This window comes from Hippopotamus amphibius, chromosome 4, assembly GCF_030028045.1.
Source record: "Hippopotamus amphibius kiboko isolate mHipAmp2 chromosome 4, mHipAmp2.hap2, whole genome shotgun sequence".
Taxonomy (NCBI): Eukaryota; Metazoa; Chordata; class Mammalia; order Artiodactyla; family Hippopotamidae; genus Hippopotamus; species Hippopotamus amphibius.
In genome coordinates this window covers 73,337,998-73,626,355 of record NC_080189.1, presented here as the reverse complement: position 1 = coordinate 73,626,355, position 288,358 = coordinate 73,337,998, and the positions used below count along the sequence as shown (strand labels likewise).

Below are 288,358 nucleotides of genomic sequence, written 5' to 3'. Positions count from 1 at the left end.
TGCCTAAGGAGGCAAAGACCTGTATACAGAAAAGTCTAAGACACTGATGAAAGAAATCAAAGATGATACAAACAGATGGAGAGACATAACATGTTCTTGTATTGGAATAATCAACATTGTATAAATGACTATAGTACACAAAACAATGTACAGATTCAACACAATCCCTATCAAATTACCAATGGCATTTTTCACATAACTAGAACAAGAAATCTTACGATTTGTATGGAAACACAAAAGACCCCGAATAGCCAAAGCAAGCTTGAGAAGGAAAGACGGAGTTGGTGGTATCAAGCTCCCTGACTTCAAACTATAGTACAAGGCCACAGTGATCCAGACAGTATGGTATTGGCACAAAAACAGAAAGGAAGATCAGTGGAACAGAATAGAGAACCCAGAGGTAAACCCAAGCACATATGGACACCTTATCTTTGACAGAGGCAAGAATATACAATGGAAGAAAGACAGCCTCTTAAATAGGTGGCACTGGGAAAATTGGACAGCAACATGTAAAAGAATGAAGTTAGAACACTTCCTAACACCATATACAAAAATAAACTGAAAATGGATTAAAGACCTAATTGTAACCCAGACACTATAAAACTCCTAGAGGAAAACATAGGCAGAGCACTCTATGATGTACATCAAAGCAAGATCCTTTTTGACCCACCTCCTAGAATAATGGAAATAAAGTCAAGAATAAACCAATGGGACCTAATGGAACTTAAAAGCTTTTGTACAGCAAAAGAAACCATAAACAAGATAAGAAGAAAACTCTCAGAATGGGAGAAAATACTCACCAACAAAGCAATGGACAAAGGATTAATCTCCAAAATATATAAGCAGCTTATGCAGCTTAATACCAAAAAAGCAAATAACCCAATCTGCAAATGGGCAGAAGACCTAAATAGACATTTCTCTAAAGAAGACATGCAGATGGTCAACAAACACATGAAAAGATGTTCAACATCACTAATCATCAGAGAAGTGCAAGTCAAAGCCACAATGAAGTATCATCTCACACTGGTAGAATGGCCATCATCAAAAAATCTAGAAACAATAAATGCTGGAGAGGGTGTGGAGAAAAGGGAACTCTCCTGCACTGTTAGTGGGAATGTAAGTTGGTACATCCACTATGGAAAACAGTTTGGAGGTTCCTTAAAAACCTAAAAATAGAACTACCATATGATCCAGTACTCCCACTCCTGGGCATATACCCAGAGAAGACCATAATCAAGAAAGACAGATGTACCGTAATGTTCATTGCAGCACTATTTACAATAGCCAGGACATGGAAGCAACCTAAATGCCCATCAACAGAGGAATGGATAAAGAAGATGTGGCACGTATATACAATGGAAATTACTCAGCCATAAAAAGGAATGAAATGGAGCTATTTGTAATGAAGTGGATAGACCTAGAATCTGTCATATAGAGCTAAGTAAGCCAGAAAGAGAAAAACAAATACCGTATGCTAACTCATATATATGGAATCTAAAAAAAAAAAATGATACTGGTGAACCCAGGACAAGAATAATCCTGCAGATACAGAGAATGGACTGGAGGACACGAGGTTGGGGGGGTGGGAGGCGAAGGGGAAGCTGGGATGAAGCATAGACATATATACACTACCAACTGTAAAATAGATAGCTAGTGGGAAGTTGCTGTATAACAAATGGAGATCAACTCGATGATGGGTGATGACTTAGAGGGCCAGGACAGGGAGGATGGGAGGGAATCACAGGACGGAGGGGCTATAGGGATATATGTATAAATACAGTTGATTCACTTTTGGTGTTCCTCAAAAGCTGGTACAAGAATGTAAAGCAATTATATTCCAATAAAGAGCTTAAAAAAAATTCAGTTGTTGGAAACATCAAATCTATATAAACAAAGATATTCCTATTGGTATGGTGAACTTGTCTCTCAAATTATATTTACGTTTGAACAATCTCATTTTGTCATCCATTTAGAAGTTGTTCTAAATTATCCTATATTTTTCTATTTTATAGATTGAAAAATGTGTTAGTTCTCATATTACCAAAAAGGTAATATATTTAGTACATAGCTTTTCATAAAGTATACAAAACTGAATTGGGTTGTTTTCCTCAATTCTGTGAATTTCCATTAAGAGAAACTGAACCAACAAATAAATACATATGTTAATATGCACTTAAACATACCACTTAGGCTCTTAAATTAAAAATAGCTCCTTAGCTGTATTTTGTCAAGAATATATGTCTATGTATTTAGTTAATGCAACTTACCCAGCTGGTCTTTATAAACATTTATTAATTGCAGTGACAACTGAGAAAATTAGTCAGTGTTTGCCAGAATATAATTTTCTGAAGTATTTAAATAGGTGAAAATTCAGAAGAGAAAATAAATGTCTGTTGAGTGTATTACAGAAATGACTATAAAGTGAACCTGGAAAAGGGAAAGCATCTGGTTTCCAAGGGTCAAAATTAAATCACGTTTTCATTTAGAATATTAAGAAAATCTTTTGAAACATTTCTATATTTCTTTTTAATTTTACTGAAAAATCCTTAGGGACTTCCCAGTCCAGAGTTAAGTGTGGAGGCCAGAATATTAAAACCTTTTGAGGAAAAATTTTGCTTTCACACTTCCCCAAGGATGTTGTGAAATCTCTTGGGAACAATCTTGCAGAATTATAGAGATGTTCTTCCAAACTTTCATTTGGCCCTTACAGGCTGCTTTTTGATATTTTTTTTTTGTTACTGAATAAAATGTATGATAGCTAACCAATCAACCAAGCAACCAGCCAAACAAAAAAAGCTGCATCTGTAGAAATGTATAGTTTGTGAAATTACCTATAGTGAATGCCTCAAAAATAGGTTTGAAGCATAAGTGGCTGGTGATGCTAAGAAAATAAAAGAATTACATTCTCTTATTTTCCCAGGTTGACAGCATATGACCTGAACTATTTGTCCATAGCTCTTCTGTTTTTCTTTAGCAAAAACCACATGTACAATTAACTAGGAGATTAAACCATGCGATTGTTATGGACTGAATTGTGTTCCTCTTAAATTCATTTGTTGAAGTCCTAACCCCCATTATGTCAGAATAGTACTGTGTTTGGAGATAGGGTCTTTAAAGATGTCATTATGATTAAGTGAGGCTATTATGGTGACCCCTAATCCAATCTGACTGGTGTCCTTATAAGAAGAGATAAGGACATACAGAGAGCAACATCAGGGATGCATGTGCACCGAGAAAAGGCCTTCTGCAGGCCAAGGAAAGAGACCTTGGAGAAACCAAACCTGTTGATATCTTGATCTTGGGCTTTCAGCTCCAGAATTGTGAGAAAAAACACCAGAATGTGGTATTTTATTATGGCAATCCTAACAAACTAATACAGTGATGATAATGAAGTAAGTACTAAATCTTTGAAGAAAAAGCAGTGAGCCATTTAAATACCTTATAAAGGTACATATCCTGATATTTGAACTACAGGCTTCTGTATGTATTGGTACTTATGTAACAATTCTGGTTTCCTATCATGTTATTCTTATTTAATACATTTAATTATCAATACTTGTTTATCTGACCACTTCCTTTGTTCCACCTGGACTGCTTACTGTTTGTTCCTTTCATCTGCCTCCCAGTGCATGTTGCAGGAAAATGTCTGTGAATAAAACTGGATATGAGCTCTTTTTCCACTTTTTAGAAAATTGTTGTAAAAAACACATGACATAAAATTCATCATCTTTACCATTTTAAGTGTATAGTTCAGTAGTGTCAAGTATATTCACATTGTTGTGCAGTGGATCTACAGAAATTTTCATATATGGCCTTTATTATGTTGATATTATTTCCTTCTATTTCTAATTTGTTGAGTTTTTTTAAAAATTATGAATAGGTATTGAATTTTCTCAAATGCTTTTTCTGCATTGAGATCATTTTTTTGTCCTTCATTTTGTTGATGTGTTGATTACATTTGATTAATTTTTGTATATTGAACCATCTTTTCATTGCAAGAATAAATTTCTCTTGGTGGTGATGATGTATAACCTTTTTAATGCACTGTTGAATTTGGCTTGCTAGTATTTTTTTGAGGATTTTTGCATCATATTTGTCAGAGTTAATGGTTTTTAGTTTTCTGTTTTTGTATTGTGTTTTCTGGCTTTGTTATCAGGGTAATGCTGACATCATAAAATGAGTTTAGAAGTGTTCTCTCTTCAGAGTTTTTGGAAGAGTTCAAGAAGGATTGGTATTAATTCTTTAAATGTTTGTTAGAATTCACCAGTGAAGCCATCTGGTCCTGGGTTTTCCCTTGTTGGGAGGTTTTTGTTTGTTTGTTTTTTGTTTTTTTTTAAGAGCTTTTATTGAGATACAGTTAACAGATAATAAACAGCATATATTTAGAGTGTACAATTTGGTATCCCAATCTCCCAATTCATCCCCCCCCCAACCCTCCCCGCTTTCCCCACTTGGGGTCCATGTGTTTGTTCTCTACATCTGTGTCTCCGTTTCTGCCTTGCATTTCCTCTTTCATAGTTGTTAGCATTTGCCTTGTGTATTGAGGTGCTCCTATATTGGGTGCATATATATTTGTAATTGTTATCTCCTCTTCTTGGATGAATCCCTCGATCTTTATGTAATGTCCTTTCTTGTCTCTTGTAACATTTTTTATTTTGAAGTCTGTTTTATCTGATGTGACTATTGCTACTCCAGCTTTCTTTTGATTTTCATTTGCATGGAATATCTTTTTCCATCCCCTCACTTTCCGTCTGTATGTGTCCCTAGGTCTGAAGTGGGTCTCTTGTAGACAGCATATATATGGGTCTTGTTTTTGTGTCCATTCAGCCAGTCTGTGTCTTTTGGTTGGTGCACTTAGTCCATTTACATTCAAGGTAATTATTGATATGTTTGTTCCTATTACCATTTTCTTAATTGTTTTGTTTTTGTTTTTGTAGGTCCTTTTCTTATGTTTCCCTCTTAGAGAAGTTCCTTTAGCATTTGTTGTAGGGCTGGTTTGGTGGTGCTGAATTCTCTTAGCTGTTGCTTGTCTGTAAAGCTTTTGATTTCTCCCTGGAATCTGAATGAGATCCTTGCTGGGTAGAGTATTCTTGGTTGTAGGTTCTTCCCTTTCATCACTTGAAATATATCATGCCACTCCCTTCTGGCTTGCAGAGTTTCTGCTGAGAAATCAGCTGTTACCCTTATGGGAGTTCCTTTGTATGTTATTTGTCATGTTTCCCTTGTTGCTTTTAATAACATTTCTCTGTCTTTAATTTTTGTCAACTTGACTACTATATGTCTTGGCGTGTTTCTCCTTGGGTTTATCCTGCCTGGGACTCTCTGCACTTCCTGCACTTGGGTAGCTATTTCCTTTCCCATGTTAGGGAAGTTTTCAACTATAATCTCTTCCAGTATTTTCTTGGGTCCTTTCTCTCTCTCTCCTTCTGGGACCCCCATAATGTGCATGTTGGTGCGTTTAACATTGTCCCAGAGGTCTCTTAGGCTGTCTTCAGTTCTTTTCATTCTTTTTTCCTTATTCTTTTCTGTATCAGTGATTATCACCATTCTGTCTTCCAGGTCACTTATTTGCCCTTCTGCCTCAGTTAATCTGCTATTGTTTCCTTCTAGTGTATTTTTCATTTCAGTTATTGTGTTGCATATCTCTGTTTGTTTGTTCTTTAATTCTTCTAGGTCTTTGGTAAACTTTTTGATCTTTGCCTCCAGTCTTTTTTCAAAGTCCTGGATCATCCTCACCATCATTATTGTGAATTCGTTTTCTGTAAGGGTGCCTATCTCCTCTTCATTTAGTTGTTTTTCTGGGGTTTTATCCTGTCCCTTCATCTGGTACAAAGTTCTCTGCTTTTTCATTTTCTCTATCTTTCTGTGGCTGTGGTTTTCAGTTCCACAAGATGAAATACTGCTGATACTGCTTAATACTGCTGTCTACCCTCTTGTGTCTTTTGGGAGGTTTTTGATTACTGATGCATCTTCCTTAGTAGTTGTAGGTCTGTTCATATTTTCTACTTCATAATTCAGTCTTGGTTCCTTGTATGTTTCCAGAAATTATCCATTTCTTCTAGATTGTCCAGTTTGTTGGTATAATTGTTCATAATAGTCCCTTGTGATCTTTTTATTTCTGTGGTATTAGTTATAATAATGTCTTCTCTTTTGTTTCTGATTTTCATTGTCTTCTGTCTTTTTTTTAGTTAATCTGAAGTGTTTATCACTTTAATTTACATTTAAACAAATCCAATTATTAATAGTTGTGAGAACATGTTACTTAAACTGTGAAAGTTTTCATCTGTTCACCTGTAAAATGCGCATATCGTTACTGTGCCAGGTTGCTGTCTGCTACTTACATTCAACTCTGCTGTCACATTCTTGGTGCTTAATAAATAGTAGTTAGTATTATTTTAAATTACTTAAGAGAGAAATTCCTTTCTGCCTGTAGATCACAAATCCCTTTCTCACTCTTTTTTTTATTGCAGCCATCTTTTTGTTTCTACTTTTCTTAAGAACTTTTATTGAGCTATAATTCACATACAATAAACTGCTTATATTTAAAGTATACAATTTGATTTTTTTTCTTATTAGTAATGTATATATGGCAATCCAAATCTCCCAATACATCCCACCCCAAGCCTCCCCTTCTTTCCCCCCTCAACCCTCCCCCTCTTTCCCACCTCAAGCCTCCCCGTCTTTACCCCCTTGGTGTCCATGTGTTTGTTCTCTACATATGTGTCTCTATTTCTGCCTTGTAGACCGGTTAATCCATACTATTTTTCTAGATTCCGCATATATGCGTTAATGTACGATATTTGTTTTTCTTTTTCTGACTGATTTCACTCTGCATGACAGACACTAGGTCCATCCATGTCTCTAAAAATGTCCCAATTTTGTTCCTTTTTATGCCTGAGTAATATTGCATTGTATATATGTACCACATCTGCTTTATCCATTTATCTGTTGGTGGACATTTAGGTTGCTTCCATGATCTGGCTATTGTAAATAGTACTGCAGTGATCATTGGGGTGCATGTGTCTTTTTGAATTATGGTTTACTCTGGGTATATGCCCACGAGTGGGATTGTTGGGTTATATGGTAATTCCATTTTTAATTTTTTAAGGAACGTCCATAATGTTCTCCATAGTGGCTGTATCAATTTACATTCCCACCAACAGTGCAAGAGGATTCCCTTTTCTCCACACCCTCTCCAGCATTTATTGTTTGTAGATTTTCTGATGATGCCCATTCTAACTGGTGTGAGGTGATACCTCATTGTAGTTTTGATTTGCATTTATCTAAGAATTAGTGATGTTGAGCAGCTTTTCATGTGCCTTTCTCATTCTTTTTTAAAAGAATTATGAACTCTAAATTCACACGTATTATTAGTATTCACTGTTTGGGAATTTGAAATCTTGCTGCTGTTTTGTCTCTTATTCTTATGTAATTCTCCTTTTAATTGTATGGCCCTTCTGTGCACATGTTATCTCCGTAAGGATAGATTACTTCCAGAGCCTTTCATTTTTTGTTTTCTTATACATGACCATAGGTTGATATACCTTACTAGTAGAATTTTTTCTCTGAGTTAAGTGTTTTTCCAGCTGTATTTTCTATTAAGTAGAGTAATTCTGTGGTCATTCCATATACTTTGGGACATTGTTTTCATATATAACTCTCCTGTAAATTTAAAGAGTTGAGTAGAGTGAAAGCTTACTCATTCCCTGTGTAGCTGTTTTTTAGTTGATATGGTTTCAACTTTTAGAATGAAAGTGAATATAAGCTTTTTTAAAAAAATTCTTTGATTGCTTTTCATGTGTGTTGGTTGGGAAGGCTCTTGTTTGATTTACAGCTTGATTAAACATAGCTGAGTTTTAATTTTGATGTAATTAAGGTATCTGAAAACAATTATAGGCATAGATAGTGCATATTAGAATTTTTCTTATTAAATCCCAACCCAAAGGCAGTATTGAGCTTTATGAACAAAGGGAAAATCATTTGATTCCCATGATTGAAAGCCATATACAGTGAGTTTTATTGGCATTATTGTTAACCATTGATTATCCTATAAATCATGGTGGGTAAAGCATTTACCTTTGAAGGGTGAAGAATGGGATTTGGGTATAGATTGTGGAAATATAGCATTATTACACTTTCTTAAAGTTATGCAAATATGTTGCAAAACTATTAGTGAATTTAACAATTCCTACCTTAAACTTTATTTTCTAGTCGAAAACTCTTCAAGGGTTATATTGCCGGCATGTGATTTAGAGTCAGATCAACTTAGATTTGATTTACAGTTTCAGCTTTTGCTGTGTCAACAAATAATTCCCAAATTTCAGAAGCTTACAATAATAAACATTAATTTCTTATTCATGTTGCATGAGGGCTGTGAGTTGGCTGTTGCTTTGTTGATATCAGTTGGGCTTCATGTCTCTTCTAATTTCTGGGGTATTCTTTTCTCATGGTGAAGAGAGGTCAAGGGAGTGGATCATACAAGTAGGTTGGACCCTCACATCACATTGACCAAAGCAGGTAATGTGATCTAGCCCCAAATCAGTGGGGCAGAGAAGTGAACTTGGCCTCCAGGAAAGCACAGCAAGGGTGGAGAGGGAATGACATGAATAATAATTCGATCTACCACAAGAACCCATCTTGGAAATACTGTGGACCCTTTCTGGGCAATCCCATAATAAGTGTAACTTGTCAATCAGACCAGAAATAAATTATTTCTAAATCAGAGAATTTTATAAACAAAAGAATTTTTTAAGTAATGGATTCTTTTATTCAAAGTGGTATTGTACTTTGAGGCCCAAAAGTAAAAAGATTGAAATAGGGGTGGAGGACCCAATGTCTTACTTGCTTACTGCTTCCTCTTCACCTCCTGGCTTCCCCTCACTGGTTCCTGGCAAACCCTGAAAGGATTCTGCAGAACTTTGTTTGAAAATCACCCATGCAGCATTTCTCAAGGCAGGCTTCACAGATGTTTAGAGATGTTAGGTTGTAAAAAATGTAAAATATTCTGTATAGGTTGAACAAAATTAAACAGAACTGCAGGAATTCTCAGAACCCTTACTGTGTTAATGTTCCTTGTGAATTTCCAAGAGGGCTGTGTGGGTGTCAGTATTGCCCCAACTTTTTGTGAAGCAGCTTAGTGCTTTGGAATACATCTTATGAACTGCTGCGCTAGACAACTGCTGTTTTATTTAAAAAAATCATATCTGAGGCAGAGACTTGAGATGTAACAAATTAACTGAGTTTTTCTCATCTAGTCAGTAGCAGAAATCAGATTAAAATTCAGGTCTCCCCACTCCCTTCCCTGGAGTCATGTTGCGGAATTTGTTGCTATGATCAGGACATACTTTCAAAGTGATGTAGTGGTTCATGGGGTATTTTAACCTTTGAGAACAATAGGCCTGGTGAATGCCTCTGTTAGGGTCCAATAAGAAAGAAATTGAAATTGAGTGACCATGAGTAACTGGTTTCAAGAAGTGAATGAAGGATTGTATGATCTGATGTGAAGCAACTATTAGGATAAACCGCAACATTAGCAAATGTTCAGGGATTTTTTTTTTTCCCTCCAATGAATTTAAGGCTCCATTCATTAAGAAAATCATGGGTATTGAAAACTGTAATTTTCCACTGTATGGAAACTCTGCTCTTTTCTTTCCCTTTATCTTTTGTTCACAAGTAAATGACTATTGTGAATCTGTATAACTTATTGTTATAGGTTATTGTTTGAAAAGTTCTCTAAGAGTAAGGATATACTACCTAGGGGAAGAATTTGACCCCAGTTCTTTTCAAGAGCTTCATTGCTATTATACATTTAGAGGGAGTAATCATCATCAATAGTGTGTATCTAAGAAAAATCCATGCAGATAGAATGAAGAGAACTTTATCTGTATATAATTACCTGTGATTTAGAAATCCAAAATTTCAAGTGGATTAAGGTATAAAAAATATATTAGTAAATGGGAAATACCCAAAAGAATTAGGGTGAACATTTGGAAGAAGTTGTTTCATGTCTCAAATATCTGCAAAATACAAAAAGTAGACAAAAGAACAGCAAAATGAGTATCAAGAAAGAGAAATACTTTTTAATTTAACCTAGATTGTTTCATAACTATTAAGTACAACTTCAGATTTTCCCCCATTGTTCTTATAGAGTAAACATCCTGTTCTTTTATTTTTTACTTGATAGATGAAGGAATGCAAGTGTAGTGTTTATAGTTTTATGAGCACTTGCCTTAGGCATCAATGATTAAAATTGCAAAAGAGCAAATATAAAACTTTCCAGGCATATGTAAATGAAGACCATATGTGAAGATAAAGCTATGATTAGAATACAGATTAAAGAATGACATTGATTTATTTTATTTTATTTTATTTTATTTTATTTTATTTTATTATTTTTAAGCTCTTTATTAGAATGACATTGATTTTTAAAATCTGCAGTTAAGGTGAAATTTTATTTTAGGTAAATACAGTGACCTCTGATTTCATTAGCTTTTGTGTACCTCTTGAATGTTCTCTCATTATTTAAAGTAAGTAACATGCTTGGAGATGGTTTACTAACTGATTCTCAATTTTGTAAGAGCTGCTGTAAATTTTCCTTTTAAGATTTTTTTCTAGTATGTCTATATTTTCTTGGACTTAATTTTTTTCCCTCTCAAACTAAAAAACCGCAAACAAACCACTTTTAGTTGACATTGACATATTATATACAAACAGAAAAGTTTGTACAAATCATAAGCGTATATTTGAAGAAATTTTCACACATTTAACACACCATATAATCTGCACCCCAGGAGGACCCCTTCCTATTTCCTTCTATATGCTCACAAACTTTTGTATATAAAAGCAAAATGTATAGGCCCATTAATCTCCAATTGGGTCACTCAGAGTTTAGAATTCTTACCCTCCTTTGGGAATTGATAACATTGTGAGTTTGATTGTACATTATACTCCAATAAATTTGTCTGTGTATTCTATAAATACTACTTGAAATTACTCTGATATTTTTCCCAGAGCTAGGTGCATCCACTAGTGCTCAGAATTCTTCTATTAACTCGGACGCCTCTAATCTTGAACATGGGTGCCTATTTGAGTTTGCCCATTTGCCCAGATTTCAGCTGTTATATTCAGATTGCATAAATAGTAACAAAGATTAAATACTGCTGTTTTAGAAGTAGACACATCTATATGTAAATTGTATATGGGATTTTCTCTTCCCTCTTTATCTTCTGGGTCTTTCATGAAAGGTTAACGGCCCTCTTACATGAGAGGAAAGGTCATTAAGAATCCAGCAATAGTGTGTTATACTTCATAGTAAAACCAGTTTTTTGAAAGTTGATTTTAGTTGTTTGCCATTAGTTATTGGACAATAATCCCTCTATAGTAACATATCTGTATATGTTATTATACATTACTATTGATTATATATATATATCTCACATGTATAATATAACATTAAAGTTTAAATTTATTTAAAATATTAAAAAAGAATTTATTACATTTTTCTGTTGCATGTTCTTGGAATATATCTTCCTTAGAAAGATCACTTTTTGGTCTCTTAACCCAAAGTAGTTGGCCACCTGGCTCTATTGTTCTTTATTAGAATAAACCTTCGGTTTTTTTCCTGTATAGTGCTTGCTGCAATATGTAAGAAAAGATTTGAATTTGTTATTTAATGTCAGTAATAGTTTAAAGAACAGACCATGTCTGTTTTGTTCATGGTGTAACTGTAGTGCTGAACACTATGCTTGTCATATACAGATTCAGTAAATACTTGTTTCATGAGTGAATGCTTGAACAATATGAGTATGTCCTTTAAATAAAGGACACTATAGGTATTAGGCCTTCTCCTTACATGACAGGAACGATCTGCCTTCTATACAGAGCTCAGCCACATCCATAGGTCCCTTCCTAACCTGAGTTTGAGCTTCAAGTTCCTCTTACTTTCTTCTCTCTGGCTCTGCCCTTGGGTGCCATTCAGAGAACCAGTCTTTGATCTCTACTCTCTTTTGGATCTTCCCATCTGGTATGTGGAGATGGAGGATTACAGAAGTGATTAGTGCCTAGAGCCAATTCTGTGAGCAGCTGCGTCCATTTTCTTTGTAAACCAAGAAGCAAAAAGGTTGAAATGCACTGTCCTAAGTCTGTTTCCTGTTCAAAACTCCAATAACTCTAGGGCTGAGCATTTGTGCTACTTTTCATAGCCATGGACTCAGAGACTGGTATCTACCCTTGAGCCCTGGCTAGGTGGCTCTCTGCTGATGGACTTGTCTGGTTTTAGCTGTCAGCCTCCCTGCGTGAAGCTTGATCACTGCCATCACTGGATTTCCCGTGACTGCTCGCCTTGTCTTATGGATGATCAATGAATTGAGGTCAGATTCCCAGATGTGAACTGCTTACAAACTGTGGTGCCATACTCCCTTGGATGCCATGCCTTGGCTAACATTATCATTCTGTTTGTTTTCACAGCTTTGTCTTTCCCTCCTCTAAGTGATTCCAGATTCAACCTCTGTCTTCTCCGTCTACCTATTGGGCAGCAGGGCTGTGCTAGGTGATGTTCAGAGACATGATATTCATGTCATTCATGTGTTGTATTCTTCACCCCTGTACGCTATTCATGATCTATCATAATAGGGAAGCACTTCAGATTCATTTACACTAAAGTGGAGTTGATTAATATCAGTAAAAAAATTACCATTTCCAGTAGTACGTGTTTATTGCCATGGTTCAGTTTTATACTGTTAAGATGGAACTCTAATACTGGAAATATAAGTCTTTGCTTATAAATGAGCACTTGTTTTTCTGGGCAGGTGGCTTTCTTGTTATTTCTGAAATGCACTCTGAGGTAACTGCCTTCATGGCCCAGGCTAAGGTGCTTTGTGGTTATGGCATTTGAATTATATTTTAATTTGAGACACAAAAAAGGGCTTGTGTTTCCAGATCCCAGTTCTAGAGGAACTGTATTGGCCCAGTATTACCTGTTTGCAAATAAAAGCAAACACTCCAGAAGATGGCAATAAAGATTAAATATGTGTGAGCTAGCAGAAGCAATGTGCAAGGTATAGAGTCAGGTTTTACAGTCTCAGGCAGGATATCTTACCTCACTCAACTGATTACAGAGTAGTTATTTAAAGGAAACACTGTAATTGAATTGCTCCATTTGATAATTAAGTTATTAAAATAGAATTTTAAGCAATTGCTTAAATAATTGGATATGTTTAATTTTTTTTCTTCCTTAGGGTGATCCTGGGACATGTCCCCTCTGTTGTTCTGATGACTGTGCCAGGTTTTATAGAAGGCAAATTAATCAGCTTTTGTGAAAAAACACATGCTATCACATGCTGTTGAGATCAGAGTGAGGGAGGCTTATGGGAGTTGATATAGTAAGCAACCTCAGGACAAAAATAACTGTACACTATGTAGGGTAAAAACAAAATATTTTGTTTTAGAGGTATTTATTAACATTACTAATATACTTTTTACAACTCTTCAAAGGAAATAATATGGTAGGTACTGTTAATTATTTTTTTCTAACACCCATTTCTACCCCCTCTCCCTTGGGCACTTCTTTTGAAGTTAGCATGTGATCTATTGAGCTGCATGAGCTGCTTGTGTATTTTGGAGTTTAATCCCTTGTCGGTTGCTTCATTTGCAAATATTTTCTCCCATTCTGGGTGTTGTCTTTTTGTTTTGTTTATGGTTTCCTTTGCTGTGCAAAAGCTTTGAGTTTAATTAGGTGCCATTTGTTTATTTATTTATTTTTTTCATTACTCTAGGAGGTGGATCCAAAAAGATCTTGCTGTGATTTATGTCAAAGATTGTTATGCCTTTGTTCTCCTCTAAGAGTTTTATAGTGTCTGGCCTTACATTTAGGTATTTAATCCATTTTGAGGGTTTTTTTGTGTGTGTATGTGGTGTTAGGGAGTGTTCTAATTTCATTTTTTTATATGTAGCTGTTCAGTTTTCCTGGCACCACTTATTGAAGAGACTGTCTTTTCTCCATTGTATATTCCTGTCTCTTTTTTCATAGATTAGGTGACCATAGGTGTGTGGGTTTATCTCTGGGCTTTCTATTCTGTTTCCTTGATGTATATTTCTGTTTTTGTGCCAGTACCATACTGTTTTGATTAATGTAGCTTTGTAGTATAGTCTAAAGTCAGGGAGCCTGATTCCTTCAGCTCCGTTTTTCTTTCTCAAGATTGCTTTGGCTATTCGGGGTCTTTCGTGTTTCCATACAAATTGTAAATTTTTTTGTTCTAATTCTGTGGAAAACATCATTGGTAATTTGATAGGGATTGCATATTTCCTGTTAAAGAAACCTGGGCATGGGGCTGGCTAGAGAACATTAATGTGATGATCAGAACTAAGGAAGCCATCTTGTAACCATGAGTTTACAAACATAAGAACAAGGCTATGATTCTAATAGAATTGTGACCTCATAGTGTTGAGTCGTTGAGCCCATGCGTGCAACTGCCCACCTTCAGCAACTTGATGTATAAGTTCAAGATGCTGTTACTCAGGAATTCTGGTACTTGCCGCCAAAGCATGGTTGAATACTATTATATGGTATGAAAGTTATATACATTATATTAAATTTCACCCTTACCATATGAAGAGCTAAGTATTATGTATGAGGTAAAGAAGTATATGAGTGAGGTAAAGAGGTAAAGAGATTTGCTCTTCTGGGATCTTTCCTGCATTAGAGTTGGAATTCAAAATCAAGTTGGAGGTAAAGAGGTAGGGAGATTTGCTCTTCTGGGATCTTTCCTGTATTAGAGTTGGAATTCAAAATCAAGTTGTCAGATTCTAGCACATAATGCTGATAAATACTCTAATGGAATTCATACAAACTGTATCAGTTTTGGAGTCCAGATGCAGTATAACTTCTATCATTGGATTTTCCCTCCCTAAATGGTTCCATGACAAAGTTACCCACATTTATGAAATTTATACCTTTGAAAACAGATTATAAAGATTCTCATCTTCAGAAAAAAGCACATCAGAGGGAATGATGATCTAGATTAGGAATTTGACTTATTTTGCAAGTCACAAAGCACACAAAAATAGTTGGTTTGAGTTTACTTAAAACTGCAGGTATATTTTGGAGAAAAGAATTGGTCAGAGCAGATTAAGAAGCTTGGTAAGCAGAGAACTCATCTTGTTTTATTTAGGTTGTTTGCTCATGAGCCCCACCAGTTTGTAGTGAAGTCAGCTCCTACCCTACTTGCTTCTTACTGACACAGGTTTGAAAAGCAGAAGGAAGAAGGGGGAGTTTGAAATCCAAGGAGATGAATCAGAGAGAATGTGGCACTTTTAGTTTATTCAGCTTGTTAGGTGCCCTCAGTTTTTGCTCCAAGTAAATGGCCACCAAATAAATATTAAAGGTAGCTGCTCCTTTCCTTGGAGATGTAGTAAAGCTTTTAAAAACAGCACAGAAAGTCAAGGCTGTCTCTGACTTTTATTGGAGTGTTTAATGATATTCTACTCTGGATAAAAAACAAAAAACCCTTCATCTGTGCCTAGCAGCTGTTACCATGTTTTCACATTCTCTATTCCAAGGAGCTTTGAGTTCTTTTTTCCTAGTTGGCCATTCTTTTTAAAATTTGGGGATTAAATATTACAATTTAAAGATGTGAATTAGTTGGATGATTTAGGCACGGAGGGTGTAGGATGGGCTGTCGGGAGGCGGGATTGGGTTCAGGAATATTTTAGTCCAGAGTTGTTGTAATAGCATCAGCAGAAAAAACATTTTAAAAGAAGAATTTTTCAAATTAAAACCTAATTATCCTTAAAAATGAAGCTAAGAATGAAGTAAGCATTAAAATTTATGTACAGTGTTTAAATTTCTTCTTCCACATTATTCATGTGAACTTGATGCACGAATGAGGTATTGCATTTGATTTGGTTTGGACATTTTTTTTTCTGTCTTGCTTTATTTAAAATTCCTTTTCCATAAGATGAACATTATAATTATTTGCCAAGCCCCTTTAAGTTTTTATCTTTATGTGTAATTTAGCTAAATGTACTTTTGTTAAAAACAAAATATTTTCAGTAAAATATTTTTTTCTTGGAAATATTTGAGAGCTCATTGTGTATAGAGCATATTAAGCTATACAACATACATATTGTACAATACAGTTGTGATGCAGTCAGTAGATATAGAATCAGTTGTTTTTCTTTATTAACATTTGAGAGAGTCCATTGCAGATATGGAGAAATTTGGTATTGTGATGGCTGAAACTCTGAAAGTTTAAATAGAAATGAAAGATATTATTCAGGTAAAGAAGTAAGAGAACTGAGATGTCCACTCATATTTGCCCCTTACAGGCCTATGCCCCCTCTCAGTACTGTTATACATTAGGTTAAACTTCATTCTAGTATTCTTTTTGTTTGACTAGAATGCTCCTAACTTTAATGAGTGTTTATGAAATGTGGTGTTTATGCATTTACAAAGTCAAATATTGACTGATTTTTACTGAAAGCTGCTGGAATTTCCTGTTTCACCAGTCTTTGTTCAGAGAAGTGGCCATGATGTCTGCATCTTGTGTAGTTGTCCTGGAATCAGCCTTAACATTAGTACTTTTATCTTTTGGAACATCTCCCAAGATTTCCTGAGCAATCTGTATAGCCCTGCAAAGAATATTGTGGTTTTTAAAAATAGATTGCTTGTAGCAGTCCCTTTATTGATTGAATTGTTAATTTCTCCCATATTGGTGACTTCATTGTAAACTGTCATGGTATGAAGGCTAGGTTTTACATTAAGCCCTAAGAATGCTTCAGCAGAAGGGAGTCTTCTTTTCCCACAAGTACTCAAACTTTGATAAAACACTTGTCCTTTAGCCTTTGCTATGCTACTGGAAGATCTTCATACTGTTAAACTTTGAAAAATGGCAGTAGGTGAATTAACTTTATGAATCTGTGAGATCAGAATTCTACAGACTGTAAATGTGTTTGAATTCATTCATTGAGACTCCAAGAGAAAAACAAGGACCGTTCTACTTTTCTTCCATGATTATCATATAATAAAAGAGTTCATTAAATATTAATTGTTATTTGTATATTCTCCTAGTTACCCATTTCTAGTAGGTAGCTAGGCTGTGTTACCATAGTTCAAGAATTTTTTTTTTCTGTGTAGACGGCAGAAGACATTCTGTTATGTTTGTTCATAGTTATAAAGCTATGTTTGTACTTCGTGCCTGCTGGGAAATAAAATGGCTCTTTATAATTTCTAGTTGCCCATTGTATTTTAAAGAAGATAGAATGTCCAATTTATTTGTAAAGACTGCTTATTGAGTTGTTGTGGCTAAATAATTGGTGAAATTTGAATATGGACTGTGGATTAGATAACGGCATCAATGTTAATTTCCTAAAATTGCTCATTGTACTGGAGCTTTGTAAGAGAATGTCCTTTTCTCAAGAGATACACACTGAAGTACAGTGTCTAAGATGTTCTCTCAATTGGTTCTGGGAAATTTTTTATGTGTACATGTACATACATATAAATAGAGATATTGAGAGAGAGAGAGAGGATTGCAGATGTGTTCAAAAGTTAACAATTGATGAATCTGAGTGAAGGATGCAAGAGTCCTTTGTTTAATTCTTGCAAAATTTCTGTAAGTTTGAAATCATTTCAGGACAAAAGAGAAAATGTGCCTTCAAATTAAGACTTAAGCAAAAACAAATATGTATTTCTGGCCACCATACTCCCTTCTCTTTAATCCATGTGTTTTATTTTTGTATTTTTAAAATAATGAGAAAGCATACCTATGATTTTTTTAGGACATCTGAAAGCAAGGAAGGGCAAGAGATTTCCATTATGGCTGTGGAGAATGATAATAGTAGCTACAGGAAATGGATTCTCTGAGTGCTTCCTTCCTGTGAGACTGAAAACAAGTACCTCTGGAGAGCTGCCTCTTCAACTCTGCGCTGGGGGGAAGGTAGGGCTTTTATTTATTTCTAGTTTCTTCCTTCTAGTAAGAAATCAGTTATGTGAATATGCTAATCAAATTCATAAACAATTATAATTTTAAGGAATAAATAAGTGGAACACCTTAAATATTTTATACTCTTCTGAGTACTTAAAAATCTTGATATTTTTCTATCAAAATATAAAAGTATTGCATTAAGTTAGGATTTTGCACATAATGCTATCAAACACTTTTAGTTGGTTATGCATCAGTTATTTGACTTCAAAGATAAGATTACTGTGGTTAACTATCTCAGTTTTTCCTAGCCTTTATTTCTTGTATTTTTATGCTTTTCAATAAAAATAATTTCTTACATGCTTTGTTAAATATATTTAATGGTTATGCCTTTGCAAGACTTTCAGAAATTAGCAAAGAAAATCCCCATCAGACTGTAGGTCAGAGAATAGGACTGTTGTGTTGCTAGCTTGTATGAATTAAGCCAGGTAAAGTGAGGGTTAGTAATCAGCATTAGACAGATTGGTTAAAATGACGTGCAGAGGACTAAAATAACTTCTACAAAGTAAACTAATCTCTGCTTGAGTTTACCCTGTAATCTGTGGCTTCAAGCAGTAGAATTCTTTATAAGGCTTACAAGGTCTCTTAATTATAGTGAGTTTATAATTAGACGTTATATAGTCATCCGTGGTCATTCCCTACATTTGTTTATTCTAAACTGGAATTATAAAGGACCCAATATTTTTTTCCAGTTAAGGTCTCTAGAATCCAAGCTGCTTTCTAATTGCCAATGACAATATTTTGAGCTTTAATAATACTGTGACCTTACACAATTTAAATAATATAATTTAATGTGATATATTGGTTGTTATGATATCTTATAGGTTTCCCATTTAGAATGCTTTAAAAAATATCACTTGAATATTGATTCATTCCTAAAATCAAAGTATGATATATACCTATTACTAGTACTCTCAACTCGTATTGCAAGAAACCTTGAAAGTCCTATTTTGTGTGCTAAGAAAAGAGTTGATTCCTCATCTCTCTCTGGATGGAGGTCTTCAGGGTTCAATCTTGCCAATATCTCTGTGATTATTTCCTTATCCTTGGCCACCCCAAACCTTCTGAATGTTAAAACCTAAAGTTCCTATTCTGTGCCCTCCTGTGTCCTCTGAGTAACCATTGTATGTAACCCTGTTTCTCCTCACTCTCCTTATTTCATCCTTCTTTTTAAATGGGGTTTTCATCTTTACCTCCATAAGCGAAGCCACAGCCCACTCTGGATATATTTTCTATTATTTCTCCATAATGGCAGGCCTTGCAGAATTAGGAATTTCATAAACAGATTATATAAGGAAAAAGAATAATAAAGAAAAGTTTCCATGGTGCCTTAGACCAATATCAGTGAAGCCATGAATATTTTTTTCTTTTATCTGCCTCTTAAGCCTCTTCCTGGCTAATAATCTTCATAGTATTACCATATTTATTTAATATTTTGAACAGTGCTATATTCAGAATCAATGCCAAACTGGGACCTTACACAGTGAGCATTTAACCTCTTAATGTCAGCTTTTTAAAAAAAATTTTTAAAAAAGGCACATTTTTATTTAAATAATTATTAAACACAAGCAGTGTTAGCTGAGCCAGGTAGCTGTTGCTATTTGTGGTGGGCTTTTGTATTAATATCTTGTATAAAATTCAAATTTGTGTGTGTGGGTGGTTTTACAGTTTAATACATATGTATTGTGTAACCTAAATACCATATATTCTTCTAATTAAGTACTCTTTCATTTCTTACTGAAATGTTTAAAGAGTCTTGGGCATTGATCATCTTCACTTCCTTGTAAACACCTCTGCCACCTAGTGGACTGTATGAAATTAGTCAGGTTTGCTCATTAAGTGTGTGGTTAATCACAAATGCTCAAATGTCACACTGAGTGTGAACCTAGAGTATAACTGAAGATGACTGTACATCCTGGATTTATATGTTAACCTATACTAAGATAAATTGAGTAGCCAGCCTGTACTAGGTGAAATACATTGTTACCCTGAGATCTCCACACAGAGAGAAAAGTGGCTTCTGCACTTTCAGTAGTTGAAAAACGAAAAGATAGATCAAGGAAACAGGATAGAAAGTCTAGAGATAAACCCATGCACCTATGGTCACCTAATCTATGACAAAGAGGCAAGAATATACAATGGAGAAAAGACAGTCTCTTCAATAAGTGGTGCTGGGAAAACTGGACAGCTATATGTAATAGAATGAAATTACAGCACTCCCTAACACCGTATACAAAGAGAAACTCAAAATGGATTAAAGTTCAAAATGTAAGGCCGGATACTATAAAACTCTTAGAGGAAAGCATAGGCAGAACACTATCTGACATAAATCACAGCAAGATAAATCTCCAAAATATACAAGCAGCTCCTGCAGCTCAATACCAAAAAACAAACAACCCAATCAGAAAATGTACGGAAGATGTAAATAAGACATTTCTCCAAAGAAGACATATAGGTGGCCAAGAGGCACATGAAAAGATGCTCAGCATCACTAATTATTAGAGAAATGCAAATCAAAACTACAATAAGGTATGACCTCACACCAGTCAGAATGGCCATCATCAAAAAATCTACAAACAGTAAATGCTGGAGAGGGTGTGGAGAAAAGGGAACCCTCCTACACTATTGGTGGGGATGTAAATTGGTACAGCCACTATGGAGAATACTATGGCGATTCCTTAAAAAGCTAAGAATAGCGGTACCATGGGATCCTGCAATCCCACTCCTAGGCATATATTTGGAGAACTCCATAATTCATGTATTTATTTTAAAGTTGCCTTTGCTAATATAATTTCAGGAAAATTAGGAACTCTGTTAAAATCCGAGGGAGAGAGAAACCCTTTAATGTGGAAGATGGAACTGGGCAGGAAACAATTGCCTTCTACCTCTTGGGTTTCAGCTTTTGGCCCTTTGATCACTGAGATGACCTGTGTAGCATTCTCAGGTTCCCTGGATTCCAGCCTTTCCCTGGTTCTCTCCTTCTTAATTTGCTTTTGGCCTTTGTTCCGGTTTCCTCCTTGATTCGTAACTTGGCTCTTCTGGTGATTTGTCCCAGTTAGACACACATGAACATTCTGACATGAGTTTGGAAGCAGAAATGTCAATAGAAAAGTAGTCTACTTATTTGTAAAAAAAATAGTTGCCACTATTTATATAGGTTTTATTTTTAATTATTATATACTTTCTTATATGGATAATATATACACTTCTAGAAATTTTAGAAAATACATTTAATTTCAACACAAATAAGCTACTGTAAGTTTATATCACATTGAGAAAAACACTGGTGAATAGAACTAAAAACAATTTTTTCTGGTGCATAAGCACAATTTTTTAAACAAAAATAAGATCACCTTATTTTCTTCTTTTCACTTAAGATCAATTGCCAGTTTCCCCACGTCATTATATTTTCCTACAACATAATTTTTCAGTGGCTGCAGAATAATGTACTGTGAATGTATGTTATTCATCAGTTCCTTACTTTGGATAAATATAGATTTTAAATATTTTTTTTCTATTTTAATAATATTGAATGAACATCTTTGTATTTGGTAGACTCATGATATTTACATAAGATATATTCCTAAAATTTAGTATTTTTAAGATATGCATTCAGAGGTGAATACTTAGCATTAATAATATTTCCAAATTACAGCTATTTTCATATTTAAAGAATAAACTTGGGGATTTTGACGTTTTTGTGAGAAAGATCACTCTGTTTTGACAAACTTTGCTTATAATCAGAATGAGCAGAAAACATATGATTTCTTTTTCCAATTTACATGCAAGTCATGGTTCTGATTTTTACTGTTTTATGCCTTCTTCTTTGGTTTGGTCTTTGTTTACTTTTGTATTTTCATTTGCGGTCCAAACAATAAAAATTCTTGAGGCAGGATCTTTTCCTTTGCCAAAAATCTGGTGCAAAATTGATGATATATGAAACAATAGAGCATGTGAAATATCATGTCATTCTTATATGGAGAATGTTCCTAGTTTGTTTCATTTGATCATTTTCCTGTAAAAAGTTTACTAAAACCTTCTCAAGCATATCTGGAATTGAAATAAAAACAGAAACCTCAGCATGTAGAGTAAATGTATAGACTTGTTCAACTCTCCCATAAAGATATCAGATAAAAATCCAGCCTGTAGAACAAGTTAACAGTTAAAATTATTCCATAGCAAATGTATTGTGCCAGCTTTTGATGCTAACTCATAAATATTTCCATCCACATACACTTTCCAAAGCATAGTTTTCCAGTTGCAATGAAACTTCAAGCTGTTGCATATTTTGGAGCTTTGTTAATTTTGCCTATACACAATTAAAATTTTGAAAATTGTATCATTAATTTATTATAGTGATAATAAATTCTTCTTATAGAAATGTGCTTTCAGATCCTAGGTATCACTGTACAGTAGGCTATATTCCGTATCTGAAGACCTCCATGTTAATGAAGTGGTAGGTATGCGTCTATAGATAAACCCATAAGGGAGAGTTTCAGAATCAGTGGTTATAATAACAAACACTAATAAATTAAATTAAAACCAAAGATTAATGTGATGACCTCAACCTTAAAACAGCAAAAGCTCAAACTTTTTTTTTTTTAAATTTTATTTATTTATTTATTATTTTTTGGGGGGTACACCAAGTTCAATCCTCTGTTTTTATATACGTATCCCCGTATTCCCTCCCTCCCTTGACTCCCCCCACCTCGAGTCCCCCCACCCTCCCCGTCCCAGTCCTCTAAGGCATCTTCCATCCTCCAGTTGAACTCCCTTTGTTATACAACAACTTCCCACTTGATTGTAAAGAAATGTATACATTTTGACTTCCTAAGTTTCCTGTGGCAACTAAGTTTTTATGATTCTAGTCCTCAAACAACTAGACATTCTTTGAAAATGCTCTGCCTGTCTTCTTTTGTAGTTGTAATTGGTATTCATTGGTATTTACTTTATTTTTAAATATCCATAGTATGTTAAAAATTCTTATTTTTTGAGTGCCCACTATGTTCCAGCATTGGTCATAGATGCTTACTTAATTTAACCCTCACAGTAACTTTATGAGCGAATTAATGTTATTTCTGTAATACAGATAAGAAAATGGAGGGTCAGAGAATCTGAGTAGCATTGTCAGTGGCACTCAGCTTAGAAGCAACAGAACCAGGGTTCAGACTAAGTTCTGGATGAAATAAGTATTCAGAAGAATTAGATTCCTGAGAGTATGTTATTTTCTGAAGGAAATAAGCTACAAAATAAAGTACTAGTAAATACAATTTTATCTAATTTTTGTTTCCAAATATTTATTTTTTTTCTATAAGTGAAAGATGGTGAAACAAATCCTAAATATGTCCCAAAGCAACACTGAGGCTACTGTTCTTATATTTTCTGTTAGTGGTGGCGAAATCTAAATTTGGAAACAAGAATCAGAGCTATAAAGCTAACTGAAAGGTTAACAATCCTTTCTGGCCATGCCAGTAGTCATTTCAAATAAGTATTTCATATTCCTTCAATAATGTTTTAATGACTATACCATTCCATTCTTTCTTAAAGTTTACTACCATTTGCTTTCCATTAGAAAATCATTTTAAATTAAGAGCCTCTTTAAGATGAAAAGTCCATACACTGTGAGAAGTTAATAAATGAGAGAATATTCTTTTGTATTTCACCAACCTGAACCTATATCAAGGATCTATCTACATGAAGATTAAAGTATAAATTACCCAACTTTTTACATTTCTTTGCTGTCCTCTTCCATAAGCACAGCTATTAAGCAGTGTAGACAATGTACTCTTTTAGCCTCTTCCAAGGCACTTAGGTCTCCTGAAGTGTGTCCAGTAATAGAAGATAATTTATGTCTATTTGAAGCCAGAGTAAAAGCTGTTTGGGCCATGATGACTGAAGCTATCTGCCAGTCATATTCACAAGGAACCAGAGAAGCAATAAGTTTCTGTGACAAAGCTCAAGTGAATTCCCACTGCCTGAAACATAGTACCTTACAAATTTTTTTTTTAAGTTTCAAATTTCTATCATCATTTTACTTTTTCCAAATAAATGGCATTATTGCCCAAAGAAGACTTGAAATGTCAGAACGAACTGGTGCCAGTGGAAAATTCAACTAGTGATGAGTAGAGGATTAATCATCGAGGAAATGAGTAGTAGACTTGGTTTAATGCATAAGAGTTTAAGAAGACAGGCAGCATTTTTGAGGTGTAGCATTTCTAGCAGGCAGTATTTTGCTCTTTTTCTTAGTCATATTGCGGAGGAGAAAGAAGACAAGATTTGGAGTATGAAGATCTGAGCTTTAAAAGGGGAGAATGAATGACAGGGTTGCAAATGGTTTTTGAAGGCTTTGGTGAGCAGTAGGCACTGGGTTAAGGGCTTTTACATTTTATCTTATTAAATCCTCACAACACTGGAGCTCAGTGAGTTTAAGAGATTTGTTGTAGGTCAGAGCTAGTAAGCTGCTGAAGTAGAACATAACCATATGTTAATCCAAACCTGGAGCTCATCTTGCCACTCTTATTATTTAAATATGATTATAATCATATTCAGGTTTAACATGGAGAAGGATAAAATCCAATCCTTTTTCTCAAACTGTCATCTGAACATCATCTGCATCAGAATCATTTGGGAAAAAAAGAATTATTTGGAAATCCCCAGTCCCGCTCCAGACCTATAGAGCCAGAATCTTGGAGAAGGGATATGGCAATTACAATAAGTCCCATGGCACACTTTATTATACACATTAAAATTTGAGAGCTGCTGCTTTAGAAGAGGGTATTGAAGACTGGAAAAACATAAATTGAAAATGATACTCGAATCATTTCACCTTCATCACTTTAAAGTTTTTCAAAACCGAGTGTAACACACAAGTTCCTAAGAAGGGAAGCTCTCTGAAAGTAAATCAACAGCCCCAACTCCATAAAGGAAGCCTTAGGGAATACATGGATGTTCACTGGTAGGTACAGCAAGCTGAAAGCAGGACAAGGAATCTCTAGCCCAAGATCAACAGAATTCTTGTGTTTTATTCTGGAGTCTAAAAGACTGTCAAGTGTATATTATATTTTTCACACTGTGGGGTTTAGACATACTTATTTGGATTTGGTTTTATAACTGACTGATTAACAAGGAAATGTAAATGAAATCATGGAATGGGAAAAAGATTCTGGACTCTCAAGAACTACAAATTAGGGAATGAGTGTTTACTGGGTATATGGCCTAATTAAACTTTTGTAGTCTCAGATTTGATTTCTTTAAAATGCAATAACAACAGCTAATACCTTGTTATGTTGCCATGAGGATTAGGAATAAAACATGTAAAGTACATGACACAGAGCCTGATACAAAGAAAATAGTTAATGGTAGCGTATGTCATCATCATTATTAGTGACATTCATTAAATAGAGAGTAAATAGAAGTAAAATGTGCTCATAACATGCATGATATTTAAGAGAATCAGCTCTAAGGTATGTGATGGTAAAACACTGAATAGAGAGATATACCTGACTTTGAGAATTGTCCAGAGGAAACCAATACATTCTATAAATAATTCTATGTCTTGAAACATTACTGAGAATTTCAATATAGTAACTTAATATTATTGAAACTTTTCTTAGATTTTTTCCATATAATACTTCGTATTTCTGATACATGTATAGAACAAAAATCTTACCATGTTACATGGCTACAGTTTTAGCATCTAGTTTTTTAAGTGTTGTTCTAAATGTCAAAAGACAATTTAGACTCCAGAAATGTCAGTTTGGTAGCTAAAGTTGTATCTATCAGATACATGATTGACATATTTTAGCCAGTTACTCTTATTCTATAAATAACCTGGAAGTTGTATCTATATAACTTAGAAAAATAGAATATTTTAACTTGGTGATATTCCTAACTATCTGTACTTAAGTATTAGTTCTGTACAACTTTTTTTGTATGTAACATACCGTTTTTACCAGGGAAAATACATTTTTAAGTTGGTCAAAAAATGTCTATAGCATTTATGCAATTATTGCATCAACCAATGCCCCATGAAATAAAAAAAATATGGTTTTGTTTTTGCTTGTTGAAGTTCTGATGTTTTTTCTAGGAGGCCTGTTAAAATAGGTGTACTTAAACATTGACTGATTTAGGTGGGGAAAGGAAAATCTCAGGAAAGAATTTTATTTATAAAGCCTTGTTTATTCAGGCTTTTCATATCTGAATATCTCTTTGATTGGAATAATTGTTGGGAGAGTGATCTCAAAAAATCAGGTACTCTCTGATAGTTCTCCCATGGAAATAGATATGGAGAATTATGTATTTATAAGAATAGCTAAAAAAAGTTTGGCTTTGTTAGCTTTTTACCCGTGGAACTATTCATAGAGGAGTCTTTCAGCAGTATCCAAATATTTATATATATCTGAGTAATCTTTCCTATCAGCTAGAAATTTATTCTTACTTGTGTTTTGGTACTGATATTTATTGAGAAACTGCAAGCTGTAATATACTTATTTGTGTTATAGGTAGTGTTTATAGCTTTACCGTATTTCAGATTTCTTAAAAATGGGTAAAAATATGTGGAAACATTTTTAAAATTTCTGATTTCTCCTTTGATCAAGGAGTTAGTTTCTAAATATATGGCCTTAAACTTTTTGTTGTTAATTCCTAAATTCTATTCTAGTCGCAGAATGGGTTTTTGTGTGATACATTTTTTTCAACTTTGGGTAGTTGTTTTATGGCATTATACATCACTGATTTTGTGAATGTTCCATGTGTGCTTGAGAAAAATGTATATTCTAATACTTGTGTCCATTCATTCAATATTATTTAGTTATGTTGCTATAGTAAGCTTATTCTTTATCTGCTTGATTTATCAATAGTTGGAAGAGATATGTTCAAATCTCTCATTATGCTGGTAAAATGGTCTGATTCTTCCATTAGTACATTTTTCTGTTGTCAATTTTTATTAATTTGCCATATTATTAACTGTTTTTTGCTCTATTATCAATTTTTTTTTTATTTTTTGGGGGGTACACCAGGTTCAATCATCTGTTTTTATACACATATCCCCGTATTCCCTCCCTTCCTTGACTCCCCCCCCCCAAGTCCCTCCCACCCTCCCCACCCCAGTCCTCTAAGGGATCTTCCATCCTCGAGTTGGACTCCCTTTGTTATACAACTTCCCACTGACTATTTTACAGTTGGTAGTATATATATGTCTGTGCTACTCTCTCGCTTCGTCTCAGTTTCCCCTTCACCCCCCGCCCCCTCCCATACCTCGAGTTCTCCAGTCCATTCTCTGTATCTGCATCCTTGTTCTTGTCACTGAGTTCATCAGTACCATTTTTAGATTCCGTATATGTGAGTTAGCATACAATATTTGTCCTTCTCTTTCTGACTTACTTCACTCTGTATGACAGATTGTAGTTCTATCCACCTCATTGCATATAGCTCCATCTCATCCCTTTTTATAGCTGAGTAATATTCCATTGTATATATATGCCACATCTTCTTTATCCATTCATTTGTTGATGGGCATTTAGGTTGCTTCCATGTCCTGGCTATTGTAAATAGTGCTGCAATAAACATTATGGTACATGTTTCTTTGGGATTATGGTTTTCTTTGGGTATATGCCCAGGAGTGGGATGACTGGATCATATGGTAGTTCTATTTGTAGTTTTTAAAGGAACCTCCAAATTGTTTTCCATAGTGGCTCTATTATCTATTTTAAGAATAGCTTTCTAGAAATACAATTCATGTATCATACAGTTCACCCACTTAAAGTGTAAAATTCAGTGGTTTTTAGTATATTCATAGATATATTGTGACCATTATCACTGTCTGGAAAAGACACCCCCGTACCCTTTAGCTATCACCTGCCTATTCCTCATATCCTTCCTGTCCTGAGAACTACTAATTTACTTTCTGTTTCTATGGGATTCCCTATTCTGAACTTTCATATGAATGAAATCATATAATATGTGGACTTTTATGACTGGCTTCTTTCACTTAGCATAATGTTTTCAAGGTTTATCCGTGTACTAGTATTCATTCCTTTTTATGGACGAATAATATTCCATTGACTGAATTTACCATATTTTATTTATCCATTTGTTCACTGATGAACATTGGATTGTTCCTAACCTTTTAGCTATTATGGATAATGCTGCTATAAACACTTATGTACAATTTTGTGTGTGCATATATGTTTGTATTTCTTGAGTATATACCTGGGAGTAGAACGGCTTGGTCATATGATGTCTCTGTGTTTAATTGTTGGAGGAAATACCGACTGTTTTCCAAAATAATTGCATCATTTTACATTCCCAGTATTAGTGTATGAGGATTCCAATTTCTTTCACTTGCTATTATCTGACGTTTTGACATTAGCCATTCTAGTGGGTATGAAGTGGTATCTCATTGTGGTTTTGATTTGCATTTTTCTGATGAATGTTGAGCATCTTTGATGTGCCTGTTCCTTGCAGAAATATCTATTTGGATCCTTTGTCCGTTGCTTAAATTAGGTTGTTTTTATTGAGTTGTAAGAGTTTTTAAAATATATTCTAGATATGAGTCCTTTGTCAGATATCTGATTTGCATATACACGTGTGTGTACATATGTGTATATATATTTATTTATTTGTAATTCTGTGGGTTTTTTATTTTTTGTGTTCTTTAAAGCACAAAAGTTTTTACTTTTGATCAACTCCAGTTTATCTGTTTTTAAGCTCTTGTTTTTGATGTCAAAGCTAAGAATCCATCGCCAAATCCAACGTCATGAAGACTTATCCCATGCTTTCTTCTGAAAGTTTTATAGTATTAGCTCTTATATTTATGTGTTTGATCCATCTTGAGTTAAGTTTTGTGAATGTGTGAGGTAAGGGTCCAGCTTCATTCTTTTACAGGTAGCTATTCAGTTGTCCCAGCCCCACTTGATGAAAACACTATTCTTTCCCCATTGAGTGGTCTTGGCACCCTTGTCAAAAGTCAGTTGACTATAGATAACAATGTTTTTATTTCAATACCCTCAATTATATTCCATTGATTTATATGTCTATCCTTGTGCCAGTTCCACATTGTCTTGATTACTGTTGCTTTGTAGTTAAATGTTGAAACCAGGAAGTATGAGTTTTTCTACTTTGTTGTTCTCTTTCAGAGAATTATTTTGATCATCTTAACATCTTTCAACAGTATTTTTCACAGTTCAGAGTATTCTTTTTGAGTCAGTTTTGTTAGTTTGTGTCTTTCAGGATTTCTCCACTTCCTCTTAGTTATCTAATGTGTTGGCATTTAATGATTTATAGTATTCTTTTTCAATTCTTTTTATTTCTATAATGACAGCAGTAATGTCCGTTCTTTCACTACTGATTCTATTAATTTGAATATTCTATTTTTTTTTTCTAGGTCTATATAGGTAAACGTTTTCCAACTTTGTTGATCTTTTCAAAGAACTAGCTTTTACTTTCATTGATATTCTCTATTGTTTTTCTGTTCTCTGTTTTGTTTGTGCTCTAATATTTATTATTTCCTTCCTTCTGCTTGCTTTAGTTTTAGTTCTTCTTTTTCAGTGTTTTAAGGAGGAAGACTAGGTTATTAATTTATAATCTTTATTATTTCTTAATATAGGCATTTATAATTATAAATTTCCAAGTTTTGTTATGCTGTTTTTATTTTGTTTTCTTCTCAGTATATTTTATTTTTTTCCCTTTTGATTTCTTCTTTGACCCATTTGTTATTTAGGAGTGAATTGTTTAATTTCCATATATTTATGATGTTACCAAATATTTTTTCTGCTATTGAGTTCTAATTTCATTCCATTGTGGTCATAGAACATACTCTGTATTGTTTTAATCTTTACAAATTACAGAGGTTTGCTTTATGGCCTAGCAGATGGTATGTCCTGGAGAATGTTCCATGTGTACTTGAGAAAAATGTATATTCTTTTGTTGTTATATTGAATATTTCATGGATGTCTGTCTAGTTGGTTTAGAGTTTTATTCAAATCTCCCATTTCCTTGTTGATCTTACGTCTAGCTGTTCTGTCCATTATTGATAGTGGGTTATTGAAATGTCTGACTCCTATTATTGAATTGTCATTTTTGCGTTTCATTGCTATCAGTTTTGCTTCATGCATTTTGGTGTTCTATTACTAGGTGCATATATAGACTAATGACTTTGTGTCATTAACCAACACATAACATTAATCCAATGCTGTTCAAAAGATTTCTAAAGAGAAAAAAATATTAATGGAACTCTATTTTACTTTAAGATGTCATCAGTTATAAAATTTACTGGTGAAAAAGAACATATTTAATGTTCATGTTGATTTTATAACTGGTACAATTTCTTAAAAAGAGTCAATAATAATAATAATGTTGTAATTAGCAATTAGAATTAATTGGACTTTTAAGTGGAATGCTCATTTCTCAACAATGATAGATATTGGAGAAATTCCTTTGATTGGGTTGTATTTGGTTGGGTGGGATTGGGACATGTTTATCAAGAAATAGGCCACACTCAGTTTGTCTCTGCATTGTCTTAAAACCTCATGTAATCAGGGGTGGCAACTGGCTCATTTGCTTGTGAATCTTTGGAGTTAATTGAGGTAATGAAGCAATTTGGTCTCTGCTAAGTCAGAAAATGTTAGCACTCACCTATTCCATTGTGATGAGTCACCCTGAGTGTATTTTCTAGCTTTGACAATACCTGGTTTTTTTCAGACAAATGTGAATAAATCTCCAAAGGCCAGCTTCTTTTAAAAAATGCAGGCTCAATATTTTAAAATTAAACAAAATCAATCTAAAATTAATTTCACACTTCAAACATATCTTGCTCTGCTACCCTTTACAGTCAAGGCTGGTAGGAAAGTATTCCATATAAAACTGTAAAACTATCAATTTGTGTGAAAAGGTTAACACCTCACTTCATTTCATACCATTTTGGATAAGTTTTTTTTTTCTGTCTGAAATGTGTACAGTTTGTGCTGTTTTTGGCATAATCACAAAGCTAAAATGGTTGCCAAGGGGTAAGGGCCAAATCTCTCTGAGCCAGTCATATTTTTGACAGATATTTATAGAACTACTTAACTTACTCAGAAGTAATTGGAGTCAAATCATGCTTACAGAAGGTTCCTTCTTTGTTCTTCATGCTGCCTCTTAACCCACTTCAGAGGAGCTATTAACTCCACTACAAATAAATGCCAAACATTCTTTGGAAATAAAAAATAGGCTGAATTGTAAGTTCATGTATGTGCTTTAGCATCTAGCATAGTGTATGCTGTTAAAGAAATATATAATCAAATAAGCATTTTAAGAAGTGAGAGGTTATGACGGAAATAGTGGTATATTGCTTTGCTCAAAACAACTAAATATTATTAAGGGAAGGGAATTTCAATTCCTTTGACAGTCTAACTCTAGTATATGTATATTCATCTGGTTCATCACTTTATAACAGGGTTTCTTCAAACTTAGTTCCAAAATGTTATCACAGGGTGCTTGCTAATAATTCTAATAAAGTTTTTATGGTTAGATAGGTTTGAGAAATTCTGGGTTTGACTGACTTGAATGGTCATTTTTTATTTTTTTTACCTGCAGGATTTCTGAGGGCCTTATATATATATTTCTGTAAATTGTGAGTCCCTAAGTGTGTGATAGGGAGTGCAGTATTTTCAAAATACATTTGATCATGAAACCTTTCTAATATGGAGCATCTACTGAATCTAGAATTCTAAGAGGATCACTCTGGAAAACACTGCTGTGGTCTACAAGAACACATTAAAAAGGTTCCCATTCAGGACTTACTCCTTTCTGCTTTTTGAATAGCAGTAAGACAAATTACGCCTTCTTAAGGGACACAGATTGAAGTTCTCCCAGCCACCTGTTCCTCCTTTTTCTCTGTTCATAGTGAACAGTATTCATAATGACATTCTTGGTGAACAGTGTGGTTTACCAAATTGTGCTTTGGTGCATTTTGTCCAAAAGATAAGATCTCCTTGAGAAGTAGCCTCTAAATTTAAAATTGCAAATTGTTGGGGTCCCTAACATAAGACTGTTGAGACCCAAATATTCCTCCGAAATCAAGTCCCTTAAATGCGTCCTTCTCAAGAGAAGAGGCTACTGGTAGAAAGGCTTTCTAAGTGGGAATTTTGTCTTATATTTTAGAGCCTGCCTTAGAGGACTGATTCTGCATTGACGCCTGGAAGAGTGTCATCTTAGTTGGGAAACTATGGGCCCCACCATAGATCATTTATAATTTTAAGTGACCTTTCAGCCATAAAAAAGTCCCTCGGATGGATGGCTATCTTCATTCACAATAAAGTTCTTTAATCCACTCTAGAGAAAATGAAAGTTGTCCCAGAAGTTGGGAGAGCATGTGTTTGAAAACACTGAGGTGTAGGATTTTAAGGTAAATATGGGTGTGTTGGCTTGCTAGGGCTGCTGTAATGAAGTAGCACAAACTGGGTGGATTAAGCAACAGAGATTTATTTTCTATGAGTTCTGAAGGCTAAAAGTCTGAGAGCAGTGTATTGGTAGCATTGATGTCTTCTGAGTTTCCTCTTCTTAGCTTGTAGATGGTTGTCTTGTTTCTATATCTTCATGCTCTTTCCTCTGTGCATGTCTGTGTCCTGATCTGTTCTTCTTATTAGGACACCAGTCATATGACATTAGGGGCCACTTAATGATCTCATTTAGCTCTAATTAATTAATTCTGTAAAGACCCTGTCTCTAAATATAGTCACATTCTGTGAGATACTGGGAGGTTAGGACTTCAACATGTGAATTTTAGGGAGATGTCATTCAGCCCATAACAATGAATAGTCTTTTCATTAACTCAAACATATTAGGAACATTTCACAGACAAGCAAAATTTCATAACAAAATATTGTAAAATGTCATGGCCCATGGATAAAAAAGCAAAGCCTCACTTTGCTTTTTTATGAATTTCTCTAGATTTTTGCAAATTTGATGATCTATAAAAGAAATTGTCATTTGTGCTGTAAGAAACTTAAAAAAATCAGGTCTGAGTATTGTTTGTATACTTATCTCAGTAATTCTCACTTTTTCAAGCTCAGAGCATGTGTAGGAAATGGTAATATTGGTCTTCACACTGGGATCAATGTAACCAGTGCCTGTGTCTGCTGAAGCCTGAGGGATTCATCTCAACGTACCCAAAATTTTTCCTCAGCAAAACCATGCGTCATACACATTGACTTAACTGTAAATGATTACTGGAAACTGAGGAACTTGAGGGAAATCAGACTCATGTCATAGAGTAATAGAATTTTAACTTGGAAGGTATCTTAGGTATCACATTTAGTCATTCACAAACCTATTACCACATCAGTGAAATTTCATAGTAGTACTGTTAATTATCTAATGGCTGTCTTTATATTGTCTTACTTTATTAAAAAAACCTCTAGATTTTGTGACATCATAATAAAAAATATGCTTTGAATTAGAATTCAGTGTATGTTGGAAACATCTCTTGACTCCTAAATATATATGTATATATGCATGTGTGTTACATATATACATATATGTAACATTTATATTATTTCACACTTGCTCTCGTCCAGTATTTAGCAGTGGGAGGCAGTGGATTAAATGAATAACTTGAGGAACTTTGAGGCCCTAGGAAATGGTGGAGTCACTAACCTGGGTCTCTGAATGACTGCAAGAGAATATGACATGAGCAAGAAATAAATATTGTGTTAAATTTCAGTGATGTTGGTATTGTTTGTTATAGAAGTTAGCCTACCCTGACTAATGTGGTCAGTTCTATAAAACTTTAGATATTTCAGCCTCCAATGATCTTTTCTTGCATTTAAATTGTAGAAACTTCTTTTCATTATTGGTCCCTAAATAGTTTTTCCTTAGGTTAGTGCATTTTATAAAGCCATTAAAATTGTATTTTCAGTTGTGAACCTACTTTGAAGATACTGTTGATGTAAGTGTATTGCTGAATCTCATCATTCCTTTTGCATAGTATAGTAAATATTCCAGTTAAACATTTGATTTATTTTTTTCAGAAATTTGAAATTCAGTTGTGAAAAAGGCAAGTGTAGTTATATGGAGGGTGTAAGCTGCAATTGCCCTTGTCCATGCTCTGGTTAAAAATCCTAGAATCCTGTTTTAAGGATGAATTCTTACCACCTCTAAGCACTTAGAGTTAATCCTTAGCACATGAAACTTGAGAATAGGTAAGAATTGTTCATAACCAACAGTTTCGGCCAGTTTGAAATCACTATCATGAGCAAAAAGTAAAATTTAATTATATACCTACCTATCTGTGTAATACAGAGGATTAACTTGAAAAACAAAGTCCCTTTTATTTTCCTTCAGCAGTATTTTTACATGATTTTTTTAAGCTCTTTATTGGAATATAATTGCTTTACACTCTTCTGCCAGCTTATGAGGTACACCAAAGTGAATCAGCTGTATTAATACATATATCCCCATATCCCCTCCCTCCCGCGACTCCCCCTGACCCCTCCCCATCCTGGCCCTCTAAGGCATCACCCATCATCAAGTTGATCTGCCTTTGTTATATAGCAACTTCCCACTAGCTATCTATTTTACAGTTGGTAGTATACATATGTCTATGCTACTCTCTCACTTCGTCCCAGCTTCCCCTTTGCCCCCCGCCCCCCCCAACCCCATGTCCTCCAGTCCATTGTCTGGATCTGCATCCTTGTTCTTGTCCTGGGTTCATCAGTACCATCTTTTTTTTTTTTTTTTTTTTTTTTTTTTTAGATACTGTATATGTGAGTTAGCATACAGTATTTGTTTTTCTCTTTCTGGCTTACTTCACTCTGTATGACAGACCCTGGGTCTATCCACCTCATTACATATATCTCCATTTCATTCCTTTTTATGGCTGAGTAATATTCCATTGTATATATATGCCACATCTTTGTACATTCATTTGTTGATGGGCATTTAGGTTGCTCCCATGTCCTGGCTATTGTAAACAGTGCTGCAGTGAACATTATGGTACATGTTTCTTTTTGGATTATGGTTTTTGCTGGGTATATGCCCAGGAGTGGGATTATTGGATCATATGGTAGTTCTATTTTTAGGTTTTTAAGGAATCTCCAAACTGTTTTCCATAGTGGCTGTACCAACTTACATCCCATCAACAGTGCAGGAGAGTTCCCTTTTCTACACACCCTCTCCAACATTTGTTGTTTCTAGATCTCTTGATGACGGCCATTCTGACCGGTGTGAGATGATACCTCATGTGGCTTTGACTTGCATTTCTCTAATGATTAGTGATGTTGAGCATCTCTTCATGTGTTTGTTGGCCATCTGTATGTCTTCTTTAGAGAAGTGTCTATTTAGGTCTTCTGCCCATTTGTGGATTGGGTTATTTGCTTTTTTGGTATTAAGCTGCATGAGCTGCTTATATATTTTGGAGATTAATCCTTTGTCTGTTGCTTTGTTGGCAAGTATTTTCTTCCATTCTGAGGGTTGTCTTCTTGTCTTGTTTATGCTTTCTTTCACTGTGCAAAAGCTTTTAAGTTTCATGAGGTCCCATTTGTTTCTTCTTGATTTTATTTCCATGATTCTAGGAGGTGGGTCAAAAAGGATCTTGCTTTGATGGATGTCATAGAGTGTTCTGCCTGTGTTTTCCTCTAGGAGTTTTATAGTGTCTGGCCTTACATTTAGATCTTTAATCCATTTGGAGTTTATTTTTGTGTATGGTGTTAGGAAGTGTTCTAATTTCATTCTTTTATGTGTAGCTGTCCAATTTTCCCAGAACCACTTATTGAAGAGGCTGTCTTTTTTTGTATTGTATATTCTTGCCTCCTTTGTCAAAGATATGGTGCCCATATGTGCTTGGGTTTACCTCTGAGTTCTCTATTCTATTCCATTGATCTACCTTTCTGGTTTTGTGCCAGTACCACACTATCTTGATCACTGTGGCCTTGTAGTATAGTTTGAAGTCAGGAAGCCTAATTCCACCAACTCCATCTTTCCTTCTCAAGATTGCTTTGGCTATTTGGGGTCTTTTGTGTTTCCATACAAATCATAAGATTTCTTGTTGTAGTTCTGTGAAAAATGCTGTTGGTAATTTGATTTGAGGGATTGTGTTGAATCTGTAAATTGCTTTGGGTAGTACAATCATTTTCACAAAGTTGATTCTTCCAATCCAAGAACATGGTATGTCTCTCTGTTTGTATCGTCTTTAATTTCTTTCATCAGTGTCTTATAGTTTTCTACAAACAGGTCTTTTGCCTCCTTAGGCAGGTTTATTCCTAGGTATTTTATTCTTTTTATTGCAGTGGTAAATGGGAGAGTCTCCTTAATTTCTCTTTCTGCTCTTTCATTGTTAGTGTATAGGAATGCAAGAGATTTCTGTGCATTAATTTTGTATCCTGCTACTTTACTAAATTCATCGATTAGTGCTAGCAGTTTTCTGGTAGAGTCTTTAGGGTTTTCTATGTATAATATCATGTCTTCTGCAAAGAGTGGCAATTTTACTTCTTCTTTTCCAATTTGGATTTCTTTCATTTCATTTTCTTCTCTGATTGCTGTGGCTAAAACTTCCAAATGTCTGTTGAATAATAGTGGTGAGAGTGGGCACCAGTGTCTTGTTCCTGTTCTTAGAGGAAATGCTTTCAGTTTTTCACCATTTAGAACGATGTTGGCTTTTGGTTTGTCATATATGGCTTTTATTCTGTTGAGGTAATTTCCTTCTATGCCCATTTTCTGGATAGCTTTTATCATAAATGGGTGTTGAATTTTGTCAAAAGCTTTTTCTGCATTTATTGAGATGATCATATGGTTTTTATCCTTCAATTTGTTGATATGATGTCATTGATATGTCACATTGATTGATTTGCGTATATTGAAGAATCCTTGCATCCCAAGGATAATCCCCACTTGATCATGGTGTATGATTTTTTTAATGTGCTGTTGGTTTCTGTTAGCTAGTATTTAGTTGAGGATTTTTGCATCTATATTCATTGATGGTATTGGCATATAATTTTCTTTTGTTGTGCCATCTTTGCCTGGTTTTGGTATCAGGGTGATGTTGGCCTCATAGAATGAGTTTGGGAGTGTTTCTGCTTCTACTATATTTTGGAGGAGTTTGAGAAGGATAGGTGTTAGCTCTTCTCTAAATGTTTGATAGAATTTGCCTGTGAAGCCATCTGGCCCTGGACTTTTATTTGTTGGGAGATTTTTAATCACAGTCTCAATTTCAGTGCTTGTCATTGGTCTGTTTATATTTTCTATTTCTTCCTGGTTCAGTCTTGGAAGATTGTATTTTTCTAAGAATGTATCCATTTCTTCCAGGTTATCCAATTTATTGCCATATAGTTGCTTATAATAGTCTCTCATGATCTTTTCTATTTCTGTGGTGTCCGTTATTACTTCTCCTTTTCCATTTCTAATTCTGTTGATTTGCATCTTCTCCCTTTTTTTCCTGATATGTCTGGCTAATGGTTTATCAATTTTGGTTATCTTCTCAAAGAAGCAGCTGTTAGTCTCATTGATCTTTGCTATTGTTTCCTTCCTTTCTTTTTCATTTATTTCTGATCTCATCTTTATGATTTCTTTCCTTCTGCTCACTTTGGGGTTTCTTTTTGTCCTCTTTCTCTAATTGTTTTAGATATAAGGTTAGGTTGTTTATTCAATATTTTTCTTGTTTCTTGAGGTAGGCCTGTATTGTTATAAACATCCCTCTTAGAACTGCTTTTGCTGCATCCCACAGGTTTTGGGTTGTTGTGCTTTCATTGTCATTTGTTTCTTGATATTTTTTGATTTCCTCTTTGCTTTCTGTAGTGATTTCTTGGTTGTTTAATAGCGTATTGTTTAGCCTCCATGTGTTTGTATTTTTTGCAGTTTTTTTCCTGTGATTGATATCTATCTCATGGCGTTGTGGTCATAGAAGATGCTTGATATGAATTCAGTTTTCTTGAATTTACCGAGGCTTGATTTGTGACCCAAGATGTGATCTACCTGGAGAATGTTCCATGTGCACTTGAGAAGAAAGTGTATTCTGTCGTTTTTGGATGGAATTTCTTATAAATATCAATTAAGTTGAGATGGTCTAATGTGTCATTTAAAGCTTGTGTGTCCTTATTTATTTTCTGTTTGGATGGTCTGTCCATTGATGTAAGTGGGGTGTTCCCAAGTCTCTACTATTATTGTGTTACTGTCGATGTCCCCTTTTATGGCTGTTCACATTTGCCTTATATATTGAGGTGCTCCTGTGTTGAGTACATAGATATTTATGATTGTTCTATGTTCTTCTTGAATGATTCCCTTGAACATTATGTAGTGTCCTTCCTTGTCTCTTGTAATAGTCTTTACTTTCAAGTCTAATTTGTCTGATATGAGTGTTGCTACTCCAGCTTTCTTTTGACTTCCATTTGCATGGAATATCTTTTCCATCCCTTTACTTTCACTCTATATGTATCCCTTAGTCTGAAGTGGATTTCTTGTAGACAGCATATAGAAGCGTCTTGTTTTTGTATTCATTTAGCCAGTCTGTGTCTTTTGGTTGTAGCATTTAATCCATTTACATTTAAGGTGATTATTGACATGTGTGTTCTGATTACCATTTTCTTAATTGTTTTGGGTTGGTTTTTGTAGGTCTTTTCCTTCTCTTGTGTCTCTTGCCTCGAGAAGTTCCTTTAGCAATTGTTGTAAGGCTGGTTTGGTGGTGCTGAATTCTCTTAACTTTTGCTTGTCTGGAAAGCTTTTGATTTCTCTGTGGAATCTGAATGAGATTCTTGCTGGGTAGAGTATTCTTGGCTCTAGGTTTTTCTCTTTCAAGACTTTCAGTATATCCTGCCATTTCCTTTTGGCCTGCAGAGTTTTTGCAGAAAGATCAGCTGTTATCCTTATGAGTTTCCCCTTATAGATTATTTGTTGCATTTCTCTTGCTGCTTTTAATATCTTTTCTTTGTGTTTAATTTTTGTTAGTTTGATTAATATATGCCTTGGTGTATTTCTCCTTGGGTTTATTCTGTATGGGACTCTCTGCACTTATTAGACTTGATTAATTATTTCCTTTTCCATGTTGGGGAAGTTTTCCACTATAACCTCTTCAAATATTTTCTCAGGCCCTTTCTTTTTTTCTTCTTCTTCTGGGATGCCTATGATTCGAATGTTGGTGTGCCTAATTTAACACCAAGGTCTCTGAGACTATCTTCCATTATTTTTATTCTTTTTTCTCTTTCCTGCTCTGTGGCCGTTATTTCCCCCATTCTATCTTCCAACTCACTTATTCGTTCTTCTGCCTCAGTTTTTCTGCTGTTTATACCATTTAGAGTATTTTTCATTTCGGTTATTTTGTTGTCCATTACTGTTTGTTTTGTCTTTAGTTCTTTTGTTTCCTTATTAACTATTTCTTGTATTTTCTGTATTTTGTTATCGAGATTTTGCATCATCTTTACTATCATTACTCTGAATTCTTTTTCAGGCAATTTTCCTCTTTCCTCTTCATTTATTTGGTCTTGTGGGTTTTTTTCCTGCTCCTTTGCCTGCGTTGTGTTTCTTTGTTTTTTTCATAGTAGTCCAAACTTCAGAGGTTGCTTGTCCCAGCAATAAAGGGGTTTAAAGAAGACTGTCCAAGCCCGAGACTAATGACAGAGTGTTGAATCAAACAAATTCTAAGTCAAGGAAACACATACATGTATAAAACACACAGATACTTAATCCAGTAGAGCATAAGGCACTAGAAAGACCTGAGAGAGGAACCTCAGTATGCTATCAGAGAAAACCAACAGAAATTCAAAAACAAAACAACAAAACAAAAACAAAAGCAAAGAAACAAACAAAAAATGGAAAACACCACACACACACACAAACACAAATCCAGGGAGGTTTTGAAAGCTCGGATCAAATATAATAAAGAGCAAGAGTACCACCAGACAGACTGAAGATTCTCAGAATGAAATCATACATTTATACTTAGAAGTAAGATAAAGACAAAACCTAATAATAAATACCAAAGCAGTATGTCATCTGGAGAATAAAGCAACTAAACAGAGCAGACCAATAATATTATTTATAAGTATATTAAGATAAAATAAAGTAAAAAAGGATAGAAGACAGGGTAACAGAAGAGCGTAATGTGACTGGAAATGTGAAAAGAAAATGAAAGAAATAGAAATGTATAAAAGATAGAGATGAAATGAAGGTAGGAGAGATATAGTCAGCACTACAAAAAACTTAGCTAGAAATAGAAATATATAAAAAGGCTAAAAATAAAAATAGAATAAAAAATATGTTATAAAATGTGTAGATCCCTTAGGACTAAGGTTGTAATTAATAAAACAAACAAAAAAACAAAACAACAAACAGAAAAAAATGAGAACTGACCCCAGAATGGATCAGATGAATAGAATTAATACTAATATTTCTGTTTCCTTGGGGTCTCAGCTGTAAGTGTGCTTCTACCTGCCTTGGGCTTTTTGTATTATTCTGTGATCAGCAGAGCTTCCTTTATTGTTTGTCTGTAAGCGCTGGTGTGTAGGGAGAGAGAGGGTGCGATAGTGGCTCCTTCCCCTGGGAGAGAGTGAGCAGTGGCGCTCTACCTGGATCACAGCGGCTTGGGCGGCTCAGGCCGAGCGAGCGACTCCAACCGCGGCTCCTCCCCCCTCCTTTGACTCTTCTGGGGCACACTGCCTTGGTTATGGCGGCTCATTTGGCCGTGGTGGCACTTGTTGCAGAGGGACACCTGCGACTCAGGTGTAAACAGAATGTCTCCAGAGCTGGGCCACTCTATAGGCTTTTGGTTCTTGGCTGCAGGCACTGTAAGCCAGCCCCGCCCTGGGGCCTTTGTTTTCCTGAATGCATTAGCCAGGCCCACAGGGGTCCTTTCCTTGTCTGTCGCAGGTGCTGAGAGAGAGGTTACACCCGCAGCTCCTCTCCCCTGCTTGTGAGTAAGCAGTATCCAACCACCACTATGGCTACACAGCTTTCCATGGTAGGCCCTCTCCACTGTAGATTTCTTCCCTCCTGTCCTCTCAGTCCGTCTCCGCACTGCCAACAATGTTTCTCACCCTGAACCCAGTTCTCCAGTTCCCACGTTCCAGCTCCCAGACCCCCTGTTCAGCTGTGAATCGACTTCTCAGTCCGGACATGCTGACCGTGTTGCGGACCCTCTGTGTGTTTCTCCCTCTTTCCCATGTGCCACAGCTCAGCTGCTTCCCCCTCTTTGAACAGTCCTAAATGCCTCCCTTCTGACCCAGAGAAATTCCCCATTGGAGAAGGCGTTTCCCTCTTAGATAAGGGATGTTTCCCCGAATTCGGCAATTTCCCCTCTGTTTCAGATCCCCCCACCCCAGGGTGTGGGACCCATCCCTTTCCTTTCTTCTCCTCCTCTTTCTCCCTTTTTTTCTTTTTCCCTCTGTCCTACCCAGTTATGTCGGGATCTCTGCAGTCCTTTCTGGTGTCTGAGGTCATTTGCTCACGTTCAGCTGGTTCTCTGTGGGAATTATTGTGTCTTTTGGTGTATTCCTGATGCACCTGTGGAGAGGGATGCATTCCACGTCCTTCTACTTCACTGTTATCTTTCTTCCCCCTACATGATTGTTTATTTGCTTTATTGAGCTTGGAGTTTGACAGGGCTATTTTGGATATGTGTCTGTGTGTGATGGGGTGGTTGTATTTGTTTCCAGGTGCTACTTGCAGATTAATGCCAAATATAGCTGCCCTGAGGATGGGGATGCAATAATAAATATGAATCAATGTAAACAATCTAGAGTTTAAAGCAAATACAATGACTGAATGTTAAAGATGAAGTGGAATCAATTTGTTCAACAATATTATATACAATCCTACCTCAAGAAACAAGAAAAATCCCTAATGAACAACCTAACCTTACACCTAAAGAAACTAGAGAAAGAAGAACAAACAAAATCCAAAGTTAGTAGAAGGAAAGAAATCATAAAGATCAGAGCAGAAATAAATGAAACAGAAACAAAGAAAACAATAGCAAAGACCAATAAAGCTAAAAGCTGGTTCTTTGAGAAGATAAACAAAGTTGATACACCTTTAACAAGACTCATCAAGAAAAAGAGGGAGAGGACTCAAATCAGTAAATTAGAAATGAAAGAAGAGAAGTTACGATGGACCCTGCAGAAATAAAAAAGCATCATAAGAGACTACTACAAGCAACTATATGGCAATAAACTGGACAACCTGGAAGAAGTGGACGAATTCTTAGAAAAGTATAACATTCCAAGACTCAGGAAGAAGTAGAAAATATGAACAGACCAATCACAAGTAATGAAGTTGAAACTGTGATTAAAAATCTTATAGCAAACAAAAGTCCAAGACCCGATGGCTTCACAGGTGAATTCTATCAAACATTTAGAGAAGACCTAACACTCATCCTTCTCAAACTCTTCCAAAAAATTTCAGAGGAAGGAATACTCCCAAACTCATTCTACGAGGCCACCATCTCCCTGATACCAAAACCAGACAAAGATACTACAAAAAAAGAAAGTTACAGACCAATATCACTGATGAATTTAGATGCAGATATCCTCAGCAAAATACTAGCAAACAGAATCCAACAATGCATTCAAAGGATTGTACACTGTGACCAAGTGGGATTTATCCCAGGGATGCAAGGATTCTTCAATATATGCAAATCAGTCAATGTGATACACCATATTAACAAATTGAAGAATAAAAACCACATGATGATCTCAACAGATGCAGAAAAGCTTTTGACAAAATTCAACACCCATTTATGATCAAAACTCTCCAGAAAGTGGGCATAGAGGGACCCTACCTCAACTTAGTAAAGGCCATATATGGCAAACCCACAGCCAACATCATTCTCAATGGTGAAAAAGTGAGGGCATTTCCTCTAAGATCAGGAACAAGACAAGGATGTCCACTCTCACCACTACTATTGCCAATAGGGTAGTGGCCCCATCACTAAGTTATAATGTGAATGAAGAGTATGGTCCAAAGGGGCTTCCTAGGTGGCGCAGTGGTTAAGAATTTGCCTGCCCATGCAGGGGACACGGGTTCCATCCCTGCTCCAGGAAGGTCCCACATGCTGTGGAGCAACTAAGCCCGTGCACCACAGCTATTGAGCCTGCACTTTAGAGCCTGTGAGCCACAACTATTGAGCCCATGTGCTGCAACTACTGAAGCCCACGCACCTAGAGCCTGTGCTCTGCAGCAAGAGAAGCCACGGCAATGAGGAGCCTGCGTACCACAATGAAGAGTAGCCCCCACTCACCGCAACTAAAATAAAGCCCGTGCACAGCAAAAAAGACCCAACACAGCCAATAAGATAAATAAATAAATAAATAAATAAGTAAATAAATAAATAAATTTAAAAAAATGGAGAAACCATGTTAAAAAAAAAAAGAGAAAAAAAAGAGTATGGTCCAAAAAGTACCACAGCCTCTCCTTTCATGTGGCTCAATAACTATGTATTGAAGTATAAATAACACAGTGTCAGTGGGCAACTTAATCAACATTTGCTTGTGTCAGAATTGCTCCCATATATTATAGACTAGCATGTTTCTTCAGCGTAGCATTGAAGCATGCCCTTAAGACTGAGGGAGAAATTTCTCTACATCTAGTATCCCTGTTTTTCCTTTTCCCTTACCACTTCAAGATGTCCTTACCCTGGGGACTTGCTCCTGTTCCCAGAGCTATATTTCACTCCTTTATGGGCTGCAGGATCCTAATGTCTTACTTAGGAGTTGAAAATCATTTTTACCACCCTAATTATCATGATTGTTCATCCTGATAAGTACTAGATTTGCATTACATAAATCACATGTCAGTTTTATATACAAAACCTTTAAAAATGCCACTTGGCAGAGGAATCTATGATATCTTCTAAAGTTGTAAAATTTAAGTGAAATCAAATAATAAAAATCATGCTTTTTTATACAAAGGAAAATTCAACCTTAAAATATTACTAAAATACCCTCATAAAAATTCACAAGATAATGACAAAAAGTCCAAACTAGGGAATGAGGAAGTTATAGAGGTAGAGATTAAGATTGCAATAAGGAGTTAGTTATATACATTCAATTAATTGCTCGATAATAAGTAAGAAAACCCTGGGAGGGGAATCTTAAATCTAGCAAGAATTTCCATTAGATATAATCATTGGAATATAAGCCACTTTAGTTTTGAAATCTTATAGGAATTTAACCTCATAACTCTCTATTTAATACTATTAGAAGATTGTTGACTTGGCCTCAATACTTTATGCTATAATTACTGTTTCATTGTTTATTATTTTCAATTTCAGTGGAAATAATTACTAATCATATTCTAAAGTATTCTTCCTAGATTTCCCTGAAAAAGAATGTAATTGTAATATCATCAGTCTATTACAAATGTAACTTAAGAAATGAAAAAGCATAGAATAAACTAGTATTCATCATTATATATCTGTGTATCTACAGAAATTTTTAACAAGTATATATTGATATAAATCAATTTTGGTCCTGAAATGGATCAAATAATTTTCTTTCTAGTGCCATTCACTTTTATATATGCATTATTCTGCTTCTTTAAGCAATGTGAACAAATCTCAGAGTCGAAAAGGAATAGAGCTTGGTTGCTATTTGAAGAGTAAAAAGTAAACATTCCTATTGGAGATATCATACCTTGACTCTTTCTTCAGAGTTGGCTTTTACCAGCTGATAAAAAGTATTGCACTTGTATCAAATATTTAGTATTATTCAATACAATACATGAAATGCAAAACAAAATTAGTCACTTGCTTTCTCTGCTAACTCATTATACCTTGTGTAATTTAAAATTTTATTTTCTTTCTTTTTAATTACTGATCAATATGTTCAGAGCTTCTAAATGTGATATATAAACCTTAAGAATCAATAGTGTTATCATTCATATAAGGGAGAAGAAGTTGAATTTATGGCTACATTGATACTTAGATTGCATAGTTTCACTTCCTTTATTTTTGTTTCCTAATTTTCTTTACTAGAGGTTACATGCTTATTAAACAGAACACAGAAAATATAAACAACAATAACAAATTAAAAATTATCCACAGCCTCATCACCATCCAAAGCCAGCCATTGTTAAGGCTCTGACATATTCCTTTCTGTGTTTTTTTTTTTTTTTCATGAATTTGTAATTGTGTGTGTGTGCTTCCAATTTAGGATTCTGATGTTTAACTTTGTTTTGATATCATTTTCCCAAATATTATATCTTTAATGGGTATGTACCATCTACTCTTGGCTCTTTCCCTTTCTTTCCTTCTTCCCTCCCTCCCTTCCTCTCTCACACCTTCCTTCCCTCCTTCTTTCCTTTCTTCCATCCTTTCTCCCTTCCTCTTTCTTTCTTCCTTTCTTTTCCTTCCTTCCTTCCTCCTTTTCCTTTCCTTTTTCCTTTTCCTTTTCCTCTTTTCTCTCTTTCTCTTTCTTTCTTTCTTTCTTTTTCTTTTTTCTTTCTCTCTCTCTTTCTTTCTTTCTTTCTTTCTTTCTTTCTTTCTTTCTTTCTTTCTTTCTTTCTTTCTTTCTTTCTCCTTTCTTTCTTTCCCTCCTCTCCTCCCTCCCTCCTTCTCTCTTTCTTTCTTTCTGTCATCTTTCTTTCTATTAAAGTAGTTCTGCAACAATCATCTTTATGTACAAACATTCTAATTTTCATATCTCAGTTGAATTCAAGATCAAAGTATTTGAATATTTTCAAGCTCTTGGTAAATATTGTCAATTTTATTTTACAAGAGGATTAGACCAAATTAAATTCCAAAAATATACACGAGAACAACTGTTTCCTCAGGTTATCACTAGTATTGGAAATTACCTGATTTTTTTGTTGTTGCTGTTGCTGTTGAGAGGTTAAAAATAGCTCACTTCAGTCTGCATTTTTCTGATAATTGGTAATATTATCTTTAAATGGTTTTAAAAACATTTAGGATAGGCTGATCCAGATAATGTATTTTTATTGCTAAAGTGTAATGAATTCTAAATCTTTCCTTATTTTTCCCCTCAAAGTCTAATCTGTGTTGCACTCACAGGCTTTCTCTTATCAGAAGGATGAACATAGTTACAAAATTTGGGAATGGCTCAGTTTGGAAACAAAAGGTACATGTTAAATTCATGGCACAAAAGGATATACCAGTGGTCCCCAACTTTTTTGGCACCAGGGACTGGTTTCTTGGAAGACAGTTTTTCCATAGACGGGATGGGGGGGAATAGTTCAGGCGATAATGTGAGCAATAGGGAGCAATGGGAAGCGGTGGGGAGTGGCAGATGAAGCTTTGCTCCCTCGCCCGCTGCTCACCTCCTGCTGCTTGAGAGTTGGGGATCCCTGGGTACACAGTTCCTTTGTAGAAGAGAAGATAATAAAGAAGAAAATTATTCTCCCATAGCGCTTTGTATTTCCATTCCACTAATTATTTTTAATAGCTTCTGTCCTCATTCATTTTATTAACACTATTGTCAGAAGCTGCACATAGTATATATTATTTGGAATTTTTGACTAATCATAATCCCAAAACACAGCAAAGTAAAATATGCTTCTTCCTGGAATAAATGTTTAATTTGCCTTCTTGATAAATGATGTTTTCTGGCAGTGATTAACTGTCAGAAAATATACTTTATTTATGCAAAGCCTTTTGGCCATTAGAAAGATGGACTTTTCTTTTGAAAATTTAAAGTCAGATTTCTCTTAAAGTTAGAAGCAACTATGGCCTAAAAAGAGTCCATTTGTAATTTCAGTTGAGTATAGGATAGTATTAATCAGGATGTGGCACAGTTCGGTGAGCTGTTTTATAAGAACGAAAGCCTTAAAACTTTACTTGAGGGCTTCCCTGGTGGTGCAGTGGTTAAGAATCTGCCTGCCAATGCAGGGGACGTGGGTTCGAGCCCTGCTCTGGGAAGATCCCACATGCCGCGGAGCAACGAAGCCTGTGTGCCACAACTACTGAGCCTGTACTTTAGAGCCCGCGAGCCACAGCTACTGAGCCCACGTGTCACAACTACTGAAGCCCGGGCACCTAGAGCCTGTGCTCCGCAACAAGAAAAGCCACCGCACTGGGAAGCCCATGCACCACAAGGAACAGTAGCGCCCGCTCGTCACAACTAGAGAAAGCCCTCTCAGAGCAACGAAGAGCCAACTCAGTGAATAAATAAAAAATTAAAGAAATAAATAAATCTTAAAAAAAAAGCTTACTTGATATTCAACTTGAACAGTTAGATGTGTAGTGTAATTTCCAGAATTAAAATGCTTTATCTATAATGTACTTTTCTTTAATTCATCTCTTTTGAGACAGTTATAGCTTACAATAGAAAATCTCCTATAAACTGATGTCTGTTCATTCAGACATTCCCTGAAGCATATTTGGGGTTTTTATCAATCAGGTAAGGTTAAGTCAGCCTATGACGTTGTGATTAGTTGTTCATTCACATTAGTCAACGCTGATCAGAGGTCTAAGGAGGATTAAAGAGGCCAATCAGCCAAAATGCCACTCCCCTCAACCAGTCTTCAGATCTTTTCTTACTTGGCCAGATTTTCTCCATTAGTCTCTTCTTTGGGTAGAACACAATGCAGAGATGATCTGTATCCAACATCCTCGTAGAATAAATTCATTGGTTATTTGGGAAAGGAGGAGCTTACAGAGAAATCTTCTGCCCTCTTCCTCCTATCATTGCCTAGATTGTCAAATCATCTCTTGGAAGGACTCTTTTTTAAAATTATAGAGTGTCTAAGGTAATAGATAAAGCATTTCCCATTATATTATGTGATTTCAAGGAAAAATTAAAATATTTTTGTAGATTTTTTGTGTGCTGTGGGAGAGGGGCTTGAGATTACTTTTTATTTAGCATTGGTTTAGTATTAGCATAAATGACATAGAGCAGGGACTTTGGATATCTATTTTTGCCATTTACTAATTGTTCTATCCTTGGACAAAACACTCTCTTAGAGCTTTTATGGTCTCCTTTGTAAAATAAAAAAAGTAGCACTTCACCTATTTGACAAGATTTTTGCAGTCAGATAAGATGCTGTGAATAAAAGTGCTCCTTATTTTCTAAGGGCAAGTCTGTTGTATTTATATTGAAATAATTTTGTTACCGTTCAGATTAGAAAAATACTATTTCTTCAACATTTTTGTTCTGTTTTATCACTGATATTTTAAAGCTTGCATTTTTGAAAGGGGTTGCAAATAGCTGTTTTCCACTTTGTAGATTACTCTTTTTTTTTTTTTTAATATTTATTTATTTGGCTGCCCTGGGTCTTAGTTGCAGCATGCAGGATCTTTGTTGCCTATGCAGACATTTGTTGCAGCATATGGCACCTAGTTCTCTGACCAGGGATGGAACCTGCATTGGGAGTGTGGAGTTTTAACCACTGAGCCACCAGAGAAGTCCCATGTAGATTAATCTTTATAAAAGAAATATTTGTTCATTGCGGAAAACAGAGATAAGCAAAACTTTTATTAAAAATCACTTATAGCCCCACTATTCAGAAATGACAATAACCCAAGATTACACATAAGGTTACGGTATCTGGGGTTGTGTTGTATGAAACTGACATTTTCCATGGTGCTGACATGTAAACATGGTGGAAGGTTTTTTGAATTTTTTAATGTGACTTTTCAGATTTCTATTTTTTTATTTTTTATTTTTTTGGGGGTACACCAAGTTCAATCATCTGTTTGGTTTTTTTTTTTTTTATTTTATTATTTTTTTTGGGGGGTACACCAGGTTCAATCAACTGCTTTTATACACATATCCCCATATTCCCTCCCTTCCTTGACGCCCCCCCCTCGAGTCCCCCCCACCCTGCCCACCCCAGTCCTCTAAGGCATCTTCCATCCTCGAGTTGGACTCCCTTTGTCATACAACAACTTCCCACTGACTATCTATTTTACAGTTGGTAGTATATATATATCTGTGCCACTCTCTTGCTTTGTCTCAGTTTCCCCTTCACCCCCTGCCCCCCCCAAACTTCGAGTTCTCCAGTCCATTCTCTGTATCTGCATCCTTGTTCTTGTCACTGAATTCATCAATACCATTTTTAGATTCCGTACATGTGAGTTAGCATACAATATTTGTCCTTCTCTTTCTGGCTTACTTCACTCTGTATGACAGATTGTAGTTCTATCCACCTCATTACATATAGCTCCATCTCATCCCTTTTTATAGCTGAGTAATATTCCATTGTGTATATATGCCACATCTTCTTTATCCATTCATTTGTTGATGGGCATTTAGGTTGCTTCCATGTCCTGGCTATTGTAAATAGTGCTGCAATAAACATTATGGTACACGTTTCTTTTGGGATTATGGTTTTCTTTGGGTATATGCCCAGGAGTGGGATGACTGGATCATATGGTAGTTCTATTTGTAGTTTTTGAAGGAACCTCCAAATTGTTTTCCATAGTGGCTGTACCAACTTACATTCCCACCAACAGTGCAGGAGAGTTCCCTTTTCTCCACACCCTCTCCAACATTTGTTGTTTCCAGATTTTGTGATGATAGCCATTCTGATCGGTGTGAGGTGATACCTCATTGTGGCTTTGACTTGCATTTCTCTGATGATTAGTGATATTGAGCATCTTTTCATGTGTTTATTGGCCATCTGTATGTCTTCTTTGGAGAAATGTCTATTTAGGTCTTCTGCCCATTTGTGGATTGGGTTATTTGCTTTTTTGGTATTAAGCTTCATGAGCTGCTTGTATATTTTGGAGGTTAATCCTTTGTCCATTGTTTCATAGGCAATTATTTTTTCCCATTCTGAGGGTTGCCTTTTAGTCTTGTTTATGGTTTCTTTCGCTGTGCAAAAGCTTTTAAGTTTCATGAGGTCCGATGTGTTTATTCTCGATTTTATTTCCATGATTCTAGGAGGTGGGTCAAAAAGGATGTTGCTTTGATGGATGTCATAGAGTGTTCTGCCTGTGTTTTCCTCTAGGAGTTTGATAGTGTCCGGCCTTACATGTAGGTCTTTAATCCATTTGGAGTTTATTTTTGTGTATGGTGTTAGGAAGTGTTCTAATTTCATTCTTTTACATGTTGCTGTCCAATTGTCCCAGCACCACTTATTGAAGAGGCTGTCTTTTTTCCATTGTATACTCGTGCCTCCTTTGTCAAAGATAAGGTGCCCATATGTGTTTGGGCTTACTTCTGAGTTCTCTATTCTATTCCATTGATCTTCCTTTCTATTTTTGTGCCAGTACCATACTGTCTTGATCACTATGGCCTTGTAGTGTAGTTTGAAGTCAGGAAGCCTGATTCCACCAACTCCATTTTTCCTTCTCAAAATTGCTTTGGCTATTCGGGGTCTTTTGCGTTTCCATACAAATCGTAAGATTTCTTGCTCTAGTTCTGTGAAAAATGCCATTGGTAATTTGATATGGATTGCATTGAATCTGTAAATTGCTTTGGGTAGGATAGTCATTTTCACTATGTTGATTCTTCCAATCCAGGAACATGGTATGTCCCTCCATCTGTTTGTGTCGTCTTTGATTTCTTTCATCAATGTCTTAAAGTTTTCTGCATACAGGTCTTTTGCCTCCTTAGGCGGGTTTATTCCTAGGTATTTTATTCTTTTGGTTGCAATGGTGAATGGGAGAGTTTCCTTAATTTCTCTTTCTGCTCTTCCGTTGTTAGTGTATAGGAATGCAAGAGATTTCTGTGCATTAATTTTGTATCCTGCTACTTTACTAAACTCATCAATTAGTGCTAGCAGTTTTCTGGTAGAGTCTTTAGGGTTTTCTATTTATAATATCATGTCATCTGCAAAGAGTGACAATTTGACTTCTTCTTTTCCAATTTGGATTCCTTTTATTTCATTTTCTTCTCTGATTGCTGTGGGTAAAACTTCTAAAACTATGTTGAATAATAGTGGTGAGAGTGGACACCCTGTCTTGTTCCTGTTCTTAGAGGGAATTCCAGATTTCTATTTTTGAAGACAGTAGAAAATGTTGGCAAAATTTTAATTTAGACATTTCCAGTCCTATGTTTTTGTTCTTTGTATTCAGTATGATTAGTATGTCCTTGTGGAAATGAGCCATAGCTGCCCATGTTTTATAAAGGAAAAATTTAATTTATCACTGTAACTACATCCAGCTCTGCAGCTGGCCCATTGCCAACTCTTTACCACTTAACCGAGGTTGAATTAGGCTAATAGTTTTGTGCACTGAACAGTGAGACTTTCAGCTCCTTATAATGATTCATGTGTTACAGCTGCAGTCCGTGCTTGTTAATAACATCTGACTTTTCATTGAACCACAGAACTTCCTGTTGTCTCAGCTAATCTTTTGATAAAATGTCAACTTTTCAGTTTTCTAGGTGTCTGAAAGTTAACAAAATTCGTAGATCTGAGGAAATCTTTATTCAAAATAGATTAGATTGTGAGAAAATTAACCATTTTTAATGTTTACTAAGACTCACATTTAGGAATATTATATACTTTCCCTAGGAAAATACTTTTTTATGTTTTCAGAGAAATAATTCATGTTTAAAATGACTTTTTATGCAGAATAAAAACTTCTCCGCTATGTTCTATTCCAGAATTTTTGCCCTAAATAAGCCAAAGTTGAGTTTTATGATTTTAGGGGTATTTATGGGTATAATTTCATCTTGCATTTACCCAATTTGCTCTATGTTATGTGAGCACATTATGAGAGAAAATGGTTCAAACCAAGAAGTAAGGAACCTAAAATATATATTCTTATTAATCTCTCTGAAATATTTTATTTTAAAATATTAAAAATTAAAAATAATAAGCATATATTACCAAAACATTATATATTAATTAGAATTATGGACAGCAAAGTAACAGCAGCAAACAATTTAAATATTTCTCTGGCAAACATATCAGAATAAACTCAAATTTTATAATATAAAGAAATTTGGTTGAATATAAATAAGGAAATGACTGAAGCATTTTATCAGCTTTAAAGAAATATAACATGTGTTTGTGTAAATGTTTTCAAGGATCACATTCATAATTTTTAACAAATGATTTTGACTTAAAAGCATATTTCCTTTGGTTCTAGTGGTTTTGGATATGGTTCCTACATGTGATCTTCTTTAACACAATAGATAAATCAGTCTTTCTCAACATTCATGGTTGAGTGGGAAGAGTATAACTTCTTCAGTCTGTACTTTGACTTCTTTATTCACCTGGTAAAATCATAGTAAGCCTTTGTGATGGATCCTGTGGATTGTTTTTTTAAACGTGGATTCTACCTTCTTACTCCTGTGACTTCCAGTACTGCAGTGTCTGGAGGTTAAAAAAATAAAACAAAACAAAACATTTCCCATTATGTCCTTATTGATAAGGTTCCAGGTGTCATTTGGGTTCTTCCAACCTGGTACACTCATGAGAGACTTGAATTTGGGACTAATTGGGATAAAGACCACAATTCTGCTATTCAGATGATGTTAGAGGCAAGCATGGGTTTAAGTAACCAGTTTCTTGATCAACAGCTTTTTCTAGTGGCACATGCAACATCCCTAAACACAGCAGAAGTGGAATGATTCTTGGGGCTGGGAACTTTCTTAAGCATTATACCTGGGGCTTCTTCTGATTCTTCAGATCACCCAACAATTTTTAAGCCATAGGAACATATAATATGTTCCTTTCTGTGTAACACGTTTCTGTGGTCTGTATTGGAGCCTGAAACAATTAAGAACCTTCCTAGATTTTAAACTATTCAAGGGAATTTTGATTATCCATTTCTGATGATGGAATGAATAGATGTTCCATGATAATTTCATTTGTCATTTGACCCATTATATAAGTGAACATTACTAGCACATAAGGCTCTGCTTTCTGAACTGGAGACAGAAATATTGAGGATATGAGGGAGAATGTGTGTTCTTTTCTTCTAATGTTCTTTTTATAGAAAATAACTTTATTCAGTGATGCAATCAAGGTAAATATATACATAGACATATTCTATAGTCACACATTTTCTATAATATTAGGGGGAGTTACTGTCACAAAAATCCCAAAGTAATAAATATGAATAAGATGAAATAGTAAGGTTATATCACTTCATCATTGCCTTTATTGATCTGTCTAGTATATAATTTATGATGATGTTCAGGTTCCAATTCCTTTGTAAAGCCTTTTCTATTCCCATGCTTGCCTCTCTAACCACTACACACACACACACACACACACACACACACACACACACACACACGTACACCATTCCTGTTTGCCAATTTTGTATGTAATTTATTAGTACTTCAATAAAATATGTAACAATTATTTGTTTAGCCAGTCTTTCATTCTTGATCATGTGGTTATTGAGGTTAAGATTTGTGTTTTTATTGTTACCTTTTAATCCATAGTACCTAGAATATTGTAGATGTTTTTAAAAAGTGTTGGTTGAACTGAACAGATGAAGAACTAAGGGGAAGCAGAATGTGAAGAGTACAGCACAGGGAACTACACAGACTAATGGGTGCGGAGTCTGGAGACCCATTGTTGGAGTTATCTATTGCTGCAAAACAAACCATCTCACAGCTCAGTGACTTAAAACAACAATTATTTCTTATAATTGTGGATTGATAGGCAATTCTTTTGTTTCATTATTGTTGAGTAGGTCTCTAGAATAACTGGAAACTCCAAAATAACTTCATATGGTTAGCAGTTGCTGCTGATTTTCCACTCAGCAAGAGATAATGGTAGACATTGACGATCTCTTAAGTCGCTGTCTTGGAAGTTACACAGCCTCACTTCCATTGCACTTTGGTGGTCAAAACAAGCCTCATCATCTTCCCAGATTCAAGGGAAAAGTAAATGGATGTCAGCTCTTAAAGTAATAAAGTCACATTGCAAAAGAAGGATAGGAAATAAATACATTTGTGGTCATCTTTGAAAATACTCTCTACTACATCTTTATTTTTTTCTCCTTAGATGTGAAACATTTTCCTGGGTCTCAGTTTTCTCGTCTTTTTAATGATAGTACTAGGCTTGATAATCAATAAATTCCCTTCTCGCTGTAAGATTATATGATACAATAATTCTTTTGTTGAAAAGGTTCATATTGACAATGAAACCAGATTTTATCGTGTCATATTTCAACTGGAATCTTATGAGACTTTTCTTCCCAAGTCTCCTGTGGTCTTCAAGTTACTCTGTAGACCAGTGATACTCAAAGTGTGGTCTTTCGACCACCACCATCGATATATTCTGGGATCTTTCTTTAGAAACAAATATTAATATACTTCACCTGTGAATACTGAATAAGAATCTGTGGAGTTGGCACCCAGGAATCTGGGTTTTAACAAGCCCTCCAGGAAATTTTGATACATGCTGAAGGTTGATACACACTGGCATAGAATATATCAGAAGAAGTAAAAATGTAAGCAGCAATGTAAAGCAAAGCAGTGCTGCCTACTGGTTACACATTTAGTCGAAACTAGTGGGTAAGATGATTAAATACCCAGATTTCTCATTTCAGCCAGTTTCACTGGAATTTTCCCATTACACATTCATTCTTTGTGTTCAAATCTAGAGTCGAGTCTTAAAGGATAACCCCTCTAAAGAGAAGAAAAACATAAGCAGCCATTAAAACTATAGCAGAGATAAGTTTACATCATAGTCTGAGAACTACATAGCAAAACCTGAAGAAATCTAACAGCAGAAAAAATCTTGTCTTGAAAAAAATGTTTTGAAGAAAAGATTGATCCATAAGATTTCAGTCTCCCTGATAAAGAAGAAAGATCTATAATGGGGATGCCTGGGAAAGGAAAAGGTACGGGCTGATCTTGATAGCCTGAGAGAGGAGGCAGGTGATAATACGTACAATGGATAGAGATGAACAAAGCAGAAATGGAAAGACACCAAAGATGAGAGCTGTCTCCTTCCCATTTGACTCAGGGCCAGCCTTAATGCCTGTTACAATGGAGATGGATTATAAAGTTGCTCATGAACAATAAAAAAGATAAAGAGAGGAAGAGATGAGAGAGGAAAAGGAAGGGAGTGTAGGAGATAGAATATGAAGCTCTATGGAGCTGTTTACACCAGCTAATAGCTAAGAATACAGAAGCAAATTGTCCTTCAAAAAATAGGACCTTCTACCTCTAACATTCTCTGTCAATGGCCTAAAAATGATTTGGAGGCAGGAAAATGAAAGATTCAAAACAAAAGAATTTTCACATTCTTTTCTAACAGAACTCAGTTACTCATCCCATCACCCATAGCAGCAGGGGAGACTGGGAAATGTACCTTGGGAGCTATGTGTCCACAAGGAAAAAGAAAGGTGATTTAGTTAATACACAGCTATCTCTACAACACAGGATGCAAATAACATGGTTAAAAAAAATGATTTATCCCAAGTCTACCCGCTGAGAGCAAAGATGAACAATTTTAATAAAATTAAAACAGTTAAAACTGAAATTTATAAAAGATTATGAATCTATCTGTGGTCACTTTGATATAAAATAAATGCATTGTTTTTCCTAGAAGCTTACTTAATTTCAGCTTTAGTTGCATTTACTTTTCCAAGTGTAATATTATGTGTTGTTGACATAGCAAATAATTTAGGCCCATGGCTTGTAATATGTTATTTTCCTTAGCTGTTTTAGATTAAGTATTCAAATATCATAGTCATCTAGGTAATCTCAAAAACTAATGTTGATAGAAGAAAAATAATTTAACAAAATATAATTTGATTTAAATTTGGATGTAATTAAAGTTTCAAAACACGATACTAGCAAATTGGGGAAAGATATTCAGCATTTTACGGAATGTTCAAGGGAATGGTAGGATATTTAATTAAAATGCTACTTCAGACACTTTCCAATTGCTTAACCTTGAGTAAGTTACTTAGTATTCTGAGACTCAGTTTCTATATCTTTGAAGTACGGAGGGAGTTGAGAATTTGGATTAATTAATTCCTAGTGCCCTTCCTGACTAAAAGGTTTAAAAGATATTGATATTTTAGAATAAAGGAAGGCTTTAAGTGTCTTGTGTGCAGAAGAGTGTAGCAGAAACCTCTCTTTCATTAGGTAGGACTAAGCCAAAAACATTTCAGGTACATTTGTATCTGCAGAATTTCCATTCTGGGAAAGGAAATAGAGTTACTGGAAGCATAGTGAGGTAATTAATATTCTATATCTGTAAAGCACTTAGTAGCATAGTGCCAGCTACAAAAAGAGAGCTCAATAAGTTAATTAACTTTAGCTATTAGAAAATCATTTCAGAACACTTCACAGGCCTCAAATTCAAAGTTGTTTCTTTTTATCATATCACCTGAAAAAAGCCCTCTAGGTCACTTACCATTTGGACTACAAGTTTACATATAAAATATATCTCAAGGAGTTAGGTTGCTAGGAAAGGAAGAGGAAAATTTTATATTTAACTACTTCTCCCTCTCTCTCCCTATTTTTTACTCTTTTTTCCTTTCTTTCTTTCCCTCCTTCTGTCCTGTAAATCCATGGTTGTGAATTAAATCTAGGTAGTCTGCTTTTCAGAGCTCAGGTTCCTACTCTTCTGTGCTCTTTCGAGAACCTTCTACAGTGCCTTGTACATAGACACTCTGTAAATGTTAGTTGGTGCTAAAGTACAATTTTTGGCTTTTCTCTTTTGCCTGTTTTAAAAAAATTTTGTAGAATTCAAAAATTTCCAGTTATCCTTAATAATGTTATAAGCACTTTTATTGCATGTGTGCTTGCTAACGCAGCATTTGTTTACTTATTCAACCAACACTTTGTTTCTTTTGATTACTCAGAAGAGTTATCAGTGAACCCTACCTTTTTCTTGCCCACAAATCCCATCAATGACCAAATTTTGCTTTTTCTTTTCCCAGCAGCTCTCAGCTCTGTGCTCTCTCTCCATCTCCATTACCAGTACCCTAGTTAAAGCTGCCAGTATCATGTCCTCAGACCTCTACAGTCGTCTCCAAATGGATCTCCTCACATCACTCTTGACCATCCAAATACAATCCATTTTTCTTGAAGCAAAATGATCAATTGAAAAATGCAAGTGGATTTTGGCTGTTCTGTTGAGTATCAGTCACGATTCAGGCAGGAAACAGACATCAGTTCAACTGGTGCCAAGTGTAGAGATTATAATAAAAGATCCACTTTGCACAATGGTCACAGTTAGGTGGACTGATAGGAGATACTAAGGAACATAAAGATAGACATAATTAGAAGTTGTTTACTATCCCTCAGATTGAAGGATCAAGGGAAAGGAGATATATTACCAAAGCTCACTGAGAACTAGCCTAAGGAGGAGGCTCCACACAGCAAGAACTATAATTGTGGAGAGACAGGATACCACCAGTGATACTGTGGTGAAACAGGGAGGAAGTACCTTGATTTTCATTTCTTTTCCAGTCTCAAGTCTCCTGTCATTTTCTCCAAAGGGCCATATCTAAGTGGAAACTGGAGGGTAAGGAACCCGAGTAATTTAGTCTGCATGAGTCAGCCTGAAGGAGAACAGAACTGGGCAGATAATGTGAAGACTAACTAGTGCATCACAAGACCAAATCCTTGGGACTTCCCTCAGTGGCGCAGTGGTTAAGAATCCACCTGCAAATGCAGGGAACACGGGTTTGAGCCCTGGTCCAGGAAGATCCCACATGCTGTGGAGTGCCTAAGCCCGTGTGCCACAACTACTGAGCCTGTGGTCTTGAGCCTGCAAGCCACAACTATTGAGCCCGTGTGCCACAACTGCTGAAGCCTTCAAGCCTAGATCCAATGCTCTGCAACAAGAGAAGCCACCAAAATGAGAAGCCCGCACACCACAATGAAGAGTAGCCCCCGCTCTCCCCAACTAGAGAAAGCCCATGCACAGCAATGAAGACCCAACACAGCCAAATCCTTGATCTGACATACAGAATTCTGCAAGATCTGATCCTGCCTCATCAGGCTCATCCTTGGCCATTTTCCTCGTGTTTCACTGAGCTTCAGCCATATTTGGATCTTTCATTTTCTTGAATGTACTGAGCTCAGCTCAAAAGACACATCCTAAAGGAAGTCTTATTTGATTCTCCATCTAGGTGAAATCTCTATGAAATATGTCTAATTGCATCCTGCTCTTCTTCTTTGTAGTGCCTGTCATTCTAATTAGATACCTACTTATTTATTAATTAACAGAATGTTTGTAGTCCTAGATAGCAACATAGAGGAACACAGAGATTTTTGTTTTACTTGTTCGCCATTGATTTTCAAATGCCACCCTCAGCTTTCTACACATAGTAGGGCCCAATAAACAGGATTGATTGAATGAATGAACAAATGGATTTTTCATGGTTTATCCAAAAATGCAAAAATTTTATGTATGCCTGTTTAACTTAATATCAAAACCACAAATGAAATATTGGGGAAGAATAATCTTGAACTGGTTTTCTTCTGTTGTATTTATTACTATACTGTTCTGTTTGTTTAGGAGACTGAAAAAAAAACAGGTTTCTAATATTTAATATCTTTTTTCTTTCCTGCCTGTTAAGATAGACTGAATGACTTTTTGTAAAGCCACAGTGTACCAGAGTGCTTGGAAGGTTACTGTTTACAAAGGCAGGGTTATGATAGAATGTACTCTAGATTTTATTACTCTACCTTTCCCAGTTCCTCATTTTTAGGAGTAAAAAGCCATTTTCATTCATCCCTTACCTCCAAATATCCCTGTCACTCACCTGCTCCAGATTATTTGTACCTATAAAATAGATGAAGAAAGGGAGGGTTTCCTGGGATGAAGGTACTTGGAAAACATGTTGTTTTTCAACTAATGCTTCATGCAAGAATTTTAATATCTCATGTGGTGTGCAAATATTAAACAGGGCTATTATTTGTTCTTCTGCTAAATCTATTGTAGATAGTAATTTTCTTTATTTGATAGCTATTTAAGGCCATTTAAAATAATTCTCTCAGTGTCACCACAAAGTGAATGCATTAATATCTCTACATTACACACAAAATAGCCAAAGAATGAACTGGATATCTGTCCTATCTCTTGAATATTGGGGCTCCTCAGATTTATTTTCTTGGACCTTTTTCTTTATCTACTCCCATGATACGTACACATACACATGTGACTCCTAAGTCTTTATTCTAGCCCGAAATGTTCTCCTCTTTGGCTCCAGATTCACATTTCTAAGTGCCTTTTCCCCTTTCTCCCAATACCACATTTCTAAAACTCTTGTATTTTTCCATCTCAGTAGTGGATCACAACATACATAGTTTCCAAAACTTTGTTTCTTGGACTCATCCTTAAATTCTGTCTCTGCATATCTAACCAGCCATTAGGTCTTTTCAATTCTAACTGTAAAGTGTTCCATTAACTTAGCTTCATCATTTTCTCCTCATTGCTATTTCATTGGGTCAGTTTCTCAATATCCTAATAAAATAAGTTTCTGTGGTCTTGTTCCTTTTACCTTCCTCATCATGGTCTGTCTTCTGGCAGAGATAGCCACTTACAAAATAAGATTTATATCACTTTATTGCCCAAAACATATTTATTGCACCTTAAGCTTCTCTTTGCTTACTCCTTAATAAGCTTGACTTAAAAAATTCTTTGAAGTATGAACCATGTGACTCCTGTCTACCATTCTATCTGTCCTAACTTGTTGTCTGCCATCTCCTATCTTACCCAAGGGTTGTATAGTGTGACATATTATTGACGTTGGTTACCATGTGCTTTCTGTCACCTTGTTTAGTGATGGAAGAACTCAGAAGTCCTTTGAAAACTTGCATTTATATGCGTATCTGCAAGGCAGCTTAATGGCTGATTCTTGGCATGTTCCAGATTCCATCTTATCACATCCACCATTTGGTTTTTTAAGAATTGATGTTAATGCAAATTATGCTGAAAATGCTTATACTTGATTTCCTTCATTTATGAGGCAATTTGATCATTTATTCAATTATTCAGTAAACCATTACTAAATACGTACTATGGGCCAAACACTGAACATAGAGATAAAGACCTTTCTATCAAGAAATATGGTCTAGTAAAAGAGATGAATATATGAATATTTCTGGGCGTTGATGGTAACCTACCTTGAGTCTCAGATATAAACATGTTTGTAAATGTCTGGCAAATGAGTAGAGCTGGCTTCTCATAAGGAAAACAGATATGTAAATTTCTGTGAATATTTTTTGCCTTTTAAAAATTATTTAAAGACTTTTTCAGGAGTTTCTTTTTCAGTTCAAGCTCTTACATTTTCAAAATAAATTTAAGTTTCAAATATTTTGTTCATAAATAGTCCTAGAAGTTCTCAAAACAATTCAGAAATCAAGTGAGATGTAATGAATGTGAGTTTTATAGCTTCTCCTGAGTGTTCCCTGACATAGGTGCTACTGAATAATTAAAATGCAAGCTAAAATGATAAGAAACAACAAATTCTTTCACTGAGCCACAAATTGAAGAATTTGTCCTTTAGTACTAAGATAGACTTATAAGTAGTGTAATATAATTAACTGTTCTGCACATTCAGGTGTGTATGCACAAGAGGTCCTAGTATGTTTATAGAAATAATGAGTTATGTTGTTGAAGAACTTAATAATTTCTCTTGGAGATTGTGTCTAAAAATACTGACAAATTCTGTCTGCAACCACTTGCTTTTCACATCACAAACTAATTTTTACACCATGGTTACAACTTATACAGGCAGCTTGGGGCTAAATGTGTCCCTACATATTTTTTCCTACTAATCTTTTTACACCTTTTTTTTTCTTAAGAACTTTTATTGAGATATAATTGACATGCAATAAGCTGTATATATTTAAAGTGTACAATTTGATTTTTTTTTTCTTATTAGTCATGTTATCTCAATTTGGGTTTCTCCAAAAGCAGGGTTGAAATGAGAATTTGAATGAATGCATATAGCAAGGATGAGGAAGCAAGATTAATCTAGGTATCTGAATTAGGCATAGGAGTGCGTGCTGGAGAAGAATGGAGAATACCTTAGTTACACATGATTTTTTTGAGATACTTTCATTAACCAGAGCCATGATTTCAATAAAACCCAATAAAAATGTAAATGTGCCGCCAGGTTCAAAGTTGCTGTTGTTTTTCAATGTTTAGTTTGTGGTTTCAAATTTACTCTCTAAGGATAAGTTACAAATCAGAGAGCCTGAAGGGACTTTATGGGGTCATTTGCTTCCTTAGACACACAGAAGCCAAATTTATCTAAATTGACACTTTCATTTGAATCTCTCCTGAGGACAGAGTGGCCACAGCCTTACCTGGGTGAAGTACTTAGTCACTCTTACAGTGGAAAGGATGTTCTTTCTTAAGAGTGTGAACACTACTTGGCCCCTTTGTTGATAATTAAACCCAATTCCTTTTCAGTTTTGGGCAGGTGCTTACCGGTCACTATCCTTCATCAACTTGAAAGCATTTATATAACCCTTTGGTCTACTCTTTGCAAGATTAAGAAAAAGAGGAAAAAAACAAAACCAAAGACTTATTTACACTTTTCTTATAGAACCTGTTTTGCTGTTTCTTTTCTTCAGTCTCTCTTATTAGTTTCTCCATAATTTCAGTTGCTGAAAGAAAATCTGAAGGTGTTTCTCTTAAACAAAGTCAAGAAGAGCAGACTTCTTCCTTCCAGTTCATTTGACAGAAGTCCATCAAGTATGCATTTCCTTCTGAGTCAGCATTCTACATGCTAAAAGAGCAATGCTGAACAAGGGAGAGCTTCTGACCTCTAGGAGCAGACTGTCCTCTCAGGGCAACAAAGGAAGCTGGCAATATAGAGGGTCAGGAATGCTAAGTGGATTAGTGGGAGTGTGCAGAAAGGGGTAGCCAGCGATGGCCTTAGGCTACTAAAGCAGTGAAGCTCATATGATTACTTGATGCCCTATTTAATAATTTTGCACATTTTTCATGTAGTTTAGAAATGGCTCAAAACAGGTGAGAACTGCAACTTTAGTTCTGTGTGCACTCAAAACAGAGAAACAAAGCAAAACCTTGGTTTGCACTATGGCATTCTCTATAAATAACCTTTTGATTTAGAGAAATATTTTTCAGTTTTCTGATCTCTCGCCCAACTCCTCATAAACCTTTGGGAGATAGGAAAAATACATCGTCTTATTCCAATACAAATGAGAATATACTCTAGGATGAAGACAGTGGGAAGTGTAAACGACGTAGCCCTGGATGCCTTAGATTTGGACTGGATGAAACGGGAGATCCTCGAGTGGGTGCTCCGAGAGCTTCACAAAGTGAAGGAGAAGATCATCGATGCCTCAGGCAGGAGCTGAGTGGGATCAGCAATGCGTAGGTCGCTTGGCCCCCGACACCGCCGGAGACCCGGTCCACCTAACGGTGGGGACAGCAAGGATCCCAGCGTCCTAGGTCTCCAGCACACACGAGCACACGCTGAAGCTGGGAAGTGCCTCATTTAAAGTCTTAACGTGTGATAAAATATTAAAATGAGGAAAAAATTCAATTCCTGGATTTTTTTAGATTCAACCTGACACAGAACACCAGGCCTATCGGCTTTTTTTGTATTTTGTATTTGTCTATTTAAGTATACATTTCGTTCAGTTTATAGAGAAGACACCCTGAGTCATGCACCTCATTAGATGGTTTCAAGTTTTCTCCTAGGTGCCGCCAGCATCAGCAGCCACTTCCACGAGGCCCGTTCTCAGCTTCACGGTGGTGAGGGTCCGTACACACACCAAGCCGTCTCTTTCCATGTGGTAATAAATGCTTACTGTCCGCCAAAAGAAAAAGAAAAAAGGAAAAGAAAATATAATCCCTAAAATAAACAATTTTACGAAAGAAAGGATAATCATAAATTTCAAAACATAATATATTTTTCCAATATTTACTCTTGACAAAAGAAGATGAATGTGTTTGGTTTTCTTTTCCCCCATGACTCCTCTACCTGTAGATGATTATATACATGTGTACATACCTATTTACATACTTATTTTGTTGATGGTATCGACTGCCAGATAGTCACTGTATGTTCAACCTTTCACTTTGTAGATTACAATCTTTAAATTTATTCAGTTATTTTACTGAACAGAAAACCAAATTTTTAGCCCTTACTTAAGTGATAAATGGTTATTATGGAAATATATGTAAGTGTGATCATAGGTTCTAATTTTCGCAATATGGATCTGATTTTCACTTGTGTTTCTAGCATAATTAAATAGCTCCTCTTTTCATGCTCAAAAATATCCTAGATTGAATGATAAATTACATGGTTGACTTCCATATGGTGAACTTGAGGCCAACTGAACTTATGAGAGGATAGGGAAGTTAGCATAAACTTATGAAATATGAAAGCATTTAAAGCTACCTTTTGAAATTAGTAAAAATTGCACATCACTTCCTTTTTCCTGAATAGTATGATTTTTTTTCTTGACTTGGGACTTATTCCTGATTGTAATTAAGTGATGTGGGGGAGGTGAGGGTGGTATTGAGGGTCTGGGTTCCTGTAAGTAATCCATATAAAAGATAATCTATAGACATATTATATAAATCCAGCTCCATTTGAACACAGTAATTTAGAATGACAACATCCAACCAATTGTTTATGAAAATTTATTTTTCATGCTAATTATTTATTTGTATTTTTATAACAAGGCCTAAAATTACTTTTGTTTTAGTTATACATGAAGTTTTGATATATGTGTATGCATCATATATGGGCTTATTTTAGTGGCAGAAATTAGAAAGTTCAACTGGAGATGAATTATGATGGTAAAGTTGCTTGAGTTGGGAAGAAGAAGGGATTATATAGGCAAAGTCAATGGTACCACGTGTTTTTATCTTCTTGGAGGAGTAGAATGATTGCACGGCTACCTGTGAAAACTCCGTGCATTTGTTTGCTAAGGCTACCCTAACAAAATACCATGGGTTAGGTGACTTAAACAACAGAAACTTATTTTTTCACAGTTCTGGAGGCTAAAAATCCAAGATCAAGGTGTCAGTTCATGTTTTTTTCTTCTGAGTCCTCTCTCTTTGGCTTGTAGGTGGCCATCTTCCTGTTGCGTCTTCATGTGGTCTTTCCTGTGTGCTGTGCACCTCTGGTGTTACTTTTTGTATCCAAATTTCCTCTTTTTATAAGGACACCAGTCAGATTAGGTTAGGGCTCATGCTAATGGTCCCATCTAACTTGATTACCTCTTAAAAGACTCTGTCTCCAAATACAGTCATATTCTAAGGTAATGGGGGTTAGGGCTTCAAAATAATGACTTTGAGGAAACACATTTCAGCCTGTAACACCCTGGAAGGAGGAATTACATTTGCCAGAATGAGTGAAGCCAAATTCTTTGCCTTTGAAGGCAAAGATGTGACAAGGTCTGAGCTACTCCAGGATAATTCTGGGAAATTTTTTTATAGTTTAGATGATATATATTATTGGAACAAAAATTTCTTTCATTGCTTATGTTTTAAGAAGATCTAGTGCCCATGAAGCATTATTTTACCTGAATACAGAAATAGCTCATGCTTCAGTAGTTTCTATTTGGCATGTTTTATACCTTTCCAAGATACCTTGTTTACTTAATAAAATAGAGATGCTAAGACTCAAAATTAACCTATTGAAATCCCTATAAACAACTAAGTACTTCTGTGGTCCTAAGGAAATTGAACTTACATGTTAAAATGTTAATTTATTCATATAAGCTTTTTTGCTTCCAAGTCTTATTATGGGAGGAACAACATACCTTATTCATTGAAGTCTTTATTTATTTATTATTAATTAATTAATTAATTTATTTATATTGGCTGTGTTGGGTCTTCATTGCTGTGTGCGAGCTTTCTCTAGTTGTGGCGTGTAGGCTTCTCATTGTGGTGGCTTCTCGTTGCAGAGCTTGGGCTCTAGGCACGTGGGCTTCAGTAGTTGTGGCACACAGGCTCAGTAGTTGTGGCTCTCAGACTCTAGAGCACAGGCTCAGTAGTTGTGGTGCACAGGCTTAGTTGCTTCGTGGCATCTGGGATCTTCCTGGACCAGGGAAGATCGAACCTGTGTCCCCTGCATTGGCAGGCAGATTCTTAACCACTGCACCACCAGGGAAGTCCCTCATTTAAGTCTTTATTTATTTAAGTGCAACATGTTTTGATAGAGGTGAAAGAGTACAAAGATTAAATGAATAAACTCTAGAGCCAATATCTTAGGTTCAAAACCCAGCTCTGCCACTTACCAGCTGTGGCCTTGAGCTGATTTATTTCTCTCTGTGCCTCAGTTACCTCTAGTGTAAATTGGGGAATATACAAGTACTCACTTCAAAGTCTTACTGTGAAGATTAAGTAACTTAATTTGTGAAACACTTGGAATAGTGTTTTGAAGATATGTTTCTGAAGATATGTTCCTTCTCCCATACCCTATCCCACAACTCCAATAGGAGAGGATTAATCAGATGTAAAGGATGATTGGATCACTTACAGAAATGTTGTTGAGAGATATCTTGAAATTCATAGATTAGAGCAGGAGTTAATATTGCATATCATCTCTTTCAATTTCTTTGATTTTCCATGTGAAGAATGTGAAGTCCATGAAAGCATAACTTATAAACAATTTAAGCTCTGGAGTCAGACCAATCTGGGTTTAAATCAGCCTTGGCCACTTTCTAAAAATGTGACTTGGGGTAAATTACTTAACCTCTCTAAAATTCAGCTACTTTAATTACAAAATGAAGAGCATAACAGTATCTCCTTCATAGACTTGCTGTGTGTTTCAAATGGAATAATAATGGTAAAGCATTTAGCACAGTATCTGGCCCTTGTTAAGTGTTCAAGAAATGTTAGTTATAATGATAACTTAGTACACTATTGCACAGGATCATGGAAATGGTATTATTTGAAACCCTGAGATTTCTCAGTTTTAAAGGTATGTTTCAAATTTAGCAAGATAATCATTTCCATTTTTAAAACTGTATAAATACTGTTCTAACTATGCCTTCCTTTGACGGCTTCCACCAACCACTAAATGCAGTCTTTCTTTAGAGCAGTAAAAAATGAGACCTTTGTTTGTCAAGTGAGGGCATTGGTTATAAAAGGGTGAGAAAACCTGGTTAGAGTAAGGGTGATGATGATAAGTTAGTAAAGTATAATGATAAATGTAGTAAAGTGAAAAAGGCTTTGTTGTCAGACAAGCATGAAATCAGATTCTGTCTGTACAGTTACTTTGTGACCTTAAGAAAGGTAATTGTCAATGAGTTTTCTCAGTGATAAGATGGGCAAAGTATCAGTTGTCCTTAGAGTTGCTATAAGAATTAAGGGCCTAGCACATAGTTGGTATTCTCTAAATAACAACTATTATAAATAGCATATTAATTCTTCTTGTATTCTATGGCTGCTGTCTCAGTCAGTTTAGGTTGCTATAACAAAATACTATAGACTGGGTGGCTTAAACGAGAAGCATTTGTTTCTCAGAATTCTGGAGGCTGGGAAGTTCGAGATAAAGGTGTCACCATATTCCTTGTCTGGTGAAAGCTCTCTTCCTGGTTTAAGATGACCACCTTCTTGCTGTATCATTACATGGCAGAGAGCAGGAGCAAGCTCTCATTTCTCTTCTTATAAAGGCACTAATCCCATTCATGGGGGTTCTACCCTCACAATATGACTATTTCCCAAATGCCCTGAATTCTTATACCATCACATTGGGAGTTAGGGATTCAACATATGAAACTGGGGCATGGGGACACAAACATTTAGCCCACAACAGTCACAAATTCTTCATTATTCTCTATAATATTAGGCATCTTAGCTAATGCTATGATGTAATCATTTTTATGGCACTATAATTTGCTTTGGTGAAGAATCTAAAAAAGTAAATTTATAAAGAGATAATATGAAATTTCTTTTAAAAAGAATATTTTTCCTTATACAGGAGTGAAATTCCTGTGGGGCATAATAGTTAGGCATGATTGTATTAAAGTGGGAAATGTCAACAAAAACATAAAAAGTCATAAAACAAGAAAAATGTCAGAAGTTTGCACAAATGAAAAATTGTATTTTTAATTATACATCCGTTTTCCTTTAAATTTTGTTTTAAATTAAACACATTTTATAATAGTATGTAGATTTTGTGAAATCTCTAGAAATCTGTAAAATAAATTAGCCTCTGCTTGTGATGGCTTCAGTTAATTCAGAAAGAAATAAGAAAATTGCAGCTACTAGGCTAATTTTCATTAGAGACAAAACTATGTTTGAATTGGTGCATTTTAAGTCTTTTTACTTATTAATTCGTATTGGATTTTACATTAAATAGTTTATAATGATATTAAAATAATTAACATTCACATGAAAATGTATTCTCTAGTTTAAAGATTCCTGTCTACACTGATATGTTTGGTGGTACATAAAATCAGATTATGCATATTGTCCTGGCATACTTTTTAAAAGTACCCCCTTCTACCTGTTCAGAGCTGTTCTGATTTAAATAATAAATTATAGGTTACTTTAATGATGTGACTAAAAAATCTTAAAATATTTCCTAAAATATTTACAGTGGAGGCTCATTCATTCATTCAACAAAAGTTTATTGAGAGCCTGTGTGGATCATGTGCTAGTGCTCATGAGAAAATAAAATGAAATAAATTAATTAAAGAGAGAGAGAGAAATGGTCCTTATTCTCACAGAATTTATAGTACATAGAAAAAAGTATATAATTGAAGTGTGATAAATGTTAAGAAGGGGAGGTTCATGGTGTTATGAGAGAGTATAGCAGGAAGAATTGTCTTAGAGATCTAAATTTAGAGAAGGCCTTTGTAAGAAAGTTATGATTGTAATAAAACATTAAGGTAACTGATGTTTTAAACAAGTAAGATTCATGAAGTGTAATCATTAAGCCTCCTCATTGGGCAGTTCACAACATGGAGGATGGCTTCTCTTGGAGCAAAGAAGGGAGAAACCCTCAAAATGTCGCAAGCCGGAAGCCACAGTTTTAAATTTTGAAATCTACTATCAGGAATTACGTCACTTTTACCATTTTATTTTGTTAAAAGGAGGCCATTAAGATGAGCCCACACCCAAGGGGAAGGTATTACATAAAGCATGACTACCAAGAGGGAGGAATTGCTTGGAGCCGTCCTCAAGGATGCCTACCAAGTTACCAGTTTTTCTCACATTTATCAAAAGGTCATGTTTTTTCTCTTTTAATCTCTTCAGGTAAAAGGGCTAAATCCAACTTGAACGTAACATATTAAGTTTTCCTACACGCTGCTAGATGTGACTTGTAGATAATTTGTTTAGAATATTTACATCTACTGTTATGTTTGAAATTGACCTAAAAATTTCCTTCCTTGTACTTATTGTACTTATTTGGTTTTATGATGAAGGTTGTGTTAGCTTTGTAAAATAATCTGAGGAGTGGGTTTTACTCTTGAATTGTGTAAGACTGAAATTACAGCAAAATTCTGTGAAACTATGTCAGTGAGAACTTCAATTTGCAGTTTGTGATTGGCCTCCCTCTTCTGCCCAACTCATTCTCAAATAGGCTAATGTTTTTTATCTTTTGCAGATGAGTAGGAGGGGAAGCTGTTCTAGGGAGAAGCACATTCACTGTTTCATTAAGTATAGTGTTAGCTCTAGCTTTTTGGTAGATGTTCCATGCCAAGTTGAGGAACTTCCCTTCTGTTCCTAGCTTCTTGAGAGTTTTTATCATGAATAGGTGTTAAATTTGGTCACTTTTTCTGCATGAACTTATATGATTATATGATTTTTCTTCTTTAGCCTGTTAACATGGTAGATTACATTGATTGATATTTGAATATTGAACCAGTCTTACCTCCCTAGAATAAATCTCACTTGTTTATGGTTTATAATTATTTTTATATATTGGTGAATTTTATTTGCTATTATTTTGCTAAGAATTTTTACATTTATATTCATGAAGGACATTGATTCATAATTTTCTTTTTTTCTTTTTTTTTGTACTGCTTTGTCTGGTTTTGTTATCAAGGTAATACTAGCTTCATAGAATGGGTTGTAAGTGTTTACTCATTTCATTTTCTGGAAAATATTGTGTTGAATTTGTGTTAATTCTTTTTAAACATTTAGTAGATTATCCAATGAAATTACCAGAGATTTCTTCTTTAGGGGATTTAAAATTAAAAATTCAATTTCCTTAATAGTTGTGGGTCTGTTAAAATTATCTATATTTATATTGGGTAAGTTATGGCACTTTGTACTTTTCAAGGAATTGATCTGTTTCATATAAGTTATCAAAATCATGTGTGTTAAGTTGTTTTTCCTTATTCCCTTATTATGCTTTTGATGTCCGCAGGGTCTGTAGTGATGTCCTCTGTTTCATTCCTGATATTAGTAATTTGTATGTTCTCTCTTTTTTTTAACCAGTCTTGACAAGTTTTGTCAATTTTATTACTCTTCTCAAGAACCACATTTTTGTTTCATTGCTTTTCCCTATTGTTCTGCTATTTTCAGTTTCATTGATTTCTGTTCTTAAGTTTTAAATTCATTCTATTTATTTTGGTTTCATTTTACTCTAATTCTTTTAGAGTCTTGAAGTGGGAGCTCAGATTATTAAATGAGACTTCTCATTCTAATGTGGCATTTAATTTTATAAATTTCCCTCTCAGCCCTGTGTTAGCTGTGTCCTTTAAATTTTGATGTGTTGTATTTTCATTTAGTTCAATGACACCATGGTGGGAAGGATGAACATCCTGGCTCCCACTTGGTCTTCTCTGACACCAGCCCAGTCCAGGATGGGTGGAGGAGAGAGTTTAGAGTGCTTTGTTATGGCCTGGCAAGAATCTAGGCTCTCCCCTAGAGACTGAGTGGGTGTGAGGGGAGTGGAGTCACAGCTATTAATATGCTATTGGATATTTGACTAGAATACAGAAGTTATTGTCTTAAAAGTTTTCCACGTCACTAGATGTCTAGATGTGTGTTGTTTCTTTCCTGGTGCTTTAGCTTGAGGGAGAAGGCTTGTCAGACCTTTTGTTTTCTTCTGTACCCAGTGGCATTTCCTATTTGCCAGTTACACAGTACCCTGTCTGGGATATATGTGGCAAAAAGAAAATCCAGAGAACTCACAATATTGTTTCTGGCATCCTGAGGCCCCTAGCCAGACTACATTTAGAGGCTTATGTTTGTTTATTTCATATATAGTGTCCTGGAGTTTTAATTGTGCTAATTGGGAGGATTAGGGAAAAGTACATCTATTCCATCTTCCCAGAAGCAGAAATCTTTCACATCTCTTACTTTTAGATAGGTAGTATTTTGAATATTGTTTAGTGCTAAGTATTTTGTAATGTTCATTATTCCTTCTTTGATCAATAAGTCATCTGGAAGTGCATTTTAAAATATCACAACGTGTAGTGTTTTTCATTTTGCAGTTGATTTCCGCTTTATTTTGCTAGAGAATATGATTTGTATGATGTCAATCTTTAAAATTTTTAGGAAGCTTCAGAAGTATTTTGTGTAAATTCAGAGTGTTTGAAGAAGATATGTCTTCTCCACTTTTGGGGTGAAACATTCAATATGATCTATTAGATCAATTTTGTTAACTTTGTTTTCAAGTCTGTATATCTTCTAATTTTTTTGTCTGCTTAATCGACTGTTTATTGAGAGAGAAATATAAAAATATCACAAAGTAACAGATAACTTTTCAGTTTCTTCTCATATTTCTGTTATTTTTAAAATTTATTTTAAAGTTATGTCAGTAAATGCATATAAGTTAAGAATTGTTATACTTTATTTTCAAATTCAATGTTCAATTTTATTGTGACCATATTTATTTTATCTTTAATAATATTTTTGCCTTTGAATTTATTTTACCTGGTTTTAATACAGTTCCTCCAGCTTTCTTTTGCTTTTAGTATTTGCCTGTTATATCTTTTCCATTCTTTTAGCTCTCAATATTTTGTTTCTTTATGATATATGGGTCCTATAACAAAATTTAACAGGACCTTAAAAATTTTTTAATTTATTGTGATGAATTTTGTTTTTAATGAAGAATTACTTTATGTTTATAATGATCACTGATATCTTTTGATTGGTTGTGTCATTTTATTATGGGCTGTCTATTTGCCTCAGCTTTTCTGTTTCTAAGGCCCTTCTTGCTTCTTTATTGTTATTTTTTTACTTTGCTTATTTTTTTGCCCATACACAAGTTTTTAAGTTTTATTGGTTGAATTTAACAATTTTTGGAATTGCACCTGGGTTTTGAGTTCATAGTTGCTGTTTCTCATTCTCATGATTAGAGTGTTTCAACATTTCTGGAAAATTCATAGCCTTTATTTCTTTTAGTATTGTCTCATCCCAGTTTCTTCTGTTATTTCCTTTGGAGCCCTTAGACATGTACCATCTTAACCTCTCATTTTATTTATGATACTTTTCTTTCTCTACATTTTGGATAATTTCTTTGAATTCTTCCTTCAGTTTACCAGTTCTCTCCTTAGATTTTCACTTGCTTCTTTCAAACACCTTTGCATTTAATTAAATTATTTAAGTTTTATTCTCCACCTAAGATTTTTCAGACAACAGAGGCATAAATTCAACTGTAGATCCATAAAGGTTACTTTATGGTTATGAATTTTCAGGAGAGATCCTTCCTGCACCTTCTACCTCATCATCCTCATCTATGTCCTGGCTTAAGACAGGTGAACCTCTTTGCTACCTCCTTATGGGTAGCAGGTTTTATTTCTTCTTCACCTTTATACTACTGAAAGGAAACCTTATTCGATTTCCTACTTTGAGCAATTCCTAAGCATTGTCACCTGCCCCCTGCCTGCTGTTCAGTCTTTAGAGAAAACTCAAGTGCCCAGGATTGGGCAGAAACTCTTGGAGAGAAAAGCTATCTGGCTTGTCTCCCAAGTTTCCTGTGCAGCTGTGTGGGGTCTCCACAGATCTCTTTTTTCCTTTCTTAGTTTTTAACTCACCTATACATTTAAAATTAAAATTATGTATATATGTATTTGTCATTTTAATTGATCTTTTTCTAGAGGGTAGTTTAGGGTATCTGATGCTGGTAGAAATGAAATTTTAGACCTAGCCTCTTATATCTGTAGTTTCATTTCCTTTGCAAAATTATCATTCCTTGCTAATTTCTGTGTTAGTGGGTGGCTCTGTTATAAACTGACATCGCCACATCCTTCTGTAGTGAGTCAGCTAGTTGGGGGTTAAAGGGAGTGTTACAATTCCATCTGCTTATCACATAGGTTTTAAAGTAGACAGTTTCATCTCCCGATTTGAAAAAAAAAATCTGTTTCTATATTTTACAAGCAGAGTATTAGCTGTGGTAGCATTCTATTTCTGTCTTTTTTTCTTACATTTTAAAAGCATTGTCTGTATTTTGGGAAGGGAGATGATCAGATCTCCCTTAATATCAGATCTGGCTTGTGGTTTCCTATTGTTGTTCTAACTTGTCATTGTTTGAGTATCAGGAATTTACTTTGGGGCACAAAGCAGACACGACACAAAAATTTAGCAAATATATGGTGACACCCTATAATGTTTCACCAAGTTCTGGGTTTTGCCTCCAACAGAAAATTGTCTGTTCCTTATTTAGGTTAATACCACCCTCCTTGCTGGTGCTGAATATTGTCAATTTGGGATTTATCAGCTCCTTTGAGGCAAAAATTAGCAACCCAGTTTTCTGGGAGGTGTTGGTCACATGTAAGAAAGTTAAAATTGGACAGTGACCAAAATGAAGTCACTTCCTGTCAGGCTTTCCAAGACCTCACATGGAGGACAAGAGGAGAACACTTGATATTCTCCAGTTACATGACTCTAGCCCTAGGCCCAAGCATGCACGTTCCCTGAAACCCTGTACATTGTGTAGGGGTGGTGAGAGAGGACCCTCTGCTGACACCACCAATCTTGTGGTGGCCTGTGGGGCTGAGGGCAGTAGGATGGGGCTTTAGTACCTGCTTTTTCCTGCAAATATCACTTTTGCATCAGTTTATTTGTCTAATTATGTTATGATTTGCGTCTTGATATCCTGACTATTGAAGGATTTCTTCCAAATTTGGGAGACTGATTCAGGGGAGATGAGAGGGTATTATATCTAGCCACTGTGTACAAGAGAGTCATTAGAAAAAAAAATTCCCATCCATATAGAGTCACAGATCAGATTCCTTTGGATCAATAAGCGATTCTTCTGCTCTCTAGTTTCAGCTTTTACTTGTGCATCTGTGTTCTGGCCTCAAGTACTTTTCTAATTAAAAATGGAGGGTAGAAAGGAAGGGGAGAGGAAAAGAAGGAAAGAAAATGTTTTACTACATTTTTTTGGTTGTTTTTGTTTAATCACCAAATATGTATTGGTTATTTAAAAAGGAGTCACATCAAGGCTTCTGTAGAAATCAATTATTCTTAGCTTGAAATATTTTCCCATTTGCACCTACTCTACACACCTACACAAATAAAACAGCCATCCTAGTTATCATTCATGAATAGATGCTGAAATCATGGAGGAAAAGAAAATCATGCTTTTCTTTTTTCTTTCTCCTCCTCTCCTCCCCCTCCCCTCGCTTCCCCCTCGTTCCCCTCTCCTTTTTCTTTTTTCTACTCGTCTCTTCTTTTCTTATCTTAATGATGAAGGACTTAGCAATTAGAAAGTCTTCAGTTTAATTTGGATTCAAGTCCCAGCTCCAGTGCTTCCTCCTCTGTTTATACTGTCTGTGGGATAATTCATGCTAAATATTGTACTATACAGTAAGTACAAGTTATCTATAGTCAACACCTTAGGGAGAGTTAATTAGTAGATGAGTTCCTTATTCTAAATAAATGCCTTAGCATTAGTTAATTAGTAAAATGTTCTTGGTAAAATTGAAATGAATGATATTTAGGTTATGGGGTTGGTTGGAATGGTGATACAGGACCCACTACCTTGGCCTGAACAAATATATAAGAGAAGACACCCACTGGCTCAGAAATTGTGTGTCAATGGAGCAGAACTCCAGGTTTTTGCTCTGGTGGAGCTGCAGACCTCTTTGCCCTAGCAGATGGGGATCAGACTACAAGATCTGACTTTGAGTCCCCTTTTCAGTGGGCATTCCATTCAAGGGGCTGCTGGCTATTTTTTAGGTCAGAGAGAAGAACTCTGCGGCTTCAGAGTGGTCACAACTGCTTGCTAATGAATGCCATTGCTTTTGGCAGAAGGTGGTCTGAGATTTCTTTTATTGAAAAAGCCCCTTTGGAAGTGACGGATGGGGTGGAGACTATTGCTTCCCCTTCCACCTCTAAATATGAGTGGTTTCCAATATCTACCAAAAAAAAACTTGACATTTGTTAAAGAGCTTGGCTGACTGGTTTCCAGCACTTTAGTTTTACAGTTATGTGCATTCCTGTCTGCTTCCCTAGGTATCAGAAACTCTGAGAGCCAGACTCCAGAGTATACTGTGAGCAGCTAGGACATTAGGATCCTGCTTTGACACAGCACATGGTAAGCCTTCAAAAAATCCAGTAGAGTGTTTTGAATTCTTAAGTGATGGCAATAACTTCTCTCATAAGAAAGAATTGAAAAAAAAAACAAAAAACAAAAGAAAAGAAGCAGAGTCTATTACTCTTCCTCCTTTTCAAGGTCACATCCCTTTTGGGTGTATCCTATGTCTTCAGCCCTTTCTCTTGACCTAGCAGCACTGTCCTCAGACTAAGGAATAATTATTACATGTACATATTCACATGCTATATAGCAACACATTTGTTTGGTGTTTATGAAACAAAAAGCCCAGTATTCGCAAATCACATGTGAGTCATTATTCCTTGGAAATTAGCTAGAAATTCATTGTAGTATAACCAATGCAGCCATTGTATATGTGTGTTTCATCCATAAATTGCCATATTATTAATTTTTCTGGGCAGTCATTCTCTTCAGCTGTCATGTATTCTATCCCTGTTATCTTGCTGTGCTTTGTAGCAAATATGTAAAAAAGCCTTTGTTCTGAGAAAAGCCACCCATTGAGTAGGAGTGTGAATTCAGATGTTAAGGTCACCATAGATCCCATAGTTATTCAGCTCAGTAAGATCTGTGTGACATCACACTTTTGTTAAACATCTTAGGAGAAAAAAAGAGAGGGAGAGAGAGAGGCCAACACTTGCTGCTTTCAGTGCTGAATGAACCATTGTTTCCTTTGTCTAAATTCTCTCTCTCCCCACCTCTGACCAAAGCAAAGAAGCATTTCCCAACATGTTAAACTTATGTTATATAAAAATAGGACTGATTAATCCATACCTGGAGTATAAACCACTGACCATTTCACCGTGGAGTGGTCTCTTTTATAGAGATTTTCCTTTTTCAGTGTACTTTTCCTGCAACAGTATTGAGGTAGATGTTAACTTTATGCTTAAAAAGGATCTTGTGGATTTCTTGTATTTATTATTATAGTAAAAAAAGGTTAACATAACACCATCGTAACCATTTCTAAGTATACAGCTCAATAATAAGTATATTCATATTGTTAGGCAGTTACTCTGTAGAATTTCTTCATCTTGCACATTCAAAACTGTATACCCACTAAATAACAACTTTCCACTGCCCCCACCACAGGCTGGTGGTAACCACCATTCTACTTTTTTTTTTTTAATTGGTATATAGTTGCTTTATACTGCTGTGACAGTTTCTGCTGGACAGCAAAGTGAATCAGCCATATGTATACACATATCCTCTCTTTTTTAGATTTCCTTCCTATTTAGGTCACCACAGTGCACTGAGTAGAGATCCCTGTGCTATACAGTAGGTTCTCATTAGTTACCTGTTTTATACATAGTAGTGTATATATGTCAATCTCAATCTCCCCAATTCTACTTTCTATCTCTGAATTTTTTCTCTAGATATCTCATTTAAATGGAATCATATGGTATTTATCTTTTGTGACTGGCTTATTTCACTAAGCATATAGTCCTCAAGGTTCATCCATATTGTAATATGTCAGAATTTCCTGTGTTAAGGCTGAATAGTACTCCATTGCATACATATACCACATTTTATTTATCCATTCATCTGTCCATGGACACTTGGGTTGTTTCACCTCTTAGCTACTATGAATAGTGGTTCTGTGATCATGGATGTACAAATATCTTTTTGAGATTCTGCTTTCAGTTCTTTTAGATATATACCCAGAACTGGAATGGCTCAATCATATGCTAATTCTGTTTTTAACTTTTGAGGAACTGACATACTGTTTTCCATAGCACCTGTATCATTTTACATTCCCACCAGCAGGCCATAAGGGTTTTAATTTCTGCACAGCCTTGCCAATACTTGTTACTTTCTGGTTTTGTTTTGTTTTGTTTTTTCTTTAACAATATCCATCCTAATAATGGGTGTGAAGTGATTTTGCACTTCGATTTTGATTTGCATTTCTGTTAATGATCAGTGATGTTAAGCATACTTCCATAAATTTCTTGGCCATCTGTATATAAACTTCAGAAAAATGTCTAAGTCCTTTGTGCATTTTTAATCAAGTTAGTTTGTTGCTGTTAAGTTGTAGGATTTCTTTTTATGTTCTGGATATTAACCCATTATCAGATATATGATTTCCAAATATAATGAGTTCCAAATATCTTCTCTCATTTTGTAGGCTGCCTTTTAGTCTATTTCAATGAACAGAAGTTTTTAAGTTTGATACAGTACAATGTATTTTATTTCTACTTTTGCTGCCTGTGCTTTTGGTGTCATATTCAAGATATCTTTGACAAATTCAATGTCATGAAGCTTTTCCCTTGTATATTCTTGTAAAAGTTTTATGGTTGTAGGTTTTATGTTTAGGTCTTTGATCCATTTTGCATTTATTTCTATACATAGTGTAATTTAAAGGTCCAACTTCTTTTGCATGTGGATATCCAGTTTTCCCAGCACCATTTGTTAAAGAGACTGTCCTTTAGTTTTGGCACCTATGTTAATCTATTAGGGCTGCCATAACAAAATACCATAGACTGAGTGGCTTAAACAACATAAATTAATGTTCTGGTAGTTCTGGAGACTGGAAGTGTGGGTACTCTATATTATTTGTCTATATGTCTACTTTCTTGTATTTTTGTTTTACTATTATAACTGTAAATATTAATACCTCTGTTTTTTTTTTTCAAGCTCTTTATTGGAAAATAATTGCTTTACATTCTTGTACCAGCTTTTGAGGTACACCAAAGTGAATCAGCTGTATTTATATATATATCCCCATATCCCCTCCCTCTTGCGACTCCCTCCCTCCCTCCATGTCCTGGCCCTCTAAGGCATCACCCATCATCGAGTTGATCTGCCTTTGTTATACAGCAACTTTCCCCTAGCTATCTATTTTACAGTTGGTAGTGTATATATGTCTATGCTACTCTCTCACTTCGTCCCAGCTTCCCCTTCGCCCCGGCCCCCAACCCCATGTCCTCCAGTCCATTCTCTGGATCTGCATCCTTATTCTTGCCCTGTCACTGGGTTCATCAGTACCTTTTTTTTTTTTCTTAGATTCCTTATATATGAGTTAGCATATGGTATTTGATTTTCTCTTTCTGGCTTACTTCACTCTGTATGACAGACTCTAGGTCTATCCACCTCATTACATATAGCTCCATTTCATTCCTTTTTATGGCTGAGTAATATTCCATTGTATATATATGCCACATCTTCTTTATTCATTCCTCTGTTGATGGGCATTTAAGTTGCTCCCATGTCCTGGCTATTGTAAATAGTGCTGCAGTGAACATTATGGTACATGTTTCTTTTTGGATTATGGTTTTCTCTGGGTATATGTCCAGGAGTGGGATTACTGGATCATATGGTAGTTCTATTTTTAGGTTTTTAAGGAACTTCCAAACTATTTTCCATAGTGGCTGTACCAACTTACATCCCACCAACAGTGCAGGAGAGTTCCCTTTTCTCCACACCCTCTCCAACATTTATTGTTTCTAGATGTTTTGATGATGGCCATTCTGACTGATGTGAGGGTGATAACCCATTGTGGCTTTGACTTGCATTTCTCTGATGATTAGTGATGTTGAGCATCTTTTCATGTTTTTGTTGGCCGTCTGTATGTCTTCTTTAGAAAAATGTCTATTTAGGTCTTCTGCCCATTTGTGGATTGGGTTATTTGCTTTTTTGGTATTAAGCTGCATGAGCTGCTTGTATATTCTGGAGATTAATCCTTTGTCTGTTGCTTTGTTGGCAAGTATTTTCTTCCATTCTGAGGGTTGTCTTCTTGTCCTGTTTATGGTTTCTTTTGCTATGCAAAAGCTTTTAAGTTTCATGAGGTCCCATTTGTTTCTTCTTGATTTTATTTCCATGATTCTAGGAGGTGGGTCAAAAAGGATCTTGCTTTGATGGATGTCATAAATTGTTCTGCCTATGTTTTCCTCTAGGTGTTTTAAAGTGCCTGGCCTTACATTTAGGTTTTTAATCCATTTGGAGTTTATTTTTGTGTATGGTGTTAGGAAATGTTCTAATTTCCTTCCTTTACATGTTGCTGTCCAATTTTCCCAGCAGCACTTATTGAAGAGGCTGTCTTTTTTGTATTGTATATTCTTGCCTCCTTTGTCAAAGATAAGATACCCATGTGTGCTTGGGTTTACCTCTGGGTTCTCTATTCTGTTCCTTTGATCTTCCTTTCTGTTTTTGTGCCAGTATGATACTATCTTGATCACTGTGGCCTTGTAGTATAGCTTGAAATCAGGGAGCTTGATTCCACTGACTCCCTCTTTCCTTCTCAAGCTTGCTTTGGCTATTCAGGGTCTTTTGCATTTCCATACAAATTGTAAGATTTCTTGTTCTAGTTATGTGAAAAATGCCATTGGTAATTTGATAGAGATTATGTTGAATCTGTAAATTGTTTTGTGTAGTATAGTCATTTTCACTATGTTGATTCTTCCAATCCAAGAACGTGGTATGTCCCTCCATCTGTTTGTATCGTCTGTGATTTCTTTCAACAGTGTCTTATAGTTTTCTGCATACAAGTCTTTTGCCTCCTTACACAGGTTAATTCCTAGATATTTTATTCTTTTTGTTGCAGTGGTAAATGGGAGAGTCTCCTTAATTTCTCTTTCTAATTTTTCGTTGTTAGTGTATAGGAATGCATGTGATTTCGGTGCATTAATTTTGTATCCTGCTACTTTACTAAATTCATTGATTAGTGCTAGCAGTTTTCTGGTAGAATCTTCAGGGTTTTCTATGTATCATATCATGTCATCTGCAAAGAGTGACAATTTTACTTCTTCTTTTCCAACTTGGGTTCCTTTTATTTCATTTTCCTCTCTGATTACTGTGGCTAAAACTTCCAAAACTATGTTGAATAATAATGGTGAGAGTGGGCACCCGTGTCTTGTTCCTGATCTACGAGGGAATGCTTTCAGTTTTTCACCATTTAAAACGATGTTGGCTTTTGGTTTCTCATATATGACTTTTATTCTGTTGAGGTAATTTCCTTCTATGCCCATTTTCTGGAGAGCTTTTATCATAAATGGATGTTGAATTTTGTCAGAAGCTTTTTCTGCATCTACTGAGATGATCATATGGTTTTTATCCTTCAATTTGTTGATATGATGTATCGCATTGATTGATTTGCGTATACTGAAGAATCCTTGCATTCCAAGGGATAAACCCCACTTGATCATGGTGGATGATCTTTTTAATGTGCTGTTGGATTCTGTTAGCTAGTATTTTGTTGAGAATTTTTGCATCTACATTCATCACTGATATTGGCCTGTAATGTTTTTTTTTGTGCCATCTTTGCCTGGTTTTGGTATCAGTATGATGGTGGCCTCGTAGAATGAGTTTAGGAGTATTCCTCCTGCTGCTATATTTTGGAAGAGTTTGAGAAGGATGGGAGTTAGCTCTTCTCTAAATGTTTGACAGAATTTGCCTGTGAAGCCATCTGCCCCTGGGCTTTTGTTTGTTGGGAGATTTTTAATCACAGTCTCAATTCCCGTAATTGTGATTGGTCTGTTCATATTTTCTATTTCGTCCTGGTTCAGTCTTGGAAGATCATACTTTTCTAAGAATTTATCCATTTCTTCCAGGTTATCCAATTTATTGCCATATAGTTGCTTGTAGTAGTCTCTCATGATCTTTTCTATTTCTGTGGTGTCCGTTGTTACTTCTTTTCCATTTCTAATTCTGTTGATTTGCATCTTCTCCCTTTTCTTCCTGATGAGTCTGGCTAATGGTTTATCAATATTTTTATCTTCTCAAAGAACGAGCTTTTAGTTTTATTGATCTTTGCTATTGTTTCCTTCCTTTCTTTTTCATTTATTTCTGATCTGATCTTTATGATTTCTTTCCTTCTGCTCACTTTGGGGTTTCTTTGTTCTTCTTTCTCTTGTTGTTTTAGGTGTAAGGTTAGGTTGTTTAGTCGATATTTTTCTTGTTTCTTGAGGTAGGCCTGTATTGTTATAAACATCCCTCTTAGAACTGCTTTTGCTGCATCCCACAGGTTTTGGGTTGTTGTGTTTTCATTGCATTTGTTTCTAGATATTTTTTGATTCCCTCTTTTTTGTTCAGTGATTTCTTGGTTGTTTAATAGCGTATTGTTTAGCCTCCATGTGTTTGTATTTTTTACAGTTTTTTTCCTGTAATTAATATCTAGTCTCATGGCATTGTGGTCAGAGAAGATGCTTGACATGATTTAAATTTTCTTGAATTTACCAAGGCTTGACCCATCTTTGTGACCCAAGATGTGATCTATCCTGGCAGATGTTCCATGTGTACTTGAGAAGAAAGTGTATTCTGTAGTTTTTGGATGGAATGTCTTATAAATATCAATTAAGTCGAGATGGTCTAATGTGTCATTTAAAGCTTGTGTGTCCTTATTTATTTTCTGTTTGGTTGATCTGTCCATTGATGTAAGTGGGATGTTCAATCTCCTACTATTACTGTGTTACTGTCAATTTCCCCTTTTATGGCTGTTTGCATTTCCCTTATGTGTTGAGGAGGTCCTATGTTGGGTGCATAGATATTTACAATTGTTATATGTTCTTCCCGGATTGATCCCTTGATCATTATGTAGTGTCCTTCCTTGTCTCTTGTAATGGTGTTTACTTTAAAGTCTAATTTGTTTGATATGAGTATTGCTACTCCAGCTTTCTTTTGACTTCCATTTGCATGGAATATCTAATTCTATCCCTTTACTTTCAATCTATATGTGTCCCTTGGTCTGAGGTGGATTTCTTGTCAGCAGCATATGGAAGGATCTTGTTTTTGTATCCATTCAGCCAGTCTTTGTCTTTTGGTTGGAGCATTTAATCCATTTACATTTAAGGTGATTATTGACGTGTGTGTTCTGATTACCATTTTCTTAATTGTATTGGGTTTGTTTTTGTAGGTCTTTTCCTTCTCTTCTGTTTCCTACTTAGAATTAATACTTCTTTATATCTGAAAAAGGAATGAAATTTACATGGTAATTAAAAAATTAGGTAAATACATATTCTGACCATTTCCTGTAGACTGTCATAGTTTCAAAGTGGGTTTTCTGGTAAGATTGTAGTATCTTTTTTGGACTTCTCTGGAGTATCTATTAGTAGGTAATAAATTCTAGTGTACTTTATCAAAATACATTTTTAGATTAATTTAATCAAACTTCATAACTTTTCTAGCATGCAATTCCCACTTTTACATAGTCATGTTTATGTTAGTCTTGTTTCTAAATATTATAGGAAACATTTAACAGATTTTAAAAAGTAAATCTAGCTAAATTTTTTTTTTAAAGAACATTTATTGAGATACAGTTAACAGACAATAAACAGCATATATTTAGAGTGTACAATTTGGTATCCCAATCTCCCAATTCATTCCCCCCCAACCCTCCCAGCTTTCCCCACTTGGTGTCCATATGTTTGTTCTCTACATCTGTGTCTCTATTTCTGCCTTGCATTTCCTCTTTCATAGTTGTTAGCATTTGTGTTATGTATCGAGGTGCTCCTATATTGGGTGCATATATATTTATAATTATCTCCTCTTCTTGGATGAATCCCTTGATCTTTATGTAGTGTCCTTTCTTGTCTCTTGTAACATTTTTTATTTTAAAGTCTATTTTATCTGATATGAGTATTGCTACTCCAGCTTCCTTTTGGTTTTCATTTGCATGGAATATCTTTTTCCATCCCCTCACTTTCTGTCTATATGTGTCCCTAGATCTGAAGTGGGTCTCTTGTAGACAGCATATATATGGGTCTTGTTTTTGTATCCATTCAGCCAGTCTGTGTCTTCTGGTTGGTGCATTTAGTCCATTTACATTCAAGGCAATTATCAAGATGTATGTTCCTAAGACCATTTTCTCAATTGTTTTGTTTTTGTTTTTGTAGGTCCTTTTCTTCTCTTATGTTTCCCGCTTAGAGAAATTCCTTTAGCATTTGTTGTAAGGCTGATTTGGTGGTGCTGAATTCTCTTAGCTGTTGCTTGTCTGTAAAGCTTTTGATTTCTCCATCGAATCTGAATGAGATCCTTGCTGGGTAGAGTATTCTTGGTTGTAGGTTCTTCCCTTTCATCACTTGAAATATATCATGCCACTCCCTTCTGGCTTGCAGAGTTTCTGCTGAGAAATCAGCTGTTACCCTTATGGGAGTTCCCTTGTATGTTATTTGTCATTTTTCGCTTGTTGCTTTTAATAATATTTCTCTGTCTTTAATTTTTGTCAACTTGACTACTATATGTCTTGGCGTGTTTCTCCTTGGGTTTATCCTGCCTGGGACTCTCTGCACTTCCTGCACTTGGGTAGCTATTTCCTTTCCCATGTTAGGGAAGTTTTCAACTATAATCTCTTCCAATATTTTCTCAGGTCCTTTCTCTCTCTCTTCTCCTTCTGGGACCCCCATAATGTGCATGTTGGTGCGTTTAACATTGTCCCAGAGGTCTCTTAGACTCTCTTCAGTTCTTTTCATTCTTTTTTCCTTATTCTTTTCTGCATCAGTGATTATCACCATTCTGTCTTCCAGGTCACTTATTTGCCCTTCTGCCTCAGTTAATCTGCTATTGGTTCCTTCTAGTGTATTTTTCATTTCAGTTATTGTGTTGCATATCTCTGTTTGTTTGTTCTTTAATTCTTCTAGGTCTTTGGTAAACTTTTTGATCTTTGCATCCAGTCTTTTTTCAAAGTCCTGGATCATCTTCACTATCATTATTCTGAATTGTTTTTCTGTAAGGGTGCCTATCTCCTCTTCATTTAGTTGTTTTTCTGGGGCTTTATCCTGTCCCTTCATCTGGTACAAAGTCCTCCACTTTTTCATTTTCTCTATCTTTCTGTGGCTGTGGTTTTCAGTTCCACAAGACGAAATACTGCTGATACTGCTTGATCCTGCTGTCTGCCCTCTAGTGGAGGAAGCTATCTAGAAGCCTCCTGTGTGCTTCCTGATGGGAGGGACTGATGGTGGGTAGGGTTGGGTGGGCGGAGCTCAGTAAAGCTTTAATCCAATTTGGTGTGCGGGAGCTCAGTAAAACTTTAATCTGCTTGTCTGCTAATGGGTGGGGCTGTGTTCACACCTTTTTGGCTGTTTGGGCTGAGGCCACCTAATGCTGGAGCCCACAGCCTCTTTGGTGGGGCTAATGGTGGACTCTGGGAGGGCTCACACCAATAAGCAGTTCCCAAAGCACCTGCTGCCAGTGCCCCTGCCTCATCGGTGAGCCACAGCTGCCCCCACCATCTCTGCAGGCAACCCTCCAACACCAGCAGGTAGGTCTGGTTCAGTCTCCTATGAGGTCACTGCTCCTTCCCCCTGGGTCCTGGTGAGCACATTTTTTTGTGTGCCCTCCAAGAGTGGAGTCTCTGTTTTCCCCAGTCCTGTGGAGGTCCTGCAATCAAATCCCGCTGGCTTTCAGAGTCTGATTCTCTGAGGATTCCTCCTCCCGTTGCTGGACTCCCAGGTTGGGAAGCCTGACGTGGGGCTCAGGACCCTCACTTTAGTGGGTGGACTTCTGCAGTATAACTGTTCTCCAGTTTGTGAGTCACCCACCCAGCATTTATGGGATTTGATTTTAACGTGATTGCGTCCCCTCCTACCATCTCATTGTGGCTTCCCCTTTGTCTGTGGATGTGGGGTGTCTTTTTTGGTGAGTTCCAGTGTCTTTCTGTTGATGATTTTTCAGCAGTTAGTTGTAATTCCGGTGCTCTTGCAAGAGGGAGTGAGTGCACGTACTCCTACTCTGCCATCTTAATCCTATCTCTAGATAAAATTTTAAGAATTTCTTTAGATAGTACTTTCATTTTTTTCCAATATTTAAATTCTAGTTTATCTATGGCTTACAAACAATCATTGTTTTCCTCCAACTGTGTAGAAAAGAACTGTATGTACTCAAAATAGATAGAAACCATGTTATATAGTAACTGGGTATGAATAGACTTTAGGCCCTTCTTTTAGCCACCTGATATTTAATAATGCATAATCACAGAAATATCAAAATAGAAAAGGTTCAGTAAATATGGGATGAAGTAAAGAAGACAAAAGAGACTGCTCAGAAAGAAACTTTTGATTCTGACTAAGAAATAATATGTACATTTTTGGAATACATATCCATATTTTCTGCACAGTTTCTTTTTTTTTGTATAAATTTATTTATTTATTTATTGGCTGCGTTGAGTCTTTGTTGCTGTGCATGGGCTTTCTCTAGCTGCGGTTAGCTGAGGCTACTCTTTGTTGTGGTGCTCAGGCTTCTCATTGTGGTGGCTTCTCTTGCTGCAGAGCACGAGCCTTAAGTGCGAGGGCTTCGGTAGTTGTGACAAATGGGCTCAGTAGCTGTGGCACACAGGCTTTGTTGCTCCACAGCATGTGGGATCTTCCTGGACCAGGGATCGAACCTCTGCCCCCTGCATTGGCAGGCAGATTGTTAACCACTGCGCCACCAGGGAAGCCCCACAGTTTGGGGCTTTGTTATAAAGAGAAAATATTTCCGTGTCATAAGCTGGTATTAGTAAAATAGAAAGAAATAGAATATTGAATGGAACCAGTGAAGTGCTGGTTTCATTATGAAAACAAAATATCTTTAAAAAATTGTGTCTTGTAATTATAGCTGTATTTAATGTTATCAAATGTATGCACAACTAAGCCTATATGGTAAAGCAGACCGCAATCATAACATTGATTTTGCAGACTTCTGTGTCTTTATTCAAGTTCTCTCTTCAAAAATTTGAGGGTGATAGTAACATTGTAAGCTGAACATAGCAGAAACTCTGCATCATGGTCCAAATCATTGGAGATTTATAAGTGTTGAATATCAGACTCATAAAAATATAAAATAATATTGTCCAATAAAGCTGTAGCTTGCACAAATTTTCTTCAGTTATTTTCTGGTAATGGCAAAATCAAGTTAGGAAGATTTCATTAGGGCTTGTTTTACAAGCAGTAGTTATTTTGATTTCATGTGGCTTCATAAAAAAGTGTATGCAGACAGAAGAGATGAATTCAGATACTCACTGTATTTTCGATGGAAAGGAAGAGAATCATTTCTTTTTAATTTTCTTTTCTTTATCATCTAAATTCCCATTTAAGTGTCAAGGATTCCAAATTATAGTAATTTGAGACTCTTGAAGGTAGGCTATTGAATACACATAAGTCTATCATCTATATTTATTATAGAGTAAATCATTTTCAAAATGGAGCTGGATTCTTGACACTTTTATTGCTAAAGTATGTGTATCCATATCTGAAAATAAAATGGAGCCTTCCTGCCCCTTACAGTCCTCTCAAGGCAAGTTGTTTCAATGTCTTTTAAGGAAATTATAAGAAGAATAAGGAGTAAAGTGTTTAGCCATTATATGTTTCTATAGATGTCAATAATTTCATTTTTTTTCTAGCTTAAGTGCTTTAAAAGGGGAAAATTGAAGTAAAATCTCATTTTCTCCTTATTGTTCCTTTGAGGTCAATTGTCATTTCTTAAGCATTTTTTCATCTCACTCTAAAAAAAAATCTGATAAGAAATCATTTATTCATTTAGCGGAAGGGCATGTACTCTGGGTTGTTTTTCTGGTCATGCCAATAGATTTCTGCTGATCCATGCACACCCTCTTGCCCTGTTCCCATTGTAAAACAATGGCTTTTGTTTGTTATGTGACTAACCAGGCTTGGGGTACATTCTGCAACCACCGAACAAAATGAAGCCATTGGCCTAAATAGGGACTGAACCTTTGACATTGACCCTATTAGTATTTTAACTAATGTGGAAACTACCAGAAGCTTGAACTTAGAATTCTCCTGAACCACATGATGTGGCAGAAAGCACTATTTAAATGTCATTATGATTAAAAAGCCCCATTTGTGAAAAAAAAAGAAAGAAAAAAAAAACAGTTTACTGTTACTTCATTATTGGTGCCTTACTGCCTTTTGAGATTTATACATTATTTAATAATAATGATGATGATAATGATAATAATAATAATAGTAGCAGCAGCAACAACGGTAACTAACGTTTATTGAGTGTTTCTCGTAGGCCAGTTTTATGGATTGAATTTTGTCTCCCGCCGTCATCCACGAGTCATATGTTGAAGTCCTAACCCCTAGTTGCTCAGCATGTCACTATATTTGAGATAGTCTTTAAAGAGGAAATTAAATTAAGTCTTTGATGTGAGTCCTAATCCAATATGACTGGTGTCCTTGTAAGAAGAGAAAATTAGGACACAGACCCAGAGGGAAGACCAGGTGAAGACACAGGAAGAAGATAGCTGTCTACAAGCCAAGGAGAGAGGCCTCAGAAAGAACCAACCCTGCCATAACCTTTATTTTGGACTTCTATCCTTTAGAACTGTGAGAAAATATCAATTTGTGTTGTTTAAGCCACTCAGTTTGTGGAATTTTATTGTGACAGCCTTAGCAAACTAATACAGACAGGCATTGTGCTAAGTGTTTTACATTCATTTCCTTTGTTACTTTTCATAATAACTTATGGAATACACCTATTATTATTCCTACTTTACAAACAAAGGGTCTTTGGATATGATCATTTTTCAAGGGTAAGTGAGTGGGAAAACCAGGTTAAGAAACATAGCAATTGAATTCTAGCATCCACAGACTTGTCCATACAGACATATTGCCCCCAACTTACCATATCTCAGGTAATAGAGACAATAAAACTACCAACTTCAGGGATGTACTGTTACTGTTCTAATTTGGTTGTTCTCATTTTATAGATAAAGTATTTGAGACTCAGGAGTGTATTGTCTAAAACTACTCTGCCACCACGTGCCTGAGTCAGAACTCCATGTCAGATGTGTCTAACCCCACTGTTGTAAATCATAACCGTCACACTATCCTGACTTTATTTCCTTTTGTCTGGAGGAAGGGAATCATCTCTTAATTTACTTTTGGATATTTAGAACCTGGCATAGTGCTTGAATAAAATTGAAATTGATGAAAATGAGCTACTTTGTTCTGCTTACTTTAATGCAGCATTTGAAATTTTAATAATTATTCATTATTAATTATATGTATAGCTGAAAAAAAGTTAATAACAAAAAAAAGAACTAAGTGGAAGAAAAAGATCCAAAGGGAAATCACAAGCAGCATAGTCACTTCCTTCTGTTAAAAGCAATAGTTTATGATACTTATATTTTAGTAATATTCTAAAAAGGATCCACAAAAAGGCAGTAATATTTTATTTTAGCTTAATCAGTAGAAGTTTTATGAAAATTACTGAATAAAATAAGAGTAAGAAAGCAGTTGGAAAAAATTTTAGTTTAACTGAAGAAACATGTAATGGAAAAATTAAAATAAAAGTAATTCTTTTAGATCATTAAGTGACATTTAAATTCAGCACACTTACACAGCATATATGTAAAAGTATCATCTTTTAAAATCATTCTGTTATATTTTAAGCCTGTTATCATAAACAACAATAGCAAACATTCATGAAAATTCCTGGCAGAAGGAGAGAAATATAAATGTGGATGAAAACATTTCAGTTATCTGAAATTTGCTTCTCTGGTAAATTTCACTGTTACAACCTGTCTGAAAACCAGGAAGTTTGCAAATATAGGCCTTATGCTTCAAAAAGAGACTTCACAGAGTCCATGTGTTAAAATTCCTATGCTGATAGAATGAGTACGCCAGGTCCTTGAAGAAAGCATATTTCCTCCTAACACATCTAACAGAATTATTTGCTCTCTTTAGTTCACTGTTTGTTAGAAGCAGCAAATTAGAAGCAGCAAATTAAAAAGGAAGGCTTGGGATATTACTAAATGCAAATACATTGTTAGCAACAAACAAGATTTCAACATAGGAAGATACTTAAAAAAGTGAATTTAAAAACATTTAATGTCAGACATCAGGGAGATAGAAGTATAGAGAGAGTGTCTTTTTTTTGAGAAGGAGTCCTGCATGCAAAATCTCCACCTACCACCTATTGATTAGCTGTATAACGCTAGGCAGGCTATTTAAAATCTCTGTGTCTGTATTATGCGTAAGGTGAAAATAGTATAACTTGTGGAGTGGTTGTAGGGATTAAGTGAAATGACTTGTGCAAAGTATCTGGTGGCTTTTTGTTTCACTCTCAGACCCAAACGCATGTATTTGTGTACACTTCAATAGCTTTCACAGCTCAATGGATCTTACAGTAGTTCATGCTCATAATAGTGACTGATGCTGGATTGTTATAAAAATGTTAAGCTATGTACAATATATTGTACTTAAGAATGTATGCCAATATGTAATTCATGTTAGAAAAACACATTAAAATGATTTTTGTTTAAGTCATTGCTGGGATGAGCTACCTGTTCCATTTTTCTTTGGCACCTGACACCAGCCTCTGGGAACTTGTATCCACACTGTCCTATGATGAATTCAAGAGGAGGACATGACTGTACATGAGCCTCATATCTGCTGTATCAGGGCTAAAGCAGTAATGAGGACAGATTACCAGTGTGGCCAAATCACATCTGCAGATAATGGTGGTATTGTTAGTCACCAAAATTGTCAGCCCAGGAGGAAGAGAAATAGTGTAATTTTAGAGCAGAAAGGACCTTACTGGCATCACTCAGTATTATTCTGAACATTTTTATATTCATAACTGTGATCAGTAAATGCAAAAAGACATGCTGATTAAGTACATTTTCTTTAGAAAAACAAAAAATATTTAACTTACCATGTTTAGTCATATGCTTGTTGAAGAAATATAGAAAGAATGTTCCTTCTTATATAACTCTGGAGATGAAATTAGAGCCAAAAAGGAACTCAGTACTTACAAGGTCAGTACTAGTTGATATGTTTCCAAAAAAGTTCTTAACATCAGTGTACCAGAAAAAAGTTTCAATATTTCATTGAACAAAAATACACAAACTGCTCTCTTGGGAGCTGATCATCCTTACTGAAAAAAATTCAAGGATGGAATGATCTGTACTCAGCTTTCCTGCTAACACAAGGCCTTGAGATATGGGATATGACAGAAATTATCACCAGTAGGAGTGCCTTTCTTGAGGCCCACCAGCTGGTGTACCTTACATAGGGCAGGCTTCTGCCTCTTGCTGGAAATGTCACAAAGTAGGTATTCAGGATATTTGACTCACTCTGCTAAAAATGTCGTGATGGGGTTATAAGAAAAGTTATTGTGTGGTGAGAACTAAACAATGTCAATGCTAGTTTTTACATTTCTAAAAATATTCTCAATATCAGTGCAGAAGAAGAAAGCTTCAGTATTTCATTGAGCAAAAATATGTATACTGCATATTCAGAGATTTGATCATCCTTGACTAGAGGAAAAATTTCTGGGGAAAAATTATTTATTTACTCTAGGAGTCTTTTGTTTCCAACAGTTGGGGAGACAATGTGAGGCTGAGCAGTTATAGGATCAATTAATCATTGGCCACAGTTCCCACCTTCAGGTATTTCAAGTTCATTACCCTGCCATGTCCTATGAAGTAAGTAGGAATACCAGCCTCTCTGATTTCCCTGCAATTACCTATCCATATGGGTTTATAACAAATCACATTCTTTGTAGTTAGCATTTGTGAATTAGACTTCTGATGGTTGTCAGAAGAGAAGAAGCCTAAAGTTTTAAACCAAATAACAAAAGCCTCAGGATATGTTATCTCTCCATCTCTCTTTGTTCATAGTGCCCAAGTCCAGTGTGATTTTGAGACTGGAATTATCCTGGGTGTAGTGAGCTTCACTGAGTCATTAATCCTGATCTGAAGCTGATAGCTCCCAAATCTATCTTTGGGAGTATTCATCTAACCAGTATTTATTTAATACATACTTTGTGGGCTTCCTAGGTGGCGCAGTGGTAAAGAATCCGCCTGCCAATGCAGGGCACATGGGTTCGAGCCCTGCCCTGGGAAGATTCCACATGCCATGGAGCAACTAAGCCCGTGTGCCACAACTATTGAGCCTGTGCTCTAGAGCCTGTGAGCCACAACTACTGAGCCCATGTGCTGCAACTATTGAAGCTCACATGCCTAGGGCCCGTGCTCCACAACAAGAGAAGCCACTACAATGAGGAGCCTGCGCACCACAATGAAGAGTGGCCCCCGCTCACAGCAACTGGAGAAAGCCTGTGTGCAGCAACAAAGACCCAATGCAGCCAATAAAAAAAAAACAAAAAACATACTTTGTGCCAAGCCCTAATTTGCATGTAGTATAGAAATTTTAAAAAAGAAAAGACACCAAGAGATACTGGTTTGTTGAAGGGGAGGGACAGACTTATAAGGAAACAATTATAATAAAACAATTATTTACCTAGGTTCAGAATTCTAAGGAAACCCAGAGTAAATGGGATGTTGGGCAAGTTTCCACCGGAGGGGTAATGAAATTGCTGGATCTTGAAGATGAGAAGGAATTTGTCAGCCAGAAAAGGTGAGGTGCAAAGTATGTTAAAGAGCTTGAAGCACTCAGTGAAGAGGAAACAGGAGAGAGGTCAGTGCACATAGTAAGCAAGATCTGTGGTTTGGTAGTATGAGGGTAGCTGATGAGAAACAGAGGCAAGAAAGGGAGATTTCAGATCATGTCATGAAGGCTCTGAATTCCATGGAGGATTTGGGACTTTATTGTACTGGCAGTGAGGAAGCCACTGAAGTTCTGAAGCAGAGAAATGCTGTGATCAAAACTCTTCTTCAGAAACAACCCTCAGGTTTATAGGGTAGGCTGGAAGTGGGGAGGAGCCTGAACAAGGAACTTGGGTTAGGAGGCTATCACAGTATCCCTGTGGGAGTTGATGGAAATCTGGTAATTGGCTGCTTAGAATACTGAATTGGCAGGATCTGGTGACTAAGGAAGAAGAAGATATATTCTTACATTCATTCAGTAATTATTCGTAGAACTCCTGTTCTGTGCCAGACACTGTTGTAGATGCTGGAGAAACTGAAGTATGTAAAAAGACAAAGTCTCGGCTCTCAAAAATTTCCCTTCTATAGAGAGAGACAAAAATAAGTCCTCTAATGTACATCATCACATCATATCATGTGATGTTAAGTACCATGAAGGAAAATAAAGCTTGTGGTAGAAATTATATTATGCGACTTCTGAGTTTGAAGCTTCTGCTTTTGGCCTATGGAATGCTTCCAGAGATGGCCACGTAAGGAAGCCAGTCTGGCAAATGTGAGGATCGGAGGAGGAGGAGATCCTGGGCACTCCATCCAATAGGCAGCATTATCTGCCAGAGTGAGGAACATTGTAACTGAACTTTCTGCTGAAAGCAGCTTCATGAGTGAGTTCAGAAGAAATCAGCAGAGGAACTGCACAGCCAACCCACAGAATCATGAGAAATCATAGATTGCTGCTTTCAGCCACTAAGTTTTGGAGAGTTTTATTACTCGATAATAGATAACAGAAAAAATGAAGAAGAAGAGAGAGCTACTATTCAAGAATGATTTCTGGATTGCTGACAGAGTGATAGGCTGGCCAACTAGTGCAGTCAGCTAAGAGAGGCCTAACTTGAAGAAAAGGAAATTTAGAATTGCCCCAGGATGGAAAGTCTTTGGCCATTTCGGATGGGGCAAAGTTTAATTAATATTCTTTGGTATGGAAATGACAGGTTTAAGGAGAACATAATTTTTCCTTTAACAACTTGAAAAAGTAAAGTCCTCAATGAGGTAGCTCATTGGTTTGAATGCATTTTTAATTAAAGAGTAATCACTAATCAGTCATTAAAGAGTAATCACTAATCAATATATAGCTATATTGTTCATCAGAACTTTTCATATTTTGTTTTGTGTTTTGTTTATTTAGGTAGGAGAGGGACAGGGAAAGTGAGGAGAACAACAGGGCTTCAGAAATGGGTGGAAATGAATAAGGAGACTAATACCAAGAGGAGAAAGGATGGAAACATTGGGACCTGGGGAAAAGACAAACTTTGCCTTTATTAACTTTTATGCACTTGTATAAAACTGCAGAACAATGTTTTGTCATTGCATCTGCTTTGGCATGATTGATGAAGAATTTTTAAAAATAGATTGAATTTTCATAAAGTAGCTGTCATTCTTCGAGCTATATTAATTCTAGAGTTACTATCATGCATTTTGTAAAGTGAAAAGAACCTGTGTGTGTTTCTGGGTTACAATATACCATGGGTCATAGATGAATGAAAAAAAGTCTTTGCCAAATTCTTAATATTTTTTTCAGAAATTTAATCTAGTACATTAATATTAGTTGTAACACAGTTGTAGTCATTCATTTTAGATACCAATTTTAGATACCAATAAGGATATTTCACTCATTAGCAACAAAAGGCACAGAAATGGCTTGTTATGCATGTTTCCTCAATGCATATTACTAAATGCAGATTTAGTAAAGAGAGGATCATTTTATGGATATTACACTTCTGTTATGGAGAGAACATTTAAACTTCAAGGAGAGAAAAAGTAGTCTTGGCCAATCCATCTACGATCATTTTTATACACCTGACATTATCTAGTACAGAGCCACATACATAGAATGAGATCAGTGAATCAGCTTAAGTCACACATTTTGTTGGTTCATAGCACTTGTAACAGTTGTAATTGTCATATTAAATGTGAGGATTGCTGTTTAGTGTCTAAGCCCCCAGTGGACTGAGAGCTTCATTAGGGTACAAATGGTGTTTGTCTAGTTCAATAATTTTTTCCCAGGATGAGCACAGTGCTGGGATAAGGTTGCTGCTTAGTAATCGAATGCATGCAGGAATAAAGGAACACAGCTTCGGTGTATCATCCATTTCAGAGAAGGAAGGGCCCAACAGGTGCCTCTCTCTTCACAGATAGAGAACTTTATCCTACAACCTTTCCTTCACAGTGATAGTGTTGGCTACTACATCTTTCTGTTACTTGATAGCTGAGTTCTGGAAAAGTTTGAGGATTCTACTGTTCCTAGGCCTTTCAAAGGTATAAAATAGGGTTGCCTGATAAAATACAGGATACCCAGTGAAATTTGAATTTCAGAAAAACAATGAATAAGTATACTATAAAATATAACTGTTCTATTTTAATTTTTTTAAAATGGTGTTTATCTGAAATTCTGTTTCACTGGGTATCCTGTATTTTCATTTGCTAAAGCCGGCAACCCTAGTGTAAAGCTCTGTTGTGTAGGACTAGAAAGGCTCTGTCTGTTCTGGAAGGTTATCTCTTAGTTCAGGGCTTTGTTCCTGATTAGGAGTTTTGGTCCCTCCACACAGAGTTATGTGCAACGCAACATCATAGAGCAGGAGAATTTGACCCTCACAGCCTCCAGTTACCTTCCTACATAAGTCCTTTTCTTGGAGGAGCCAGGAAGAGACCTTACTTGCATGTTATTTCCTTCTTGAACGTATTTGGTCTCATAAAATATTACCTCAGAAAGTCATTCCTACAGAAATGTAAGCAACTGATAAGGTTAATGTATTATTTCTGTCAGGGCATTTATACTGTAAATAAGTACCATCAAAATAATTAATAAAATTAATTTTGAATTGAGGAATTTTAGAATTTCTTTGTTATAGGATGTGGTTTTAGAGATAAAAAATGTTTTGTTCTCTTGAAATTAAGCATTTGGTGTTTGATGACTATAGCCTCTTAGGCACATACATGTAAATATGGGTCTCGGGCTCCAGAATCCTGGGGGATTGTTAGGGGAAAGGATTTAACTCTAAATTATTCAAAGCTTTTCATCCCATGACCACAGAGGAAAAACAGACTAACTTAAAAATAAACAGTTTTATGGAGTGCCTTCTTTTTGTTAGTGTTCCTTCTGCTAAGTGTTCTCACATGTCATTCTTGGAAAAAGTCCTGTGAAGTGGATCATATTACGTTCAGGTTTTAGATGAAGCAACCAAAGTTCAGAGAGGTTAAGTGACTTGCCCCAAGCCAGAGAGATGGTAAATGGCAGAGCTGTGATTCAAACTCAGGGTTTTTTTACTTTGAGGCTAGTGATCTATCTGTCACACCATGGTGATCACCCATTCCCACAGCCCCTTTTGGGGAAGCTCCAGAATCCCTCTGAAGCTGTTTAGAGTGTGGGCCTGGGACATGGTTGTTGGGTACTAAATGACCTGAGGTTAAATGACTTTTGATTGCAAAGTTTTGGGAAAAATTAATAATGCCAGATTACTTGTGTCAGAGATGGGAAAATGATTCAGACTCATATGCTGTTGGGCAACTAAATTTGGTTGCAAGATTTTCTTTTCAAGAAGTTGGAATGCTCTTTCTCTATGAGTAAAGCCACGGTGGAGGGTAAAGGGATCTTGACACCACCACTGAGATCCATTTCTAAGGCTATTGGGCAGTTAAAGGGGAAGTGAAGCAAAATTGTGATGTAAGGGAACTTCGTCTTTGGTGTCCTTTCACTGACCCTTTAAAGCAACTTCTTTCTTCTTCTTTAGCTGTGTATTGCTTGGCTAACAGTTTAGAAAGAATCTGAAAGATTGCTCTACTGTTGTGTTAGCTCAGTATAGAACCTCTCCTCCGGATATGAGAACTTTTAGTGAGGGTAAATGAAAAAAGAGTGAAGATTAAATTTCTAAATGTTAGCATCCTAGTAGGTCAATCAGGAGGTTCTTTTGGGATGAGAATCTACTGGAAACATGTTTTGCAGGCAGTACCAGAAAAGAGTGACATAAATTAGAATTAGATACTTAAATATTGTGTTGGTTGGAGTATTATTCAATTAGAAAGTTAAAGGACTTAAAGGCCATGACTTAAAGATTTTAGAAATATGATGAAAATCAACAGCAAATTTAAAAATATGAATTTAAATGCTATGAACCGTTGATAAATATTGGCATCCGTATTTGGTCTTCAGGAAAGAAAAACAAGATGTAGTTTCCCACATAAAGTAGGAATTTGGAGATTCGGCTTGATCTCCTTTATCTTTATGAAAAGAATAACTAAGGAAAGACAAAATGAATAAGATTTTGTGCAGAAAGATTTAATGGGGCATTTTAATGTTGAATTTCTTGATAGAAAAATTTCTGGAGATACTGGAATTTATTATTTGTTATTTAGTCATCACTTATGCTAGAAAGTGGTGTGATACAGTAGAAACGGCCTCATTGTGCAATCAGACAGACCTGGCTCTCGTTCTGACTTTATGTCAATTATTTAATCTTTTTGAACCTGAATTTCCTCCTATATACAGTGAGAACAGTAATATATAACTGAGTTATTCTAAGAATATTCTAAGAACTAAATGAGATACTATTTATAAAATACCTAGTAAATGTATATTTAGGACTTCAGTGATATTCTTATACTTCACTTTCACTTTATTTTAATAAATAATTTGTAAATAATTTTGCCTATACTTCCTAGATCAAAGCCATGCCTTCTAGCAGTAAAAAACCAGTAAAAAGCCTTGGAAATTAAGAACAGTATGCACATAGAGTTAAAAAGACAGAACTATGCTTCCAGTAGAAGAAGACTTTTTACCTTAATTTGGTCACACTGTGCTTTCACATTGAATTAGGAAATAAGCATATCAATAGGCATATCCTTTTGTATTTAGGAGGAATAAATTACATGGATTTTAAGTCAATAACCAATAGACCAAGCTGTTTATAATCCCAAATTTGAATGCCCCCTGTAAGTTTTAATTCCTCAAGGTCAGCAAATATATATAATTATATATATTTTATACTGTTTTATATATATACTAATATACAAAAGTATGTCTATCGAGCAAATATATAATTATCTATCAACAAATATATAATTATATATTATTCTGTTGTATATATATATATACATACTAAAATATAAAAGTATGTCTGTCTAGATAGATAGCTGATATATAAAGTAAATACACCTCATTAAGCATGCTTTTATTGGCAGCAGGGATCCATGAAGTATGATTTTTTTAAGAACTTTTATTGAGATACAGTTAACATACGATAAACTGCATGTATTTAGAGTGTACTATTTGGTATCCCAATCTCCCAGTCTCCCAATTCATTCCCCGCCAGCCCTCCCCGCATTCCCCACTTGGTGTCCATATGTTTGTTCTCTACATCTGTGTCTCTATTTCTGCCTTGCAAACCGGTTGATTTGTACCATTTTTCTATATTCCGCATATATGTGTTAATATATGATATTTGTTTTTCTCTTTCTGACTCACTTCACTCAGTATGACAGTCCATCCATGTCTCTACAATGGTCCCAGTTTCATTGCTTTTTACAGCTGAGTAATATTCCATTGTATATATGTACCACATCTTTTTTATCCATTCAACTGTTGATGGACATTTAGGTTGCTTCCATGTCCTGGCTGTTGTAAATAGTGCTGCAGTGAACATTGCAGTACATGTGTCTTTTTGAATTATGGTATTCTCTAGGTATATGCCCAGCAATGGGATTGCTGGGTCAAATGGTAACTCTATTTTTAGTTTTGCAAGAAACCTCCATACTGTTCTCCATAGTGGCTGTATCAATTTACATTCCCACCACAGTGCAAGAGCATTCCCTTTTCTCCATACCCTCTCCAGCATTTACTGTTTGTAGATTTTCTGATGATGCCCATTCTAACTGGTGTGAGGTGATACCTCATTGTAGTTTTGATTTGCATTTCTCTAAGAATTAGTGATGTTGAGCAGTTTTTCATGTGCCTCTTGGCCATCTGTATATCTTCTTTGGAGAAATGCCTATTTAGGTCTTCTGCTCATTTTTTGATTGGGTTGTTTGTTTTTTTGATGTTGAGCTGAATGAACTGTTTATATATTTTGGAGATTAATCCTTTGTCTGTTGATGCGTTTGCAAATATTTTTTCCCATTCTGAGGGTTATCTTTTCGTCTTGCTTATAGTATCCTTTGCTGTACAGAAGCTTTGAAGTTTCATTAGGTCCCACTTATTTATTTTTGTTTTTATTTCCACTACTCTAGGAGGTGGATCAGAAAAGATCTTGCTGTTATTTACGTCGAAGAGTGTTCTTCCTATGTTTTCCTCTAGGAGTTTTATAGTGTCCGGCCTTACATTTAGGTCTTTAATCCATTTTGAGTTTATTGTTGTGTATGGTGTTAAGGAGTGTTCTAATTTCATTCTTTTATATGTAGCTGTCCAGTTTTCCCAGCACCACTTATTGAAGAGGCTGTCTTTTTTCCATTGTATATCCTTGCCTCCTTTGTCATAGGTTCATTGACCATAGTTTATCTCTGGGCTTTCTATCCTGTTCCACTGATCTATATTTCTGTTTTTGTGCCAGTACCATCCTGTCTTGATCACAGTAGCCTTGTAGTATAGCCTGAAGTCAGGAAGCCTGATTCCACCAACTCCATCTTTCCTTCTCAAGGTTGCTTTGGCTTTTGGGGGTCTTTTGCGTTTCCATACAAATCGTAAAATTTCTTGTTGTAGTTCTGTGAAAAATGCCATTGGTAATTTGATCAGGATTGCATTGAATCTGTAAATTGCTTTGGGTAGTATAGTCATTTTCACAATGTTGATTCTTCCAATTCAAGAACATGGTATGTCCTTCCATCTGTTTGTCGTCTTTGATTTCTTTCATCAGTGCCTTATAGTTTTCTGAGTACAGGTCTTTTACCTCCTTGGTTATGTTTATTCCTAGGTATTTTATTCTTTCTGTTGCAATGGTGAATGGGATTGTTTCCTTAATTTCTCTTTCTGATCTTTTATTGTTAGTGTATAGAAATGCAAGAGATTTCTGTGTGTTAATTTTGTATCCTGCAACTTTACCAAATTCATTGATTAGCGCAAGTAGTTTTCTGGTGGCAGCTTTAGGATTTTCTATGTATAGTGCCATGTCATCTACAAACAGTGACAGTTTTACTTCTTTTCCAGTTTGGATTCCTTTTATTTGTTTTCCTTCTCTGATTGCTGTGGCAAGGACTTCCAAAACTATGTTGAATAGCAGTTGTGATAGTGGACATCCTTGTCTTGTTCCTGATCTTAGAGGGAATGCTTTCAGTTTTTCACCATTGAGAATGATGTTTTCTGTGGGTTTGTTGTGTGTGGGCTTTATTATGTTGAGGCAGGGTTCCTCTATGTCCATCTTCTGGAGAGTTTTTATCATAAATGGGTGTTGAATTTTGTCAAAAGCTTTTTCTGTGTCTATTGAGATGATCATGTGGTTTTTATCCTTCCATTTGTTAATATGGTGTATCACATTGATTGATTTGCATATATTGAAGACTCCTTGCATTCCAGGGATAAACCCCACTTGATCATGGTGTATGATCCTTTTAATGTGCTGTTGGAGTCTGTTAGCTAGTATTTTGTTGAGGATTTTTGCATCTAAATTCATCAGTGATATTGGTCTGTAATTTTCTTTTTTTGTAGTATCTTTGTCTGATTTTGGTATCAGGGTGATGATAGCTTCATAAAATGAGTTTGGGAGTGTTCCTTCCTCTGCAATTTTTTGGAAGAGCTTGAAAAGGCTGGGTGTTAGCTCTTCTCTAAATGTTTGACAAAATTCTCCTGTGACTCCATCTGGTCCTGGACTTTTGTTTGTTGGGAGATTTTTAATCACAGTTTCAACTTCATTATTTGTGATTGGTTCATATTTTCTATGTTTTCCTCATTCAGTCTTGGAAGATTATACCTTTCTAAGCATCTGTCCATTTCATCCAGGTTGTCCATTTTATTGGCATATAGTTGCTTATAGTAGTTTCTTATGGTGCTTTTTATTTCTGTGGTGTCCATTGTAACTTCTCCTGTTTCATTTCTAATTTTATTGATTTGAGTCCTCTCCCTCTTTTTATTGATGAGACTTGCTAGAGATTTATCAATTTTGTTTATCTTCTCAAAGAACCAGCTTTTAGTTTTATTGATTTTTGCTCTTGTTTTCTTTGTTTCTATTTCATTTATTTCTGCTCTGATCTGTATGATTTCTCCCTGTCTGCTAACTTTGGGTTTTGTTTGCTCTTCATTCTCTAGTTTCTTTAGATGTAAGGTTGGATTGTTTATTTGGGATTTTTTTCTTGTTTCTTGAGGTAGGATTGTATTGCTATAAACTTCCCTCTTAGAACTGCCTTTGCTGCATCCCATAGGTTTTGGATCATCATGTTTTCATTGTCATTTGTCTCTAGGTATTTTTTGATTTCCTCTTTGATTTCTTCAGTGATCTCTTGGTTAATTAGTAGCGTATTGTTTAGCCTTAATGTGTTTTTGTTTTTTACAGTTTTTTTTTCCTGTCATTGATTTCTAATCTCATAGCATTATGGTTGGAAAAGATGCTTGATATGATTTCAGTTTTCTTAAATTTACGAAGGCTTGATTTATGACCGAAAATGTGATCTATCCTGGAGGATGTTCAGTGTGCACTTGAGAAGAATGTGTAATCTGCTGTTTTTGGCTGTAATGTTCTATAGATATCTATTAAATCAAGCTTATTTATTGTGTCATTTAAAGCTTGTGTTTCCTTATTAATTTTCTGTGTGGATGATCTGTCCATTGGTTAAGTGGGGTGTTAAAGTCCCCCACTATTACTGTGTTACTGTCAGTTTCCTCTTTCATAGTTGTTAGCATTTGCCTTATGTATTGAGGGGCTCCTATATTGGGTGCATAGATATTTATAATTGTTATCTCTTCTTCTTGGATTGATCCCTTGATCTTTATGTAGTGTCCTTTCTTGTCTCTTGTAACATTTTTTATTTTAAAGTCTATTTTATCTGATATGAGTATCACTACTCCAGCTTTCTTTTGATTTCCATTTGCATGGAATATCTTTTTCCATCCTCTCACTTTCAGTCTGTATGTGTCCCTAGGTCTGAAGCAGGTCTTTTGTAGACAGCATATACTTGGGTCTTGTTTTTGTATCCATTCAGCCAGTCTGTGTCTTCTGGTTGGTGCATTTAGTCCATTTACGATTCAAGGCAATATATGCATTTAGTCCTGATACATTCAAGCAATTATCTAATTGTATTTCTAGTCCTTTTCTTATTGTTTTTTTTTTTATGTAGTCGGTCTTTGCATTCTTAATGTTTCCCGCTTAGAGAATTCTGTAGCTTGTGTAAGGCTGATTTGGTGGTGCTGAATTCTCTTAGCTGTTGCTTGTCTGTAAAGCTTTTGATTTCTCCATCGAATCTGAATGAGATCCTTGCTGGGTAGAGTATTCTTGGTTGTAGGTTCTTCCCTTTCATCACTTGAAATATATCATGCCACTCCCTTCTGGCTTGCAGAGTTTCTGCTGAGAAATCAGCTGTTACCCTTATGGGAGTTCCCTTGTATGTTATTTGTCATTTTTCGCTTGTTGCTTTTAATAATATTTCTCTGTCTTTAATTTTTGTCAACTTGACTACTATATGTCTTGGCGTGTTTCTCCTTGGGTTTATCCTGCCTGGGACTCTCTGCACTTCCTGCACTTGGGTAGCTATTTCCTTTCCCATGTTAGGGAAGTTTTCAACTATAATCTCTTCCAATATTTTCTCAGGTCCTTTCTCTCCCTCTTCTCCTTCTGGGACCCCCATAATGTGCATGTTGGTGCATTTAACATTGCCCCAGAGGTCTCTTAGACTCTCTTCAGTTCTTTTCATTCTTTTTTCCTTATTCTTTTCTGCATCAGTGATTATCACCATTCTGTCTTCCAGGTCACTTATTTGCCCTTCTGCCTCAGTTAATCTGCTATTGGTTCCTTCTAGTGTATTTTTCATTTCAGTTATTGTGTTGCATATCTCTGTTTGTTTGTTCTTTAATTCTTCTAGGTCTTTGGTAAACTTTTTGATCTTTGCATCCAGTCTTTTTTCAAAGTCCTGGATCATCTTCACTATCATTATTCTGAATTGTTTTTCTGTAAGGGTGCCTATCTCCTCTTCATTTAGTTGTTTTTCTGGGGTTTTATCCTGTCCCTTCATCTGGTACAAAGTCCTCCACTTTTTCATTTTCTCTATCTTTCTGTGGCTGTGGTTTTCAGTTCCACAAGACGAAATACTGCTGATACTGCTTGATCCTACTCCCTTGTTGCTTTTAATAACTTTTCTCTGTCTTTAATTTTTGTCAGTTTGACTACTATATGTCTTGGCATGTTTCTCCTTGGGTTTATCCTGCCTGAGACTCTCTGCACTTCCTGGACTTGGGTAGCTGTTTCCTTTCCCATTTTAGGGAAGTTTTCAGCTATAATCTATTCTAATATTTTCTCGGGTCCTTTCTCTCTCTCTTCTCCTTCTGGGACCCCTATAATGTGAATGTTGGTGCATTTAATGTTGTCCCAGAGGTCTCTTAGGCTGTCTTCAGTTCTTTTCATTCTTTTTTCTTTATTCTTTTCTGCATCAGTGATTATCACCATTCTGTTTTCCAGGTCACTTATTCGCCATTCTGCTTCAGTTAATCTGCTATTGTTTCCTTCTAGTGTATTTTTCATTTTAGTTATTGTGTTGCATATCTCTGTTTGTTTGTTCTTTAATTCTTCTAGGTCTTTGGTAAGCTTTTCTTGCAACTTTTCGATCTTTGCATCCAATCTTTTTTCAAAGACCTGGATCATCTTCACCATCATTATTCTGAATTCTTTTTCTGGAAGAGTGCCTTTCTCCTCTTCCTTTAGTTGTTTTTCTGGAGTTTTATCTTGTCCCTTTATCTGGTGCAAAGTCTTTTGCCTTTTCATTTTCTCTGTCTTTCTGTGGCTGTGGTTTTCAGTTCCACAAGACAAAATATTGCTGATACTGCTTGATAGTGCTGTCTGCGCCCTTCTGGAGGAAGCTATCTAGGAGGCTGGGGCATGCTTCCTGATGGGAGAGACTGATGCTAGGTTGGGCTGGGTGGGCGGAGCTCAGTAAAACTTTAATCCGATTTGGTGGGTGGAGCTCAGTAAAACTTTAATCTGCTTTTCTGCCAATGGATGGGGCTGTGTTCCCACCTTTTTGGTTGTTTGGCCTGAGGCTACCCAGCACTGGAGCTTACAGGCTCTTTTGTGGGGCAAATGGCAGATTCTGTGAGGGCTCATGCCAATGAGCTCTTCCCAGATCCCCTTCCGCCAGTGTCCCTGTCTCCTTGATGAGCCACAGCTGCCCCCCACCTCTGCAGGCAACCCTCCAACACCTGCAGGTAGGTCTGGTTCAGTCTCCTGTGGGGTCACTGCTCCTTCCCCCTGGGTCCTGTTGAGTACACTATATTTTGTGTGCCCTCCAAGAGTGGAGTCTCTGTTTCCCCCAGTCCTGTGGAGGTCTTGCAATCAAATCCCGCTGGCTTTCAAAATCTAATTCTCTGGGGATTCCTCCTCCCGTTGCTGGACCCCAAGGTTGGAAAGCCTGACATGGGGCTCAGAATCCTCACTTTAGTGGGTGGACTTCTGTAGTATAACTGTTCTCCAGTTTGTGAGTCAACCACCCAGCATTTATGGGATTTGGTTTTAATGCCATTCCACCCCTCCTACCGTCTCATTGCGGCTTCTCCTTTGTCTCTGGATGTGGGGTGTCTTTTATGGTGAGTTCCAGTGTCTTTCTGTCAATGATTGTTCAGCAGTTAGTTGTAATTCTGGTGCTCTTGCAAGAGGGAGTAACGCACGTCCTCCTACTCTGCCATCTTCTATAGGATCGATCCAGGAAATATTAATAGCAATGATGATAACCTGTTTCCTGAATGGAAGAAACCGTTTGGAATTGAAAACTTTGCCAGAGTCCTAATACTTAAAATTCTATAAATGCAAGTAAAATGAATGTGGCAGGAGGCATTTGATATAGTTGACTTAAGAATACATGACAAAATATTACAATTAGTGAAATATGTAGCAAGATAATAGAAACCACTGAAGTTGAACTATCTTTATAGATAGTTTCTAGCTCTTTAAATCTTATTTTTTAGAAGGAAAGGCAAGTAAGCTGGATTAGAGCATGATAGGAATCATGCCTTCAGGCATGATTATGTAACAGTTTTAGAGTATTTTGAGAACTTTGCCTTTTGCTCATGATCTGACGTGTAAAAGTTTTTTGCCCACTGTGTTGAGAATAGACAATAGGGAACAAGAACTGAAGCAGAAAATATAATTAGGAGGCTCTTTATTTTATTTATTTATTTATTTATTTATTTATTAAAGAACTTTTATTGAGATGCAGTTTACAATTAACATCCAATAAACTGCATATATTTAGAGTGTACAATTTGGTATCCCAATCTCCCAATTCATTCCCCCCCAACCCTCTCCACTTTTCCCACTTGGTGTCCATATGTTTGTTCTCTACACCTGTGTCTCTATTTCTGAAGAGGCTCTTTTAATAATTAGGTGAGCAATGATGGATCCGTGGACGAGGATGGTATCACTTAAGGTTGTGACAGATCCTGAATTTATTTTGCATTTAGAGCCAAGAGCATTTCTTAATGGATTGAATGGGAGAGGTAAAAGTGGAATCAAGGTTAACTACATATTTCTGCCTTAACGCAACAAAAATATTGCTAATGAAATGGAGAAGTCTGTGGAGGAGCTGGGTTTTGAAGGAAGGATTTGAGGAATAAGGAGTTTGGTTTTAGTCATGTGAAGTTTGAGATGGTTATTAAAATATCAACTGGGAAGTCAAGAAGCAGATGGATAAATAAATCTGGGGTTCAAGAACTTGAGAACTGAATTTAAAATTGTCAGTGAAACAAGCCATGAAACTGAATGAAATCACCCAAAGAATGAGAAAGGTTCTTAGGGACTGAGTCTTTGAGTCCTCCAGCAGTTAGAAGCTGAGAAGATAGAAAGAAGTGCCAAGTGAGGAAAGAGAAGATTGAAAAAGATTTGTATCCTAGAAACTAAGTAAAAAATGTATTTTAAAGATCAGGGAGAGATAAACTATGCCAAATATTACTGGTCGGAGGGAATGAGGACTCTTAAGTTATTTGATTAATTAATGTGGAAATCATTGTTTGCCTTGATGAGTTGTTTCAGTTAGGGGAATAGAGACAAACAGGCTTGTCCTTAACCTTTACAGGGTCCACAACAAGACTGCAGTTTGAGGTCCATGCACCGTATATCTACATTTTAAAAATTATAAATCAAGATAGCAAATAGCAGATATCTTGTGACCACAAGACAAAAAGCAAAGGAAAAAGGCCAAGAAAATAGCAGAAACAGTAGCCCTGATATAGTCTAGGCATTTCACCAATGCCAGCAACTGCTTCCACACAACGAAGCTAGGCAAGTGAAGAGAAGGACCAGTCCCCCATCTTCCCATCCTCACACTGGGAAACTTTCAGGGGTCTGGCAATCTCTGGAACATGCAGTGTAGGTCTACGGTCTTCCTTTTCTTAAAGTGCAACCACTGAGAACAGCCTTGTCAGTGGGATAATACATAGCCTGCTTAACTTTAGGGGTGTCAGGTGGCACATGAGTCTTCTGGCAACAGAGCTGCCTTGAGGTTCATAAGATGGATCAAGCCGTGAGTCCTGTGGGGAGCCAAGCTGGGGTGCAGCCCCTCCTGCTGAGAGAAAGGGAATCCCCAATCTCAGATACTTAGTTGTCTAGAGTGAGCTCCTAGTCATTTTGGGGCAATCCTGATCTTGCACTATGAGATTTTCTGTTACTTGCAGCTGAGTAAATTTTAACTGATTTATAGGCATTCAATAAATATTCATTAAGTGACTGAATGATTAAGGAAACATTACTATGATATAATACTACAGCCATTAATAATGGTGAATCAGAGCTCTAAAAATGATGTGTTTGCTATGATTTCATTTATGTATGTTTGTATATATGTTTGCATGCGTGTGTATGTATATTTAGTATATGTCTAGAATGTCTGCATTTGTACGTAGAGAAATATACATAAGCACATATGTCTTTATCCTTTTTCACCTAGTACAGTACTTTGCTCCTAGCGAACACTTGAATGTGTATTGAATCACTGAAGATTAACATACTAGTTCAGAGTATTAATCTAAGAAGCAGAGTAGGTTTAGGTCCTCATATCAACCACTGGGGTCACTCCAAATTTCAACTTTCCAGCCTGGAGAAGACACCTTTCCCTTTAAGGCCCCAAATATTTATTCCAAGACCTCTTTCCAAATTCCTGCCCAAAATTCTCATCTTATTTTGCATTCTTTCTACCAGTGTTCATTAAGTGCTTCAGGAAATACTTGTTCCTCAAATCCTCTGAGATTTGTGCTTGCCAGGACCATTTCCAATAATGGCTCTGGACTCTTGGTCTCTGCATCCTGCTGCCACCTAACAGCCCCTCCATGCTGCTGTGGCTCCCCATTCTCAGACCTTAATTCTCAACTCCCAACTCACATGGGCCTGTGGTTTTAACATAGCTTTAATTAGAGTTTAAGGACACCCAAGGTATTACAATGCAGGCAAGAACTTAACACTGACTCAGTCTCTGCTCTGGGTCAGGCTTCTTCAGAGTGCCCTCTCCTGGCTGCGCTTCTCCTGAGGCCATGTCGGTTGCCAGGGGGACAGCTTATCTTCCCCCATAGGGAGAGTCCCCTTCAAATTTCCTTCTTTCCCTTCCTGTCTGGGCTACATCAGAGCTCCAAACTTTTCTGCCTTTAGCCTAATCCAGAGAGAGGAAAACATCAGTACAAATAGACAAACAAACTAGAAGAAACAGTTCCATAATTGTCATTGCCATTATGCCTCAGATGAAGACTGCCTTTTATATCATGGCACAGATGGATTAAGGATTAAGTCTGAAACATCTTCATTTAGATTCTCCATTATTACTGGGCTTTCCTGAGAACAAAGTCTGCCTCTGCATTCCTTGTCATTTGTTCACTGAACAAATATTTTTTGAGTATATACTATGTGCCATACACACTCTACCAAGTGTTTGGGATACAGTGGTGAATAACAGATACTTCCCCTGTACTCACAAAATGTACATTCTTACAATTAAGAGGCTCAACATGGTAATCTCTTCTAGACATTTTAGAGAGTTGGCCCCAAGAACCAAGACCAGTGTTTCTGCTCTAAAATGGAGAAACTACGTACCAGCCTCTTAATAGCAATTTCCCAGCTAACCTGCTCAGTTCAGACACCATCTCTAGCTATAGAAAATGGGTCCTTGATGCATTAATAAGGAAGAATACTTGAGTAAATTTCCAAATTGAGTCAGTAATAAATAATCTAAATGAAGTATTTTTCTAATCCAAAGTCCAAGGACAGAATGCATCAGAATCACTTGGAAACTTACATACTCAGAACACACACATGCAAAACACACACACAACATATATACCACATGTACACATCACACACACAGACCCTGCACACAAAACCACACGCAGGAAATATCCCTCCTCCACTCCATCCCCACACAGGAGAGGGCCATACTGTTGAAATTTCAAAAGGGAGTATTAGGCATGGAGGTGGGAGAATGGAGGTAAGGGCTCTTGTTATATTCAAAAAGTGACTGGAAATCTTAATCATTTACCAGATTTGTACACTAATCCAATAGAAAGATCAGTTGATTTGGGAATGTAGAGAACTTGGTTAGAGGAATGGTGACCCTGTTCTCTGTGGTAATTTTATGTAAGTTGCATATTCCTGCACTTGCTAGAATGTAAACTCTTATAGACCTCTCCTTCAAAATCTTCAGTTGGTATTTCCTTCCCATCTTTGGGAAAGGCCAACCCTGGCCATAGGGAGAAAAGTGTCTACCTCTTAACACCTGGTCTTTGTCAAGCAAATTCCAGGGCCTGGAAATTTGTCTGGATTCTAATGAGGCTCCCCTCTGCTCAGTTGCTAGTCCCAAAAGCAGGATTGAGAGTTGGATTCGGACCTGTTCTATCTCCAACAAGTGCCTAAAAAAGCAAGTACACACTGCCAAAACTGGAGCCTTATTTTTTGCCCCAGAGACAACATATTAAGAAAGTGCAGTACTGTTGTATACATGCCTTGGATCAAATTCTTGGCCTAAAAATAACCCTGGCATGACTGGGTTATAGAGCATCTGATTCTTTTCTGGGCCTGGTTTATTTCAGGAATCACCTCATTAATTGTGCACGACCCTGTGTTAGCCATCCTGATGATGGCACCAGCTGCACTTACATTTCTTTTTATTTTTCTAATTAAAAATGTTTTAATTACAAAATACCTCAACATACAGAAGATGATATAGCAGATGGTTATTTTTCTATCACCCAGATCTAACAATTCTTTCAGCTCGCACTTTTTTTAATGGAAAAATTATAGATACAGATAAAACCTCCATCCCTAATCCTTTGTAATCCCTCAACCCCAGCAAGAGCCATTATCACAAATAAGCTGTGAATATAGTTTATTTTCACTACATGTGTTATGTATTCATAAATAATATCTCAATTTGTTTTGTGCAAATAATAATAAACAAGGTTAAATTTAACTAGGTTTCCATGAATTATGATTAATATATTTTAAAGCATAACGTTTAATTTAAAAAATATCTCTCTTTATTAAAAAAGTAGAGGGGGAGTGGTCTTTATTTTTCCATCATATAGAGTATTGTACCTTCAATGGGACCAGACTATTTTAATGAGGTCCACTTAAAAAATTAATGTAATCACACACAATATCAGATCACAGTTGAGACAATCTATTCTCAAAAAATAGTGACGAAAAGGGATGCACATTTGCTTGCTATCAAAGAACTGATGGCATGGTTAAGACATAGTGACAGCTGTAAAAAATTGGGAAAGTGCTTCATCAGAAAGTGCCTCATAAGTTAGTAAATACGGATTTGAGTTTGGGAAATTCAGAATGCATGTTTAGAAAAACCCATCATCATAGATCAGTTTCCAGTTGCTTCATGATCTTGTTAGATTGCAAAACATGATGCAAAATAGATTGCACATAAAGTCTTCACTTTGCCACTGGGAAAATTTTATTACTGTTAGACATATGAGCATTTGGGTTATGTAAAATATAGATAAAGCAATGCTGCAGTTATTTGGAAATACTTGCATGAGGAATAAGAAAAACTGGACAAATGGTTTTAGTTTATTCTGTTTCCTCTTCATTTTTTTTTTTCTAATTTCAAAGTCTGTGTGTGTTTCTCATACAAAGTGTGGATGATATAGAAAACCATGAAGGGAAACAAATTGCTTATAATTCCTTTATCTTGAAATAACCCCATTAACATTTTTCAGTTGATATATTAAGAGTATTCACTTATGTAATTATTCTCCTACAATCTCATTTTCTTTCATAGTTTTAAAGTTATAAAATATGATTATTATAAAAAATCCAAGCAACACACATTAAAAGTCTGTTCCTGTCTATCACTTTCCATGCAAATTTTACTCTACTGTTTCAAACACTTTTTGGTATGTGTTCTTCCAGGTATATTCTATGTACACACTTTGAAAATGATGGTTAAAATCTTTTTTTAAAAAAACCAGCAATGGTTATCCTGTTATATTCTGCTTTTTCATCTGTTCACTTAATAACTGTGGTAGACTGTTACACTGGTGATCCCTAATGACTCACACCCTTATGCAGTCCTTTCCCACAATATCTCTGGGCTTGGCTGTGTGTCTTGCTTTGGCCAGTGGGACATTAGCAAACTTGAGGCAAGGAGAGGTTTGATAAGAACTTGCACAGTGGGGCTTGTCCTCTTGGATCACTCCTTCTTGGAACCCAGCTACCGTGCTGTAAGGAAGCTTGTCTAGACTTCTGGGTGAAGAGAAGTTTCATGGAAGGAAACTGAGGTGTTCCAGGTGACAGCCACATAAAATGACAGGTGTGTGGTGAGGTCTTCTTGGATGTTCCAGGTCCAGCTCACCTGCCTGTTGAATGCAGCACTTTGAATGGCCCCCAGCCAACACCAAAATGATCAGAAGAATACCTTTAGTCAATCCACAGCATCCTAAGAAATTGTAAATAATTGCTTTGTATTTGAGTGGTTTGTAATGTAGCAAACAGTAACCAAAACAATAATGTATCAGTTCATTTTCATCTACCTCATTCTTTTAAATTTCTGCTTAGTGTGCAATTATGTGAATATACAACCATTTATTTAGTTGCTACCTGATAGATGTTTGCTCATTGCACCAACAACGTTGCAATAGACATCATATTTAACACTAAGGTCAGTATTTTACCATACAAATTTTTATGTATACCTCTGAATATGTCCTTAGAGTAAATTTCCAGATGCCTCTGAATCGGACTAGTCAGTTTTAAAGACTGTTGATAGATATTGCCAAATTGCTCTCAAAAAGAGGTAAGAGGTCTTTTATTTTTCAGAATGGCTACACCAAAGATAAGAAAGACCACATTTAAAAAATTCAACTGGTGTTGACTTACAATATTATATTGGTTTCATGTGTATAGCATAGTGATTCAGTATTTTTATAGACTATATTCTATTAAAAGTTATTACAAGATATTGGCTATAATTCCCTGTGCTATACAATATATCCTTGTTGCTTATCTATTTCATACATAGTAGTTTGTATCTCTTAATCTTATACCCTTTACTTGTGCCTCCTTCTTTCTTCTCCCCTTTGGTAACCACTAGTTTGTATTCTATATCTGTAAGTCTGTTTCTAATTTGCATATACACTCATTTGTATTATTTTTAGATGCCACATATAAGTGATATCATACAGTGTTTGTCTTTCTCAGTCTGTTTTCACTAAGCACAATTTCTCTAGGTCCATCCATGTCACTGCAGATGGCATAATTTCATTCTTTTATATGGCTGAGTAATAATCCATTGTGTGTATACATATCACATCTTTATCCATTCGTCTGTTGATGGCATTTGAGTTGCTTCCCTATCTTGGCTACTGTAAATAGTGCTGCTATGAACATTTGGGTGCATGTATCTTTTTGACTTAGTGTTTTCGTTTTTTCCAGATATATATGCAGGAGTGGAATTACTGGATCACATGGTAGTTATAGTTTTAGTTTTTTGAGAAACCTCCATACTGTTTTCCTAAGTGGCTGCACCAATGTACATTCTCACCAACAGTGTACAAACATTCCCTTTTCTCCACATCCTTGCCAGTATTTGTTATTTGTAGATATTTTGATGATAGCCATTCTAACAGGCGTGAGATGATATCTCATTGTTGTCTTAATTTGCATTTCTCTAATAATTAGTGATTTTGAGCATCTTTTCATTTACCTGTTAGCCATCTGTATGTCATTTTTGGAAAAGTGGCTTTTCAGGCCCTCTGCCTATGTTTTGATTGATTGTTTGTTTTGATATTGAGTTGTATGAACTGTTTATATATTTTGGATATCAGTCCCTTGCAATCATATAATTTGCAAGTCTTTTCTCCCATTCATTAGGTTGTCTTTTCATTTTGTCCATGGTTTCCTTTGCTGTACAAAAGCTTTCAAGTTTAATTAGGTCCGTTTGCTTCTCTTTGCTTTTATTTCTCTTGCCTTTGGAGACAGATCCAAAAAACTACTGCTACAATTTATGTCAGAGTGTTCTGCCTATGTTCTCTTCTAGGAGTTTTATGATTTCAGGTCTTACCATTAGCTCTTTAATCCATTTTGAGTTTTAGTATATGGTGTGAGGAAATTTTCTAATCCTATTGTTTTACATGTAACTGTCCAGTTTTTGCAGTTAAGACCATTGTTGTTTTATTGATTTCTTGTCTGGACGACCTGTCCATTGATGTCAATGTGGTGTTAATGTTCCCTATGATTATTGTATTATTGTCAATTTTTCCCTTTATGTCTGTTAGTATTTGCTTTATATATTTAGGTGCTCTTATATTGGGTAGTATGTTAATGAGTGTAATATCCTCTTCTTGTATTGATTCCTTTGTCATTATATAATGGTCTTCTTTGTCTTTGTTATAGCCTTTGTTTTCAAGTCTATTTTGTCTGATATGTGTTTGCTGTCCCTGCTTTCTTGTCATTTTCATTTGCATGGAACAGATATAACCCGTAACTTTCAGTCTGTGTATGTGTTTCCTGTGAAGTGTGTCTCTTGTAGGAAGCATATTGAAGGGTCTTGTGTTTTTTATCCATTTGGCCACCCTGTGTATTTTGAACATTTAGGCTATTGACATTTAAAGTAATTCTTGATAGATATGTAATACTTATTGCCATTTTATTACTTTTTTCTGGTTGTTTTTGTAGTTCTCTGTTCATTTCTGTTTGTTTCTTTCCTTGTGGTTTGATGATTTTCTTCAGTTGTTTGCTTGTGTTCCTTTATTTTTAGTTTTTGTGTATCTATTGTAGGTTTTTGGTTTGTGGTTACCATGGGGTTCATATATGTTGACCTATAATTATGTCTTGTTTTAAACTGGTAGTCGTTTAAGTTCAAACACTTTAAAAAAGATCTATATTTTTTACTCTCCTCCCCCACATTTTATTTTTGACATCATATTTTGCATCGTCATGCTTATTTCTTAACTGTTTATTGTTGTTATAGATGCTTTTACAATTTTTTGCCTTTTGATCTATGTACTGGTTTATTTGAATGATTGATCATCGACCTGTACTGTGCTATATATTTGCTTTTCCCAGTGTGATTTTCCCTTTCCTTTAGATTCTTAGTTCTTTTCTATTTAGACAGGACTCTTCAACTTTTTTAGGGTAAGTTTAGTATTGATGAACTCTTAGTTTTTGCTTGTCTGAGAAGTTCTTTATCTCTCCTATTCTAAATGATAATATTGCTGGCTATAGCATCATAGATTGAAGGTTTTTTTTCTTTTAACACTTTGATTATATCATGCCACTCCCTTCTGGCCTGCAAAGTTTCTGCAGAGAAATTAGCTGATAGCCTTATGGAGACTCCCTTATATGTAACTCTGTTTTTTATCTTGCTGCCTTTAGAATCCTCTCTTTAACTTTTGCCATTTTAATTATGATATGCCTTAGTGAGGGTCTCTTTGGGTTCACCTTCTTTGGGACCCTCTGTGTTTCCTCCTGTACCTGTATATCGGTTTCCTTCTTCAGGTTTGGAAGGTTTTCAGCCATAATTTCCTCAAATACATTTTCTATTCCCTTCTCTCTCTCTTCTCCTTCTGGAATACCTGTAATGCAAATGTTGGAATGCTTAATGCTATCTCAGAGATCTCTTAAATTGCTTTTATTTTTTTATTTAACTTCTTTCTGCTGGTTTGATATGGTGATTTCTATTATTAAATCTTACAGATCACTTATGTGTTCTTCCGTATAACTTAGTCTGCTAAGTGTGCTTTTTTATTTCAGCTATTGAATTATTCATTTTTGATTGGGTCTTTTTACATTTTCTAGTTCCTTGTTAAAATGTTCACTGTTTAGATCAACTCTTTTCCCTAATCCAGTAAAGATTTTTATTACTAATGCTTTGAATGCTTTATCTGGTAAATTGCTTATTTCTATTTTGTTTTTTATTTTTCCAGGGATTTTATCTTGCTCTTTCAATTAATACTTCCCATGCCTTTTCATTTTGCTTAACTTTCTCTGCCTGTATGAATTTATGTGAAACAGTTACCTATTGCTGTCTTGAAGGGGTGTTGTTATGTGGAACATCTTTATATAGACTGTGTGTGCCCAGTGCCTAAGGTGAGAGAGCTGGATTTGATGTGGATGCATGTCACAGTTTTCCTCATGGTGCTGGCAGCTATCACCTTGGTAGGAGGTAGGACTGGAGATGGAGGGGCTAAAGCTGGCACTGGCTGTGAGGAAGGACTTCCTTTCTGCTCAGTGGCTGTCACTCTCTTATCAAGGGCGTGGTCTGATCCCAAGTTGCTAAAGAAGAAGCCATGTGGATCATAGTTGAGCTGGCTCTGTTTCCTTTAAGTGTGTGTTTTTCCCTCTCCCTACACTCTGACCTTTGTCCCAGAGGGGACAGTGCTGGAGAAGGTGGGGCCTGTGTGCATACAAAAGTCTTATGTGCTGCCTGTGCATGGCTTCACCCAGGTGTAGTCTCAGGCACAAGTCCCCTCTGTCTCTCACATCTGATCACTGCCCACCACCTTTGCTGACCCCCACCTTGCCATGGAACTGCTCTGCAGGGCTGGTGGAGACCCATGTGGACTCTCAGTGTGTATCAGGAGGCCAGCTGTGGCGGAGCAGCTGTTGTCGGAGATCTAAGTAGCTCCTGAGGTGCTGCTTGAGTAAGCACCAATGTTGGCTGCTGCCGCCTTACCCAGGGCTCTGCCCTGGGACTGGGTTACCTCTGTGTTGCACAGTCGAGTCTTTCCCCTGGTTGTGGCCACCCCAGATTCAGTGCTGCACTATGGCATGGAGTGAGTGGGCTGGAACATTTGCTTAGTTTAGGCTAGGGCATGTGGCGAGGTGGTCGAGGGAAACCAGGCAGCCACTAGGGCAGACCTCCCTCCTCCCTGTCTTAGGGGTAGCCAGCATGCACTCTCCTCAGGAGCAGAATCCAGGCTTCTCCACCCAGCGTCCTCTTTGTCCCAGCAGCCCTCCAGCCAGCCGAGGGGGCTTGTTTCCTCCATGTTGGACCGCAGGACTGGATGCCCAATCTATGACTCAACCTGCTCACTCCTTTGGGTAGATGCCCACCTGCATAATCACCCTTTTCCTCTGAGTCCCTTCCTAGGGGCATAGGTCCCGACTCATTTACTTTCCTTCCCTTCCTACCCAATTATGTGTGTATGTTTCTTACAGTCTTGTTTGTACAGGAGTCCTGCGAGTTTCCAGTTAGTTTTCTGTGAGAATTGTTCCACAAGTAAATGTATTTTTGATGTGTTTGTGGGGGGAGGTGAACTCCATCTCCTTTCCCTCTACCATCTTGATCCAGTCCTAAGAAAGGCCACATTTAATCACTGGCAATCACTTTGGACTATGCCTGATTAACGTAGTTAATTATTTGGGTTGAGGAGATGGGGCATAATTATGGATAAAAAGAACAAACTTCTTTTAATGTCTGATGGAATGAGGATTCACCCAGAATCAAACATTGTTGTAGTTGAAATTTATGTTTGGTAATATCTATTTTAAAAGATGAAAGGGGAGAGGGATTGTGAATTTGTTGAACTTCTTTTAAGATAGTTTTAATATCTAGTTTAGTTGAAGATGCACATAACTTTTAATCTAGAAATCTCACTTTTAAGTGTAGCCTAGGGAAGCTCTCATGTATGAATACAGGTATAAAAACACTTAGAACAGTATTATTTATAATGGCGAAGCAATTCTGTTTGTCAATAGGAAAGAGGTTATGTATTGATACAATGGAATCATTCAGTCAAAATGTTATTATAGATCCTTCTATATCAACATCTCTGTGAATCTCACGAACATATGATCATCAAAATAAAAAAAGGAAAGTTGCATAAGTGTTTGTACTATATGAAACCATTTCCATTTAGTTTTGGAAACAACAAGACTGTGTTATATGTTGTTTAGGAATGTATACAAATGGATACATTTGTAAAAGTATAGATAGTATATGGAAATATGCATAAATTTAGAATGGTAGTATATTATGAGGGAGTGAGGGGCACATGATCAGGGATCAGTTCTCAGAGGCTACCAAAGTTTTGGTAATGTGTTATTTTTTTTTTTCATGAATATGACATTAACGTTTTGTAATACAGCATGGATAAATGAAAATCTTTATATATCTCAGTGTTTTCAGCATACCTTATGCAAATAGTCAAGGATAAAATTTCTAATTTCAAATGAAGAAAATTCATGGCATACATCTTGGGTTCTGGTTTAATCACTCTATACCTAAGAGGGTTTCAACAGGTGTCCTGTGGAAGCTATGAAAGTTGCTGTCCAAGGTTAAATGAAATTGCAGTTTATCAGAGCAGCATTTAGAAAATAAGGGAATCTGCTCATGGCTCTTTGATTAATGCCAAGTATGATCAACACAAGGGGGTTCATTAAGCCACCCATCATGTAGGTAATTTAACATGTCATTATGTCTGCTGTCTGCTTTGATTGTGTATAGCCTTGAGTCTCAGAGTTGAATCTCTGATACTGTTGAATTCTACCTAGAAGCAGCCCTCTTAATTCTTCTATTTTACATTTTCCATTATGCATACTTATTTTTTTAGACATATTAAGCATTTCATATAAATTATTTAATGTGTTTTGGGACAAAAATATATCTTGACTTTTTAATGGATTTCCCTCACACTATGTGTAATAAAAGTTACTAGGAAACTCTTCTTTTGAATTTCTAGTCTTAAAATCTGATGTGACTAAAAGGCTGTTTGTTAAGTTGGGAGGTAGGTACTTGGCTATATATTGTTTTATTCTACACACATTTTATATGTTTTAAATATCCTATATATACATTTTTTAAAGACTGTGTTGGTGGGGAAGATAATGAGGGAGATGGTGGGTGTCTTCTGTGGTGTAATGTTTCTTCATGTTAGGGTAAGGAAGATAAAGGTGAAAGATGGGGAATCCCCTGTCTTATGTACAATCAGTTCTTTGGTGTCTGTTCTCTACTGACTCGTAGAGGAAGCCCCAGCATTTTGGAAATACTTAGTATATCAAAAAAGCTTTTCAGTGGATAGGCCTTTGCTCACTTCCTTTGAAGTACTCCCTAATGTCTCTGTACCATGACAATGCATTTTTGGCTCATTTGGGAAAATAATCTATGGTCAGTCCTTCACCTTCCTATACAAATAAATGATAGAAGGTAGTATGGTGTAATGAACAAAAAATGAACTATGAAGCTAGAACATCTTAAAATCAGATCCTGTCTTCTCCCCCAGAAAGCTATGTCAGCTTGGGAAAGGGATAAATTATTCAACATTTCTGATTTGTTGTGAAAATCAAATGAGATATCCTCTATAAAGTGCCTGACACATAGGGCTCCTGATGTGTCATATCCCATTTTTTCCTTAAGGCTTCTACAATTTCTGCATCATTTTAATGATATCTGTAATTGCAGAATTGAGTGATTGCATTGAAAAACCAGATTGAAAGTCATACATTGAAACCAAATCAGGGATTCTCAGGGTACTTGTTTTTTCCTGGTTAAACATTAGAAGAGTATGCTGGAAAAGTCAGACTACTCTTTGATCTTACTATTGAGTGAGCTGTTGCTTATCAAAGCTAAGGACTTTTTCCTCATATATGCACAGCAGAGGGTTCTTTATTTAGAACAGATACAAGTACATGTCTTAGCATTTGTACTTTCTATTTGCAAATTTGTATTTATGATAAAGATTTTCTTTAACTGGAAAAATTATAGCATTTAAATCCATCAGAATTTTAGATTGTAGGTGATCTTTAGAGGACATTTTAAGCTTGTCATTGCTACTGTTCCTTGGTCCCTCTCCATAGTTTGTCAGGACCTACCATGGAGAGGATGATCCCTGGGGCATGATCAAAAAGACTTGATTGATTCATTACCAACAACATCCTTTTCCTGCCATCCTGCTCCTGAGGGGGCCCCTAGAGATTTATTCTCTAGTCATCACACTCACTGTCTGTCTTCTTCATCTTGCTGTGGTTTTAAGACTTTTGGAAAGAAAAGTTACTCTTCTTTGGGAGGAATTTAGACACTCCTTACCTCATCTAAGCCCCTTCAGCTTCTGCATCACAGTTTGGTCACTGTGTGTCAACCTTCATGGCTGCTATTCTGCTTTGATCCCCATTACAAACTTGTTTGATTTTAATTAATTGCCTCTAATGGGAAGAACTATATAAATGGAAGCTTAATAGGACCCAGGGAAAGTTAAGCTTCTTTTGTCTTCACAAATTTGAATGGCAATATGGTTGAATTAATTTGTGTTTTATATTAACAGGGAGCTTTTACTAACAGAACTGTTGCAGCACTAAAGCACTAAAGAAAACTGAGGTAAAACAGAAGAGAACGCACCAAAAACAAGACCAAAAACCAATCAGATAAACAAAATTCCATTATTTTTATTTTCTTTCCAAAAATTATGGATGACTAGCTCAATTGTATTTGGCTTATAAACAAAGGAAATACATGTTAATATCTCATAGCACACATTTTTTCCTTTTCTGTATCCTCTGGTTAGAATGTCATTGTGATTTATGTTTTCATTCTTCCTTGTTATTCTTTACATTTTATTTGATTAGCTAAAGCTATGTGTTCCATTATGGTAAAGGTTCCAGACAAGGAAACTAATTACCAGATGACATGAAAGCAAAATGGAAAGAAGAAATGACATAGGTGGCCCATTCAGCAAAGTAATGACTGTAGGTTCCACATATTTAATGTCAAAAGCAATTGGTTTCACATAAATGTAAAATGAAAGGTAACTTTTAAGCACATTAGTGAAAATATTTGTTAAATATGTCTTGAATACATGCATCTTTATCATGGTGTAAATGTCAGTGTTTTCTTAATAATGTGAGGGAATATTTATGAATTTAAATTTCTTAGTAACTTGAGGGAATATCTGTGAATCTAAGTTTCTCTTTAGATGTTCCTGTAGAAAGCCACTGCACTAAATGGGCTAAGATGATTTTGATTTTAGAACACAGTTCTACTTTTATAGATCTTCTCTTTCTTTTTAGCTTTCTCTCCAATATTAATAAATGTTTCCCAATTTGCAAAGACTATAATGAGACATGTAAGATATCTAACATAAGTGCCTGGTACACTAAGGAATTCAATAAATATTAATTTCTAAGAAGTAGTTTACAATTAGATGTAGAGTAAAAGTAGGTTGATGTTGAGGGCTTTTGTATGGTAAAATACGTAAGTCTTATACATTAATCTTTTTTGATACCTCTTTTGTTTATCTTTTTTGCTTACCTTTTCAGTTAGAAAATGGGTAAAAGGGGCTGTACTCATACTTCCATAGGGAATCATAAAAAAGTTTTCAGAGTAGGTTTTCCTAAATTAAGTTTCTATGACAATGTTAAATTCTGCCCTCACCAAAACTTACAGCCACAGTGACTTCCTATTAATGCAGAAAGTATGTAGTTCATATGAGGGGACTTGAGATAGGTTAGATATTGTTTCATGTGGTTTGAGGAAAGAAAACATACTTATTGCCAATTAAAGAAAGACTTGTTTACAGTTGAGAGTCCAGGAATTAGATTTATGTAACTTGATGTTTTAGTCTGCTTCTAATTGGAATTCCACTTAATCATTTCTGGTAGAAATTAAGCATCTAGCAGAAAATGAGACAAAACCAAAATGTACAACAGTAAGGAAGTGAGTAAAAAATTTATGATATATACATACATTGGAATATTATTAAAATTAATTAGTTTTAGACTAATACTGAATGGAAAATGCTCATGATGTCATTAGAAGTGAAAAAAGTAAGATAAAAATGATGTCTGGACTTGAATATCAATTTAAGAAAATAAAAATGTATACGCATAGAAAAATAAAGAGCAAAATAAAATAATGGATAAAACATGATGGTGGCATTACTCAAGATTTTATTTTACTTTTATTTTATTTTATCTTTTTAAGCTCTTTATTGGAATATAATTGCTTTACACTGTTGTGCCAGCTTTTGCTATACAACAAAGTGTATCAGCTGTGTTTATACATACATTCCCATATCTCCTTCTTCCTGAGACTCCTTCCCTCCCTCCCTATCCCAGCCCTCTAAGTCATCGCCCATCATCGAATTGATCTCCCTGTTTTATGCAGCAGCTTCCCACTAGCTATTTTACGTTTGGTAGTGTATATATATCAATGCTACTCTCTCACTTCGTCCCAGCTTCCCCTTCACTCCTCACCCTGTGACCTCAAGTCCGTTCTCTACATCTACATCTTTATTCTTGTTCTGTCACTGGGTTCATCAGAACCATTTTTTAAGATTCCATATATATGTGTTAGCATATGGTATTTGTTTTTCTCTTTCTGGCTTCCTTCATTCTGTATGACAGAATCTAGGTCCAACCACCTCACTACAAATATCTCAATTTCATTCCTTTTTATGGCTAAGTAATATTCCATTGTATATATTTGCTACATCTTCTTTATCCATTCATCTGTTGATGGGCATTTAGGTTGCTTCCATGTTCTGACTATTGTAAATAGTGCTGCAGTGAGCATTGTGGTACATGTTTCTTTTTGGATTATGGTTTTCTCAGGGTATATGCCCAGGAGTGGGATTGCTGGGTCATATAGTAGTTCTATTTTTAGTTTTTTAAGGAACCTTCATACTGTTTTCCATAGTGGCTGTACCAGTTTACATTCCCACCAACAGTGCAGGAGAGTTCCCTTTTCTCCACACCCTCTCCAGCATTTATTGTTTCTAGATTTTATGATAATGGACATTCTGACTAATGTAAGGTGATACCTCATTGTGGCTTTGACTTGCATTTCTCTAATGATTACTGATGTTGAGCATCTTTTCATGTGTTTGTTGACCATCTGTATATCTTCTTTGGAGAAATGTCTATTTAGGTCTTCCGCGCACTTTTGGATTGGGTTATTTGCTTTTTTGGTATTGAGCTGCTTGTATATTTTGGAGATTAATCCTTTGTCTGTTGCTTCGTTGGCAAGTATTTTCTCCCATTCAGAGAGTTGTCTTCTTGTCTTGTTTATGGTTTCTTTTGCTATGCAAAAGCTTTTAAGTTTCATTGGGTCCTGTTTGTTTCTTCTTGATTTTATTTCCATGATTCTAGGAGGTGGGTCAAAAAGGATCTTGCTTTGATGTATGTCATAGAGTGTTCTGCCTATGTTTTCCTCTAGGAGTTTTATAGTGTCTGACCTTAACACTTAGGTCTTTAATCCATTTGGAGTTTTTTTTTTGTATATGGTGATTGGCAGTGTTCTAATTTTATTCTTTTACATGTAGTGGTGCAATTTTCCCAGCACTACTCATTGAAGAGGCTGTCTTTTTTTCCATTGTATATTCTTGCCTCCATTGTCAAAGATAAGATACCCATATGTGGATTTATCTCTGGACTCTCTATTGTGTTTCCTTGATCTATATTTCTGTTTTTGTGCCAGTACCATACTGTCTGGATCACTGTAGCCTTGTAGTATAGTTTGAAGTCAGGAAGCCTGGTTCCTCCATCTCCGTCTTTCCTTCTCAATATTGCTTTGGCTATTCGGTGTCTTTTGTGTTTCTACACAAATTGTAAGATTTCTTGTTCTAGTTCTGTGAAAGATACCATTGGTAATTTGATAAGGATTGCTTTGAAGTTGTAAATTGCTTTGGGTAGAAAATTCACAATGTTGATTATTCCAATCCAAGAACATGGTATGTCCCTCCATCTGTTTGTGTCGTCTTTGATTTCTTTCATTGTCTTATAGTTTTCTGTGTACATGTCCTTTGCCTCTTTAGGCAGGTTTATTCCTAGGTATTGTATTCTTTTTGTTGCAGTGGTAAATGGGAGAGTTTCCTTAATTTCCCTTTCTGCACTTTCATTGTTAATATATAGGAATGCAAGAGATTTCTGTGCATTAATTTTGTATCCAGCCACTCTACTAAATTCATCAATTAGTGCTAGCAGTTTTCTGGTAGCTTATTCAGAGTTTTCTATGTATAATATCATGTCATCTGCAAAGAGTGACAATTTTACTTCTTCTTTTCCAGTTTGGATTCCTTTTATTTCATTTTCTTCTCTGATTGCTGTGGCTAAAACTTCCAAAGCTATGTTGAATAATAGTGGTGAGAGTGGGCACCCTTGTCTGTTCCTGTCCTTAGAGGGAATACTTTCAGTTTTTCACCATTTAGAACGATGTTGGCTTTTGGTTTGTCATATATGGCTTTTATTATGTTGAGGTAGCTTCCCTCTCTGCCCACTTTTTGGAGAGTTTTTATCATAAATAGATGTTGAATTTTGTCAAAAGCTTTTTCTGCATCTATTGAGATGATCATATGATTTTTATCCTTCAATTTGTTAGTATGATGTGTCACATTGATTGATTTGCATATATTGAAGAATCCTTGCATTCCAGGGATAAACCCCACTTGAACATGGTGTATGATCTTTCTAATGTGCTGTTGGAGTCTGTTAGCTAGTATTTTGTTGAAGATTTTTGCATCTATATTCATCACTGATATTGGCCTGTAATTTTTTTGTACCATCTTTGCCTGGTTTTGGCATCAGGGTGATGGTGGCCTTGTAGAATGAGTTTAGGAGTGTTCCTCCTTCTGCTATATTTTGGAAGAGTTTGAGAAGGATAGGTGTTAGCTTTTCTCTAAATGTTTGACAGAATTCGCCTGTGAAGCCATCTGGCCCTGGGCTTTTGTTTGTTGGGAGATTTTTAATCACAGTCTCAATTCCCGTACTTGTGATTGGTCTGTTCATATTTTCTATTTCGTCCTGGTTCAGTCTTGGAAGATTGTACTTTTCCAAGAATTTATCCATTTCTTCCAGGTTACCCAATTTATTGGCATATAATTGCTTGTAGCAGTCTCTCATGATCTTGTTTATTCCTGCATTGTTGGTTGCTACTTCTCCTTTTTCATTTCTAATTCTGTTGATTTGCATCTTCTCCCTTTTTTCCCTGATGAGTCTGGCTAATGGTTTATCAATTTTGTTTATCTTCTAAAGAATCAGCTTTTAGTTTTATTGATCTTTGCTATTGTTTCCTTCCTTTCTTTTTCATTTATTTCTGATCTCATCTTTATGCTTTCTTTCCTTCTGCTCACTTTGGGGTTTTTTTTTTTTTTTATCTTTTTTCTCTAATTGTTTTAGGTGTAAGATTAGGTTGTTTATTCGAGATTTATCTTGTTTCTTGAGGTAGCACTGTATTGCGATAAATTTCCCTCTTAGAACTGCTTTTGCTGAGTCCCATAGGTTTGGGGTTGTTGTGTTTTCATTGTTCTTTGTTTGTAGATATTTTTTGATTTCCTCTTTGATTTCTTCAGTGATTTCTTGGTTTTTTAATAGTGTATTGTTTAGCCTCCATGTGTTTGTATTTTTTACAGTTTTTTTTCCTGTAATTGATATCTAGTCTCATGGCATTGTGGTTGAAGAAAATGCTTGATACAATTTAAATTTTCTTGAATTTACTGAGGCTCAATTTGTTACTGAAGATGTGATCTATCCTAGAGAATGTTCCATGTGCACTTGAGAAGGCAGTGTATTCTCTTGTTTTTGGATGGAATGTCCTATAAATATCAATTAAGTCAAGATGGTCTGATGTGTCATTGAAAGCTTGTGTGTCCTTATTTATTTTCTGTTTGGTTGATCTGTCCATTGATGTAAGTGGGGTGTTAAAGTCTCCTACTGTTATTGTGTTACTGTCGATTTCCCCTTTTATGGCTGTTAGCATTTGCCTATGTGTTGAGGTGATCCTATGTTGGGTGCATAGATATTTACAATTGTTATATCTTCTTCTTGGATTGATCCCTTGATCATTATGTAGTGTCCTTCCTTGTCTCTTATAATATTCTTTACTTTAAAGTCTAATTTGTCTGATATGAGTATTGCTACTCCAGCTCTCTTTTGATTTCCATTTGCATGGAATATCTTTTTCCATCCCCTCACTTTCCGTCTGTATGTGTCCCTAGGTCTGAAGTGGGTTTCTTGTAGGCAGCATATAGGAGGTCTTGTTTTTGTATCCGTTCCACCAGTCTGTGTCTTTTGGTTAGAGCATTTAGTCCATTTACATTCAAGGTAATTATCGATATGTATGTTCCTATTACCATTTTCTTAACTGTTTTGTTTTTGTCTTTGTAGCTCTTTTCCTTCTCTTGTGTTTCCTCCCTAGAGAAGTTCCTTTAGCAATTGTTGTAAGGCTGGTTTGGTGGTGCTGAATTCTCTTAACTTTTGCTTGTCTGGAAAGCTTTTGATTTCTCCGTCAAATCTGAATGAGATTCTTGCTGGGTAGAGTATTCTTGGCTGTAGGTTTTTCTCTTTCAAGACTTTAAGTATATTTTGCCACTCCCTTCTGGCCTGCAGAGTTCCTGCAGAAAGATCAGCTGTTATCCTTATGGGTTTTCCCTTATATGTTATTTGTTGCTTTTTTCTTGCTGCTTTTAATATCTTTTCTTTGTGTTTAATTTTCATTAGTTTGATTAATATGTGCCTCGGTGTGTTTCTCCTTGGGTTTATTCTGTATGGGACTCTCTGTGCTTCTTGAACTTGATTTACTATTTCCTTTCCCATGTTGGAGAAGTTTTCCATTATTGTCTCTTGAAACATTTTCTCAGACCCTTTCTTTTTCTCTTCTTCTGGGACCCCTATAATTTGAATGTTGTCCCAGAAGTCTCTGAGACTGTCCTCAATTCTTTTCATTCTTTTTTCTTTATTCTGCTCCGTGTCAGTTATTTTCACCATTCTATCTTCTAGGTAACTTATACTTTCTTCTATCTCAGTTATTCTGCTGTGCATTCCTTCTAGAGTATTTTTAAGTTAAGTTGTTGTGTTGTTCATCACTGTTTGTTTGCTCTTTAGTTCTTCAAGCTCCTTGTTAAACATTTCTTTCATTTGCTCCATCTGTGCCTCAATACTATTTCTGAAATCTTGGATCATCTTTACTATCATTATTCAGAAATCTTTTTCAGGTAAACTGGCTATCTTATCTTCTTTTGCCTGGTCTTATGGGGTTTTACCTTGTTCCTTCATCAGCTGCAGCTTTCACTGTTTTCTCAGTTTGTTTAACTTACTGTGTTTGGGGTCTTCTTTCCTCAGGCTGTAGTGTCGTAAGTCTTTTAAACTCTGTTTTATCTGTCCCCAGTGGGGAGGTTGGTGCAGTGGGTTGTGTAGGCTTCTTAGTAGGGGATGGGGGGACTGATGCCAGTGTTCTTGTGTGTGGAGCTGGATCTTACCCTTCTGATATGCAGGGCAACATCTGTTGATGTATTTGGGTGTGTCTGTGGGCTTAGTATGACTGTAGGCTGTCTGTCTGCTAATGGGTGGGGTTATGTTCCTGTTTTGCTAGTTATTTGGCTTGAGGTATCCAGCACTGGAGCTTGCTGGCCTTTGGATTTGGTTGGATTTGGATCTTAGTGTTGAGAATGAGACCTCTGGGAGAGCACTTGCTGGATAATATTCCATGGGGTTGGGAGTTTTCTGGTGGTCCAACGTCCTGGACTCAGCTCTGCTGCCTCAAAGGTACAGGCCTGACCCCTGGCCAGGGCCCCAAGCCCCTTGAAGCTGCACAGCATGGAGAAAAAGGAGGTAGAACAAGAAAAAAGGAAAAAAAAAAAGGAAGAAAGGGAAAGGACAGAAAAATTCCCAAGACAGGTGGTAAAAGTAACTCCAAACAGTCAAAATCACACAAGGAGATGTGCACACTTGCACTTGCAAAAGGAGAACAGAGAAGGAGAAGAGAAAACAAAGAAAAGAGAAAGAGAGAAAACAATGAAGGGAGTAATCAAACCCATATACAAACCCACATACAAATGTATACAGTAAAGATTAAACTAACAAATACATAAAACCAGTAACAAGTCAAACATACCAGGAAGTCCTCCGATACTTCTAGGTAGGTCTCTACCTACGGTGGGGAGGACTGTGGAGAATTCTAAATGTAATCTGGTTTTAGTCCCGCGTATATTTCCCCTGCAGTCCAGAGTTGCCCCCTAAGTCTACAGCCTCTATTGTAGAAACATTCTTCTATTCCGGTGATCCACAGATGCAGAGTCTATCAAGCCTATGTGGGTATTAAATCTACTCCTCCTGTGGCTGTTTCCCTTTCTCTTGTTTAGTCCTACAGCCCTCGGGAGTCAGTTTTGGCTTTGGTCACTTCTGTGCACATAGGCTGCTCTCAGGAGTTGGTTCCCTGCCCAGGCAGGAGGGGGTGAAACAGGGTGATTGGGGCTCACTTGCAAATTCAGGTCAGGGGGAGGGAGGGGTATGGCAGTCTAATTGAAATTTGCGGGAGTGCTTGCAACAGTAGAGGTCAGCCTGAGCCTGAGGTGTGCCATGTGCTCTCCCAGGGAAGCTGGTCCCGAATGCAGGATCCCTGGCGCTGGCGGGCTGCACCTGCCACTGGGAGGCCACGGCCAATGACCTGCCCTACACACAGACCCTTGGCAGCAATGGAGGTGAGCATGGTGGCGGGCACAGTGGTGGTGACTGGCTCTGTGTTTCGATTTAACAGCCACAGGTTGTGGGTGGTGCTTGTGCAGGTGCTGCTCTGCAGCCTGTGAGTTTGCAGAGCAGCAAGCTCCTCTCCAGCACCCCGAAAGAAAGGTCTCCTGCTTTTCCATCAGGCCCAGGCTTTCCCCGAAACTCGCTCCCAGCTAAATGTGGCACACTTTCCCCTCAGGCTGTTTCCCTGCAGCCAGCCCCAGTTCTCTCCCTGGTGTCTGTTCTCTGAAGCCCAAGTCTTGGCGCCCAGCCCCCACCTGCTGCTGTGAGTTAGCAGACCAGTGTCTCTGGCTGGGGAGTGCTGCCTGAATCCTCCGTGTGGGAATCTTTCCACTCTGCCCTCTGCACACCTGTTGTTGCTCTCTCCTCTGGGGGCTCTGAAGATCCCCCTGTCTGTCCCCACCAGCGAGAGGACTTCCCAGTGTGTGGAAGCTTTCCCCCCTTCACAGCTCCCTCCCAGAGGGCCATGTCTCCTTGGGATTCCTTTATATCCTTTTTTCCCTTTTTTCTTTTGTGCTACCCAGTCACGTGGGAATTTTCCTGCCTTTCTGGAGGTCCTAGATCCCCTGCCAACATTTGGAAGGTATCCCCTAGGAGCTTTTCCACAAGTAGATGTATTCTTGATGTATTTGTGGGGAGGAAGGTGATCTCCACCTCTTACTCCTCTGCCATCTTTTTTCGGTCCCATAGAATCAACCAAGGGAGCAGAGGAAAGTGTGGTTCTTCCTGAAAGAGCTTGGAACAAACTCAGAGATTTTAATAGTTTATTTTCATTTGTATTTCCTCAAATTTCTAAAATATATATTTTATACCTGTTATATCTGTCTGATATATCTATCTAAATGTACATGTGTACCTAATACCTAATGTATACTGTATACTAGATATATACATATATTATTGAGGGACTGCTTTAAAGAAACAGGCAGCTAACATCCATATACTACTACTACTACTACTACTTCTACTACTACTACTGCTGCTACTGCTGCTGCTGCTGCTGCTACTACTACTAGTGCTTCCACAAAGTTGTTACTCTTCTTAGCATCTTAGATATGTTAACTCATTCAAACCTTTTAACAGCCTATTAGAGACAGTCCTCCATGGGTCTCTTACATGGCTATCTATCTTGCTGGGAATGCCAAAAATGCAAGGCCCTGAGAGATTTTTACCTGAGTAACTTTTCAGGATTGTGTTTGCAATGCCTCAGAGATGAGGTAATCCAGCTCTGGGACAAAGAGTAGGCTTGCTTACAGGCTGCTGTAAAATAAAGCAGCAGCCTCCCCAGGCTCAGAATTCCTCTTCTGTAGCACAGCTCTCTGTGTGTGCAAGCATCCATCTAGGCAAACCTGCAGTGCCACTGGGAACTTTGTTTTGGGGAACTGACATAGCAATGTTGACACTCTGGCTACTGCTTTTGTTGTGAGTAATTAAGTCTTGTCTCAGATCCAGGAGTCTTGTGTCTTCTGTCAGTATACGTGAAACTGTGGCAAGTTAATTTGTTAGCTTGCACGTAAAGTAAAATCTAAGACTCTTCACAGTTCTTGTCAAAATCCTGTTATTATCTGCATATGTATAGATGAAGAAAGAGAGACAGTTTAAGTAACTGGCTTGTTTATGTAGCTAGCAAGTGGTAAAGTCAGATGTGAACCTGATAGAAAGGCTCCAGTGTCCAGGCTCTTAATTACTACCTTATACTGTCACTTTATAGCAACTGAAACTAGTTACCTTGAGTGGTCAAATGTCCACCAACTGCCTGTGTGGTTGACAGTCCTGTAAAATAGAGCTGAGGGGCTCCTAAGAGTTGCCATATGATGATGCTTCCTTCATCTGCAAACATATGCAAGTGGCAGATGATCACTATGAAAGCCTGTGAAAGCAAGTCTTAGGTCCCTTTATACCTATAAGATAAACTAAATGTAAAAACAAGAGGGTGGAATAAAAGCATGTGCTATTCTATCATCTTTATATTTTGTATTATATTATTGTTTGTGTGCCATTTTGTAATATTTCTGTTAGTGACTAGGAGAATTCCTCTTCAAAGAGAAAGGAAGTTTTGTTTGGACATCATCACTGTCAGTTATTTCAGTTATCAAAAATAGAGGTGGGTCTCCTTATCACTTCAAAGTAGTCCCCAGGTTCAATTTTCAGAGCTTGACTCTGAAAGAATGTCTAGTTGCACTTGGATCCAGGCCTGCTGCTTATGTAATTCCTGAGGGCACCATTCACATGCACACAACATGAGTCGTCCTTTTTAGAGTTGTATGATATAGAGACTATTTAACCTTTAATACGGTTCACAGAGGGGGACATCACTGGCAATGGGCTTAAGACAAAAACAATGCAAGTAATATCTCATTTTTATTAATCTAGACTTTGAAATAAAAGGATTTTGTTGGAAAGCACTTCTGAGTGAACTCTTTTAGAACTTCTTTTTTCCTGTCTGATTTTCAGATTAAAAATTTCTATATAATACAAGCTATTATTATTAAAATATTAGAGGCAGATTCATTGAGTCTAGGCAGAGGGTTGAGATACTACATTTTTAATGAGTTCCCAGGTGATATCGCCGCCACTGGTCCAAGGAACCCACATTGAATAGCAGGATCAGCGTTTCACAAAATTTTCTGCTGGTAAGAATCACCTGGGCAACTAATGTTTTAAAATGTTCTCAGGTCCCACCCTTAGACATTCTAATTAGGTTGCTCTTAGGGATGACCTAAGCCTTTTTTAATAAGCAACCCAGGTGAATTATCATTAGGAAAGTTTGGATATGCTGTTCTAGGTTAGTGGTTACCAAATCTATCTGTGTTTTACTGTCACAATAGGGCTTTTTGAAAGAACAGAGAGATGCCTATAACCAGCAGTGAGGCTCAGGTGAACTGTTAGGGGCCTAAGAAATCGTTACCTCCATGAGGACAGGGACAAAAGTTGTTTTGTTCATTGTAGTATCTAAAGGACTTAGCACAGTGTCTAACAAAGTGAATGCTTATAAAATATTTTCCAATGCCTTATTATAGGCTCCCCACAGTCTAGCCCTAGATTAGTTAGAGCTCCTGTGATTTCAAGTGACAGAAAGAAACTCATCTTGAGCTAGCTAATACCAAACAAGGGAATCTGGGGTCTACAAAACAGAACAGTCCAGGGTATTCTGATCGGCATAGGTGGATTCATGTGTTCAAATAATATTATCAGGTATCAAGATTTCCTTCCTCCCATTCCTTCCTTTCCCTCCCTTTCCTTCCTCCCTTCCTTCCTCTCTCTTTCCCCCATCTCTTGTTCTCTCTCCCTCTACCTTTTTTTCTCCTTCCCTCCCCCTTTAGTTTTCTCTCCTTCTTCTTCTTTCTCTCTTCCTTTCTTCTTTCTCTCTCCCTTTCTTCTTTCCTTCTTTTCTCTTCCTTCTTTTCTTTCTTCTACCTACTGTATTTCTTTTTCTATTTCAACTCATTTCTTCTTATTTTTTTTTTATTTTTTATTTTTTGGGGGTACACCAAGTTCAGTCATCTGTTTTTATACACATATCCCCGTATTCCCTCCCTTCCTTGACTCCCCCACCTCGAGTACCCCCCACGCTCCTCGCTCCAGTCCTCTAAGGCATCTTCCATCCTCGAGTTGGACTCCCTTTGTTATACAATAACTTCCCACTGACTATTTTACAGTTGGTACTATATATATGTCAGTGCTACTCTCTCGCTTCATCTCAGTTTTCCCTTCACCCCCCGCCCCCTCCCATACCTCGAGTTCTCCAGTCCATTCTCTGTATCTACATCCTTGTTCTTGTCACTGAGTTCATCAGTACCATGTTTAGATTCCGTATATGTGAGTTAGCATACAATATTTGTCCTTCTCTTTCTGACTTACTTCACTCTGTATGACAGACTGTAGTTCTGTCCACCTCATCACATATAGCTCCATCTCATCCCTTTTTATAGCTGAGTAATATTCCATTGTATATATATGCCAAATCTTCTTTATCCATTCATTTGTTGATGGGCATTTAGGTTGCTTCCATGTCCTGGCTATTGTAAAGAGTGCTGCAATAAACATTATGGTACACGTTTCTTTTGGGATTATGGTTTTCTTTGGGTATATGCCCAGGAGTGGGATGACTGGATCATATGGTAGTTCTATTTGTAGTTTTTTAAGGAACCTCCGAATTGTTTTCCATAGTGGCTGTACCAATTTACAGTCCCACCAACAGTGCAGGAAAGTTCCCTTTTCTCCACACCCTCTCCAACATTTATTGTCTAGATGTTTTGATGATGGCCATTCTGACTGGTGTGAGGTGATACCTCATTGTGGCTTTGACTTGCATTTCTCTGATGATGAGTGATGTTGAGCATCTTTTAATGTGTGTGTTGGCCATCTGTATGTCTTCTTTGGAGAAATGTCTATTTAGGTCTTTTGCCCATTTGTGGATTGGGTTATTTGCTTTTTTGGTATTAAGCTTCATGAGCTGCTTGTATATTTTGGAGGTTAATCCTTTGTCCGTTGTTTCATAGGCAATTATTTTTTCCCATTCTGAGGGTTGCCTTTTAGTCTTGTTTATGGTTTCTTTCGCTGTGCAAAAGCTTTTAAGTTTCATGAGGTCCCATTTGTTTCTTCTTGATTTTATTTCCATGATTCTAGGAGGTGGGTCAAAAAGGATGTTGCTTTGATGTATGTCATAGAGTGTTCTGCCTATGTTTTCCTCTAGGAGTTTGATAGTGTCTGGCCTTACATGTAGGTCTTTAATCCATTTGGAGTTTATTTTTGTGTATGCTGTTAGGAAGTGTTCTAATTTCATTCTTTTACATGTTGCTGTCCAATTTTCCCAGAACCACTTATTGAAGAGGCTGTCTTTTTTCCATTGTATACTCGTGCCTCCTTTGTCAAAGATAAGGTGCCCATATGTGTTTGGGCTTACTTCTGAGTTCTCTATTCTATTCCATTGATCTTCCTTTCTATTTTTGTGCCAGTACCATACTGTCTTGATCACTATGGCCTTGTAGTATAGTTTGAAGTCAGGAAGCCTGATTCCACCAACTCCATTTTTCCTTCTCAAGATTGCTTTGGCTATTTGGGGTCTTTTGCATTTCCATACAAATCGTAAAATTTCTTGTTCTAGTTCTGTGAAAAATGCCATTGGTAATTTGATATGGATTGCATTGAATCTGTAAATTGCTTTGGGTAGTACAGTCATTTTCACGATGTTGATTCTTCCAATCCAGGAACATGGTATGTCCCTCCATCTGTTTGTGTTGTCTTTGATTTCTTTCATCAGTGTCTTATAGTTTTCTGCATACAGGTCTTTGGCCTTTTGCCTCCTTAGGCAGGTTTATTCCTAGGTATTTTATTCTTTTTGTTGCAGTGGTGAATGGGAGAGTTTCCTTAATTTCTCTTTCTGCTCTTCCGTTGTTAGTGTATAGGAATGCAAGAGATTTCTGTGCATGAATTTTGTATCCTGCTACTTTACTAAACTCATCAATTAGTGCTAGCAGTTTTCTGGTAGAGTCTTTAGGGTTTTCTATGTACAATATCTATGTACTGCAAAGAGTGACAATTTTACTTCTTCTTTCCAATTTGTATTCCTTTGATTTCTTTTTCTTCTCTGATGGCTGTGGCTAAAACTTCTAAAACTATGTTGAATAATAGCGGTGAGAGTGGACACCCTTCTCTTGTTCCTGTTCTTAGAGGGAATTCTTCCAGTTTTTCCCCATTGAGAACGATGCTGGCTTTTGGTTTTTCATATATGGCTTTTATGATGTGGAGGTAATTTCCTTCTATGCCCATTTTCTGGAGATCTTTTATCATAAATGGATGTTGAACTTTGTCAAAAGCTTTTTCTGCATCTATTGAGATGATCATATGGTTTTTATCCTTCAAGTTGTTGATATGATGTATCACGTGGATTGATTTGCGTATATTGAAGAATCCTTGCACCCCAGGGATAAACCCCACTTGATCATGGTGTATGATTTTTTCAATGTGCTGTTGGAGTCTGTTAGCTCGTATTTTGTTGAGGATTTTTGCATCTATATTCATCAGTGATATTGGTCTGTAGTTTTCTTTTTTTGTGACATCTTTGCCTGGTTTTGGTATCAGGGTGATGGTAGCCTCGTAGAATGAGTTTGGGAGTGTTCCGCCTTCTGCAATATTTTGGAAGAGTTTGAGAAGGATAGGTGTTAACTCTTCTCAAAATGTTTGATAGAATTCGCCCGTGAACCCATCTGGTCCTGGGCTTTTGTGTGTTGGGAGATTTTTAATCACTGCCTCAATTTCCATACTTGTGATTGGTCTGTTCATGGTTTCTATTTCTTCCTGGTTCAGTCTTGGAAGATTGTATTTTTCTAAGAATGTATCCATTTCTTCCAGATTATCCAACTGATTGCCATATAGTTGCTTGTAGTAGTCTCTCATGATGTTTTGTATTTCTGAGGTGTCCGTTGTGACTTCTCCTTTTTCATTTCTAATTCTGTTGATTTGCATCTTCTCCCTTTTTTTCTTGATGAGTCTGGCTAATGGTTTATCAATTTTGTTAATCTTCTGAAAGAACCAGCTTTTAGTTTTATTTATTTTTGCTATGGTTTCCTTCCTTTCTTTTTCATTTATTTCTGATCTGATCTTTATGATTTCTTTCCTTCTGCTCACTTTGGGGTTTCTTTGTTCTTCTTTCTCTAGTTGTTTGAGGTGTAAGGTTAGGTTGTTTATTCGATCATTTTCTTGTTTCTTAAGGTAGGACTGTATTGCTATAAACTTCCCTCTTAGAACTGCTTTTGCTGCGTCCCATAGGTTTTGGGTTGTTGTGTTTTCGTTGTCATTTGTTTCTAGATATTTTTTGATTTCCTCTTTGATTTCTTTAGTGATTCTTTGGTTGTTTAGGAGTGAATTGTTTAGCCTCCATGTGTTTGTATTTTTTGCAGTTTTTTTCCTGTAATTGATATCTAGTCTCATGGCATTGTGGTCTGAGAAGATGCTTGATATGATTTCAATTTTCTTGAATTTGCCGAGGTTTGATTTGTGACCCAAGATGTGATCTATCCTGGAAAATGTTCCGTGTGCACTTGAGAAGAAAGTGTAGTCTGTCGTTTTTGGATGGAATGTCCTGTAAATATCAATTAAGTTGAGATGGTCTAATGTGTCATTTAAAGCTTGTGTGTCTTTATTTATTTTCTGTTTGGATGATCTGTCCATTGATGTAAGTGGGGTGTTCAAGTCTCCCACTATTATTGTGTTCCTGTCGATGTCCCCTTTTATAGCTGTTAGCATTTGCCTTATGTATTGAGGTGCTCCTATATTGGGGGCATAGATATTTACCATTGTGATATGTTCTTCTTGAATGGATCCCTTGATCATTGTGTAGTGTCCTTCCTTGTCTTTTTTAATAGTCTTTACTTTCAAGTCTAATTTGTCTGATATGAGTATTGCTACTCCAGCTTTCTTTTGACTTCCATTTGCATGGAATATCTTTTTCCATCCCTTGACTTTCACTCTATATGTATCCCTTGGTCTGAAGTGGGTTTCTTGTAGGCAGCATATAGAAGGGTCTTGTTTTTGTATCCATTCAGCCAGTCTGTGTCTTTTGGTTGGAGCCTTTAATCCATTTACATTTAAGGTGATTATTGACATGTGTGTTCCAATGACCATTTTCTTAATTGTTTTGGGTTTGTATTTGTAGGTGTTTTCCTTTTCTTATGTTTCCTACTTAGAGAAGTTCCTTTAGCACTTGTTGTAAGGCTGGTTTGGTGGTGCTGAATTCTCTTAACTTTTGCTTGTCTGTAAAGCTTTTGATTTCTCCGTCAAATCTGAATGAGATTCTTGCTGGGTAGAGTATTCTTGGCTGTAGGTTTCTCCCTTCAGAACTTTCAGTATATCCTGCCATTCCCTTCTGGCCTACAGAGTTTCTGCAGAAAGGTCAGCTGTTATCCTGATGGGTTTTCCCTTATATGTTGTTTGTTGCTTTTCTCTTGCTGCTTTTAATATTTTTCTTTGTGTTTAAGTGTCGTTCATTTGATTAATATGTGCCTTGGTGTATTTCTCCTTGGGTTTATTCTGTATGGGACTCTCTGTGCTTCTTGGACTTGGTTCATTATTTCCCTTCCCATGTTGGGGAAGTTTTCCACTAGAACCTCTTCAAATATTTTCTCAGACCCTTTCTTGTTTTCTTCTTCTTCTGGGATGCCTATAATTCGAATGTTGGTACGCTTAATGTTATCACTGAGGTCTCTGAGACTGTCTTCTAATCTTTTTATTCTTTTTTCTTTTTCCTGCTCTGTGGCGTTTATGTCCCCCATTCTATCTTCCAACTCACTTATTCGTTCTTCTGCCTCAGTCATTCTGCTGGTTATAGCATCTAGAGTATTTTTAATTTCAGTTATTTTGTTATCCATTGCTGTTTGTTTTTCTGAGTTCTTATGAACTGTTTCTTGTACTTTCTCTATTTTGTTATCGAGATTTTGTATCATTTTTACTATCATTACTCTAAATTCTTTTTCAGGCATTTTTCCTATTTCCTCCTCATTTATTTGGTCTTGTGGGGTTTTTTTCCTGCTCCTTTGCCTGCATGGTGTTTCTTTGTTTCCTCATGGTTGTGCAAACTTTTGGGGTTGCTTGTCCTGGCGATAGAGGTGTTTATAGAAGACTGTCCAAGCCTCAGACTAATGTCCAAGTATTGGATTTAACGAATTTTAAGTCTAGGAAACACATACATGTATAAGACACACAATTACTGAATCCATTAGGACATAAGGCTCTAGAAAGACCTGACAGAACCCCAGTGTGCTATCAGATATTCAAAGAGAAACCCAGCAGAAATTGACAGCTGAAACAGAACAAATCAGAGACAAAAGCAAAAGCAAACAAATCAACAAATAACACCTTACACATACAAACATTAATCCAGGGAGATTTTGTAAGCTAGGATCAAATATAGAAAAGAGCCAGAGTACCACCAGAGAGAATGGAGATTCTCAGAATGTAATTAGACAACAGTACTAAGAACTAAGGTAAAGACAAAAGCCTAATATTAAATACCAAGGCAGTGTGTCATCTGGAGAATAGAGCAAGGAGTCTGAGCAGACCGATAGTGTTGCTTATAAGTATGTTAAGATAAAATAAACTTAAAAAGGCTGGAAGAAAGGGGAACAGAAGAGTGTACTGTGGTTGGAAATATGCAAATAAAAAGAAAAGAATAGAAATGTATAAAAGATAGGGATGAAAGGAAAGTATGAGAGATATATTGTCTGTACTACCAAAAACTTAGCTAGATATAGAAGTATATAAAAAGGCAAAAAAAAAAAAAAAGAATAAAAAATATCATTAAAAAATTATGTTATAAAACTTGTAGATCCCTTAGGGCTAAGATCGTATTTAATAAAGAAAGAAAAAAAAAAAGAGAGAAAAAGAAAAAAACAAAAATCCAGAACTGATCCCAGAATGGACCAATTCAATAGGTATTAATACTACTATTTCTGTTTCCTTAGCGTCTCAGCTGTAAGTGTCCTTCTCCTTGCCTTGGGTTTTTTTGCATTATTCTGTGACCAGCAGAGGTTCCTTTATTGTTCGTCTGTAAGCGTTGGTGTGTGGGGAGGGAGAGGGTACAATAGTGGCTCCTTCTCCTGGGAGTGAGTGAGCAGTGGCGCACTGTTGTTTCAGTCGGGCTTGGAGGTGCCTGTTGCAGAGGGACGCTGGTGGCTCAGGTGTAAACAGAAAGTCTTAGAGTTGGGCCTCTCTCGAGTTTTTGTTGTTGTAGTTGTTGCTGTTGTTGTTGCCAGCCTCCCTGCTGCTGGCATTGCAAGGGGTTTTAATCTAGCCCCGCCCGAGCGCCTGAGGGTGCTTGTTATCCCTGAGCGCCTTAGGTGGCCCATGGGCGTCTCTCCACTGCCTGTTGCAGAGGTGCCGAAAGAGAGAGAGAGGCTATGCGCGAGGCTCCTCCCCCCCGCCCCTGAGCCTGCAGCCTCCAGCTGCCATCATGGCCAGGCAGCTCTCAGGGACGGGCACTCCTCTCCGCGAACCTCCTCCCTCCTGTCCTCTCGGTCCGTCACCCTACCGGCAACAATGTTTCTCACCCTGAACCAGCTCTCCGGTTCCCACGCTCCCGCTCCTGGACCCTCCGTTCAGCCGCAGATCGATGTCTTGGTCCGGGAGCGCTGAGCTGCGCTGCGGACCCTTCGTATGTTTCTCACTCCCTCCCGTCTGCCACAGCTCTGCCGCTTCACCCTCTTTGAGCCGTCGTAGATGCCTCCCTACCGGCTATGTCGGGCTCCCCGCAGTCCTTTCTGGTGTCCGAGGCCGTTTGCTGGTGTTCAGCTGGTTCTCTGTGGGAATTACTGCATCCTTCTATGCATTCCCAATGCATCTGTGGAGAGGGATGCACTCCACGTCTCTCTACTTCGCCGCCATCTTTTTCCTCCCCTCATTTCTTCTTATTTTCAATAGGATATTCTACATGGGAAAAGATGTCTTAGGGGCATCCGTGGGTTGACATGATCTTTAAGTTTTATGTCTATGGAAGATAGAATCTCTTCCATGATAGTTCCTACAAAATCCTAGAGAGGAATCTAAATGCTTTTGTATGTGTATATATGTTTGAGGGAGGGGATACTTCGATTATTGAAACCTGGGGTTAAATTCTACCCAAACCATATGGATTGAGGAAGATTAAATGCAAAAGGGGGGCAAGTCATGCACAGCTGAGAGGTGGTATTGTGCGGATAAATAAATGTCCACCATAGACTCAAATCTATATTTCCAGCTGTATTGTTCAGCCTGTTAGTCAATGGAATGTGACCCACGTTAAACTAGTTGCCAGTCTGTGACTATTCTGTATCTTCCCAATTCCATGCTTTTCCCAAGATATTCTCTTGGTTTAAGATTCCCTAGAATTGCCCCCCCCACTTCCACCTGTTTATTGTAATTATTCATGTTATTGTTCAATTCAAATGATCTTTCTCTCTGAAGGCTTATTTTTTTTAAAGTTCAGGTAAAAATCACAACATGAAATTTATCATCTTAATCATTTCTAAATGTTCAGTTCAGTAGTGATAAATGTATTCACGTTGCTGTGAAACACCAATCTCCAGAACTTTTTAATCTTGTAAATCTGAAACTCTATATCTATTAAACAACAACTCCGTATTTCCCCTTAACCCCAGTCCCTGGCAACTGCTACTACTATTTCTTTTTTAACAGAAATTCTACTTTCTGTTTCTATGAATGTGACTACTCTAGATAACTCATATAAGTGGAATCATACAGTATTTTTTTTTGTGACTGGCTTATTTTTCTTAGCATAATGTCTTCAAGGTTCATCCATGTTGCAGCATGTGGTAGAATTTCCTTCCTTTTTAAGGATAGATAATATTCCACTATATGTGTGTACCATATTTTGTTTATCCATTCACCTGTAGATGGCACTTCGGTTTCTTCCATCTCTTGGCTATTCTGAATAGTGCTGCTGCTGTAACATGGGTGTACATGAAGCCTTCTTTAATCCCTTCTTCCTCTCTCTCCACCAAGGAATGAATTTCTCCCATTTTTATAAGAATGCTGGTTCTTCCCATGCCATATACCATCCTTCCAGTGCCACTCTGCCCTCTATGGTACATAGATAATGTTTAAGGGAAGGCATGTATGGGATTTGAACACCATTTGTATTGCTCTTGATATATTCATTGATATTTATTCTTATGGATGGCTAACTAGTTGTAAGATTCCACAAAAGAACACTGCCCCAACTATATAAAAGCCAGTTTCTACATTTTTCAGTTCATTGCAAATTTAGACACCAATTTTCTTTTGAAAAATAGAAATGAGCAATTGAAAACTATGAGGTGAATGTTTAAGCCAGATGGTTGTCTACGGATGACAAGTGTTTAGGACCATCTGCCAAAATTATTTCCCCGTGTTGCATGTTAAAGTAGAACATCTGATGTGTGAAACTGTGTGTGTGTGTGTGTGTGTATGTGTGTGTAGACAGTGTTTAACAAATTTCACATTTCTCTTCAGATTAATTGCCATAACTGACTTTCCGAAGAAAAATCATAGTTTACGCATATCATTTATAGTAACAAACTAATTCTTAGGAATATGTTGCCAGAGAATTACAAACCATATGCAGGAAAAGGCATAACCAACTGCATGGAAGTTAATGTTTTTTTATAATTTTAGTCCTAACAACTCTATTTGAAAGTTTTGGCAGCTATCTGACATTGCACTCAGGGGTAAGCCCTTAGTTACCTCTCCATTCTTTCTTGCTTTCAGAAGCTGATTTAAATTTTGATATTTTCCCATAAATATATTTTTTAAAAAGCAGAGAAGCAAAATACTACTACTTGAATTAGGTTAGATATTTTTAGTTTATAAAACTTGAATAAATGCAAGTATGAAACTTATTTAATAAGCATATTAAATATTTCTTAATTTGTAACAGAATTATTTAGTTAAAAGGAAAAGGATTAGTGATATGTAATCCCATCTCTGCTTCAATAGCTAGGAACTAAATCACGCAACATAAAATACAGGCATTAGATAACCTAGAAGACATTCAGTATCACAGAAGATCTCTATTGGGTGCTGTTTCATCTTTTCCAATCAGGTAACTACTTTCTAGCCATAGGTAATTTTTGTTTCCTTTTACTCTTAAAATCTATGAGGGGAATTTGTATATTTCTTATAAAAATCAGATTCTGTATGAAAGTGGACAAGTTCTGCAAGCTTCAAAATATGTCCTGTGAAATAAAAAAATCTGAGAAATCTGGTCCAGTGTGGAGCCCCTTAGTTTGAATATCAAAAGACATCTCTTTTCTCCTAAAACTTTCATTTGCCATGTGATAATCAGAGTTAAGAAGAAAGTTTATGGTAAATTTCCATAATGCTTGGAGAGATGAAGAATTCAATTGTGGCAAATTGAGGACAGTATTTGCTTAAACCCCATAATTTCCTGTTTTAACATGAAGATATAAACTCATATTAAAACTGTAATTAAAATTCAGATAACCTGTGTCTGCAACCAACAGAGAACACAGGATAAAGCGTCAATCATGTCCTTATCCAAAAGGAGTCACTATCTAGCACCCATCAAATGTCTGCCTGAGAAAAAAGGTATTTGTAGACACTCATTCTTGGCATAAGCAGCTCATCTTGAAGGTAAGCTCTATGAGGGCAGGGGATGTTATGAATTACTCAGTACTTCATCCCCAGAAAGTAGAACAATATCTGTTCACAGAGTATCTGAACAAAAAGAAATATTGAATAAATGAATACATTCAGATATTCTGAATTGTTACCTTGCTTCTTGGATAGATCTCACTTCCAAGACAACCATGATTTAGTCCTCTCAGTTTTAGTCCCTACGTTACTCCCAAATCTGTCCAGAGCTCTGCATAGTGACCACTACCAAATCCAAAAGCCTTTCTCCTTGTTCTCTTTGCCTCCACTCTGGTACCTTCTATGGTAGGTAGACCCAAAGATGTCTGTGTCCTAATCTCTGGAACCTGTGACCATGTTAGGTTATAAGGCACAGAAGTATTAAGGCTACAGATGGAATTAAAGTTTCTAATTAGCTAATATTGAGATGGGAGAGATTATCCTAGATGATCTGAGTGAGCCCAGTGTAATCAAAAGGGTACTTAAATGTGGAAGAGGAATGCATAGTAGTCAGTGGCAGAGGGATGTGATGTGAGAAAGACTCTCTTGGCCATTGCTAGCTTTGATGGTGGAAAGGGGCCATGAGCCAAGAATTGTGGGTAGTCTCTAGAAGCTGGAAAAGGCAAGGAATCAGATTCTATCCTAGAGCCCCTAGAAAGGAATGTTCCCTTTTGGGAATTTGATTTTAGCTCAGTGAGCCCCATTATAAATTTCAAAACAACAGAACTTTATTTAGATTTATTAAGATAATAAATTTGCCTGGTTTAAGCACTAACTTTGTGGTAATTTGTTATAGCAGCCATAGAGAACTAATACATCCTCCAGATGAGTAAGTCTTATTAGCTGTACCTCCTCACTCAGCACCTTCTTATGAGTAGTACCTCTTCACTCAGTACCTCCTCACTACAACACTTGAATGATTTTCCTATTCCTGTCAAGATGAAGACCACATTGCTTAATGTAATCTACAAGGCTCTGCCTGGGCTGCCTTTCCATAATGCCATCGTCTCATCTTCTTTCAAGTTTGTCTTCAGCATCTGTCTGCACTGTAGTCAAACCAGCTTCTCGGTGTCCTAAGTTCCCTTCTAACACTGGGTCTGTTGCCCTTTTCTGTTATAATTGGCTAGCTCGTACTCTGCCATTAACTCTCAAAAAAATAATCACTTCCTCAATGAAGTGTCTCTGACCTCCATAACCAGGTCAGTTTCTACTACTAGAAGCTTTGAGAACACTGGAGAGTGAGCCTCTTGTGTGTGTAATTATCAGAGGTGCGATTGCACATTTATTCATAATGTAATTCTTTGATTAAAATTGCTATTTCTGTGAGATCTTTCCCCCATCTCATAATATTTCTTGTGCCTAGCAAAATGCTTTGCACACAGTAGGCATTCAATAAATATTTGTTGAATAAAGGAACAAATGAATGAATGAAGCTGGATCACCAGAAGACTGGGTCCCAGGGTTGTTTGTGGTTTGCCCCTTAACAGAATCTCATGGAGAGGCATATTAATGTTATTATTTTATCAAGGATGCTGTAGAAAACAGCCCCATGAAATCTGTTAACTGTGTTTCCTGTAGGGCTATTGGTGAGAATTTTTTTCCATCATATTACTCTGTTTTCAGTATACCAAGTAATGAAAAATAATTTATTTTTCATCCTGTTTTGGAATAACTTTGCTTTCTGAGAGAAAGTAATCTGTTTTCTTTCTTTTGTAAGTGAACAGTAGGGGTGCACCCAAAACCATGACCTTCAGAATTGGAGCATGCATAACAAATCTCCTGGGAGAACTGACAGCTTATGACTTGCAGCTAAGGCCCTTCCCATCTACCCTCATTGCACTCTGTTGAAGCCAGCCACCTAGCCCAACATTACTGTACTTCCCAGGAACAGCCTGCATCAGTGACAGCCCAATCTGAGGGGGTGGAGTGAGAGGTATATAGCCTATGTTATCCAATTGGGACAATTCTGAAGAGCCACCCCAGCTTCAGTGCTCCCCATAGGGGAGCCTTTGTTTGTTGGCTTCACAGTCCAATTTCTATGTCCATTGGACTTTCTTCAGTCCTCAATAGGTGCTAATCCCAAAAGCCCTCTGTATTAAACTTTCTGAATACAGATCTTTGCCTAGAAGTCTCCTTCCAAGAGAACCTGACTTATGACCCTTTCTCCAAAGTGAGAATTGAGTGATCAAATTTTTCTTTTACTGCACCTAGAAACTCAGAAACCCAACTAAAGAAGCTAAGGTTGCTTATATGTTCTACATATTAATAGATGTGGTCTAAATTGTCTATTTGCATGTCTGTCTAGATTTTCTCTTTCTATTCATGTTATATAGTTATTTTTATTGGGTGTACACTGACTTTAAAGTGACTCAACTCTTTTGATGAACAAGGCAGAAATTCATGAGCAAACAAACCATATAAATAGTACTATAGTCTGTTTGGAAGACATAATAAACACTAAGCACAGAGATTTAGGTTTACCAAGGGCATGTTGAAATTTATTACATCAAAGGGAGGATAGGTATGCCAAAATATCGAGCATCTTGATTGTTCTCCCTCCAATATTCTGCCATTAGGGTACAGTTTTGACTATGTGAAGTAAAAGTTAGCTGGACAGAAAAAGGAGGTGTGAATGTACTTATCTTTTCCTTAAAATTTACCTCCTGTTTAAGAAGCAAGCTGGGAAAAAAGAAAAGCTAGCCATAAAATGAGAAAGTCAGGAGGCAATGAGAAAGTCAGGAGGCACATGGTCCATAGTTCAGTCAACCTTCCACATTCTGTTCCTTTTAGACCGTTATCCTTAAATAACTACTTCAAGACGTTCATCTCCTGAGAAATGAAGCAATGTGGAATGTTAAATTGCTTCTATAAACTGGGTATGACTCTGCTTCTCAGTTCCTCATTTTTCAAACCCTTATTGTAACTGAAGTTACCAGACACAAAAATAGAGTGAGAATTAAATAACAAACATTTCCTGACATAGTCGTTTAATTCATTTACATGAATCTCATAGGGTCATCATTTTTATCAGGTAGAAAGCAAAACTTTTGACATTGGGTTTTGGCTCGGGTAAGTGAACTGTGGGCTCTGCTAACATTCCTGATAGACTGCTCCTTGTGCCCATTTCAAAGACATTCATATTCTCTGATCTTATTTCCTCATGGTAAGTTTATCTGATTATTTGCTTTTTTGAAATTTCTTCTCAAAAAATGAAATCAGAGACATGAACTTCCTTGATAACGTTGGGGGAAATGCCAGGATCTCTTTATTTTTTCTTGCAGTTAGGGTCTTTCTTGAGAACACTGCATCCTTGATAAGGAAACATTTTACATAACCTAAGGAACTTTGAATCTAAAAATTTTCCATCAGTGGCAAATTACTTCTTGCAGCCAGGAGTTCATATATATGATATTTAATGTAGACCTTAGAGACCACTGTAACTTGAATACTTACCTAGGTAATATCTGACTGTCCTAGCAGAGAAAAGAGATGGAGTGAATCTAGAGGTTCAGTAGGCTATTGGTATTTGTTTATTACTCTATAGTATGGGTACAAATTAAGGTTCATTAATAAAAATAATAGTATAGTTAAACATTTCTTTTAACTGTCAGGGAGAAGAAGAATTTCTCCTTCAAAATAGAACTGATCTAATAGTGTAAGTTAGCAGAAGAGTGCTAAATCATAAGAAAAATCTTCTTTTAAAATCAGTTTAGTCTGATAATCATCCTAAAGAATGTGGCTTCTTTTAGAAGTAATGGATTTTTTTAATAAACTTTAGGAGATTAAGATAGTTACTTACTGAAGTTAAGATGGTGTGCAGAAACATGGCTTGGAGAAATGGATCTTGATGGAAGAATATCACCCCACCACTTAGAAAGATAACAGGGAAAAGTAATAGTATAAAATGTGACCTCCTTAACCCAATTATACTTTAAAAAACACTATCTCAGTCTTACAAATTGGATGTAAAATCACTAATAGAGGATAGAAAGCAAAAAAGAAAGACTCGTAAGAATTTAGAATATAAGTAGAATGACATATTTTAATTTAAAAAAGGACTGCAATGGATTCTGATACTAACTAGGCCTCACTTCACAGTTTAGGAGCACAGTCCTCTATAAAATTGCCCTAATTTCGGACATAGGCTACAAAGGGATTCTAGATCACCCTCACTCTGACCAGCTAGCTATGAATTTAGGGCTCCCCCACCCCCCAGTTTGATAATTTGCTACAGTGACTCACAGAACTCAGGAAAGTGCTATACTTATGACTGTAGTTTTATTACAGCAAAGGGTACAGATCACATCCAGCCAAAGGAAGGATGCATGAGTTAAGGTCTGGGAGGGTTTTGAAACACAAAGCTTCAGTTGTCTTCTCCCTGTAGAGTCTGGGCATGTTATCTTCCCAGCACATCAGTGTAAGACAATATGTGTGTCGCCACCTAGGGAAGTTCATCCATAGGTATGATTGATTGAACTCAGTCTCTATTCCCTCTCTCTTCTTCAGAGGATGAGCTGGTATCACCTGGCTAAAAGCCCTAACCTTCTAATCACATGGTTTGTCTTTCTGGCATGGTCAGCCTCTATCCTGAGTCATCTTGTTAGCATAAACTATCAAAGGGCCTACAGTGAGTCACCTAGTTAGCATAAACTCCTGTGGTTTCAAAGGCCCACCTTGAATAGCAGAAATACTCCTATCACTCTGAAAATTCCAGGGCTTTAGAGGATACCTCCTAGTAACCAGGGACAAAGGTCAGATAAAATCATTATTAAATGAAAGAGAACCAAGATATTATAGAAGAATAGCCTTAAAATGAAAAGAAAATTTTAAAATGTGATTACACTTGAATTTTTAGATTAATTATGTAATTACAATTACATAAGTTATTCTGGGGCACTTAATGAGTCCAACTACAAGGTGAAGGTATTGCTAAGCATTTATTGCACTGGCTGGTAGCAAAATGTGTTTTTAATAGCTTTTTTATTTTTGAGAGTTTCCAGTATCCAAAGTTCATTTTCATTATACAAAGAGTGACTTTAATTACCAGGATGGCACAAAACACTGAAAATGTTAGATGGCTTTATATGATAGAGAATATAGCAACTTTTTTTCCGTAAAATATTTTTAAAAGCTTTCATTTTGGTTTAAAGTCAGCTTCACTGCGTAAGTTAATCTGATTTTTTGAAAGCAAGTGAAGATTCAAACTCTGATTTATTTTGTGTTAATCAACATTTCACATAAGCACTCTGGTCCATTGAAAGTTACTCAAAAACGAATATATTCCAAATTATGATTAAGACAATATTTATTCACTGAGTTTTGTATGTAAATGTTTGTAATTAAATATTTTTAAGACTTATGAAGTTCCTTTATTATTTTCTAGTAACCCATTCTTCAACATATAGGGTTTTAAGGGTTTGACTTTGCTGAATAAGAAAATAACAGATGGTGTTCACTTGTTTCCAATTAAGAAATATGTGCTTCTAGCTTTACATTTTAGGATTTTTCATTTTCTACTAAAAGATTTCCAAAACATTAAAGTGTGTTAATCTTATTTCATTTACCAAAAAGACAATAATGAAAGCTATTCCTGAATAATTTTGTAAAGTCTTAGCTCATTGGACCTAAAAACAAGTTTTGCATATCAGTCATTTCACACGCAAAGCCTTTACATTTTCTAAAGGTGATAATTTTCTCAGACTTTTTAGTTTTCAGAAAGGTACTTCCATCCGGAGAATCCCCAAAGTAATTTTTCCTCTAAGATGTTCAGAAAGATGGCTTACAGAAAGGCATACTGATTAAAGAAAAATAAAGTAAAATACAGAAGTGAGAATTAGATCTGAATCTTTCATTGGAAAAATCACTTGCATTGCTAGTTGTATAAGAGTTTCTTCCATTTTTTTCTTCCTTCCCTCCCTCCTTTCCTTTCATTCTTATTTTCAACCAAATGGTGCTTAGTGAGAGTGAAGTTTTGAATTTGCAGATAGAGACTTTCTTCCTTCTAGTCGTTTACAGTTATTTAAAATGCTGCTAATATTCTACCTAAAGATATCTCTTTGTAAGTTGTTTCTGCACTTTTTGAAAAAATACTCAATATCTTAGTATCCTTCAGTAAAAGTAACGAAGCTTTTTATTTTTGTGTGCTAACATACTACCAGAAACTTAGCAAAATGCTTTGTAATCCAGCTGTGTAATAATCGAGTCCATAATATTCTACTCTTCATATCCTAAGGATGCAGCCCTAGGCAATTCAGAAAATGTATGGGTATTGAGCCAAGCTCCTTGTGAAAGCATTTCTTGCTCTGTTCTTTCTTGTCAGCAAGTGGAGTGGAAGCAGTAGCTAGATGGAGACCTGGACAAGGGCCAGGTTGATAAGTGGGAAGGCTACTGGAGATCAGAGCCCTCCCTAATTATCATTGTAGAAGACAGTACAGATTTCTTTGGTATTTCTCCAGCCAAGATTAATAGCTTTGTTCATATCTTACCTCCACGGGCTTAGAAAGAACCCCAGCCTTTTCTTTCTACCAGTACATTTTCTCCTTTCCCTGTTAATACACTACCTCAATTAAATATCCTCCTATAAAGGATCTGATTAGTGAATTCACACTAATAAACTAAAAATGACTAGTAAAACCTGAATATGTTCTTACTGTCCCAAGAGGATATTTCTCCTTATAGACATTGCTTTGATTCAAAGGAGTAAACATTTATTGATAGAATTTTATGAAGGCAGAAGAGATAAACATTTTTACAGATGATTTGGTTATAACCTAGCTAGCACAAGAAAATAATAAAAAAATGTATAGAATTAAAAAAATAGATTGGATAAAATAAGAGGAATTTTAAAAAATCAGTGACTTGCTTGTATGCAGTTTTGTATCTAGCTAAAAGATATAATGAAGAGAGGATGTGGGATATTCTTAATGCATCTGTGGAGAGGGATGCATTCCACGTCCTTCTGCTTCGCCGCCATTTTTTTCTCTCTGATATTCTTTACTGAATAGCATAAAAGGAAGCCGTATAACATATCCAGGAATAATCCTCCAAAACATTTGTCTGTCGTGTGAATTAAGCTACAACAATATATAGAGAGGTATAAAAGAAGAGTTGAATTTGCAGATTAGTATGGGAAGACTGATTTTGTTTCTAAAGAGGTTAATTCTTACTAAATTAATTTTTGAAATTCTAATTTAATTACTAACAGGATTTCTTTCTTTGGTGGGTGTGGGACTTGATGCAAAAATTCTGATTTTCGTTTGGAAGAATGAAGTTAGCTAAAAACATTCTGAAGAAAAATATAAAAAGGAGGGAATTTGCCCTAAAATGCCCAACTATTGTGATTAAAATGTCAAAGTAGTGGAAGAGTTGATTGACAAGTAATAGATCAGAACAATCACCCTAGAATAGATAGAATGGATAGAGTAGGTAGATAGATCATCCTAAAAAGTAGTCACACTTCCATCACAGCAATCACAAGGGACTTATTCCTGAAGATTTCCCATAATTCAGCAACTCATTCAAGATAAATGTTGACTAACGGCATTTCTGTTTACCAGTGGAGCAGAAAGAAGCCTTAAGTCCCTATGCCAATCCCCTGAGCTCACTCTTGCTGTCTCCCCACCCCCCACCCACCCCTGGCCATTGTCTCCGCCATCCTCTGACTGCTGAAGCCAGGTCTGCCTCCAGAGGCAGCTGCAAGTGTTGAAGAAGTAACATCACTGCCAGTAGCTTTTTTTTTTTTATTTATTATTTTTTGGGGGGTACACCAAGTTCAATCATCTGTTTTTATACACATATCGCCATATTCCCTCCCTTCCTTGACTCCGCACCCCTCGAGTCCCCCCGACCCTCCCCGCCCCAGTCCTCTAAGGCATCTTCCATCCTCGAGTTGGATTCCCTTTGTTATACAACAACTTCCCACTGACTATCTATTTTACAGTTGGTAGTATATATATGTCTGTGCTACTCTCTCGCTTCGTCTCAGCTTCCCCTTCACCCCCCACCCCCTCCCAAACCTCGAGTTCTTATTACTCAGCTATAAAAAGGGATGAGATGGAGCTATATGTAATGAGGTGGATAGAACTACAGTCTGTCATACAGAGTAAAGTAAGTCAGAAAGAGAAAGACAAATATTGTATGCTAACTCACATATACGGAATCTAAAAATGGTACTGATGAACTCAGTGACAAGAACAAGGATGCCAGTAGCTTTTAACCACAGACTGCTGAGAGTTGCTGCCTAAAATCTCCAACTCTCTCATCCCTAGGGTAGACATCTCTAAGGAATGAGATCTACACTGACTTAGGGTTAACCTTTACCCACAGTGATAAAGAGTTTGATAAGGCACTGTTTCTTGGTCATTTTTCATTTCTCTTTCACTTCCCCATTCCCCTGCCAGTGTTTCCTCAGATTATTTCTGAAATAAACTACCTCCATTTGAATTTTGGGTGGTAAGTTTTCTGGGGGAGCCCAAACTAACCCAGAAGTTGCTGCTTATAGGGCTTCACAGACCAGAGCTGCACAGCCCAGGGACATCATTTACTAGAATATACAACACTGTGCTATAGGCACCAGGCAGCATGGGAACATAGATGGTATACCATTTTTTTCCTACTTCTCTTTTTGGAATTACCATATTCTTGAGAGAGTTTAAATTCAGAGTGCAGGTATTCAATTTTCTGCACAAATGATGTTTTGCTAACATTTTCATGATAGAGTATGTTTTCATGTTCCCATAATTCAAATTTATAAGTAAGAATGCACCTTCAGTTTGTGTGATTACAGTGAATTCACATATTAGTAAAAGAAAGAATTATGTGATAAATGATGCTGGGACAATTGGTTAATTATTTGGAGGTGAAAATCAAGTTATCTCTAACGTCATATTAAAAACAGAAATAAATACCAAATTGATCAATGAATTAAATGTAATTTAAAAGCACTCTAAAGCAACTAGAAAATATCGCAAAATATCTTGGGGTGGGAAATTACTTTCTAATCATTAAAACAATGAAAGAAACTACAAAACATTGTTAGACATTACTACACAAAATGAAATATTTCTGTGTCATAATTAAGGAAAGCTAAAAGGGACTTCCCTGGCAGTCCAGTGGTTAAGACTCTGTGCTTCTGCTGCAGGGGGCATGGGTTTGATCCCTGGTCAGGGAACTAAGATCCTGTATGCTGCACGGCGCCACCAAAAAAAAGAAAGGAGTTCTGACAAAGGGCAATAAAACACAATATTAACATTATGAACTTTAGAGACAGAAATGGGTAAATTCATTGGTTTAAGACTTGTCTATATTTTCTAGCTGCGTGACCTTGGGGAAATAATTAATCATGATAAGTCTCCATTTTCTTATCTGTTAAACTGATATTATAATAACATATTTACTATTAAGGTTGTTTTGAGTATTAAATGAGGTTATCTAGATAAAGTACTTTGCACAATGCCTGGGACATGACAAGAGTTTAGTAAAGTCTAATTCTAAGTATTGTTATCTTTATAACTTGTTTACATCTTTTATAAATGGTGAATGCTTACAGCATTATTTTTTTAAAGATGATATGTCATAGAGAAATCTTAAAAGGACATGAACAATTTATAAAAGAAGAGATTCAAAAAAAAAAAAAAAGAGATTCAAATGATTAAGTACTAGACATTTATTCCAAGCATTTTACATGCATTAGTTATTTTAATACTTATAATAACCTTATGAGATAGGTATTATTGGTATTATTTTCATTTTTATGGATGAGGAAACTGAGACACAGAGGGGTTAAGGAACTTGCCTGTGATCACACAGCTAGTATTATTATATATATTTCTCAAGGAGTTTTAAAGACTATCAGAAAATATAATTTGAAAATTCCTTTACATAATGCAAAGTACCAAAAAAACCACTTTAAACAATTTTTATAATTAATAATAAAATACTTAAAATTTTTTTTTGATGGAAAGTGGGCAAATTATTTCCTCTCATCTTCACCAGACTTAGGAATAGTGTAAAAATTAAATTTGATTGAGTGACCTGGGTCATTCTTTTTTATCTACTTTCTCCTACTCAAGAAACTGAAATTATTAGCTGTTCGTGGAAAATAAAACCGTGTGACTAGGAACAGGATTGGGAGGAAGACTCTCAATAATGTAGTAAAAAATTTTTCCAATAATGATCTAAAATAGAAAAGTTATTTATGACAATAATGAAATGGAAAACTGGCAACCTAAAGGTCAGAAATAAATGGCAGATTATGTAAGGAAAATTAATCTACTTGTATAAAAAATGTCTCAAGTATATGACGGTGCTTCGTTGTTTAGCCGTAGAGGCTCTAAGTCTGGAGAGCTCAACAGTATCATCAAGAACCTTCTGGATTCCTTAAATACCTGTCATATTCTACACCAAACAGGACAGCAAGTCTGAGAGTCAGCATTGGAGGTAATGGATATGGGGTGTCATATGGGGAAATTACCTTGGTTCAGTGGAAGCCTGCAAGTATACAACCACAGAAGCTTTCCCAGAGGTCATAGAACAGAAAGACTCGGAGACTAAACTCAAATCATCAAAGCTTATGATTTATTGAATCAAAGCAAAGATTGAGAAGAGAAAAAGAGATGGGTTAGGTTAATACATTTAGGAAAGTGTAGAGAGTTGGAAGGACCACACTGTGAATTCTGTGCTATACAGTGTTTCTGTGTCTTATCTTTCTCTCTGCCTTATCAGTGATTCCCACTCTCAGGGTAATGGGCCAGAGTTGAGAGTGAGCAAGGAACTCAGCCAATGGAAAGTGCCTGAAGTCAATAAATGCTTGTGCTTTAGGAGAGACACAGGGGCAAGTATTCCTGGCCACAGCTGTAGCTTGCCCATTAGCTTGCTGAGCAGTTGTAGATATTTTCTGCATGTTTCAGGCAGACAACATGTGAGCCAGAATGGGTGTCACTGATGGGACCAGGGGAATTTTAAATCTCATGAGTATTGAGTATCTCAGATCTTTGGTATCTCTTTTGCTTCAAAAATATTTAGTAGAATATGAAGTTTTGGTGTCTCATGTGCCATATGAATATTTGGTGTCTTTGGTTCTTCCATCTCCACCTACATTTATCATTTACGCTCTTCTTATGTTATCTGTGTCTAATGTATCTCACAGTGCTAACTTACTATCTATGCTTCACATATGAGTTTCTCCTGTGTCTCACAGCTACTTTTTTTTTCTTTAAGAACTTTTATTGAGATACAGTTGACATACAATAAACTGTATATATTTAAAGTGTACAATTTGATTTTTTTTCTTAGTAGTAATGTATATATATGGCAATCCCAATCTCCCAATTCACTCCCCCAACCCTCCCTCCTCCCCCGCTTCCTCACTTGGTGTCCATATGTTTGTTCTCTACATCTGTGTCTCTATTTCTGCCTTGCAAACTGGTTGATTTGTACCATTTTTCTATGTTCCGCATATATGTCTCACAGCTACTTTTATACTTACTGTCTATATTTAATGTTTCTCATGAGTTTTATTGATTCCATTTGCTTTTCTTGTCTTCTATAGGAGAATTGAATATTCTTAAATAATAGAGCAAACACACCTTACAAACACACCTTACAGGAAGGGATCAGAGGTTATACAGAGGGAAAACTTCTTTGTGTTTGGGGAGAATATTTCCTCCTCATTGTGGTATGGCTCTGAAGGAGCTGGCAAAGGGTGAACAAGGTACTCCTCTTCCCTCTGGGTAATTTCTGTATTCCCTCTCAGCTCAAATACTCTGAACTATCTATACTGGATTTCATGGATGACTTATAAATAGGCACTGAAGAAGACTCTTTAATAGCTGTAGACTTTGAAGCATTCCTTTTATAAACTGTTTTATGTTGTTTCTTCTTTTACCATCATATCTTTACTAGAACTAATAAATTGTTTACTTTAAGCTGACAAGGCTTAGCTAGAAAAACATAGCAGAAAATCAGAGTATCAGAAGATAGAAGAAAGGCTGTTCACCCTTTCTCATGCAGATGCGTCCTAAATTAGTCAAGGTAGAATTAAGACTTGCACGCAGAATTTGATAATGGGTAACATGTAAAACTGGGATTCATCAAGTGTCCTGGTCTGTAACTCTTAATGTGGTTGACTTCTGTTTGTAGTTCAAGTCATACATTTGATTTTGACCATCAAGTACTGTAAATTCCAGCTGAACTTTAATTAGCTGAGTTTTAATATAAAGGAGAAAAATCCCCACTATCATTTACAGTATCAGACTTTCTTCTTTGTTTTTCATCTTGGATCATGGAAATCACCAAAGTTTCACTGTTGTGTCTCAAGATTCTGATCTGAGGGGGTAGTACTAATCCAACATTTGGCAATTTCTGTTTGCTCAGGCAGTTACTCTGTACTATGTCTGCCACACTAAGACAAATGAATTTCAAAAAGAAATATTTAAGAATTTTTGGTTCCTTACCTAGGTAATTTAATAATCATCCGGAGACTGTTATTAAGGCCAAAGCTAAAAATGTCCAAAAGCATAGGTGGCAAAATACTTCCATGAAAACAAGTGCCAGTTTCATCACAGGAAATCCTGACAAAGCCAAAAGCTGCCTGTTCAGAGCTCCCATACAGTTTTAATTCTAAAAGCTGGCTTTAAACAAGGTGCTTTTCATTTTTAATTTTTATTAAAACCAGTTTGCTATGTCTTAAATGTGTTTTCTATTCAAAGATTATGGCAAAATATTCAAAATGATTTTTTTCAAATTAAGGATTATATTTCACAATTATTTGATAATGAAACTGGTTGTGTAAAAACCTATGCAAAATAGTGCTAAATTGATGTTAATAATGTGTTTTTGTGATCATATATTTTAGTATTTTTATACTGAATAGCACTTTCCATAGGCAGAAGGAAGCTGAGTGTGTGCATCTGGAGTGGGGGACTACAAAGGAATAGATATTTCAACACAAGAAAGAATAAGTAAACATAAGTATACAGAAATTGCATTATGTATAATTTAAATTCAGAGATGTCAGACAGGTCTTATTTTGTATCCCCTACAAAGCTTAACACAGTGTTTCATACAGGGTACTGCTGGGCATTTATTGAATAAATAAATGCAACATTTTATCTTTATCCATGTTTTTACAAAGGATTTTCAGAGAAACAGAAGATTTTCTTTATCTTTGCAGTTCCACCAAAAAAAAAAAAAAAAAAAAGAACACGGTCTTTCAGAATTGCTCCAAGAACAGTAAGGGTGGGAGGAGGATTATCTATGAGCGTAACATGACTGGAATCTCCCCGGAACTAGAACTAGAAATTCCCTGTATTATTGTACTAGGAGAAAAATACCAATTGTGATACTCAAATATTATGTTACTCTACTCTCCTCCACTGACTCTTATCTCCATTTGCTGACCCCCAGCAATTACTCCCCCTTCTTGATATTGCTTCTTGCTAATAAAAAGTTGGAAGAGTGCTTGTTTTCAAATAATTGGCCCATGGAAAAAGAACTTAGATAGATGGAAAAGGCTTATGGAGGTGGTGGATTTGAACTGGACCTTGAAGGGAGACAGGGATCCTGGTAGGTGTAGGGAAAAGAGGATTGTGGGTCAAAGGATAAGCATCAGTCAATCAGGATAGTGAGGGTCCCACAGCTTAGGGTTTGTGATTGCACCTTGTGCAAAATTTGGCTGAATATATATAGAGTAAGGTTATATTCTGGAGGGTCTTTACAAATAGTGAGGTTAATTGAAAATTTAAAAAAATTAGCAAAGTAAATCACAATATCAACAACATAAAAAGGAAAAAAATATGATCATGTTAATGGATGTAGTAAAGACATTTGAAAAAGTCAACAATCATCATGAAGGAACTCTTAGCAAAATGTGGAACAGAAGGGAATTTCCTCAAGTTGATAAAGGGCATAAACATAAAAGTCTACAGCTCATAGCTTACTTAATGGTGAAAGACCAAATGCCTTCACCGAAGAGTTGGAAACAGCGCAAAGTGTATGCTCTCATTATTTCTATTTAGCATTGTACTGGAGGTCCAAGTAAGTGCAGTAGGGTAAGATAAAGAAATAAAAGCCATACAGATTAGTAAGGACGCGGGAGGGGATATGGGAATATATGTATAAATACAGCTGATTCACTTTGGTGTACCTCAAAAGCTGGTAAAAAAGTGTAAAGCGATTAGTAAGGAAGACATATTATCTTCATTTATAGGTGACATGACTGTCTCAATGGAAAAATCACACAAAAATCTAGAAAACTGCAAAAACTAAGTGAGTTTAGAAAGGTCATAGGATAGAAGGTCAATGCACAAAAATCAATTGCATTTTTCTATACTGATAATGGAAAATGAAAATTTAAATTAATAGAATGTATATTAAAATTGAATTAAAATATAAAATACATAGGCATAAATCTAACAAAATATGTGTAGGATTTGTATGTTGAAAGCTGTAAATCATTGAGAAAAATCAGAGACCATCTAAATAAATGGAGAGATGTATCTTGTTCACAGACCAGAGGAATCAAGATTGCTAAGATTTAAATTCTTCCCACATTGATCTATATATTTAATAGAGTCCTGATTAAAACCTCATCAGGCTTTTATACAGAAACTGAAAAATATGTATTTTAAAATGTATATGGAAAGCAAAGTACCAAGAATATCCAAAGAACTTTTGACAAGGGAAAAACAAAGTTGGAGAATTCATACTGACTTCAAGATTTATACTCTAAAGCTAATAACGCCAATGAAATAGTGGTAAAGGATATACAAATAGACTAATGGAATAGAATATAGTCTGTAAATAGAACCACACATGTATATGGCTAACCCTTGAGTAACATTTGGATTTGAACTGCTCAGGTCCACTTATAGATGGATTTTTTTCAGTAGTAAATACTACAGTACTACATGATCCATGGTTGGTTGACTCTACAGATACTGAATCACAGACAAGGAGGAACAATGCACACTGAGGGCTGACTATAAGTTATGCCTGAATTTTGGACTGTGCAAGGATCAGCTCCCCTAACCACTGCATTGTCTGAGAGTCAATTGTAGTCATTTGATTCTTTTTTTTTAAAGGTACCAAGTTTATTTAATGGATAAAGAATAGTCATTCTAAGAAATGTTGCTAAAATGATTAGACTGAAAAAATGAACTCCACTGTATTTTTTTAAAACTTAAAAATAGATTGCATATCTAAAAGTAAAAACTAAAATTATAAAACTTCCAGAAGGAAATATGAGAAAAAATATTTTGACCTTTCATTAGACTAAGATTTCTTAGATATAACACCAAAAGCATGAACCAAAAAAGAAAAAGTAGACAAATTGGACTTCATCAAAATATGAAATTTCTTTTCTTGAAAGAGTCTGTTAAGAAAATGAAAGAAAACAAGGCAAAAATCAGGGAGAAAACATTCAAAGAACACCTATCTTATAAAGGATTTATACCCAAAGTATATAAAGAAATCTTAACTCAATAACAAGAAGACTGCCCATTAAAAAAAAATAGACTGAAGGCTTGAACATTTTATCAAGGAAAAGATATGAATGGTCTGTTATCTATTATTGCATAACAATTTACTAAATAACCTGGTTGCTTAAAATAATGACAAAAATTTATCTCACAGCTTTTGTAGGTCAAGAAATCAGGAGCAACCTATCCTTCTCAAACTCTTCCAAAATATAGCAGAAGGAGGAACACTCCCAAACTCATTCTACAAGGCCACCATCACCCTGATACCAAAACCAGGCAAAGATGTCACAAAAAAAGAAAATGACAGGCCATTATCACTGATGAATATAGATGCAAAAATCCTGAACTAGATACTAGCAAACAGAATCCAACAGCACATTAGAGAGATCATACACCAAGCGGGGTTTATCCCTGGAATGCAAGGATTCTTCAATATATGCAAATCAATCAATGTGATACATCATATTAACAAATTGAAGGATAAAAACCATATGATCATCTCAACAGATGCAGAAAAAGCTTTTGACAAAATTCAACATCCATTTATGATAAAAGCTCTCCGAAAAGTGGGCATAGAAGGAAGCTACCTCAACATAATAAAAGCCGTATATGAGAAACCAAAAGCCAACATTATTCTAAATGATGAAAAACTGAAAGCATTCCCTCTAAGGACAGGAACAAGACAAGGGTGCCCACTCTCACCACTATTATTCAACATAGTTTTGGAAATGTTAGCCACAGCAGAGAAGAAAACAAAATAAAAGGAATCCAAATTGCAACAGGAGAAGTAAAATTGTCACTCTTTGCAGATGACATGATATTATACATAGAAAACCCTAAAGACTCTACCAGAAATCTGCTAGCACTAATTGATGAGTTTAGTAAAGTAGCAGAATACAAAATTAATGCACAGAAATCTCTTGCATTCCTATTCACTAACAACGGAAGAGCAGAAAGAGAAATTAAGGAAACTCTCCCATTTACCACTGCAACAAAAAGAATAAAATACCTAGGAATAAACCTGCCTAAGGAGGCAAAAGGTCTGTATGCAGAAAACTTTAAGACACTGATGAAAGAAATCAAAGACGACACAAACAGATGGAGGGACATACCATGTTCTTGGATTGGAAGAATCACCATTGTGAAAATGACTATACTACCCAAAGCAATTTACAGCTTCAGCACAATCCCTATCAAATTACCAGTGGCATCTTTCACAGAACTAGAACAAGAAATTTTACGATTTGTATGGAAATGCAAAAGACCCCAAATAGACAAAGCAATCTTGAGAAGGAAAGACGGAGTGGGTGGGATCAGGCTTCCTGATTTCAAACTATACTACACATCTACAATGATCAAGACAGTAGAGTACTGGCACAAAAACAGAAATATAGATCAAGGGAACACAATAGAGAGTCCAGAGATAAACCCAAGCACATATGGGCACCTTATCTTTGACAAAGGAGGCAAGAATATACAATGGAAAAAAGATAGCCTCTTCAATAAGTGGTGCTCAGAAAATTGGACAGCTACATGTAAAAGAGTGAAATTAGAACACTTCCTAACACTATATACAAAAATAAACTCCAAATGGATTAAAGATCTAAATGTAAGGCCAGACACTATAAAACTCTTAGAGGAAAACATAGGCAGAACACTCTATGATGTCCATCAAAGCAAGATCCTTTTTGACCCACCTCCTAGAATCATGGAAATAAAATCAAGAAGAAACAAATGGGACCTAATGAAACTTAAAAGCTTTTGTACAGTGAAAGAAAGCATAAACAAGACAAGAAGACAACCCTCTGAATGGGAGAAAATACTTGCCAATGAAGCAACTGACAAAGGATTAATCTCCAAAATATACAAGCAGCTCAATACCAAAAAAGCAAATAACCCAATCTAAAAGTGGGCGGAAGACCTAAATAGACATTTCTCCAAAGAAGACATACAGATGGCCATCAAACACATGAAAAGATGCTCAACATCACTAATCATTAGAGAAATGCAAGTCAAAGCCACAATGAGGTATCACCTCACACTAGTCAGAATGGCCATTATCATAAAATCTAGAAACAATAAATGCTGGAGAGGGTGTGGAGAAAAGGGAACTCTCCTGCACTGTTGGTGGGAATGTAAATTGGTACAGCTGCTATGGAAAACAGTATGAAGGTTCCTTAAAAAACTAAAAATAGAACTACTATATGACCCAGCAATCCCACTTTTGGGCATATACCCAGAAAAAACTATAATCCAAAAAAAAAAAAATGTACCATAATGTTTATTGCAGCAGTATTTACAATGGCCAGGACATGGAAGCAACCTAAATGCCCATCAACAGATGAATGGATAAAGAAGATGTGGCTTATATATACAATGGAATATTACTCAGCCATAAAAGGAATGAAATTGAGTTATTTGTAGTGAAGTGGTTGGACCTAGAGTCTGTCATACAGAGCTAAGTAAGCCAGAAAGGGAAAAACAAATACCATATGCTAACTCATATATATATATGGAATCTAAAAAAATGGTTCTGATGAACCCAGTGACAGGGCAAGAATAAAGATGTTGATGTAGAGAATGGACTTGAGGACACAGTGCGGGGGGTGGGGTGGGGCAAAGGGGAAGCTGGGATGAAGTGAGAGAGTAGCATTGACATATATGCTACCAAATATAAAATAAATAGCTAGTGGGAAGCTGCTGCATAACACAGGGAGATCAACTCGATGATGGGCGATGACTTAGAGGGCTGGGATAGGGAGGGTGGGAAGGAGACTCAGGAGGGAGGGGATATATGTATAAATACAGCTGATTCACTATGTTGTACAGCAAAAACTGGCACAACAGTGTAAAGCAATTATATTCCCATAAAAAGCTTAAAAAAAGAAAAAATAACTGATATTGTTCTGTTTTGTAGCCAAGATGTTGGCTTGGGGCTGCAGTCATCTGCAGCCTTAACTGAAGGCTTGACGATCTGCCTTCAAAATGGCTCACATGGCTGGCAAGTTGGTGCTGGTTAATGTTAGGAGGCCTGAGTTCTTTATCCTGTGGATCTCTCCATAGGGTTTTGTTTTAGGCTTTCTTCCTTCCTTCCTTTCTCTTTTTCTTTCTTTTTTAGCTGCGATGCTTACCTTGCAGAATGTGGGATCTTAGTTCCCCCACCAGGGATCGAACCCATGGCCCCTGCAGTGGAAGCACAGAGGCTTAACCACTGGACTACCAGGGATGTCCCCTCGGTAGGGTTTTCTGAATGTCTTCATTATATCGTAGCTGGCTTACCTTAAAGTGAGTGAGCCAAGAGCCATCAAGGAGGAAGCAACAGTGGCTTTTATGATGTAGCCTCAGAAGTTACATTGTATCATTTTCATGGTATCCTATTCATTACAAAGCCCTATTAAACTTAGGAGAGAAGTAGGTAGAGGTGTGAATATCAGTATCTCAGGATCATTTGGCGATTGGGGGGGTTGGGTGGGTGGGGGAGACTTGGATACTGGCCACTACAGATAGTAAAAGAAGCACATGAAAAGAAGTTCCACATCTTTGGTCATTAGGCAAGTGCAAATAAAACCATCAAGACAGAGCAGTACACAGCTACTAGAATGGCTTTTAGAAACCTGACACTAAAATGTCCTAACATGGATACAGAGCAACTGGAATACTCATCTGTTGCAGCTGTGAATGTGAAATGGTACAGCCACTTTCCAAAACAGATCAATAGTTTCTAGCAATGTTAACCATACACTAACCATTTGACCTAACAGTTCTACTCCTAGGTCTTTAAACAAGAGGAACAAAACATATGTCTGCATTAAGACCTTTATAAGAATGCTTATAGCAGTTTCACTCAAAATCATTAAAAACTGGAAATAGTCCGAATTCCCATTAACCAGTGACTGGATCATCAAATTGTGGCACATTCATACAGTAGAATCCTACAATTCAGCAGTATGTATTACACATACATGCCATTATGGTTCAATCTCAAAAGCACTATGCTAAGTGAAAGAAGCCATGCACAAAAGGCTATATACGGTATAATTCCATTTGTATGACATTCTGATAAAAGGAGACTATAGGGATGGAAATCAGATTAGTGGTTGCCAGGCGTTGGGGATAAAAAGAGAATTGGCTGGCTATAAAAGGCATTGGAAACTTTTGGGAATGATTCCGTATCTTATTTATGATAGAGGTTATACAGTGATATACATGCATTTTTCAAGATGCATCTGAAAAGAGTGAATTTTTCTATAGGATAAATTATACTACAATAAACCTGACTTTAAAAAAAAGCAAATGTAATTTATTTAAGAATTAAGCTAGCTTCCATATTTTAGTATTCCTATGAGAAGATTGGGTTTGGATAAATGTCAGAGGAAAGTCTATTAATTCTGCGGGAAATTACAAATAAGAAAGCTGTTTAGTTATGGTAAGAGAAATCAACAATTGCATGGAAGGGGAGGTGTATTAGGTTCTCCAGAGGAACAGAACCAACAGAATGGATGGATGGATGGATGGATGGATGGATGGATAGATAGATGTAGATAGACAGATAGACAAACAGACAGATTTAAAGGAATTGGCTTATGTAATTGTGGAGGCCTGGTAAGTCCAAAATCTGTTTGGGGAGGCCAGCAGGCAACAGACTCAGGAGAGTTGCAGTTTGAGTCCAAAGGTAGTCTGCTTGGGAACCAGGAAAAGCGGATGTTGCTCCAAAGGTAGACTTCCCTCTTGCTTGAGAGAGATCAGCCTTTTGCTCTATTTAGTGATAGAACTGATTCAACTTCAATTTCAATTGATTGGATGAGGCCCCACCTACATTATGGAGAACTCAGAGTCCACTGATTAAAATGTAAAATGTTTTTAGTCACCCTAAAAACACCCTTACAGTAATATCCAGAATACTACTTGACCAAATATCTCGGCACTGTGTCCCAATCCAGTTGACATAAAATTAACTATCATAGAAGGGGATTGATTGACTGGAAAGGGTCATAAAGAAACTTCTGAAGTGACAAAAATGTTCTATGATGGTTACATAGGTATATACATTTTTTAGAACTCATCAAATTATAAACCTAAGATTTGTGCATTATATTGCATGTAAATTAAACATAAAGAAAGAAAATCCAAAAGGGATGCTGGGCAGCTATGTCATGACTGATGTGATATCTCATACAGAGTAGATGTATGTGAGTGTGTGTATGTATGTGAGTGTGTGTGTGTGTGTCTGTGTGTGTGTCTGTGTGTGTGTGTAAGGGCTGGTAGATAAGTCATGGAGATTTTTCCAGCTGTGACTTTTTCTTCACCATTTGTCTCCCTTTTATTCTTGAACCACCTACACTCATCATAAAGACTCACTGATGCCTTCACTCACCATCATTTTAAAGAATACATTTACTTTCTCCTCGTATCTTTGAAAGCGTGTGGGTTTCTTCTTCTATCTGCTCTTGTTTTCAAATGATTACTGACTAATTAGACCATTATCTACTCATTACTAGAATACAGAATTAAGATGTATGCTTATTCTTACTAAATGACTAAGGAGCTAGGAAGAAACTTAAATTGCATATGTTTCTTTTATTAAAGGAAATTTAAAAGCTGACATATATAGTTACCATTCTAGTTATACAATTTTGACTCATGTGTTTCTTTACCCAAAGAGACTCAATGTCATCAGAGGACAAAGTAATGAAATCTTGAAGCTTAATAATTGGCCTTTTCACAATTTATCCAAGGGCAAAAGAGAGAACTGTAGTCATTTTAAATGTTGAATAATATTCTGTATTTCTGTTTTCTAAAAATAGAAACCAAAGGAAGCAAGGAAATTGCCAAGTGAAAAGTAACCAGTGTTTGCAAAATCAATCTGTAGATTAAGGTGAATATTTTTTATGCAAAGTAATCTCATACATATTAAGTGCACTAAAAATAAACTCTAAGTAATTTTAAAAACATAATAAATAGTATTATTGCAAATGTTTTCAATACATGTTTTTTGTTATCCTCGGATTGTCTGGTTGGGGAGAGGGAGTTTAAATTACATCTAAAATCATTCTTGAGAAGAGTCTGATAGTATTGTTTTGATATTTGAAAGGAAAAAAATGGCACCTACTAATTGTTTCAAATTATATGTAATTATATATAATTATAAGTGCCATTATATATAATTATATATATAAATATAAAATAATTATATACCTGTAGAGTGAGAATGACACTTGGTTAGAATTAGGACAGATATACCTAGTACTAGCCATTCATCCCCTCTAGTTTTCCTGGAGGAGATAGGACCCAGGCCGTAGCCTAATGTGTTATGAGCACTAATCTATGATGAAGCCTCTTTTTCTGGCATGAGCCAGACATTCGACTTCTCTGTCTTCCAGGTGTAGGAAATACATTTCAAAGGTCCTAAAGGATTCCCTTGAAGCCATACTAGGCTGAAAGTTAGAGGAAATATCTCCTCCTATCCCCAAAGAGAGCTGAAGTGGAGACTCAAAGCAGGGGTCTTTCAAAAATTATTTTTAGCAATATTAACTCCTTCCTGTCTCTGCCCTCTCCTTATAACCTCCTTGGCCTGAGGGATCCAGAGTCCCAGAATAAGTTCTCAGTAACATTTCTCATTCTTTGGGTCTGTCTGTCCCCTATATACACATATGTTTATGTTTCCTTTCCTTTTTTTCTATTCATTGGTACTGTACAAGTTATTTTCCCTTGTCTAAGTCCACACTACCAAAATAAGTGCGAAATTTAGAGGACCAGAGACAAATTTCAATGCATGCCCGTAGAGCTACTTTTTTTTTCAAGATGAGATAAGACTGGATCTGGGGTAAGGGAGAAAGGGGTGACTTTGACATTTTTCTTAGAGAAGAGTAAACAAATATGATTCCTCAAAGTAAGGGAGAGAAGAAGGGTTTTTTACTCCAGTAACCAGGGAGTGGAATGGAAGGGATGCTGTACCCAGTTGTCCTTGGTATGGTTGTCCCACTTGTATTCCCTGTAGACAGCCAACAGACCTGGACACTTGCAAGTGCCTCTGAACAGAGAGGAGGGAGAGAAGTTGTATACATTGGTGGACATGAGAATATGAAGAGAAGATTTAGCTCTCTGACCAAGATGGAACTCCACAGACCATGTTAGTAATTTTCCTATTAATTAGGGCAGTGGTAGAAATCCTCCACTATCGCATACACCCAAACATAAATTCACATGCATTTCACTTTGGGGGATAATAGAAAGTGTTTAAGTGATAGTAAAAAGAGAACTGCCTGTAGATAATAAAATATTTAATGTGGGCCTCTACATACACTGGATATATTAGGCTTCTTTTAAAATGTAGTTGAAGTCAATTTTCTTTTTTTAAACAACATGCCAGACAATCACTTTATTACTTTGATTTTAACTATAATAAAAATGGAGTGAGTTTTCTCACTCCATTTTGGACCTGCTTGTAATGGCTCTGCACATTCCAGAGACCTCAATTATCATTTGTTTGACTCAACACTCTGTCATTAGTATGGCGCTTGGACAGTCTTCTTTAAACCCCTTTACTGCTGGGACAAGCAACCTCTGAAGTCTGGACTGCCATGAGAAAACAAAGAAACACCATGCAGGCAAAGGAGCAGGAAAAAAACCCATAAGACCAAATAAATGAAGAGGAAATAGGAAACATGCCTGAAAAAGAATTCAGAGTAATGATAGTAAAGATGATCCAAAATCTCGATAACAAAATACAGAAAATACAAGAAAAAGTTAATAAACTCTCAGAAGACCTAAAGAGCAAACAAACAGTAATGGACAACAAAATAACCGAAATGAAAAATACTCTAGATGGCATAAACAGCAGAATAACTGAGGCAGAAGAATGAATAAGTGAGTTGGAAGATAGAATGGGGGAAATAACTGCCACAGAGCAGGAAAAAGAAAAAAGAATAAAAAGAATGGAAGACAGTCTCGGAGATCTTGGTGATAACATTAAGCACACCAACATTCGAATCATAGGCATCCCAGAAGAAAAAGAAAAAAAGAAAGGGTCTGAGAAGATATTTGAAGTGATAATAGTGAAAAACTTCCCCAACATGGGAAAGGAAATAATTAATCAAGTCCAAGAAGCACAGAGAATCCCATACAGAATAAACCCAAGGAGAAATACACTGAGCCACATATTAATCAAACGAATGAAAATTAAACACAAAGAAAAAATATTAAAAGCAGCAAGAGAAAAGCAGCAAATAACATATAAGGGAAAACCCATAAGGATAAGAGCTGACCTTTCTGCAGAAGCTCTGCAGGCCAGAAGGGAATGGGAGGATATATGGAAAGCCCTGAAAGAGAAAAACCTAGAGCCAAGAATACTCTACCCAGCAAGAATCTCATTCAGATTTGAGGGAGAAATCAAAAGCTTTCCAGACAAGCAAAAGTTAAGAGAATTCAGCACCACCAAACCAGCCTTACAACAAGTGCTAAAGGAACTTTTCTAAGAAGGAAACACAAGAGAAGGAAAAGACCTACAAAAACCAACCCAAAACAATTAAGAAAATGGTAATCAGAACACACATGTCAATAATCACCTTAAATGTAAATGGATTAAATGCTCCAACCAAAAGACACAGACTGGCTGAATGGATACAAAAACAAGACCTTCTATATGCTGCCTACAAGAAATCCACTTCAGACCAAGAGATAATATATAGACTGAAAGTAAAGGGCTGGAAAAAGATATTCCATGCAAATGGAAGTCAAAAGAAAGCTGGAGTAGCAATACTCATATCAGACAAACTAGACTTTAAAGTAAACACTATTACAAGAGACAAGGAAGGTCACTACATAATGATCAAGGGATCAAGCCAAGAAGAACATATAACAATTGTAAATATCTATGCACCCAACATAGGACCTCCTCAATACATAAGGCAAATGCTAACAGCCATAAAGAGGAACCTGACAGTAACGCAATAATAGTAGGAGACTTGAACACCCCACTTACATCTTTGGACAGATCATCCGAACAGAAAATAAATAAGGACACACAAGCTTTAAATGATACATTAGACCATCTCGACTTAATTGAAATTTATAGGACATTCCATCCAAAAACGACAGAATACATTTTCTTCTCAAGTGCACATGGAACATTCTCCAGGTAGATCACATCTTGGGTCACAAATCAAGCCTCGGTAAATTCAAGAACACTGAAATCATGTCAGGCATCTTCTCTGACCACAATGCCGTGAGACTAGATATCAATAGCAGGAAAAAAACTGCAAAAAATACAAACACATGGAGGCTAAACAATACGCTATTAAACAACCAAGAAATCACTACAGAAATCAAAGAGGAAATCAAAAAATATCTAGAAACAAATGACAATGAAAACACAACAACCCAAAACCTGTGGGATGTGGCAAAAGCAGTTCTAAGAGGGAAACTTATAGCAATACAGTGCTACCTCAAGAAACAAGATAAATCTCGAATAAACAACCTAAGCTTACACCTAAAACAATTAGAGAAAGAAGAACAAAGAAACCCCAAAGTGAGCAGAAGGAAAGAAATCATAAAGATGAGATAAGAAATAAATGAAAAAAATGAAGGAAACAATAGTAAAGAGCAGTGAAACTAAAAGCTGGTTCTTTGAGAAGATAAACAAAATTGATAAAGCATTAGCCAGACTCATTAGGAAAAAAAGGGAGAAGACACAAATCAACAGAATTAGAAATGAAAAAGGAGAAGTGACAATGGACACCACAGAAATAGAAAAGATCATGAGAGACTACTACAAGCAACTATATGGCAATAAATTGGATATCCTAGAAGAAATGGATAAATTCTTAGAAAAGTACAATCTTCCAAGACTGAACCAGGAAGAAATACAAAATATGAACAGACCAATCACAAATACAGAAATTGAGACTGTGATTAAAAATCTCCCAACAAACAAAAGCCCAGGGCCAGATGGTTTCACAGGCGAATTCTATCAAACATTTAGAGAAGAGCTAACACCCATCCTTCTCAAACTTTTCCAAAATATAGCAGAAGGAGGAATACTCCCAAACTCATTCTACGAGGCCACCATCACCCTGATGCCAAAACCAGGCAAAGATGGCACAAAAGAAGAACATTACAGGCCAATATCAGCGATGAATATAGATGCAAAAATCCTCAACAAAATACTAGCTAACAGAATCCAACAGCATATTAAAAAGATCATACACCATGATCAAGTGGGGTTTATCCCTGGGATGCAAGAATTCTTCAGTATATGCAATTCAATCAATGTGATAGATCATATCAACAAATTGAAGGATAAAAATCATATGATCATATCAATAGATGCAGAAAAAGCTTTTGACAAAATTCAACATCCATTTATGATTAAAAACTCTGCATAAAATGGGCATAGAAGGAAATCACCTCAACATAATTAAAGCCATATTTGGGAAACCAAAAGCCAACATCGTTCTGAATGGTGAAAAACTGAAAGAATTCCCTCTAAGAACAGGAACAAGACACTGTCACCATTATTATTCAACATAGTTTTGGAAGTTTTAGCCACAGCAATCAGAGAAGAAAATGAAATAAAAGGAATCCAAATTGGAAAAGAAAAAGTAAAATTGTCACTCTTTGCAGATGACATGATATTATACATAGAAAACCCTAAAGACTCTACCAGAAATCTGCTAGCACTAATTGATGAGTTTAGTAAAGTAGCAGAATACAAAATTAATGCACAGAAATCTCTTGCATTCCTATTCACTAACAACGGAAGAGCAGAAAGAGAAGTTAAGGAAACTCTCCCATTTACCACTGCAACAAAAAGAATAAAATACCTAGGAATAAACCTGCCTAAGGAGGCAAAAGGTCTGTATACAGAAAACTTTAAGACACTGATGAAAGAAATCAAAGACGACACAAACAGATGGAGGGACATACCATGTTCTTGGATTGGAAGAATCAACTTTGTGAAAATGACTATACTACCCAAAGCAATTTACAGATTCAACGCAATCCCATCACATTAGCAACGGCATTTTTCATAGAGCTAGAAGAAGAAATCTTACGATTTGTATGGAAACACAAAAGACCCTGAATAGCCAAAGCAACCTTGAGAAGGAAAGATGGAGTTGGTGGAATTAGGCTTCCTGACTTCAAACTATAGCACAAGGCCACAGTGATGCAGACAGTATGGTACTGGCACAAAAATAGAAAGGAAGATCAATGGAACAGAATAGAGAACCCAGAGGTAAACCCAAGCACATATGGGTATCTTATCTTTGACAAAGGAGGCAAGAATATACAATGGAAAAAAGACAGCCTCTTCAATAAGTGGTGCTGGGAAAACTGGACAACAATATGTAAAAGAACGAAATTAGAACACTTCCTAACACCATACACAAAAATAAACTTCAAATGCATTAAAGACCTACATGTAAGGCCAGACACTGTAAATCTCCTTGAGGAAAACATAGGCAGAACACTCTATGACATCCATCAAAGCAAGATCCTTTTTGACCCATCTCCTAGAATAATGGAAATAAAATCAAGAAGAAACAAATGGGACCTAATGAAACTTAAAAGCTTTTGCATAATGAAAGAAAGCATAAACAAGGCAAGAAGGCAACCCTCAGAATGGGAGAAAATACTTGCCAACGAAGCAGCAGACAAAGACAAAGGATTAATCTTCAGAATATACAAGCAGCTCATGCAGCTTAATACCACAAAAGCAAATAACCCAATCTATATATGGGCATAAGACCTAAATAGACATTTCTCCAAAGAAGACACACAGATGGCCAACAAACACATGAAAAGATGCTCAACATCACTCATCATCAGAGAAATGCAAGTCAAAACCATAATGAGGCATCACCTCACACCAGTCAGATTGGCTGTCATCAAAAAGTCTAGAAACAACAAATGTTGGAGAGGGTGTGGAGAAAAGGGAACTCTCCTGCATTGTTGGTGGGAATGTAAGTTGGTACAGCCACTATGGAAAACAGTTTGGAGATTCTTTAAAAAACTAAAATTAGAACTACCATTTGATCCAGTAATCCCACTCCTGGGCATATACCCAGAGAAAACCATAATCTAAAAAGAAACATGTATATGTTCATTGCAGCGCTATTTACAATAGCCAGGACATGGAAGCAACCTAAATGCCCATCAACAGATGAATGGATCAAGAAGATGTGGCACATATATACAATGGAATATTACTCAGCCCTAAAAAGGACTGAAATGGAGCTATATGTAATGAGGTGGATAGACCTAGAGTCTGTCATACAGAGTGAAGTAAGCCAGAAAGAGAAAAACAAATACCGTATGCTAACTCATATATACGGAATGTAAAAAAAAAAAATGGTACTCATGAACCCAGTGACAGGACAAGAATAAGGATGCAGATGCAGAGATTGGACTGGAGGACATGAGGTTCGGGGGGCGAGGGGCTAAGGGGAAGCTGAGACGAAATGAGAGAGTAGTACAGACATATTTACTTTACCAACTGTAAAATTGATAGCTAGTGGGAAGTTGCTGTATATCAAAGGGAGATCAACTTGATGATGGGTGATGCCTTAGAGGGCTGGGATGGGGAGGGTGGGGGGGAGTCACAGGACGGAGGGAATATGGGAATATGTGTATAAATACAACTGATTGACTTTGGTGTACCTCAAAAAAAAATGACGGACAAATTTTGAGCATAGTCTTTTCAAAGGAACATGTCGAAGGGGCTCAGAGAAAATAGAACATCACTGACTCACTCAACACTTAACAAATAAGTACTTGTACTGAGTGTTGAATATCAGGTACTGGCCTATGTGCACCAGTAGGTGTCATCTATAGCTTTTGGTTTCCTGATACTAACTTTTATTCTTTTTTTTTTTTTTAACTTTTACTCTTTATGGAAATGGTTCTTAAATTTTGGCAGGCATCATAATTACTTAGAGAGCTTGTTAAAACACAGATCGCTGGGCCCCATTCCCAGAGTTTCAGATTCAGATTTGGGGTAGAGACTAAAAATCTGCATTTCTAACAAGTTTTTATGTGACAGTGATGCTGCCAGTCTGGAAACTACTGCTTGAAAATCATGGACCTATAGATTATCCTTAATTTAATAGGGGAAAATGTAAAAAAAGTGTTAACGGCAAATTAAGATTTTCTTAAGTAGATAATTATTTCTCATGACTTTAAGATAGTTAGAATGTATTTTGTAGTCATAACAATGGAAAAACACAGAGTATGACAAAGCCCAATAAAGAAAGAGTTTTCCTCTCACTACTATAGACAGATGCTTTTTTACAACCTTTAAGCAATTTATTGGAAGAAGTCTAAAACAGCAGTGGGCCCTAAGTACTAAATAATGCACCAGTTCAAATAAGTGCTAAAGGATTGCCAAGTTGAAAGCCAAGGTAGCATTTGTTTTTCTTGTGCAGCCCACCACTGCTTCTAATTATGATCAAAATATTCATATATAAATAAGTAGATTAAAAGGAGACACTGCCTATCTTGCACTTAGACTTATTTTGATAATATTGAAAGCATGACCGTTGACATGGTTTAAACATTTGCAACTTTAGTTTTGTCTGGCCAAATATTCTGATGAAGTTATAATTTAGTCTAAAAGTCATGGACTGGCAAGAACAATGTGGTTTGTGAGACCAGATTGGGAGTTTTATCCAATTTGGGTAGAAGTCTGTAGTGGCTTTCAGAGTTGGCATTAGAATTTTCTTCAACTAAATTCTTTCCTTATCACCTGTATCTAGCCAGTCTCCAAGTTCTCTCTAACCTTCCTTGTAGCAGTAGCTCTTATTCCCTCCCTTTGTACTTTTGTCTAAATCTTTATTTCCTCATGAAAATTCTCCAAGCTCATTTCACTGATTCCTCTTTGTCATAATTTGAAATGCTCCCCTATTGTACCTTAGACCAATAAAAACCTTCACAATATAAAAATTTCTGTCTACATTGGCTCCTTCTCCTCTGCCATTATAAATGTGCAAATCTCTCCCATTCAGAAAGTTTATTTAACCAATCTCCTCTTTTGAATACTAAAGTTGTTAACCATTATTCTATATTTGTATCATTTCTTGCTCATTCTTTTTCTCATTGAACCTAAGAGCTATGGTTGTGGCACATTCTAGGATGGGATAATATCCACATGTTAAAACTATAGTTTAAATCTTGACATAGAAAAAATGTTTCAAGTGTTTTTGAAGAAAAAATATCTTTATGCCATACTATTTATAGCATATTTCTTTCTTAGTTACAAACAGACACTCACACACACACACACACACACACACACACACACACACACTATATATATATATGGCAATGGTCAATTCTGGGTGGTTGGATTGGAATAATATTTATTTTAATTTTAAAGTCTAGCTATTTTTGGATGTTTTACAACAAATATGTGTTATCTGCATAATAAGTTATAAAGTGCATAGAAAAATATAGTGAAAATATGCCTACATATGAAAGCAATTGTTGTTAGGAAGTTGGATTTTCAGTTTTTTCTGCTCTTGTATACTTCAATTTCTTTTACATTAGTACTAAATAGTATTTAAATTTATTATTAAATAGACTAGTAGAATTAAATATTTCATATTATTAAGCAGTATTTATATTTATTATTAGAGGAGATAAAATTAATGTTTAATTAAAAATTATATTTAGTTTATGTTAGTATATTCCAAACCATGTATAGTTCTAGTAATACCTCTTTTCTATGCAAAAACTTCAAGACTTGCTTTTTCCTAGTAACCAAAGTTCAAACTTCTTAGCCAGAAAAGCAAGCTTTCCATAGACCAGGACCTGTAGGTTGTAGTTTTTCATTATCCAATGCTGCCTTTCAACAAGATTTCAATGTTCTTGGATGGACTCCCCACTCTTTTCTACTTTACCATTCCTTTACCTCTCCTGACCCTGCTTTTCTGCATGGCTACACTTTCCTGCAAGTCCTAGGCCTAATGCTATCCTCCATGGACCTGCTTCAGTCTAATTACAGCATCTGAGTGCACTTAACATTTTGTTCTTCATTTTTAAGTTCCATTCACTTCTTCCTATGTAGCGTTCCTGCACATATGTTAGCTCCTCAGCATTATTTATTGCACACATCTTTTTGTTCATAAGGACACAGTTAAACTAGTAAAACTAGTTAACTTAATAATAAAGTCTATCCTCACAAAACATATGATCAGTCATTAATGGAGCAAAAAACAGATCTGTCTATGAATCTCATCTACTGGCTGTGTGCATTTGTACATGGTGCTTAACTTCTCTGTGCCTTGTTTTCCTTATTTGAAAAATGTACAGAAATTGTATTTAGTATTGCTGAGGAGTTAGTGAGACAATTATATAAATAACATAGAGTACAGATTATCTGCTATACCATCAAATACAGTGGTTTAGCTAAAAAGATTGTTTCCCTACCAGGGTTCACATGAGGAGAGCAGTTGTTGTCTGAAGGGGAATCTGAATATTTCAGCACAGGGTTTCCTTTGCCAAGACACCTCCAATTGTCCAGATAACAAAAACATGGAAAGAGGAAGTGAGATCCTGGGTTCCTCTCCCATCTGTCCCCACTGGCCGACAGTTAGTCCTATAACCACATTTAGCTTCAAAGGAGTCTGAGCAGTTAAGTCTCAGCTCTGTGCTCTATTGAAACTGAGGGGGTGTGTCCTATTGCTAGAGAGGGAAGGGAAGAATGGGGCCAAACAACAATCATAACAAAATCAGTATTCTGAGACTGAAAGACTGTAGCCCAAACCCAACTGGGATGAATTCTCAAAAACAAAGGGTTTGTTAAACCTCCTGATAGCTTCCATCTGATCTCTCCAGTGAAACCCTTCTATCTATAGGTATGCTACACATACCCTTTCCTTCAAACTGTTAAATCTCCTTAAAGACAGGGAGTCTGTCTACATATCTTATTTAACTTTCTGTGTTCCCTCATGTGCTTTAGTTTCTCCACTAGATTAAATAAAGGAAAATAATAACACAAGGGTACTCCATAAATTTCATTTGTTTTAAGATGGCTCTGGAGAATGTGCAGTTGAAGGTCATGATAGGTTATGTTTGTAATCAAAGTGATGGTAGAAACTTTTGGCTGCTAGAAAAAGCCCAATTTGTTTTTTAGCTAATTTTTCAGTTCTTTGTAATTAGGATATTCCTTCCGCTTTCACCATTGGGCAGCTATTGAAGGGAAATAGAGCAATTAGGACGGCCTCACATCTTTATTATTAGCTCTACAGTTTTCCAGAAGTAGTAGCTTTTCAGAATTATGCAGTGTCCTCTATTAGTGACCATGTATGAATGTTATTACATTTCCTTGTGTGACAATGTACTATTGTCTGGTAGTGCTGAGGGTCATGTAGCAAACAATGAGAAATAAAGAAGCATTCTGTGCATTCTTAGATCTTTACATTTTTATTTTAAAACATAGAATTTCATATTGGTTAACACCTACTTTTAAACAGAATGATGCATTAATTAAATGCCTTGTCATAAATGTTATAAGCTCTGTTAGAAAAATAAACATCTCACAACAAACTACAGTGTCAGCTCTTTAATAAATACATAAACCAAAGTTAGTAGTCAATCAGAATTGTATGAACAGGCTCATAGTATACTATGTGAAATTACTGTATTCCTCAATCTTCTGTGTCATTTAAGGCAATTTAAATTTATATATAATTCAAAGCCAGAAATAATGAGACTTGTTTAATGAGAATTTTCTTTCTTAGAATTATTTTATATTCAAATATTTTAATTTAAAAATACACTCTATATTAAAAATTTTTTTTACAAAGGCAGGACTTGTTAAATGAAACATAGGTTATATTACTGATAATTTAAAAACATTTCTAATTTTTTGAAGAGATTTAAAAAACTTTAATGAAGTAGCTGGTAAATGTAAAATAGTTTTAAAGTTATGTTAAATAGACACAAAATGAATTTCTATATTAATATGTGCAAGTTCATATTTTATTATAATTTAGAATTAAAATATTTTATATTCAATATTCTTAATAAAATCTATGTGCTATACTTGTCATTGTGTGGAATTGTTATCAAAATCACATTTATCTGTGGTACAGTGTAAAGTTACTAACGATTTTTTACACAAATCATACATCTTCCATCCTGGATGACGGCAGTGTTTTTTTTTTTTTTTTAATTGTTGTATTAGATGATTTTAACTGAAATAGGTTATGGACGTTAGGAACCTGATTAATAGAGTTGGCTTACAAAGATAAATTTTTGTGGGCAAGTAATCCAGGTAGATAAATGAGTAGTGTTATTACTCTCAGGCATTTCATTAACAGCTGCCCAAATAGCTGAACAATTGTTTCATATAAGTCAAATAATTTAAATATGCAGTCTTACGACAGTCATTACATGGGCTTAAGGTGAATTTATCAGAGCCAAAGGAAAAAAATCAAACAAAAGAAAAGAAATGCGAAAGAAGAATAAAAATGTAGGAGGACTTGAAGGGAAAGATTTCCTACAACACTGATTGGTTGTATCATATTTTTTTCACCTGTCATTGACATAAGACATTTCAAGATGCTGCAAAATCTAAATATGCAAAATCTAAATATGGTTTTATGTAATATTTTTTCCAGTTAATTCTGTTTACAAGTGAGATGATCATATGAAAGTATTCTTTAGAAAGTAATAGAAAGAATAAAAATTTGTTAACAAACCTGGGAGAAACTCACTCATTCTTGTCAGTTAGGTTAGGGTTTGCTGAAATGGTAGCTATTAGCATAAAGTATAAATAGGAGGCTGAAAGAGCTTTTATGACCTAAAGGTCTGCAGGATTTGAACTCATAATCAGATAGTTAGGCTTCATGTTGAGTTGTATGTGATTCAGATGTACTGAAAACTGACAACACGTTATCTTAAATATTTATATGAAAATGAAATGTCCCTATACCCATGAACATTTAATTAAAGATGAATTAGTGTAATATTCATTTAAGCAAAACTTCAAACACTGCATCTAAGAGGCCAATAATTGCAAGATACATTTCAGAGATGTTAAATTAAAAAGTGGATGTCTTAGAACTAATGAAATATGAACATGTATAATTAGTTACCCATAATAAATTTGCCACCGAAAAATTATAAGAGAAAAGGGAAATGATCTGAAAGAATGCTAGTTTTATATTTCTTTGAAAATATATCTCAGTTTGCATTGCATGAAGTAGAGTTCTTAAGGTCAATATAAATAAGGATAGTTGTAAATTTAATGTTAAGAGTAAATAAAACAGTATAATATGCATGATTGAACTCCCAAGTAGCTGTATTTCACTTGATACTTTTATTAAAATATATAGAACTCAAATCCTTTAAAATTGAAAAGAGCTCAAACATTGTAAAAATTTTAAATTCTTTGTTTTTTTAGTGGGTCTTTGTTCAGGTGTATAGATTGAAATGTTTTAAAATCATTAAGAGATGTTTGGAAATGAAGAACTTCATTATACCATTACAGTCAGTTATTTTTCACAATTAGGCTTGTTGGGCTTGAAGTTTTGGGGCACTCTCTTAGGAAAAATGAGTAGGGAAAAACAGGAGAAAGGAAAGTAAGGAAAGGCGATTTAGTTTAACTTACTATACCAGGTACCAGGAGGAATATAATTCTATGGAGAAAATTTTTCATAGTCCATTATAATCGTATTTCAACATCTTATGGATGCCTGTTGTCATACGTAAGAATATCTTCAAGTGTATATAAAAAATATTTGAAATTTATTCTTTAGTGAAGTGTTGCATCTGATGCATCCACTAATTTTAATTTTGAGTTTTGAAAAATTTGCATCTAGAGAAATCTATCCTGTTTAACCTTAGATTTTTTTTTTAATCTTTGTAAACCAAAGCTAAATTGAACATTTAGGACATAATCAAAGTTTTAGGGAGTTTTTGAGTCTTTCAGAGACTATCCGTGACTTCATAAATATTAATAAATTTCAAAAAAAAGATATCAGATGCTTATAAGTCCATGTACACTGCAGTGTAAAGATATCCCCAAAGAAATAAAATGCATACAGTTATATTGTAGTGTATAGATGCCATATTTCTAAATCATGACATACCTCAGGGCACAGAAATGCTGTCGTACCAAAAGTGTCATTCAAGTTCTTAACTTTGTTAACCATTTAAAGTTTCATTACTCATGTTTAATATCAGTGAATCTCAAAAGGCTCTTGTCATATTAGTTGAAAATAGGCTTTATTTACATAAATTATTTAATCTAAGAATACCCTGTTTTCCCTTAACTTTTAATTAATTCTGACTAGTCAAATATTAATTCTCTTCTCACAAGGAAAATATCAATCATTCAAGTAAATATAAGCTCTAAAATCTTTTAAGAATTAGATCTTTAAGTAAAAAAGGAAAGCACAAGACATCACAAGCATAACCGCAGTCATCATCTAGCATTGAAATGCCTATCAGAAAGTTTGTCCCTTCCTATGAGGAGAGCCTTGTTCCATTATGAATTAGTGCAAACTAGTGAGAGTGTGAAAATATATATCCCTTTAAGAATTTCAGTTTATTATGCTCTTTTGGATAATTCAGCCCACATAGAAATTAGTTTATGAACATTGTAATGTTTTAAAATTTTTTAACGTTTTAAAAATTTCAGCCTGTCAATGAATGGATATTTTCTCCTTTTTCCTTTTGGGGGCTGTCCGGTACCCACTTATTTTCTTTTTAAAAAGAATGCTACATGTGACAGGCAGGCTGCAAAAACAATTTTTACATTATCCTTGGTGATCAAAGGTATTTTATCTGAGTCGTAGTACTGAATTATGTCAATGCCGCTGCTCTCTCATTTGGGGAAGGAAATACAGTTCAACCTAGCATCATAATTGCTTGGCTACAGGGGACGGCTGATGGAGCTACTATGTTTGTTGGCTCCAGAACAACTTATTATATATTTTTAAATCCTCTTTAGGGTAGAATATGGAGTGGGATTTAGTCTTCATCAAAATGCAAATATCTGATTACCTCAAATGCTGGAAGACAGAAAATCTGGGAAGCTGATTATAAGAAGACATTTTAAAGGAATTTAAAATAAATTCCTTTGTTGTCATAGGCAAAGCTGTATACTGCATACAGGACTGTCACACTTCTAGCCAATAAAATCAGACTGAATAAGTCTGTAAGGATATGGTAATTGTGATGAAGTTCCTGTAGGGAAAGATAAAAGTTCATGGCCTCCGTATCAAGCTCTCAGGCTGAGCACTGAGCACTGCACAACTCCAGGGGGCGCTGTTCACACAGCTATGGTGTAAGTGGACTTCCCTCTAGTTAGGCCATTTTGCAGTCTATTAGAAGCTGATTAGCAGAGAAACTGGAACCCAACCATGGACAATTCTATTTGAATTACTTTTTTCTGCTCTGTTTTGAAATTTTCTTATAAAGACTTCAGTAAATCACATTTAAAAATACTTGCCAATTGAATATTTTAAAGATTCAAGAGGTAGTATGACATTGTTCAATGAACACTGGCCTAGCAATAAGAAAATAGTTCTCTCTGAATGCTGCCACTTGGTCACTTAGGGGTTTTTGAGAAATCATTTAAACTTTCTGAGCTTCAGTTCCCCGACTCACTACAGGGGTGAATTAGCTTATTTCTAAGATATTGTCTATCTTCCTCCAATTATGTACTTTTAGAATTCTGGTGAGTGGGGTGAGGTGATTCAGGGAAAGAATCCCAGACTTCATCAAAGGGAAAAAATAATATAGCTTAATTTAGCTTTTAATTTGAAAAATGCTACTATCTACTTTGAATAAATATTGGCGAAAACTTGTAAGTGTGGCACTCTGCTTGAGGCAGAGATTCTAAGTATGTCATGAATTTCTACATGATTAGACAAATGAAATGGTGAAATAACCCATCCAGTTTACCAGGTAAGAAGATATAAAATTCCATGTCTGCAAACAACAAAGCTGTTCAGATTTTGATGTTACTTGAAGTGTCCCTTATTAAACATTCAGCTTTTAAAAGTATTCTAATAAAGTGACATTATATTATTATTAGGTTTTTATGGCAGTAGTAACTTAGCACTTATTTAATCCAGTCATCTGTGACATATATAAACTTATCCTGTAAGAAAGAAAACCAAAATACAAAGGCAAAGAGGAAAGAATGTTAGAATTAGTATCCATCTTGTAAAAGAAGAAAACAAACACACATGCATAAAACTAGTTTCAAAAACAGTATCCCTCTAGGTTAAGGTTTTATCTGTTCATCTCTTGAATGAGTGAAATACTAATCATTTATTCATCTATCTGTTCTTGTCTATTCACTGCCAGGTGTTGAAGTGTTTGACAACATTAGTATAACCGCATTATTATCTTTACATCTGCATGTTTGGTGCAGGGATTAAGTACCCTGGTAGTGACACAATGCCAAAACTATCTCACAGCATTGTCTCTCTGGGAAGTGTAGAAATGGCGGGTACCTGTAAAGTGTAATCAGTGCTCTTCAGATCATCTACATTCTATGCTGATCTAAATAAGTTATATATTACAGTAAAGTGCTACAATGACACTAATATCAAACAGTAGTAAGACACATTTTTCTCTGAAAAATTCAGCAGCAATGTGAGTCACATGATGATGAAGATGCTTGTCAGTCTTCATTCGAGTGGACAGCCAGCAGCTGGCATGATCTAGAAAATTTATCTCCTCCTGTGACTTCTAAAATAATAATTTTTAGGAGCAATTATTAAAAATCCAGTTTCCCATAAAGTACTTTTTTTTCTTTTTAGAAGTTGCACCTGAAAGTTTCATGAGCACTTAATTTGCTAAGGTCCATTTTTATTTCTTCAGGTTTCTCACGTCGGTAGGTTACTGCTCTTGTGCAAACGCTTTGCAGAATCAACTTGTCCTTGATGGAGAAGAAATATTATCATTAATTAAGAGCCTAAATATAGAAAGTAGACAATAACATACTGATAGTAATTCTTTTTTAGAATTCACTCACCTTTTTTGAGGCTGACACCCTGTAATCTGTCGAGGACTTAATTTTATTACTATTCCATTGTAGTATCACCTGTCTAATGATAAGGACTTTAAGCAACCCAATCAAGAATGTAACTATGAAGATGATGAAAAATATTCTCAAATAGCTTGGGTTAGAGAAACATTCTGTAAAGAATCAAACAAATAAATAGTTTAAAAAACTGGGATGAGTAAACCAAAGGATTCTAACAATGTTAGAAGTAAATACTGTTCATCATCTCAATTATTGGATCAGAGATATTTGCAAATCTGCATTTTTAAAATAAAGTACTGCCATTATTGTTGATTCAAAAAGTAAACTAATTATTATTACACATTTATTATTCAAATATTTTCAACAGAAAACTCTCCTTTGGAAAATAGCCACAATTAAGGTATTCAACAAGATTATTTCCTTGCAGCTTGATTCTTTAATTGTACTAACTGGAATAAGTCCAGGTCCCTTAATCAAATATAATTTTGTCCATGACAGAGAGAGGCACAGTTTTTGTGGTGTGGTATGGATCACTAAGTGGAAAATAGAATTTAAAAAATTATTTAACAGCTCCGTGCATTAACATATGTTTTTCTTGTTAAACTCCTCATTTGTTACACATCAGTAATGGAAAATAAAGTAAACATCTGCAGAAGCTAAAATCAGTACTACTCTAATAGATGAATAAATATTTCCTTTGAAACTGCAGTGTAAGTTTTCATTATTATTACACATAGCTTCTCCAGGAAATGGGAGTGTACAATTTGGGAGAATACCCAAATCTCTTTCCTCAGTTTTTATTAATTTATTTACTTGTCAAAAGGAGATTTTTACCAAATCTATCCTATTTTGCTTCTAAAAATTCCACTTTTTGTTTTTTCAAGAACAAATAATTACTAGCTGGAAAAGGAAATGCTGCATTAAGAGGAGGGGAATTCTAGGTCTCTGTTTTAGCAGTAGACCTCTGACAAACTATAGTTAGAAAGTCTACGGGCTCTGTGGCTGCCAGAGGTATTACCCTAATCTAAGAGGAACATGGTTGCATAATACACAAGTTTCCACAGAACTCACCAGCTGCCCCACACTCACAAAATTACCTCCTGGCCGAAAGAAGCATGTGTTTATCATGCATCCTCCAGACTTTGGGGACTTCACCTAACTGTCTGAAGGTCTCCTTGAGAAGGCCTTTTGGGAAGGGACCTGCCAAGGCTTAGAAGAGCAGCCACCCAGTCATCAGTGATTTGTGTCTGATTTCCCAGGGATGACCAAGCATGCTCTTGAATAAGCCAAGAACTCAGTAACAAGGGCAAGGGCTCTTCTGCAAGTGGGAAGACTTAGAGCGCAGTTTTCTCTTGGTCATAATGATAAGATTCCTTGAAAGAAATGCTAAAAGGAGGCTGGAGGATTACTAAGTGGAATAGAAACACCAAATGCAAGTGCAAGTCTCCCTTTGTTACGGTCTCACACACAGAGAGAATCCAAGATTCTCTATTCAAAGGTGGTACCCTTGGTGGTGCTCAGGTTTGTGACATGCACGTTTTTCATTTCCCTTGACTGACTTAGAATACTTAATCAGCTAAGAGGGCACGTGGCTTGAACTCACTTACTGGCTTCTCGCCTACTAGGAGCTTAGCCAGAAAGACCAAAAGAATACCCTTTAAGTATGATCAAGTGGATAGATAATAGAGGTGGCTAACAAATGCCCTTTCCCTTTCCTTGCACAATAGTTGTGAAGGGGAGGGGAGCCCCCTAGCTACTAATACATTTTACAGATATTTCTAATGGGTTAGGATCTGCAAGCATTTAAAAATTTTTAATTTTGGAGAGCTAAAAATTTAGCCCTGGCCATGACTCTTTTCTTAGTTTAGGTCAAGCAAAGGCTTTTCCTTAGAGCTTTAAGGAAATGCTTTCTGTAACCACACATGTCAGAATAGGTTTGTTTACTTAACATAATAAATTACATGTTGACAATAAGGTCTCTATTTATTAGAAAAGGCACTTGGCTTTCGGGTGTGATTGCTGCAGCCCCAGCTGGCAGCACATGGGATCTTTTCAAAGCCAAATTTATTATAGGCTAAGATTAGTGTGGATGTGAGGGGAGAGGGAAACAAAACTCTGGAGAAAATTTATTCTTCTGTGCAGTCTCTTGAAGATCTGGAATTATTCTTACAGGTTGGGGGGAGACTAGACATAATAGTAGCAGTAGAAATGTTTTCAATGATTACATAATTTCAAGCTTCATTTCTAATTCTTATATAGTTTAACACCTTAAAGCTGAACAAAATGGGGTGCTGGCTTTTGGGTTCTAATGAACTTTTGTCCAAAATGGTCTTTGAACACAGCTTTCACATGTTTCATCTTTTAATTTAACTTTTTTTTTTCATGTTCACTGTTTATCTCCATTTTACACATGAGGGAACTGAGGCTTAGGGAAATTCTGTAAGAGGGCTGATATTTCTTAGCTACTACAAGAGACATGCCTGAAGCTAAGGTCTTCAGACTAAAATTTCCATACCCTTTCCATTGTGCCATCTTTAATAAATATTTATTCACCCCTAAATTATATTTACAGAAGAATGAAAATTATCAGGAAGGAATGGCCCTTATGAAGTTATGTACTTTGCAAAAGCAGATCACTGCTACTTAGAATTTTTTGGCATCACCTGAAACATGAAAGTAAATGTTAGTTTGACATGAGGAAGGTTATAACTGGAAGCAAGTATGGGTTGTGAAGGGTAATTATGGCTCCATGGACCTTGTCTCTAAGGGTGAAATGGACTCTATGTAGGAAACTCCTGTTCTTGGCTCACTGAGGTCTCTCTCTCTAGAAAATCTGTTCGGTGTACTTCCAGGGAGGTGCACAACATGCGAATTTAGCTGGGTAGTTGAGACAGGAGATCTAACAATTCAGCCATACCACGTCAAATATCCTCAGCTGGTTTTATAGAGCACTGTTTCTGGGAGATTGAAAACATTGAAGCAGTTAGTTCTTTCTTTAGGATGGTTGATTATGAGCCTTTGGGGAAACATGATTCTCTACAGATACTCTTCAGAACTTTCATTATTAAACTTTTGTTTACCTGATGTTTGGTCCACATAATGCTGTTCCTTGAGAGCACATGAGGTTTTACACCGATCAAGTATAGCTTGAGACAGATTGTGAGGGTGAAGGCATTGCACACAATTCCTGTAAGGGAGAACAGAAGTGAAAACATTTAACTTTTCAAAAGGATGTAGCCTATAGTACTTTCTGTAAAAAATAAAATAACAAACTGGGAAAGAAAATTATGACATTTATTTGTAATCTTGGCTGATTTTAATACAAAGTTACATTCTAACCACTTAAAATCCTTTAATGTATAAAATCAACTTAATTTTTCCGTATTGAGAAGAAAATCTCTAGGAAATGAATAAGATACTCTCACTACAAAATCAAAACCAAAACCAACTAGCACAGATGTGTTAGTAGATGAATATTATGATACTACTAGAAAAATTTAGCAATGAATATACAGTTCAAATTTTGGTTGGGTTCATTAGAAATACGTCCATCATTTTCTTCCTAGGGACTTACATAACCTACTATGCATAATTTTAAAAATTTTACTTGAGAATGTCTTTTAAAAAATTGAATAAAACAAATTGTAAGGCATAGTGCTATTTTGAGTCGTGGTCTTCGAGCAGGACTCAAATTGTTATTGGAAAATTAATTATTGGCACAAAACAACAATGCCACCAGTATTTTATGTCACCTCTCACTTATCCATCACTTCTTTCTAGAGTGCTTCATAGCCACCACTTTTTATCTTTAAAAGAATAAAAATAAAACAGTAATAACAGCTAACATTTTGTGATTACTATATACCAAATACAAAGATTTAGGTTTTTTTGCATGAATATGTGATTTAATTATTTCACAGAATTATAGCACGGTATTATTATTATTATTATTATTATTATTATCATCATCCTCACTTTGATATCATGAAACTGAGGCACAGAAAATTTAAAAAGTCTTGCCCTAGATCAAACAGCTAATTAATAGTAAGTTGGGAAGCAGGCAGCCCCTAAAATCGTCACGTTGTACATCTTAAACTTACACGAGGTTATATGTCAATTACATCTGAAAAAAGCTGAGGGGAAAAATCCTAATGAACCTTTATGAACACTGAATATTATTCTTTCTGAAAAAGTAAACCTATTTCCAAAAAGGCTGTGAATACCTAGATAAATTCTCATGGATGGCCAAAGATTGGAATCTAAGCCTTCTAATTCCTAAATTCCTCATTCAGTTCTTTTTTAGCATGATGATAATTTATCTGGAGAGTATTTGGCAACTTTTAGGTTAAGGTAGGCAAAATAGAAAAGGTCGAACATGGCTATAATGAAGGACTGCTTTATGTATGTTTGGAATTGGAAAACACATACCAGTTTTCATTGCAGGCTGTGTGACATGTGGGACAGTGTTCACAGAAGCGGCCGATGCTCCTAGGATCGGTGCACTCACACCTTCCACATACACATGTGCCTCTTCCACTGCACACCTGGCCCTTTGGATTGACACAGTGCTGGGCGGATGCTGAAGGGCATTGGCACCGATCCCCTTCCCAGCCCCTGAAGCACTGGCATTTGCCTGCCTCACACTCTCCATGCCCTGCAACAAAGACACTCCAAGACCTAAGTTATTGAGGTCACTGACTTTATGAAGCATTTCCAAACATGAATTCCCCTTCCTTCTCCATGGAAACACACTGACAGTCAAGTGAATGGCAACAGCATCGTTTTCTCTTTGTCTGACAAAACAATGCTAGGACTTTGGAGTGTCTATTTTCAAAGCTGTCTTATTGTAGATAATCTCCCCATGCTAATCTGTTGTGCTGACAATTGTGAATTCTGCCCTGCTGCAGTGGCTGCCCGACTACTTGAAGGTCACTGTACAACATTCAATTTTAAATTAAAAAGACACAAATATAAAGAAGCTACAGAGGCTGAAGTAATGTCTGATTTGAAATTTGAAAAACAGGTATTTTATGAATAGCTTCCATAATTTTTCTCTTAGTCACTCATTTCTAAGGGCCTGGGATAACTTTGAAGGTTCATTGGGCAAATGCTTGTAAGTGCTTCAGTTCTGCTAGTGCCTTGTTTAAAGATAAGATCTCTGGGGAAGTTGAAATAATCCTTTCACATCTTCAGCACATTATTTAGCAGGTTAGTGGGGCATGTCTTAAAGTATGCTGTGAGCTGTGATTAGGTGGTAAATGAGAGAAAGTAAGATGCTATATGTGTGCATGTTGGAGTTGAAGAAGAACACTGATTATACTTAGTTAAGTGGATTTTAGCCTGCAAGAAGTATCCAAGCTTTAATATGCTAATGTGAACTAGAAATCTTCAAGAGAGGGTACATTTTCAGGGCTGTATAATGTTTTTCAAGTTTATCTGGCCAAAGACTTTTCCTTCCTTTCTTCTTTCCTTCCTTTCTCCTTTTTCTCTCTTCCCTCCTTCCCTCCTCCTCTCACTGCTTTCCTTTCTTCCCTCAGTTCCTGGCTTCCTCCCTCTCTCCTTTTATTTATTGTGGAGCTCCTCACAGAGTTCCATAGCACCTACTGTTGGATCAGCTCAATTTGTTAAGTGTAAAACTAATGACATCCAGGCCAAACAAATGCCTGCCAAATCCAGTTCCCCGTATATGGGCTGCACACCTAATCCTAGCCAGCAGATCTGTGAACATGTGTTTTTATTCTCAAAGGACACAAGTGAAGAAAATGCTTATCAGCCTACAGTTTACATTTAGAATTTATATACAAATAATTCAAAGCAGATTCTCAACTGCCTGTGGGTCAGTAGTATCATAGTCATTTAGAAGGACCAGTACATTGATTTTTAGTATTTTACTATTAACAGAGATTGGGATTCTCAGTGTATTTCAAACTTCATTGAGAGCTTGACAACTGTAGGAAATGATGATCTAAGAATTCTTTTTCTTCCCTGTCCCAAACAGGATTAGCACTAAAAAGTCAGATGACAATTGCAGGTTTGTTCTAGTCATCTATAATCCATTCTACCTAGATAGCAGGTACAGCTGAATAAATGTTTAGAATATAAAATATTATGTGTATAAGATAGAATATAAAGGAAATTTGCCACTGCATATTTATGTGATATAGGGCACATTTTTAATTTACACAGGAATAAAAATTTATTTTGTATAGGTTTGTTACTTTCCATATGTTTATTACAATGAAATATTTCATTTCATCAATTTAATTAATATTTGCTTACCAAAATGCAAACATTAAAAAGGTGCTTTAACAATAAGTGGATTTAACACACTGTCACAGAAAAAATAAATTCATTTAAAAACAATATTTTGTATTAATTTTCAAACATTGCATATATTTTCTAGAATCTAACCTCTAGGTGGCAGTAAACTGAATTAGCCAAAAAGTACGATTGATATTTTTGTTTTAAATTATTTTGTTTTTAAATTTGGTCTGTGCAGCCTCTGGGACTAATCTAGATTTCTTATGAAACCAGTATTTTCTTGAAGAATACTGTCCTTTGACAATTCTGTTGCTGGCATTGTTCCAAAAATAAACTAGAGAAATTTAAATTGCTACAGATTTACAGTGACATCTATACTAATGCATTAAGAATTTTACCATGAATGAAAAGTATATTTTTATAACAGAAAATCTGTCAGACATTATCAGTAATTTCCTTTTCTGGTATATGTCTTTACAAGGTCAAGGCATACCTGAAAATAACAATTAATTTTTGTTTTTAATTTTTAAGTATTTCCTGTACAAAATAATTTAAACTATAAATATCAGAGTCATGTACTATAAATCTGTAGCTATGCCCTAATTTCACAGACTTTGAAAGTTTAAATATTAAATTCAGATTCAAGGTTGGTAATTATAAAGCTGTGCTAGTTTAATATACAACTATATAAATAACTGCATGTACATATTTATACTCACCAGCACACAGATTTCCATGGTGATATGGACAAGAAAAGTCATCCTTTTCACAGTATTTTCCATATACTTTTCCAAGCTTAATTTTGTGACATAAACATTTCCCACAAATACAAACTCCTCTACCGCTGCAAACATGTTGATCCTTGTGTGACTTGCAACTTTCAGAAGGAAATTGATCTTCATCAAAATGACATTTATTCTCATCACACTGGAAACACTTGGTATCTAGAAAAGTTTCTTCTACACACTTTCTTTTAGGTCCTCTGCTGTCATCACACTGACAGCTGCAGTTTCTGTGTATATGAATTTTAGTGGTTTCATTGAAACCAATAGGTTTGATTATTGCATAGCTCTTTCCTCCCGTGACATCACATTTTTCCATTGTAACTGTTACATTGAAAAGAACCTAAATTTGTGGGAGGGGGGGAGGGGAGAAAATATATTTATATGTCTTGATTATTTTTATTACCAGTATTCTATCTGTTAATGATATTTTAAGTCAATAATATACCATCTTATAGAAATTAATATTCATAAATTAAACATGCACTCTCATATGTAGACATAACATTCCTTTTTAATTTCATTTATTTCCTAATTAATGAACTGGAGAGTTAAAGGATGCAATGATTGAGCCTTGCCTATCCTGCGGCAATAAATGGACATGAGTTCAAGCCTACTTGAAATATCTACTCTACTTCTGATCATTAATTTATATCCTCAATTGACTTCTTAGCAAACCTGAGAGAGAACAGACCATTTTCTGGATTCAGTCCTTAACATGTGGAGTTACTGAAAATATTTGGCACTAGAGATCAAATAAACTAAAGTCAAGGGCTTCTGCCCTACTGGTTTAAAATCCTGAGATGAACAATTGTTCAAATGAACAATTTTTATTTTGTTTCTGTTTTCCAGGGGCCCAAGTAAAGTTTTAGAGTTAACTTTTAGTTTATACATGGTGTTAAGAGGAAAACATGGGGCTTTCCCTGATGCTACTCAAGGGAAAAAGATTTAGGACTCTCACTTTTAGATCTTAAGTCTCAATACAAGGTTATACATTTGTCTCAGTGGAAGATGTTAGTCTACAACTAAGAATCTGGCCTGGCAGGAATTGGTTTCAAAATGTCTTTCTCCTGCCAAGTTTTTCCTTTTTCTTAATTTTTTCTTTCTGCACAACACCGTTGGCTTAGTGTGTCTATTTATATTTGTTAACTCACCTTATGATCTTCAGGTACTTTGGCAAATAAGAAGGTTATATATTTTTTTTCCATGTTAGACTGAGATACATTACAATATAAAAATAATTTGTGCTAGGGTTTTTGATTGGGATGGAGATAGAAATGGATGGCTATATATGGATGGATATATATATACACATATATATATATATGAACATATAGAGATTTGCTCTCTCTCTATATATGTATATTATATATAGAGAGATATATATCCATCCCAACCAAAAAGTCTAGCACAAATACATACATACACACACACACACACAAAAAATGATATGAAAGATCTAAACTTAGGTTTATATGTTATATATATCCATTTGGAATTAGAATTAGTCTCATAATATTAAAATCAATACAGTTGCTGTCAGATTTGAAATGTTTTTTCTTTTTAAAAATATTAAGGATTAACAGATTGTAGGATAATGTGGTCAACTGCCAATATTAATAGAGCAAAACTTGGGGTTTATATAATTAAGAGGTCAAGTGACTCTTCCTAATAGTTAAACTGTTTACACTACTTGGTTGAAAGTGAGGGATAAAAGGGATGCAGACAAAGAAAAAGAAAAAAAAAGTAAGAAGTAAGGAAAACCATTCTGCTAAAATTGATTTTGAAAGAAAGAGCTACTTCTAAGAAGGTAACCCTTTCTCAGAAAGTAACTTAATATCTTTTGCTAGCACAAAGTTTCTCTATATTCAATGGAAATCAAATATGTATTTTGTAAAGTGGTATAAAATGTCTTTTGAATAAAATTCAAGGAGTGATTATGGAGGAGCCTACAAAATTTGAATTTGAAATAATTAACTTCAAATATACAGCTTGTTGGAGCAAGTATACTACCTGCAGATTCTAAACTTCCCCAAGAGGGAAAGGTATAGTCTAACTAAAGAGAAAGGAAGATTCTCCTTTATTCAATCTTAAAATATTAGGATTTTTAATCTCTTTCAATAACTTTCTTTTTCTCTATAGCATGATATTAAAATAGTTAATTACATCATAGAACGTTAGAGATGGATGGAAGAGGGATTAGAACTATAGTTGAAGCTATTTATTTAAAAATTGCCTCAAGAGGTAAATGACTCACTGAAAACCACTTCATTCTATAAGATTTTTTTAAAAAGCATATTTCTGTGTGTTTACTATCTATTTTGCCAATCCTGGGAGAACCCCTATCTCCCCTGGTCCTATTTCCTGATGCTGCTATAATCTGGATCTCTCTTTTCTTCATTTCATTCCTTTTTAAAATAATGACACTTTTGTTGTTGTTCGGAACAAATTTCCCTACCTTTTAGATCATTGTACTGAGATAATACAAGTGTACTGGGACAATCACAAAGTGAAAGATTTTGTAATTCTTAATCTTTATCAATAGTTCTGTCACTCGCATTCTTCTCTGTCACTTTTTTACTTTCAACTTTCACATTTACTCTGAGAATTTTCAGATTTGAAACAAAAAGGTATTATCATCATCGTAAGTATAGACACTTCTTGTTTGAGGAGACGTGATTTCCTAACATATACTGGCTGTGTCATCTAAGTTTAAAGTTATTATTAAAACTTTTTAATATGATACATATTTATTTTAGCTAGAGAGTTTGAGAGAACAGTCAATGGAGTTAAAACAAGCAGAAACTTTGGGAATAGACAATAAAAGTTATTCTGAAGTTTAAATGAGATTCTTGAGGCCAAGTTTTTCATAATGATTTGATTTTTCTGTGAGAAAGCATGCCAAACAACTTAGTTTACTTTAAATGGGAAAAATGCACACCCACATACTTCATCATTGCTTGTCACATTTCCGCATCCGTCTGTGCCTGGCTTTCTGGTTCCATCTGGACAGATGGCAGTAATGTTAAAATAGACGCCTTTTACTTGGTTTTCCACCTGAACTTTCACTTCTGAAATGAGTTTCTGCAGAGATGACATTTTTTAGTTGTATACTATAGCAGTTTCAAATGTAAGCAACTAAACAGAGTCAAGTTTATCATGTCATTGTAGATTTAATTTTTAACTAAATCAAAGAGTCTATCTCTATAAAAGGTTGATTAGAAACTGTTTCCACATAATGACCCAATAACATTTGAAATACATAAAATATACTGAAGGATTAGATTATCTGCATTTAAATTGCTCTATTTTTTCACATATTTCCATGACTGTATTCAATCACTTCAGAGATATTTCTCACTCAGCCTGTGTTACAAAAATAATCATTGTAATCTAATAAATATTTATATTTTCTGATAAAATTTAAATAAAGCATTGAGAATACATATATCATCACAGACAGTAAATCTGGATAGCTTAAAATGGAACATGCTTCTGACATTTACAGCTGTTAAAGAAACATTTCAGTTTCAAACAGCTTAGACTATTATGAAAGGTAAAATGCCTTATTAATACAGAATTGAAAGGTAAATCTTTGGGAGGCCATTTCTACAGTGTAGATATAAGAAATACCTGCCAGTTATGGCCCTATAAATTCTCCAAGAATAGCCTAGGATTTTTGCCAAATCCCTGGGACTTGCTTAGGTCAATAAAATTTGTTCCGATTCTTAATACTGAAATAGGGCCCCTGACTGAACAGAAAATCATTAGCTCATTTATTCACTCATGTATACGATCATTCAAAAAACATGTATTGCCTGTTATGTATCAAGTACATCCTAATTTCTTCTAGTCTCCGAGCTCCAAAAGTTCTAGCTACATTAAATATATTCTGTACATCTGTGTGAATTTCATCTCATAAAACTAAGAGTCTACCACATGCAAAAATCCTTAACTTATTTTTGTAAACAAAAGGAAAGGGAAAAGATGAAGTATGTACTTAAGGAAAGAGAGTGAGTAGCAGGGTGTGAAGGAAAAAGAAATCCCTATGGCTGCTAATTCTTTACTTGAGTAATTTTTCTTCTTCAGCTATATAATCAATGAAGAGATATGTGCTTACTGATTAATAATTGATCATGGAATTATGGTAGTAAATCTTTAGAGTAAGATACTTCCTCAAATTAGTAAATTTTATTGGAATAAAGGTAACATTATATTAGTCACATTTTTTATCTACCAGAGAATTCATACATTGAAATCACTTAATTTCAGCAAAAAATAGAAACTTCTAATGGTGTACAAATGGGGTTGCTATGGTAATGGTTAGACAAATCAGAAGGAAATTCCTAATACCATGAGTGTTCTTTCTGCCTTTTTGAAATTCTGCTTTTCTTAAAACCTTAAACTAGTTTCACCAATGTTTTTGAAGCAGGGTATAGAGACAGATATCTAAAATTGTGCCCACTTTTGAGATTAAGAAATTAAGTTTCAGACACAATCTTAAGCTTGTCTTTTAATATCTAACAGGTACAGAGGTAGAATTTATTTTTTCTGATGTATAATTCCCTTTTATTCAATATAATTTTTTTATTTCTTAATTTCGGCTAAATTACTATTAAGTTATTATAGTCATGATTTTTATATAGTTTTAATTCTAATAGCAATGCTGATGTAAAGGATAAAAAATAAAATGCAATCACATTCTCCATGTACTAAATTTGTATATAATTTTATAAAAGTCTTAAAAAGGAAATGCAAAGAATTGAAAATTAGAATAAAATATTTTTACTATTTTTTTTCTTCAATGAATTGTGAATAGTTTGTGTTGGACTGTGAAGACAAAATGAAATTTCAGAAGAAATTTGAAAGTATATATATATATATATACACTAAACTATATATATATATATATTCTGTTATATATATAAAATATAATAACAGAATCCCAACTTAAGGAGACTGGTTAGCCAGAGTTTTTGTTGGTTTTGTTAGTATTTTCAAATTGTTTAAGATTAATCAGAACTGCAGTTAGATAATGCATCACATACCTATCCTAGCAAATAAAGAACATGAAAAACAAACAGACTTCTGTTTCCCTTTTCATGGGTGCAGTTTGATACACAGGAAAGTTTGCCAATTTATATTTTTTCTTTGTGGTAGTAAATGTGTTTATACTATGAAAACTAGGGTGACTTCTATCACTGTAAGTTCCTTTCTTATTTTGCTTATCCTTGGGAACAAACTATGAATGGGAATGAATTGTAAATTGTAGATAGGTTTGATTTTCCTTGATAAGATCCTCCTCCAGTCGTAATGTGTTTTGTTTTGTTTTGTTTTGGTAACAGTGAGAAAGAAATATAATAAAGATGCGTTTCCTATTTCATGCAACAGTCTTCAGACATAGAACAATTCCTTGGCAAACAAAAACAAAAACAAAAACCCACAAAAACAAACACAGAAACAAAAAAAATCTCTCAAGATTTATTTTCCTTTTTAAAAAAGAAAGTTTAAACAAGTCCTTCTTTTTCTATCCCATGTCTACTTCCTCCCTTTCTCTTTTGTACCTGAATTGAAAGTGGATGTTCCATGTAGAAAATGAGAAAATTAGAAATGAAAAAGGAGAAGTAACAATGGACACTGCAGAAATACAAAAGATCATGAGAGACTACTACAAGCAACTATATGGCAATAAATTGGATAACCTGGAAGAAATGGATAAATTCTTAGAAAAGTACAATCTTCCAAGACTGAACCAGGAAGAAATAGAAAATATGAACAGAGCAATCAAAAGTATGGAAATTGAGACTGTGATTAAAAATCTCCCAACAAATAAAAGCCCAGGGCCAGATGGCTTCACAGGCGAATTCTATCAAACATTTAGAGAAGAGCTGACATCTATCCTTCTCAAACTCTTCCAAAATATAGCAGCAGGAGGAATACTCCCAAACTCATTCTATGAGGCCACCATCACCCCTGATACCAAAACCAGGCAAAGATGTCACAAAAGAAGAACATTACAGGCCAATATCAGTGATGAATATAGATGCAAAAATCCTCAACAAAATACTAGCTAACAGACTCCAACAGCACATTAAAAAAATCATACACCATGATCAAGTGGGGTTTATCCCTGGGTTGCAAGGATCCTTCAATATATGCAAATCAATCAATGTGATACATGATATCAACAAATTGAAGGATAAAAACCATGTGATCATCTCAGTAGATGCGGAAAAAGCTTTTGACAAAATTCAACATCCATTTATGATAAAAACTCTGCATAAAATGGGCATAGGAGGAAATCACCTCAACATAATTAAAGCCACGTATGAGAAACCAAAAGCCAACATCGTTCTACATGGTGAAAAACTGAAAGAATTCCCTCTAAGAACAGGAACAAGACAAGAGTGCCCACTGTCACCCTTATCATTCCACATAGTTTTGGAAGTTTTAGCCACAGCAATCAGAGAAGAAAATGAAATAAAAGGAATCCAAGTCGGAAAAGAAGAAGTAAAATTGTCACTCTTCACTGATGACATGATATTATACATAGAAAACCCTAAAGACTCTACCAGAAAACTGCTAGCACTAATCGATGAATTCAGTAAAGTAGCAGGATACAAAATTAATGTGCAGAAATCTCTTGCATTCTTATACACTAATGATGAAAAAGTAGTAAGAGAAATTAAGTAAACTCTCCCATTTACCACTGCAACAAAAAGAATAAAATACCTAGCAATAAACCTGCCTAAGGAGGCAAATGACCTGTATGCAGAAAACTATAAGATACTGATGAAAGAAATCAGAGACGATACAAACATATGGAGGGACATACCATGTTCTTGGATTGGAAGAATCAACATAGTGAAAATGACTATCCTACCCAAAGCAATCTACAGGTTCAACGCAATCCCTATCAAATTACTAACAGCATTTTTTCACAGAACTAGAACAAGAAATCTTACAATTTGTATGGAAACACAAAAGACTCCGATTAGCAAAAGCTATCTTGAGAAGGAAAGATGGAGCTGGTGGAATTAGGCTTCCTGACTTCAAACTATACTACAAGGCCACAGTGATCCAGACAGTATGGTACTGGCACAAAAATAGAAAGGAAGATCAATGGAACAGAATAGAGAACCCAGAGGTAAACCCAAGCACATATGGGTAACTTATCTTTGACAAAGGAGGCAAGAATATACAATGGAAAAAAGATAGCCTCTTCAATAAGTGGTTCTGGGAAAATTGGACAGCTACATGTAAAAGAACGAAATTAGAACACTTCCTAACACCATACACAAAAATAAACTCCAAATGGATTAAAGACCTAAATGTAAGGCCAGACACCATAAAAGTCCTAGAGGAAAACATAGGCAGAACACTCTATGACATCCATCAAAGCAAGATCCTTTTTGACCCACCTCCTACAATAATGGAAATAAAATCAAGAAGAAACAAATGGGACCTAATGAAACTTAAAAGCTTTTGTACAGTGAAAGAAACCATAAACAAGAAAAGAAGACAACCCTCTGAATGGGAGAAAATACTTGCCAACGAAGCAACTGATAAAGCACTACTCTCCAAAATATACAAGCAGCTCATGCAGCTTCATACCAAAAAAGCAAATAACCCAATCCACAAATGGGCGGAAGACCTAAATAGACATTTCTCCAGAGAACACACGCAGGTGGCTAACAAACACATGAAAAGTTGCTCAACATCAGTAATCATTAGAGAAATGCAAGTCAAAGCCACAATGAGGTATCACCTCACTCCAGTCAGACTGGCCATCATCACAAAATCTACAAATCACAAAATCTACAAACAACAAATGTTGGAGAGGTGTGGAGAAAAGAGAACTCTCCTGCATTGTTGGTGGGAATGTAAGCTGGTACAGCTACTCAGGAAAACAGTTTGGAGGTTCCTTAAAAAACTAAAAATAGAACTACCATATGCCCCAGTAATCCCACTCCTGGGCATATACCCAGAGAAAACCATAATCCAAAAAGAAACATGTACTGTAATGTTCACTGCAGCACTATTTACAATAGCCAGGACATGGAAGCAACCTAAATGCCCATCAACAGATGAATGGGTAAAGAAGATGTGGCTTATATATACAATGGAATATTACTCAGCCATAAAAAGGAATGAAATTCAATTATATGTAATGAGGCGGATAGACCTAGGGTTTGTCATACAAAGTGAAGTAAGTTAGAAAGAGAAAAACAAATACTGTATGCTAACTCATATATATGGAACCTAAAAAAAAAAAAAGGTACTGATGAACCCAGTGATGGCAAGAATAAGGATACAGATGCAGAGAATGGACTGGAGGATATGGTGTTGGGGGGTCAGGGGGCAAAGGGGAAACTGGGTTGAAGTGCGAGAGTAGCATAGACATAGATACACTACCAATTGTAAAATAGCTAGTGGGAAGTTGCTGTATAACAAAGGGAGATCAACTTGATGATGGGTGGTGCCTTAGAGGGCCCAGACAGGGAGGGGGGGAGGGAGTTGCGGGAGTGAGGGGATATGGGGATATATGTATAAATACAGCTGATTCACTTTGGTGTACTCCAAAAGCTGGTACAAGAGTGTAAAGCAATTATATTCCAATAAAGAGCTTAAATAACACTGTGGATTGATTATCTTTATGGCACTAGAAATTGTGAAATTTCTTGGTAATAAAGTATATTTTATAGCTGTGATTTTGTGACTCACTGAACATTTGATGAGGAAGGAAATTTGGATATCCTCTAGCTCAATCTGAGTTTAGTAAACTGTGTCAATGAGACATAGTGAAGCACAAAAAGCTGAAATCACTTTCCCAAGGTTCTATAACTAATTAGTGGTAAAGCCAGGGCTAAACTCACATTCTTAATTCTTAATCTAATGTTTTTTCCACCCCTTCTCTCAAGATGATGGGGCGTTAGTTTGTATCTTGCCATAGAAAATGGGGTAAATAGTTTATTTGACAAAATGTATACATTGTATACATACCTGATAGGCTTCTACAACCAGATTATTGAGGTTTGCAGCCTTTGATTCTATTTCACCAGCAATGGTGCCAGGCAAGAGGGGTAGAAGGTCCTAGAAAACATACCAATAACATTCACTTAATGATAGTATACAAAGGTTTAGCAATTAACAAATATTTAAAAATCTTGTAGTTATGAATGGAAGGTGAGTCATTACATGAATCACAAAATATAAGACACAAGAAAAATATAAGCAACTAAGTAGAGCAGCCAAAACACATATACCTGAAAGAGTATGCATTTGTTTGCTCACTAGTGTATGTGCATGCACAAGTTACATGCTGACCTAAAACTCAAAGTATGGACCAGCATTTCCCAAACTGTCTTCCATTGAACATGGTCCCAAGAGATTTTAAAATGAAAAGGGTTCTGAGAGCAAATAAGTTTGATAAGTTCTGCATATGGTTTCTTCTACATAGAGACTCAAAATGTACACCCCCACAATTCAGAAATAAATTAGCATTATTAAATGCAGCATGCCCTAACATTTACTTAATTACAAAGCTCTTCTTATGTAACATATATAAATATTTTGCATAACTACTTCTCCATGGAGGTCTTTAGGACATGTTTGCCCAGACAGGAGAAAAAAAAGTCACAAATGGAAGCTTCATGGAGCAGGTGTTCTTGATGGATGGTACATAATAATTATGGAATGGACTCTAGCTCTTCCTAGTGAGAAAATAAGAATTAGCAAAGGCTTAAAGTTTTACCCAAGTTGTAGGTGAAGTAAGAATAGAGAAGAAACTAGTCTGCCTAGAGTGAATGCGGTATATTTACATGGAATCAGGTTATGAAAAGTCTCATTAAGTTCCTGCTGTATGCCACCTACTACTTGGATACTAACAATTTGGTATCTCAGGTAACAGGGAAAATGTATCAGTTAAATATTTTAAAAATTCATTTATATAACCTTTATTAAGTACCCATCATATACCACTTTGGAAGTGCTAAACTGCTAGGCCACATAGTTTCCATTCTTAAGGATCTCAGGAATATAAATGACAATTTCAAAAAACAATGTACACATGAAGCAATAGACATATGTACAGACACTGATGAGAAGGATACTGGGCAAGCATTTGAGGGCTGGGGAAAGTTGTCAAGGACTGTTTGCTGGAGGAGGTGAGTCATGAGCTGTATCTTAAAGGATGAATAAGAGTCAAGTAATGATGGAGAAGGGCTTCCAGGCATGGGAGATAGATAGCAAGAACAAAGCCACAAAGGAAAGAAAGAGCTTGGTGAGTGTGCGTACACAGGAGGATTAGAAGTATAACTGGAGGGACAAGTTTAAGGCAGTCAGTAGTGGGGAATGAGGCCAGAGAGGCAAGCAGGAAACAGTCGGCCTCATATGCCGTATTAAAGACTTGATCCTGTAGATCAGAGGGAACCACTGGAACATTTTACTCTAGGGAGTACTGTGGTCACACCTGTGATTCAAATAGCTCAACCTGCAGCCAGGTGGAATATGGATTTGGGAGATGGGTTAGGAGGATGTTACAACCCAGACAAAGGTGATTAATAAAAATATCTCTGAGCAGCCAAATTGGGTGACTGCAATGGCATACCCAGGACTCTTAGCAGAGCCTGTCAGGCTTTTAGAACCTGTTGATTCTTACTTTGCACACAATTCAATTAATAATAAACCTGGTTTTATGGTTTAACAGTCAGTGGAAATTTTCTTAAAGGAGTAGAGGAGAAACTGCTAGAGCCAATATCACCACCAAGAAATAATAGATAGCAGAGAAAAAGGAGGCAAAAGCAATAGAAAGTTGCACAGTAAGTTGAAGTTCAATTTGAAATTTAAGGTTAGAGGTTAAGAACACAGGATTTAAGCTGTTAGGAAAATTTGGGCAAGTATATAACCTCCCTAAAAGTGTTTCCTTTATCTTTAAAATAGGCATATTAATAGTACTGCCCTCATTGTTATGAGTTTTAATAGTGTTAAATGAGTTAATAAATTTAGTGCCTGACAATAGTAAATACTCAATAAGTGGAAGCTGTTATTATTGTCAATAAAGTAATTCGAGCATTTAATTTGGGTCAGAGCCCTACTTTTATGGATATTAACATATTGCTTAAAAAAGGGGTTCCAGGGTATATACATTTGGGAAAACAGGGAATTATATTTTCACTATAGATTTCTAAGGGAAGAAATGGTATAATTAAAGTAGCACTTTCAGATGATAAATGTGGTAGTCAGGTATTAGGGAAACTGGTGAAGAAAACACCAGCTTTGTGGCAAATGCAAATGGGTTCAAGTATTTGTTGAAGCCAAAAGAAATTGTTGTTTCTCTGAAGTATTAAAAAATAAGGACATTGAGAGTACAAGGAAGAAGCAAAGACAGCAAAGAAGATGAAGGAGACCCAGTGAATAGAAAATTAGGGCATCACACTATTGTAGAAATGAAAAAAAGAGTCTTCTGGACAAGAGAACCTAAAAGACTGTGAAAAAAAAGCTATAGCAGGATGACAGAAGTTCTGTGTTGGGGGAGATGGGGAATCCCATGGGGTGCTGGCAGAGTGACATATGTGCCAAGTATCTATTCTGCTTGTGGAACTTACCTGGCCCAAAAGATTCTGGATAAAACCAAGATTATTCTTATGTAGGAAGGACTTGATGGGGTCTGCCACTTCCATGGCTCCTCTTGTTCCTTTATTAGATAACTTAGACCAAATCTAGGTATGTTGGTGCTATTGAAAAATAGGTTGATATTCCCCAACCTAATCTATTACAAGGATATTCCCATAGACTAGAATAAGCAGAACTCTGGATATGAATGGTATAGTTGGAGTGTGAACTACTTTTCACCTGATGAAAGTCTCCTCCATTATTGCCACAGTCAGTACAATACCAAGTATCAGTGCCCACACTTGGTTCTAGGTGTTACAAACATAGAATTTATACTTTTTTACTTCGTGCCAACTTAAGACACTGTGTAGTATACGTTAGTTAATACAGTATTAAATTTAGATTGTACAAAGTATAATAACTCCAGAATCCTTACCTGGGGTTCTAAGAAGCATTCTAATTTTAACTATAGATGCAAATATTTAAATTTTTATATTTTGGGAATTAATATACCTTATACCAATGAAACTGTTTTCCTTGAACTGCGAAGATGACATTAATGTTGTTGTCTATTAGCTTTTCGGCAAGTTGGCCTAGTGAGGGATGTTCCTGTAACAGAAAATGAAATAAAGAAGGGAGTAAAATTTAGTAGCTCAAATCCACATACTTCCAAACATTTGTTATGAGGAAAACTGTATGATTAACATAAAAATGTGTTGGGAAGGATTATCATTTTACTAGAGACGTTTAAATTATTTTAAAAAATATGCTCAACATCAACATATTAAGGATATTTTAAAGACAAAAGCTCCATAAAAACCTCAGAAACTCAGAAAAATGAAGAGGGTTCCATTCAACATAGTACAAAGAGTGTTTAACACCTCTTTATGTTTACATTGGACTCCAAATAATACAACTGAAAGATTATTTAATATTCAGAAACAGAGACACACTAGTGACAATCACATTCTGAGGCGAAATTCAGTAACAAGTGTTGAAATGCAAATATATGCATGCATATATACACATATATACATATTTACATACATATGTATTTGATATATAACATGGTGTAGTACAAAGTCTGTTTAAAAAGAAGAAAACTCTGTATTCAAATCCCAGGTTGTCAGTTTATGATAGAAATTGTATCTCAGGTCTATCCTCTGTAACATGTGAATGATATCCTTCCATAATTGCTGGCAAGGTTAAAAAGATAACAATAGTATGTGAATTATTTAGAGGAGTTTCTTGCATGTACTCAAAACTAATAGCAATTATTATAATTTTTTATTTCCAACAGCTTATACAAGGTGTAGGTTACAGATCTTTCAACTTATTATCATTATACGTAACCTTTCTGTCATTTATATATACATATATTTATATTACAAATCTGTTTTACATTGATATATAAAATTTATGTAGATCTAACTGTGACATTCTTTGCGGTAGTGAGAAAGCTGGGAATGAGTAGAAAGGAAATAAAATTTAGTAAATATGAGAAATCTGACAACTATGGAATTTGCTATATAAAGTTATGTAGTTAGACATAGTACTTGTTATTTTTTCTTTCTATAAATGCTCTTCTAGATATTACAGTGATCTCAAATAACAACTCTAGATACCTCTAGAGAGATGATGTCAAACTTCACCTGCAGTGGTGCCCACCTCTTGTTAGTTCCTAGTAGTGTCAGTCAAGGATCATGTGACTGAGCCTAATTGGTATCATTTGACTCAAGTTCAAATTACTCTGTAGTTTTTGCTCCCCCTTTCACCCTCCAATGTGAAGTTTTTATATAAGTTTATAAGATATAAATATGTTATATTTATTTTATTATATATATATTGTTATATATATAAATTTAATAAGATATAAGGTACAGCCTTGTGCTTAAAACTATCATCACTAACATGAGTAACTGCTATGATCTGAATATCGGTGTCCTGCTTTCCAGATTCATACATTGAAATCGTAATCCCCAAGGTGATGGTATTAGGAGGTGGGCCTTTGAGGGATGATTAGGTCATGAAGGTAGAGCCCTCTTGAATGTGATTAGTGCCCTTATAAAAGAGAACCAGTGGAGAAAGTTCCCTTGTGCCTTCTTATAACTAGAAAGTGTTGTCTTTGAACCAAAAAGTAGGCTCTCATCAGACCCCGAATCCTCCAGTGCCTTAATCTTGGACTTCTCCACCTCAAAAACTGTGAGGAATAAATTTCTATTGTTTATAAGCCACCCAGTTTATGGTGTTTTGGTAAAGGAGCCTCAATGAACTAACATAATAATCATAACAGATATCCTTTTATTTCTATATAATCTATAATTGCTTTGGTAGAAACAAATAAAATTTTCATGAACTAAAATTAAATCTGATATGACTCCACTTTATGAAAAGGTTAAAAATGTATTACCAACAGATGATTGAACTTGGTGTACCCCCCAAAAAATAAAAAAAAAAATATATAAAAAAAATGTATTACCACATGGATTTGCATAAGAAAAAGTCTGCCCAGAGCAATTCTTAAGAATATAATTTTAAAGTAATAGAACAATCCCCAAAATATAAGTTCTGTCAGATAAATTTTTATTCCTTGTTCCTAATAATATGCATACTCTTAAAATAGACTTGACAATTTGCATAATGCTAGTAAATTAAAGAGAACAAGTAAAGGAAGGGAAATCTAGCTGTATTGGGAATGTTTTTTTAATGGCAACAACTACTTTTCAAATATTTTTGCTTTGACAAAAAATAATCACAGTTTGCCAAGCATTCCCCCTTCTTAATTTTTAAAACCATTCATATTTTAAGGAAAATTTAATCCATATGTTTTTAACCAGCTTATACTTGACTCATAAAATCAATATTTAAAGAACAGTCCAAAATGTAAGCAGCTTTTGGAGCCTTCTTAACCTCTTTCCCTTTTTCAAAAACAGGAAGTCACATTGACCGAAAAGTATACAAAATTTAAATCTAGAAAGTTCTCATTTGCTCAGGAGATCATTAAGAAGGTCAGATGGATTTTTGAGCTTAAAAGCTTTTTTAACGCTAGAAAGAAATGTTTTAAAAGAAAATTCCAAGTACCTCAAGGCAGATTTGCTAAAATTACAAATGTTTAACATGTTTAAATAAACCATTGTTGACAGGAGAGTTGTGGATTAATGGCCATTGTTGAAGCCCCTTCCCCTTTCCTCCATGAAGCAGAGTATCTTTTAAGTATTTTATCTTTTATGTCTTGTATTTCACTAGCAGGAACACTCCCTCTCAGCCAGCTGTCCTGTTCTGGTGATGTCACTGCTCCTTAGCTTTAACTCCCCCTCTGTCTAACCCATTACGTATTGTTTCTCTAAACTCTGAAAATAATTAATAGAGATAACAAGCATTTCAGGGGCAAAAGGGAGAAGGGAAAGCAATGTGCCAAGGCAGCTGCTAAGTAATTAAGGGCAAACATTCCTTTCACATTTTTCTTCTTCACCAACACCTTCACTGCGATTTGTGGGAAATAACTTATAAATGTCAGAAGGGAAAAAGAGGTAAGAAAGATTTGGTGGAAACAGTTTCAGTTAAAGAGATAACTGTGTAGAGATGTATGAATTTTAATAATGTGCATATGTAGTGACAAAAAAAGTCTAAGATTCTCTGTAAAAGTGAGTCATTATAAAAAGTTCTTATAATAAAGAATTTTAAGTATTGAATATCATAATAAGATATGAAAAAACAATGTCAGTTAAATAAAAGTACTCAATTATCTGGATTACTCTTTATATTTTACTTTTTAGAGGACAGAGACAGCATGATAGCACAGATTTATTTAGAGACGAAGACTTTATGTGTTGTCAGTTCCCATCTCTCCCAGCGGCCTATTTTCTGTGTGTATGGCTGCACAGTAATAATTGCATAGACCCATGTTTCTCATCAGTGGCACTATTGACATTTTGTGTTGTGGGTGTGGGGCTGTCCTGTGCATTGTAGGATACACAGGAATATCCCTGGCCTCTACCTATTTTAGATGCCAGTATCTCCTTCCTCCCCCAGTTGTAACAACCAAAATGTCTTTGGACATTGAAATGTCCTCTGGGGGGCAAAATCACTCTGGTTGAGAGCCATACCAAGAGCAGGAGCTCTGGAAACAGACCACTTGGGCTTCAGCTCTTGGCTCTGCAATTACTAGCTACATAACACTGGGCATCTGTCTTAACCTCTCTGTGACATAGTCTCTATATATGTAAAACAGGTATAAATACGAGTATCTACCTCTCCAAGTTATGATGGGAATTAAATGGGTTAACGTGTAAAGGCTTTCATTTACTATTTTTTAAATATTAAGCCCATATTAATGGTAAGTAAGGGCTCATGTCCTGATGTCACACTGCTTGTCATTTGCCTAGGCACTACTGTTTAGGGCTGTGTGACCACAGACAAGTTCCTGATCCTTTTAGTGCTTCCATTTTCTCATTTATAAAATGGAGGTAATAGCAATATCTACATTTCACTGGGATGTTGGGTGATGCTCCCCAAGTGTAAAGGGACAGATATCACAGGGCTGCTTAATAAAAGACAGCTTTCAATAAAAGACTGCTTAATAAAAGACATTTGGAGGCCGTTACTAAAGACTAGATGCTGGGCTCTTGGACATGCTTTGTTTGACTTGCCTCATTTATTTGCCTTTTGCACCTGGCTCCTGAAGTGTTTGAATTTGTGGCTTCTGCTAAACATGGTATCAATTGTATTCTTGATATCCTTGTTACTGAATGAGGGGCATGGACTAATCATTTTTGTAAGCTTTTCAATGAGAATGGTAATAAAAAGTTTTCTGCTTAAATATGATTTAACCAAACATATAATTTATTTGGAACATTCTATTTCATAAGTATTGTCATCAATTTTTGTTTTAATTGAGTCACTTTGGAAAAATCATTATTTTTTTCTCATTTTCAGGGGCATTATAAAAGCAATGTGAAGCTACCCTGAGCCTAGCTTAGGTGATTCTGTGTGCAACTTTTGCTCACATTTTTAAAGAAAAATATAAATATTGTTTGCAGAAATAACTTCCTGGTTAATTTTGTGCAAGCGTGAGATGCATTCAAATTAGTTCTATTCTAAATTTATTATTGAAGTCATTATTGTTCACATGGCATTTACAATTTTAAACAGATAGATCACAGAGTAATAAGCTGAAATTGGGTATTTTGTTAGTTTTAAAAGTTGTAATACATATACATATGCACATATATATTTTAATTGAAGTGTAGTTGATTTACAATATTATATTAGTTTCAGGTGTACAACATAGTGATTCGCTATTTCTATAGATTATACTCCGTTTAAGTTATTAAAAATATTGGTTATATTCCTTGTGATGTACATCATATCCTTGTATCTTATTTTATACCTAGTAGTTTGTATTTCTTAATCTTTTTTATTTTGCCCCTCCCCCATCCCTCTCCTCACTGGTAATCACTAGTTTGTTCTCTGTATCTGTGGGTCTGTTTCTGTTTTGTTATATTCATTAATTTTATTTTTTAGATTCCACATATAAGTGAAAATGTTCAATATTTGTCTCTGTCTGACATTTTACCAAGCATAATGCTCTCTGGATCCATCCATGTTGTTGCAAATGGCAAAATTTCCTTCTTTATTATGGATGAGTAATATTCCATTGCATATATATGCCACAAACTTCTTTATCCATTCATTTGTTGATGGACACTTAAGTTGCTTCCATATCTTTGCTATTGTACATATTGCTCCTATGAACACTGAGGTACACAGATCTTTTTGAATTAGTGTTTTCATTTTCTTCAGATATATATACCCAGGAGTGGAACTGCTGGATCGTGTGTTAGTTCTATTTTTAATTTTTTGAGTAACCTCCATATGTTCTCCATAGCGGCTGTACCAGTTTACATTCCCACCAACAGTGTTGGAGGGTTCCCTTTTCTTTACATTCCTCACTGACACTTGTTATTTGTGGTCTTTTTGATGATTGCCATTCTGAATGGTGTGAGGTGATATCTCATTGTGGTTTTGATTTGCATTTCCCTGATCATTAGCAATGTCGAACATCTTTTCACATGCCTGTTGGCCATCTGTATGTCTTCTTTGGAAGAATGCCTATTCAGGTCTTCTGCCCATTTTTTAGTCAGGGTGTTTATTTTTTATATTGAGTTGTATTAGCTGTTTTGTATATTTTGAATATTCACCCCTTATTGGACATATCATTTGCAAATATCTTCTCGAGTTCAGTAGGTTGCATTTTCATTTTGTTGATGGTTTCCTTTGCTGTGTAAAAGCTTTTAAGTTTAATTAGGTCCTATTGTTTATTTTTGCTTTTGTTTCCCTTGTCTGAGGAGACAGGTCCAAAAAAATAGTGCTAAGATCTTTGTCAAAGACCGTACTGCCTATGTTTTCTTCTAGGAGTTTTGTGGTTTCTGGTCTTACATTTTGGCCTTTAATTCATTTTGAGTTTATTTTTGTATACAGTGTGAAAAAAAATGTTCTAATTTTATTCCTTTGAATGTAGCTGTCCAGTTTTCCCAGCACCATTTGTTGAAGAGACTGTCTTTTCCCCACTGTATATTCTTGTCTTGTCATAGAGTAGTTGGCCATATGTGCATAGGTTTATCTGGGCTGTCTGTTCTGTTCAGCTGATCTATATGTGTGTTTTTGTGCCAGTAGCATACTGTTTTGATTACTGTAGCTTTGTAGTATAGTCTGAAGTCAGGGCGCATGATACCTCCAGCTTTGTTCTTTTTTCTCAAGATTTCTTTGGCAATTTTGGGTCTTCTGTGATTGCATATAAATTTTAGGATAATTTGTTCTAGTTCTGTGAAAAAAGGCCATTGGTAATTTGACAGGAATTGCATTAAATCTATAGATTGCTTTGGGTAGTATGGCCATTTAAACAACATTAATTCTTCCAATCCAAGAGCATGGGATATCTTTCCATTTCTTTTTTATCATTTTCAATTTCCTTCATCAGTGTTTTATAGTTTCCAGAGTATAGGTCTTTCACCTCCTTGGTTAAGTTTATGCCTAGGTATTTTATTCTTTTTGATGTGATTTTAAATGGAATTGTTTTCTTGCTTTCTCTTCCTGAGAAAATGTGTAATACCAATACGTTATTAGTGTATAGAAAAGCAGCAGATTTTCACGTATTAATCTTGTATGCTGTAACTTTACTGAATTAATGTATTAGTTCTAATAGTTTTTGATGGAGATGTTATGGTTTTCTATATACAGTTTCATGTTATCTGCATATAGGGATAGAATCATCTGTGTTCATCAGAGATATTGGCCTGTAATTTTCTTTTTCTCATAGTGTCTTTGTCTGGTTTTGGTGTCAGGGTAATGGTGGCTTCATAGAATGAGTTTGGAAGTGTTTCCTCCTCTTCAATTTCTTGGAATAGTTTAAGAAAGGTCTTAACTCTTCTTTATATGTTTGGTAGCATTCCCCTATGAAGGCTTTTGGTCCTGGACTTTTGTTTGGGAGGTTTTGATTACTGATTCAATTTCAATACTAGTTATCAGTCTATTCAGATTATCTATTTGTTCCTGATTCAGTCTTGGAATATTGTATGTTTCTAGGAATATATCTTCTTCTTCTAGGTTGTCCAATTGGTTGGCATTAACTGTTCATAGTATTCTCTTATGATGGTATTTCTGTGATAAAAGCAGTAACTTCTCCTCTTTCATTTCTTTTTTTGTGTATTTTGGTACTCTCTTTTTCTTCTTAATGAGCCTGGTTAAAGGCTTATGGATTTTGTTTATCTTTTCAAAAAACCATCTCTTGGTTTCATTGATCTTTTCTATTATTTTTGGGGGGGGGGGGGTCTTTATTTCTTCTCTGATCTTTATTACATCCTTCCTTCTGCTGACTTTGGACTTTGTTCTTCTTTTTCTAATTCCTTTAGATGGTAAATTAGGCTGTTTATTTGAGATTTTTTCTTATTTCTTGAGATAGGCCTGTATCACTATTAACTTCCTTCTTAGAACTGCTTTTGGTGCATCCCATAGATTTTGGAGTGTTGTGTTCCCATTTTCATTTGTGTCAAGATATTTTCTGATTTCCACATTGATTACTTCATTGGCCACTGGTCTTTTAGTAGCATGTTGTTTAGTCTCCATGTGTTTGTTCTTTTCTCATTTTTCTTTTCGTGATTTCTAGTTTCATGCTGTTGTGGTCAGAAAAGATGCTTGATATAATTTCTATCTTCTTAAATTTGTTGAGACTTGATTTGACAACTAGCATGTGATCTACCCTGGAAAATGTTCCATGTACACTTGAAAAAAAATGTACATTTGCTGTTTTTGGATGGAATGTCCTGTGGATATCTGTTAAGTCCAATGGTCTAATGATTCATTTAAGGCCACTGTTCCCTTATTGATTTTCTGTGTGGATGATCTCCCCATTGATGTCACTGGGATGTTAAAGTACCCTACTATTATTGTATTACTGTCCATTTCTCCCTTTATTTCTGTAATATTTGAGATAGATATATATATACTATATATTTGTTAATATATATATATTTGTTAATATTTGAGATATATAGATATATCTTCCTGTATTGGGCACATATATGTTAATGAATATAATCTCCTCTTGTATTGATCCCTTTATTATTATATAATATATAATGCCCTTCTTTGTCTTTTGTTATAGACTTTGTTTTAAAGTCTACTTTGTCTGATATGGGTCTGCTGCCTCAGCTTTCTTTTGTTTCCATTTGCATAGAATATCTTTTTTCGACCCCTTACTTTCAGCCTGTGTGTCTTTAGCTCTCAAGTGAGTGTCTGATAAGCAGCATATAGATGGGTTGTTTTTTATCCAATCAGCCATCCTGTGTCCTTTGATTGGAGCATTTAGCCCATTGACATTTAAAGTGATTATTGGTAGGTATGTGTTTATTGCCATTTTGTTACTTTTTTGTGGTTGTTTCTCTCTTGTCTTCTTGTTTTACTCTGTCCCCTTCTGGTTTGATGATTTTCTTTAGTAATATGCTTGTGTTCATCTCATTTTAGTCACTTTTTAGTTTAGTAGTATGTTTTAGTTCATCTCTTTTCTTTAGTTTTTGTATACCTGTTGCAGGTTTTTGATTTTTGGTTATCATGGAGTTTATATATGTTGACCTGTAACTATATCTACTTGCTTTATAAATTTATTTATTTATTGGCTGCATTGGGTCTTCTTTGCTGCACATGGGCTTTCTCTAGTTGTGGTGAGCAGGGGCTGCTCTTCATTGTGGTGCATGGGCTTCTCATTTTGGTGGCTTCTCTTGTTGTGTATCATGGGCTCTAGGCACGTGGGCTTTAGTAGCTGCGGCACATGGGCTCAATAGTTGTGGCTCATGGTCTCTAGAGCACACAGGCTCAATAGTTGTGGCGCATGGGCTTAGTTGTTCTGTGGCATGTGGGATCTTCCTGGAGCAGGGCTTGAACCCATGTCTCCTGCATTGGCAGGTGGATTCTTAACCACTGCACCACCGAGGAAGTCCTATATCTACTTGTTTTAAATTGATAGTCATTTAAGTTCAAACATTCTAAAGAGCTACATTTTTTACTACCCCCCTCCACCTTTTGTGTTTTTGATATTGTATTTTATATCTTTATGTCAATCTCTTAACTAGTTATGGTAGTTTTAGTTTATTCTACAATTTTTGTCTTTTAGCCTTAATCTCTTTAATTAACTTTAAAGTTTTTATGCAGTGTTAAGCAGAGAAAAACAAAGTAAGAATCAGGAAATAAGGTGAAAATTTTTATTATATGCTTTAGTTTAGACATATAAGAATTACTGTTATTATTCTTATAATTATATATCAGTAATTTCCATAAGACTAAGTAAGTAAAGGAATTCTGAGGAATTAAATGATAGGAGGGTTGAAGCATCACTGACCATAAAATGAAGAGGCACAAAAAAATGCTCAGAGAAAGAAACACCAAAACTAAGCTACTGAATATAATTAGAAATGTGGTAGGGTCTTGCCTATTTGCATCTCTCCATCAGGGCTGAGAGTCACAGCAATATTTGATAATCCCATTAATAATGGTTCATTGCATGACCTGTGTGCCTCTTCCAAATACTTGCTCTTTGGGCTCATTGTTACTGGAAACTCTGGTATTATTCTTGGCCAGGGGTGGGGTGAATGCTTGTGAGGAGGGCTCTGTATGAGGCTGGGACTCACCCTGGAGGAGCTGAGTAGGGAGACAAGGTGAAATTCTAGGACCTCAGTATTAATAACCTGTCTTCTATGCCATTAACAATTTTTATACTGACCTCTACCATTTTAGAGAGAATTCCTTATTTTTAAACTGTCATTATTACTGGTAAATTATAAAACTGCATTACTACTCAAGTTTTTCATTCTGGCACTTGGAGAAAAAGCAGTGGAAAATGTAATTTATTTAATACTAAAACATTATTTGGCAATGGCCATATATAACATGTAACAATGCTTAATATAAACTTTAAAATTTTATCTTGTTATATAATTTATGTAAGCTAAATTATCTGCTTTATTTCTTCTGTAAGTAAGATTGCAACTAGAAAGAGCAGAATTTACACCAAGAACTTCACTGCTTTATTTATTCTAGTTTTCCCTTGAGACACTGTGGCAAAGTGGTTAAGAATACAGATTTTTAAAAAAGATTGAACTGGAATGAGCCCTAGGTCTGCTACTTATTAATTTTTTAGTTGTCTGCCCTCAGCCAACTTTCTTAATTTCTTCTACCCTCAGTTTTTCTGTTTACAAAAGAAAGATAACAATGACTACCTTACCAAGTTGTTGTAAAGATAAATTTCATACTGTATGCACTGTACTGTACACAGTATACTGATACTGCATGTATGTATGTGGTTTCAGTTAATAAAAACTGAAAACCTGGTAGATGTTATTATTCTGGAATTCACATTGACCCTCATGAAATAGCTGTGTGAATAAGCAGTAGAACCCTGAACCATGTAATTCAGACATGTAAAAGGTCTTATCAATTATTTCCTTTTATAAATGAAAGAACCAGAGTCTTGGACCAAGAAGCTCAGATACTATTCAATATTACTGGTATTGGCTGCTGGAGATAAAGCCAAGAAGCAAAGTATGATTGCTTGTCTAAATTATACCTTTTAAAATTCCTCTATAAAGGCTGAATAGGAGAGAATGGAAGTCCTTTTAAAATGAGCTTAGGTAAATATGCTTAGAGTTAGGCTCAGGAGAGCTTAGGATATAGGAGGTTTCAGAGCAATAGTACATCTTGTGTATATAAATACATAGTCAGGGGATCAATCAAATTGTTTCAGCTTCTTTTGTTTTAGAGCTGAGTCCCTAGAAATGAAGGGAATGAGACTTCTTAGGAAAGGACCTCTTCAAACACAGACCTGGGATAAATGAGATAAAAATATTCTTCTAAGGTATTAATACACACACTGCTTCTTGGTTTATTTAGTACATATCAGTGACATGTGGAAGGTTCATTCTTTTTTTTTTTTAATGTATATATGGCAATCACAATCTCTCAATTCATCCCACACCAACCCCTCCCCACCCCTGCTTTCTCCACTTCGTGTTCACATGTTTGTTCTCTACATCTGTGTCTCTATTTCTGCCTTGCAAACTGGTTGATCTGTACCATTTTTCTAGATTCCGCATATATGCAGTAATATACGATATTTGTTTTTCTGTGACTTACTTCACTCTGTATGACAGTCTCTAGGTCCATTCATGTTTCTACAAATATCCCAATTTCGTTCCTTTTTACGGATGAGTAATATTCCATTGTATATATGTACCACATCTTCCTTATCCATTCATCTGTCGATGGACATTTAGGTTGCTTCCATGACCTGGCTATTGTAAATAGTGCTGCAATGAACATTGGGGTGCATGTGTCTTTTTGAATTATGGTGTTCTCTGAGTATATGCCCAGGAGTGGGATTGCGGGGTCATATGGTAATTCTATTTTTAGTTTTGCAAGAAACCTCCATACTGTTCTCCAGTGGCTGTATCAATTTACATTCCCACCAACAGTGCAAGAGCATTGCCTTTTCTCCACATCCTCTCCAGCATTTACTGTTTGTAGGTTTTCTGATGATGCCCATTCTAACCGGTGTGAGGTGATACCTCATTGTAGTTTTGATTTGCATTTCTCTAAGAATTAGTGTTGTTGAGCAGCTTTTCATGTGCCTCTTGGCCATCTGTATATCTTCTTTAGAGAAATGCCTATTTAGGTCTTCTGCCCATTTTTTGATTGGGTTGTTTGCTTTTTTAATATTGAGCTGGATGAACTATTTATATATTTTGGAGATTAATCCTTTGTTGATTCGTTTGCAAATATTTTCTCCCATTCTGAGGGTTGTCTTTTCGTCTTGCTTATAGTTTCCTTTGTGTGCAAAAGCTTTTAAATTTCATTAGGTCCCACTTACTTATTTTTGTTTTTATTTCCATTACTCTAGGAGGTGGGTGGAAGGTTCATTCTTTTAAGTAGGTAAAATAATATTCAAGAAGGCAAATAAAGTTCATGATAGTTTGTCCAAATTCCTAATATCATAAGAGCCCAAACACTGTGTAAAACTCCCAAGAATTATAATCTGTTTCCATAAGGTTATATGGCATGGCATATGTCTAAAAGTATGAGACCATTTCTTTGCCCTAAGGAATCCTTCCTATATGAGCAACAGTATCCTCTAAAATATAGTTATGGAGAGATGACTTCAGTGAGTTGGCAAAACTTCAAAAGGATAATGCAATGCAATTTAAGAAGAATAATGTGATTATTATTTTTCCTTTTTAAAAAAAGCTTCTATTTGTCTCACAATAGAATAGTTCTTCTTGTCTTCTCCACTCCCAGTAAATGAATTAGAACTCTATCTCACATTAAAGGAGTTTGAATGGAAGGAAAGATAAGAAATGACTAATTAAAGTGGACAGGTTACCAAAGTGAAATGTGTTTGAGTAGAATAAAATTAGCAAAGGGAAAGACACTAAGGGAAAATCTCCAGATCCTAAATTTTAAAATTCAAATTCTAGTTACTTTTTAAAATCTTTAAATGTTGAGGCTGCTTTCAAGAATCTAAACCAACCAAGGGTTGAACTTGTTTTATGTGGTAATACAGTTGCTCCTCTGGACTTTGAAAAAGTCTGGTAGGGTGTTTCAGATTAACTAAATTTAAACTATTTAAATTTCACTCATGGGAACTGCACATATTTCAGCATAATTTATATGCTTCTAATATTGCATTTCCCAAATTGTGCATGAGGTGCCTTAGAGCACTGCAGTATACTCACCAGGGTGCCTTGAAGTATCTTAAATTTTTAAGGGAAGCACAGTAATACTCAGCATCTGTCAGGTAGCTTTATGATTACATTTGGCTCTGTTCTTTTAGATGATGTCATGTCTTTGCAAAACTGGGCAACATGAAAATCAGTGTGGAACAGGAAATGAGGATGGCTACATCCAGTCTGATTCCAAGGCTTGGGAAGTTTCCATTATAACTTATTTACTAAGAATGACACAAACATACATATATATATGTACATACAAATATATATATATACATTTATACTTTTTGATGATTCATGTGTATTTTTTTTAACTGACTACTATTTTTTGGACATAAATAGTTATGTTATTTGGACCTAACTACTGTCAGGCTGTTTGTTTGTTTGTTTTGCCTACATGTACCAGGGAAAAGATTACTAAGACACTAGGTACCACAATATAAGAAAGTTTGGAAGCTTTTGTTCTAACATTTGCATGCATGTATAAGTAGGTGTCATGTCACAAATAAATGATGCTTTATGCAGTTGATTTTCTGCATGTAGAATAGCTAATGCTGGGAAAGATATGGATCTATGAGATTGTATTTAAATATATGATTCAGAGCTGAAACTAACCCTCAGGAAGCAATCCAGATATGCACTGAGTTAAAAAAAGAAGAAAAAAAAAGAGCCCCTAAACATAGATAAACTTCAGAAAGAAGGAGTGAGGTATAAAATATAGAAAGCTGGCCTTGTTTTATTCCTTTTCCCCCCTAGTGTCTACTTAGATACTATCTATTTCACTGTGAGGATTACTCAGGCCAAATACACTCTTCTTAATCTCTAATATGTTTTTCAATACTAATCCTGTAGACCTAGTAATAAGTAAGGCAAACGTTATGTATATGCTCTTTTCCTTTTAGGGTCCTTCAGTTGCATAAAAAGTAAGCTCTTCTATCACTTTTATTTTCATAAATTATACAGTGCTTTGTAGGACATTAGAGGATTCACTACTAGATTTTAACAAAGTACTTCAGCCTTATATTTTATTGATCAGAATTTATAGATTGCATTGTTCCGTGACTTGTCTCTCATGACTTATCCTGACTCTGCATCATGATCCTTTAGGTAATTTCTTGTTACAGGGACAGTTGAATTGCCAATTGAAACTTATACTGTAACCAAAAGACTCTTAACTACTAATAGGCTATTGCTATATTACCATGGTCGTTGATCTGATGTAGACGTTGTTTTTCAGGTGGCAGTTTCCGTCATTTGGCACCACTATGCCTGCCAGTTTGCTATCTAGAGCAAGATGAGATGTCTGATCTGTCATCACCAGCAGCAATCTTTTAGCTTCTTTTCGCCATCCAATATGACTCTTAAAATAAACAAGTAATTAGATCTTGTACAATAACATAGATCTTTACTGTGGTCTTCATTTCGAGTAGACATTAAATTTGAGTTTACGAACATTGTCAGGCTAGAATGATATGCATAAATTCAATGCAATTTCATAAACAGCATTAACTTTTATTTGTATATCCTCTTCCACAGCCATCTGACCACACTAGCTCCTGGCTAGAGATTTCTGGTGTTCCCACAGAGGAAGAACAAGGCAGGTTTACGAAGTACAGACTGCCCAATGTGATGTGAGTAGGACAACAAGCTATTTCTGGTTCTTCCTTTGAGAGTAGTGAGTGAAAAGAGCAGCCCTTTTGGAAATGATTTTCCAAGTGCATAAGCTATTCTTTCCCTTTTATCTTTTCCTATTTATAACCCTCTCCTAATTTAGCCTGTCTGTCCTGAACACATACCAAAATGAATAACACAAGTGACAAATAAGAGATAGGAGAAGAATGTATTTTTCTGTGCTATTATGTTTTCACTCCGTAAATCAAAGAGAAAAATCCTAAATTCTTGGGAGTTTTGCATCTGAGGAAACACTCAAAAATGTGAAACTTCTTACCTCACAGACAGCTGCCTGAAGCATAGCATCAAAACCTCCTTCAGGTGTATCTATATTTCCAGAGATCTTCTGTCTGTGAACTGCTTTTTCAAACTCAGTGATGTTCTCCGTCAAAGACAGCACGTGGATATACCCATGGGGAGGCATACAGTCTAAGTTGTAGTCACTATATGGGTAAAGAAGAAATGCAAATTCTGTTTTGTTATGCATCCTTCAAAGATCCAAAATACTACTCACAGTAAAAGTGTGTGGTTGATGTGAGACGGTAATACCTTTTTTTTTTGCCAAGAAAATTTTGTTGGATAAAATCTGTATTTTATAAAATCAAAGAAAAGCTCAATATTGGTGAATATTTCTTTGCAAGTAGGAATATAATGGCTTGGTTGTCAAAAATAAAGAAGATTAAACATGTGTCTTTAATATAGGACACCTAAGGGGTTTTATTATGCTAATACGCACTGTTAATTTTTAAGAGGAGATGAGATTTTGCAGTGACTTCCTATCATGTTTGTCCATGGAACAGCTGCAAAACACTTCTTGGAAAATGTCTTTAGGAATTTAGTTAAAATATTATACTACTGTTAGATATTTTAAAATATTTTTCTAATTTTAAAGTGATGCTTGGTGTGGAATTGTTGATGAGTGCTCAAAATTCATTAAAATTGTTTTGAGTATTCCATAATATCCCCAAAGGTGAGGATCACTCTTCAGGTGCATGTATTCAGGCAGAAGGTGTGTGAAGCTCCATGTGAAGATGCATTAATCTTGATCCACTACAACAGATAGCAGAGTTGTTTTGGTGAATTAGAGTATATACTGTAAAGTGAGCTGGGCAATTTATGGAAGTAGGAAAGAAGATAAAATGAAATGTTTTGTTAAGGGAGAACTGAACACATTTATATTTCTCTCTGAAAATTCAACAGGCCAAGTATTGTGTGAGAAATTTGTATTTTCTTTTCTTTTCATGGTAGGGCATATGCTGTTTATAATCAGCCTTCCAAAATGATAAGAAAAAGGGCTCTTTCTAGCAAACAGATTCTCATCTTTTGACCTACCTACCCTCCATTTGCTAGCTGAGTTTTCTTTGAAATCACGTCATAAGCAATGTAATTATAAACACAGTCGCAATACAGTAATGGAAATATTGATGCAGTACTGGCAAAATAAGTGCTTTAAATTTGATAAACCTTAATTCAGCAAATTTGGAGCAATCAAAAAAGAAATACAGACTTTTCAAAGAGGTATTTATATATATGGTAGCCTGATTATTGGAGGTTTATTCAAAATTAGTAATATTGTTTGTGTTTTTTGTAATAAAAACTACGTGAATGATTATTTGAAAAAATATAAAATAAAAGGCCACCCTTCAATCTCAGAAGTTTTCAGTTAGGAACACACTTCCTTTAGAAATATTTTAATTTCTCATTTAATTAAAACAAAAATATAAAATTTAGTAAGTCCTTAATATAAAAACAAAATGAGATTTTATAAAATTTCTAATTTGTTCAGCATTAGGAATTCCATGTCAAATATTAGATACCTGCATTGATTATGAATTCTTTCTGGATGGATACTAATATATGGTGAAACTGTTTTATCAACGTATGAGCCAAATCCAAGGCGGAAGTCACGGGAGAAAAATGCCATTTTTCTAGATAAATCATTTCCAACTGAATTTAATTTTTCAATATTATTGTGCATTGATGCTGAGACATCAACCAGATAATAAAGATCCACGGGATATTTCTTCAGAGGATGAATTTTCAGCATAAAATTAGCTTCTGCTCCTAGTTCAAAGGAAGACAAACATAGTATAGTATTCATTTTAAACATCTCAGGATAAGCTATCAATAAATCAGTCACATTTTAGGTATAGGACAATTATCACAAATTTATGCATAATGAATGAAATTGGGAATATTCCAGAATAATTTTTAGACAGTTTGAAAACTATATCAATGTCTTAGTCTCCGACTTCTACAATGCATTTCTCATAATTCTATAGGGCAGATAGAGATAATAGCAAATAGACCAGCTCAATATAACTGTAATAGGGAATATGGTTATCACCATATGAACCTGTATTTCTAGTGTCTAGTAAAGCACAGCACAAATAGCAAGCAACATTCTATCATAAGAGTGAGTAGGTGGCTGTGTTTGTTTGCAGGTGGCTTTTAGATTTAAAGACAGCCAGAAAGGTATTCTAAGGAAATTTACCCCTTATTGGATGCAGGTGTAAATTCATTCTTTTGGGCTAAGGTATATTTACATATGAGATGCGGAAACTCTGCTACTGAGAAGTACATTAAGCTATTCAAAATAATTGCTACCTCATCACGAATTACTTGGTAAGATTTTTCTCAGCAGTTAGTTGTAAGAAGAAATGAGACAGTGGTCTGAAGAATAATACACAGCAGTGCCACATTGAGGACCTAGGCAGTGTAGGGGAGAGCATTTGTCCAGTGCATGATGGGTGCTTGATAAACACATGTTGAAGAGGGATCACAGAGGCAAAGGAAATGGATGAGAAGAGAGGGTCACCATAAAGAGAACTGTTGGAGCCTCCAAAAGACAACTGTTTTCGCAGTACAGTTTTATTTAGTTCCCTGTCCATTATCAAGTGATATGAGGAACTGTATCCTTATATACAAGGATATGATACCCTACAGAGTTAGTACTTCTGTATTTAACTTTTTAAAGTATATGATGAAAAGTTATCAATTTAAATACAGGCAATTTGTGAATTTTACTTTTTTAAACAATAAAGCAAACACTTTGTAAGTCATTAATTACTTGTACATAGGGAATATTTTGAGTGGAAAAATTTTTTTAATAAATACCAATTTGTGTAAATAATTGGTAGCCTGATCTCCTTATCAAAGGAATCCTATAATTTATTTAATCATATTTTCAGTCTTAATATGCTTAAAAATAGCAACATTTTAAAACATTTCACAAATCAAATGTTTTTCAGACAGATTATGGAATGTATTCAAAATAAGTAAGGTTTTTTGGTTTGTAATATTAATTATGGGAGAAAGGGGCTGTTTACATATTCCTAATTTGTCTTTAAAGCAGAAAACTTCTTTATTATAATATTCCTGGTTTTTCAGCCCAAAAGTTTGGGAGGAGAAATTGGGTTTACATAACCTAGTCCAGTCAACTCTCTCACTCCTTTTTTTTTAGGAGCTGGGCTGCCTCCAGAGAGCATATATTCAGCTTTGCTTTCCAGGTATCTGGTGAAAAAGCCTGCCCATGTGGAAGTGTCCTTCAATTTGGGTAGAAAAGTTTAATTCAGGAGAATGATAGAATGGTAGTCAGGGCTGGATCGATGAGAAATAGAAATGGAGCATATTGGGGAATGTGGTTCATATGGAAGAGCCTGAATTTGAATGTGTGGGTCAGCATTTAATTTTTTTTTTTACAACTTGTATAGCTGTTTAACTGTTGACTTGGACATATGGCTAAAGGCATTAGGCACTGGCCACATAGTATTTTCATCTTGATGGATCATTGTAGTTTACGGTGGCTCTGTCTAAAGATGAATGGCTGCCTATTTTTATAGAGTCATTGGAAAATGCACCAGATATTCAGCATATTGTGTGAGTTGTTATATTGTTGGTTGGTTGTCTCAGGTAACAGACAGAGTCTGCACAGCATCAATAAAAGCACAATCCTTGGAGGCCTGAGCTATTCAGGGAGCTCCAACCAAATGCTAGCCACACAGGGGCCTTCAGCACATAGCTGCTCACAGCCTAGCAAGCAAATCCTAGTCTCACTGGCCTCAGCAAAGAAGAGGGCTTTTAGGAAGCCTTGCCAAATGGCCAGGGTTAGATGGTGCAGGCTGCTGTAGCTTGATTTTGGATTACATAGATGCTGGCATTAGCACTTGTACCTGGGTCAGTTGAAGACCTCAGTGTGGGCTGACACCTCAGTAAGACAAGTTTTCACTAAAGGAAAAAGGAGAATCTTTCTATACACAGGCCTTTTACTCATTGCTGGAAAGAACAATAATTGCTACTTTTAAACTGCAAGACACTTGAGTTTCCTAAAAGGTTCTAGCTTTAAGTAGCTTAAGGTGGGCAGCCCTAGGTAGGCTGACCCCAAACCCCACTCTCTTGTTAAGGAGGAAGCTGAAGGGGCCTAACTTACATTACCACATTTTGCCCATGAGCTTGAGACACTCCCTACATTATGCTCTCAGGTTGGCTTTGGATTGGATAATTATGTATGAAGGAGAAACCTTCTCTTGGAGGCAGGAGAAATACCTTTTCATGGGAACATGGATACTATGTCCCTGGATAAAATCCCCATTCAGTTCCTACTGGGGTGCCACCAACACTGGGCTCAAAAGGAAGATGACATTAAGGAGGTTCTGAATATACTGAAAGAAAGAAACACATCTAAAAATATGGCAATGTCTGTGCCCATCACCATTGTGATATAAATTCCAGCAGCAATGTCTTAAATGCTACTCTGAGAGAGGAGCTGTGTGAGGGTGGATTCTTTTAGTGGGTAAGAGCTACTAAGTGAAGTGATCTATATAAAATACTTAGCACAGTATTTGGTATACAGTAAATATATAGACAGTAATGATTACCATTACTATTATTAGATTCTAAGCAATAAGAACTGTTTATTCATCTCTGACCATGGTTTGGTACATGCATAGCCACTCATAAATGTTCTTTAAACTATATTTGAAGAATATTTTGATACAGCATTTCAAAAGGCGCACATATATACCACAGTAAGAAGCTAATATTATAATTTCTTTCCCATAGTTTAAGGAGATCTTAAGTAGTTTCACTCTATAACAGGAAAAGAGTATCTTGGCCCCAAAATATTTATCCACCACTTACATTATCTCCAGGAAAACTTCAACCTCATATTTTGAGGTTCAAATCCTATTCCCTTGATTAACTTCAAAGGCAAGAAAAGAGTCTGTGACATAGAATAAGAAAGAGGACTTGGGGGAAAGTTGAGACTTACTTAGAGTTATTGCCAATTATTGGTTTGAATAGACCAAAGAACTAAAGTTGTTAGAATGAGTTTTAAAATCACAAAAAATGGTGTGAGCATTTCTGAAGAGCTGGCTGCAATAAACATGACTGGACATTAAGAAAAGATAACTAAAAGAGATGAAACTGAAAGACCGGTAAGAAAATATGGAGAACTATAGCAGGAAGAAAGAACTGCTAATTTCTATTCATTATCCTTGGGCGGGGAAAGGAGAAGCCCAAGAATGAGACTGGCTTTAAACAGCAAGGTACACAGTCCAGCACGTTTCTGGATTTCTGTGGGGGATAAAATGGGGGCTATGTGCCAGGTACTGAGGAGGAAAAATGCATGACTGTGTTTTTATGTTTTTGTAAAAAACTTTGAATTCAAGAAGAATACCTGAAAAATCTTGGATTTTAAATTAAGCTATACTAAATTAAAGAACTTTTTCCTTTACAATATTAAAATGAATCAAGTTTGAAACATTTTCTTCAATTAGTGAAGTATGAAGTATACTAATCCTTGTCATATGCATTGTTACTTCTGAAGCAGAAATCAAGAATTCTCTTCTCTCCCCTCCCTTCCTAAAGATTTCATTTCACTTCATTTCACTGTTCTTAGGGAACATAAACTAGGATCAGTAGCCTATTTCTGTTATTATTTTTCCATAAAATTGATGGGTAAAAATTTAAAAAGATATAGTTTAAGAAGTGAAAAGTAAAAGAAAATGTCTTTTTAAAATCTCATTTAAAATATTTGATTATATATATTATGTATGTATTATATATAGTCCTAACATTCTTTTAAAAACTTAGTATATGATATAATAGAAATAGCCATAAAAACTTTAAAAAAATCCTTAATAGATGCTACATTGAAGGTCATGGATTTTTATCAGATAAGAATAAAGTGATTAAATATAAATAAATCTAATAAATCAAAATCAGTATTAGGAAATAAATATATTTTACATTCAGGCATGCATTATACCAGATCCTCAACTCTTATATATATGTATTAGGGTGTAAAGGACTTTAATATCATAAGGAATGAGGTTTCTGTAGATCTGGAGTTGGTAAAATACAGCCTTATATATTATGCCCCAAAGCTGGCATGTCTTTGATGCCACAATGCATTTTTTAGATGAACTTATTAAATAATTATTTGCTATATATGCAGATTATAAAAATATAGCTCTGTCATAGCTATGTTGGAAAGATAACTTATACACATTAGACAGTTACAGTATTTTCACATAGAAATTCATTAGGAGTGGGGAATTGACTAAAATCAAGCCCCATAATGATTGACATGGACATTAAGTATTTGTCTTTTGATTCTCCTACTCCCATGATCTCATCCATACTACCTTCACTTACTACCTCATGTTGACATCTCCAGCTTCTCTCTCTCCAACCCCATCTCTCCCAGAGCTTCAGTCTCTTATGGATAAGTCACTAACAACTCAAAATGTCTGTTTGAACTCAGACTCACCTCCTCCACAAAAGGCAGCCTTCCCCACCTCACCTAGATGCTTGAGCCAGAGCCCAGGTGTTCCCACACTCATCACTCACCAGTCCCTGGGGACGAAACCTCCACATTATCTCTCAAGTCTGGCCATTTTTCTCTGCCTTGTTACCATTACTGCCATTGCTTATCTACAGCACTGAAACAATTTCCCAACTTTTGAGCTGTTAATTTATAGTCTCAGGAGGATTCAGCCACCAATATGTCTACAAAAGGGAACAAACTAAATTCATTTAAGTGTATAAGTGTATAAATTTAAATGTAACATACCAGTAGAAAAAAATGCAGGTTGTAATTTTCAAATCTCAAGTATTTAAAAAAAGCAAGACATTTTTAAAGGCTATTAGTCATATTTTTTAGATGCAAATAATACATGGTAAGCCTCATCTGTAAGCTGTTGAAAATTAACATTCAGTGAGAAAAATAAGCAAATTCATATAGAGGGGCAAATCACACACAAAATAGAGAGATAAAGATGGTTTATAAGCTTAAGAAAAATGTTCAGGTTTTCTAGTAGTAGGAAAAAGACAAAAGAAAACAGCTAATGGACGAGTTACACTTAACAAACTGAAGAGATTAAAAAGAATGAGAACAGGTGACATTGACTCTTGAAAGCCTAACTGGATGTTGAATTTTTCTTGTGAATAATCTGATAATATACATGACCTAGTAAATCTATTCCTAGGAATGTATCCTAAATAAATATGTTGTTATATATATGGAGAGAGAAGTAGATAGATATAGATATACATATTTATATACATAGATACATGTATAATGAGTATCACTGGAGATCTGTTTAAACAGACTGCATTCAAATTTGATCAGGATTGTCTTACATTTATTGATTCACAGATTTTGTTACAGTACTAGAATATGTTTATAGAAAACTGTCATTGTTATAATATTGTTTTGCTATTCAGGAACATGAAATTCTTCTCCATTTATTCATACTATCTTTTAGTTAGCACAATGGACTCTACATAATTTTTAGAAAGTTTATCACTAGACAGTTTACATTTAAGTTGCTGCTTTGAAATGATCCCTTTTTAAGTTATATTTAATACTATATAGGAAATTCATTGATTTTTGAATATTTTAAAAATTTCCTGCCATGGCCTTTTATTTTTAATTTTAATAGTTTTAATTGATTTGCTTGGATTTCCAGGGAGACATATTGATAATTTTGCTCTATCTTTTAAAAGTGTTTATAATGCATATTTGTTTTCTTGTCTGATTGCTTTTATGTAAACCTTTCAGAAGGATTTTAATACACTTTAAAGAAGTATTCTTCAATTTTGGTTTGGTTAGGAATGGACACTAAATTTTTATTGTATGATTTTTGGCAAACTAAGATGATACAAATACATTAATTTTAAAATAATCAACTACCCTAGGTTAAATCTACTTGTATGGTGACATTGTTCTTATTATCACATGCAGTTTAATTTGATTTCTTAAAATGTTATTAGGGATTTGATACTGGAGTTATAGTAAGCTTATAAAAATTGAGTAGCTTCTATGCTTTCTCTAAAACCATGGAAGAGTTTATGTTGCATAGGAATAATGTGTTCCTTGAATGCTTAGGTGAACATGAAATCATTTCTTCCCATGAAAACATTTAGACCTAATATTTTTAGGGGGAGTTTCTTTTATAATTTTCTTAACTTCTTGTATCTTTATTGGTTTCTTAGGGTTCTGCCTCTTCTTGAGTCAACTTTAGTCATGTATATTTTCCTAGCAAATTGTCTTTATTATCACAATTTATACATTTTACCATATTTAACACGTTTTACCATATTTAATATTTTATTAAAGTTTTTTTTACCCAATATTTGTTTCTTTGGTTATGATCTGTATAATCAAGTCATTTGCTTTTTGTCCTCTTTTCTTAATTAGCTTTGCCAACAATTTATCTTTCATTGGGCTTTACAAATAACCAGATTTTGGATTTATACATTCATTTTACTTTTTTATATCTATTTTGCATTTTATTTCATTTTGTTTTTTTTCTTAACTTATTAATTTCTTCCTCTTGTCTTCTTTATGGTTATTTTGGTTTTGTTGTTCCTATATCTTTATCTGGATGCTTCATTCTTCTTTAATAATAAAAGCATTTGAAGTTTTGAATTTTCCTGAGAGCAACTTTGAACTCATCCCATTATGTTTTGATGTGTGTTGTTATTATTAAATAGTCCATGACTAGAGTTTTGATTTATTCTTGGCGATAGAATTTATTTAGGAAAAGCTTTTCTTAGTTTCTTTATTATTTAATATTTGTTTATCCTCTTGTATTGATTTCAAATTCTATTGCAAGGTGTTCAGAGATGTTGGCCTATAAAAACAGTTTCACTTTTTGGAGTTCAGTTTTCTTGTATAAAATATAATTTATTTCTAAAAAGATTTGATGGCCTTTGAAAATATTATTTTATATATTAAGGGCTATGGACTGAATTTTGTCCCCCCCCCCCCAAATTTAAATTTTAAAGCCCTAACTCACAACGTGATGGTGTTTGGACATGGAGCTTTTGGGAGATGATTAGGTGTAGATGAGGTCCTGAGGGTAGGGTCCTCATGGTGGAATCAGTGCCCTTATAAGTAGAGATAACAGAGAGCTCTTTTTTTGTCTATCATTCTCTCTCCCTCTCCAGACCAAAACTGCCAGCACCTTGATCTCAGATTTCCTAGCTCCTAGAGCTTTGAGAAAATAAATTTGTTGTTTAAGCCAACTAGTGTATGGTATTTTGTTATGGCAGCAATATAAGGTGGCAAGTGTCATAATCTTACCAACCTAGTTACTTTCATTTTTGTGTATCCCTTTCCAGCTGTCGCTCATTTATGTCCACACTGGGCTGTATAATTGATACAGTGAAGTGCACAGTTTTAATTGGAAGCTGGGAATATGCCTAGGGCCAACAAAGAAATGGATTTTGTTATTCTGGTAATCAAAGAGTCTGGGAAAAATAGCTCAGCTTTGGAATTGGGAAGTCATATGTCTATAATGGTTATTCAAAAATTTAATGGCAGGACAGGACCACCCAGAATGAAATAATGAAGGCTTGAAGGCAATTGCATAGCGCTTAAAACTAAATGTATCTAGTTGAGTGATGCATATCTTTGCACCTGAACTTATCTTGCCATATGTAGTTTGTTCATTGGGATTCTCTGGTGCTGGAGAAAATGAATAATTTCCAGTGGCCTACTTTGTGTGCCAAACCGTGGAATACAATGGTGTGGAAGGACAAGTAGAAGAGAAGTATAGGAGGAAAAGTGTGTGTTACTCTCAGGGGCCAAAGCAGCTCAAGTTAATTATGATAATTACAAATTATAGTTTTGTGTTTAAAAGCTTATCACAAAGGCTCTAAGACTTAGCTTAATTCACATCTCTTACTAATTAATCAACTAATAAATTCAGCAAACAGTTGTGGAGTGCTTACTACATACCAGCACTCTGCTAGACATTGGAGAAACAGAGTTGAATAAAACATGTTCTTTTTCTTCCAGAGCTGGCAGTGGCATAGGAACACAATTACAGTACAGTGTGATCAAGTCTGGAAACGCATAATTATAGAGTGTGGTCAGATTTGCAGAGAGTGTCCAAGGCCACACAGCTAGCTAGCTATAGGCATAAGAAAGACTAGAATTCTGATTTCTTGATTCTAAGCCCACTGTTACTTCTACTGCAACAACACTGCCTGCCATAAAATGTTAAATATGAGCAAATAAAGCTAGATATGATTTCAAATTAAGAACCTTCATTGATTTATTTGAAAATAACCATACCTTGATGCAGCTGGATCAGCACTTCTCCTGGTGTCACCTGGGTATTAATTTCATTTTCACTTGGTATTACATGCACAGATGGGTATTCTATCAAATCAATTGAGCAGCCTTTGTTTATTAAATTGGAAACAATATCACAACGTTCATTCTTTGATCTACCTGAAATGAAATCCTGTTTAAAAGAAGATGTTTTTAGTGCATATCATCTCAATTATAACCAAAGAAAACCACATAACAAACACTGCAAAGAAGCCATCTTCCAATAGTGTACAAATTGTACAGCTATTAAGAATAGTTGCATGTTTCCAATAAGAATGCTGGCAAATTTGTCTTAAATAAAGCTTTAATTTTTAAATCTTATTTTGAAAGAAGAAAATGAATATTAAAAAGGAGATTTAAATGAAGTACTTTAAATATTGTTAAGTGATCACTGTGAAATTATACCAACTTAATTCTTTCTAAATATTTTTTTTCAAAAATACTGCTCCAAAAGAAAATTTAGCCAAAATAGACCATTCAGTGTGGTTCCACATGTAAGCTTCAGTTCTCAAAGAACCCAACTGGCATGTTTACTATATGCTATTATGTTTGGAATGTGAGAACAAGTCCTCAGAAATTACATGCCTAAATTAGGTACTGAAAATTCATAAAAGAATGAATTGGAAATCTGTATTTCTTAGACTATTAATTCCTCAACTTCTTATATACATAACAGCATGTATGTAATTCAGTAAACCAAGGAAGATGCTCATAATGAGGCTGGGAGATATAAAATTGCAGCTCAATTCTCCTGATTTTGCAAATGAATCTTGAACTTTCATTACCATTCAGCATTGCTTAGTTGATGGTAATCCAATAGCCATCCAATAAACTTGGAATTAGTGGAGCAAGCTTAAAATTTATCTTGACTGAGAAAAATTTGATATTTTTATTTTTCATGTAACCATTCAGTTTTTTCCCTAAGAACAGGAAATGTATTGAAAAGTATAGAAATATAGTTTATCATATATAATGTTGGCCTGAATTATTTGGAATATTTGCTTACATATTAGCTGGATATTTGCTTAGTGTTCTTCCTGGAAGTGGCTATTTTAATCTGGTATTCAGTCATTCCTCCTCTAATTCAACTTATTCAAAGAATTGGGTTTAAGATCAATTACTCATTCAATCGATGAATGTTGATTGAATACTTACTCAGGGACAGTAATTTGTTAGGTGCTGAGGATACAGAATGGAACAAGACAGATAGAGTCCCTGTTATCAGAGTCAACAGACCATCAGTGAATTCAGCCATTAAGCTAGTAAATGTACTTTATCTTAGGCATTAAATTTAAGGGGAAACACAGAATGTCATAGGGTTATGGAGAAAGGAGATTATCAAGTTTAATATTACTTGAATATGAGATCACTAATTATGAATAGGGAGATCCTTGACACGTGAGAAATTAGATGAGATGGTGGTAGGCAATATAAAAACATTCATACAAGGATTTTAATTTAATTCTTCTCTCAATTTAGAACAAGGTTTGGAAAACTAGAGACAGTGGGACAAACACAACCCATGGCTTGTTTTTGTATGGCTTGAGTGCTAAAAAATACTTTTTACATTTTTTAAATGCTGGAAAACAATAAAAAAGAAGAAGAATGTACAACAGAGACAGTATGTGGTACAAAAGATTTTACTGTGTGACCCTTTACAGTACTGATCCTGAATTACAGTGAGGTGCACAGTTGTAATATAAATATAATTAAAAGACAAAATATGCTGTTTTCAATCAAGATCTCCAGGTGTCATTGGTGAATGATTTCATGGGAATAGAAAATTTCAGTTTGCCTTGCTATTGACCATACATCTAGATTTTAGCCTGAAGTTTAAAATGTTTAAAGCCTTAATTTCTCATTTCCAAATTTATCCTATCTGTTGATAAAACTTAAGAGGTACCGAATGTGAAATTTAGTTTTTAAACAACTTGCAGCTCCTCATAGAAAGGTGGCATATACTGCTATATATATGGGGCTAGAAGGGGGGAACTCACTTGTCCCAGAGCCTGGGGAACACTGAGGGCACATAAGGCTTGGTACATGTATGTTCATTCATGCCTCCCATGACAAGCCACAGACCAAGAGCCACATGCATTTTACAGAAGTAAAAACTGCAAGACTTCAAATCAAGAATGGAAATAAAGTACAAATAGCTCTGATTTTTCTTTTCAGCCAGAAATTTTGTGAATTGTATATACAGAATGAAAAAGAAGGGAGAGTGGTTAATTCACTGCAGCTATACGTCAGCTATGCCATTTGACCTTTAAATGTCAAATGGTTTTGCTGAAATAGGCAAAAAAAAAATCTCACTTGTTTTGCAGTGTCTGAATCAGCATGGCTGTTTTTACTCTACTGTAAAAACTAAGCTGGAAAAACATTGCCAATATGACAATTAGGTTTGAAAAGGGAAGAAAAGATTGTGGCGTCAAAATGAAGAATGGAATGCTGCCCCTACCCACTGTGGCCTACTTTCCACTCTGTATAAAAGAAAAGAATTTGAAACCACACCCTTTTAACTTTTGGTGTTTTGTGTCATTTTAATGTCTTCTAGTTCTTATATTTACTTTTTCTACAAGAAATATTCAAGCAAACTCATACTCCAACCATCTGTATCTAAAACCTATTTGAGAATGAAAAGCCCAGGTTGAAGTTACCCTGGTTGACTTTTCATCAGATGTTACTTTCATCCATTTAATCTGATAATCTGGAGATATAAATAGGAAAAGGTTTTTCTCCTACCGATTTATGAGTCTTTCTAACTTCCAAGCATGGCAATCTTCACAGAAATGAAAGAATTCTATCATCTTCCTTTTTGACAGTGAATCCCCTTTGTATTGTATTTTAGTTTAATTATGCTCCAAGGCTGCCCTGTAAACTTCTGGCTATGCAATCACAACCTGTATCTGACATATCAGGCAGAACAGGAAGAGAAGTCTTCAAAACTTTCACATATGTTGTCGTCTTTTTTTTTTTTTCACATGTTATGTCAAGTCTTTCATGTATGTTAAAAAGAATATGAGGTATTGAACTACGTAATACTGATACAATTTTAATCTATCCTAAATATTTTCTAGTTACTTTTATGTAGCATGGAGAGAAAGATAAGTCAAATATATAGAATGGCATATTAACATGCTACACAGGAATGCAGACAAATTGATGATACTCTGTGTAAATTTTATAGTGAACTTCTGCTTTTGACCAGCTTTGAGAATTATACAATGCAGGCTTAAGTTGTTTATCTTTTCTAATCATAAACAGAGAAAAAAATACATCTTCCTTTCTTGTCCCTCTACACTTGCTGGCTGAGAAATAAAACCATCAGTTGCATATGTGCCTAAATGGTGGGCAATCTTTCAAAATTAACCATTGCATTTTTCCTCTTGATGGTGTCAGGTCAGCATTTAGGGAGTGGACAGCTCCTTCTGTTAGTGATATGGCCATTGACTGAGGCCTAACACAGGCTGCTCCCCCTGATGTTATGTTTTTAACACAGGCAATTTTCTTAGTTTACAAAGTCTGAATGAATTGCTCCAGAGTCTCACCGTAGTTCTTATAGTGACTTAAGCAACGCCTGTGTGCCAAATGCTTCCCACATACAGTTTCATTTAAACTTCACAACAGTGTGTCACAGTTACAGTTATTATTTCCATTTTAGAGCTAGGGAAAACTGAGGTTCAGAGTAGGTAGGTTAACATGGCCAAGTTTACAGGGTTGGAAACTGATGGAACTGAGGTTTGGATCCAAGTTGATCTCATTTCAAAGCCTGCTTTTTCAACACATAGACTACCCTGCACCACATAGAAGAGTATTTTGGGACATGAACAGCCAAGTCATTTCTGGATGTTTTCTGAGGAGGATTGGACCAACAGCAGACACCTCTGGAAGCCACCCTACCTTTCCTCCTTGGCTTATCTCCTTCCATTTGACCACCCATTCCTCTGAATACACAAAATTCCTCCTCCATGGCAGGACTGACATTTGCTACTCCCATAATTGTGACTCTCCAGATTTTTCATGCCAACAGAGGTGTGAGATGGAGAAGGGTGCTCTCTAGAATCTGACATTCTGTATGGCTGGCATGTTGCATTTAGCTGACAACTGGGTTTCTGAACCATCTTTTGAAAATTCCTCTAAACTATAGTCACTAAAGTTCTCAGGAGCTGAAGTTAAGTTGGCACAATCTTCACAGCTCTAATGATCTTCCTTAGTGATGCAGTAAAAATCCAAAATGGAGTATTGGGTCAGGAAATATCAACATATCAACAAATGTCAAACATACCTGACAAGGAAAACCCGGAAGTAAACTTCAAACTCAAGGTTATAGAGATGAGGAAAGGGAGGCTCAGAGAAAAGAGTGATTTCTGTCTGGTCATTTAGATCATAGGAGGGAATGAGATTGATCCTGGAAACTCTGGAATTGTCCTCTCTATGACATTGCCTGGCTCCATGGGTTCTGGCAAAGCACTGCCTAATTTTGAGTGACATTTGATTTTCTGACCAATAAAGCCCAGAGCACGTCCAGGAAGCCTTCGGGCTGTCAATAGGAGGGCTGCTTACTTTCAGACATGGCTACTGTTTCATGATCCTCTCCCCTGCCTTCTTCCTGACTTGCTGCATAGAAGAAAGTAATGTCCATCATCCTTTGCTACTTTTCATATTTCTGTTTCCTCCTGGGGGATGCATAAGGGCAAGTAGTAACAGGAGAGATTGGAAAGATAATGGTAAGTGCGGTTTTTTCAGCTAAATTAGAGGCTGCGAAAGCTAGAGATTTCTCTTCATATCAAGCAAAAGGCCATTAAAGGTCTCTTTGTTTCAATTCCCAGGATCTACATAAATAATTGTAAAGTTACCTAGAAAATCTCATAAAAGAAACCCCAAATTAGCAGATGTCTTCCTCATTGAAACTTATATAAGGTAGTTTTGATTGAAGACTACCAACAAAAGAAAAAACTCAAAGCAACTTTAGAGCCAAGAAGGAACAAACACATTGTAATTGTTACTAAAAAGGTTGTTATTGGGATATGTTTCTCTTTATTTGACTATAAAAACACTAATTTTGAAGAATAAACATTTTATGATGATTCTCCATGTCACAGAATTTAAATGTACACAGTATTGCATGAATAGGGTAACATGTCAAAGAAAAGCATCTAATTTTCCATAAGTAGCCAGTGAATTGATGTACAGAGTTATGAAATGGAGCAAATCACTTATCTCTAAGTATTTCAAATAAAAACAATTGAGATGGAACAATAAATTAGCTTGCTTTTCTTTAATAAGCAAGCACAAGACAATAATCCAACTTGGATATATAACCTAATGCCCCAAGCTGCAGCAAGAATTTCACACAAAGCCTACTGACCTATCAAAAGTTACTATCCGTATTTGCCAATTCTCTCTAGAACAGATGGAAAACATAAAATGGTTTGCACTTCATTTCAAAATTACCATAATTTTCCTAATAAAAAGGTTATACTTATATTCAGCCAGATATGCTGTTTCCAAGCATAAAACCAAAGAAAATTTTCCTGATGCTCAGCAGTATCTTTTTCCTCACGAATCTTCAAGGTACAGAATATTAAGTCAATGAAATCATGCTAGAAAGAAGGTCAACTTTGAGGAAAAGAGAAAACAGCAAAAAAGGAAAGAAAGAAAAAGGCACACCTCTTGAGCACACCATCCACATTCCGGACCCAGCGCAAGGCACTTGGTGCAGGACACTGCATTCGAAGATGCACATCTATTGTCTTCTGCAATGGAGGATAAAATGAGGCATTACAGTTTACTCTCACATTGGAAAGTATATGCAATTCTAGACCAAAATGTATTTTGAAAACTGAAATAAGCAGACCCATAGTTTTAAGTACATGACATCAAAAAATATATAATTTCTTTGGGAAGAGTTAACCTGATCACTGCAATTAATATGTGCCATATTTTCTGGATAGTTATTATCTGTTTTTATAAGATTAGGGGAAAGGAGATGATAAAGATATGACTTTGGTTAGGTTTTGGGGTTTGCTTTGAAATTCTGCTGCAATGGTAGAGGATTCTCCAAATTTTTTAGTGTGCTAAAGTTTCACTGTAGTTCATATTATCTGAACCAATGAGGTGTTTTTGGATCCAGATATTTTTCTGTAAAAATAATCATATACAGACCTCAATGTCAACATGTAAATCCATGTTGAGTCATAGTGAATGAAGTTTCTGAGAAACAGTCTTGATGGACATACAGAGTAGTTCACTTTGTAATTTTGACTTCATTAATATTGACAATTTTGGCTTGAAGGATATCAGAACCAGACAAAATGTCATGATTCAGTATTTTAGAAGTAAAGTGGTTAAAATGAATGAGTTGTTTTAGTTAACCTAATTTAATTTCTCTGACTGGACCACTTCAAGATCATGACCAATTCACTTTTCCATAGATACCCACACTTTCACGTGTTAATAACATAGTTGTGCCTGGATACTATTTACCTTTATCCTTCTAGCCACTAGCTACTTAGATCATTAAAAAGAGGCTCATCATTACAGACTTAAACACATAAAATATAATAGTCATAAATTATTTTATCATGAGGTTTTAGTGGAACAATTACATGCTTCCCATATTTCATCCTTTACTATGAAATGTCCCAAGGACATGGGAAATCACACCACTCTACCCATTTCACTTACAGGCACACAGTAAATAACATAGACATCCTGGCTGTAGGTAGTTTACAGTCCAGGTGAGGTGAAAACTATATAAGCAAACAATAAAATACAGGGTGAAAAACATAAAATATCACCAATGCACCATGGGAATGTAGCGAGGAGCTTCTCACTCTACTTAGAGGCAAGGGCAAGGGTGAGAGAAGAGGGCATGTTTATGGACAGCTCCACAGAGGCAGTGATACCTAGTATGTCTCTGTCATCTCATTTTGTTTCTTCTCATTTGTGTTTATCTTTAAAAAAAAATGTAATAGACGTGAACGAAGATTGTGTGTGTGCCTAGTCACACATGCACATGGAAGTTTGAAAGGGGACAGAGCCTACAAAATCTCTAACTGTCCCCATCTAGTTGGTTTCTCTTTTTCTTCTCTCTCAACTTGCCCCAACATTCTAGAAGACAGGATTACAATGGTTCTGACCTGGAGGTGGCCATGGGATGGGCGTTGGCAGTGAAGAGAGAGAGAGAGGAATACAGAGGAGTAAACATAGCAGAGAGGTGCTAACCTGGGGTGGTAGTGAGCACTCTTCCCTGTATTCCCCCAGACACCAATGAGTAAAGCTAAAAGCATTCTTCCCTAACATCTCATTATTCTGTTTTCCCTCTCTTTGTCCCCTTCATCCTTTGTCCTTGGCTTTATATCAGCTTTTAAAATACACTATTCAAAATGTCTTCCCTGATCTAGATACACTGGCCTAGAATTTTCTTCACTGGCCTAGAATTCCAAGGACTAAAAAAATAACTAATATTTGGGCTCTCTTTACTACCAGTGTGGTCACCAACCATGAAGACTCCATAACCTAAAAATCTTCCATATGGCTTATCCTCCAAAACTGTAAAACCTGCTTATTCCTAAAGTATTCAGAAGAGGAGTGATCTTTCTAGTTTTGTTCCCAGAAAGAAAATCAGTTTAGGTCTAGAAATCAAGCACATTTGCAGAGCTAACTTGACCTTTACCAACTCTTGAGTTTGACCCAACTGGAAGATGGAATTAAGTCTTTTTTCAGATCAGAGTTGACCAAGCCTTTCAGTCAATAGATAGGACTTCTGCTCTGGCAGTTAAGATTGTAGTCTCCTAGAAGGGAGTCTTTGTTTCTAATGGTTGTCTGACTGTCTTAAGTTAACCTGGTTCAAGTTCAAGTCAGGCTCCTACTTCTATAGCACATGTAGTAAATAATGAATTTATAAGCAAACATCTGTTATCTCTGAATTTTTCTTTCAGACTTTTTTGTTTTAAAAGTTCTAGTGCCAACCTCTGTTCTCAAACTTCAGACACCTAAGGATGATGACCAAGAGAGATAGAGACTGGTTCTGTTAATACTTCCCAGGTTCCAAGGCTGACATTTCTCAGAGTCTATTTAACTACAGGAAAAATGATCCCATAAATGGACATAAAGGAGGTAGGCTTTATGGTTCTACAGAACTGGAGGAAGGCCATAAATTGAACTCCATGGGAATAGCGTCAAATATTATTGCTGGAGAGTATCATGGTTAGACTTTACAGAAGACAAACCAGATACACTTTGGTAAGCAGAATTTTAAGGATTTCCTTTTCAGTTTTTTTTTTTTAAAGCTCTTTATTGGAATATAATTGCTTTACACTCTTGTACCAGCTTATGAGGTACACCAAAGTGAATCAGCTGTATTTATACACATATCCCCATTTCCCCTCCCTCCCACGACTCCCTCCCCCCCCCCCCCCGCCGCCCCTCCAAGGCATCACCCATCATAGAGTTGATCTCCCTTTGTTATACAGCAACTTCCCACTAGCTATCTATTTTACATTTGGTAGTATATATATGTCTATGCTACTCTTGCACTTCGTCCCAGCTTCCCCTTCGCCCCCCCGCCCCCCTCAACCCCGTGTCCTCCAATCCATTATCTTTTAAAATATGCAAGTAAATTAATACCTAACATGAAAATATCATGCCAATCATAGCAATTGTTTACACTGAATGGTCATGCTACTATGTGGGCTATTAGATACCAAGCATTAGGAGTGTGTGTTTGTGTGTGTGTGTCTAATCAGCCTCCAGGTCTGCTGAGTTTATTTCCAACCCTGATGCAGCACCACAGTAAGGCTGCTTTCCAGCAGGGGTTTCCTAGCAGCCCTTAGCGCTGACACCTCATTAGAGGGTGTGACTCAGCAATTCTTCTTCCTCCTCTATGATTGTGGTAGCTACTTGTCCAGCTGTTTGTCCAGTTATTTGGCATTAACCAGCTTGTATTCCAGCACTGTGTTCTTATTAAGGATTTTTTTAATGGATCCTAATTAAATTCTTAAGCCAATGGAAGCAGAATAATAACATTTTAAACCACGTATCCTCAGAACTCTCTTTTGTATCCATTTATTTTAGTCCTAAGTGCCTCACAGACCCCACATCATTAAAAAGTGTGCCCCCATGACATAATTAGTAAAGGTTTTAACATCATATTGTCAGTAAGTGTGTACATTCTGAATAATTCAAATTCCTTGCTCTGTGAGCATAAGTGAAAAGTCTTATTTTTTCCCATCATTTTACACCTGGAGGCAACAGATGTGATGAGGTAGCATTGCTAATTGGTCACTGGGAACAGAGTTCCAAATTTCCATAGCACTGCCACTTAGCAGCTATGTGCCCTTAAGCTAGTTACCTAAATTATCTGAGGCTCCATTTCCTCCAGTGTAACATGGGGCTAAATATACCTATATCAAAAAAACTGGGTTGGCCAAAAAGTTCATTCGGGTTTTCCCGTAGAATCTTATAGAAAAACTCAAGTGAGCCTTTTGGCCAATCCAATACTTATACGAGATGTATCACAAGTATAAGCATGTCAAGAATAGTGCTTGCGGTATACTAGGCACTCAGTAAAAGGACTGTTGTAATGTTATTATAATCAATTTTTAATAATTTATATGTGTATATACACAGATTTATATGTTTATATATACATTTGTGTATGTATATTTACTTCTACCTTCAAAAAAAAAAAAGGAAGGCATTGTGTGTCTTTAAATTTGTTTAAAATGTAATTGTTTGTCTTTAAAATGAAAGTCCCTGGATCATAATGACAAAGTTTTAAAAATAGAGCTAATACATAAAAATAACCATTAAGTTAAAAGTTATTGCATTTATTATAGTTATTTAAAAATGATTCTCAAAATCCAGTTTAGTCAAATATACACACATCAGTCCAATGTATTACAATCTATTACAAATACCATTTGGCAAGACTGTAATTGGATTTCTGAACACCTTCATTTTGTTCACATTTTACAAAGTGAACATTGACTTAATCTGAATAATTTTTGAATTATTTCCCCGAATTAAATGTTTATAATGCATGTGAAATGACTTTTATAACTGTCTGTTGTGAAATGTAATAAATATTCATCAACAGGACACAGTACACAAAAATCAGGAAACTACATATTCATGACACTCACTTATGTATTCTTTGTTTTAGATGATATGTTTAGTAATATTATTTTGAGAATGCTTAATCTGTAGAAGTGAAAGGAAGAAGAAAATGGACCAGGAAAAAAATAACCTAAAGACAGTAGAAATTTCAGTGTTTAGTTTGGGATCTTTCCATAAGTCAAGTGATCAGATCAAGTGAAAGTTCTAGGAAACATTTCTAATGTTTTTCTGCTCTAAAGTCTACACCACAAAATTTCAACAAAATTGAAAGGATGTCCATAGTTATCTTGAAGAATGAACAATGAAAACTGATAATCATCCTTGGTATTTAGAATCAATCATTTTGGATTCTCCTGTTACTCCTAGACAGAATGATTTGTAAAAAATGCAGAAATATATATATTTTTTCCAGACAGTATCCTCTTCCTAATTGCATTTACTATACAAATTAAATTAAACTTGGATAATTATATAAAACCGCTTCCTTAAAAAAAAAATAAACACTGTTATAATGGATATGTATTCTACTTTGATAACAGTCAAAACTAGGCAAATTGAGCACACATAGAATAAAGTTTCCTTTTTCTAGGTGTATATCACACTCATGTAAATGTTACACATATCTTCAAAATACATTACATGATTACTGAAAGCTCTTGTGTACACAAAATTTAATGTTATCATTTGACATAAAAGTGAAAACAAAGAAATAGATTTGTGTTCTAATCACTTGCAATTATCTAGTTATTCCAAGTTTTGATTTAGGAATTGTTTCGTAAAGGCCCCTACAAAAAATATAGGGAGGGAGGAGATGGTTTAGGGCTCTTTCTTTGAAAATCAGGCACAGGAAACAGAACCAAAGTCGAAGTTAAATTTTAATAGAGATTAAGTAAAGGGGCAAGGGAGAAAAGGTGGAAGCATGGGAAACTCTTTGGGAAAGATCGTTCTGAGTAGGGACACTTGGAAGAGCTTAGAAATGTATTACAAGGAAGTTAGTGCCTGAGGCAGTATCTCAAACCAGGGAGAGAAAGGAAACAATACAACTATTGGTATTTCTCTTTTTCTTCTAGTTTTTTCCTTGGAGTTCACATATATAATACAAAATTAAATTGCTCATTTATTAGTGTTCTTCGTTTGCTCTTTAATTAGTATTTAAAATACATGAAATATAATTTTATTTTTGAACTAAAGAAGCAGATATAATTAAAATAATTATAATAATACATCTGTGGCAAAACTTCAACTACTAAAATAATTTTTATGCAACAAATGCATATTTCAAGTATGCTCATATAGAATTAGTTGAAAAAATTCACTTTAATATTTGTAGTCTGTTACTAAACTATAATTCAGAAAATACTACTCTCCAGCAGCAGCATTCAGCCTAGATTGGCAAATTCTTCTCATCTACCTCTAACATACTGCTTAATTTCTTTTGAATTTATAGCAAATAAGCATTCAGCCCATGTAAATGAAAATTAGTACCTTTATGGGGAAAACCATTTTGTCTAAATAACGTTGCCTTTGGTTGCACTTGAAGAAACATATACCCACATCTATGTTTAGTGAAAAACAGCTTGGCTTCCTTTCTTTCTTGTCTCCCTGTTAGTTCCAGTGATTAGGTTTAATAGTCTAAAGGTGTATTTGGAGGAAAAGGCAGTGGTATGATAATGTTCAATTCTTACGTAGCAGCTCAGGAAAAAGGGTGAAGGGATTCTAAGAAAAAAATAATTATCTTAGATCCTCAGAGGAAGAACCTGAGAGAGATTCTTGGCAAGTGATTTTTGAGAAGGAACATGAAGTAAGAAGGTCAGGACAAGGTGCTCAGCAAAGATGTTGGTGCAGTCAAAGTCTGATCTCAGCCTGATCCCACCCAGAAGTCATAGCAAATTGACACCACAGAGCTGTCCCACCTTGAGGCTAGGGTGGTCTAACTTTTATACCCTCATACCAGTCAGTCATTGGCTGCAGGCAGCCTGGAGGGCAAAGGGTGGGGACAGGGTGGGTTAAAATGCCAGATATCTTTGAGCCATTGTAGTTCGCTTTGGTGGAAGCTAATTCTGAGAAGGTGGCATTTGTGAGCCATTAACAGCCAGACTTCAGCATAGCTGGGGATGGTGTGCCAGCATATGAAAGGATTCTGGATGGGGTGCCAGCAACATCTACTATAATGATATACCCCAGAAATCGATAAATAATTAGAATAGTAGGCAGAGATTGCTATTTGCCTGCCTGTTCTTTACTAAGAGTATCCTGGTTTTGCTGAAGATGGCATTGCGAAGAACTGGAAGACCACATTTTCCAGCCTCTCTTATGTGGTCATATGACTAGTTCTGATGACTGGGATGAGGAGGCAGAAGTTGCTGAATGGCTCTTCTGTCACAGTTCCTCAAAAAGAAGCCTGATTCAGCTGGAAGGCTCCTTTTACCTTATGCTTGTCCTGCTTCTTCCTGCCTGGAACATGGATGTGATGTCTTGAACAGCAGCAGCAGTCTTCAGTCTTGAGGTAAACTTTTTCATGGAAGCCAATAGTAAAGATGGCAAAAAGTAAAGGAGCCCAGGCCGCTCATCACTGTGGAGTTGCTGCCCCCTTTCTGGGTTGTCTGTCAGAAAGAACTGTTTCTGACATTAAGAGGAAAATTCACCCCAGTCTTACTTCAGCCACTGTTTTTAAAGGCCCTCTTACTAGCAAATGAACACAATGCCTCAGATAGTTTTTCATCTGAGTTTCAAAATATAAATTAATAAGAAATGTTCACAGCACCATTATTTACAATTGCCAAGATATGGAAGCAACGTAAGTGTCCATCAACAGATGAAGGAATATAGAAGATGTGTTATATCAATGGAATATTACTGAGCCATAAGAAAGAATGAAATTTTGCCATTGGCAACAACATGGATGGACTTGGAGGGTATTATGCTAAGTGAAATAAATCAGAGAAATAAGTATGATATCACTTATATGTAGAATATATAAAACAAAACAAACTAGTGCATATAACAAAAAGGAAACAGACTCACGGATATAGAGAACAAACTAATAATTACCAGTGGGGAGAGAGAAGGAGGAAGGGGCAAGATATAGGTAGACAATTAAGAGGTAGAAACTTTTATTTATTAAAAAAAAAAATGCTACAAAGGTATATTGTACAACACAGGGAATATAGCCAATATTTTACAATAACTGTAAATGGAATATAACCTTTAAAAACTGTAAATCACTGTGTTGTATACTAGCAACTTACAATATTGTACATCAACTCTATCTCAATGAAAACAAAAGAAAGAAAAAGACTTGAGCAGAATTAATGTAAATGCTTTTTTAGAAACATTAAGCATAACATTACTTTATATGAAACAGATCATCCACCCTAAAGAGACTGTGTTCTTTTCATGTTTCGCTTTTCTTTGGAAAAGTAAGACTACTAGACTGTCAGTTCCTAGAAAACAGGTGCTTACACATATTTTCTTTCTTTCCTCAGTGGCCGAGCCTAGCACCTGGTACACAATAAATGTGTGATGAATAATTGATATGCTAATTTGAGTTTGATTTGTCAGTTTAATTTCTGAGGTCTTTCTATCTCCTGATTATTTACATTTTTAAATAATCTTTCTTTCCAAAACCTATTTATTGCAAAAGGCAATATAACTATGTTTACTTAATGATTCACATCTGGATGAATTCATCTTGATGTTTCCAAATGTGAAAAAAACACAAATATACCTATAGTGACAAATTTCTTTTCCTTACACTTGGTCTTTTGATATTGTACAGTTCTGCTGATTTATTTTAAAGCAAAGCTAGTTTCTTTCTAAAGAACTCTAAATATGTGATGGAATGATACTGAATTGAAATAGCACTTTTGAATGCTACCATTATCAGATGCAAAACTACCAAATTCACTTTTTTTTCTTATTGTTCAGATCTAAATCAGATCCCATTTCAGCAAATGTTCTTTGCCCCTATGAGGTTAACTCCTTACTGAGCAGAACTTCCTTATAATGCCAATGTTAGGAAATAGCACTAGTATCTTTTCTTCTTATTAACCAGGTTTATTAGGCTTTTATTATATGTAATCCTTGTTTCAGGGACAAATTTCAACCTCCCTTGTTACATAGCAAAAAGTCATGTGAGTACAATAGGATTTTATGCTAGCATAAAGACTTTTGGAGCACAAAAGGGGAAAACAAAGCCACTTTCAACACTGGGCAGGTTAAGAAATGTTGGGGCAACGCTTCACATTCCATTAGTCTGCCCTGCCCTGTTTGGAGCAATACCAACATGAGTCAGTATTTACAGTGCGCTGGGATGGCATAAATCAAAACTCTTTTTCATGATGGGATTTACGAGAAGAACCATTGTGAAGCCACTGATGACACTCATTTGTGTTGAAATGGGCCACATCAAAAAAGGCTAGTCTGAAGGAGTCGGTCACATCAGAAACTTTTATTGTGATTCATTTACACACATTTTAACCAACTTTGCTTTGAAAAAGTTCTGATTGCAGGCCACCTTGGGTAATTGTATAATTTATGCTTTACACTAGAACACTTTTTAACTTGAAAGGGGGAACTATTAATTACACTGCTGTAACAGGTGTAAACTGAAACTCCTCAGGCAAGCTGAGGCCTCCTGTCACCCTAAATGCACAGTAGTTTGGTGTGCAGAACAAGAAATAAAAACAATACAGAAGGCAGACTGTACTCAGGTGATGGGAAAATGTAAAAGGAGAAATAAAACGCCATGAGTTATTATTGATGAAGGTATCTCTTCACATTAAGGACAACCCATCAGGTTTGAAGGACAGATAAAATGCAGAAATCTGGCTGAAATTTTGTTTGATTGTTTTTTAGATTATGTCTTCTTTGAAATGGGAAGGAGATGAAAGAGTATAAAAATATTTGTCATTTGCGTTTGAAAATGACTTTGCAGTTCTTATTACTTCCTAAACAGTGAATTTTCTTTTGGTTGGCCAAGCAGGTATTCAACATAAAACATGATAGTTCCTGAAGAGGCTCAAATCCAGATTTGCTTTTGCTCCTTTACCTGTGCATATCAGTTTGTCTTCTGACATTCACTCACCTGTTGGGAATTTGTGACAAAGTGAGGGAAACTCAGGAAGAAAAGTAAGGGGCAAAAACACAGTATCTTTCAGTATTGCTTTCCTATTTCAGACTTGGAATTTGAAAAAGGATCAAAATCTCAAGATTCAAGGAGGGCTCCAGAGGCCCCTCTGAGGCAAATTCTGGTTAAAGCTGCATTTGTCTAACTTGGAAAAGCAATATTAGTCATGTGCTTTGTGTCTTGTTTTAACTGGAACTTTTCCATACATTCCAACTGTCCTGTTTATGAGGCACACTCCCTTTTTATAAAAGCCAAAATATTCACCGGTTTCCCACTCTGTTCCTCTAAATAATATTTTTTAATCTAACACACTAGAGTTCTAGGGGCATTTCCTATTTTCCTCTCCAACTCTTGGCATATATGAATTTCCTTTCTCCAACCTAAAAAAAAATCATAGTGCTATTTATGTCAAAACCCAAATGCCCCTGGATAGTAGGAATACATTTTTTTAAATATATCTTTTAATCCTGAAGTCACGTTGCAGGTGTGCACTTAATTAGAGTAGCAAAGAAACACCCTAATTGTAAAGATTTTGTTCTAGGTAAAAAAATAAATTAAAACTCAAAGTGAATTTTAGTTCATTCAGCATTTGGTTTTCCTCTAATTACATTTCAAAGACCAAAAATATATCTATAGTTGACTTGAAAATCAAATCTATATATACAGTAGGATAAAATTAGGGGAAAAAACCCAAATATTTATTAAGTGATTATCCTCTTTTGGGCCCTGTACCAAGCAGTTTATATGTATTATGGTCCTGAAAATTTATAAAAGTCCTATGAGGGAAGCACTACTATACCCATTCTAAAACTTAGGCAAAGTCTTATCTCAAAGTCACATAGCTAGTAAGCACAGAGAACAAGGGTGAACCCAATTCTCACTACAGAGCCTTCTCTCTTAAACATTTTCCTATATGGAGTAGAGAAAAACATAAAGACAATTATACTGAAGTATGATTTAAAACCCTTGTTAATAAGTACTCATTAATTCTTAAGTGGTGATTCAAAAATAATTCCCATGTAGCTGAAGATCTTTCATACTAGTAGTATGTCATTACTTTTCCCATTATCAGTCCCACTCTAGAGATGAGGATGTCAGATTCTCCTCAGTAGGATTATTTTCTGTCTTTAGTGCCAAAGACTTCCCTAAGTACTTCAAAATTCATTTTATTTCTATGCACAAGGAAACTTTGAGTTTTAACACCAAAGCCCCAGCTTAAATGTCTTACCAAGTTCCTGAATCAGATTGGTTGGCACTTTTTCAGCAAGGGGGAGAGCTTCTCCTTTTACAACTGTGTTTCCCCAATTTCTTGCCAGGGGACAGTTCTGGGCTGCATGCTTATTAGGCAGAAGCACTTGAAATGGTGTTTGCAGTTGCAGTTTCCATTTGTGAATTTCCAGTTCTGCCCTGGAAGCCAAATCTGGAACAGGCAAGCAGGCAACTTGTTCTTGTCCTAACTGCCTATTCTAAGATCTTGGCTTCATAATTTAACTTTGCTGAGGTTTTGCTTCCTTGCTGATGAGGTAGGGAAAATGCTTCTCTTCTTTATATGCTGTATTCATCCACTGTTTTTGTGAAAACACTTTAAAAAGTAGAGTATGAGTTAAAATGACATGATTGGTGGAAAACTTTTGCTTTATAGTCATGTACAATCCTGTTAGTTTATAGGAACGTTTTAAGATACAATTTATAATATGAAAGATATATTTTTAAAGGTCATCCAAACCCCTATACGTTAGATATATCACTCATCAGTTGCCTGTAATGAAGACTCATTCATTGTTTTATGTTTTAACCTTGTCAGCAAAGAAACACAAACAAACTTTTGCTGGGATGAAAGTATTCTGTATGTTGTTTGTAGTGTTAGTTTCGCAGGTCTATTTATCTGTCAAAAACCATTCAGTTGACACTTTAAATGATGTAAATTTTATCAATAAGGTTGATTTATTGATGTAAATGTTATCAATAAAGTTCATTTAAGATTAGCATTGTAAATTAACTTTGATGGAGTATTATTTCTTAGATAAAGGACAATCAGAGCACATTGGGGAAATATATTCCTTTCTTGAGAATATGTATAAAAATATTAAATTACTTTATGTGGTTTTTAAGAAGTATGCCAATGACACATTATGTAAATCTTTTGACTTACAGATCAGTTTGTGGCTAACTAAAGTCATTTATTCCTACACTATATTTACCTGGTTTATATAACTTCTGTTCAGATCAAGGGGTAAATTATTGTAATGCTCCTTTAAATGGATTGAGCTCAGCTGTGAGATGATAAAAATTTTTTCAAATTAAAAAATTATTTTTTATATTCTACTTGGAGTTTCTTGCAAGTCTTAAGCAGCATGAAAAATTGAAAGGAGTGGGTACTAATACCAAGTGTAAGATTAAGTATCTTAGTAATTAGTACTAATATTAGCACTAATACTAATATAGTCTGAAGTACACATTAATAATATATTTTATATTCCATTCTCTACAGTAAAATCTCTTCTGTCTTCAAGCCAAACATGATTCTAAATACTTCCGTGTCTCTCATAAAATTCACTTTACTTTTGGACTCAGGCAAAGGAAATTCTGAGTTATAATTTAAAATTTTTCACCTAACTCTATCTTATAGGAATGAAATTTAATATTCTATAATATTTAAATTACCTAAACTATTTCAACTAATTGCCCAGTTTACTTCCATTGACTAGAATTTGGCTAGGTACTTCTTTATACATATATATCAATGATCAGTGCTTTACCTCAATCTTCAAGGTGTACTTTCCAAGGACAAGGATATTCTCTTACAAAACCACCAAAAGTTGGTGAATTCAGGACATTTTATATTGATACTATAATATGAACTAATCAGCTTACCCAATTCCATAAAATCACTGAAGACACCCCCACATCTTACTACCTCCACCTTAGACAGAGTTGTTGGGCATCCCTGGGGCCGGGGACTGCAGTAGGGAATTGTCATGAGCTACTGGGGCCAATGGATCATGAAACCATGAGAGAGTTATTAGACCCAAAGAACAAAGAGAAGTAGAATAAAGGACAAATGAGGAGGAGTCAGAGGATGGGACAGCAGGCAGGCTCCTGAGCCAAGAATTCTAAACATGGAGTTGAAAATAAACAGAAGTAGTGTTTATGCATCCTAAGCAACAACTTACATCTTAGCATCTGAATGTAAGGGGCACTGTTTCTTCCAAATTTCTTTCTCACCTCACCTAACTTTTAGGCCTTGTTGATTCGTCTCTTTTTGCCTTTCCATCATAGTTTCTCACATTCACTATTCTAATTTTTTCTCTTCAAATCCCCAAACTCTTCTACCAAGTCATCATACTTAAGATATGACCCAAGCTTACCTTTATATTACCTAGAATATCTAAAGTACTTTTTAAACTCAAATTTGTCTTTGTTCTCTTTTCAGAGGAAGAAGAGTTTCATACTTGCCAAGATCATTTCCTCTATCTGTCTAGTGAATTGCTCTCTCAAAGGCAAATAATAATTTCCTAATTATATACAGCAACTAGCATTTAGCAATGCTTAAATGTACTCCACCTGTTAACAGTGAGTGGGCACTCTATCACTTCTCCCATTCCCACAACTAATTCTCTTTTTATGTCTTTGGCTATTTTTACATCTCTCAAAACTTTATACCTTGATGGCTTCCTGAACTAACATCTGCAGTTCCATACTTTCACTCAAGTTACTGTCTTGAATTTTCAACAATCTGCTGAACATCCTACATAGATTCCTATTGGAATTTCAAAAGCTGCAAGTCTCAAATAAGAATCATCTTCCTATCTGTCAGTATCTCTTCCTGACTTGACTGGCCTATTTCTGTTAATTACAATATTTTCCTAGTTATTCTGCTTTAAATCTTTGTGGTCAACCTTGACTCCTCCCTCTACCATAATCTCAACAGCCTTATAGTCACCAAGACTTCTTGCTTTTACCTCAGTATTTTTAGCATTCATCTCTCCCTTATTGGACTTCAACCTAGTTTAGACTCTCATTATCTATTGTTTGCTTTATTTTTAACAATTTTCTCATAGTCTTTTACCTTGGGCATCTACCACTGAAACTAATCATACAGTAGTTCCTCAGTTTCTCCAGGGGGTTGGTTCTAGGATCCCCACCCCATACCAAAATCCAAGGATGCTCAAGTCCCTTATATAAAATGGCACAGTGCCGATATTTGCATATAAGCTATGCATGTGCTACCATATACCTTATCTATTTTTTTTAAAGGAGTCCAAGTCTTTTTTTTTAAAATAAATTTATTTATTTATTTATTGGCTGCATTGGGTCTTCACACAGGCTTTCTCTAGTTGTGGTGAGTAGGGGCTACTCTTTGTTGTGGTGCAGCTTCTCATTGCGGTGGCTTCTCTTGTTGCAGAGTATGGGCTCTAGATGCATGGGCTTCAGCAGTTGTGGCACGTGGGCTCATTAGTTGTGGCTTGCGGGCTCTAGAGCACAGGCTCAGTAGTTGTGGCACACAGGCTTAGTTGCTCCATGGCACGTGGGATCTTCCCAGACCAGGGATTGAACCGTGTCCCCTGCATTGGCAGGTGGACTCTTAACCACTTTGCCACCAGGGAAGCCCCTCCCATATACCTTAAATATTCTCTAAATTACTTATGATACTTAATACAATATTGATGCTATGTAAATATTGATACTTGTAAACGTAAACATTATGGAAATAGTTGCCAGTATGTGACAAATTCAAATTTTGTTTTCAGAACCTTCTGGAATTTTTTTTCTGAATGTTTTCAATGTGTGGTTGGTTGAATCCAGGGATGTGAAACTCCTGGATACAGAGGGTTGACTATACATTATTCCCTACCCTACTAAACAATCAAATAAAAGGCTTTCAATGATTTCCCACCACCTGAGTAGTCAAGTTCAAACGAATTCACCTACATCTAACTCAACAGCTCTCTCTTTCACTTCTCCCCTGATGCCCTATGTCATGACCAATATGTATGCCTCCTCTCTCTGCCTGAAGAGTCATCCTGGGCATTTCCCTCTTTTACAATCCTTCCAGTCCCTCAGCATCCAATCAAGACAGCTATCTTACTTTTACATCTCTGCCATCAGTTCCTTCCTGTTCCTTTCAGGTGTGGCTTATCTTGCTACTTTTGAGTCCTTATAGAATTTGCATTGTGATTCTCTTACATTCTGTGTTAAATTATAGTTATTTGTACATATGTTATTCATTTATTTATGTTTTATTTGTTTAGTTAGTTGCATATTATGCAAGTGTGGTATAATTTACATATTACACATTTGTAAATATGTTTAGCAAGAAGCAAATTCCTCCAGGGAGGAGATGATGTTAGATAGTTTGGAAAATCTTCACCAAACCCTTTCACTTCCAAAGCATTGTTGGTTTGTACCATGTTCAGGTATAATCCTAAGTTATTGTATACCTCCCCAAATAATCAGCTCCAGCCAGGGTCAAGGATAGCCCAAGGCATCCAAAAAAAAAAAGTCCATCTTCCACTTGGTAGGAGATTGAGTAGAGTGAGCACCCTCACACCAGAACTTAGGCTTCCTCAGACCTTTTCTCTTCCTTCTGTAGAATCAAGAGCAAGCCCCAGAACCTCCCTTCCTCTCACCACTCACAGCTTAGCTTTATCACCACTATCTACCATGAGTTCACAAAGACTAATCTCACTTATCCCTGTTCATGTCAGTCCCTCCAAGGAGTCTAAGACTTGCAAATGCCCCTCTAATCCCTATTAAGCTCTATACAATCGTTCTTCTCCCCTCATCTGCACTCCTTTACAACTCCAGAAACCCTCTTTTCGTGCTCTCCAAAATTCTTAGTCCATTTCCAGAAGAATTCCCTACATATCAGTCTTTTCTATGAATTTTCCCACTCCTTCTTGCTCTAACAAAACCTGGATCACCCTTGAGGATGCGGCTTCCCTTGTTGACCTCATGAATAATGGTTGTTTCTTCCATGACCCTCATGACACTGAGCCTAGAGGCAGCTGGCTGCCCTTCTCAGTTCTTATTGCCACTTCCAGGGCACTCTCCCTCCCTCATCCCTCAGCTTTGACACTCTTAACTCAGGTTATATCACGCAGAACCCTGAATTACTACAGGCTTTACTGACCCCAGGAAGATGCCTTCTCATATCTGGAGCATTTTGACTCCTTGTTTATTGCTCTCCAACACTACTCTTACTTCAGCGCTTGGCAGTTTTAGTATATATGCAGAACATCTTTGCAGTACCTAGATGTCCCACTTCCTTGTTCTCTCTTCCAGTTATTTTGTCCTCCACTCTGATTTAGCTACCTGCTAAAGCCACGGTCATAGCTTTAGACATTGTAATTACCAGTAACTGCAACCCCTCTACAATCTCAATATTTCCTGTATTACCCTCTCTGACCACTGCCTCCTGTCTTTCAATCTCATTCACTCCTTCCAGGACCCATACACCAACAATCTGCCAACTTCACTCCTTCCATCTTCCCATCTACTTCACATCTCTTACATCCCTTGATAGCCTCTCTTTTTTCAATCCCCTCCTCCAATTATCCACAAGGCTAACTCCCTCACTGCCTTTAAGACTTTGCTCATACATCCCCTTTTTTAATGATGTCTAGTCCATTTAATTCACTTAAAATGGCAACTTCTGCCTATCCCCCAGTCCTGTTCTATTTCCCATAGCACTTAGCATTTTCTCACGTATTATATAATTACTTATAACCATGTTTACTTTTCATTTTGTTTCCTCTTCCCCCAAAATATGACTCATGAGGACAAGGATTTTTGTCCTTTTGTTTCCTGATATTTTTTATACACCTTGAACTATGCTTTCCACATAGTCATTGTGGAAAAAATATTTGTTAAATGATTAGCACGTATTAGATTTTAGTTTAAATTATAGAATCTGTTAAGAGTACAGTGCATGTTTAAGTGCCAGTCTCTTCCTTTGAAGTGACATATCATTGAGGTATATTGGTATTTTCCTCCAGGTTTAGGAACTTGGCTCAGATATTACATTCTAATGGGAGAAGGCAGGCCATAGACAAAATAAATAGAGTGTTTAGCATTCTAGAAGGTGCTATATGTCTAGCACTTTCTGTAGCAAAAAACAAACTCAGATGGGGAGTAAGGAGTGCTAGAGGGGAAGGTGTGAGCACTGCTTCTTATCCCCCAGCAGGGTTTTTGTTCACTACAGAAGGTGCGAGACAAAGAGCACCTTCTAGCATGCTAGACATTCTATTTATTTTGTCAATGGTCTGCCACCTCCCATTAGGTTGTAAACTCCATGAGGGCAGATATTTCTATCGGTTTTGTCCACTGCTTTATTTCCAGGGCTTAGAGCAATATCTGACACATTATAGAGACTTAGTATATATTTGTTTAATGAGAAGATGAATTCATGTCTCCTCTGCATTGACCAAAATGTCCTGTGTGCCCTCTCTCCCAACCCCCTCTCTCTCTGATTTGATGTGTTTACTTCCGCATCATTCAGTTAACTTTCTTCCACTTGTGTCCCCTTCTCTCAGTCAACTCTGGAACTCAGCTCAGGATGCCTCCCCTTGGGGAAGCTTTGTCCTGTTACTGCACTTGTTCTCTCTGGCCATTCTGCACTGCTCCCTAACACACACATAACACTCTTTTTTTCTTTTGACAAATTTTCTCTGAATTTTGCCACTTTGATATTCCTGCTCTACTCATTCAATAAATTAATCCTTATATTCCTGTTCTTCCTGTTGTTATACACTCATTTAGCAGTTTTCTGCTAATAGCTAAAGACAATGCAAGTAATCACATATACCTTTAGGATAAGGGATACGCAACCTGGATTTGCTTTATGTTGATGCATTTTATGATGGTTTCTAGGAATATATTGTGCCTAAAAAAGGTGAACCATATGTATAGTAAAACCTAAGTAGTTGAAAACTTCAGTTAATCAAGGCTCTCCACTTTAATTCTCTGCCAAAGCATAGGAAAATTTAAAATTAAGTATTAATATTTAGAAGTGACTTTGAGGTTCTGTCTTAGCATCAGGACACAGTTGACCTACATCCTGTCTAATTCAGGAGATGTCGAAAGCCCTGCAACACTAGTGACCCAGACCACCCACCTCAGCCCCACATCACTATCTTGTGTTATGTACCCATACAGTTCCCAAGCTCAGCTATCCTACCTGCATGGTATCTTACATCTCCTCTGTCCCCACAGCAGCTAGCACAATGCCAAATGTACTGAGTAGGTACTCAAACAATACCTTTTGATTTATTGATTGAATGGTAACTGTGAGGCTTTCCTCAAATCTCAAAGTCTGAATGATGTACTTACCAAGACAGGAAAGTTTACAAATACATCTTTAAAAGATTTTCAAAAGAAAGCATCAAACTATGAATGACCATGGATTTAATTAAAATACCACCTTTCACATGCACTGTAAGTAACCAGGGTTTCACTATAACTATTTCACCTTCTCATGGGCAGCACTGTTAGTATTATTAAAAGATTTCATGAGTAGAAGGAAGAGAATGGATAAATATTTGGTCAAAGAGGAAAAGACATTATCATCTGGGAACAGAGAGCAGAAAATTCTACTTCTTAAGGAATTTGAGGTTGTAATGATTTGAATGGCATTTATCCATTCATGAATTATTTGGCAATTGTTTAATACCTGCTATAAACATGGCACTGTGAAGGGTCTTAAGAATAGGGTACCTGCTTTGTGAAGCTTATAGAGTAATAGCAAAAACTAACATATGACAGACTTTAACAAGTGTTCTGTGAAAAGAACAGGCTGGGTGCCATGGCAGCAAATGACAGGAGGATGTCACCTAAAAGGGAGACTAGGAGGGTCAGTAAAAAATTCCTTGAGGAATTTACCAGGTCCTTTTATTACATGATTGCAGTTCTATTCTGTCTGGCTCCCAAATATAAGCTGTCTGTTAGAAATCACACAGTATTGTTAAGTTGCTACAGGGAGTCAGCCCATTCGGCTGGATCAGTTAAAGCTGGCAAAACAGCAGCAACACACTCAGAAAAATGAAATCATCCAACAACCAACACCCCAGGTCTAATCTCTGAACCCCTCTGTTTCTCCTCAGCTTCCCCTTGGCCCTTATATCCCTTTTGTCTTCCAACACTTAACTACCCCTTCAAGTTCAACCTCTATGCTTCTGCTGAAGACTCCCAAGCTGCCTTTTTAAGTATATAATCAAGTATGATTATTTCTGAATGGTAAATAGGAGCTGCTTCCTCACCATGACTGAGGCTCTTGAGGGCCTCTCCACCCGGTCAGATCCATTTTGCAGATCCACTGAGTATGCAGAGAGAGGTTGGCTTATCCACTCCTTCTTCCCTGGAAGGTTCTGTTCTATTCCCAAACAAATGACAACCCAACTTCAAACTCTGTTCCTGAGCTTCTGTTCTCTCACACGCATGTGTACCTGTGGCCATCGACTCCTTGCCTCCTGAACGACCCTGAAACACCCAGATTTCCACCACACTTCACCTTTGCACACCCAACAATTGCAGAAGGAGATGAATGAAAAGCCTTTTTCCAAATATGCCATTTTTTAATATATAAAGTTATATATGTTATTGATAATGTCCTCTCAGAGTCTAGAATCCCATGCCAGTCTCCCACTGTTCATGTGGTATCTCCTGTGATTTTTTAGATGGAGGGGGTCACTGTATATATGGGCAACATCCAACAGCCTTCTTTTTATAAGCAACTATCCTAGGCCACTTACTGTACAGCATCCTCAAAGCCTTAGAAAGGTGTTTGTGCTATTAAGGGTAAAGTTCTTGGGAACTCAAATTCCTTGTAGGTAAGTCATATATAGGAGTGCTGCTATGCTGGAGAGGTAGGCTTCCAAAGTTTAGGTAATTCCATATTTGGGGGGATTTTTCTGGGTGTTTTAGTTCCCTACTTGTCAATAAGGGCCCCTAACAAATATCCTAAAATGGATTGACGCATTAGTAGGTTCCTCTGCCACTATGGCAACTCCACAGAACTCAAAGGCCCGATTCTGGAGTACTCTGAAGCTTGAATTCTTTAACATAGAGCTAGAAGCATCTACAGGCTTAGCTCATTTTATTGTGCTTCACTTTATTGCACTTTGTAGATATTGTGTTTTTGCAGACTGCACGTTTGTGATAACCCTACATTGAGCACATCTATCAGCACCATTTTTCCAAGAGCATTTGTTCACTTCATGTCTCTGCAGCATTTTTGTAATTCTTACAATATTTTAAACTTTTCCATTATTATTATATTTGTTATGATGATCTGTGATCGGTGATCTTTGATGTTATTGTAATTCTTTTGGGGCACCACGAACCATACCCATATGAGACAACAATCAATCAATAAATATTAACTGTGTTCTGACTGCTCTACCTACATGCCGTTTCCCCATTTCTCTCCCTCTCCTCGGGCCTCCCTATTCCTTGAGACACAACAGTATTGAAATAAGGCCAATTAATAACCATGCAGTGGTGTCTAAGCAGTCAAGTAAAGGAAGAGTCCCATGTCTCTCATTGTAAATCAAAAGCTAAAAATGATTAAGCTTAGCGAGAAAGGCAGGTTGAAAGCTGAGACAGGTCAAAAGCTAGGCCTTTGTGCCAGTTAGTCAAGTTGTGAATGGAAGGAAAACAAATGTGCTACTCCAGTGAACACATAAATGATAGGAAAGCAAAACAGCCTTGCTACTAATATGAGAAAGTTTTAGTCTGGATAGAAGGTTAAACCAATCACAACATTCCCTTAAGCCTAAGCCCAATCCAGAGCATGGCCCTAATTCTCTTCAGTTCTGTGAAGGCTGAGAGAAGTAAGGAGGCTGCAGAGGAAAAGTTTGAAGCTAGCAGAGGTTGGTTCATGAGGTTTAAGGAAAGACACAGTCTGCATAAAACAAAAGTGCAAGGTGAAGCAGCAAGTGCTCATGTAGAAGCCACAGCAAATTATCCAAAAGATCTCGCTAAGATAATTAATAAAGGTGGCTACACCAAATAACAAATTTTCAACGTAGACAAAATAGCCTTATATTGAAAGATGATGTCATCTAGGACTTTCATAGCTAGAGAGGAAAAGTCAATGCCTGGCTCCAAAGCTTCAAACGCAGTGGTCCGCAACGTTTTGGCACCAGGGACCAGTTTCATGGAAGATAGTTTTTCCATGGACGGGAGTGGGGGTATGGTTCAGGCGATAAGGCGAGCAATGGGGAGCGGTGAGCAATTCGCTCACTCACCTGACACTTACCTCCTGCTGTGCAGCCCAGTTCCTAACAGGCCACAGACCAGTACAGGGGGTTGGGGACCCCTGCTTCAAAGGACAGGCTGACTCTCTTGTTAGGGGCTAATGCAGCTGGTAACTAAGTTGAAGCCAGTGTTCATTTACTATTCGGGAAATCCTAGAACCCTTAAGAATTATGCTAAATCTACTCCGCTTGTGCTCTGTAAATGGAACAACAAAGCCTAGATGAGAGTACATCCATTTATGACATGGTTTACTGAATATTTTAAGCCCACTTTTGAGACCAACTGCTCAGAAAAGAAGATTCTGTCCAAATATTACTGCTCATTGACAGTGCACCTGGTCACGTAAGGGTTTTGATGGAGATGGACAAAATTAATTTGTCTTCATGCTTGCTAACACAAGATCATTTTGCAGCCCATGGATAAAGGAGTAAGTTTGACTTTCAAGTTTAATTTAAGAAATACATTTCATAAGACAATTGCTACCATAGATAGTGATTTCTCTAAAGGATTGGGACAAGGTCACTTAAAAACCTTCTGGAAAGGATGAACCATTCTAGATGCCATTAAGAACATTTGTGATTCGTGGGAAGAGGTCAAAATATCACTATTAACAGGAGCTTGGAAGAAGTTAATTCCAACCCTCATGAATCACTTTGACAGATTCAAGACTTTAGTGGAGGAATAACTGCAGAGGTGGTAGAAGTAACAAGAGAATTAGAATTAGAAGTGGAGCCTGAGGATGTGACTGAATCGCTACAATCTCATGATAAAACTTTAACAGATGGAGAGTTTCTCCTCATGGATGAGGAAAGAAAGTGGTTTCTTGAGATGGAAACTACTCCTGGTGAAGAAGCTGCAAAGATTTCTGAAATGACAACAAAGGACTTAGAATATTACATAATCCTAGTTGATAAAGTAGTGACAGGGTTTGAGAGGATTGACTCCAGTTTTAAAAGAAGTTCTACTGTGGGTAGATGCTATCAAACAGCACTGCATGCTACAGAGAGATCCCTCATGAAAGGAAGAGTCAATTGATGCAACAAACTTCATTGTTGTCTTATTTTAAGAAATTGCCAAAACCACCCCAACTTTCAGCAACCCGCCCTGATCAGTGAGCAGACAGCAACATCCAGCCAAGACCCTCCACCAGCAAAAAGATTATGACTCACTGAAGGCTCGGATAATAGTTAGCATTTTTCAGCAATAAAATATTTTTAATTAATGTATATACATTATTTTTTTAGATATAATGCTTTTGCAATACATAATGGTCTACAGTATAGCATAAGCATAACTTTTATATGCACTGAGAAACCAAAAAATTTGTGTGACTCGCTCTTGCAGTATTTGCTTTATTGCAGTGGTCTGAATTTAACTCAAAATATCTCCAAGGTATGCCTATATGTAATTTAGTAAAAGGGCCAAGAAAATCCAAGTTTTGTACTGTTTAAAAAATTAAACCCAAAGGAATTGATAGGCGCCCAAGTGTAGGAGAGAAAAGAACCATGTCATATGGGCAGTATTTGAGATGTCCATCCTGTGGGGAAGTGGGGTGTAACATCCACTTACAGGTCTAACTGACCAAACATTTCTGCACTGCCAAGTAATTCAGTCAGAAGCAGCACTTGTCTTTTTTTAACTTCAAAATCAAACTCATCTCTGAGAGGCAGAATTTGTCCAAAAAGCTCTGACATCTAACTTTTGATAATGCCCTTAAATTGATTATTACCCCAACAAGTCTACTACCAGATAATCTAGCCTGCACTCTTGTCCTCAGAGAGCAGTGATCTCTGGCATCAATGCTATGCTGACCTCTAAGTAGCCAAGGGTCAGCCCTGGACACATATAGTAACATCATGTGCTCCCTAACAAGGGGCGCTGGGTTTTATTCTTCAGCTGTGCTGTGCTGCCTTCAGTGGGGCACAGGTACATACTCAGGATGCCTCACCACTTATAACACCCCATCTTAGTCCTATCAGATGTCACCAAGCATCGTGTGGCCTTGAAGTCTTCAAGAGGCATCAGACAAGCTATATCCTCTGCACTAAAGGCTGGTACTAATAACATTTAGTCCTTGTGTTTCCATTACCAACCTCAGGCATTGGGCACTGTGATTATATACATCGGCTTTCACCTTACAGCTCTGGTTCTAGATGGTTGGGGTTGAAACACTCATCAAAAGGGACATTTTAAACCAAAATTCAGGGTGCCTAAAACTGACTCCCTTCTTGAGTGTATTTTTCAGTGTTATCATCTTCCAGATAAATTCTCTTGGAACTTGAGCCTCACGTGTCATTTCTAGAGGGTTTTCTTTTGCAAATTATGGTTCACTTATCTTCAGTTCAGCATATAAATCCAAACCAAATGCACAAAAGACAATAGAGTGATACCTTGGGAGGTATGCGTTGTACTAAGAAAGAGACCAGCGAAGTCGTTTTTCTGCCAATAATTCAGTGCTGCTACAATGAGTGTTTTGTTTCCAACTAGAACAGCTAGTTCTACAGCAATTTCTGCACACCCCAAAACTTTCGTGCATTCTTTGTTCTACTGCAGTAGACTGCAGTCTGCAGCCTTATACCATTAGGCGTAGGCAGCCTGACCTCCAAGCCTGACTTGAGTAGGCAACTAAAAAAGACATTTCCTAGTCTGGCACTCCTTAAGGTACCTCCTTTTAAGGTCCTGTAGAATTATGAATTTTTCTTTTAATTATTTTCTTTGTTCAAACTCATAATATTCTAAAGCTCCTTCAGAATGTAGTGGTCATCCCTCAGTCCATAAAGATGAAGCTCTTTTCCCTACCTAGTACTTGCAACAATTACTAGGGAATTATACTGAATATATAGCCCCCATTGAAATTAGGAAAAATGCTTGTACCTTGGAAAATGTTTGTGGTTCAATTCCAAGGATACGACCCTGTTACCATATGTATATTTGGGACAACAGTACCTCAACTGTGGCTGTATTTTACCACTGGCATATCAACTCTTTCAATCCTAAAAGGAGGCTGGGTCCAAAACATCAAAACATCCCTGACCAAAAGCCACTGCACACCTCACATACCTAATAAGAAATATTTGGCACATTTCTTCAGGCTGACATATTTCTAGTCTTCTATTCTCCTGTCTCCATTACCAGCCTTTCCCATTTCCAGTCCTTCCAAACTCAGTCTCTCCCATGGCCTTTAGCTTGAATTAGCCTTTGGTTGCTACTCTGGTTCCTCACTCTCCATTACGTGGGGGGTTGTGTTTTTTGGGGCAATTCTCTAGAATAATCAAACTGTACCAATACTGACCTGGAATGGCAACAGACTCTATCTTTGACAAATGTAACAGTACTTGTTGATTAAAACAAAACAACAACAAAAACACCTGGGAAAGAGAGTAGCAACTCTCTTCAAAACAACTATAGTAATGATAGTTGGCTCATTGATTAGGTCAGCATGAAAGACCACTTTTTAAGACTTTATATACTGTTTTAAAATGTGAACTTCTAGTACTTTGAGTAACAGCATTCAAAATAAAAGCATCTTTTAGAATTACCTTGAGTATATATCCAGTAAGACCACTATAATTTAATACTGTGATTTTAATGATTTTATTATTTTTTTCATAAACTAATTTCAGTTGGGAATCCTTTTAAATAAGTCAGAGAAGATAATTTTCATATATCTATTTAATATTAGTAGTTTCCTAGCAAGAATCAATCCTAGTACTTCTGTTGAAAGGTGGGACTGTTTTAATTAAATTATAAAATCCCAGTGGAAATCATTTTGACTTTTATTACATTTTTTTGATATGTAAATTATACTAATTTACTTACTGTGAAAACAGACAAGAGATCACATTAAGACTGATTTTTAAATTGAAAAATAGTCCTTTTAGTCCATAAAGGCAGTATGGCAGTATTTTTTCTATACATTAATTCACTTATAGACACGAGGGTGAGTCAAAAATTATCCACGCTCTGACTGTAGAATTTATTTAACTTTTAGAAAAGACAAATATGTCATTTTTTGCTATAATCTTCTTGCTTTTCAATACACTTTGTCCATCTATCGAAAGCTTTTATATTCCCTCGTTAAAAAATGTTTTAGCCTGAGCTGCGAGCCATGAATGCACTGCTGTCTTCACTTCTTCATCAGAAGTGAATCTTCATCCTTTTAGGGCTGCTTTCAAGGGACAAAACAGGTGAAAGTCCGATGGAGCAAGATCAGGACTATAGGTGACCTTCTTGGAGACAAAACACTTTCTCTGTACTGCACACAAAGTCTTCGATAAAGATTGATACCAGGTACACCTTCAGACCACAAAAAGTGAATCACTGCACGCTGCTCTTCTTTTCTGCAAATCACAAGTGGGGCATCCATTTTTGCTCACACTGCAGTTACAAATGAACGGATTTAACACATTCACACATGAACAGCAGTGACTGGGGAGATAGTAGCCTTGAACGGAAAGCACTGATAAGACAGTGCGGCCAACAGAAGTTTTAATATAACTGGAGTGCGGATAATTTTTGACTCACCCTCATATTAAATATATGCCAGCTGAATAATTCAACCAAATTTGGCTAATTCATGTCAGTAAAATGTTCTTTTCTGTAACATGTTTAAAATTAATAAGGGAAAATAAAAAGTAAAACTAAATTAAAAATATGTATACACTATTTGCAAGAAAATAGAATTCAGTGTAATCTGTACACTTCAGAGTTTTACCCAAAAGCACCTTGACATAAAGTAGTTCTCTTTATTCAGGGCATTCATTGTCTGTCACCTTCCCTCCAGTAATATTTAATGTACCGGACAAATCTGCCCCTAACTTTTTTTAGGTCAGAAGCAAGAGTACAAATGGTGGCAGGCATAGCAAGATTAAATATTTAAGTAAAAACCCAGGCTAAGAGACTACTAAGTAAAATAAGTTCTGTTTTCCTACGTGATAAACATGCATTGATAATGTCCTAGAAGACTAGGGCTGAATTTAGAATTTCAGACTCTTAAGTTTTCTGGTTGGGAACTTTGCAGTGTGTGTTGTTCCTCCAGCCCTCAATCTGCCCCTCTTCTCTCACGTCTAGCTTTATTCTGTATTGCAAATAGCCTATCACTTACCTGCATGGATACTCCACCCGCATGTCCAAGCGCTGTTTACTTCCCCTCTCCTAGGGTTTGGCATATGGGTGGCATAGTCTAAAGAAAGTAGTTTGGGAGTGTTTGGGCAGAGAATTCTAAAGATGATCTAGAAGGGAACTGAAGACTCTGGATAGGCATGCCCCATGGATTCTCTGCCTGTGGAGAGGGCCAGAGCAAGGGCCTCCAAGACCCAGGATAAAAACTCTTCTTACCCTTTGAAGATAGCCTGTAATGATGGTTTAAAGTACAGAGTCAAACCCACGCAGGTCTGAATTCTCGTTCTATTAGTTATTTGCTAAGAGATCTTGAAGAAGTTATTCAACAACTCTTTAATTAGTTTGATTACCTATAAAATGGGCATTATCAGAGTACATACCTCAGAGGATTATGGGCATTAAAGGATATATTTTCATACCATATATACAGGAGTGTATCTGGCATACAGAAAAGACTTTACAAATGTTAACTATTGTTATTCTTTTAACTCCAGAACAGTGCCTGACACAAAGATAGAGATGCTTTAAGAAAATCTGAATGAATAATGATTAAATTGATTAGAATAGCTTCTTTTCATTACTTTTTTTATTATTTGGTTAAAATGACTACAAATTTCAGTTTACATAAATAAATAGAAATCAACTTTAAAATACACATTGAGGGTAAAGGATCAGGATTACTTTTCATATTTAATTAAAAGCAATGAAAATAATTATCACAGAAATTTGAAAGCAAAACAGATTTGTAAAAAGTAGATTAAAAATACTAAGTCTTTATTTTGATCTTTGCTAAAGATTTTCCTATCAAGTCAAGAGACTGCTTTTTGGAATGGACTGGGAATGGAGAAACAAATGTCTTTTATGGTGTTAAACCTTTTATAGTAGAATTCACTTTTAAAAGAAAACTGTATTTCTTAAAGTTCAAATTCTAGTGAGGATTAGAGCTGAATAGGGCTTATTTGCTTAGCTGCCCAATTTAAAACTGATCACTATTGTCCTCACCTCATTCATTGAGTCATTTACTTCAAATAATTTATTAGGTCCTACTGCGTGCCAGGCACTGAAAATGCAGAATCAACAGGCACAGTTCTCCCCTCAAGGAAGTCACAGGTTGATGTGGAGACAGGACATGAACGAGGAGCCAAAATGTTAGGCATAGGATGTTCTGGAAGGGCTTTGCATATCATGCAGGGGAGCCTCAAGACAGCAGAAGCCATGAAGATGCTGAGTAGGGAGGTAAAATGTGGACAAAGGTTTGAAATAATGGAGACTGGTTAGAACACTCATAGAATTTGCCAAAAGTTTTGCCTCATGGAATGAAAGCTATTTCAGGCTTTCTCTACTCTAGTGCCATTGTATTAAAAGGAGGGAATAGATCTGAGAAATCATTATGGACAAAGAGTTGATGCTAAAAAACAGAAACCTCCATTTTCCTTTAGTCATCTTGTCACTCCTTCACTACCTTTCAAGTGTTTTCTTCTTAGCCATAAATGAGAATTTGATCCCCTTTAATAGCAAAGGGGAAAAAATTCCTGTTACTGTTAACAGCTTAGAAATCCTAGCATATCTTTTTGCCTCCCGTTTTCAAGAAGGAGCTAAACTATAGGAAAGATTGTGAAGTGTCTGAAGTGTACCACAGAAAGAAAACAATTTAAGAAATTTAACATTACCTTATTAGAATGGCGTACTCTATCCTGTATATAGCAGTAATCTGTCCAGTCCTTCTCAGGTCAGTTTCCTCACTCTGCTTTATTTTTTCTTCTTTTTTTCTATATTCATATATATATATATATACACACACACACACACACGTATATATGATATATATCATATATGATAAATTGTGTATCATGTATGTCTTGCATATATACACATGTATATATACATGTATTTGTCCTCTTCAGTTAGAATGTAAGCATCATGAGAGCAGGGACTTTGTGTTCTTAGTTCTTAGATAGAGCCTTTGATGTCTCAGCATTAAATTTCTGCCTGAAGAGTCACAATCTCTTGCACTCTTTGGATGGATCCCATGGAAAACAGTGGCGAGAAGAAGGGCCATTCTGCTGTTAATGAGGTGATGACCAGAAAATAAACTGTCAGTATTTACCTGTGCATATATGGAGTAGGCTTTAAAAGAAGCGTGACCCTTGGACACCCAAAATGATCTGGAAATTTGCCATGAAAGAGGTGGGAACTCCCGATGTATACATTGACACCAGGCTTAACAAAGCTGGCTGAGCCAAAGGAATAAAGAATGTCCTATACCGTATCCATATGTGGTTGTCCAGAAAACAAGGGTGGAGATTCACTAAACAAGCTCTATATGTTAATTACCTATATACCTGTCACCACTTTCAGAAATCTATAGACAGTCAACGTAGAGGTGAACTAACCACTGATTTTCAAATAGTTATAAAACTGTAAACACTCACACACACACACATACAAACAGCAAAAACTTCTGCCTGAAGGAAGTACAGCAGTAGATGCCTTGAGCCTGGCAAATACTGTAAATGCCATGCTCTAAATAACCAATACTGCTAGACTACTGGCTATGGCTAATCACTGCAAATATTTAACAGCGAAAAGAATGCCTATTTTGTAAAAATGCATGGAGAAAAAATAATATGAATATGTTAAACAATATAGAATATCAAGCTGTATAATAGAGTGGCTCCAAGTGGCTATAAATGAGATGAGCCCTATGTTGATCAGTGATGTGACGCCTTGTACCATGATTTTGTCCCTTTGAACACTTTGGCTGAACTGGTTACCAGCTACCTGTTAGATCAGTCTCTCTCTCTTTTCCTTTCTCTCTCATAACCACAAGTCATACACATCTGTAACACATGGGAAATCCTGTGGAAGGCAGAGTTTCATTCCAGGTTCCTCCCATAAGGCCACATGTCCTCTCCCTTTCTTACTCCCATATGCAAACAACCATAGTGAGGTGTATTTAAGGTTGAGAGTATTTGGGGGCTTCTACAAGAGGTATGTTTTGACCATGCCCCGATTCACAAATCTTTATCCTTCTCTCTGCAGTTACACTGTGAGGGCAACAGCATTACATGGCATAGCCCAGCAGTCTCCAGGGAAGGAGGCCCAAACTCTATTCCTAGGCTTCTGTGCTCTCACATGCATGTGTACCTGTGGCCATTGTTTCCTTGCCTCCTGGACAACCCTGAAACACTCAGATTTCTACCACAGTTCACCTCTGCACACCAACAGTTGAGAAAGGGGATGAATGAAAGGCTTTTTCCTAAATATGCCATAGGCCTCCTTACAAAGGTCCTCTACCTGATAGTCACACTTAATGTATAACTTAGAGCAACATCTAGAAACTTTTAAAATCAAGTATGAGGTAGCATGACCGAGTTCAAATCCCATCGTTTTTTTACTTACTAGGTGATTTTCAGTGAATTACTTATCTCCTCTATGCTTCAGTTTCCTCATTTCTATAATAGGAATAACAATTCTACCTCTCTCAGTGTTAGTATGAAGGTTAAATTAACGTGGTAAATCATTTATATCAGTGCATGGCACAGAGAGAGAGCTACCCATTTGCTTGTGAAATTACATGGCCATTGCACTTTCTTTCCATACAGAAGCCATACTTATATGACATCTTTAGGATACAACTGGAAATGTTACATTTTTAGAGATTAACAGGTCACCTACTTAAGAAGCTCAGTATTTAATTGTTCAATTTAATAAAATACAGTATGCATAAGTATAAAATATTTTTTCTATGGATTCTTTTATAATCAATAAATAGCTTACAGAATATATTTCACAAATAACTGGAGAAGATACATAGGGCCTCACAGTCCTCATGCTGGGAAAACTCCTCTAACTGTGTAGACTTTGGCTGCAACACGGACTAGAGTTTTGAGGACCAAGAAGGACTGAGCATAAACAATACAGGATTGGTTATGAATGTTGTCAGGTCATTCAATGAACATATAAAAAGGCTGTTTCCTTATTCCAGTTTGTTAAGGTAAGATTCAATAATCAAAAATAACATAATTGTTATATAAGTTACTGAGACCTATCAAACCAGCAAAAAGACATCATTTAAATGACTGAGAATGGTATACAACAGGTACTTTCAAGGAGGATGCTTTGAGCATCTTTGCTTAATAAGTACAAACAAGAGAAAAACTATCATAAGGCAAATAGTTTGTTACTTTTTAAGAAAACTGCATGGTCTCTGCATATCAAGGCCCCATTTATTAAAGTTTAAAGAACTTTAGATAAAAGCTGTCCCCTCTGACATCCATCTAGTGGTCAACAGAATGGCCCTGAGGGAGGGGAGTGGTGAACAAAGTGAGAAATTTAACATAAACTATATCTGGATAAATCAAATTTAACAGGTGGGGCAGAAAAGGCTCTAAGCTGTTAAACAACCCAGACCAGATTATCTCAAATACTTTATTTTCTTCTAGGAAGTTTCATTCAAAATGGAGTACAGGAAAATTTAAAAGGCAATATAGTGTTACTAAATCATGATATTTCGTATAAATCTCATACAAATATCAAATTGGAATGAAAACTGATTATTTATCTTGTTAACTTTCTATATGAAATCCTATTCAATAATGTCCCTTTCTCTTCTAAACTATATCCTCTCACTTCTCTTGTTTTGTTAAAGTTATTAACTAATTTTGTTTTCAGTCCAGTCAAGGCTTAAGTAGTTTAGTAGCTATATATATTCATGAATATTTAAATAATGCATCTTTAAGACTTAAACATACATTTTAAAAAATTATCATTCTAAGAACTTTTTCTACCTGGTCAGTCCTCCTATTCTCTGGAGTGCTATATATGGTACTACCACTTGAAGATATCCTATACTTTAAAAAAAAAGTTGAAGTATTAATTCAACTTTTATCAAATCTGAATGGACAAAAAAAATCACAGCAAAATCAGCTTTTTAGGCAATTTAGGTGGTAAACTGACTGTGGACTGTGGGAGAAACAGAGAAATCAAGGATGCTGCCAAAGTATTATCCTGAACTACTGAAAGACTGACATCACTTACTGAGACGAGGAGTGTGAAAGGAGCAAGCTTGAGGGAGAAAATTGGAAATCTGGTTTTGAATATGTTAGGGTTAACTTTCCCTTTAGACAGACAATAGAGATGTTGAATAGGCAGTTTGCTAGACCCTCAGGAGATCAGATGAGAGGGCAGGACTGGAATTGTCAGCAGAGAAATGGTATTTAAGACCCAAGACAGTATTGGTCCACCTGAGACCCAGTATGTATCTAGAAGAAAACATCTGAGGACTGAGTCCTGGGCCACTCCTATATTTGGAGGTTAGACATGAGGAAGAACCAACATCAGGGAAAGAGAAGGAACTTAAACCAAGGGGATGTGGGTCCAGGAAGCCAAAGAAAGAAAGAAGTGTTTCAAAGGTGAGTGATCAACAGTGTCAGCTCACTGACAGGTGGTAAGTCAAGAAGGATGAAGACTATGAACTGACCATCGGATGTGACGATAGGAAGATCATCGTGATCTTAACAGAGTGGTATAACTCTAGAGGTGATAAAGAAAGCCTGAGCAATGAATTAAAAGTGAAGGTGAGGAGAATTCGAGACAGCAAGTATGGACAACTCTTTCAAGAATTTTTGCTGTAAAGGAGACTGAGAAATAGAAGATGAGAGCTATTACAGCATGTATGGATAGGCATACGATATAAACGATCTGGTGGAGAGGAGGAAAATGATGATTCAAGAGATGGGGGAACAGTCTTTAAAACTGAAACTCAAGGTATACCTGCTGTGATTCCACTGGAATAAAGTAATTACACTTAATCTGTAATTTTTCATTTTAATATACATGCATACTTTAAAAATATTTTTAATGGAGCTATGTAATAGAACCACTGAGAAGTAAATGCTTGAAACTGTCTTTATCTTTGCTTGTCTCCCTCACTTCAGCATTCCTCCCTTTAAAGATAGTGGAAGTTCTTGTGGCCCTAAATTTCAGGTAAAAAAAATTCATGTTGTGGGGATTAAGCATCAGTGTGCTTCTCCTCCAATAGTATTTTGATTTACTGAAATATTTTAGGACAAAATGATATGATATATTTGCTTCAAGATAGTCTTGTTGCGGGAAGGAAGTGAAATGGGTGGGGGAAGACATGAAAGAAGTTGGGCTTGAGTTGATAGTTGATGAAGCTGGGTGATGGGTCTATAGTGATTCCTTACACCATTTTTTCTTCTTCTGTGTGTGTTTGAAAAATTCCATAAGATAAAGTTAAAAATTAGAAGAAACATATTGTTAATACTATGCTTAATCCAAAGAAATCCATTAAATAGTGAAATTTCTGATAATTTAGTTAACAGGTGAAGGAACTGTTTGGGGGCACTGGAATTTTTATGGCATTTTTCAAATCATAGCAGCTACTTTGCTGATATGATTTGAAAATATACAGCACAAACATAGCCTTTTCATATATAGCACAAGCTTTGTTATCGGAAAGTATCTCAGTTGCTTTAAGATAGAATTAATTTGGATGCTTATTGTGCCAATAATTTGGAAAAGTGGATTTTTAAAAATGAAGCATTGGTTCTCTTAAATATCTTCTCACTTTAGGTAAGCATAAAGAATTCTGAAAACATTTATTCTATAAAATATGCTCTGAGGTAATAATACTATACTTACAAAACAATGCTAATCCAGTTGATTGTTATGTAAAAGAATAAATAGTTGATTATTCACAGAAGGTGAAATTTCATTGCAATAGTCACCACTTTTTAAAAAGAAATGGTAATTTCTGAAATTTGTCACTCATATTGGTATATAAAAATTTAGATTTAAAAGATTCTTAGCCTTTCAAAACTAGGAAATGTAGAAACAGCAGTTACTACATTAACTCTTGAAATATTAACCATTAGGTATTCACTAGTGTTTTCCAGTTACTCATTAACCATTTTATAGTGTTATTGTTTCTCTGATTGTCAGTAATTTCCACCAAGGAAAGTTGAAAAACAAACTTCAATAAATTTTTTTCTAAATCAGAATAATGTTCAGATTTTATTAATAACATCCCTCTTGCTCACTATGTATTTGTTATAAAAAGCCCATTGTGTATTTGTGACCTGTAAATTCTACTTCGAAAATTAAACCCAAAGTTGTACAGTTTATGGTTTCTTTTGTGTGGCTTTATTGCCCTCAACATTTCCTTGGTGTAAACTACTGAGCAAGGGAACAAGATTTCCTTTGTAACTGATACCTAAATTTCTATTCTGCTTTAAGCATCTAATTTGTACTGTGAAGACATATAATTTGAGACTTGTAGCTATATCACAAAAGTACAACAGTTTACGCTGATCTCTAATTTTCGGAGTTGAACTGGCTATAATTTAAATTTTTTGCATGTTTTTAACTGCAATGCAAACCAGTATACATCAGAAACCTTTGTATATTGACAGAGACTGGGAAAAGGATGCCTTGTTCTGATTTCAGATAAGCATTCCCTTTTCACAACTGCAGGTGCAAGGGAGCCCATTCATAATATTTGCTTCAAATCAGCTACAGTGACTGGATGGAAATACAATGCTATTACCCGAGAACTTGACTAATCTTTACAAACACAGTGAATTTTTTTTTAAAAAAATTCACTATTACTAGCAAAATCTGGGGGCAAGTAGGACTTTTTCTTTTGCCTATGTATTGGGGACAAAATATACTCTGTTAACACAAGTTTTGGTCATTTTACTAGTGTATATGTGTGTGTGTTTACTAAATCCAGAAAAATACCTTGTTTAATATAGGATGTAGTTATGCTCAGTGGAAAATCTGTAACAAATGTATATTTCACTTAAGAGATAATTGACAATGTTACTTTTTCCTCTGCCTTCAGTTTCACTTATTTTAAAATCAATTTATAAGCCAGAAAAGAACCATAAGATAAAAAGTAACTGTAATTGCTCTCATTTCACAAATCTTTTGAAACAAATATTAGCTATATATGCAACCAATAAGTGAAGTTAGCATGTTTCCATTATAAACCCTTATTTATAAGGTTATGACTTAGCTTCAGGCAGAAATTTGACTTGTCAATTCAAAACATAGGAGAACATTTTAGTCTACAAAACAATTACAACTCTCCTTCAACAAGAAAGCTCAGAGAAAGGCTTTAATACAATTTAAGGGCTCAATGACCAAACACAGATAAAGTAAACATTTTCTGAAAAGTATGGCAATAATCATTACATTGGCAAAAATAAATATTTGGCCTATATTTAATACCAACAAGAACTCATCCTAAATTCATGATTATTATATCACTTATTTTATGTCTTACTGTCTGCTAACAATCCAGTACTGCCACCTTAAATTTGCATATAATTCAGAAGTGCCAAAACACCTTTTCATACACTATTTGACTCGAGCTTTTCATTATGATTTGTAAAATGAGGATAATATCCTTTATAAAGATGTATCCTCTCCAAATCATGTAGTTCTGACAAAAGTGGCTTGCCTGGACTGAAAGCTGTCAGTCCTGGTCTAGGGTTCTGTCTCAGTGTCTCAGTCTCAGGGATTGATCTTACTGAGGTATCAATTAGCTAAGAATTGTTTTTTGAGCTGAAAAAACAGTGACTTAAAGCAAGAATATTTTTCATACATGTTTAATTCATTCAGGCTGAGCACTATGGTAGCGGGAACTTGTGTACTACTATCCTTTTCTTTCATGGACTCAAAAACAGAACCCTCACTCTCATTATACCAGTTTATCCTCCGGCTTGAATCAAATGCATGCTAGTGGTTAGTGGACCCACATGCTAGAAAGATGGGGAGCATCTTCAAGGATACCTTCAAGGAGAGTGCCTTCAAGGATGGAGCAGAACCCCTAAATTAGCTTCTGTAAATACGACCCATCACCCTTCCAAATTTCCATTCTATTACTACCTCCCTGAGCAACACACAGTGTGTCCTCCTCCAACTAGTTATTGCTGTCACTCCAGGGAGGGAATGCTTGACACCTGGCCTCCCTCAGGCCGCCTGCGATGGAGAACACTGCCACACACCCGCCCTTCTTAAGCTCTCCGCAGATGGAGGCTGTCACCGGGCCACTCACCTGGCCGGGATGCTCTTCGTGACAGCCCAAGACCTTTGAGGAAGGGAAGAAAGCAAAAGAAAACAAAACAACTTACCATTTTGGCCCAGTCCAAGAACAACTGAAAACACCCAGGCCGCCCGGAGGAATGGGGCAGGACCTGGCCTGCAGTTTTGCAGGCAGACTAATGTGGCAGTAAAAAATGCCAGGGCCGAACGGCACATAATGCAAAGCAGCCCGCACCGCACCGCGCCTGCCGCCTGGCTGCTAACCGGATGCGCGCTCGCGCTCCCGGGCACGAAGTGCCAAGTGCTGCTAGGACGTTTCCAGTAGGCCCGGCAGGCGGACCCCGCGGCTCGGAGCAAACGATGCAGGTACGCCGGCCTGGGCACAGCTCGGCATCTCAGGGCCCCCGCGGCCCTCCCAGCTCGGCACGGCCGGTCCCGCGATCTCCGCGAGAAGCACCTCCTCTGACGGCCAATGGCCCGGGGCAGCAACGCGAGCGAAGTCTCCGCAGCCCGCTCTGGGACAAAGAAAAGAGCTTTTGTCTCTCTCCAGCCGATGGGGCTTCTGCTGCATAAATCAGCTTAGCGAAGAGCCAAACACAATCAAACCCAAACAAAGCCTGAAGCTGGGGGGAAAAACCAGACTAATGTACATTCAGTGGGTGATGCTGCATCTGTGGGAGGGGACGCCGGCTAGGCCGAAGGGGAAAAAAGTCGATGGCGCATCAATCAGCTCGAGCTTCTTCCACAGGTGGGCAGGGAGGCCAACTTCACTTAGTTGCAGCTTTGCAGCCTCGTCAGCTGAGCAGCGGGCAAAGTCGAAGCGGCAGTGTCCTGGTTGGCGAGGGAGGAAGCTTGAGGTGCCAGCAGCCAGGGGAGGCGGCCCCAGAGCGCCCTAGAAGCCCCCTCCGGCGCCCGCGGACACAGAGCGAGACATCGCAGCTCCCTGCTGGACCGGGAGTGGAGCGCCAGGCCACGAGCGCAGGAGGGGAGGTTCCGCGCTAGTTCAGGAGCCTGGCTTCACGGGGCGGGAGCTAGTGCCCTCGTCTTTTTGGCCCCAGTGTGCGGCTCAGGCGTTCCGCCGTCCAGAGCCGAGACAGCTGTCGCGCTCTGGGGTGCACCCGGGAGAGCAGGCGAAGGAGGCGAGAATGGAGAGGGGGCGGGGGAGGAATGGTCCTGCCCCGGCCCCCGGCTGGGGTGGGGGTGGGGGTTGGGGCTCCCAAAGTGCCGATAGCTAGGCGCGTTCGGGCCCCGAGTTGCTAGGAAACCGCCCCACGCTACAGAGCTCCTTGCCCCCGCCGCCCGTAGGCGCGGCGGCTGCTCCGGCGGCAGCAGCAGCTCGGAGTAGCGTGGGCGGGACATTGGTGAGGCATGAAGTCACCGCGGCCCACACTCGCTCTTTGTTTTGCTCACTCCAGCTCTTTTTCTCCCCCTTGGCTCTGATAGTTGCCATTCCCATCGTTCACAAGAACTCCTGATGCGTAGCCGCGCAGCAGGAATCGCACACCACGTTCTCATTCCCCCTCTTCTCCGAATCCCTGCACCCCACCGCTCGCCTAGCAGGCGAGGAGACTCGCTCAAAACGCGTGGCAGCTGCGCGCAAACCCCAGCCTCTGACCCCGACGCTGCGCGCTCCTTTGTTGGGAGATACTCACTGCTCCGCAGCTGCCACAGACTAAGTGGAGTCCATGGGGCCTCTCCCCGCCCCCAACACCCTTGGTTCCGCTGGTGTGCACTGCCCACTTTGCAGAGTTAGGAGCTCACACTTTGCCCCACCCCAAGACTGTTCGGCGTCTCCCCAACCCTTGGAGAGTTGGGCCGGTCCGCAGGGGCTGTACCCAGAGTTGCGGATGAAGTTTCTCACGGCTCCTTCTCCACTCGGAGGCAGCCCTAAGCTGACAGCCCTGCTCTTCCCAGGGTCTGGTGGTGGCTCTGGGCTTTTGCTAGTCACAGTGGATCTTTTGACCTTAAGCGTCACCTTCCAAATAAACGGAACAAAGAAGTTACAAAGGGCGGCGAGGCAGAAGAGTGAGACTAAGGAGAGAAGGTGGGAGGGCCTTTCTGCCTGTTTGCAGCTCAGAAATTTAGGTACAAGCCGGGAGCTGGTGTCATGCCCGGCAACTGTCGGGGAAGCCGCGCGCCTCCTTGGGTCCCATAACTACGGCGTTAGGCCGAGGGAGGGAACTCAGTCCCCCGGATTGAAAACAAGACGCTGTTTCCAATTTGAGACACAGGCTGATGGCTCTCTTTTTCCTCTAGGGGCAGGAGAGGGTTCCCCGCGGTAAAGTCTGACCTCTCATTTTTCCACTAGCAGCCTGCCCGATCTCTTTAATAAAGCACCGCCTCTTACAGGCATCAGAGCATTCCAGCCAGGTCAAGGTGAAATATGCGGGAGTTTCCCTCCTTCTTATTTGTTTAATAGTTTCCATCTCCATATTTGGAGTAAAAAAACAAGTAGGAGACTTTCTCGCTCTTTTTTTTTTCTTTCTGTTTTCTAATTGTTAACTGAGTGAATGGAAAGTACCTGGTTAATAAAGCACGACATTAAAAACTCCCCCTTCTCAGGTGTGGACTGCGCATTGGGGCCCACAGAATTAGCTAAGCAAACCAGGAACCCAGTTGGAAAATTACAAGTGCCCTGGGTCTACAAAGCAGGTCCTTTCGAGAGACCAAACGAATGACCCAAACCTGGAAAAACTGATACTTGTAAACATAATTCCATTATTGGCAATGTACTCTAAATAGAATTAAGTCCAGCCCAGCTTGAACAGCTATAGTTTTGCTTTCGCTGGTCTTAAAGGAAGGATCCAGAAAAATGGATGGGAAAATGGCTGGAATGGGGATGAGGATTTGAAATTTGAACACAAAAGGAACATATTCAGGTTCTGATTAGTGACTCTTCAGTGAGGTGGCGTGTGTATTTTCCAGAGATTAGTTCACAGTCCTAAGGAATGCAGCCACCGTTGAGACAGTGCAGTGCTACAATAAAGAAAAAAGGTCAATCCATAATCCCTGTAAGGATGTATGTGTAAGTACACTGTGCATTGTTGAGTGACTATCACATCAGAATTTCATGACATATTTTTAACTTTAACTCTTACTGTTGGAAATGTAAATGGAAGTTACAATATTAAATAAAATATAAATTTATGCAAATAATAATGAAAGTAACTGCGCAATTGATAAGGTATGTACAAATTTTTATAACTCTATATTGTTAGATGTCAATATATTCTATATACTAAGCCAAAACAACCATGTAGCAAGAGGAATAAAACAAAGTTTGTAAATCTGTAAGCTTGTAAATTTTCAATTCTTTGGAAAGAATTCCATGTTGTGTTATATGAAGCCCATGCAAATATATGTCACAATACCAGTTTTATGGAGATGTTGAAGAATAAGTATTCCTCCATATATCATCATTCCCCAGTTGCACAGAGGTTATAATTCTGGTTATCAAAATAAAATAAGAGAATATCCCAGCTGTGAGACTGTGATCCTTGCAAGTTATTTACTAACAAATTATCTGTACATTTGGGGCTATAAAGACAAAAGTGAATTCTCCTGAATCTTGCCAATCATCTGTAAGATTTTCTTACAGTAAATGTAGTGGCCCAGGAGCAGAAAGTTTGCTTGTTTCCAACAAAAAACATCACTACGACTCATCCTTTTTCCTATAAGAAAATGTACAGGATAATGTGAAGAAACGTAGTATTGTTCTCTTCATATATTACCTGAAGAATTCTAACAAAAAAAAATATTCCAGAGTATGGTGACTTGAGTAATTTTGTTTCTGTCATGTTCTGCTGTCTTGCTTTGAAATTTCTGACAGCTGATTTTTCATCATTTGTGTAAATGACAGCAAACGAAATTCACAGATAGTCTAATGATAACATTTTAGCTATTCATTTCAGGCTTCCTATCATCAGAATCTTTTACTTGCTAATAAGTCATAAAATTGGGTGAATTAAGTTTCTAACCTACTCCTTTAACCTTGATTTCTCACTAACTCAGTTTATGGTGAGAAATAAATAAGCTATACAGTTAACAGGAGTGAGAGAGACATCTGAGAGACTGCTCCTTTTAGTGTGTGTTCAGTCTTTAACTAGATTTTGTGCCAATTATTGACCCCATAGTTACAGCTAAAACCATATACACATTTTAATATTGTATCTTTCTGAAGTTGGAATCAGAGATACTCAAAATTTTATTCAGAAGTTTTATGCTGATATTCACAAGTTGTCTATGAACTTGCTTCATCTACAGCTTTTAGGAGATGATGAATGATTGAGCCAGTGGGATATATTATTATGACTATGACTTCTAGATTCTTCCAGTGATAAGAATCAGAAGGTACTTTTCACTGAAATATTATAGGAAGTAATGTTCCTCATACTGTGAACTGAAGACTGCCTACAACATAATCTCCTGTAGAGTGATTCCTTACTCTATTCCAGGAGATTCTGCATTCATAGATCTGGTGTGATGCCCAGCAATATGCGTTATTACAGATTTCTCAAATAGTTCTTTATGTACTACAGTTTAAGAACCCTTACCATAAGGAATTGATGCAGAGATTCCTCAAAGGCCTCGTATCTGCTTATTGATAAACTCCAGTATCAATATCAAATTGTACACTTTAAATATATGCAGTTTATTGTATGTCAATTATATCTCAATAATATTGTTTTAAAAGGAAAAAAAAGAACAAACAAACAAACAACTCCAGTGTCAGGTGCAAAGTCAAAGAAAAGTGAACTGCTGGAGCCAATGTCTCTTTCCAAGGTATTCTTTGGATGAATAACTCTATGAGATGTTAATATTTTCAGAAGTAAGACTTCTATGATTAAGTTTAGGAAATTCTGGGTTAAATTTAAGTTAAATCCTTTGCTGGAGAATTTTTCAGGAACTTAAATAGGCTAACATTCAATTGGATTCTCCAAAGGAAGAAGCCTTTATTAAGGGAACATCTCAGACTAATTTTACATAAAGCACACTGCTGAACTAATACTGCTGTAGAAATGTGGAAAGTAAAAACCAGGTTGGTGAAGAGACTGACCTCACTTCTTCAAGAGAATTACTGAGCAGGCATGAATCAAAGCTCTGATTCTTCACCACCACCTCATATCAGTGATGACTTTTGGTTTCAAGTAACAGAGTCAGACTATAACTGTCATAAGTAAAAAACGGAAATTATTGGAAGGAAATTGAGAGCTCACAGAATCAGCAGAAGGCTGAGAGACGAGGATTAAGTAAGGTCAGAAACCAAGGAAGGCAGAAGCAGTAGCAGTTAAGTGTCCAAAAAATAAGAATGCTTTCTAATCATCCTTTCATCCTTGGACCACTTACTCAAGATTCAGAATCCTGTTTTTGAGAATATCTAATTTTTAGAACTTTAGTCACATGCCAGTCCCCTGGCTTTCTGGGAGTGGAGAGAAGGAAGGAGGAATTCTTACCTTTGGTTTCCTTAGTGGAAAATAAAATACTGTTTTCCAACAAGATGACACAAAATTATCTTTGGCTGATGAAGGAAGCCCTTTAAAGTGACAAATGCTCATTACTCACATATACTGAATTCCATGGACTACTGCTTTGCATTACAGTTGGATTTTGCATAATGATGCAGCTTTAATTTAGCCACCCTACCCACTAAACAGTGCTTTGGTTGGTAGTATTAATTATTTTCATGGGTGCTTTTGAGTGAAACATTTTATCTGTGCATAGTCAAATTCTAGCTTTCTGTTTTCCTTCCATATATAGCATGCAGCAAATTAATGCTTATTTAACCTTTAACTCATTATCAGGATGATTTTAGAGATGTGATGATGTTTAGATTAATTTATTGGCTTTGTGAAATTTTTTATTGACATTTGTAATAGACACCATTGTTGACATTCATGTGTCCCTCCAGGCACATCACTTCATTCCACCCAGCCAGAAGTGCTGGGAAATGAACTTCTGGACACAGTCTCAACCAAGGACTGACCTGATGGGAAGTGAGGTATAAATACCCCAGCTCCCTTGCTCCTTGAAAGGAATCACTTTGGGCTTTGTGCTCTAGGCTAGTACTTCTCGAACTATATTTGGACTAGTTTTTCATTTTCAGTCCATCATGGATTAGAAAAAAAAAATGAATTATTAGAAAAGTGGATGTTACAAGAATGTCAAGTTGTTATCAAAGTTTCTAAGTACTTTTACTTTTTATATATTCTTTTTCCTGGGTGGTCTCAAACAGCACATGAATGGTACTGTCAGACACTACTGAGCACTCTTTCCCTAGGTTCCCGGTAGGAGTAAGCTGCAGTTGCCCACAGGGATAACTGTATTCAAACATCCTTCATTCATTGCCTTTCTCCACTGTTCCCTGTTATTTCCTTGTCTTAGGGTCTTCTTCTGGAGGGACCTAAATTAAAACAAGTAATAATGAGCCTGGAAACTACTCTATCATATTCTCCAAAGCACAAGGGCTTTGGAATCTGTAAAAACTAATTTTTAATATGCTACTTAGTAGCTGTAGAATCATGGGCAAGTTATTTAACTTCCCTGAGACTTTTATTCATTTATGCAGTGATTAAATTAAAATAGCTATCAAAATTACAAATTAAAACAAGATACCACTACACTTCTATTAGAATGGCCAAAATCCAAAACACAGCACCAAATGCTGGTGAGGATGTGGAGTAACAGAACCCCTCATTCACTACTGGTGGGAATGCAAAATGGTATAGCCATTTTGGAAGAATTTGGTGATTTCTTACAAAACTAAACACACTCACCATATAATCCATCACTTGCAAGCCTTGGTATTTAACAAAAGGAGTTGAAAACTTATCTCCACACAAAAAGCTGCACACAGGACGTTTATAGCAACTTTTTTTTTTTATAATTGCTAAAAGTTAGAAGCAACCAGGATGTCTTTCAGGAGGTGGATGGGTAAATACATGGGGTTACATCCAGACAATGGAATATTATTCAGCACTAAAAAGAACTGAGCTTTCAAGCCATGAAAAGATATGGGGAAACCTTAAATGTATGTTGCTAAGTAAAAGAAGGCAATGTGAAAAGCCTACCTACTCTATGATTCCAACTATATGATATTCTGGAAAAGGCAAAAGTGTGGAGACAGGAAAAAGATGACTGTCAGGTTAAGAGAGGAGGGAAGGGTAAATCAATGGAGCACAGGAGATTTTTAGAACAGTGAAACTACTCTGTATATACTGCAGTGGTGGATGTATACCCAAAGAATGTACAACCCTTACAATGTACAACATCAAGAGTGAACTCTAAACTATGGACTTTGGGTGATAATGGTATGTCAGTGTAGGTTTATCCATTGTTACAAATGTACTGCTTGATATGGGATTTTGATAGTGGGGGAAGCAAAATATGGGAGGGTAGGGAGCAAAAGGAACTCTCTCTACTTTTCCATTCAATTTTGCTGGGAACCTAAAATTACTCTTAAAAGTAAAGTCTATAAAACACACACACACACACACACACACACACGCTCACACACTAATAAGATTATTATGAGAATCAAAGGAGAATGAAACATGTTAGAATTTACCATATATTATCCCAAGGGTTTTTTCAATGATAATTTAGGTTACTTTAATTTCACAACGTAAATAGCATTGAAAATGTATGAATACTTATTTCAAAACTTGCATATTGTCATAAGAATAACATCAAATATCTTTGGTTTTGCGGAATACATAACTTTCCTTTTCTGGTAACTATACAATTCTTTACCCACGTTAATTGATGTAGTGAGCATGTCTTTATATAGAAGCCTGTAATCCTAGCATTCTTTATGACAGTCTAGTTTTATGTCTCCTTAATCAAACAAATTGTTCCGCAATCTTTTCAGCCTGAAGTCATCCTGTACAGTTTGACAGATAACTAACGATATGAAAGCTTCACATATTTGTACATGACAGGGAAAACATACTTAATACTGCCTTTTATTTAAAACTTCATGTTTAAACTCATATGCAGTCAGGAGGGGAAATTGAAATGTAATATGTTTTAAATATTATTGCTTTATTGCTCAGTACTCTAAATGTATAGCAATGTTAAGGGTCCACAGCTGGTTCTCCCAAATAAAGGTATCAGCAGACATTGTAAAGACAACATTTCACCATTGACATAGCTCATCTGTTGAGCCATGGTGGTATGTGGAGAGATTTGCACATCAGCATACAGCTAAAGGCCTTTCTGAACTTCAGTAATTCAGAGTAAGCCCACAACTAAAATTTTCTCAGTATTTTCTCATGATCACATCGCCTCTGGAGAATGAAGTCACCACAAAATTTAAATTATTCTAATCAAATTCACATGGCATTTTTATACTTGGAATGCTTCCATTCTTAGCCCCCTTCTCCAATTTCAAAATTACTTCATGTTTCACCTTGAAGAATGTGACCTTTTAACATGGTGAGGAAATTCTTTGTGTATTAGGCACAGGATATTCAATTTAAACATTCATTTAATAAATATGTTAATATTTATTGAACATTTACTATGTGTAAAGTGATAGGTGCTATGGAAAATACAAGCATTGGTAAAACCAAGTCCCTTTTCTCAAAGATATTGTAATCTGATTTGGAAGTAATATGTAATAATAAAAAAAAGATGACTGAGTTGGTAAATAGAATAGCTCAGAAATAGGCTCTAATATCAATGATAATTTAATATAACACAGGATATGCTTTGAATATCAATGTAGAGAGAATAAAAATTTTAATAAATAGTACTGGGACAATGCAAGTTATTTGGAAAAAAAAACATGGATTTAGAAGTTTATTTTATTTTTTTATTTTTATTTTTCCATCTGGAACTAAGCCTTTTTTTCTTTTTTTATTGAAGTATAGTTGATTTACAATATTATATAAGTTTCAGGTGTACACCATAGTGATTCAATATTTTTATATATTATACTCCATTAAAAGCTATTACAAAATAATGGCTATATTTCCATGGACTATAGAATATATTCTGTTGCTTACCTATGTTACTAGAAACTTACTTTATACCAAAATGCATTCATGATGGATTAAAGAGCTTAGTGTAAAACTTCAAGACTATACATATATATATAATTTTATTTTATATATACAATTCTTCTGGTATTGGTAATAAAAGTTCTTTCTAAATGTAAAAATTATGTATCCAGTTTCAAAAGAACAAATCAACAAATTTGATGACGATTTCTTAAAAACTTAGGTGTTTATAAATATTTCAAAAAAGGGTAAAAATACTTAACACAGAATATGTTCGTACAAATGGATAAGAAAACATTTAGTCTACAATAGATATGTATGCAAAAAGCATCAGCATATGATTCAAGGAGAGATGATACAAATGCTTAAATACATGGGGGAAAGTTCAGTGCTATCAGTTATCCAAAAATACTACTTTAAAAACTGAGATGCCATTTTTATCCATTAAATGCTCAAAGAATATTTAAATGACAATACTTAATCTAACAATATAAGGTTGAAATAGGGACTCATTAATGTTAGAATGGTAAATTGGCTCAAACTTTCTTAGAATCAGTTGACAACATGTAATAAAATCTTTAAAATATCTGAAACACTAATTTCATATCTGGAAAATTAGCCCCCTAAAGATTCAGAAATATAATAAAGTTGTATAAAGATGCACATTTCAGTATGACATAAATCAAAACAACAACAAAAAAATACAAATGATATTTTGGTCACTAGAAGAACCCTTTTTAAAGCTAAAGTAGCAGAGAAGATTATCATATTTTTAGGTATGCCCTAGGTATTACTGTTCTCTCTTAGAGATGTGTACTACATAACCCCTGCCTTTCATGAGTTAAATTTTATTAATCCCACTTTAGTGAAGTGTCTGCAGTCTTTTCCTTCCTATTTAATTCCTTTACTGCTGCCTCAGTTCAGGCTTTTCTCATCCTTATCTTGAAGTCCCAGTCATCTCATTGCCACAGTGCTATAACAGTTTTCCTTCCAAAATACAAATCTAAACTTGTTATCCTTCCTCAAGATTGCTTTGGCTATTCGAGGTCCTTTGTGTTTCCATACAAATTTTAAATTGTTTTGTTCTAGTTCTGTAAAACTGAACCATTGGTAATTTGATAGGGATTGTGTTGAATCCGTAGATTGCCTTGGGTAGTATAGTAATTTTAACAATGTTGACTCTTCCAATGCAAGAACACGGTATATGTTTCCATCTGATTGTGTCATCTTCAGTTTCTTTGCCATCAGTGTCTTATGGTTTTCTGAGTATAGGTCTTTTGCCTCCTTACGTAGGTTTATTCCTAGGTATTTTATTCTTTTTGATGCAATGGTAAATGGGATTGTTTCCTTAATTTGTCTTTTTGATCTTTTGTTGTTAGTGTATAGAAATGCAACCAGTTCCTGTATATTAATTTTGTATCCTGGAACTTTACCGAATTCATTGATGAACTCTAGTAGTTTTCTGGAAGCATCTTTAGGATTTTCTATATTTAATATCATGTCATCTGCAAACAGTGACAGTTTTACTTTTTCATTTCCTATTTGGATTCCTCATATTTCTTTTTCTTCTCTGACTGCTGTGGCTAGGACTTCCAAAACTATATTGAATAAAAGTGACGAGAGTGGGCATTCTTGTCTTGTTCCTGACCTTAGAGGAAGTGCTTTCAGCTTTTCACCATTGAGAATAATGTTAGCTGTGGGTTTGTCATATGTGGTTATTATGTTGAGGTATGTTTCCTCTGTGCCCACTTTCTGGAGGGTTTGTATCATAAACGGATGTTGAATTTTAACAAAAGTTTTTTCTGCATCTATTGATATGATCATATGGTTTTTATTCTTCAACTTAATGTGGTGTATCACACTGATTGATTTGCAGATATTGAAAAATCCTTGCATTCCTAGGATAAATCCCACTTGATCACGGTGTATGATCCTTTTAATACATTGTTTAGATTAGGTTTGCTGGTATTTTGTGGAGGATTTTTGCATCTATGTTCATCAGTGATATCAGCCTGTAATTTTCCTTTTTTGTGTGATATCTCTGTCTGGTTTTGGTATGAGGGTGATGGTGGCCTCATAAAATGAGTTCAGAAGTGTTTCTCCCTCTGCAATTTTTTGGAATAGTTTCAGAAGGATAGGTGTTAATTCTTCTCTAAATGTTTGGTGTAATTTGCATGTGAAGGCATCTGATCATGGACTTTTGTTTGTTAGGGATTTTTTTAAATTAATTTTTATTGGAATATAGTTGCTTTATAATGTTGTGTTAGCTTCTGCTGCACAGTAAAATGAATCAGCCATACACATACATATATCCCCTTTATTGGGAATTTTTTAATCACAGGTTCAATTTCAGTACTTGTGATTGGTCTGTTCCTATTTTCTATTTCTTCCTGGTTCGGTCTTGGGAGATTGTACCTTTCTAAGAATTTGTCCATTACTTCTAGCTTGTTTATTTTATTGGCACATAGTTGCTAATAGTACACTCTTATGGTCTTTGGATTTCTGTGGTATCAGTTGTAACTTCTCTTTTTCATTTCTGATTTTATTGGTCTGGGCTCTCTCCTTTTTTACTTGATGAGTCTGGCTGAAGGTTTATCAATTTTGTTTATCTTTTCAAAGAACTAGTTTTTAGTTTCATTTATCTTTTTTAATTTTTTTGGTCTCTATCTTATTTATTTCTGCTCTGAGCTTTATGATTTCTTTCTTTCTACTAACTTTGTTTTTTTTTGTTGTTGTTCTTCTTTCTCTGGTTTCTTTAGGTGTAAGGTTAGGGTGCTGGGCAAACTGGACACCTACGTGTAAAAGATTGAAAGTAGAACACTCCCTAACACCATACACAAAAATAAATGCAAAATGGATTAAAGGCCTAAATGTAAGGCTGGATACTATAAAACTCTCAGAGGAAAACATAGGCAGAACACTATCTGACATAAATCACAGCAAGAGCTTTTTGGATCCACCTCCTAGAGTAATGGAAATAAAAACAAAAGTAAACAAATGGGACTAATTAAACATAAAAGCTTTTGTACAGCAGAAGAAACCATAAATAAAATGAAAAGACTACCTACAGAATGTGAGAAAAAATTTGCAAACAATACAGTTGACAAGGGATTAATCTCCAAAATATACAAACAGCTCATGCAGCTCAACAGCAAAACAAAACAAACAAACAAAAAAACCAAAAAAACCCAATCAAAAAATGGGCAGAAGATCTAAAAAGACATTTCTCCAAAGAAGACATATGGATGACCAAAAGGCACATGAAAAGATGCTCAACTTTGCAAATTACTAGAGAAATGCAAATCAAAACTACAGTGAGGTATCAGCTAACACTTGTCAGAATGGCCATCATCAAAAAGTATACAAATAATAAATGCTGGAGAGGGTATGGGGAGAAGTAACCTTCCTACACTGTTGGTGGAATGTAAATTAGTGAAGCCAATATGGAGAACAGTAAGGAATTTCCTTTAAAAACTAAAAATAGAGCTAACATATGATCCTGCAATCCCAGTCCCAGGTTTTCTCCTCTGGAGAAAACCATAATTTGGAAAGATACACATACACCAATATTCATAGCAGCACCATTTACAATATCAAAGACATGGAACCACCTAAATGTCCATTGACAGATGAATGAATAAAGAAGATGTGGTATATTTATACAATGGACTATTACTCAGCCATAAAAAAGAATGAAATAATGCCGTTTGTCACAACATGGATGGCCTTAGAGATTATCACACTAAGTGAAGTATGCCAGACAAAGACAAATATTATATAATATTGCTTATTGTGGAATCCAAAAGCATGATACAAATGAACTTATTTACAAAACAGAAATAGACCCAAAGACAGAGAAAACAAGCTTATGGTTACAAAAGGGGAAAGTGAGGGGAGGGATAAATTAGGAGTTTGGTATCAACATATGCATACTATTATATACAAAATAGATAACCAAAAAGGACCTACTGTATAGCACAGGCAACTGTATTCAAGACTTTGTAATAACCTGTAAGGGAAACGAACCTGGAAAAGAATATATATATACACATATATATACACATATATACACACATATATACATATATACACATATATACATATATATACATATATATATGTGAATCCCTTTGCTGTCCATCCCAAAACTAACACAACATTGTAAATTAACTATACTTTAATTAAAAAGTAAAATAAAACTCTGGGCAAAGAGGGAAAAATTTTTTACAATTAAAAAAAAATAAAAATAAACTTGTTATCCTTTTCTTGAACCCATCTATGTTTCATCTTATGCTATTCACAACCTCTCTCCAGGCCATGAAAGAGACCCTTAGCCTCAACTATGAAACCCTGAATATTTTGGCCCCAAATCACATTCTAGGTACCACTTTCAATGGGATGTTTTTCTACTCTTCCCAACTCCGCCTACATGCTGTACAGAACAGAATTCTGATTTTTGTACAAGCACTTTTACTTGTGTTTTCATAGGCTTTTTCCTCAGCTGGACATTTTTTTCTCCTTTTCCTTCTCATTTGTCCTATTTTATTCTCAAGAATTATTTCTAATGCCACTTCTACATCTTTCTGGATTCCTCTAGGCATAACCTAAATCATCTTTCACTTTTAATTAATCTTTAAAGGAGATTTTTTATTAAAAATGTAATGTGTTTTTATAACAGAAAATGTGAAGAACATATTACTTTTTCATGGTGAATTTCATTTGCTTTATTTTTATGTAGCTTTGTTCATACTGGATTTATGAGTTTTGTTGTTAACATACAAATACATTCTTCATGAGTATCTTTCTACGTTATATATATATATTTTTTTTTATAAATTTATTTACTTATTTTATTGGCTGTGTTGGGTCTTTTTTTGCTGTGCGCGGGCTTTCTTTAGTTGCAGTGAGTGGGGGCTACTCTTCGTTGTGGTGCACAGGCTCCTCATTGCTGTGGCTTCTCTTGTTGCGGAGCACGGGCTCTAGGCACATGGGCTTCAGTAGTTGCAGCACATGGGCTCAACAGTTGTGGCTCACGGGCTCTAAAGCACAGGCTCAATAGTTGTGGCGCACGGGCTTAGTTGCTCGGTGGCATGTGGGATCTTCCTGGAGCAGGGATTGAACCCGTTTCCCCTGCATTGGCAGGTGGATTCTTAACCACTGCGCCACCTAGGAAGCCCCTCTACGTTATATATTGTTCCCAAATGAATTTGTAGTTCAGTTTACTTAAATATGCTCATTGATTCCACTAGATTCTTTACCGTGAAACAGACGGTATACTCAAACTGGGTGATTTGAAGAGAATTTGACAATAAAGAGACTATTTGCAAACATGGGAAGGGGTTTCGTGATAGTGCTGTATCCTTGAGTTAGAAACCATGGGGAGATACATTGCTATCCTTAGGCTTCAAAGGGCAAAAGAAGGGTGCATCACTGGACCCCAGAAGTACTTAGTGTGTGGATAACATCTGAGAAGTTCTGTCACCTTTGTTGAAGAGTCACAAGTAGCCCAAGGTCATCTTCCAGGAGGGACAGGATGAATAACTATCCCTACTTCATTCTTTTCCCCTTTTCTGATTTCTGATCAAGACACATAATTAGCAAAGCCCATCCCTAAACCAGACAGTAGTGGAGTCCAGAAAGGCTGGCACCTCAGGGCAAAGAGCAAAGTGGAGTAGGGAGCTGGAGAGGGAAACAAAAGATACCTGACATACTCCTAAGATGGGATGTGAGCTGTTTATTGTTTTTGACCAATGTGAGCTGTTTATTGTTTACTTTAATAATAAACATATTTGCATAAATCTTTATTCAAATTCTTGAATATTTAAGATTCTTTCCTTAACTAATTTCCAAGGTGAACTTACTTGGTCAGAGGTTAGATACATTCTCAATGCTCCTGACACTTCTTGCCAAACAGCTTTGCTTCTTCAGAGGACCCAGAAAAATAAGAATTAAAGGACTTGATAAGAAGCTTTTATCAGTTAAGATCCCAGCCCTGGGGAATGATTGTGTCCTTAGAAATGGCACCTTAAGGCAGGCTCCCAGCAAGAAATAGAAAGCAGAGTTAAGCTGGGTAATTGAATCCTGCAGGGCTGGTTTTATGGACGGGAACAAGTGATCATGTGGTCCCCTGGGCCTTATAACAGTGGGGAGACTTTAGCACTCTTCTTTTGAAGGGTCAAGAAGAGGGAGTATTTCAAGAAACACATACACACAAAGGGCATGGAGGACCTGTATAAAGAGGGACTCCAGATGGGAAGAAAGGAACTAATCAGTGACCCAGCAGAGAAAAAGCAGGGCAAATAAATAAATAAATGCTCTGATGTCAATTTCTTCCTACCCTCCAAACTCTTGCCAGGGCCCCAGATGGGCCAAACAAACACAGTCGAAGCCAAAGATGAAGTAACCCTTTAATGCAGTCTACACTCGCCAGCTTCCTGGGACACAGAGAGGGTAAAGAAGGAAACTGGATGGGTGAATGGAAAATGTCCTACACATTTAGCTTTAAAGGAGGTCAAATGGCCAAGGGAAAGGAGATTGGCTTTATTAAGATAGCCATAATCTATCTTGGCAAGAGTAGCATGAGAATTGCTCCTTAATCTGAATTTCATATCTTTGCCTAATCCTTAAGCTTTTGTATTGCTGCTGAGATTCCTTTCCTTTCAAATATACCCCTAATTATTTGCTTGGATTTCCTGGATCTTCTTGACTGTGAAACACAAATTTCAGAATCAAATATGAACACGCTTCGTTTGCCCCTCATACTTGAGTGGTTTAAAAAAATATTGATTTTTTTTTGCCAAATGTTTTAAAATCGAGAGATTTCATAAAATCCTACTTTCACCTCCTCTTGAACAATTAGAACATTGGGCACAACTAGGTCTACATTTTTGCAAGACAGTGAGCTGGAACTGCCTTTTAGCTGCCACCTAAGAAGCCCAGGCTCTCCAGTTTTCAACAGTCTACACCATTCCCTGATGTCTTTTTGAGAGTCAGTTACCATTTTTCACTACTGTTTTTCTATACCTAGACTGGGTTTGCTCATATATGTTACATGCCTGAGTCCTGTGGACATTTAAGTTTTGATCACTGCACTAGTGGCTTATGGATGAAGGGGCAGTGCCCAACCTTCAATTCTTTATTTCCTTAGGATTAACTTAATATTTAACATCACTACAGCAGGAACTATATTATGGCCAATGGAATTTGGCATAAGTAAAATTACTCACAATCTTTTCACAATTCCTTTTACTAAATAGTGATTACCTGTTACCTGTTCTGTGTCCTGGCCCTCACCATTTTTCACTGTGCCTCTTCTCTCTGTGTTTTACTCAGCCTGTAGGAAGTGGTTTAGAATTATAACAGCTTCTCTCCTGTTAAAACAGACTTACTTTTATGAAACTAGATCCTGCCTAGTTGGTTTTAGGTCCTGAAACTAAATAGTAATATTGCCTCCATCACGGACGCTGAAGACTGTGTTAGAGACATGCTCAAGCAAAGATTTACATACAACTGGGCAACAACAGGGTTTGTTATTTACATAAAGTGTTCAGTAAGACATTAAGCCTAGCACCTTTAAGAAACTATTCATAAGTATTCTTTTGAGTATTAGAAGGTTTAAAAGATAACAAGAGTTTGAAGAACTTCAAGGTTCGTTTTACCCACATAGCTAACAATATATCTCTAGAGAAGGGAGAGATGCAACAACTCGAAGCATAATTGCCATACAGCCTTCTTTTAGAAGGATACCAGAGCTTGGAAAAAGTCATTCCAAAAACCTTACTCTGTTTTGGTTTTCTCTTATCTATTTTAGGCCCAAGGACAGAAGATTTGTCATATTAAAATACACATACATTTATGTTTTGAGGAGGGTGAAAAATAATTTTACTAAGTAAAAAAACACATTAAAGAGTCCTTCTGGCTTTGGGTTTAATGGGAAAGAATTAAAAACAGAAAAGTTTTGAACTTGATAATTATTGAGAAATTTAATTTATTAAATTGGTGTTTTCCTTCAACAAATACATTTTTAAAAGAAAAACATAGTTTTGATTTTTTCTTTTTACCACAAATGTAATGTAATAATAACACGTTCAGAAAAGCTTATTGCCGTTATGAAATAACACATTTTTGCCGAAGTAATTATTATAATAATGGCCTATTTCACATTTTTCTCTTCTCCACCCAACTCTTTTTTTTTAATAAGCAGGCTTTCATCTGCTTAGCATCTGAGATTTGCCTAGCTAGTGGTTTTTTTTTGGGGGGTGGGGCAAGATAAGTCCTATGTAGAAGGAGATGAATCTCAGCAGAATAACATCCTATCAACAACTTCTGTCTCATCTTGAGCTATGTAAATCATATAAATTATTTGATTTAGCTTCACACTCAAGTGATAAAATTCTAAGAATATTGACTGATGTTTTTATATCTACCTCAAGCTTCTAATGGAAAATCTAGTGAAAAAAGAGCTGATTTTATTGGTGGAGAGGTGGGTAGCAGAGTGATCCTATTATACTTGAATTGGCTGTACAGCATGTACTAAATGGTGCTTCTTACTGACCTAACAAGCATTAACTGAACCTTAGGATTTGCTTCAGTCCCAAAGAAGTGCAGAAGAGTGAAGTGAGAGTCTGGCACAGGTCCTTTTCTTGCTGTAACATGGCAGGCTAAGCTCAGGGGAGCACTTAGGCTAAAGGTTCTCAGTAGGGGAAGAGGAAGAGGGGTGCCAACAGAATCACCTATAAGGATTTTCCAATTTTACTCTTTAGACTCCACCAATACTTCTCCTCAAGTTAGGTGTCACAATCTCCAGCCGAAGGGGCCAATATTATACATGTTAGAATCACCTAAGTGGATTTTAAAAACTACTGCCTTCCAGCATTTTTTGAATCAGAACCTCTAGAGTTGGGGATTGAGCTGGTGTTTAAATACAGCTGGTATTTCAAAAGAAAAAAACTGACAAATTATTCTAATTTGTAGCCAGTTTTAAGCACCATAGGCTCATTTGTGTAGGTTGAAAATCTTTATAGATAATCCAGATGTTCCAACGGTGGTGCCTCCACCCAACCCTTTTCCTTAACTCTTGGTTGAGAACTCCAGACCTGTACAGTGAAAACAGGTAAGAGTGGAGTATCTCCCTGCTGGGCTAGATCTAGGTCCAAGTTTCTCAATCTCCTATTTATAGTTCTTTGTTTTGGGGAAGAGGGGCTGTGCTGTGCATTGTACGCTGTTTACCAGCATCCCTAGCTTTTACCCACTAGATGCCGGTTGCATTTCCTCCCCAGTTGTGACACCAATTAACTGTGTCCAGACATTGACAAAGGTCCCCTTAGAGGCAAAATCACTTCTGGTTTAGAACCCCAGGTCTAGGCAATACCTAGCAAGTGGGTCTGTGACTGGGGAAGACCTGGATGGATAGAATTTGAAATCCATAAATGCAAATTGGAATGTGTGAAGATTTATCTGGGGCTTTATGTTTCATCTGAAGAAACCACATAATATTTTGAATTTGTTCTGGTTATTTATTGCTGTGTAAAAAACCACTGTAAAACTTAGTGGCTTAGAACAGTGACAACATTAATTTTATTCACAAATCTGGAATTTGGCGATGGCTAGGTGAAAGACCTTGATTTTGCTCTACTGGGGTGGCCAAGGGGAACCAGAATCATCTAAAAGCTCACTCACATGTCTGATGGTTGATGTCTAGCTGTCAATGCGGGCTTCAGTGGGAGCTATGGCTGAAAAACCTACATGTGGCCTTTCCATGTGGCTGCTTAGTTTTCTCACAGCATGATGGCTGGATTCCAAGGACAAGTGTCCCAGGAGAATTAGATGGAAGCTGTATAGCATTTTATGAATTGGTCTTGGAAGTCATATAACATCATTTCCTCTGTGGCCAAGAAGTCTGCCCAGCTTCAAGAAGAAGGAACATAAATCCCACCTTTTGGTGAAGAGATGCCAATGTTACCTTATAGGAAGAACATGTAAGATGGTATGCATTGTGGTACAGACATCTTTGGAAAATACAAAGGCAGATAGTTTAGGATTGCTTACCTGGTGTCTATGACAGTGCTAGCTAAAGATAGCTCTGTGGAACAGCTATATCAATAAGCTGGGGAATTCTTGTTTCAGATGCCAATTTCTAGACCTCTCTCTCAAGGACTCTCATTTGGCAGGTCAGCTTTAGGCATCTGGTATCTGGTTTTTCAGTAAGTCCTCAAAATAATTCTTATGCATGTTAAGAATGTTCTTTGTTTATACAGATGCTTTAATCATTTGCACATTTCCATTACACATTTACACATTTTCTTCCATGAAACATGGTGAGGATAGAGAGAGGAATGTAGCTATTTAGAAGAGCTGCTTCAAACATATCTTTGGGTTTGTAATATGCACATATTACTTGTCAAAAGACACTTTGAAAATAGTGTTGCTAATTGGGGTTTTGTGAACGTTTGATTTGTTTTAGTTTCCATGCATGTCAAAATGAAAAAAGGAAAGAGATAACATTATAGTCCAAATCGAGAGATTTGGGATTTTTTAGTCTAGTTTTATGGTCAAATTTGTATGCTTTTATGTAACATTTAAAAGTATACTTTTCGGCATCAAACAGAAAATCATTGTTTATAATGATGTAGTTGAAGTTGTGTCATAAGGAAGGATCCTTTGTAGATACTTAAAATGATAATGTATATGGTAATGTGAATACCATTTTCAAGGAGCATCATGAAAAATGTGGGAAATAAAATGCTATTATAGGGGTATTTCCCTGACTTAAATATTGCTGATCAAGCAACTTTAGTGACCTAAAATATACATGAGAAAACAGCATGTTAAAAAAAGTCTCTGTGCAATCAAAATAAAATACAAAAGTTCATACTTTACTTGGAGTCTACATACTATTAACTTGCATGAAAGTCTAATAGCAGGGTTCCCACTTACAGCAAAAGAAAAACATCATGTTAGAATGAGTCAGAAGTGGACGTCCACAGTTTGGCACAATGAGGACTAAGACAACTGAAACAACAATAACACAAAATTTAATTATTTCAAAGCAGCCTAGTTTTCAGTTTTTTAGAGTAGGGAAAACCCACTTTTATATCTCACTATTTTTAGGGGTACCACTAGATACAGCAACTATTTTTCATCATGGTGAGCCTAAATTTTTGAAAAGCTTAACTTATTTTAAATGTGTTCTATTTAAGAGATCAGGGAAATATTTAACAATTTTAGAAAAAAATTCTTCTAAGTGGTTAAAATAAAATAAGCTTTGGTGCTTTTAATAGATAAACTTCCATTATTCATAAAATTATTTTTGTAGATTACCTCATTTGCAGAAAATGCTAGATAACAAGTGTTTATTGATATACAAATAGGTCATTCTATTAAGACATTTTCTTAAAATTCTTTTTTACTAAATTAAAAGCTTACATGTGACATAAAATCTAACTTAGAAGTCTATGTCTAACATGGAGAACTATATCAGCATTTCAATTATCTTCATATAAGCAAATGCTAACAAGCTGGGAGGGAAGAGCAGAATCAAGGGGTCATTTAACATACCACCAAGTCTTACTGAGTCTAGCTCCAAAATTCATCTCCAGTGTGTTCATTTCTCTTGCCTCCACTGCCACCACCCTTGTCCATGTCATCATCATCTCTCCCATCTGTACTTCTGTAAAAGACTATTAACTGTCTCCCTCTTCTCTTGGCCCATTCCGACCCCTTCTTCATGCAGCCATCAGATCAAGTTACTTCCTTCTCTAATCTATTACTGTGGATTTGTATTCTATTTCAAGTAAAACCCAGCATCCTTACCTGGGCTCTCAAGGCCCTGCATGATCCGGTTCCTTCTTACTTCTCCAATCCCATCTCACAAAACTTCCCTTTGCTCATTCTACTCTGTATTCCTTGGCCCTCTCTTTATACTTTGGCCTTTGTGTAGACGATTCCCTATGCCTGTTTCACTGTGTTCTTGGCAGAGCTGGCTGCTTATTCTTCGGGTCTCAGCTTGAATATTGCCTCCTTTTAGCTTTTCTTGATTACCTTAATGTAAGTCTATCTCCTCTTAACATTATTCTCTATCACAGTATAGTTAAGTTCCTTGTTTATTTGTTTGTTTAGTATCTTCTCCCTCACAAGTCCCATGAGGGAAAAGACCAGTCTGTTTTATTGAACACTGACAATGGCGAATGCCTGACATGCCTAATAAATATTTTTTAAATTAATGAATTAATGAATAGTGGTCTATAAATATATCAAGGGATAAATACATAGAATCCGTAGTGGTAAGTATACATGCTAATAAAACATGTCTACATGTTTAGGCATAACTTGGGTAGTTCACAGATGCTTTATTCATATGAATTTTGAAATGAGAAGTTTGTAGCGTTCATAACTAACTTTTCACTATGATATCATATTGCATTTATTTTAGTCTCCAAACATGACTTTGTCAAAATATCAAGTAGGGATTTGGAAGTATTTTGCCTGATTCAATCAAGCGTTTCTTAGGAGGCAAATAAAGGGAGTGAGAATAGGATATGGAACAGGGAATTATTCTGATATCTTATATACCCTTAAATATAATCAAGAGGTTACCCCTGTTGTATATGTTTTCTGTGGAATTCAAAGAGTTTAGCATATACATTACATTCAGCAATGGTTCAATAAACATGAGTTTAATTGCTTTTACCTTGGAAAGTTGGAAATGAGAAACATTTCTCTTTGTTCAGATTTCTCCTAGATTTACTCTGTGGCATCAGTTAATGATAATTCTAATACAGATTACGACAAAAGAGAAGCCAGTTTCTTAAAACATCAGTAGCTCGTGCATTTTTTTTTGAAGCCAGAAACCATAATTTAAATACCTTATTTCTAAAATGGGCCTAGGAATGGGAGTGATACATGAAAAGGACACACTATTTCTTGAATGCATGGAAAATTTCAAACCACTCAGAGGACCTAGTTTAAATTGCCTTTGAGTACCTAATAGATTGAGAAGTGGATATAATTATATAGGCTGCTGATACAAATATACAAAAGTGAAAAGACATTGTGAAATGTCTCTTTACCCTATACTTTGTGAAAACATGTTATGTTGCAGGCAAGGGTTTTGTTGTAAGTGGAATGAATGCACAGTAGGTCTTATCTAAAATAAAACAAGAAAGAAACCTTTAGGTGGCGGCCAAGAGCTATGATTATGAATTCCATAGTCTGCTTTTATGAGAATTTATAATCTTGTTTGAAAGTGGTTATGTTAAATGGGGTATTTAAACCACAAAAATTCAGTCCAAAGCAAATACAAGAAACAAAATTAGGCCTGGAAAGAAATGGATATGAATGAGAATATCATTAAGCAGTCAATCAAATCTTATTTTGATTAAACAATGGGTATTTTGATTATGAATATTAGTTAGGAAACCAGATCTGGGAAGATAATTGTATTGGTATTGAGTTATAGAATTAATTATTCTTGGCAGTTAAATAATTGTCTTAATCTTGAAAGAAATCATCTTTAAACAAAATGGTAGCATTTTTAAGAACTCAGAGAGTGTAATAAAGATGTCAAAACTGTCCAGATGCTCATTGTGCAATTGGGAACTCCACTCAAAGTTGACACAAGTCTCCAAAAAAAAAAAAAAAAGAGGTCAATGAGCTAATTCATTCTTGCAACATCTGCCTGGCTTTTTGGAGCACTGAAATGTTCTTTTTCTCTTCTTTTGCTGCTCTCTCAAATGAAGAGCTGACCAAACCCATCATATACCTCTTTCAGTTCTAGAGAAAAGGGGGAAAGATGAAATAATTTTTTTAAAAGCATTATGATTTTGTGATGGTATACACTAGTTTTTCCTCTCTGCTTGTTTAGCCTACTTGAAGGAAAAACAATTGTAAGCATAACTATTAAATATTGCTTTATAGTAATTTTCATTTTAAAGTTTTTACATTTATGGTTAGTTCTGTTAGCATTTAGATTCCTTACATACACTTTTGGCAATGTTTTTGGCAACATAGACTAAATTTACATATTTGCCTCCATTTAATCAGAACTTTGGTGATGAAGTGTCTCTAGTTCAGTTCTTGTCCACTTCAGTGGCACACATTTAACATCAACTGTATGCATACCGAGGAGCATGGAGGAGAGAAAACAAAGACAAACTTGGTATACATGGAATTGATAAGCTTTTTAGATATAACAAGAGAACAGAAACAAATTAAAATACTATAGCAAAAACCACACATTGCTTTTGAGTAATAAGAAAAGGAGGAAAAATATGGTTTGATATTAATTGAGAAAATTTCTATAGAGAAGATAAAATTAAACTGGTAGTTTCCCAGTACATTCTTGGGAAAGTAAACATTTTAATTCCTAAGAAACTCTATTTCAATTACTTAATATTAATATTCCAAAATTATACTGTAGTAATATAGATGTAATAGTAGCATTTAACAGATTCTTTTCTAAATATTCTTCACAGTGTTAGTCAATGAAGATGGTGACATCCCTGCTCAAAAAGCTATTTAGTATGTTGCTGGATTACATAGCAAGATGCACAAGGAGGATTACCCAGAAATTATTTCAGCAGTTTGCAATGTAAAATTGTCTAGGAGTATATTACGCTAAAAATCTAAAAAGTTGAACCTATGGGATTTATGTGGTAGAAATATTTTCTATATCACCATGAATGTATTGAAAATGATGTTCCTGAAGCTAGGAATCAGAGTTGGCTCTGACACTAACTCAGATGGTGGATATGGTGATAAAATTATGGTCAGGATACATCATTTCTCTGGAAATATCTTCCTTCTATGTAACATGAAAGAGTAGGACTAGATCTCTAAATTTCCTCTTAACTCTAAAATGTTACATTCCAGGATTTTTAGAGAGTAAAATCCAAACATAATTCAACATTATCAAAGTAGAAATTTTTGTCCATCTGATGAGTAAAAGCATGGCATAGTTTCAGTGAGAATTGCAAAATGAATCCAACTATATACAAGACCCCACACACAGGTCAAGAATGACCCCCTAGCATTGTGCAATGTTCAGTTTGCATGACTATATATGTTGGCTCTATAATTATATCAATAATAAGGAAAAGAAGATACTGTATGGAAAATTCCTCTGTACTAAAAATTTTGTTATAACAGAATATTAGAATAGAATAGGATAAATTTGGTCTAGTTTCCAAGTGATGGTCCTTTTCTTAGAACCTGAAGTTTTTAAGCAAGATAAAAATTGTTAAATGTAAAAGCAGTAAACTGAAGAAAACAGAAAGGGCAGATATATTAATTATGGTGAGTGAAAATGATTGACCAAGGTTCTGAGTGCTATAAAACCAGCAGATATCATGGGGCATGAATATTTTCTCATGGACTTAAAAGACTGAGAATTTGGCAGCGGATGAGTGTGACTTTTAGGTGCTTAATAAATATAATTTACATTAAAATTTAATTTCAAGTATGACAAAGTAAGTATACACAGTCTGCCACTATGCAGACTACAAATAAAGGTGACAAATCTCATTGATTCTACTCACTGTGAACCTACAGGGAAGACAAAGAGACTGATTAACAAGAAGGCAGCGTACTGTTTAAGATACTATTTCCTGAAGCTAATTTTTCTAATACTTTTATCAAAATAAAGACAAACTTTAATTATCTTAATAAAGACAAACTTTAAATTGCTCCAATCATAATCTTTTGCACAAAGTCATTGGGACTAGGATTCAAACAGTCAGGAAAAAGTAATACATGGAAGGAGAGAGAAAAAGAATTCATCCAGAAACAATACCTAATAATAAAAAAGATAGAGCAAAATGTACAAATTTCTAGGAGATGAAGGGGAGCAATGAGAGGAAGAAAAGGTAGCAAGAATGAAAATAAGCTAAAGGCAGGTAAGGAGACTGAAAATAAGGATAATACCAAAAAAAAGGTAAAGATTGAAGAGAGAAGAGAATAAGAAACAAGAGTGAAGACAGGAAAAAAGTGAAATAAATGTAGGGCAGGAACAGCAGAACAAAATGGGAAAAAGGAGGTCAAGAGCAAAAACACAAAGAAGGCTAGAGGACAGCAGACAAAGATGTGAGATACAAATGGAGAGGGTGCAGTTGTCTGGGTTATAAAGTGGGAGTGGAAGAGGGAGGCAGGCGGAATGGTGGGAGGTCACAGAGCAAAGAGCCACCAGAGCCAGTGAGTTTGCTTTGTCTTTTATTAGTGGAGTTCATGCCACTTGAATGGAGCTTTCGAATGAGTGTGAATTATTTTACTGGTATCATTTATTATTCCAAGTCCTGCTGCAGTAACGTTAGGAATTTGGCATAGTGGTGTGAGCCTTAACTGAGGCTATCGACTTCCCTTCATATTCAACCAAAGCAGCCGAATTTCTATCCATTTGCAGTTTGCAAGCTCTATTCCAATGGCATAAACTGGCGATAGGTTGACTAGGAAAATTCTGGACATTAAAAAAAGAAAGAAAAATAATCTGTTTTTATTTAAAAAAATAATCTTATGCTCATTTGCAAACAATCTCATTGTTAGTGTATAGATTGGGTTGTTTGTTTCTCAAATCAAGTTGACTTAAATTTAGGCAGTTTCATGAAAATTCCAAAAATTCTTGGAACATGTAATACAGATTGCCACTATGAGGACCAAATTGCTAAAATAAAACAAACCATCCAGTCACTATTGTAAAAGTCCCTTTGCCTATGTAGTGAGTTTTAAAAACTGCTTTGGGGGAGGAAAAAAAAAAAAAAACAGCTCTCTGAAGTTGCTGTTGAAGACATCAAGAATGATTTGTTACTTAGCAGGTCAAAAGAGATCAGAAACAGTTTCTTAGCTTTGAGCTGAAACTTGAAACCTATATATATATTTTCTGCTTTTCTGTGTTTTCATTTTGCTCTTTAATAGCCTCTGACCAAACTATCCATCCCGTGAAATTTTATATCTTCAAGTTCAACTCTGTTTAGGTGTTCATTTTTGTTTCTCCATGGTAACAAACATGTTGCCAGGGAAACTGGGTAGCACAGAATATAGATAGTACAGAAAGCTTTATAGGAAGAATCAAACTCCTAACACAAAGTAAACTACATAATTTAACTACTTCTAACACCTAACATATTATGGTATCTCAAAAAGAGTAACTTAATCCTATGGCTTATCAAATTTTGAACAATAAAACAAAAGGAAATTATACTGTTTTCTCAAAAGAAAAAATATAAAGGTTTATTTTTCATTAAAAAATAGAAACCACCAAACAGATTAATTGTGGTAATTATTTGCATTGAATAAAAAAGATGGCTTCAAAGATTTTCTTTATATGATGAGTGCTTTTTGCACACTGACATTGCCTTATCCCACATCACACCTACTGTGCAGTGTGCCGGACCTCAGGTCAGGGAAAGAGAAGTAAGCAGGAAAAAAGGGGCTGAGATCAAGCATCTAAAGTGAGTGAGTGACCAGCATTCCTAATCATAATACCTGAGGTTAGGAAGACTGGGATTGTGGCCCAAGAATGATTTATACGGGGCTGGGATCTGGTGGGAGAAGATATGGCAACAAGAATTCATGGCAGTGCTAGTGTTTTAGCTCCAGGTAAGGGAAGGAAAGAGCTCATTTAGCTGGAAGCAGAGCTCCAGCCAGTGTCTAGGAAAGGGGTGTGAGGTGCCAGGCCAGATTCCAGTCAGGGCAGGTCTCTTATTAAACCAGTGGTGGTTTAGCTTAGGACACCAGTTTTGGCCCCAGGAGTGGAGGATGTCTTCAGGGACAGGAATCCAATCATGAAGATTGGGCAACAGAATTGTTGGGCGGGAGAGTGGCTGCAGCTTGCGGGGGCATGAATGCATAGGACACTCCCCAAACACTCTGAGTTCTGGGCCCAGGAATGCGTCTTTAATTCCAGCCTCCATTTTATGATTGTGGATAGAGTTCTTAATATATTACCTGACTGCATTAGGATTGACTTGGAGACTGGGATGGGCAGAGACTGAAATAACAAAGTTTTAGGTAACTGGGTGATGCTGATACAGCTATTGAAAACAAGAAGAGACTTCATATGCCCCAAATCAACCCACAATAAGAACTCTACATTTATGGTTTAATGCTAGTACAACTGTGTTTAGGAAGAAGCATTTGCAATTCAGTGGAAAAAAAGAAGGATGCTCACACAGGCCCCACATTTAGTTTCACATTTTCAGTGGTATACTATCCCAGCAATTATTTTATATTACCTTTAAGTAAGCAAAATGTCTGATGTGCCAACACCTGTAATAAAACTAACAAAATAAACTTCAGTAAAACAGTTAACTTTCTACACATGTGTCTAGGTGCCATCTCTTTATCTTGTATTTTTCAGTCCTACAGTGGCTGTTTGGCAGAAGCTTAAAGCTACTGCGGGGAACCAATTTGAGCTGTATTTTGGTTCATGAAGTCTAAGATCAACGGACTGGCAACTCTTCAGCTTTCTGAAATAATGTGGGCATGCTGTGTGTGCCTCATTGCACTTTGGGGTTATGGTTCATTTAATTTCACAGAATAAAATAGGCTTCTATGTAAAGTAGCATTTTCACCTATAAGTTAGTAGCAGTAAAGCAAAACCATCGATAATTTTGAAGTAAAAACCCAGTGTCTTCCATAACTTGCATGTAAATTCCCCATGCCGCAGTCATAGAAATCCTCTTACTAATATAAAACAAAAAAATATGAAAAGTAATAGACAATTGTTATTTTAAAAGGAAGTGAACATCCAAAAGAGGAAGATATGAGGTTAAAGGAAACATTGGAATTAAAAATGATACTGACAAAGCTAAGAAAGAATGAAAATAAGCTGATAAAGATTTTAAAATTATTTTTAAACTGTAAAACTTAATATAATGTGTGATGTCCCTCTTATGATTTGTAGGTTGAGAGAAAAACTAAAGCAATATGTTAGACCCTTTCCACACGGCCCTGTTCATAGTAGTCCTGTAATAACATTCTCCCTTTCTGTGTATGCAGTTATTTAAAGATTTCTCTCAAGGAAATAT

The 288,358-nt window shown here is 36.0% G+C and overlaps 1 protein-coding gene across 3 annotated transcripts; it reads right to left on the bottom strand.

Annotated features, from left to right (window-relative positions):
- Positions 1–169,830: 169,830 nt before the first annotated feature.
- ITGB8 (integrin subunit beta 8) lies at positions 169,831–260,971 on the bottom strand. Of its 3 annotated transcripts, XM_057732134.1 has the most exons (14): positions 260,433–260,559; positions 225,315–225,400; positions 219,606–219,777; positions 210,835–211,081; positions 209,295–209,460; positions 208,548–208,706; positions 194,589–194,684; positions 191,466–191,555; positions 185,412–185,546; positions 182,400–182,805; positions 179,848–180,073; positions 178,500–178,606; positions 175,408–175,571; positions 169,831–175,311 (listed from the first exon to the last, which is right to left on the bottom strand). In XM_057732134.1, exons 1-14 carry the CDS (start codon positions 260,557–260,559, stop codon positions 175,189–175,191), a joined length of 2,304 nt encoding a protein of 767 aa, XP_057588117.1. In that variant the 3' UTR covers positions 169,831–175,188. The 3 variants fall into 3 exon arrangements, with proteins under 3 accessions (XP_057588117.1, XP_057588120.1, XP_057588118.1); XM_057732137.1 differs by lacking the exons at positions 225,315–225,400; positions 260,433–260,559 and adding an exon at positions 215,870–216,028 and having other exon boundaries at positions 219,606–219,626; XM_057732135.1 differs by lacking the exon at positions 169,831–175,311 and having other exon boundaries at positions 175,407–175,480; positions 260,433–260,971.
- Between the last annotated feature and the right edge of the window lie 27,387 nt (positions 260,972–288,358).

Coding starts and splice junctions, on each gene's coding strand:
- ITGB8 (XM_057732134.1), bottom strand. CDS start 260,559: ATGTGCCGTTCGGCCCTGGCATTTTTTACTGCCACATTAGTCTGCCTG. Junction 194,685..208,547: donor ACATCAGATCAACGACCATG/GTAATATAGCAA, acceptor TTTCTGTTACAG/GAACATCCCTCACTAGGCCA. Junction 178,607..179,847: donor ACAGCCTGCAATGAAAACTG/GTATGTGTTTTC, acceptor TCTCCCTTACAG/GAATTGTGTGCAATGCCTTC.